General features: G+C 42.2%; 1 pseudogene; it reads right to left on the bottom strand.

Annotated features, from left to right (window-relative positions):
- Positions 1 to 139,803: 139,803 nt before the first annotated feature.
- Positions 139,804 to 285,547, bottom strand: LOC145359784 (small ribosomal subunit protein uS19 pseudogene; annotated as a pseudogene).
- Between the last annotated feature and the right edge of the window lie 2,811 nt (positions 285,548 to 288,358).

Genomic DNA, 288,358 nt, shown 5'->3' with positions numbered 1-288,358 from the left:
ACCTTTTATTTCTTTATTGTCTTTCTTCACTTTTCTTCCCACTCTTTTCCCCTACTTTATGCACCTTCCCTTTTCTTTTCTTCCCCTTTGCTTCTCCTTTTCTAAATCTTACTTCCGTCCCATCCATTTTCCTCCCCCCGCTCCTCTCGCAACAGCTTCATTGTAGCTTCCCTGTTGTTTGGCCATTCACACCCTTTATTCTCTCTGTGGACAGCTATTAACTGATTTCCCTGGTTTCTGTGGCTATGACTCATCTTTCATTCCTTCACCCTGCAGTATAAATATCTCCCACTTTGTATGCTTTTCAGCTTCGACAAAGGGTTGTCTGGACTCGCAATGTCAGTTCTTTTCTCTCCTTACAGATGCTGCCAGATCTGCTGAGATTTTCCAGAATTTTCTCTTGGTTTCAGATTCCAGCATCAGCAGTAATTTGTGTTGCTATCGTCAAATTGAGAATGGCAGCCAATACCCTCAAGAACTGCAAGATGAAAGATAGGGTTCCTTAAAGGCTGTGTAAGTTCATTTTAAACAGCTGAGATCCAGGTGGGCAAGCTTTAGCAATCAGATTTGGGGGGGGGCGGGGGGTTGGTGAGTCCATTTTTAACAGCGACACTGGAGCTGTCAAGGTGGCCAGTGCCATCTGTGGACAATGGAATGGCATAAAGGAGGGCCAGTTCCTCATGGTAACCCAGTGAAAGGCCACCAAGGTTTCCTAAAAATGTGAGCAAAATGCTGGGTGTGGAGATGGTGGGAAGTGACCTTCAATTGCCCTTAAGTGGCTTAACCAGCTGTTCCATGTGGCTGCTGTGCCACTAAGGTTTGCACGGCTGGTAAAATGTCATGATGACAGGAAACTGTCACATTCCCCTTCCAAACCTCCCCCGCCCCTACATCGCACAGCCAAATAAGTGTTAGAATTCAGCCCTTTTAACACTGGCTAATTGGCAGCCCTTTTGTACTGGGCTTGAAGTTAAAAGTATGGAATAGAAAATAGAACATGGTGCGAAATAGCTTTCAAGTTGATATCCGAAAACATTGGTTTTTGAAAACATCAAATTTTTCTAAAAACAAATATTTGAGCCAATTGACAAAAAAATGATCAAACATCACCCCGAAACAGTTTTTCTAATGTGGTGGCACAACATATTGCAGAAAGACTCTTAATGCACGGAGGTTTTGAGGAAGGGAATTTGCTCTGATGTTTAGCTTAATCTCTGACACGAGTCTGGTGGAACAGCAACATTAGTGGAACTCAGATACATCAGAAAAGTTATGCTGCTATCTCCTGTGGTGTTGTTTGGGAATTTAACCTGTATCTCCAAACAAGCATATTGATTGGGAAGGGGACTGTGGCTGTTGAGAGTTCCGAGAATTCCAACCTTATTGACCTGCTGTAATTTGGCACAAGCATGGTCAAGTGAGGATGTGTACCAGTCATCTGACTAGGAGGCAGAGGGGGAGCACAGTCAAGAGCTGGGGCCCAGTGGGGTGACAACCATGTCCTGAAAGGCAGAGGGTGGGGCGGGATGCATTTTGTAAAAAAATATTCACAACATCCCCTTTGGTACAGGAATTGCTGGAGGGCACAGGCTGGCATTTCTGGAAAGAGTATTCCAATATCAATCCAGCCAGGCTAATAACGCCACAATTTTTGTGGCCTTCTGGAGCATATAGGTGCTGAAACTAGTCCCATGCAAAAAAGATGACCTCCCACTGACCCCACATAATCTGGGAATCTCCGTGCAAAAGGTTATTGGTGAGCGTGATCCTTATTTATCTGCTGGATTTGAATCCACAAGCAATTTTGGAACTAGAAAATGGCTTGCTTGAAAAATAATATTTTTGTAAATTGTAAGCATTTGGCAAACACAGAGTACATACAATAAAAATAATTACATATAAATTGCAATTATACTTAAATGATTTAATTAAATAAATGTCTTCCAAAAAACCAGAGAAAAGTATTCAGAAGTTCTTTCAAATATTAAAAATGAGGTTATTTTATGGATCTCTTTTATTTTTGAAAAACAAACTACTTCCTATCTAAACTGCTTGATAATACCTATGTCTGGGTTTTAAAATAAATTAAATGTTGAATAAGAGAAAGATATGAAACAACATATTTGCTTAGTATTGGTGGCTGGAAAGCTTCTTTCAGATATACAGAATTATTACACCAATTGCAAGTCATCAGTCCTCAGGGCTTGTTGGTGATTGCTTCATATTCACAGTTAAGCCAGCAGTGGAGATGTTGCTCTCAAAGTCCCTCGCACAGCTAGTGAGCCTGACATTTAAAGTGTTGATTTTTCTGCACTTATGCTAATTGTTGTAATTTTCCTGATGAACCACTGTCCTGCTACCCTGATGCAGCCAAGATAGTTGTACATTTTTTATACAGGTCTCCTTGCCATTTGGTCTGTGTAGTGTCAGCTTGGAGTGCTACTGAAAGCAGACAAAATTGCAAGCAAATTGCATCAGATTGCCAACATTGTGAAAAGGTAAATTGCTTGCAAATCTATTTAAACCACTGCCCCATTTTCATCAGCTTCAGTACTTGGTATTCATGATTACTTAATTGGTGACCTTTCCTATTGTGTAGTGCTTTATGGTGTAATGGAAAGTGATCTTTACCAAACCAATTACCCTTTTTTCTTAGCACTACATTATTGCTTTGATTGCAACTGCCAGTCCTTTGTAAATGAACTTTCTGATTTCAATGATGTTTTTTCATGTAAGATAGCAAAAAGTAGCGTTCGCATTGTTGAATCTTCTATTTTCAAACCTTTTCATTGTCTGCAAGATATAGGAATACGGGTTGTGAGGGTTACTCTCCATCTGTCACACAAATCTCTCAGTGATATTATCACACAACTACTTCTTGCATTGCAGTTCAATTAGCTAAAGATAGGAGAAATATTTTGGCACCCTAACGCATACACAAAAACCACTCAGTATCAACGCTAGCTTCAGGCTACCTCTGTTACATTGTCAAATTTTCTGCATCCTCCATTCATGGTGCTAATAATTGTATTTAAAATAAAATATATTTGAAATACAATGTACATTTTTCACGAGAGATGTAACACTCTTGTTTTCGTCAAACTGCAAAAGGAGTATATTTTCTTTATTGACTACTGACAAAATTGTGCAAATCCTTTGATTTCAAACATGCAATTTGTATGAATTTAAAAGAAGGTAGCAGCCAATCACAACCCACCAGAAATAATGATCCATCAGTATTTTTCAAGTACCTAACAAGCCACTCAACCGTGGTAAATGTGGCAAAGTTTGACAATCCAGTCATGGCACGTTCAGTGTCGGAGAAAGTAAGTGAACACCAACAGAGAAAGGGTCCAATTGAATGATGAGGCCTCAGCAATTGCCTATACAAACAGTAACAGAGCAATGCAAGCACACCTCGGCATTGGAGGGCAGTTCATAGCCATGCAAAGGGGGACAAACCAGAACTGCATGGGCCTACAATGCAAACACTTCTTGAAAGATCAAGCAGGGGGTCTAAAAAACACTGTTGTACATTAGCAGCACACAATACATATGAAGCTTGACAGTTATTAAAATAAACTCAACAAAGGATGCAGAAAGACATTAGAAGTAAAAATACTTGTGTTATTTAATTTACCACATTATAGAACAGAGAATGCACTGCCAAAAGGTTTTTTTTAGCCAAATTTTGTTGAACCCCAAAAAACCCCCAAGGTCAGTGGAAAAGCAACTCATTTACAAGTTGCCATGGATGCTCAGGCCAATTTAGACACAATTCATGCACTCTTGTATCATATATAGCTTTAAAAAAATGTGTTTTTCATTTTTGCCACTGGAATAGGGATTTGCAAGGCTTGGCTTGGAGAATCTTTCTATCTTGCCCTCAGCCCACTGTGGTAGAGGATTGATACAGTTCTTTATTTCACAGAATCACAGAATCTATACAGTGCAGAAGGAGGCCACTTGGTCCATTGAATCTGCATTGGTCAACTGAAAGAGCATTCTACCAAATCCTACTCCCCTGCTTTATCCCTGCAACCTTGCACATTCTTTCCTTCCCAAGAGCAATCCAATTCAAAATTATATACATCGATTGAGTCTGCTTCCACCACTCTCTTGGGAAGTTTGTTCCAGCCTCCAACCACCCTCTGGGTGAAAATTCTTGCCTCTCAACACTTTTACTGATTTGGCTAATTATTTTGAAGTTGTTACCTCTAGTTCTTGATGGTCTCTTGAGTGCAAAGGGTTTGCATTACTTATCTTGTCCAAACCCCTCAGGATCTTGAATGTCTCTACCATCTGTGCTCTCACCTTTCTTTTCTCTAAGGAAACAGCCCCAACCACTGCAATCCATCATCCTAGCTACAGTTCATAGATTCAGTCCCTGGAATCATTTTCCTGAGTCTCCTCTGTACTTTCCCCAATTCTTTCACATCCTTCCTCAAGTATGGTACCCAGAAACCTATTCTAGAAATGGTCTCCAGAAACGGCCTAGCTAGTGTCTTATACTCAATGTCCTTATTAATAAAGCCTAAGATACTTTACGCTTTATTAACTGCTTTTTCAACTTGTTCGGGCATCTTCAATGATTTATTGACAAACACACCAAGATTCCTGCACCTCCTTCAGAGTTTGTCCCTTTATTTTATGCTGTCTCTCCATAAGCTTTCTACCAAGGTGAATCAACCCACACCTCTGTATTGAACTTCATCTGCTACTTGCCTGCCCAATCCATCGACATGACTTCTTTTTGAAGTTCAAGACTATCCTCATCACAGTCAACAACACTTACAATCTTCGTACCGTGTGCAAATTTTGAAATCATGCCCTGAACACCACAACCTAGATCATTAATCCATATTGGGAAGAGCAAAGGTCCCAACACTGAGGACCTTTGGGGAACTCCACTACAAACCTTCCCCTAGTCTGAAAAAATAACCACGTGTCACTGCTCTCTGTTTCCGGTCATTCAGCCAATTTCTTACCTGAGTGCTTACTTTCCCAATTATTCAATGAGTTAGAATTTTGCTCACACGTCTGTTGTGTGGCACTGTATCAAATACCTTTTGACAATCCGTATATACCGCACCAACAGTGTTGCCCTTATCAATCTTCTCTGTTACAGTCTTCAAAAACTCCAGTAAGTTGGTTAAACATGGGGTAAGATTTTAAGGATGGTGAGCAATTTTTCATTAATGTCTCCATGCTGCCTTTCATTAATTATCCAGCACTTGTCTACTGGTTTTGTCCCAATCTTTAAGTTTCTTAAGTTTCCCTATCACTGAAGTCAAACTGTTCTGTGAGTTTATTTATCAGTGTCACAAGTAGGCTTAAATTAACAGTGCAACTAAATTACTGAGGAAATCTGGCTTTATCCATGGTGGCACAGTGGTTAGCACTGCTGCTTTACAGCATCAGGGACCTGGCTTGGGTCACTGTCTGTGTAGAGTCTGCATGTTCTCCTCATGTCTGCATGGATTTCCTCTGGGTGCTCCGATTTCCTCCCACTGTCCGAAAGACATGCTGGTTAGGTGCATTGGCCATGCTGAAATTCCCCTCAGTCTACCCAAACAGATGCTGAAGAATGGCAACTAGAGGATTTTCACAATAACTTCACTGCAGTGTTAATGTAAGCCTACTTGTTACACTGATAAATAAGATTTAAAAATTATCCCTGTACAACTTTTTGAACAAATGTGTAACATTGCCAATTCTCCGGTCCTCTGTCACCACTCCTGTGTCTAAGGAAGACTGGAAGATGATCACTAGTGTCACCTCAATTTCCAACTTCACATCCCTCAATATCCTTAGGTGTAACTCATACAGTCCTGGTATCTTATCTATTTAATCTCAATTTAAATTCTTCTAATGTATCAGTTACTGTTTCTCTCACCTTAGCCCGTGCAGCATTTTTTTACTTTATAAAGACAGATGGGAAGTATTCATTAAATACCTCTAAATTTCTCCTGCCTTTGCATGGAAGTCCTCCTTTATATCCCTGATTGATCCTACTCTTCCTTTCACCATCCTGTTATTATTTTTATAGAAGGTCTTCGGATTTCTTTTTACCAATCTTTTTTTCATGCTCTTTCCTTGCTTTTCTGGCCCTCCTATTTCAGCCTCACTCTCCTTTGTATTTTTTACCTGACATTTATCATAAGCACACTTCTTTCTTCACATCTTCATCTCTATCTCTCTCATCATCCAGAGCACTCTGGTTTTATTTGCCCTGCCTTTGTCCTTCTAGGGAATATACCTTGCCATTGTCTGCAATAAATTTTCTTTGAAGGTGGCCTATTATTCAATCATTATCTTTTCTGCCAACATTTGGTTCCAACTCACTCGGCCCAGGTACGTTCTCACCCCATCAAAGCTGGCTTTTCTGCAATTAATTATCAGTACTCTGGATTGCTTCTTGTCTCTTTTGATGGCTAACCTGAACCTTATGATACAATGGTTGCTGTCCCCTCAATGTTCCCCTATTGATAATTGATCCATTTTGACAATTCATTCCTAGAATCAGATCCAACAGTGCCTACCTTCTCTTAGACCAGAAATACAGTGCTGCAGAAAATTACCTTGAACACATTCTAAGATGGTTAATGTTCCTAGCCTAGCTACACTTCCCCTTACCATCTACTCCCCTGACCCAAACTTTAGTAAGGTCTACATAGAATCACAGAATCCCTACAGTGCTGAAGGAGGCCATTTGGCCCATTCAGTCTACATAGACCACAATCCCACCCAGGCCCTATTCTTATAATCCTCACTTACCCTGCGAATCCCCCTGACATTTGGAACAATTTAGCATAACCAAACAACTTAACCTGCACATCTTTAGACTGTGGGAGGAAAGTGGAGCACCCAAAGGTAACCCATGCAAACACAGGGAGAATGTGCAAACTCCACACAGCCAGTCACCCGAGGCTGGAATTGAACACGGGTCCCTGGTGCTGTGGGGCAGCAGTGCTAACCACTGTATCACTGTGCCACTGTACTGTGTACATATACCTGCACCAATGGGGAACTTAGAAACCTCCAACTTAGTGAGTTCCTTTCCCTAATTTTGCCCCCTTCGTATCATTGACATTCGAAGGAATGGAAGAAAATTGCACCCTTTACCAGATTGTTCAGGAGATTTTGGAATTAGCATTGGCCAAAGATAACCAGATCCTTGATTTTTTCCAGTGAACTCCACCAGAGTTAGAGTCTGGCAGAATCCTTCAGCAAGTCCAGGGTCCTTGTCTGTAGACCAATTTCTCTTATGTTTAAAAATAGCAAATTGGTGTGCAGTTGGAGAGCATCATATGCTACATGTGGTGCACTTCCAGTGTCCAGTCCATATGAGGAAGTCACTGTTGATTTATCTGGAAAGAGAATTTACAAGGTATAAAGATAGATGTTGGAACATGAATTCAAGACAGACATACTCAACAAGCACATTAGCATCTGAATATCGATGCTATTACAGAACAGAGCTTAAATGGCATTGCAACAGTGGAGATTGGAGGAGAGACAGTATTAATAGTATGTACCATTTTAATCAGGTAGTCTATAATTTGCATAATATAGTACAGCGTCTTCACAACACCTCTCGGAATAATGTTATGCTGCTTATTGTATTACTTTTTAAAGGACCTTGCATTACAAAGCTTCTTCACTTTATGTTTTGGACATATGAAAAAAATCAGCTTTTTATTACTGTCAGTTGTGCAGCGTTATTCATTAGGAGCAGCAAGACATTCATTGTGTATATCTTACTGTGATTACTTGCATATTGGGGGTTTGGGGTGCGGGTCATATGACCCCTGGAGGAGGATTAGCTCCTCCCGGTGTGGAATCCAGTTAAGCAGTCTAAGATTTGACGTGGGATAGTGCACACCTATAAGAAAGAATTTCCCAGAGTTTAATTTTACAAAGCCTTCTCAATGGTTCTCTTGCACAAACTTTGCTAAATACATATGTAACACTTATGAGGTGATTTCATTTATCTGGGGAAGGATGGAGGGATAACTGGGCTGGATGGGATGACAGAATGTTAATGAGGTTCCGGAGCCTCCAGTTCAACAGAATCACTGTTGCTCGCTCGACAAGATGTTTCTGGTAGGTTCCTTCTTCTCCCAGCTGTTTCCTGTCAGGAAGCTGTAAAGCACTCCATTGCTCCATGAGCAGAATTTGTCCATGGTAAACCCTTTAGCTGGTCTGTATTGATGTACTTCTCCAACTAGTCCAAGTATCTGAATGTTGTTTCAATATTCCAAAGACCTGCTCAGTGATGTCTCAAGTACTTCCATGGATATTGTGATGCTTTTCAGTGGGAAATTGCAGAGATCAAAATTATATCATGAACCAAGTAAAGAGAGAATAGCCCTTATCACCAAAGAGCCACCCATCCCAGAATATTGCAGTAATCCAGAAGCCCAGGCTAATGCTCTGGAGATATGGGTTCAAATCCCACCCCAGCAGCTAGTGGAATTTTAATTCAATTAATTAAATATAGAATTAAAGGATAATCTACTAACTGAATATTGTAAAACCCATCTGGTTTGCGAATGCCTTTTAGGAAGGAAACCTGTCTCCTTATCTTGTCTGGCCTACCTGTGACTCTTAACTACCCTCCACAATGACCTGGCAAGCCATTTAGTTCAAGGGCAGTTAGGGATGTGCAACAAATTCTGGCCTTGCCGGCTGCACCCGCATCCTCTGAAAAGGTAAAAGCATCTGTACGGTAGTTTTGAGTAACAAATGCAGGCACTGTGATCTGTCTACTAGCATCTCCTCAAAGTGTGCACATGCATAAGGTTGAGGCCATGGTTAATGATTAATTGCACATTTATTACAGAGGTGCAATTAATGACTCCCACTTACCAGAAATAGACTTCTTCAAATTCTAAGTTGTGATGTGGTGGCTCCTTGGCAGGTTTTCCAGTATATCCTCTCTCTCAATACATCTCGCTGACGTTGTCTTGTGGAGATAATGATGAAGCTTCTGAAACAGCCAGTCCTTCTGAAGATGCCGTAGCCTCATTGAAATAACTGTGTACGGCTGACTAATTATCATAATGTTGATGGCCACAGACACAGCGTGGCCTGAATGTAGCTTCCAGATTTGGTTGTAGCAAGTGGAAAAGGCTTGTCCAAAACTTCCTAACACATTATTCTGAAGTGAAATTTAAGTGTCTAATATAGCTTCAGAAGATCTTGTTGGCATCTTCATTAAACACCCATCACACCACCATCCTTGGCATTCCTGGCATCTGTGCCCTGTGCCAATTGATTTTCTTCCTCCTGCTTTATGATCCTGTTCCTGCTGTCAAAACTATTCTCATGTTCAAGAGTAAAGATAAAGTCACCATAGTTCCAAATGGTCACAGGTTGCTCTCCCCTTTGAGGGAGAGAGCTGACTGGTGGTGATTTAACCTAAGGATCACCATACCTCAGGCAAGGACACGGTTGAGAAAGTAAGCCTTTATGAATAATCTCAGTGGGTATGGGAATTGAACCCATGCTATTTGTGTCACTCAAGAGTAGACAGTTGATGGTGACAAAGTGATGGTGGCATAGTAGTAATGTCACTAAACTAGTAATCAAGAAGCACAGGCTAATTGCTAGGGATATGGATTCAAATCCCACCAAAGCAGCTAGTGGGATTCAAAGGTTGATCTTTTCATATTGAATGGCAGAGCAGATTTGATGGACTAAATGGCCCAATTCTGCTCTCATGTCTTCTGTTATGGTTTCAACATACTCAGAAGGACAAGAAAAAAGTCTCTCATAAACTTACAGCACTGTAACAATCACTGCCTGCTTATATATGGTGTGAACGTTGCAGTGAAGTTAAGACTGCTTTTTAACTATTCCAGGTTTATTTCCTGCACAGTCTAAGCTTACTGAGCAGATCTTTCAGTGAGCAGCTGCCCCAATTTGTCCTGTCACAATGGTGGCATGGCTCTATCTGCATAAAATGACCTCTATCTAAACATTTGTTTCTTGTTACAAGTAGGTAACTGAACCATTTTGGCCTTTCCAGCAATTGAAATTGAGGCACATACAGTGGAAGCAATATCTGGGCATTAAGCACTGTACCATCATGTTCATGTACAAAATAACCTGTGAACGCCAGCTGAACAGAGGAATTCATCGGGTGAATAAGGCTGCGGGAGTTCTTCCACAAACCCCAAGAGGCCAACAGCAAAGACAATGAGACAGCTAATGAACCGGAACAGCCGACAGAGAGATCCGCAGTGCAGCAACCGAAGAGGAAAGGGTCGAATTGACTCCTGCGGAAAGTTGCTGCCCTCGACGTGATATGTATGCTCAAGCCATCAGGAGGTGTGTCAACACCAGACTCATCAACCGCACTCACAAGATAGCCCTGAACATCACCCAAGCACAATGCAACGCCATCCGCGCTATCGAGACCAACTGCAACATTGTCATCAAACCAGCAGACAAAGGAGGGGCCATTGTCATACTGAACAGAACGGATTACTGCGAAGTGTACTGACAACTGAACAACAACGAACACTACTGGCACTTACCTGCAGATCCAACCAAAGAACACACCCTTCAATTCAACAGACTGATCAAGAGCTTTGATCCAGATCTTCAGAGCACCCTCTGTGCTCTCATCCACATACTCCCCACGTTGGTGATCACTACAGCATTCTGAAGATGCACAGGGCAAACACACCCAGCCGTTCCATCGTATCGGGCAATGGAACCCTGTGTGAGAACCTCTCCAGCTACATCAAGTATATCCTGAAACCATTGTACAAAGAACCCCCAGCTTTTGTCGCGACACTACAGACTTCCTACGGAAACTCAGCACACATGGAGCAGTTGAAACAGGAGCACCCCTCGTCACAATGGATGTCTCAGCACTCTACACCAGCATCCTGCATGATGGTGGCATTGCTGCAACTGCCTCAGTACTCAATGCCGACAACTGCCAGTTGCCAGATGTAATTTTACAACTCATCTGCTTTATCCCAGACCACAATGTCTTCACCTTCAACAACCGGTTTTTCATCCAGACACATGGAACAGCCATGGAGACCAAATTCGCACCTCAATATGCCAACATCTTCATGCACGGGTTCGAACAAGACCACTTCACCTCACAGGACCTTCAACCAATGCTATACACTAGACACATTGATGACATTTTCTTCCTTTGGACTCATGCTGGACAATCACTGAATCAACTATATGATGACATCAGCAAGTTCCATCTCATCATCAGACTCACTATGGACTACTCTCTGGAATTGGTTGCATTCTTGGACACACGCATCTCCATCAAGAACGGTTATCTCAGCACCTCACTGTACCGCAAGCCCACAGACAACCTCACAATGCTCCACTTCTCCAACTTTCACCCTAAAAATGTTAAAGAAAGCATCCCCTATGGATAAGCCCTCCGTATACACAGGATCTGCTCAGATGAGGAGATTCGCAACAGACATGTCCAGACGCTGAAAGATGCCCTCATAAGAAAAGGATATGACGCTCAACTCATCCATTGACAGTTCCGATATGCCTCAGAGAAAAAACGATCTCAGAAGACAAACACGAGACACGGCGGACAGAGTACCCTTCATTGTTCAGCACTTCCCCAGAGCAGAGAAGCTATGACATCTTTTCCAGAGCCCTCAACATTGCATTGATGAAGATGAACATCTCGCCCAGGCCATCCCCAGGCCCCCACTTCTTGCCTTCAAACAACCGCACAACCTCAAACAGACCGTTGTTTGCAGCAAACTACCCAGCCTTCAGGAGAACAGTGACCACAACACCACACAACCCTGCCACAGCAACCTCTGCAAGACATGCCGGATCATTGACACAGATGCCATCGTCTCACGTGAGAACACCATCCACCAGGTACACGGTACATACTCTTGCAACTCGGCCAACGTTGTATACCTAATACGCTGCAGGAAAGGATGTCCTGAAGCATGGTACATTGGGGAACCATGCAGACGCTACAACAACAGATGAATGAACACCGCTTGACAATTGCCAGGCAAGAGTATTCTCTTCTGTTGGGGAACACTTCAGCGGTCATGGGCATTTGGCTTCTGATCTTCAAGCAAGCATTCTCCAACGCGGCCTTCACAGCACACGACAGTACAGAGTCACTGAGCAGAGATTAATAGCCAAGTTCCGCACACATGAAGACAACCTCGACCGGGATCTTGGGTTCATGTCACACTACCTGTAACCCCCATGACTTGCCTGGCTTGCAAAATCTCACTAACTGTCCTGTCTGGAGACAATACACATCTGTTTAATCTGTGCTTAACGCTCTCTCCACTCACATTGTCTGTACCTTTAAGACTTGATTACCTGTAAAGACTCGCATTCCAGCCATTATTTTATAAATTGAGTTTGTGCCTTTATATGCCCTGTTTGTGAACTGAAATCTCACTTACCTGATGAAGGAGCAGTGCTCCAAAAGCTAGGGGCTTTTGCTACCAAGTAAACCTGTTGGACTTTAACCTGGTGTTGTGAGACTTCTTACTGTGTTTACCCCAGTCCAACACCGGCATCTCCACATCATGAGCAACAGCTGAAGCAGAGAAAATCAGTCTTAGTGATTGTTTAGGACAACTTTCTTTAGAACGAATGTCATCAAAACACAGAATGCTTTATTCCACAGAATGCTTGATTCTGAGCACATTTCATCTTTTAGTGGAAGTGTAAATAAATATTTGCATCAAAGGAAGTTCCCAAACTTTGGGAAAAGCAAAGGAAAGTGAGCAAGAAACTAAATTCTACTAAATATATAAAGTATGACACTCATATTTATTTTAAATTATAGGTTTGCTCTTCAAAGTGATTCCTTGACCCAGCTCTCCTGTTGAATATAGTTCCCTGTCAGAGCCTTTCCTTGTCTTTGTAAAATCTGATAAATTAGGATTATAGGAAAAATCTGAAAGTTGCATTTTGGGCTTCAACTGTGATTGTTATCTGCGACATCTTAGAATGTCAGTTTTTGTCCAATATTTTGAAGTAGCTGAACAATGTAAGGGTAGCAACCTGGCATTGAAACAACAGTACTGGAGTTCTTCAAAAATAGATGATCTTAGCAGAAATTATTGCTGTAAAATTTTCTGGTCCCATTTCTCCCCCAAAAATGGTCAGGATTTTTGTCAAGAAGGCTATTCATACCCTAACTTTGGCCCAGTCCCAGTTTTGAAAAACAATTAATATTTTTATTACTATTATTCATTTATGGGATGTGGGCATCATTGGCAAGTCCATCCCAATTGCCCATCCCAATGGCCTGCTGAGAAGTTGATGATGAGCTGCCACCCTAAATACAACTGAATGTCTTTCAAGGCCATTTCAGAAGCAAATTCTGGGCCAATCACATTGCTTTGATATCACCAGTAGGCCCAGTTTATCTTCTTCCTTATGGCCTGAATTATGTGCCCGTTGAGTGTACATACTTGGCAGGCCCAGAAGAAGGTATGAAACATATTCCCGCTCCCAGAGCATGATTTCAGATGGGCTGGCTGATTAACTGGCAGCCAGCATGACATGCGCTGGGAAAGGCTCAGTGCTGTTGGAGAGGGTGGAAAGAGTGGGGAGGGGGGGCTGCGGGGGAGGGGGGGTGCTCGCTGAGAAAAGGGAGGGTGCAGGCATGAGCTTTTAGTGTGCTCCCTCACAGGGGATAACCGCTACGGAGCTCTCTCAGGCCACTGCTGACCTGTGAAAAATAAATTGCCGCTGAGCACTATGCAAAGAGTGTCTAGGCAGCACATCCAAACAAAACATATACCTTCTAAAATTTAATTTGAGCCCGGACATTTCATCCTGCCCTGGATCAAGGTTGAAACTAAAACATAAAAGCTACCTGATGACTCAGCCCACTCACCAATCATAAGACTAGACAGGCACATAAAACTGCATTCAATTGACCCCTTAATGGGCTACATTGCTGCTTCATTGTCAGTGGGGGTTCTTCTGACTTGCATACGCACATCGACCGAAATATTGTGTGAGTGCACGGTGATGACGGGATACACACCCAGTGCCTTTTCATATAATTTTTTTACTCATTTCTTGGTTGGCCTGCCTGATTAATGTAAAAATCTGGCCTATAAGACATTAGTGAACCAGATGGGATTTTGCAGTACTCCAATAGCTTTGTGCTCGATTGTCTCTGAGACTAGTCTCTTATTCCAGCTTTATTTAACTGATCAGTCACCAGGATAGGATAAAATGCATTTGTTAATACTAAGAGAAGTAAAGTGGAAACTGCAGAGATACTGACCATAAACTTCCAATCTCCTTTAGATACAGTGTGATGCCAGAACACTGTTCAATAAAAAGTGTGAGGATAAATCGACCAAACCTCAGGGCAGTCAGTTTAACCTTGGTGGTGGGAGAGCTTTTACGAATGATAATACGGCACAAAATTAATAGAGACTTGAACAACTGTGGATTAATTAAGAAAAGCCAGCACAGATTTAATTAAGTTGATTGAGTTTTTGATGAGATAGGAGAGGATTGATGATGGTAATATGGTTAATATGGTGTATAGAGGCTACCAAAAGGGGTTTCATAAAGTGTCACATCAGAAGCTTGTCAAAAAGTTAAAGCCTATAGAATGAAGGAAAAGATGTATATGAAGAGTGACAGAGTAATGGTGAATGGTGTTTTCTTTTGGACTGGATGAAAGTTACAAAGGAGTTTCCCAGTGGATGACACCAAGGGTACTGCTATTCTTGCCAGATATTAAAGATCAGGATGGGTATTAAAGGTCCAGAGCAGGACACAATTTGCACATTACCACTGATTTGCGGAAAAATTTGCCGCTGATATCAAACTTGAGAATTGTGAAAAAAATATCGTTAAACTGGTTGATGAAATGGGCAGGCATTTGGTAGAGATTAAATTCAATTATTAGAAAAATATTGGAGGAGAGGAAGAATGAGGAGAGTTGTCGTACACCAAAGGGTACAAATCTAGAGATGGTGCAGGAACAGCGACATATGGAAGTAAATATGCACAAATAGTTAAAGGTGGCAGAGCAGAATAAGAAAGTAATTAAAGGATATGTGGGACCCTGAGCTATATAAATGGAGACAAAGGGATTGACATTCACCACAATGGACAATCTTTCCATTGCAGTGAAAATGATGCAAGAAGCCCAAATCCGGAAATCCTGCCTGCTAACACAGCATCCGTCATATTTGAAGAGAAATTGGTCCATCTTGGGATTTGTACATGTATGTTTCACAGAGGCATCCCCCCTGGATCCAGCAGCTGCCTCCCCTGGTATGATTTTGGTGTGAAAGGTGTCTGAAATCCAATATGCACAGTTTAGACCTCGTAGGAGCAAATGTGAACTTACTGAATTTGTATGGATAGTCAGGAAACCCTTTCGGAGAGGTAAGATACCACTTTGGATATGGTCCCATCTTTGTGGAGGTCAAGTAACCTTTGGGGATAATCAGCTACACTGTGGGAAAAGTAAAGTGCCCTTTCCCATACTAAAATTCAGCATTAAATAGTCTAAAAACATAAACTCATTTGAACTGTAAAACTCATTGAGACTGCCAAAACAACTGTCAGAAGTGTCATGGTGAACTGTTGAATGGAGGTATCACACTGTCAAAGCATTTAAAAGTCCTTCCCTTTAACTATATTAATGTTTGCTTGCTATTTCACTCCATTGAAATAACCATTAGGGAAAACATTACTGCAGAGGGGCCTCAGGGTCCCAGGTCCCTCTATAAAATGGAGTATCTAAGGAAGGAAGATGACATGCCAGTAGTATCAATCATCACACAGTCAATATGCATGCTAGGCAGCCTTGTGAGACAAGGGGCATCATCATTGCTGGATTACTGGGGACTCTTGCTTCAAATGTCTCATTTGAAATGAAGGGGCCCAACATTGTTTGCACTCTTTGCCCTATCCTGCATCTGTATAATGGACTCTTACCCTCCTCCCTCCGTGATGCCTACCTCTTCACAACCTGATGACCTTGGTGTACTTTCCCACTCGAGTTCTAGAGCATCCATCTCACATTTGTTCAAGTGAGCAGGTCAGCCAGCCCATCTCCCCTTCGTAAGCATTTTGTCGCAGTGTGGCTTCTCTTCCTCTGTACAGACAAAGGTCCATACATAAGTCCATCCTCTACGTGTAACACCATAGCAGGCTCGCCGCACCCCTCTTCTAACCCCAGCAACTCAGTTGAGGTGCCTTGTCATCTTTGCACACATAACCCTTCAATGCACCCAAGGCTAGTGGCCTGATCTACCAGCCCCAGCAGCATAGGTTACTCTGAATCTTATACTCTGAGTGCCACAAGAGATGGTCACCCTCCAAGACCTATCCACTTTGTACCATGCCAAACCGTAATCATCTTTGCTGGCACTGAAACTAAGTGCGTGACACCACATTGTGCCCACTGACCAGGACTGCCACCTCTGCCCAGGCCATCTTAGCTCAGTGGGATGGGTTCCTCTCACCACTGAATGTTCCGCTTGGCACTCAATGCCTTCACAAGTGTACACAGGCACTCGTCCAAGAAGCAGGGGGCAGAGTGCCTGCCTGCTTTGCCCTCCGGCCTGTCATGCCAAGAGGGTGCTAATGCCATAACTGTAGCTTATATTTGTGCAGCTCTCTGTGCTTCCTCTGGAACCCCTGGCAGCCTTCCTGGTGCGGCCTCAGCCAACCTGAAAGGTCCTCGCTGCATCCCGATTGGACATTGTGTCCACCATGTACCTGGCCCTGCCAGCAGCCCTTCTCCAATGTGGGAACATGTTTCATACTAGGCAGCCCATAACTGGCCAGCCAGAGTGAAATTATATTGTTTCAGTGTTTGAGAATGGAAGCCAGAAATCACAGCCACTTTGGCCCCACTGACCTGGGAAAATTAAGTCCATTTGCAGTGGACAGGCCTTGCTGCTGTATAAATGGGGAGACAATTTTAAAATAAAAACAAATGATCACTGTTGTAATGGACTAGAGATTGATTGATTGCTCTGTGGTTCCAAGTATCCAATGTTGCTAGGTTGCAAAACATAACGTGGTCCTTCCATTTTCACTGTGTCAACTTCCCAGTCCCACAATAGCTGCAATTTCTAGCAGGAAGACAGAGGTGAGAATTCAGCCTAACTAGGCCTTGTCCAAGTTCCCTATTACTTAGATAAAAAAAGGAGTAAATAGCTGGTAATACCATCATTTTATTGCATAAAAATGGCAGACTAATTTGAGCAAAAAAAGCCCATAGACGTTCATTCCTATTTGAAAGGTTAGGACATCTGGAATTTGCATCTGAATTTTCAATTACTGGAGGGGGTGAGCGGGGAGGGTGGTGGTGGGCCGGGGTGGAGGGGGGGTACGGGGGATGGGGTGTGTTTGCACATTGAAAATTGTGTTCCCAAAGTACACTACTGAATCTCATTGCTCTGGGTACATGACACAATTTTGAAAGAAAGAGCCAGGAATCATCCTGGCATTGGTTTCTGCATTTCCTGCTTTGGTTGTGTCGAAATCATAGACTGACATCCACATTGCACCAACATTTTGCTTATAGGTGTGGCTGATTGAGGGATGAATATTAGCCAAAACTTCCCTGCCCTTTTTCAAAATAGTGCCATTGGATCTTTTACATCCATTGAATAGGCAGATGGAACATTGGTTTAACGTTTCATTTGAAAGACAGCCGATCCAAACAAACTGTGCTCCCTCGGTTCTTCACTGGAATATCAGCCTTGATTTTTGTGCCCAAGCCCCATAGTAGAACTTGAATGCAGAACCTTATGATTCTGAGAGGAGCGTGCAACTGATTGAACCGTGGCTGACACCTCAATTTGAAGATTAAGCCCATGGTGTCACAGATGTTAGTAGCTTTCCATTAGCTCTTGGAATCCATCTCATTTTTTTGTGTATGAATATAAACAGTCAGAAGCAGCAGCCTATTCCACTATGGAGAGGATTCTAACCAAGCATTATCTTGTCCTTCTCTCCCATCCACACATGCATTTTCCATTAAGGGTCACTGGTTAATGATGAAGAGCAGGGACCCTGCCTGAAGTTTTACCCCTCCCTAACCCCAGAGGCACTAAGACCAAATGTAGTGTTCCCCCTGTCACCCTGGCTGAGATTACCTAAACTAGCTCTGATCACGTATCCTGATCCATGTTGCTCAGAATTACATGAGCATTTCACTTACCCATTAAACTATTAAAGAAGCCCTAATAATTTCGTGATAGTCATTTGTCCTTTGCAATATGGTCATAATTCTACAATATTCTGAGGTGACTAACTCTCACATTTGTTAGAAGGCAATAATGTGTCAGTCAAGTGAATAATTTTAATATTTAGAAGAGGATAGCTGCACAATACAAAATTAGATAAAAGTTTATTGTTATGTTTAATTGATGTAGCACAGTTATGGATTATTTGTTGGTATCAATATACATGCTGGTAAAGCATAATAATCTGACTTTCATATAAAAGCAGCTCTGGACTGTGCTAAACTGTTCGGGCTAGAATGACATATAGGCTGGAGCATGTTCCAGTCTTTGTAATGTAAGGGGATCCAGATGATATCTGACCATGAGCATGAAGATTTAACAGTTCATTAAATGGCATTGAGCAAGCTCAGTTCTTGAAATACCATCTAGTCTGTGTAATATAATGTATACAGGTGGCACTTGCAGTTTTATTCCATTTTGGACATATTTTTAGTTGTAGATGGGTGTCATGGTAGATAGTGACAAATTATAGGTCCCCGATGATTAAATCACATGATTTGAACTGAAGTAGTCCTGCTTCACCTGATTCAACCCACGGTGAAGACAAGGTTCTTGTTCACTGCAGCGTGATCTGTGTACAATATGGCATGCTTTGTGAAACAAAAATTGAGAATGATTACTTTATTGTTTTTGTTTTTCAATAGCAGTTGTGCAGCAATAAGTTGAAAGCCAGAAAAATTAGTTACATTATCATTCGCGGCCCTAGTTGAATTTCTTTTGTCTCCTCTAAAGCTGTCTTGAAACACTTGTCTTGTTCAAATAAATTATTTCAATCAATCAAATAAACTTATAAATTTCTAACTTTTTTGACACTTTTAAAATAAAGATTCAGATGTTCGTTGGCTGCAATTCATCTTTAGATTGTTCTAATTACCACATAAGTAGCTCTATATAATTTGTTGGAAACAACCAAAAATATACAAAATCTGCATTAGAATTGTGCTCGATTTATTTCCATAATTATTGCATTTGATACAGCTGGTTAGTTACACAATGGACCTCCGGATGCAGTGATTTCCATTGAGGCTGTTTAGGAACACACAGGCCCATCATTTAGTGTTGATATTGTTGGGCTGTCAGAATTGATCATAGCTCTTGATGGAACACCTCAGGCTTCTTTATGGAGTACATCAAAATGACACTTCACATTGTTTAAGTAGGAGTGATCTGTTAGTTTATATTTTATCTAAAACAGCAGAGTAGATGACCTCCCTGTGGGCTTAAATACATGAATCCTTGGAACATGTTATAATTAATAGTATGACTTGAGGGAAATTCATAACAAGGGGCCAAAAAGCTGGGCAGACTGACTTGACAGAAAGGAGGAAATTCCAGGACAGATTAGCTTATTTTTTAACCAAGCCCATCTCCTACTACAAACATTATATATTGCTTCCTTGTTAACTACTGCTCAGACCCAGATGCTCCAGGCTCTGTCAGCGAGTGCTGTAAATTTTGTCTGAGTCAGGGCAATTCTGATTGATCTCCGAGTGTAAAATCGATAAGGGGATGCTGTCATTTTTGTAAAGGATGGGCTAGAAAGGGAAAATAAATTAAGACTCCACTGAATATCTATCTGTAGTGCTCATTAATTCAGTGTGGCCTGCACTTTGTTAATGTTGTGTCCACAGCTTTAATCTTCCAGGTGCTCTTTCCGCAGACGTTCAACAACAGCAGTCCTTTCTAATAATATGCACAGTTCATCTGCATTTTGGAGAGCTTCCATGGTAGGATTGCAGCACTTGCCCACTTTACCGTCTTGATTCCTGATTACATTTAATCCTATTTATTATTTTCACAGATACATCACTTGAGCGTCGATTAATTTTAAAATGGAAAGCCTTTGTCTTTCTCGCATGCCCTTCATCAAAACTAATATCTCCTGTGTAGTCATTTGTCTTGAGTTGTTATATGAAATAAAGACTACCAAGCTTTTTTTCTTATTCAGGACAGTAAGATTAATTTACTTTTCTCATCTGCTCCTACCACTTTTTTCTGCTGCCTGTTCTTCTTTTGCTGGTAATTTTTCAGTTTTCCTTGGACGCTTATTTTGTACATCTCCGTGTCTCACTGTCCTTTTCTTCTGTTAGTGCAGTGTTAGAATGGGGGTCGCAAAAGAATATGGAACATCCATATTGTATCCCAACTCATAAAATCAGGAGGAGTGTAAAGCCAGCATTGAAACTAATTCCATCAGTCTCCTGATGGTGGGCTAGGTTAAAATTGCCTCCCTCCTTGGCTCTCTCCACCTCTTATCCCTGCATCCACTGCTCACTTTCTGAGCCATTTTACATATTTACTTTAAATATTATTTTTCTTCTGTTCCATTATTGTCTAATTTGCTCTGTGCATTTTCCATTTTCTTAGTTGTACTTTCCTCCTGCTGCTGTTTCACTGCTAATCACTTCAAAGTTTCTTTTTCTCTCTCGCACTATCTGTATAATTACAGATTATCTGATCAGTTCAGGTTTTACTAGACAATGTTAGCTTCACAGTCTCTGATCTCATCACTTAGCCAAACCCTTTGGCTAAACTTGATGATTTTATCTTCTAGGGCTGAACTGCTATTAAACTTTCTCAGTGACCTCCCATTTACTAACTCTCTTGTCTATCTCTATCTTTTAAAAAAATCTCCATTTAGCGTCCTTATCTCAGTTGAAAGAATCCTTTGAGAATAATGACATAATTCCGATGGAGGATGCATTTGATCCTCCAGATGACATTCAAAACACCTACAATAAGCTGGGATATGAAGGATGAAGGTTTGATGGTAGTGGATTATTAGTAATAGTAAAGTCAGGTAATTTTGCAAAGTAAAATGTAAAGAAATTGCAATTTTTCCTCCACTAAAGTAAATGTAAATTAAGAATAAATTGATATATAGCCAATTATAATGTATAGAATAGTCATAAAATTATCTATGAAGATAAATTGCCTATTGTTTTCAACCAATAATTCAGGAAAAAGAAAAAATATTGCACAGAGGGAGAAAAATCAGTTTTTGAAGTTTATTTATTAGTGTCACAAGTTGGCTTACATTAACAGTGCAATGAAGTTATTGTGAAAATCCCCCAGTCGCACACTCTGGCGCCTGTTCGTGAACACTGAGGGAGAATTTAGCAAGGCCAATGCATCTAACCAGTCTTTTGGACTGTGGGAGGAATCCAGAGAACCTGGAGGAAACACATGCAGACACAGAGAGAACATGCAGGCTCCGCACTGACAGTCATCCAAGCCAGGAATCGAACGCAGTTCTCTGGTGCTGTGCTAACCACTGTGCCACCGTGCTGCTCCGCTGGTCACCACATATTAAAGCATTGTAAACACAGCAGGAACATTTCCTGAAATAAAAATGGAAAATGTGAGAAATGCTTAGCAATCAGGCAGCTTCTGTGGAGAGAGGACAGAATCCTAGAATCATGGAATCCATACAGACTCCAAAAGACCATCCCACACAGGCTCTCCCCATAACCCCACACATTTACTAAAGCCAATCCGCCAAACCTACACATATTTGGACATCTCTGGACTGTGGAAGGAAACAGGAGCACCTGTTTCATGAAGGAAACCATGCCAGCTCTAAACAGTCACCAAGGCCGCAATTGTATCTAGTTCCCTGGCTCCAACCACTTTGCTACCGTGCCACCAACTAACAGACTAGATTTTCACGGCAATGACCTTTTATCAGAACTGAAACATTAACTCTTCCCTCTCCACCATTACTTCTTGACTTGCTGAGTATTTCCCACAATTTCTGTTTTTATTTCATTTTCCAGCATCCTCATTATGCTGCTTTTCAATTAGGAACATTTTCCAGCTGGGGAACCTTTGTATACGTGACTTGGCAACAGATGTAATCTTCGGGGACATTGCTCAACTAGAGCAGCTCTCAACGGAGCTGTTGGAATTCCAGCCATCTATGTTCACTTCTTCTGGTTAAATCATAAATGTATTTGTTCAGAGCCTTTCTAGAGCTACCAAGTATAAGGCAGCTTATTGTTTGCAAAGTCATTAACATTAGATCTGTTTTGGATGTTTCACGACCGGTAGGCAATCATGGAGTCAGTGGCAATATAAAGAATGGAGACAAGAATAAAAGTCATGTAGAAATCAGAGATTATGTAAAACATTTATTTGAACATAGTTCTGGATATAATCATATGAATATTCTCCTCACAGTTTTCCTTTCCTGGACTAAGTAACTGGTTATAGGTGCGTACAGTTTACACGTTGCTGGCAAATATGCTAGGAATATCCCTTAGTTTTGCTGAATGTTCAGTGTCTGGAAATATACAAGAGGAGCATATGTGGGCATGCACTATATGGGTGTTGGAGCTATGTAATCTAGGCAAAGAAAGCTTGTCATTGGAAAATAAGTCCCAGGTTTTCAAACATTTGTATTAAAATATACAAACACAAAACACAATTCCATTACACATTAAATATTTGTATCATCTGGGCAATTTCCTACATTCAGGGTGGTCAAAAGTGCTTCTGGCTGAGATTCAAAACACACTTAGCCTGTGAATCAATACACAAATGTAGTGGAATAATTGCATAACTTTTATGTGCTACATACATCAAATTAGTGCTAATTAAACATGTTAATGTCAGTAACAATAGAAGCACATCTGCATCATGCAACACACCTGTATCTGAACATAAACAACACCAACCACACAGAATCGCAATTGTGTGAGCAAATTAGGAAGGGGTTGTAAAGTAGACCATATGTTTCCAATGTGCAACATAGCCAAAGCAGTGCACCTTCTCTTACCTAACAAAATATGTTTCATATTATATGTTAATAGTGCATGTGTTGGATTGAGACCATAATGTTGCTTTTAATATCAGAACAGCTTAACATCTTGTTAGCACCAATATATCTTCTTTGTGACAAAGAATGGGACGTGTTTTCTTCCCCATCTCTTGTTATTCAGTTATAGCATTCTGCGGTCAATAGTTACATTTAAATTAAAGCTTCTCATTTTCAGCTTCTGCAACAAGACTTACTTCCAGCTCGAAGGGAATATTTCCAGCTGCACTTTCCAGGACACTTTCACTTCATGTCATCTTTGAGCTGTCTGAATGAGGTTGCCAGTTTGATGATGAAATGTGCCAAATTGTGGTAAGCTTTGTGCAGTAATCTGCCATTTACGAGGAACTGGCCCACTCTCACTTCACTGGAAACCCTTGTCTTCAATAGATGGAAGAGAGTCACACTTGGATTGGATTCAAATCCAAATGCTAGGATTAAAACATGGCACACTGACCCACTCTGCCATCCGGTCCTCTTACTGAAAAAAAAATCTTTAACATACCATTTCAGCTGCAAAATCTATTGCTGTTCTTCTTAAGCTGGTGGAACAGGGAATTAAGATCTCAAAATTGAACAGGTCTTTAAAAAGGGGGTTTGTTAGCAATTAACCTGCAATTAGTGTGCAAACTTCATATTCCTCCAGAAGAGCTGTGCAAAGCCAACACTAAACATGCTGTTCTGTGGCTGCACACCAGGGTGACAAACTCTCATGGAAAGAATGAAGGGACACTTTGGCATAGAGGTCTGTTAGTGTGAGGGGAATGGGGAGAGGTGGGGCTGCCAGATCTGTGAGTGCTGGAGGGGAGGGTGGGTGCTGGGTGATGCCAGATCTGTGAGGGAGGGAGAGGGGAGGTGATGCCAGATTTCTCAAAGCATGCATATAACAGGAGCAGAGGATTGTAGCAGATGTGTGAGACGGGCGGCACTGTGGCACAGCACTACTGCCTCACAGCACCAGGGACCCGGGTAAAATTCCGGCCTTGGGTTACTGTCTGTATGGAGTTTGCACATTCTTCCCATGCCTGCATGGGGTTTCTTCCGGATGCTCTGGTTTTCTCCTACAGTCCAGGTTAGGTTGGTTGGCCATGCTAAATTGACTCCAGTGTCAGGGAATTAGCAGGGTATATATGTGGGATTACAGGAATAAGGCCTGAGTGGGATTGTGGTTGGTGCAGACTCGATGGACCTCCTTCTGCACTGTAGGGATTCTATGATTTTGTGATTGTAAAGTCCAAATTTCAAGAAAAACAAGTCGCAACTCAGAAGTGGGACAGTGGACTCAATTAGTGGGCAGACCCAGAAAATAAACGACTGCACATTTCAATCGGGGCCCAAGTTTGTTCAAAGCTAGTATTGTTTAAAGTTAATCTGCATTTTGTAAAGGGGCAGAAAATTCTGGCTGGACTAGGTGCTGGAACAGGTTGCAGAAGAGAGTGTGCACAAAAAGAACACAGGACTATGGCACAATGAGGCAGAGGACAAATTCTCTGATGCTTGCCTGGACAGGTTGGTGGAGGAGGTGGGCAAGAGAGAAGTGCTTAATCCACGAGAGATCAAAAGGCCCTCCAGAAAAAACTGTGCAAAGGCAGTTGAAAGCAGATAGCTATGGTGGTCAAAGCTGAGAGTCTCGTACCAAGGACCTGAACGCAATGTCACCAGCATTCAAATATTTCACGCATATGGTCAGAGAATTCAACCTCAAGTGACCTCAACTTCACCACCAGCCTTACATTTTGCTCAATGCACCACGCCAATTACTCATTGATCAACAAATTCTGTCAGTCATTAATCGAATCTCACACATATTGCTTTATCTCACCACCATCCACTTAGCATTAGTGCAAGTCTAATGGGAACAATAGCATAATGGTGATGTTACTGGGCTGGTAATCCAGCAACCTGGACTAAAGCCCTGGAGATGTGAGGAAATTCTCCAGCTTTTCATGCTGGTGGGATTCTCCAGTGCCGCTGGCAGTGCACTCCCTCCTGCAGTTTTCGTGGCAGTGTGGGTGACATCAGTGGGAAGTGCCATTGAGAGCGGCTGGATCGGAGAATCCCATGCCAGTGAACAGCACAATGCCCCATGCTGCTGAGAAACATGTGACTAGGAGGCCAAAGAATTCCAACCCCCACACTTCACATCCTACCATTGCAGCTGGGACAACTTAGAATCATAGAATCCCAATAGTGCAGAAGGAGGCCATTCTGCTCATTGAGTATACACCCAGGCCCTATTCTCATAACACCACATATTTACCCTGTTAGTCTCCCTGAAACTAAGGGGCAATTTAGCTAATCAATCAAGCTAATCCGCTCATCTTTGGATTATGGGAGGTAACCAGAGCATCCAGAGGAAACCCACGCAGACAACAGGGAAAATGTGCAAACTCCACACAGACAATGAGCCGAAGTCGGAATTGAACCTAGGTCCCTGGTGCTGTGAGGCAGCAGCGCTAACCACTGTGCCACCGTGCCACCCGTTAAACTAATGAATACATTTGAAACTTAAAACAAGCAAATCTTACTCATAATGATCATTAACTAGGTTGTCATTAAAATCAAAATGGTGCATTAATGTCCCTTAGGGAAGGAAATCTGCCATCCTCACCATTCTGGCCTACTAGTGCTACAATGCTGTTGTGATGGTGATCCTAGAAGGAAGCTCAAATGATTCCAGGCAAAGACCAATGTTTCTAAGGACATAATTCATAATTCCCCATTTGTTTATGCTTGTACGCTAACTGTTGATTCAGAGCTGGACATCAATGTCACATGGGTTTATTCTCCAGTGCATGCAGCAACTTCAGTCTCACCATCAGCATGAAGCATACTGAAACCATGCACCAGCCTGCTCCAGGAAAGCCCTATCTCAAGCCCAAGGTTACAGGGCATGACCAGATGCTGTCAGCAGTTGGATGAGTTCCCTCACCTTGACAGTTCGCTCTATATTGACAACCTGGCACATACAAAAATTTCCAAAGTGAACGTAGCTTTCAGCAGACTTGAATATCAGTGTGAGAATGAAGAGGAGTAAGGTTGCCTATCAGAGTGCAAGTCTATAGAGCAATTGTCCTGCCCATTCTGCTCTATGCATGTGAGACTCAGGCTGTGTATCAGTGTCATTCCAAGAAGATCAACCACTTTCACCTGAGCTGCCTTCTGAAGCTTCGAAAGGTCAGCTGGCAGGACAGAATGCCACTCATTGAGGTGTTGGTCCGAACTGGAGTTGCAGAGCTTCCACACCATATTGAGATGGTTGCAACTGAGTTGGGCTGGTCATGTAGCAAGAATGCCTGAGAGCCATTTACCACAGTGATTCATCTATGGAGAGCTAGAATGTGGGGTGCATTCTCATGCCGATCAAAAGGAGTGCTACAAGGACATGCTGAAGGTTTTACTTCACAGTTTAAATATTGACTTCGAGTCCTAGGACAAGCTTACGCAGAATTGTGGCACCAGAAAATGGTGCAACATCCCCAGACGCAAGTACGTATCAGAGACAAAGTTGTGATTTTACCAGCTCTGCCCATCAATTAGCAGAGTGAGCCAGAAAAATTGTGTGAAAGCCAAGAAATCAGGATTTCTCGCCTCTAGCAATCTTGCTGACACCAGATATCCGACACATTAAGCCTCCTGCCCATTTTCAGCAAGAGGCTGCATAATTCATTCAAATATATTTAAAACAGGATTTACATTGATTTAATGAGCCTGGAACACTATTGTCTGGGTTCACTTCTGTTCTCTCTGGTGAGGAAAACACCTGGTCCCCAGCAATGGGGAAGAGTCATTTTTGCATATTTACCTTAGAACTGAAGGCCATTGAGAACCCCCTGGGGAGGTTGAGAGCAACAGGGTGCCCATTGAGCAGTGCCAGCCTGGCATCTTGGCACTGCCCACTGTGCACCTTGGCACTGCCCAGTGCACAGTGCTAAGGGGGCATGACCTGACAGGAGCGAGGCCTGCAGGAGTAGGATATGGGGCTCACATTCGGCCGTAGACCCCTGAGATAGCTGGGGGGTGGTTGCTGGGTTGAATCCAGCAGCAACAGCTGAGGCCTGATAGATTTCTTTCAGAGCTGTCAGGAGCCCTGCTGTTGTAATTGTGCACGTATAGCCACAGAGGTCTGCACATGCGCAATAGCTCCCTCTATCGCTAGAGAAAGCTGGCTGGCAATTTAAGCTCTGCCCACTGCCTCTAGTGGCTGGAAACAGTCTACCCCTAAATTTCAAAGTAAATGGGTGAGATAATTTCAAAAAATGGATGAGAAACTCTCCAGTATTCACACTAGCTGGGCACTTAGATTTTTTCCTGTATAATGGCCCCCGAAAAGAAAATAAAAAGAGCACCAGTAACTCATCCAAAGCTCAGTCGTCTGTTTTCTTATTTACAGTAGAACCTTCTGGGTACAGATCAGCCTGAGCAAAGACCTACACATTCACAAGAACACTGCCAAACACCCCAGAGGATGAACATAATCATTTTTAGCCTGCATTTAACTCCAGACCCACAGCAATGTGATTGCCTCTTGGGGGGGGGGGGCGCTAATTGCCCCCCCTTCATTCTGGTGGGGTCTACCTCTTGTTCTCAGAATGTGGGGCACTACTCTAAACCACTCTAGAATGAAATACTCCCAGCGGGATAGGATATTCAATCAGGATCTGAAAGGTCCCGAGAATTAGATTGAAAACATACTTAAAATACCTTTAAAAATGATTCAAATGACTTAACTGTGTTCCTGTCGGTTTCCAGCGTGGTCTGACTGGTGACTGTTCGCTGGCTCTGGGAAATGCTCATGCCCAAATCTTGGTACAAGGTCGGCGATGCACATGGCAAGTGTGAGGTTATCCACTTCGGTAGAAATAATAGTAGGAGGGATTATTATTTAAAAGGCGAAAAGCTGCAGCATGCTACGGTGCAGAGAGACCTGGGGGTCCTTGTGCACGAATTGCAAAAACCCAGTCTGCAGGTGCAGCAGGTGATCAAGAAGGCGAATGGAATGTTGGCCTTTATAGCGAGGGGGATAGAATATAAAAGCAGGGAGGTCTTGCTGCAACCGTACAGGGTACTGGTGAGGCCGCAACTGGCGTATTGTGTACAGTTTTGATCGCTGCATTTGCGGAAGGATATATTGGCCTTGGAGGGAGTGCAGAGAAGGTTCACTAGGCTGATACCGGAGATGAGGGCGTTAGCCTATGAAGAGAGACTAAATAGACTGGGTCTGTACTCGTTAGAGTTTAGAAGGCTGAGGGGGGATCTTATAGAGATGTATAAGATAATGAAGGGGATGGATAGGGTAGAGGTAGAGAGATTCTTCCCGCTTAGAAAGGATAGCAGGACTACAGTGCACCGCCTCAAGATAAGGGGGGGGGGGAGCAGTTTAGATCAGAGTTGAGGAGGAACTTCTTCACTCAAAGGGTGGTGAATCTCTGGAATTCTCTGCCTGTTGAAGTAGTGGAGGCTACCTCGCTGAATATATTTAAGTTAAGGGTAGATACATTTCTGATAGACAGATAGGGGTTATGGGGAGAAAGCAGGTAAGTGGAACTGATCCACTTCAGATCAGCCATGATCTTATTGAATGGCAGGGCAGGCTTGAAGAGCTAGATGGCTTACTCCTGTTCCTATTTCTTATGTTCTTATGTTCTTATCTCCCACCGTGACCCACCAGAAAAGTTGAGGGTCGCATTGGGAGAATCATGGCTATGATTTCTTCCTCCAACTCTTCTTTCTTAGAGCTGATAGTATCTTAATGATATGCTCTATCATATTTTATGTGGCAGCATGGCTTTCATAGAATCCTGCAGTGCAGAAGGAGACCATTCAGCCGATTGAGTCTTCACCACTCTCTGAAGAGCAACTTACCCAGGTCCACTCCACCGCTCTATCTCCATAACCCTGCATATTTACCATGGCTTAATCCATCTAACCTGCACACCCTTGGACAGTGGGAGGAAATCAGAGTGACCAGAGGAAACCCACACAGAAACAGAGACAGTCACCCGAGGCCAGAATCAAACTGTATCCTTGGCACTGTGAGGCAAATGGACCAGGAATTATATGCAGATTGCCTAAGTACATATTGGTTTACGTGCCAATGTCATTAAACATGTTGTCAAAATATAGTTCTTGTCAGCCAGTAGCCAACCTCTGATTTGTCATTATAGTTCTAAAGCAAATAGCATCAAAGAAAAGATCATTAATATTGCCAGAATACTAGCCATTGACCTGCTTTCAGTCACACATCTGGCAGATGTTGATGGAATGAAATCCTTTCAGGCTGTGGTACATCTCAAAATTGACATGTGGTGCCCGCAACGTGATGCATGCGGTTAATGGCAGCCTGCACCATAGGAAATCCTATAATCTGCATGAAGCTGCTTGCTCATTCCAGCTGCTTCTCTCTGCTAGCCTCTGACAATGCCATTCTTGCCCTGTTTGGAGGCTGCAGCAGGTGATAGATCTCCGTGAAGGTCCACTGTGGAATGGATATATCTGGCATACTGTTCCCTGCTGAGGCTCAAGTACAAGAATTGCTCGCTCGAAACCCTGGGTGAATAAGGCCTCCAAAGGAACACTTCTCTCCCTCCAGCTCATCCTTCTTTTTGTCACCTCTGTTCACTGTCACTGTTATACTATAGTAGAAAGAGAAGTTGAAACTACTGCACCCATGTCTGGGAGCTAACAGTGAGCAAAATCCATGAAAACAGGACAAAGTTCTTTGGTCTGTGCCAAATCACTACCTGGAGTTTATAACAACTTTAAACAACTCCAGAAGACACCAAACACACACTTATTCCAAATTTCAGCATCAACTAGTAGAAATCGAAAAGTAACTATCCTGATTGTAGTTGATGACCCTTTAAGTAGCATTGGAAGAGATTCCTTTTTGTTGCTGTCTAAGATTAAAAGTGGGCATTTTCTGGGTCTTTGAGCTCCAAGATGGTATCATATCTGTACTACACAATAAACCTACTTTGGCTGAATGCTCCTTGTGCACATACTGACATCTTTACCAAAAGCTGAAAATTTCCAAATGTGGAAAGCAGATTGCGGTGATGCAGACTTTCAGTTACTCAGTGTGCTCAATAAGAACACACTGAGTAACTGAATTAAATTTTGTGTTAACAAAATATCTTTTCCTGGTCCATTTGTAAATAATTGCTTAAGAAAGCTGTTCAGCCTTTCCTTGTTTATAATATTCAAAATCTAAATGTCGGACAACGGTATTTTCAAAGATCTCAGGACTGGAAGGGCCAAATGGCCTCCTTCTGCACAGCAGTGATTCTATGAAAATACTGAGCCCTGTTCAATTATTGGTACCAAGACTGAGTTGTAGCAAGGAATATATTTGCAGCATATTGGACCATCACAGATGCAATTTAGACAAAGCTGAAAATTTCCAAATGCGGAAAGCAGACTGCGGTGATGCAGACTTTCAGATACTCAGTATGCTCAGTAAGATCAACGTATTAACAAGATATCTTTTCCTGGTCCATTTGTAAATGAGATTCCCAAATTCCCGTTAAAATAGCAGTTGAATGATCTGCGGTTGACCTACGGTATTTAAGATAAACAAACTCTTCTGTAGCAATGTGGGCACTAGTTCAACTGTCTCATTTCCAGTAGAGCAGGAAATATGATTGTATAAGAACTGGTGAGTATCTGTACAGATGTCATAAGATTAATTCAGCAGCAAATATTTCATGTAGTTGCTGAAAAGAAATGGGATTTCCTCCTCTCACCACACTCTTAAAGGCAGTGACTTCATCAGTGCTGGCAGCATTCCTCCACATCACCAATTGATCATTTTACACATAAGTTTTAATGCTGAGTAACTACTGAATGAAGGGAGGCTTCATAACCAAATCCGATCCATTCCTAATCCAAAGTCTGCATGTGCCCATGCATTCCAACAGGGATTACTGGAATGTAATCAGCATTTGGACTCTCACTTGAGTTTTTCCCTCAATATTCAGATGACATTGGAGCAACAAAATGGCACGCTGGTTGAAGTGACCTACAGACCAGTGATTTAAACATTCTTGTTCTGTTGGCCTCAGTGCCACATTATGTGATGTGTTTATCCTTGTGATTGTTATTGTTCATCATTTAAGATGAGCCATTTGGAATCACCAAAATAAAACTTCCAACAGAAAGAATCTTATAAATGGCTGTCTCTGTAGAAAAGCAATGACAGGAATCTGATTCATGAATCAGCAGATTTTATTTATTTTTAGAGCAAAGGCAATGTGCCTCTGCATTCCCTACTAATCAGAGAGGGCAGGAATGTACCCATTCTGTCAAAGGAAGGATTTCTATTCATTGGAAATAATTCAAAGGAGGTTTAATAGTTTGATACCTGAAATAAGCAGGTTGCCATGTGAGGAAAGTTTGGAAAGGCTGGACCTGTTTCCAGTAGAGTTTAGAAGAGTGAAGGGTGACCTGATTGACATCATATATATAAGGTATGGACAAGGTGGACGTTGAAATGACAATTGCTCTTGTGGGTGCTTCTGCAACTAGAGGACAGTGTTTTAAAATTACAGATCACCTTTTTGGGGCCAGGGGGACAGGACCAGGGGGCCGGGCAGAGGTGCCGCAACAATAGGGGTAAGGAGATGTTTGGTAACAATAAATGGATGGGGTTGGAGATTCAAAAGCAACTCCCTGATCTCTGTGGAGACGGCCTTGCCAGCGTCTTTAGGCCCTGACCCTCACAAATGATGGCGCAAAACATTTTTTTGAACACAGTGTCAGGATATCGGGAGTGAAAACCTGGCTGTGTTTCAGGGGAGAAACACATCCAGTCAGAACCTGACACTTTGCTATTTTTCAGAAAAATTCCATCCTCTGTCTAGAACAAATGTACCACATAGCAACAACTGCCTATGTGAAATTGCTTCAAAAAACACCAATTCATAATTTTCTTTAAAGCAACTGCTGTTGCTATAACCCTAAAAAGTGTCTTTCAACCAGACCTTTGAAGAATCAATAGCACAAGTTATATTTACTATCATTTTGTGCAAATAAATATTAAGCCGTTGACAAAAGAGCTCACAGAAAGAATACTTTATTATCAGGTTTGATAGAGATATTCAAAATCATGAGGGATCTGGACAGACTAGATGGAAAGGAATTGTTCCCACAGGCAAAAGGGCCAAGAATAAGAGAGCATGGATTTAAAACAAATGGCAAAAGAAGCAAAAGTGAACAGAAGAAAATGTTTTTTTGTGAACCAAATGGTTGGAGTCTGGAATGCACTGCCTGAGACTGTTGTGGAAGCATGTTCAATCGAGGCAGCCTAGAGGGAAATAGACAGTTTTCTGAAAGAATGTGCAGGATTATGGGGACACGGCAGTGGTAGGGTACTTGGTGAATTACTCATTCAGAGAATGGATGGGATTTTTTGGCCTCACTCAAGTGAGACCGAAAATTCCTGCCTGAGGTCAACAGCAATTTCCATTGTCTGCTCCTTGCCAGCGTTCCATGGTGGCAAGGTGGTAGAGTTAGGGAAAATGGCCCCAGACATGACAGGACAAATGTCCTCCTCCTGTGCTTTAACAATTCTGTGATTTTATTCCATTTACTAATGTTATCAAAATCATTAGTATGAAGATAATTGCTTTTCCAATATGTTCCATATTGCTCTATTTGCAATGTCAAAGAGAGATAGTCAAATAGAGGTGTTCTAAATAATCTGGATTTTGAGAACCTGTTTCACTAACAGGTGCATTGATAACTGGAAAACACAGATTTCCAAACATCAACAAGAGAATGAAAGGGGAGAGCTTTCTTCTGCAACAAGCTGCCATGATTGGAAATGTACTGCTGGAAAGATTGTGGAAGAAAAGGAGGTTGCAGGACCACAGGGCAAGAGCTAGGGTGTGGGGCTAGTTGCATTTTCAAAGAAGTAGCACAGAGGTTAGAAGCCTCTTCTATGCTGTAACATTCTATGCAGAAAATTACTTCAAGAATTGGAAACAATCTTACTCTATCTTATCTTAGTGAATGGTGGAGCAGACCAATCAGTATGGTTACCCATATTTTATGCATTAGCTTGACTACCCTCACTGAGAGATTTCTTTTTCTGTTCTATTGAGCTAGTCTATTATTCTCTTTGCTTTTAGTTTCCTCTCTTTTTCTCCTGAAGGTTTGCTATGACAGGCATCAGTAGCTCGTTAGTATCTCACGAAAGTGGCCACTCTTCGTTTCTGAATTTATACAGCAAATGTTAGTGGGGTAAATTGATCGCACAAGTCTTCACAGTTATGTCAAATCCTGACTTCATTTACTACATGCACTTTTTAGTCAGAGCCACTGGCTGGCAGTTAAGAGAGCAAAATATAGTAGTGTCCCTCCCATCTCACCCTTCTACCCCCCACCCCATACATGAACACCCACACACACTTGCAAGATCAGGATCTCAGTTTAATTGTTTTTCCCCAATTTTATATCTGCCAGTTCAACACAGATTGGAGAGAAATCATGGAATCTCCTGGTCCATATCACACTACATAGTATATTGAACCCACCAAACCATTGGACAAACCGCTGCTTATTTTGTTTATTACATTAGAATCTTTGATGCAAATCTTAATTGTTAAGAAAGATATTCCTCTTTAATGAGCTGGTGTTTGTCTTGTTTGCCTTCTAGTTGTTGTACATATTTTGAATGTTTAAAATCTGAAATGAAAATGAAAATTGACACATGAAGATTTTGACTTTGTCTACACTTCCCACTGCCTCGGCAAAGCATAATTAAGGACTGCACACACCTTGGACATTCTCTCTTCCACCTTTTTCCGTCGTGAAAAAGATACAAAAGTCTGAGATCAAATACCAACTGACTCAAGAACAGCTTTTTCCCTGCTGCCATCAAACATTTGAACGGACCTATCTTGCATTAAGCTGATCTTTCTCTACACCTGAGCTATGACTGTAACACTACATTCTGCACTCCCTTGTTTCTTTCTCTATGACACAGACAAATATAAATTTATAAATCAAATCAAATCAAATCAAAGATTTCAAGATGAAAGGATGATTTTGTTTTAACTTCCACACAGTACAAATGCATCCCTTGGAAATCCTATGAGATTCTCCCATAATTTAAATAGATGATACGCCTAAACACCAAAAACAGCGAAGTACCCCATTTTTCCAGGGTTTCTGCTGAAGCTACTGGAAATTCCCCCCTTAATGTTTGCTAATTATTGAAAACTACACAGCCTTTCTGATTTCACTCTTTATTTTCATGAACTTTCAGGAATTCACTTTCACCTACCTGAATTATTTAACTATTTCTTATTACAGAGACATGAATAAGTATTGTATAATGATAAGTAAGTGAATTATTTTTGCCCATGTTGCTTTCAATCCAGTTGTCCAAAAAACTTCATTGCTCTTTTGTGAATTCCATGATGAAACATTGGTCGTTAATCTGGATTCAGTTTCACCAGCAACGAGAATCAGTTCAGAAATTTGTTTGCAGGAGAATCTTTCCAAACTCGAACTTGAATCTTTAATTAGAATCTCAGTTTTCAATGAGCAGATGGACAAACTTATCTTTCAATGCAATAAATTCAGTCTCAGTTAGAAAGACAAAATAGCCCCATGGATAATGTGCAGCTCCGACTTTCTTTAAGTAAGCAGTCTTTCAAAGCTGACAGCAATTACTTATTTTTCTCATCTTAATTCAATGGGCTGAATTTTACCCTTTTAGGTTCTGCTTTTTTTTGAGGGCAGAACCATGTTTGTGCAAACCCGATCAACACAGCAGTAAGCCAGAAGCGTAGTGGTATTGTCACTGAACTAATGGTCCGGAGAGCCAGAGCAAGATCTGGGGACCTGGGTTCAAATCTGCCATAGCAAGTGGTGAAATTTGAATTCAATAAAAAAATCTGGAATTAGAAGTCTAATGATGAAACCATTGCTGATTATCGGAAAAAATCTGGTTTATTAATGCCCTTTAGGGAAGGAAATTTGCCATCCTTAACCTGCCCTACATGTGACTCTAGACCCATAGCAATGTGGTTGATTTTCAAATGCCTTCTGAAATGGAGGGCAGTTAGGGGCAGGCAATAAATGCTGGCCCAGCCAGCAAATGCCCACATACTGTAAATAAGTGAAAAAAAGCAGGACTGCCTGAACAATCTGCTGGGGCATGTTTAATTCAGGAGGTTCCTTTGCAATTGCCATCCAATTAGAGGCACTGGGTGGGTTGAGAAGGCAGAAGGATGATTCAATGCAGGAGTTCGCAAGGACACCTGCATTTGAGTCTGCAGTGAGGGTACTTCTGAGGTGAATGGGATGCGAGAAGGCAGAATGAAATGGAGGCGTAAAATGGTTGGAAGAAACAACAGCCACTTATTTGCCACCAGCAGCAACCATGATGTCAGTCGACAGGAGATATTCGTTGACTGAGAATGGCCTCAGATTTGCCAATTTGTCTCTTTCACGTGCGTGCTTACATATTTTTCTTGCTGTGCACTCACCAGGGTACTGCAGGGGTCCCGTGTTGCCTCTGGGGAAAATTCCATTGCCCTTGAAAGATGCTTGCAATTGCTTCATTAACAGTCTCAATTGATGGCTCGCCACTGCCAAGTGATTTGCCCTCAGTGCACAGATGCCACCTCCAGGAAAAGTGGCAGGACACAAGAACTTGTCAAGATTCCTGTCTGACACCACTTTTTTCTAATTTTCCTCACCACCCCCAACTTCTAAACCCACTTCTAGCGCCTCCCAAGATTACTGAGTTTTTCTTATTCAGCTCTGATACTAAATTTAAGACATTCTGCAGGCAGCTCCAGTGTTAGTTCAAACACTTCCTTACAATTGAAATGTGCCTTAAACAGACTAGACTACTACTTGTTTTCCTAATCATAATCTTTACTCCTTTTATCAAAGTTTATTGATTGGTAATGATTCTGTTGAACTGCTGTGAATACGACTTAATAATATGTATTGTTACATAGATGTAACATTTTATATATTGCACTTAATTCATGTTGTTTCTTCTTCCTCATCCTACTATAAGCATTGTTAAAGGTTTTTCTAAACAGCCTTTCTATCAATGCTCTCATGAAGAATGCCCTTTTATCTACTATTATTTCATTGAAGTTTGTCCTGCCCATGAATACTGTTCTTTCCCCTGTTGAATTGTGCAGAAAGTGAGTAAACAATGAGAACACTAATATTTTATGTGTGTTCATCCATGCCCGCTGTATCCTTGATGTTTATAGAGGAAATCTGAATCCAAATGGGATGTCTGGCCAAGCATACATTCTGCCAGTCAGCAATTCAAAATCCATTCAGGAACAAAATCTCCCCAGAATTTTATGTCAAATTTTGTACCCCCAGCTTTCTCTAGAGGGCAAGGTTTGTTCTAGGTAACATAACTTTTTGAGGTATTTTAGAATCTCTGCGGAAGAAGGAGGCAATTCAGCCCATCTAGCCTGCACCGACAACAATCCCATCCAGGCCCCATCCCTGTAACACCGTGTATTTACCTTGCTAATTCCCCTGACACCAAGGGGCAATTTATCATGGCCAATCCATCTAACTTGCGCATCCTTGGAGTGTGGGAGGAAGCAGGAGCACCCGGAGGTAACCCACGCATAAGTAGGGAGAATGTGTAAACTCCACACAGTCACCTGCGGTCGGAATTGAATCTGGGTCCTTGGCGCTGTGAGGCAGCGGTGCTAACCATTGTGCCATCATGCTGCCCCTGACATTACTGAAGTTTATCGAAACCCTACAATACAGAAAGAGGCCATTCAGCCCATTGAGTCTGCACCAACTTTCTCTTCTTACTCAGCATCTTACTCAGACCATATTCCCGTAAACCCACATACTTGCTCTGCTAATCCCCCTAACTTACACATCTAGGGACACCAAGGGGCAACTTAACATGGCCAATCCACCTAACCTGCACATTTTTGGGTTGTGGGAGGAAATCAGAGCACTACACAGATATAGTGAGAACATGCAAACTCCACACAGTCACCCCAGGCCAGAATTGAACCCGGGTCCCTGCGCTGTGAGGCAGCAATGCTAACCACTGTAACTATGTTGAGCTATTGAGGACTATGAGGAGGCTAATAAAGTCAATCCAACAAATTGTTTACAAGGATGAAAAACTAAATGCTGGGAAGTTTAAAAATTAAGAAATTGAAAAGGAAGTGAGCAGCACAGTTGTTGGCACTGCTGTTTCACAGCCCAAGGACCTGGCTGACTATAGTTTGCACATTCCCCTTGTGTCTGTGTGGGTTTCATAGGAGTCCAAAGATGTGCAGGTTAGCTTGATTGGCCTGCTAAATTGCCCCTTAGTGTCAGGGGACAAACAGGATAAATACATAGGGTAAGGAGGATAGGGATAGAGTCATAGAATTTATTTGATTCTATGAAAGGAAGTCAATCAGACCCTTGCTATCTGAACAATAATAGATCCCAAAATACGTTACCAGAGAGATTACTATCTTGGTCTCCTTGGGTGAAAATATATTGAAAAACATAAGGTAAGGTGGTTAGTTAGAACTAGTTTATGAAAGGGGCCAATCCTGTTGGGACAAAGAGGATTTATGTTCAGTACCATTCTGGCTATTAGAAAACTGAATGTTTAAGTGGGTAAATACACTGTATGAGGTTGAGCTATACTGATCTCACCAGGAAGCGGAGTGGAGGACATGTCCATTTTTACATCAATGGGGACAAAGTAGAAATGGTTGAGAATGTCTTCTGGTTTTTAGGTGTCCGGATCACATTTGAACCAGTGATGGAGTGGCAAGTCTCAACTAAGGCAACATTTGGACTGAGCATTGATTTGGTTTTGATTTGATTTATTATTGTCATATGAATGAGTATACAGTGAAAAGTATTGCTTGTATGCTATACAGCCAAAACATCCCGCTCATGGAGAAGGAAAGGAGAAAGTGTAGAATGTAGTGTTACTGTCATAGCTAGGGTGTAGAGAAAGATCAACTTAATGTGAGGTAGGTCCATTCAAAAGTCTGATGGCAACAGGGAAGAAGCTGTTTTTGATTCGATTGGTATATGTCTTCAGACTTTTGTATCTTTCTCCCGATGAACAAAGATGGAAGAGAGTATGACCAAGGTGTGTGGGGTCCTTAATTACGCTGGTTGTTTTTCTGAAGCAGCAGGAAATGTAGATAGTATCAAATGGTGGGAGGTTGGTTTGAGTGATGGATTGGGTTTGTTAACGACTCTTTGTAATTTCTTGCAGCCTTAGACAGAGCAGAAGTCATACATGCCGTGAAACAACCAGAAAGAATGCTTTCTATGGTGCATTTGTAAAAGTTGATGGGAGTCGTAACAGACATGCCAAATTTCCTGAGGCTCTGAGAAAGTAGAGGCATTGGTAGGCTTTCTTAACCAGGACAGGTTGTTGGTGAAATGGACACCTAAAAACCAGAAGCTGTCAACCATTTCTACTTTGTCCCCATTGATGTAAACTTGGGCATACCCTCCACTATGCTTTCTGAAGTCAATGACTATCTCCTTCATTTTGCTGACATTCAGGGAGAGATCATTGTTATCACACCAGTTCATCAGATTCTCTCTTTCCTGTACTCTGTCTCATCATTGTTTGAAATCTGACCCACTACGGTGGTATCATCAGCAAACCTGAAAATTGTGTTAGAGGGGAATTTGGCCACACAGTCATAGATGTATAAGGAGTATAGTAAGGGGCAAAGGACACAGCTTTGTGAGGCACCGATGTTGAGGATGATCATGGAGGAGATTTTGTTGCCTATCCTGACTGCTTGCGGTCTGGGTGTTAGGAAGTTCAGGATCCAGTTGCAGAGAGAGGAGCCGAGGTCTAGGCCACAGAGTGACCTGGGAAGCAGGGAAATCAGATAGTTTTCCAACAGCTGGTCACTCTAATATCTACACTGGGAAGTGAACTTATATGATTGCCAAGCGAGGAAGGGATTAACATCGACGTGATGCACCCCACAGTCAAATAGACTCATTATCAAATGCTGTACATGAAAAATGACTATTTGGTAATGTACCAGTTAGCTTTCAATATTATCAACATGAATCAGTGATATGAGAAGAGTTGAGAAAACAACAGAAAAATTAAGAGGGGTCGCCTTTCCTACGTTGCTCAAGTGCCTCTTGAAAGAGGCTGTTAGCATTTGTACAGTTTCTTCCAGGAGCAGCAATATCTCTTCTTCATTAAGAGGAATAGATTAAGATGTGGGAAATGAACAATAGAAAAGAAAATCATAATATAAATTCCTTTAAAAGAATGACACAGCATAGGTAAATTTCAAAAAGAATTTTCCTTCACTAGTGTTACTTTAGTTGCATTTATTAAGATTAACAACTCAATACACTAATGTGATCTTTGAATTTAATAGAAAATAAGGGACTTTATCATCAGAATAGGTTTTTATAATTACTATCATGTGATTAATTTTGTTACCCCCCCCCCCCCACCCCAGTTGTTTTAGCTGTTTTAGTCATCTTGTTGGTGATAGATCTGCTGAAAGATATTTAAATCAGCCATCATATCCAGAGATTGCTGCTTAGCTGAATTTGAATTCTTGAAATTGACATTGAAATTGACAAATGGCACTACAGGAAAATGAGCATTTCTAAAATGTTTTATTTATAGCTGTGAAATCCTCTTTAGTACACATGTAGGTACTTTTTATTGCAAGAGGTTATCAATACAGCAATTCTTCTGAGATGCATTACGACTTTCTATGGCAGATTTCTTTCCTCTCCATGCGTCTAATATAATCTATATTTTCATTAATATCCAGTTTGAAAAATCCTTTGATTTTACTAATGATTTCTCCACCATATTCACAGTGAGAGCTCCAAACTCCTATCTTGCTATCTTCACCTTCTGATAGCACCGGCCTATTAATAAATGACAGAAGTAATAGAAGGGACTCCCATTCTGCAAATAATTTGTAATTTATAGATTCCATATTGAGCTTCAATTTATTTTCTGCTGATTGTAACATCTGAGAAAATAATTTTTCCGGCTTATATAATTCCAAAACTGTGGAAATTAAAAAAAAAATTGTATTTTTAGAATTGACCATTTGCTCCATTTTCTGAGCCAAAACAACTGTCAAAATCATTTCTAATGAAAGGGATAAAACAAGTGTTCTAAACACAATGCCAATTAGCCTGTGTTATATATTTATTTTAGTTCCGTTGTTCAATCTGACTGTCATTTGCAATTAAGATTTCACATTCATCCCACTCATTCCAAACAAGTTACATGAAATTCTCTTTAGGGTAGTCTACATTTGGTCGCAGAGTACAGGAGTGCCCTGTATAAGGATCTTCGTTTGATGGCTTTGGGTTATTCATGTTTTTAGCTCCTGTGTTGCTCTATTAATAATGTTGTCCCATTTGTATGCAGGGCATTCATGACAGATAATTCCTCTCTCCAAAGTGCAAATGGTAAAGACCAATTAACCATCTGATAACTCCAGATTTTAGTACCTGATAGAGATTAGAAACCTAAATAAATGGTCACTGTGAGTCAATTGCTCGTGGAGTTCACATTATGCTTTGCTTTATTTTCTCCAGATCACACTGTCTGAGCAGGGAATTTTTCCAGCATCATTCAGATCTGCAGGCCTTCCCCCCCATAACTTATCCACCATATTTTGTACGAACCTCCATTTGTTCTGATCCTTTATATACTCGGATGCTTTTTCCCTGTCCTCAATGCCTTTGTGTTGTTATTCTCCTTTCACGTGGGCTTAACCTTAACAAATAGCTCACTCAACTGGCTATGCTCCTAATAATAAATACAGAAAAATAGAAGGCTGCTGATTGTTAGAAATTTAACTGGCTGCAATTTGTGTCGTTTTCCAGTGCTAACAATTAGGTAATGTTTGAAGCATTCCACGTGAGTAATCATAATCCTGTGTAGTACTCCTTATTTGATCTTTAATCTTTCGTTATCTACAACAATAGGCTTACTCTCGCAGCACCTCCTCCTTCTAACATTAGGGTGTGGCATGTACGCCCTTTTATTGTTAGATGAGTGCCAACAGTGGTTGAACACATTAACATTCAAATTCATACAACTGACAATACTGATACCCAGATTTTCTATCTCTTCAGACAACTTGAAACCTTTTTATTATTTCCAAACTATTGCACTGCAATATCTATGCAGATAAATTATGATAACTTTTTCTTATTACAGAAAACGACAAGGATAGAATCACAGTTGAACCAGGTCAGAGGTCAGGAGTAATTGAACTGCCTTTCTAACCACAATTCAGACCTCGAGTTAGCAAATTATATCACAAACCTCTGAAAGAGTTGATACAGTGGCTTTTCAAGTTAGACATGATGTGTAAAATTGGCCAACAAGAGTTTTCTGAGGAGTGCCCACCATGACTTGTCACATCATCTTTCCTTTACTCCTGCTACTTTTGCAAAGACTCATCCAGGGTCAAAAATCTTCTTGGTGTTATACTATGGACTGCTGCAGAGAAACAGGGCTTGCTACACAGCCTCCAGCTGTGTACTTACACCCTCGGCCCCCTTCACCTGCCCCAGCCATTCAGAATAACATCACACCATAAAATATTCATGAACAGCCCAATGCTCCAGCCGAGGGCTCGCTTCTGCAGGTGGCTGTCACGTCAGTAATTGCCCGATACTTCCCTCTGCAGCGTAAAATTGTTTTCATTATGTGTCATGAACATTGAGCCAAGCAAATCCCCCTTGAGTGGTTTCCCAAGGGCTTGAGGGAGGAGGTACTTAAGTTAAACAGGCGCTTTTGGCCTAGGAGGAAAGGCAACCAGTGGAAGCTCATCATTAACTCCACTTCTAACAACAGCAGACAAACAGAAGGCTCATGCAAAACTCTCATAAAGATTATCCTTAATGTCTCAGTTACTGGGAAGGGTTTCAGTGGGTTTAGCTGCTCTTACGATACTTAGGGCTATCAAGCAGAGAAGGGAATCACTTTCCACCTGACTGCAGTTCCCATGGTTTGCAGTGCAAGTGGATAAGCAGGTCTCAGCAATAAACTTCAGCATTGTGAGACAATAATACACAGTCAGGTCCCTCCATTTTGATTCAAGGGTGTCTTTTTCTTTTCCCCCTGTGGCGGACTAATCACAGCTGCAGTTTGTATAATTGCAGCAAAGACAGAAATGTGTTTAAGAAGTCATTCTGGGCTTTTTTTTAATGAATGCTGGAATTTGAAAAAAAAAGACAACAAACAGGATGTATAATAAATAAGATTTAATTTTCAGATAATGATAGGCAGAAGTGCTTGGGTGATTGATGTGGGAGAGATGCTTGCGAGAAAGGCTATGAAAGATCAAAAAAGGAAGCAACAAGTGGGATTAAACTCTTGTTTAAAAGTAACACAAGCAGCTGATATATGGCTGGAGGATCAATTGTAGAAAAAAAATGTTGCTGGCACTAGTAGCTTGTAGCCTGCTGTGCGTTTTGGTTTTGGTAATAGCCCTTGTAAAAGCGCATCAGAACCTTAATAATTGGACACAAATTCATCCATCCAAGTTCAAACTGAGACTTAGAAAACGCTGGGTGCTACATGTTGTAAATTATGACCCAAAGGTCATGAACTTTTGGGGGTGGGGTGAGCTAGGCTGAGGAGATGGATTTATAAATTAGTAGGATGTGCTTCGAAACTTGTTGGAGCCTAGCTTACATGAATGAAAGTAAATTGTACCTGTTCTTATTGCAAGTAATGACAAAACCTTTGCATGGCTACTACCAAATGTAGAAGGTTTTTTTGGATACACGTGGCATACAATTTGCGGAAGCCTTGCATATTGCATAGTATTATAATGCCGTTATTCACTATTTGTTTAATACAGCCACATGTGATAAAGTCACCCAGCAGTGCCCAAGAAGGCTGTTGGCAATCATCTGGAAAACATTTTTTTTCCCCCTCTTTAGCTGGATATGTTGAATTTCTATTCTGGGTACTTCACTGCAGTTTGGAACTATTCACTTGCAGCAATTTCAGACAGGCCATCAGTAGCCTGATGTAAATCTTCCTGTCTCCTGAATGACTACTGTAGTGGGCTTCATGCCTGGCTGCCTGTCCTGACTGTCAATTTACTTTCATTCTGTCAGTCTATGAAAAAACTGGAAATCATGCAGTTACCTTTTCAGTGGGGTGCACTTGACTAAAAGGTTGCAGTTTCTTCAAAAAAAAGCAGAGAAAATGCAATTCACAGCTATCTAGTGATAGGGGTGGTGAAAGTTCAAATGGACATGGGATCTCACTAACTTTTTTGAATTTGGATAATGACTGCTTTGCAACGATGGAGGCTGCTGTGCCTGTGAATGTTGTATTATGCCTGTTACTTTCTGAGTGAAAGACACTTTAAATGGTTAGGTATATCATTGCCAAAAAGGGCTAAAAGGTTCTGTCACCATTTTAAGAAGGAATTGGTCCTTTTTTCTCCTTATTTCTGAAACTCCTTTCTGGACAGCTGTTAGTGACTTACCAAACTTTTCATATGGATATGTATGTTAATGACAGGCAATGAACTGGAGATGAAGAGCCCCAAACACAGGCCGATCTCTTCAGCGCACATCAAAAGACAGCACAAAAGGGGCAGTAAAAGAGGCAGCGATGGTGGAGCCTCCACTTTTGTGCGCTGAATTAGTTCTGCAAGCAATGAAACTGATCTTTTCTCCTTGCCAGAAAAGTCTGGTGATTTTTGTGAGTGCTCATTAGCACAAGAGGCGTTTGTGAAGATAATTGACTGACGCTGATAGTGCTGGCTGTCACAACAGGACGAGTGCTGTATGTGCCACATGCTTCAGCTGTTGTTTATGATTTTTTTTCAACCACCTCAGATTAAAAGATGTTTCCAATGTTCTTGCGTGTTCTCACAGCTACAAGTCCAAGTTTTGTACACACACACAAGACATTTTGATTTCTTCTGGCAGAGTGAAAGAAAATTACAACAGACTGGACATGGGAACAGATGCAGAGTTGAGGTTTATTAACTCAAAGTGCTTTGCCTCACCCATATAGTCTAATTGCCTGGAAAATACGATCTTAACATGGATTATTGTTAATTTGAATCGAAATGGGCCAACTGTTGTGTATCCATAATCAAAATATAGTGGTAAAATTAAGAAAAAAAATGAGATCTGGAAAAAGCTGTCTTTCGAAAGCTCAGAATTTCAGTGTACAAGTTGGTTAATAAAACAGACTGCACACATTTTCTTGGCGTGGCCTTGCTTTAATTCCAGACCGTTTTAAACAATTACTGCAACCTCCTTGCACACTTGGAACCACAATTATTAAAGTAATCAAATGAGACCTATTTTTCCACAAGAAATGCCACATTATCTGATAATTGTCTCTGTTTCCAGATTTGACTTGTATTCGGCAAAGGCCATTATTTGAAACTATACAGACTTGTTATTTGGTTTTTTTCAGTCTTTTGCCTATAACCTCTGTTTGGCATCGAGAAATTCCTCCTTCCCAATCCCAAAGCATGTCAAACAGAACAGGTTTAATTAAATTTTTTTAACTGCCAATTCCCCAAACAGCACTGAAAATATTTTAAATATGACCCATCTCAATCTTTTCTGTATTATAAAAATATTACCGAAAATATTGATTCAAAATGACAACATCAGTGTGGCCTGCTCTGTTTCTTGAGTTACTGAGGCAATTTTATATATTTTTTTCAAATATCGCCAAATACATTTTGGCCGGTTTTAAACTGGTTAACCGTTTAAAGTAAACAGGCAAGGAAGTATCTTTGCTAATTTATGGCAGTCCTGTTTCTTCTGCTAGGATGCCAGCAAAAGAAAATTAGCTTTCAGTTTCCCTCCTCTCGCACACAGATACACACGCTTGCATGGACACAAGAAAAATTTCTTTTCTTCTGTCAGCATTCCTCACAAACAATAGTTAGATTAGTGGAAATGAGGGCCTCCACAGAGAAAGGACATTCAGCCACAGAAGCCTCCCTGCAGGAACAGCTGGTAGGGGTTAATGGTTGCTGAACCTCACAGCCAGGGCCTATTCTCTATTGTGTGTTCAACTCCTGGGAAGGAGGGAGACTTGTGACAGCTTCTGGGGTGCAGAAGATCAGAGGTACACTGACTAGGTCAGGGAGGTAGTTTGCAGAGACACAGGATGGCAGTGCTGAAGAGGATTTGTAATAATTGCGACCAAGATTTATGCATTGTTTAGAAACAAGTTAGAGGGGAGAGAATTGTGTGACTTAAGTAAGTATAGACTGTGCTTTAAAGCTTTTTTTGTGATGATACGTGGATTCTGCTTAACACAATATCCACTTAAGAACAAGAATTGGCTGAATTCTTCCAAGACAGTTAGAGAGAGTGAACACATCCTTTGTCCCATCTTTATAAGCCACCTAGCTTGCTGGATATGATAAAATTATGACATGAGGAAAATTGCACAATTTAGTATGAAGAATGCTTGCACAAATACTGTCATCCTTTGGCTGTTCCCTACCTTAAAATGCACCAATGATAGCTAAAATGACAGACATTTGACAGGTATCTGTAAGCACAACCCAGGCAGCTCATTAAAGTTTTTCTTTATATGCATCAGCAGTCACAAAAGCAAAAACCCATTAGTATTCACTATTTTGCAGATTAGAAGAATTAGGGCTTCAAACGTTGGCTTATACCAAGCAGTGTCATTTGTGAAGTGATGTTTGCTTTATTATTCCCTATTCTCCCCCTCTGAAACCAGCCTGACATGACTTGCGATCCACACAGGGCATAATGAGCAAAATAAAGAACTGGATTGTGGATGAAAAGAAACACATTCCCTTTTTACATGACTGGAATGACAAAGAGGGGAGACTTTATATGTACTCTTTAGGCTCATTAGAGTGCTGATTATGATAGCTCTCTAGTGTAATCTTTAATCGAGTTTGACACTAGATTTGCCCCGTTACAAATCCTGTCATGCAAATTGAGCCATTTGTGTTGTTTGATATGGAAAGATCTGCTATGAAATGAAAGATTAGTTCACAGATGAGACACTGGGGAATGCTGCCCTTGTGCTCTGAGCAACTGATTACAAGGATGAGAGCAACCATTTTTATACTGCTGCTATCATTTGGAAAACGGATTAAATTAACATGAGGTTTTTTTCCTACCCACACATTGAATTGGCAAATAAACATTTAGAGTTCCATCCTAAACCCACTATTTTCTTTGTGAACTTATCAGAAATAAATTATAGTGAAGGAAAATCACAAATATTTGCAGGTCTGTTGGAGAAATGTACACCTTCCTTAAACATTATATATGTAAAATAATAGCTGAAACATATACTTTTCATTTTTTAAAATATGAAGAGACAGTTCCGTTTGTGATTCAGAATCAAAGCAACTATTACATCTACCCCACATGAATAAAATACACAAAAATTGATACATGAGACATTCTTTACAAACTTGAATACATGTCTTTTAACATGAAGGGTGATGCTATACAGGGGGCGTTTCATGTGGTTTTGGGAATGGCACGATAGTCATAAATATAGCTGCTGTGCCAATGGTCATAAGGTATCAGTAGGTGTTATAGAGAGGAGTTAATCAAGTATACAAGGTTTGTACTAAATTTGAAACTGCTCTGACTTTAGGAACACAAAGTTCACAGTTTAACCATGTAAGTCACTATGTTATGAGCAATACTTCAGGACAGAGACAAGTGGAAACAGTATGCATACAGACCACATAATGTGAGGCCATGGCAACATCAGACGTGCTTGACTATGGACTTGTGGTACTCCAGCTTGCTTTTTAGCTGTGGTATGAATATTTGTTTCATTTTGTGATAGCACATGTTCTACCCATTTTTCCAAAAATGGGATCTTTGGTTCCGGTGATAACTTCTTGTAGCCAACATTATTGATTTTGTTAATTATAACAAAAAAATTAATTTGGATCAACAATGGTGGAATATCAGTACAGAGTGCTACCAGGCTACATTATTCCGTGCTTGATGTTATTTAGGTACCCTCATTCTTTCACAAATGGACTAATAAACATCTGTAAAACATTTGAGAAAATGGGCAATGTAATATAACATGATTTGTAAAGACCAGTCAAGAAAACTCATGCAGAATTAGAAAGCTGTGGATTTGGAATTAAAAAATAGTACATCCTTTTTGTTCACACTGGCTTAAAGAAAGCATATTCTTCAAAACATCCTTGTAGCAGCTTCAGAAGCGAAAATTACAGAGGAGTTTTCTGCCCACTAGTTTGACTGCAGCCACACGTTGTTGGGTACCTTACACAGGTAAAGGCGAAACAGTTCTGGAAGGACAGAAAGTTTATCATTCCCGGCAGGTTTTAAGCAGGCTGTATGGTTTACTGCACCAGAATCTGCTTGCTATGTACGACAGAGGGGCAGTGCAAGAGGAGGGTCAAAAACAACAGCCTGGATGTGACTGAAGGTGTGGCATCTGACCCAGGGAGTTCAGAAAGGAGGCAATCATCTACATTGCACTACTAATTGAAGTGAAGTTCACAATTGTTTTCAATGTTTATAACAGTCAGATATTCTGGATACGCAGAGGGAACACATCAGGAATCAGCTACTTTGCTGTGCCACTCTGGGTTGAGGATTGAAGATGGTAATGAGTGCTGCTGTTTAGGTTCAGCGGGAGACTAATTTTAAGTCCTCCAGCTTCTATAAAGCAAGCAGATGTTACATTATTGGTAAATAAGCAGATTTATCCATATGGCCACCACATTTCATTTCATTGACTTTTACAAGCTTCAGCTAAATCACCCTGTGTGGACAAGTTCCTATAAAATATTGTGCAAATCATAGAATGTTTGAAGAATATGGGGTTTAATATTAGTTCTGTCCTTCAAACACAAAAAGGCACGATGCCTTCTAACAGATCCATAATAGCTTGCTCTTACGGCATCAGCGACGAATGGTCTGGGGATCCAGCAACTGTTCCACTCTGTGCTATCCAATTATGTGTGAAGTATGCCTTTAAACATAAGAGCAGTGGGATTGAAACATGAAGGACAATTCTGCACTCCTATACTTCCAGCAGGGAGCATGTTGCGGGGCACATAGCCTGTGATTTTCTGTCCATTAAAGAAAGGATTGCATTTATATTTCACATTTCACAGGAGTTCCAAAATGCTTCACAGCCAATGAATTACTTTTGAAGTGTAGCTGCTGTTGTAAAGTAGGAAATGCGACAGTCAATTTGCACGCAGCAAGGTCCCATAAATAGCAAAGTGGTAATGACCAAATCATTTGTTGTAGGTGTCGGTTGAGTAAAAAATGTTGGCCCGAACACTGTGAGAATGCTCATACTCTTCTTCAAAATAGTGCCATGGGATATTTTACATTTTGCCAGTGAGGGATGATTTGGGCAACTCATGTCTTTTTGTGTCTTACTTTGCTATTCAGCAGTAGTAGCGATGCTCCACTTTAGCTTTACACTATGAACCTTGTTTCTCTTTTCTGGTCTTTCTGGTGCTTGACCAGAGTTCATCATCTCTAGTATATACTCCAAATTTGTCCCTTTCTTTTCATGTTCAGTCACATAAAATGTCAATTTAGCATTGCACTATAGATATCATCAAGATTTCCAGAACTAAATTGATATAATCTGGCTTTTTATGCGAGTATTCATCTATTTTCTATGACAGTTGCATGCTGCACAGCGAGTTAGCCAGCATGTAACTTGGGTAAATGGCTCATTAACCACAGGAGAAGTGTTAAAGGATGATCAGCAATTACCTACAATATTGACATCTTGGGCGGCATGGTGGCACAGTGGCTGGCACTGCTACCTCACAGCATCAGGGACCCGAGTTCAATTCCCAGCTTGGGTTACTGTCTGTGTGGAGTTTGCACATTCTCCCGTGTCTGCATGGGTTTCCTCTGGGTGCTCCAGTTTCTTCCCACAGTCCAAAGATGTGTGAGTTAGGTGGATTGGCCATAATGAATTGTCCATTAGTGTCAGGGGGATTAGCAGGGTAAATATATGGGGTTATGGGGATAGGGCCTGGTGGGATTGTTGCCAGTGCAGGCTCGATGGGCCAAATGGCTTCCTTCTGCACTGTAAGGCTTCTATGATTCTATGGATTTTGTCTACCCAACAATGTGGAAACTTGTCTATATCCTGTCCACAAAAAGCAGCTCAAATCCAATTGTCTAATTGCCGCCCCATCTGCAATGTTGTCAAAGTGCTATCAAACCGCATTTGCTTAGCATTAACCTGTTCTCTGATGTTGAATTTGGGTTTTAACAGAGCCATTTGGCACCTGATCACATTGCGTCCTTGGCTGAAGCACGGAGAGAGGTGAGATGAGAGTGGCTGCTCTTGATATCAAGGCGGCATTTGACAAAGTGTGATATCAAGGAGCCCTAGTAAAATTGAGGTCCATGGGAATCAGAAGGAAAACATTCCACTTGTTGAAGTCATACCTAGCTTAGAGCATTAAGAAGTTTGTGGCTGTTGGAGGCCAATCATCTCAGTCCCCCCAGACTTCATTGTAGGAGTTCCTCAGGGTAGTGTCCAACCATCTTCAGTTCATCAATGTCTTTCCCTCCATCATAATGTGAGAGGTACAGATGATCATTGATGATTGCACATTGTTCAATATTATTTGTGACATCTCAATTAATAAAGTTGCAAGTCTTGGCCAACATTCAGGCTTGAGCTGATAAGTGGCAAGCAAGAAAATGCAACCATCTCCCCTTGACATTCAATGACATTACCTTCACGGGCTCCCTCACCGTTAACCTCCTGGGGGTTACTATTGATCAGAACCTTAATTGGACTAGTCACATAAATACTGTGGCTACAAGTGCAGATCAGTGGCTGGAAATTTTGTAGCAATTAACTCACCATTGACTCCCCATAGTCTGTCCATCATCTACGAGGCACAAATCAGATAGGATACTTCACACTTGCCTGGATGAGTGCAGCTTCAACAGCACTCAAGAAGCTTGGCACAATGTAGGACAAAGCTTGACTGGCAACTCATTCATCATTGCTGTACAATGATACCTGTGAGTATCATCTATACAATGTACTGTAAGCGAATTGTCTAGCCTTACTCTATACACATTCCAGTGCCGCAAACTCTACTAGAAAGACAATAACAGCAGACACATAGGAACACCACCACTTGCAAAATCCTTGCAAGCCACAAATCCTGACTTGGAACTATATCGCCATTCCTGACTGTTTCTGGGTCAAAAAGCTGGAGTTCCCTTTGTAATAGCACTCTTGAATGTACCTCTACTGCATTGAGAGCAACAGTTCAAGAAGGCAGCTCACTACCACCTTCACAAAGTCAGTTAGGAATAGGCAATATAGTCTAGCCTTGCTACCAATGTTCACAAACCACAAACACAAAAAAAATTATATCACTGCTAACAAAATTGTGTGGAAATGCAGGATTCTGAAGAATGTGATTTTGCTAGTGGTTAATTAATTCAATGTATTTCAATCATTCGTTTATTCAAAAGAAGGAACATCCCTTTATGACCATTTCCCAGCCCTCTTCTTCATCACTGATTCTATTGCTTACTGTTAATTTACAGGGGGATGAACCTGATGACAACTTAATAAAACAAATTGTAATGAATCTCAGCATTCCTTGACAGACTATAAATAAAGAAGAGAACTGGTTACCAGTCTTTATTGCCTGCCGAGAACATCATAAGCTTTCTCTCCAGTTGCTTATCACCGAACATTTTGCCCAGCAATTCAATAGCTTTAACTGTGCCCATTTTGGCACGAATGTATTGATGCAGTTTCTGGCAGGCAAGCACACTTAGTGGTGCAACCACCCAATTCAAGCAGGCAGGTGCTTTATTTAAATAGGGATAAGTGAAGCAGCTTTACTGCACTATATTTCCTGACTATTTCAACTGGACATCAATGGTAATGAGAGATATCCTGGAGGGCATGGAAAGAACATTGTAGTATTAAGAAGTGTCTACTTTAGTAATATTTTTTTCCTTAGGCTTTCATGGGCTTTGTACCAGTCAATCTAATTCATTTCCCTTTTGCCCCAAGCAAAATTCATGGCACCATTAATGAGTTTCTCAATGAGAATTCCTAAATCTGAGGTGTTTGGAAGAGCAAGTGGGCATAGGGAAGAATAACGCACAAGTCAGGCTGTAGAATGAATGTTCGCTGCCCACCCATTGGTGTATAAATATCTGAATCTGGTGAATATACCACATGTTAGTGAGCTCCTCTTCACTGTAATGTAAGCACATAAAACTGCTATCCGAAGTGTTTCTTCCTACTCACCACACAGTCCCAAGAATGGAGTTATATCATTGCCTTACTCTTAATCGACTTCAGGAAGAGTAGTGGAGGACATGTCCCTGTCTACATGAACGGTGATGAAGTGGAAATGGTCAAGAGCTTCAAGTTTTTAGGTGTTCAGATCACCAACATCTGTCCTGGTCCCTCCATAACAATGCTATAGTTAAGAAAGTCCACTACCTTCTACCTACTCAGAAGGCTAAGGAAATTCAGCATGTCTTCTACAACTCTCGCAGATGCACCATAGAGAGCATCCTTTCCAGATATATGACAGCTTGGTATGGCTTCTGTTCTGACCAAGACCGCAAGGAACTACAAAGTGTTGTGAACACAGCCCAGTCCATCAGACAAACCAGCCTCCCATCCAATGACTTTGTCTACACTTCCCACAGTCTTGAAGAAACAGCCAGGATAATCAAAGACCCCCATGCTTGCCTGACTAAAGAAATTTGGCAGATCTGCTTTGACTCTCTCCAATTTTTACAGATGCACCATAGAAACATTTTTTCTGGCTGTATTACAGATTGGTATGGCTCCTGCTCTGTCCAAGACCGCAAGAAACTACAAGAGGTCATGAACGAAGCCCAGTCCATCACTCAAACTAGCCTCCCACCCAATAAAACTGTCCACACTTTCCGCTGTCTCAGAGAAGCAGTCAGCATAATTAAGGACCCCACACACCCTGGACATACTCTCTTCCACTTTCTTCCATCAGAAAAAAGATACAAAAGTCTGAGATCACAAATCAACCAACTCAAGAACAACTTCTTCCCTGACTTTTGAATGGATCTACCTTATAATAAGCTGATCCTTTACATCTTAGCTATAACTCTAACACTAAATTCAACACTCTCTCCTCTCCTTCTCCCCTATGTACTCCAAGAATGGCAAGCAAGAAACAATACTTTTGCAACTCAATACATGTGACAATAATAAATCAAATCAACTTGTACAATTATTTTAATATGGTCAAATGAAGTGAAATTTTTTTCTGAAGTACTTTAATAACAAAGTAACTGCTAGCTAATTTATCATTAATTTAAGAATTTCTCCCATAAGTTATTTAGTTGCCTGTTAATTAGCGTTTAATAGTTTATATGAAATTGGAGCTGTCAAAGAACAAAGGTGGATAAGAGGTGTGATCGGTTTTAGAACCAAAAGGGCAATTGAGGATCCTGCAGCAAACAGAATCATAAATGGAAGAATGAGAATAAAATAGGAGGCATCAGGCAGTCTGTTCACCTCATATAGATCATTTATGATGAAACTTGGTAGCATTGTGGCCAGCCCTGGGAGATGCCTCCTCTTCAAACAGCCTGGGCACATCAAAAGCTCCTTGCCAAGGAATTCACACTTTTCCCTCACCTGAACCAGTTGGGTTTATAGAATAATCCAACAGTTTCATGATATATTTCCTCATATTATTTAATAAATTACAGTGCTTATTGAATTTAAATTGACAATTTGCCATGATGGGAATATGGATTTACAATCTATGGATTATTAGTCCAGCAACATTATCACAATACTGTTATACCGCAACATAGTTGGATTGAACGTCAATGAAGTGTTAATATTTCATTCCATTATCAGAGACCATGGGCAGAATTTTACCAGCACGTCTGTCCAAGGTTCATACGATCCAGCCCAAGGCTAACGGAGAATGCCATTCTTTGATCCTCGCCCACCCCTGGTAAGATTCCGGCCTTTGATTTCATTGTTAGCAGCTTTATCACTAACAAATTCCCCTATAAACTGCCACAAAAACATGGGCCTGAATTTCAAGTTCACCTCAGAAATAAGATGGTCGTCAAAGGTGGTGTAATTCAATTGATTCATCATCCACAATCTGTAAGATTTCCATTATCCTTTGTGTGATTATGTCCTTTGTGATTTCACTCCTGTCGGGTGTAAGGCAAGTAGCGTGGTCTGCACCACCTCTGCGCCAATTCCCCCTTTACCAAGGCCCAAAAATGGCCATAGAACATAGAACATAGAACATAGAACATTACAGCGCAGAACAGGCCCTTCGGCCCACGATGTTGCGCCGACCAGTTACAAAAACAATGACCCACTAGCCTATACCAATCCCTTTTCGTCCATAAACCTATCCAGAGATCTCTTAAACGCCCCCAAACTAGACGCATCTACAACTGCAGCAGGCAGGGCATTCCAATCCCTCACCACCCGCTGGGTAAAGAACCTACCCCTGACATCCGTCCTGTAGCTACCCCCCCTTAATTTAAAGTCATGCCCCCTCGTGCTAGCTTTCTCCATCCGAGGAAAAAGGCTATCACTATCCACCCTATCTAAACCTCTAATCATCTTATATGTTTCAATAAGATCCCCTCTTAGCCGCCTTCTTCCCAACGAAAACAACCCTAGATCCCTCAGTCTCTCCTCATAGGACCTCCCCACCATACCAGGCAACATCCTAGTAAACCTCCTCTGCACCCTCTCCATCGCCTCCACATCCTTCTTGTAATGCGGGGACCAGAACTGCACACAGTACTCCAAGTGCGGCCGCACTAGAGTAGTGTACAGTTGCAACATTACACTGCGACTCCTAAATTCAATCCCCCTACCAATAAACGCCAAGACACCGTACGCCTTCTTGACAACCTTATCTACTTGATTCCCAACTTTCAGGGATCTATGTACACACACACCTAGATCCCTCTGTTCATCCACACTATTCAAAGTCCTCCCGTTAGCCCTATACTCGACACATCTGTTGCTCCTACCAAAGTGAATTACCTCACACTTCTCCGCATTAAATTCCATCCGCCACCTCTCGGCCCAGCTCTGCAACCTATCTAAGTCTCCCTGCAGACTATGACACCCTTCCTCACAATCTACCACACCTCCAACTTTGGTGTCATCAGCAAATTTACTAATCCACCCAACTATACCCTCATCCAGATCATTAATAAAAATTACAAACAACAGTGGCCCCAAAACAGATCCCTGAGGCACACCACTCGTAACTGCACTCCATGATGAATATTTACCATCCACCACCACCCTCTGTCTCCTATCTGATAGCCAATTCCTGATCCAACTTCCTAGATTACCCACAATCCCATACATCTGCATTTTCTGCAGAAGCCTACCATGGTGAACCTTATCGAACGCCTTACTAAAATCCATGTATACCACGTCAACTGCCTTACCCCCATCCACCTCTTTGGTCACCTTCTCAAAAAACTCAATAAGGTTAGTAAGGCACGACCTACCTGCTACAAAACCATGCTGACTATTTCTAATCAATTCATTACACTCCAAATAACTATAAAATATATATAACCATGGTTGGGATACACCCAAAACGGGCACGATGACCATTTAAATGTATTTGCATGCATTTAAATTGACTTAATGGTCTGCATGCCCAACATTACTGGCACTTTAACCTTTACCAACACGAATCGGCGTGAAACAGACATGCTTCACAAAAATCCGATTTGAGCACTCCATTTAGTGAGGAGGGAGGTGTCTTGCATCTGACGGCTCTCTGCTTGAGATTGGTGGGGGGGTGGGAGCTCCACTGCCACTCTACCTGAGATCAGTGGAGAGGAAGGGGGATCTGCTGCTACACTGCCTGAGATCCACATGGAGGGAAGGGGGCTGCACTGCCACTTTGCCTGAGATCAGTGGAGGGGATGGGGAGTGCGCTGACACACTGTTTGAGATCAGTGGGAGGAGAAGAGGGGTGGGGCCCGTGATTGATCTGGGTGGTGGGGGTGGGGGGGGGAATAAGGGGGTCAGAAATGTTGTGGGGGTGAGGCAATGTCTGTGGAGGCCAGGGGGAGGCATTATCCAGCCTGAGAGGGATATGGCAGAGGAGCAGCATTCTATCATTTGTTTAGTGCATATGTGCAGTTGAAGGCATCAATCGGATCTGCAGGGTTTCGGGCCCGTTAAGCCCCACCCACAGGCTTCCATAGTGTGATTTGGAATCACTGATACTTTTGCAAGAAGAGTGCACATGGGGCACCTGAGAATGAGTCTAAAAGTTGGATCTGAAACACTCCCAGTTTCAAGTCTGCCCAGCATTTAGAATCAAAATGATAAAATAGGGTCCATCATGTTTGGAGTTTTGTAAGTACAAGTTGGGTAAGTAGAATCATAGAAACTCTACAGTGTAGAAAGAGGCCATTCAGTCCATCAAATCTGCACTGATCACAATCCCACCCAAGCCCTACCCTTTTATCCCTACATATTTACCCGCTAATCCCTCTAACCTATGCATCTCAGGACACTAAGGGGCAATTTTAGCATGGCCAATCAACGTAACCCGCGCACCTTTGGACTGTGGGAGGAAACCGGAACACCTGGAGGAAACCCACACTGACAGGAGGAGAATGTGCAAACTCCATACAGCCAGTGCCCCAATCTGGGAATCAAACTCAAGTCCCTGGAGCTGTGAAGCAGCAGTGCTAACCACTGTGCTACTGTGCCGCCCTGTGGAGGTGGCAGTGACAGTGGATCTCCCTTCCCCCCCGACAAGGATCTCAGACAGATTATGGTCGGTACACTGCGTATTGCAAATAGCTAAAAAAAGGTGTTGTTTGATACAATCTGCATGAGTTGTTGAAGTCATAAGTTCAATAAATACAAATTCAAAATATGGCAGAATATCTAAGTTGATACAATATAGTAAAGCAGCAGAAATGTCTGTGACTTGCTTGAGTAGCATTGGCAAATCGGCTCACAATATTGAATGAGCACAAAAACATGCCAGTGCTGTCAATGTGTGTAAGTTGTGTACAGTTTTCATGAAGTTGAAGGAATCCCCAATATGTATGAGGGATACACGTTCTGAACTGCTTGTAACAACTTGATCAACAATATGGCCAGTTCATGTTCTAGAGAGCCAGTTATAGATAAGGTAGGATATAGGGACATATCTAACATTAAATCTGTTTTTTGCTTGCTAAACATTCAGAATGTGCTAAGAATTACACTGTCAGCCAATTTAAGATGATCAGTTGGGCTCACAATGTGGCACACTTACCTTGCTGGAAGCTCCATAAGTTAATGCGACCTGTTCTCATAACTCTTTAAGCACAGTATCATTAAGCATGGTAATGTGCCTCCAAGTGCCTCCAAGACCAATATAATCTTTCCTGAGATTTAATGATTTAAACAGAACATAGCACATCAAAGGTGTTTGACTAAGGCTCTATATAACTCAAGCATCAAGTAGCCAAAGAAAAAGACAATAGTACGAAGATGAAGAGGAAAATATTCATCCCTATATCTTATTTCCATATGTAAGCTAAATAACTAATTGCAATACCTAACTTTGCTGAAAAAGGCAAAGCAGAAAATAATTAATAGCAAAAGAATAAACACTTACATACAGACTACTTGTCCACATCTGTTACTACCACTGATTTCTATACATATATTGAATAAGTACAGTCTGATCTCACGCTGCAAACCCTGGGGTTGCTCATGATATACTTCCTATCTTCAACTGTATTGCCTGTAATTAGTAAGAATGATATTGCCTCAAGCTGTCATATCACCCAAATGCAGTTAACTATCATGATTTCTTCTGCTATCTCCAAGTGCTCCATCATTATTGGAGCTGCCCTGTGTCTGTTCTGCCTGATTTTGAATCATTTTAACACCCCCAATCTCCTTCCTGTCTCAATTGATCTAATCAGTTATGGGTGGGATGAAAAAGACAGCGATAAAATAAAAAACAGTAAGAGCAATCAAGCTCAAGTAAGAGGACACTTCCTAATATTTCTACCTCAATCCCAAGGATTGTTTGGAGGTGCTCAATAATCCTTAATGATGCCTTTCCAGCAACTATAAGTCGCTGTTTTCAGAATAAAAACATGCAAATCAACATATTGTCTAGCATCTACTAAATGATTTCAAGGCAGTTTACAATCACTGGAAATCTACGATTTATCAGAATAGACTACATTGTGAATGGTTTTATTTGTCTCTCTGAATTATTTCAATATATTAAGTTTAAGAGATGGAACATGAAGTCCTGATTGAATAGCGAAACTAGTGTTTGACTCAATGCAGGGAGAGTGGAAATACAGCAAGTGTTGATGTTGATTCATCCCAAACCATCAGCGACAAAATCGAAGAAGAGGATTCAACAAAGGTTCTTGCATTCCTTGAAAAATCATTACATTTGTCAGTAATATCTTTGACTGCCTCCTGCTACAGCAAAACATTCATGCTAAAAATCACAGAAACCCCACAGTACAGAAAGAAGCCATTCAGCTCATCAAGTCTGCGCCGACCACAATCCCACCCAGGCCCTACCCCCATATCTCTACATATTTACCCACTAATCCCGTTAACTTACGCCTCTCAGGACACTAAGGGCAATTTTTTTAGCATGGCCAATCAACCTAACCTGCACATCTTTTGGACTGTGGGAGGAAACCGGAGAACCCGGAGGAAAACCATGCAGATACGAAGAGAATGTGCAAACTCCACACAGTGACCCAAGCTGGGAATCGAACCCAGGTCCCTGGAGCTGTGAAGCAGCAGTGCTAACCACTGTACTACCATGCCTCCCCAAGAATCATAGAACAGAATTCCTACAGTGCAGAAGGAGTCCTTTCAGCCTACCAACTCTCTGATAGACCAGCTTACCCAGGCCCTCTCTTCCGCCCTATCCCCGTAACCCCACACATTTCCCATCACTAAACCATCTAACCCACACATCTTTGGACACCAAGGGGTAATTTAGCCTGACCAATCCATCTAAGCTGCACATTTTTAGACTGTGGGAGGAAACCAGAGCACCCAATGGAGACGTGGGGAGAATGTGCAAGCTCCACACAATCATCCAAAGTCAGAATTGAATCGAGACCCCTGGCCCTATAAGGCAACAGTGCTAACCAGTCTGCCACCATGCCGGAGTGCACTCTTCAAATTTCTCTCTACATCGTATACTATTTCTGAAGAAAATACATGTTTTAGTACTATACAAGGGAAAGAATGTAACTTTTAAGATGTTAAATGCAGTCAAACTGAGGTATAGCATTCCTATTGGATTTAGGTTAAAATATATTGTAGATTCAACTAGATGCACATGTAGTAACATTTAACATGCATGTGAGAAGGGAGGGAATACGTGCCACCAATTTATGAGCCAGTTTTAATGGTTTTACCAATTGCTTCATCTCTTGATTATGTGCGTTTGTGTGTAAACGTGCATGTGTATACATTCACAAGATTTTTAAAAAAGGAATGAGAAAGAGTGAGAATGTAATACGCTTTCCCAATGACATAGCTAATGCTGAGTCTAGGTTGTGGTTTTTATATAGAGCCAGGTGAGCAGAAGTCACAACCTGGTGGATCTCGAAGGATGATTTCCCAGTAGTGGGCATCTGTTTTAAAACATTCATTCACAGGTTGTGAATACCGCTGGCAAGACCAGTTTACAACCAACACCTACTTGCCCTATGAGCCAACCTCTGGAATTACTGGAGTTCATGTGGTGATTTGATCAGACTGAACACTAAAAGTCTCCAATTGTTTGATGAATTAGCAGGTCTACATAATGAACAACGTAACTTAAGATGAAGCAGCATAATAGATATAGGGGGTTGATTTTCCACTTTGGAAGCAGGGAAAAGGCATCAGCGTTGGGGAAGAAGGGCCAGTTAACATCTACAGCCAGATGTAGGAAAGGGTCAAATGCCCGCGAACAAGGGGAATGGGGAGTGATGTGAGTTAAGACCTGGAAAATACCTAGGCTTCATAGAATCCCTACAGTGCAGAAGGGGGCCATTCAGCCCATTGAGACTGCACTGGCCACAGTCCCACCCAGGCCCTATTCCTGTAACCCCCACATACTTACCCTGCTAATCCCTGACATTCGGGTCAACTAAGCATGGCCAATTAAGCTAACCTGCACATCTTTGGACTGGGCTGACAAGTGCCAGGCAATACTCATTTCAGCAAGAGAATCTAGTTTTCCCCTTCATATTCAATGGCATTATCATTACTGAAGCCCCCATTATGAACACACTGGCGGTACCACTATCTCTAGAACTAGATCTGGACTAGCTATATAAATACAAGAACAGGTCAAAGGCTTGGAATCCTGTGGTGAGTAACTGACTTCCTGACTCCTCAAAGCTTGTCTACCATCTACAAATGAGGAGTGTGATGGAAACATCTCCACCTTCCTAGATGAGTGTAACTCCAACAACACTGAAGAAGCTCAACGCCATCCAGGATAATGCATTTTTTGATTGGTACCCCTGCCACAAACTTGCATTCCCTCCACCACTAAAGCACAGTCACAGTAGTGTGTATCATCAACAAGACACATTGAACAAACTCAGCAAGGCTCCTCAGCACAATCCAAAACCACAACTGCCACCATTTAGAAGGCCAATGCCAGCAGACACATGGGAACGTCACCACCTTGAATTTCCCCTCCAAGTCACTCACTATCATGACTTGGAAATACATATTTCACTATCTCAAGCAATAGTCAGAACTAAATGATTCCACATCCAACAAATCTAAACTCTGCAGTCTTGCCACATCTAGCCATGAATGGTGATAGACAATCAAATAGTTCACTGGCGGAGGAAGCTCTGCAAATATCCCCAGCCTTAATGATGGAGGAATCCAGCAGATTGGTGCAAACAATAAGGCTGAACCACTTGCAGTAATCTCTCAAACAAAAGGGCTGGATGGATCATTTGTTTTGGCCTCCTCCAGAGGTCTCCATCATTACAAATGCTGTCCTCAACCAATTCAATTCACTTCACCCGACATCAAGAAATAGTTGATGGCACTGAATACTGCAAAGTCTATGACCCTGACAATATTCCAATTACTGAAGATTTGTGCTGTGCCCTAGCCAAGATAATGAAATATAGCTACAACACTGGCATCTAACCAGCAATATGAAAAAGTGCCCAGGCATATCCTGTCCACAAAAAGCAGAACAAATCCAACCCAGCCAATTATCTCCCCATCAGTCAACTCTCAATCATTAATAAAGTTATGGAAGGGATCATCAATAGTGCTATCAAGCTGAACTTGCTTAGCAATAACCTATTGTGTGATGCTCATTTTGGATTCAAACATGGACATAAGAACTGAATTCCAGAGGTGAGTGTGACTGCCCTTGATATCACTGTCACATTTGACTGAGTGTGGCATCAAAGGGCCCTAGCAAAACTGGAATCAATGGAAATCAGGGGAATATTTTATGCTGGTTGGAGTCATTCCTAACATAAAAGTTGTGATTATTGGAAGTCCATTATCTCAATTCCAGGACATCATTGCAGGAGTTCTTCATTGCAGACCTAACCACCTGCAGATAATTTATTAATGACCTTCCTTTCACCCCGAGGTCAGAAGTAGGGACATCCGCTGATCATTGCATAACATTTATCACCATTCACAACTCCTCAGATACTGTGCAGTCCATGTCCACAAGCAGCAAAATATGGACAATATCCAGGTTTCAGCTGACCATCAGCAAGTAACATTTGTGCCATACAAGTGGCAGGCAATGACCATCTCCGACAAGGGAGAATCTAACCATCACCCCTTAACACTTGATGGAATTACCATTGCTGAATCTCCTCTGTCAACAACTAGAGGGTCACCATTGACCAGAACCTGACCTGGACTAGCCATATAAGTACTGTAGCTACAAAAGTATGTCAGAGGCTAGGAAGCCTGTGGTAAGTAAGCCACCTCCTGACTCCCCAAACCTGTCTACTATTTGGAAGTCATAAGTCAGGTGTGCGATGAAATGCTCTCCATTTGTCTGGATGAGTGCATCTCCAACAACACCCAAGATGTTTGGCAGCATCCAGGACAAAGCAACTCACTTGATTAGCACCTCTTCCACAAACATTAATTCCCTTTACCCCAAATGAACAGTGGCAGCATCTACAAAATGTTCTGCAAGAACTCATGAAGGCTCCTAGTTAGCACCTTCCAAACCCATGACTACTACCACCTAGAAGGAGAAGGGCAGCAAATACATAGGAATGTCACCACTTGAAAGTTCCCCAAGTCACTCACCATCTTGACTAGAAAATATATTGTCATTCTTTCACTGTGTCAAAATCCTGGAACTCCTCCCTAACAACACTATGGGTGTACGTACATAACATGGACTACAGTGGTCCAAGAAGGCAGCTCACTATTACGTTCGCAGGGACAAGTAGGAATGAGTAATAAATGCTGGCCGAGCCAATGATGCCCACGTCCCTTGGGTAAATAAAAAACTGTCATAAATGTATACATTTCTTCCTCCATTTAATTTTCAATTAAGGTGGTCCATAGCGTTCCCCTATTGTTATATTCAATGCCTATTTGTCCTTTAGCAATGAATATGGATTACAGAGCGAGGTATGTCCTGCAGCTTCTGATGCAGACTCTCCACTGCTGTTGGTGTCTCCACCATCTGCTCTTTCTCACTTGTGATGTGAAACATCCAGGGACTATCGTCCTTGAGTATCTGAGCTTCTGCTTTTCCTCCACGAGTCCTGTAATGGTGCATCCTCAGAGTGAGTCCCTCCTCTTAGGAATCATTGTCATCCTCCTGAGCCACCTCCTGGGGAACACTTGATGGCCCTGTGGGACATTACAGACTTGAATTAGAACTGTCAATGTTAGAATGTTTTACGTGATCATTATATGCATATTCATATTCCACTGGCTGCTATCACCAAATATGTGAGTGAGTGCTGTATGGCCTGTGGCTGTCTAAGATTTAACTCCCCCAGGTAACTTGGAGGCCACCATTCCTGATGGCTAGGCAGACTGAGACTCATCTGATTACCAGCAGTTCTCACTCTGCAGACATTAGTCATGAGATTGCTGGAGGGACACTTGCTTTCTGCCTCTCCATGGGGTTCTTTGCTCTCTTTTCGTTCAAGGAGGTGAAGAATGAGTGAAAGTTATGAAGTGTATTAAACAGATGGAAAGAGAGTATCTGAAGATGACGACTATGAGGGAGATCCATGACTTTGCCTTAAGAGGAGAGTAGATATCAGTAGTGAATAGACAAATGGGGATGTGAGGAAGTGCATAGATAGAGAGAGATGGGTGACCTGCAAGTTATGTTGGTGTAAGGAGTGATGAGGTGGAGAAGGCATTCTGAGTGGTTTGGTGACAGACACATTAGGATGTAGTTGAATATGCCTCATGTTTACCTTTCTCAGCACAATTAGATCATTAAACTGCTTTGGAAACTAAATGCAGGAGCAAGGCACCACATTCCTGCTGAGCCCACCCCCCCTCACCCCACCTCCCTCAGCAACCCAGAACCACACCTTCTTACTTTCTGCAAAAGGTTCTTTCTCCTGTCAGTGTGGAAGGGTATCTTGTTGTGAACCCTTACAGATTGTAGCATTAAATCCAGGGAGGCACCAGTGAAGTGAGACACACACTCAGCACGTAGGGACTCCATGATAACACTTAATTCTTTTGTTCCCTCTCCCACCTCCACAGCCCATCGATAGTCCTTTTAAATAGTGCCGCTTAAATTGACTCATTGTGAAAATTGCTTTGCAAACTCTGAAGTCAGATCCAAATGTTCAAAAATTGAGTTAGAAAACCCACTGCTAGATGGACTGTGCTTATGTTTTCCCCACATACTACCAGACCGTCTCAACCCCCTCCACTTCCAGCACACCATTATGTTTAAAGACCCCCCCCCAGCTTATTCCAGATATAAGTTGAAAACATCAGTGAAAATCACCTCTGTATTCACTTTCTCTGCTGCTGTTGCCATTCTCATCTTCATCAATACTAACATTAGAAACAATTGACAGGATCCAAAATCATCTCTCAAGTCATCATTATTTGTTTCATGAGGATGTGTATGTAATATCCTTTTCTGAGTATAATAAAAGCAGAATATAAAAATACAGACAACCAACATGGAATTATTTTCCATAATTTTCACAGACCAGTTATCTTTGTTCTTCTGAATGGAACTGCCTTATTATACTAAATTATAGGTAGCTTTGATTTATTATTGCCGCATGTATTAGTATATTGTGAAAAGTATTGTTTCTTGTGCACTATACAGACAAAGTACACTGTATGTAGAGAAGGAAAGGAGAGAATGCAAAATGCAATGTTACAGTCATAGCTAGATTGTAGAGAAAGAACAACTTAATGTGAGGTAGGTCCCTTCAAAAGTCTGATGGCAGCAGGGAAAAGCTTTTGAGTTTTGTGCTCCGGGCTGACCCTACTGGCAAGTGGCAATAGCATTCAAATTCATTTTATGAGAAATTCTTACAACAATAAGAAACATTTTATCTGTCTGATTAGATTCGAATCTGAGGGCTGAATTTTCCTGGCCCATTGGAGATGGGCAGAGAGGTGGGAGGGGTTGAAATATCAGCGCACAAGGCATCAAAGGTGGAAACCAGAGGCTTTCACCTCAGTATTAGATTTCTGAAGGGTGGCCAGCTTGGCAAAAGGAACTCACATTTGTACATAAAGTTCATGTAACTAAACTTGCTGAAAAGACGATTAACTTCAATTTTACCAGGATTTTCTGATTTTCCTGGAAGTGCATAGGAGCCACAGGGCTTAAGAGGTACACCAGGTATAAGGATGCCGTGAAGTGGGTTCTGGCTCCAAATGACCATCATTGTGAGTCCTCTGGACTTAGGCCAGGAGGGAGGAAAAATGCAGGCATTGGCTTAGCCTGTCAGGAAAAAGAGTAAAGGTGTCACATTGTTACATATATGAGGCTTATGAGAGTGTTATGCATCAGGGAGTATCTTTTTAACTTAGAGTATCATTGAGGAATGAGACAAATTTTGTGACCTCAAGCTTTGTATAGATGGGGGAAAAATTGTTAGTCACCAAAAAAGGTAGGGAGGTGAGGGATGTAAGGTTTTGTAAAGGACTATACTTGAAACTGTCTATTTAATTTCAAGATAGAATTAAGTTGGATAGAGTTGGGATCTACAAGATAACTAAGGAGCATTTGTACCTGGATACAAATTCCATTGATTTGCATTGCCACACAGCTGGGCTTTGAGAAGGGAAACATTCATAGGAAACCATTGTAGGCTTGGGTTACAGATTTTCCTAAAATTATCGTTGAACCTCACAATCAGAGTTAGCGCAAACGTCCAAGAGATAGATAGAAGATGAAGGCAGCATATATCTTTGGTTCACAGTGTAAGAATACAGGTGGGAGATAATGCTCAGATTGAAGAGAACAAAGTTATAAAGGTTAAAACAAATTTGGAGGATTTGTCTAACTTTAGCTAGAGGGACGAATCTCCAATTTATACATCACAGTTTTGGATTAGAAGTGAACAAGCTGAGGAGAATCACTTTAGACTAATTCCTGAAAAATGATGTGGGGGGGAGTGGGTGCACAGAACAAGGACACAGAGATGCATGCAATGAACCTCCTGTGCAAGAAAAGGTTACCCAGCACAGAGGGTGTACTGACAGAGACTTAGTTACCTTCAAATGTTGGGACAGCAATATTGCACTTTCCAGGAAGACAGGCATCGAACTGTGTGCCCTGATAAATGATGGGCTGAACCCAACAAAAATCAGTGGGCCCCAATGCCAGTAGTGTGTAAGGTCATCACTGTGCTGTATTCTACACTGCAGAATCATTCCAGAGATCCTCTGAAGATAGGTATGGCTCAGTCTATGGCTCATAGCTGTATCAAGATGGTCATTGATGCCATCTTCAAGAAGGTCAGTCTGTACATGTACTTCTGAGTTGATCCAGACAGTCAAACTGAGAGGACTTGTAGATCCAGGGCCATCTCTGGGTTCCCCCATGTGAAGGGTGTATTGGCCATCTGGACTCCACAGACTGCATACCTTCAACAATGAATGGTAAGGACTATCTATTGTAGACTTCAATACTGATGGCTGTGAGGAGCACAAGCAGAGGTACAACGCTTAACTCAAATTGTGCTGCGCTATCAATGATCAGGCCATAGAGCTTTCTGAAGATGCAGTTCAGGTGCCCAGCCAGATCTGACAGATCTGATAGATCTGTCAATTTGACAGAGCCAGGTTACCTCAGAAGTCCCAGTGACCCATGAGAAATGCATGAAGGTGTCACATATTTAATGACAGAACCAAAAACTGGGAAGCTGTATGATCCCAAAGAAAGTAACTTGTGAACTTTGAATGCAGCCAGGCGTTTTTCTTAAATCTCATCTGCGTATTGCTATGTGATGCCTTCCCTGCCCTATCAGCTGAACTGGAGTTGGGCTGCTGACCTTGCTGCCCTGCGGCTTGAGATGATCTTGGAGGTCTTCTAGACTGCCTGACTCTTCTGTCATCACAGCTGAGTGAGTTGCTGGTGTCACTGACAAGGAAGGTAGATTTTTAAAAAGGAATACAAATAAGGAATATTTTGTTGCCTATTGTATCCTACACAAGGGAGTAACACATTCTGGTATAACTATTAACTTGTCAGAGTCAGGATAAATATTGGAGATAATCAACTGAATGGGTATTCTGGAACAAACGATAGCCCTGCCAGAAGTGTCAGTCAAGGCTTCAGTTTTGAATACTAAAGTTCTAGAACAGTTAAAGGAGAGTTGTCACGCTGGGTGCCTTCAATCAATGTCACAGTGACATCAAGGTCATTTTACTCCACAAATTCGGGCACATTGGCACCAGATGTAATGAGATGAGAAAAATATTCTGGTGCTTCTGCTGTTCCTGAACCTTCACAAAATGTTGGGTTCACTTTGACCTCTGACCTACTTGGGCATTGATAATGAGAGCAAGGCAAGTCTTTTGAAGGTGGGTGGGGGCACGACAGGAGAGGGTGGGCCAGGAACTTTGAACTGCCAACCGATTTTGCCAGTTTCCCGTAACCATCCTGCACTTGAACTATTTTTGAGAAGACAGTCAGGGAAAGAACGCCTGCCCACCAATAATCAGCAATTAGCCAACTGAGTTAGTGAAGGGGCCTATTAATAACGTTTCCTATCAGCAGGTCGGCCCCACACTGAGGCCCACATACAGCTTGTGAGCGGAAGCAGCCTCCAGGTGGGAGACAGGATGGGGCAGCACTTCATCCCACAGGGGATAGCCCCTCACACTCACCTCGGCCATTGGACTCCAACTGTGGCTATTGGTCATCCAGTGGAGTGAAGGCCATTTAACAGTCATAACCTGACAGATGTGGTCTACAGTTATTGTTCACCCTCACCCTCCGCATGGGCTTTGGGACTTCCCTCCTGTCATTGCTGAAGGGCCTCTTACTGACCTTCCAGCCTCAGAAGCTGCCAGACAACTAGACAGTGAGTGCAGCTCCTTGCCACTATTTGGCCTGCTCACTAAAAATTGTGTCGGGTGACTATTCTCATCACAGTGTGGGGTTGGGATCCGTTTGATCCCTATCTCGGGCTGCCCACCTCAATTGGCATTTCAGCCCCAGTTGTTTGAGCTGGGGTAATGCTATTTCAGCTCCTTCTTTGCATCTTGATCCCATACAGACTACCTTTCTTCAAATTGTTATAGCACATCTGGAAATCTTTCTCTGCTGTCATGTTTAGACATAGAACATGGAACAGTACAGCACAGTACAGGCCCTTCGGCCCTCGATGTTGTGCCAAGCTATGTCCAAACCCAAGATCAAGCTATCCCACTCCCTATCATTCCAGTATACTCCATGTGCCTTTCCAATAACCGCTTGAAAGTTCCTTATCACAGAAACTCCACTATCACAGCAGGCAGTGTACTCCACACTCCACTACTCTCTGAGTAAAGAATCTACCTCGGACATCCTTCCTATATCTCCTACCATGAGCCTTATAGTTATGCCCCCTAGTAACAGCTACATCCACCTGAGGAAATAGTCTCTGAATGTCCACTCTATCTATCCCCCTCATCATCTTATAAACTTCTATTAAGTCGCCTCCCATCCTCCTCCACTCTAAAGAGGAAAGCCCCAGCTCCCTCAACTTTCCTCATAAGACCTACCCTCCAAACCAGGCAGCAGTGTCCTGGTAAATCTCCTCTGCACACTCTCCAATGCTTCCACTTTCTTCTTATAGTGAGGTGACCAGAACTGCACACAATATTCCAAATGTGGTCTCACTAAGGTCCTGTATAGTTGCAGCATAACACCACAGCTCCTAAACTCAAACCCCCTGTTAATAAACGCTAACACACTATAAGCCTGCTTCGTGGCCCTATCCACTTGAGTGGCAACCTTCAGAGATCTGTGGATATGAACCCCAAGATCTCTCTGTTCCTCCACATTCCTCAGAACCCTGCCATTGACCCTGTAATCCGCATTCAAGTTTGTCCTACCAAATTGAATCACCTCACACTTACCAGGGTTAAACTCCATCTGCCACTTTTCAGCCCAGCTCTGCATCCTATCAATGTCTCTTTGCAGCCTAAAAGAGCCCTCCACCTCATCCACTATCCACCAATCTTGGTGTCACCAGCAAATTTACTAACCCACCCTTCAGCCCCCTATTCCAAGTCATTGATAAAAATCACAAATAGCAGAGGACCCAGCACTGATTCCTGTGATACACTGTGGCAGCTGGCCTCCCGTCTGAAAATTTTCCCTCCACCACCACCCTCTGTCTTTTATGAGATAGCCAGTTACTTATCCAATTGGCCAAATTTCCTTCTATCCCACACCTCCTTACTTTCTTCATGAGCCTACCATGGAGAACCTTATCAAACACCTAATTAAAATACATGTATACAACATTAACTGCTCTACCTTCATCTACACATTAGTTACCTGCTCAAAGAATTCAATCAAATTTGTGAGGCAAGACTTACCCTTACCATGCTGACGATTCCAGGTTAAGCTGCATCTTTCCTAATGGTCATAAAACCTATCCCTTAGGACCTTTTCCATTAACTTACCGACCACTGAAGTAAGACTAACTGGCCTATAAGTACCAGGGTCATTCCTATTTCCTTTCTTGAAGAAAGAAACAACATTCACCACTCTCCAGTCCTCTGGCACAATCCCCGTGAACAGTGAGGACCCAAAGATCAAGTTTCATACCAGATAACTGAACGAGTTTGTGCTTTTCAAGAGCATCTTAAACAGCTGTTAGCTTACGATCTTGGAATCATAGAATCCCTACAGTGCAGAAAGAGGCCATTCGGCCCATCAAGTCAGCACCAACCACAATCTCACCCAGCCCCTATGCCTGTAGCCCCACATTTATACCCTGCTAGTTCCCCTGACATGAAGGGGCAATTTAGCATAGCCAATTCACCTAACCCACACATCTTTGGACTGTGGGATGAACCGGAGCACCTAGAGGAAACCCATGCAGACACAGGGAGAACGTGCAAACTCCAGACTGACAGTGACCGCAGCCAGGAATCAAGCCCAGGCCCCTGGTGCTGTGAGGCAGCAGTGCTAACCATTGTGCCACCATGCCGCCCCATTTCTTTGCTACAAGTAATTGACCACACTCATTGAATGTTAGGTGTCTTTCCATAGGATTCTGCAGCAACGCAGTTTCTGGACTACTTTCTGATTCTGGCTTTCCTTCAGCTGAGAATTAATTGTATTGCCCCTAGATTGATAGCTAATTTTAAAATGTATGTCTTTTTCTTATTCTAAATAAATATCCTTAAAACATCATATCACATGTTTGCAGGGAAGAAGTATTTATCTTTGTTACACTTAAAGGCATAGAAACTATTAAACAAACCTAACGCCACTTGGTTGACCTCATTTGTAGGCATTGAGTTAATTCTAAAAATCCTGATCAACACAGAAAAGGGAAAACAATTCAACATAAAACAAATCAATAGATAGAAAATGCTCTTGTGCCAGCAGTAGCTTTGATGTCTGAGCCAATTGTATAGGCCCCAACAAGAAGTGCCACATCTGCTGGGAATGGAAGAAATCATTCTGAAGGTGAAAAAAAACACTTTAATAGTGACTGATCAGATTGAACCAGCTTCTCATTTAGAATCATAGAATCCCTAGTGCAGAGGATACCATTCAGCCCATCAGGCCACAGTCCCACCCTATCCCCATAACTCCACGAATTTACCCTGCTAACCCCCCTGACACTCGGGAGCAATTTAATATGGCCAATCAACCTAACATCTTTGGAGTGTGGGTGGAAACCGGAGCAGCTGAAGGAAACCCATACAGACATGGGGAAAATGTGCAAACTCCACACAGACAGTCATCCAAGATTGGAATTGAACCCGGGTCCCTGTCATGTCAGGTAGCAGCACTAATCACTTGCCACCTTGCCACCAGTGAAAAACACTGAAATTCTGCGTTATGTCAGGAACCAAATTTATCAGCAACACTTACAGGAAGATCTGAATTAAATCATGGAAGCAAAATAGCTATGAGGTCCAGGGGAGTGTCCGTGCTATTGTAGATGTCCCTCTTTACTCACAGTAGCTTAAATTAATAGAGCACTCTGTGGCAACAAATATTATAATCAATGAGGAGATAGAAGTTGGCATCCAATGGTTTCCTCCATATAAATTCTTACAAGTGTCAACTGAAGGTGCTGCAGTATTGGACTTATTGTGGAGTAAATAGATTGTACCAATGACAGATTGGTGTGTGTGTAGTAGTGGATGAACTACAAGAGAGAAAATGAGTTTGTTTTGATGTCTTGATCTTAAGTGCCAAGACCATCAACAAATATTTTACTCATAAAAATGTCATCATTGTGCAGAAATGCTGCAGGAGAAGGAGGAAGAACATCTTAGAGAAATTTGGTGTCACTCTTTTAGAACTAATTGTGCAATGCAATTTTAAAAGACACAGATTTTCTATCATGGAATATCTATGGCTGGAACAAAGTCAAAGATTTTTAGCTGCTCTCAAAACTGGGAATTGGCAGGAATCACTGCAAGCAGAATCAAACTCTTAATTATTACTGTAACATTAAAGTTTTAAATATACTTGATGTCTTAATTTAGAGTTGTGCATGGGTAAGATTAAAAATACAATGGGGGTGATCTTGATCCGCGCTCACCATCTGTGCGAATGCTTGCAGGGGCTCAAGATCCCAAAGTCACTGTTCTTTTCAGCAAGAACACGATTATGGGTCTTCCATGCCCGTTGGCAGCGACATCATTAGGTTCACGCCCATTACAGGCATAAACCTGCTTTACATGAATTTGAATAGATTTTAATATAATTAACCCTCCTCCTCACCACTGACCCCTCTCCCATCATACATTGACACTCACGTTGGCACAATCTACAACAGGTTCACCAAGGTGTGAACCTGTCATCAGGGTCTCCCCATGGGGCATAAATGTGCAGCCCCCTCCCGGGGAAGAGAGTCAGAGCCAGTGCACTGACACTGCCCCCAGCACAGGTGGGTACCAACAGGGTGGTGCCATGCACAAGCCAACCTGGCAGTGCCAACCTGGCGGTGCCAACCTGTGCCATGGGGTGGAGTCCTGTCGGAGCCTCATTGGAAGGGATTCATTTAAATATAGTGGTGGGCAGAGCGGATGGAGGAGCTGGGGATGCCAGAGACGGTCTTGCTGGAGGAAGGAGGTTAGGAGGACAGAGTAGTGGGTGAGGTGGGTGCTGGCTAAGACTATGGGCTGTAGGGGTGATGGAAGGGGCCAATGAAGGGTTGGGGGGGGAATAGATAAGTGCCAACTCCAAATCAGGGGTGGGAAGGAGGGGAGCCCATGAGGCCTCCATGGTGAGCTAGGAGGGATGATCAGGGCACCCTTCAAAAATAGCATCCCAATCTCTGTGCAGCCAGGTTTTGCCGTCATGTTGAGGCCCCGCCACCTGCATGAAGGCAATGAAATACCTTCCCTTGTGTTTTGGGCAGAGTGTGGTAAGATCTGAACTGTAAAGCAACTGTTTTTTCCTATGGAAACAACACACTGCATTTTGTGATAAAATTTCCTCTGATATGTGCACCAATAAATATACAAATAGAATAAATACTGTGGCCAAACAGGCTACCTAAAATGGCAATTTGTAAAGCACTCTGGGATAATTGGGCAAGAACTGAAACAGCAGGCTGCTGCCTAAAAGACAGAGATAAACAAGCTGCAATTCAGACAACTGAATGCACAGGATATGGGTCATCTCCAGGACAAAAGGGACTTTCTGGCCAAACTGATTTATTTCGCAGATATAGGGGTGTTGTAAACCCTTATTTGGGAGGGAGGTGAGTGTCCTATGTGCCCACAGCACCTACAGGTATGGCCATTAGGGACACACCCAGAGATTTGTGTGACAGCACCCGACTGGACTTTATCAATCAGGATGATCAAGTCCTGATCGATTGATTGGCAATGGCCAAAAGAGGCACAAAACCCTATGGGGTATAAAGGGTGCTGTGCAACCAAGGATCTCACTCTCTCTGACCCCATGAACGAGCTACAACAGCGATGACCGTCGTCAGCAACGACCAGAACAAGGAGAGCCACCACACCTGAGAAGGAAGAAAGACCAGAGCCAGAGTGTCAGACCAGACCAAAGGACCAGACTAAGCAGAGACTACAGAAACCAGCGCACAGATAAAGGCCAATATCTGTTTGGGTACTCGCCAGTCACACAAAGTTAAGTCAAGGTCACATATTGGACTTGAACTTTATTTTCTGTAAGATAACTTATTGTTAGTTGGGTGGGTGATTATTGATTGTGTTTTTTAAATAAATATTGGTTGTACTAACAAGAAGTCTACTCACAATTCTTTGTCCATCGTATGAGGATTAAAACAGACTGTGCGGCAGGCACAACAACATACATCATGAAGTTGTAATTCAACTGAAGGGCATCTGAAAATTTCATAAGCGGCAAGAGAATCTGGACAAGTCACAATTATCAAGATTTCTTCCATTAGCTGTGATATTATGGAGAGATGTAGCTTTAAGGAACTAAGAATCCGAGCAGGAGAAGGCCATGTGGCCCCTGGAGCCTGCTGTACCATTTAATAAATTCATGGTTGAGCTTCAAAATAAACTGCACTCTTCTACCAATCCTCTTGTCCCTTTATTCCCTTAAAGTCCAAATATCTATCAGTCTCAATCTTGAATTTAGTCAATCATTGACCATTCACAGCAGCTTTAAATTTAAAAATTCTCCTCATCTCAATTCTAAGTGATGGACCCCTTATCCTGAGACTTTGTCCCCTGGTTTCTCCAGTCAGGGGAGATTGTCTTTCAACATCTACCCTGAGAAACCCCTCAGAATCTTATACTTTTCAATACCTTGGACCGCAGGGAGGTGGTGGAGTAATTGTATTGTCACCAGAATCGTCATGAAGAATAGTTCTCTTTGGACACGGATTCAAATCTCACCACAACAGATGGTGAAATTAGAATTCGATAAAAATCTGAAGTCTAATAATAATGAAATCTTTGCTGATTATCATTAAAAATACATGGGCCGGAACTCTACCACTTCGCTCCCCACAGAATCGGAGCAGGCAAGGGTCCAATAACAGAAATCTTTATTGGCCTTGGGCAGGTATTTCCAGTCTCGCCCGGCAATGTGATTGACTCTTAAATGCCTTCTGAAATGGTCTGGCAAGTCACTCAGTTGATGGGCAATTAGGGATGGGCAATAAATGCTGGCCCACCCAGCGATGCTCATGTTCCATGATTGAATAGAGGAAAGAAACAATCATCCTCACTCTTCTAAACTCCAGATATTATCCAGATATCGAGAGTTAAGTGGTAAAGATTGGAAATTCAGCTGGCAGCAGGTTACTATTCTTGATCAAAATTCAGTGTAATAATTCAAAGTTGCCGTCTCAGTAACCAGGCAGGAAGTCATTTGATTTATGGAAAAATCCACTTTTTTCCTGTAAATACAAATGATAAACAGCCAAAAATCACATCAAACAAAACACATAGAAGACACCAAAATATTCATTGAATAGAGTTCAGTTCTGGTGAAACAATTCTGACATGAAGGTAATTGTAGTAAACAAACAATAAATGCTTGTATATTGGCTGCCAGCTCAGTTGGTGAATGAGAAGTTAATATGTTCAAAACTAATGAACAAAGGAATGTCATGCAAACATAGTCACCATCTATCCAATAAAATTACTTTTAAATTTTACTGATGATTCCAAAGACCACATATACTGATAGAAAGAATCAAAAGAACATAAATTACTTATTGTGTGTAACAATACCAAATGGTCCCTAACGCCAGTAGGTTTGGTACCATGGTCCAATTTGTTATCAAAATGGTGTTTGTGCCACTTCTGCCCACATTCAGCACATCCAGTGAAGGCCATCTTGGTGAGTGGGTTAGCACAGGCATTATGTGCATATGTAGATTGGCATATCATGGCATTAGTCAGGGTATACTGTTAATTTGATGCCATTTTGGACCAGGCTACTGTAATTAATCTCATCTCATAAATAGACAGAGCTGAACATGAATTCAGCAGCATGAAGTATTCCCCCACCAGCATTATTTAAAAGGGTCATTAACAATTTGCAGGTTAGTTTCTGCTGGCTCTGTGCAAATTCTGCATATTTCAAGAGATTTGCTACAGTTAGTGAAATCTACAGGGAGCAGTGCAGTACATAGGGAAGGTGTTGCTTGTGGCTGCAGGGAGCTAGTAATGTTCCTGCTAGTAGCACTCTTCCTTGGGCTAAATCATGAAAGGGAAATGACATAGATGCAGCAAGTGAGAGGACAAGTTTCTCTCAGTGGGAAGAGGAGAATGCCTTACCCACATCCCACATTCAACCTCTACTCGAACCAGAAGCAGTGTGTCTGAAACCTGCTAATCAAAAAAATAGATGCTTACAGAAGCTGTTGTCTCAGACCAGGGTGCTGATGGTGCTGCCAGTGGCCATGAAGATGAGCATGAACCTTAATTTGTCCATAGTCAGGTCCTTCTAGTCTGGATCAGATGGAATAACTATCATCTCCCAGTTCACTATCCATTACGACCTGGTGGGGATTACTGAAATGGGGTTACAAGAGAATCAGGACTGCGACTTGAATATCCAAGGATATTCAGTATTCTGGAAGGACAGATGACAAGGAGTATGAGGTGGAGCAGCTCCACCTCATAAGGATGACATCAAGGTTGTATTCAGAAATGATATTGGCACCGGAGACCAAAATATTGAGTCAGTCTGGGTAGAAATAAGAAGCAAGAAAAGAAACACATTGTTAGGAGAAATTACAGGCCCTGAACAGTACTTTAGAACTAGGGTATGGTATAAATCAGGACGGTTTGTGAAAAGGGCACAACAGTAATTAAGGGTGACTTTAATATGCAAATTGACTGGATTAACTAATTTGGCAAAGGTTGCCATGAGGAAGGGTTTGTAGAGCGTATGAGGGACTGTTTCTTAGAGCATCATGCTATGGAGCTAACCAGAGAATTGGCTACTTTAGATCTGGTATTATCTAATGAGGAAGGATTGATTAATGGCTTTGTAGTTAAGGATCCACTTAAGGAAGGAGTGATCACAGCATGATAGAATTTCAAATTCAGATTGGAAGTGAGAGGACAGAATCACATACTCAAGTTTTAGCACTGAGCAAGGGTAATTAGGCAGGCCGCAAGGACGAGTTTGCTCAAGTGGACTGGGCAATAATATTAAAGGGTGTGACATTAGTGTACCTTTAAGAATTATTTTTTTAAATCATGTTGTCACTTAAATCATGTTGCCTCAACTTATTTCATTGTTGTCGAGATATCTGCTAGGGGTCCTTTTATTGCTCCTTCGGTCGCTTAAATGGGCTTTTATTTATTTTTAGTTAGAAGCCTCAGTACTTTCTGGGTTGAATTATGACCTGTATGGTTAGGATGGAGACTGGTTGGCAGGTCATCTGTTTTGGACAGTTTTGGACAGTTTTTCTTTCCTCCCTAGTGAATTTAAGATTTCTTTTTCTGTTTGAATTCTGGCTTCAGTTTAAAAGGGAGTGGACATCAGACTGAAAACAATGTTTCTCTCCCTCTTTCTGGTGATCACGGAAGTTGTTCTGATTTCAAAAGATTCTGGGTGTATCCAGAGGGCTGCTAGAAGCTACAAGGCTGAGAAGTCAAGGCTCAATTCTTCAACCAAAGGACTCAGTTCCAGTAACATGTGAGCATTTGTCTTTGCTGTGTTAAACCTGTGGAAAGGAGTTTTTATGTCTATGGAAAGTTTTGGTTGATTGGAGCATTTTAAATATACTTTTTAAGGGCTATACATTGTCGTGGCTGTTTTGTTTTTGTTTGTACTTGATAAAAGTTATTGCTAATTTTCTTACTATGCATGTTAACTATATTCTTTCATAAACTTTATTTGATAAAATCTCCCTAATGGATCATTTGAATTATACTGAAGTGAACTATATCATGCTTATCCTAGCCAAATTCAAAGTACAAAATTTATGATCCAGGCAGACTTCATAAAACACTTTGAAGTTTCTGCCCTGGACTATAACAAGGGGAGGATGGTAGAAGAACAGTGACAGTTGTTCAGGGAGATGTTAAAGACATCTTAACTAAGATTCATTCCTGTGAGGAAGAGGAATTGCAAAAGGGTGAAAAATCATCCATAGATTAATAAGGAAATCAAGAATAACATAAGCACAAAAGCAAGCACAAATAATACTGCAAAAGTTAGTGGCAGCATGGAGGATTGGGAGAACTTCAAATGCTAACAAAAGGTGACTGAATACAATATTAAAATTGCCATAATGGGCTATGAAAGGAAGTTAGCTAAAAATATAAACACTGACACCAAAAGTTTCTACAAGTATACAAATAGGAAGAGAATAGTGAAAGTAGATGTGGGCCCTTCAGAGGATGGAAATGATGGGGTAATAATAGAAACTCGGAGATGGCAAAGGCACTAAATCAATACTTTGTCTCTGTTTTCATAGTAGAAGATAATAATTCTGTCCCAAAAACTGCAGTTCATAGAGAGGAACTTGGTGAAATTACTATAACCGGGAAGAAGGTACGCAGTAAACTGAAAGGTTTAAAAGTAATTAAGTCCCCAGGACCTGATGGCCTACACCCTACAGTGATAAAGGAGGTGACAGCAGTGATAGTGAATGCATTAGTTATGATATTCCAAAATTTCTTGGATTCTGGAAAGGTGTTGGCGGACTGGAAACATGCTGATGTGACACCCTTATTCAAGAAAGGAGAGAGGCAAAAAGTGAGAATCTAGTGACCAGTCAGCTTGACCTCTGTGTTTGGAAAGCTGCTGGAATCAATCATTAAGGAGAAGGTGAGTGAGGATCTGGAAACGCAAAGCTCAGTTGACCAGTGTCAGCATGGTTTTGTGAAGGGCAAGTCTTATTTGACAAACCTACTAGAATTCTTTGAGGATGTAACTGCAAGGTAAATAATTGGGATCCTGTGGATGTGATCTATCTGGACTTCCAGAAGGCATTTGATAAGGTGCCACACAAGAGACTGATCCAGAAGACGATCCCAAGGGGTTGGGGATAGAGTAGCAGCTTGGAGTGAGGATTGGCTGACTGATAGAAAGCAGAGTTTGGGATACATGGTTTCTTCTCCAGTTGGCAATCTGTACCTAGTGGGGTCCCGTAGGATTCAGTCCTTGGACCACAACTATTTGTAATCTAGAGCAAAGAGAACAAAGAAAATTACAGCACAGGAACAGGCCCTTAGGCCCTCTAAGCCTACACCAACCATGCTGCCCAACTTAACTAAAACCCCCTACCCTTCTGGGAACCATATCCATCTATCTGAGAACAAACCAAGTTTCTCCAGCCCCTCCATACCAGGCTAATGTCCTCTATACCAGGCAACTTCCTGGTAAATCTTTTCTGTACCCTCTCCAAAGTCTCCACATCCTTCTAGTAGTATGGCAACCAGAATTGTGAACTATATTCCATGTGCGGCCTAACTAAAGTTCTATAAAGCTGCAACATGACGTGCCAATTTTTAAACTCAATGCCCCGGCTGATGAAGGTAAGCCTGCCATATGCCTTCTTGACTACCTTCTCTGCCTGCGTTGCCACTTTCAATGATCTGTGTACCAGCACATTGCGATCCCTCTGGCTATCAATACTCTAAAGGGTTCTGCCATTTACTGTATACTTCCTATCCTTACTAGACCTTGCAAAATGCATTACCTCACATTTGAGCGTTTTGAACTCCCTCTGCCATCTCTCTGCCCCAAGTCTCCAACTGGCCTATATCAATGATTTACAAATAGGTTCAGAGTGTAATATAGCAAAATTTGCTGATGACACAAAATAGGTGGGAAAGCAGGCTGTGTTGAGGAGATAAAAAGTTTACAAATGGATATTGACAGGCTAGGGAAATGGGCCAGAATCTGGTGGATGAAGTTTAATGTGGATAAATGCAAGGTTATCCATTTTGGCCAGAAAAATAAAAAGGCAAATTACTATTTAAATGGGAAACAGATTCAAAAGGCGCCTGTACAAAGGGATCTGGATATCCTTGTGCACGAATCTCAGAAAGTGGATATGCAGGTGCAGAATGTTACAAGGAAGGGAAATGGAATCTCAGCATTTATTGCAAAGGGTATGGAGTATAAAAGTAGAGACATGTTATTACAATTGTATAAGGCATTGGTGAGATCACACTTAGAGCGCTGTGTTCAATTTTGGTCACCTTCTTTGAGAAAGGATGTGGTGGCATTGCAGATTGTTTCCAGGATTGAAGGGGCTGTCAAATGAGAAACAGTTGAGTAGCTTGGGCTTGTACTTATGGGAGTACAGAAGAATGAGGGGGGATTTGATTGAGGTATATAAAATACTGAACAGGATTGATAAAGTAAATGTTAACCAAACGTTCTCCCTTCTAGGACAGACTAGGACAAGAGGTTATAGTTGTAGCATAAGAGGGGGAAGGTTCAGGAGAGGGATAAGGAGAAGCTACTTCTCACAGAGGGTTGTGAATCTGTGGAACTAACTGCCCCAGAGTGCAGCGGAAACAGAATCAGTGGATTCAAGAAGGAGATAGATAAATATTTTCTCAAAAGTGGGATAAAGGACTATGGGGAAAAGTAGAGTTCATAGAAAAGAAATCAAAGAAACCCTACAGTGCAGAAAGAGGTCATCTGGCCCATCAAGTCTGCACTGACCACAATCCCACCCAGTTCTTACCCCCATCGCCCTACACATTTATCCACTAATTCCTCTAACCTACACATCACAGGACACTAAGGGGCAACTTTAGCATAGCCAATCGACCTAACCCATACATCTTTGGACTGTGGGAGGAAACCGGAGCACCTGGATGAAACCCACACACGAAAAGGAGAATGTGCAAACTCAGACAGTGTCCCAAGCTGGGAATTGAACCTGGGTCCCTAGAGCTGTGAAGCAGCAGTGCTAACCACTGTGGTGCCATGCCGTGCCAAGTTAGGATGAGATGGAGATCAGCCATGATCATGTAGAATGGCAGAGCAGGTTCGAAGGGCTGAATTGCCTACACTCGCTCCTAATTCCAATGTCCCTATGTTCCTAAGGGTTATTTGTCCTACACTTGGTGAATGACTGCCCTCCATATCGCCACTATATGTGAACACATCGAGCAGACAATTGGGGTGCAGAAACCAGGGTTCCGCTGCCTCAAGTTCTCTGGTGGAGGCTTTGTATGACTGGTGTCCTGATTCATTGTGATCTGTTGCATTCTCCACAACCTGACCATCCTGAAGGAACAGTGTTTCACCAGGAATTCAGTCAACACCTCAGAAAAAGGGGATGAGGAAGAGCAAGAAAAACAGGAGAGGGAGCAGCCAGAATAATGAAGTTTTGGATGAGCTCTCTATGAATGTATATCATTCATCTTCAATTCCTGTGAATATATTCCAAGATTCGCATTGCACAACAACACTGACACACTTTTCTATCCCTCAATTGTAGACTATCACAGCATCCTCTTAGGCACAATTTTGAAGTAAAAGCCACCACAAAACAACCATTCTGTAACCACTTTATTCATCATAACGTCCAATCTTCTGTCCAATACTCAACTAATTGCCCTCCTGTTAGTTAATGCCACTCTTGTGGGTGTCTTTTCCTGTCTGTTAAAACCTCAAGGGATACAAGTGTTAGGCTCTTACAAGTTGTGTATCCACCCATACAAACCAAGACATCTTCTCCTCATTCTGTTCTCTATATTTGAATGCTCACAACCTTTCTTCCACCCAACAACACTGATGTGATTCTAATCCACAACCCCCCCCACCCTCCCACAAAATGCCAGTCAACTGACTAAACAGTAATTTTCTTTCGCACCACCACAAACTCTGGTTTTCCTACTTACTCAGAAAGTTTATATTTCTTGAGTTCAATTGCACATTGACATATCCTGATCCTATCCAACAATTTGCAAGCATATCCTGTTTATTGGCCCCTGTATGGACTGGACCAACAGTAGTCATTATATTTAGTTTATTGATTTTTTACAGGCAAAAGCATTTGCTGATGTGATTCACAAGTTTCCATTATTAACCTTGGCACGTCTCTCAGAACTTTGACAGTAAGGTCTGTTCAAACATGCATTCTACATTTTAGAATTATTTAGACTACTGTTTGTCTAAAACTACTCAAGTTACTGCACCTTTAAGATGTATTTAGATTACTGCATCTCAAAGCCAGAGTCCAATCTGTGCAAAATTTTTTTTTGGTTCAAGGGCATTGCTGGCTAGACCAGCCTTTATTGCCAATCCCTAACTGTCCTTGAGGAAGTGGTGGTCAGCCACCTTCTTAAACTGCTGCAGTCTCTGTAAAGTAAGTACACCTACAGTGCTGTTAGGGAGGGTGTTCCAGGATTTTGACCCAGCAACAGTGAAGCAATGGCAATATATTTTCAAATCAGGGCTGTGAGTGGTTTGGAAGGGAAATTCCAGCTGGTGATATTCCCATGTATCTGCTGCCCTTGTCCTTCTAGGTAGGAATGGTCCTAAGTTTCCAAGGAGGCTTGCTGAGTTCCTGCAGTGCATCTCGTAGATGGTACACATTGCTTCTACTATGCATCAGTGGTGGAGGGAGCAAATTCTTGTGGAAGTGATGTCATTCAATAGGCTACTTTTTCCTGGATGGTAACAAGCTTCTTGAATATTATTGGAGCTGCACCCATCCAGGCAAGTGGAGAGCATTCCATCACATTCATAACTTGTGCCTTGTAGATGATGGACAGGCTTTGGAGAATCAAGAGTTGAGTTATGTGCCTTAGGAGTCCAAGCCTCTGACCTACTCTTATGGCCAAAATATTTATATGCTGAGGCCAGTTGAGTTTCTGGTCAATAGTAACCTCCAGGATGTTGATATGGGAGAATTCAGTGATGGTAATACTATGAATGTCAAAGATCAAAGGTTAAATTCTCTCTTGTTGGAGATGGCCATTGCCCAATGATATCGTGGCACAGTGGCTAGCACCACCTCACAGCGCCAGGGACCCGGGTTCAATTTTGGCCTTAAGTCACTGTCTGCGCAGAGTTTGCACATTCTCCTTGTGCTTGCGTGAGTTTCCTCCAGGTACTCAGGTCTCCTCCCACAGTCCAAAGACGTGTGGGTTATGTTGATTGTCCATGCTAAGTTGCCCCTTAGTGTCAGGCAGACTAGCAGGGTAAGTATGTGGGGTTACAGGGATAGGGTCTTGGTGGGATGGCTGTTAATGCAGGCTTGATGACCTGAATGGCCTTCTTCTGAACTGTAGGGATCCTAAGATTCAGACACTTGTGTGGCGTGAATATTACTTGGCACTTGTCAGCCTAAGCCTGGATATTGTCCGGGTCTTGTTGCATTTGGATGTGACTGCTTCAGTACCTGAAGAGTTGTGAATGCTGCTGAATATTGTGCAATCATCAGTGAACATTCCCACTTCTGACCTTATGACAGAGGGAAGACCATTGATGAAGCAACTGAAGATAGCTGAGCCAGGATCACTGCCCCAAGGAACTCCTGCCATGATGTCCTGGAGCTGAGATGACTGACCTCCAACAATCACAACTATCTTACTTTGTGCCACATATGACTCCAACCAGCAGAGAGTTTCTCCCCTGATTCCCTTTGACTTCAATTTTGCTAGGGCTCCTTGTTGCCATATTTGGTCAAAGATGACCTTGATGTTAAGGCAGTCACTCTCATCTCACCACTGAAGTTCAGCTCTTCTGTCCATGTTTGAACGAGGTCTGTCAGGAGGTCAGGATCCAAATGGTCCTGACAGAATTTAAACTGAGCACCAGTGAGTGGGTTATTGCTGACCAAATACTGCTTGATTACACTGTGATGACACCTTCCATCATGCTACTGATAATGGAGAGTAAAGTTGGCATGTCAATTGGCTGAGTTGGATTTTTCTGCTTTTTCTGTACAGAACATACTTGAATAATTTTCCAATATTGCTGGATAGATGCCAACATTCTCGCTTTACTGGAACAGCTTAGCAAGGGGCGCGACAGGTTCTGGAGCACAAGTCTTCAGTATTATTGCTGGAGTATTGTCAGAGCTCATTTCTTTGAGATATCCAGTGCCTTAGGCCACTCCTTGATATCACGTGGAGTGAATCACAGAGACTGGCCTCTGTGATGCTAGGAACGCAAGAAGACAGTAAAAAATCTGACAACACCAGGTTTCAGTCCAACCGATTTATTTGATAATAAATTCACTAGCTGAATGGAGAGTTCCATTCACCTGACGAAGGGGCTAACCCGAAAGCTGGTGAATTTACTACCAAATAAATCGGTTGGACTGAAACCTGGTGTTGTCAGACTTTTTACTGTGTTTACCCCAGTCCAACACCGGCATATCCACATCAACGCAAGAAGAGGCAGAGGTGGATCATCCACTCGGCACTTCCAGCTGAAGATTGTTGTGACTATTTCAGCCTTATCTTTTGCACAGATTTGCTAGGCTCCTCCATCATTGAGGATGGGGATATTTGTGGAGCCTCCTCCTCCAGTTTAATTATCCACGGCCACCATTCATGGCTGAATGTAGCAGGACAGCAGGGCTTAGATCAGATCTGTTGGTTGATTAGCTCCTTCTATAATGCGCTACTTCTGCTGTTTGGCACACAACTAGTTCTGGATTGTAGCTTCGTCAGGTTGACGTGTCATTTTTTAGGTATGCCTCATACTGCTCCTGGCATGCGCTCTTGCACTCTTCATTGAACCAGGTTTGATCCCCTGGCTTGGTGCTAATGGTAGACTGGGGAATATGCTAGGCCATGAGCTTACAGGTTGTGTTTGAGTACAATTCCATTGCCGTTAATGGCCCACAATTCCTCATGATTGTCTGGACCTAAGTTGCTAGATTTGTTCAAAATCTATCTGATTTAGCACAGTAGTAGTGCTGCAAGTCACGATGGAGGGTATCCTCAATGTGAAGACAGGCCTTCATCCCCATAGGGACAATGAGGGAAAAAAATCAGCAATACGGCTGTTAGAAAGTTGATCCATGACAATCTTCTCCAATACCTTGAGAAAACATCTTTCTTCACATCAGATAGAATCATAGGATCCATACAGTGCAAGTCTTCACCAACAACTATCCCTGTTACCCACATATTTACGCCACTAATCCCTCTAACCTACACATCCTGGGACACTAAGGGGCAATTTAGCATGGCCAATCAACCTAGTACCTACATCTTTTGACTATGGGAAGAAACCGGACCACCTGGAAGAAACCCACGCAGGCATAGGGAGAATGTGCAAACTCCACACTGACAGTGACCAAAGCCGGGATTTGAACCCGGGATCCTGGCGCTGTGAGGCAGCAGTACTAACTACTGTCCCACCATGCCACCTGTGAAATTCCTTTAGCACTAATTCCTTCATAACAGAATTCATCTGCTCTCAGTTCTAGATTTTGCAACCAATGACTGTTTAGTTTTCATTTCCTCTAAAACTTCACATAACAATTCACAATTAAAACATATTCCCAACCATATCATTGGTAGCTACTTGTTATAAAAAAAAACAAGAAAATAAAGCTTATTCCATTTCCTTAGGTATCCTCATGCCCAAATGCAATTCTACCCTGGTGGCTGCAGCTAGCTGATGGAAAGTTGTTGATTTTTCAACGGGGAGAGATTACATGACCTTGAGAAATGACCTTGAATCGCTCTGGACTTAGGACACCTGCCTTCAGTCAGCACCACCTTGGCATAGGCAGCGGCTGGGTGGGCTGACCTGCTGACAATTAAGCGCTAGGGCACTGGTGGAGTTGTAGTGGTGGGAGAATAAGCACTGTCACTCAGAGAGCACATCAGGTTCACGCTCCACAGAATCATTGCCTCAGCCATTCTAGTGAGCTGCTGAAGCAGATTGCTGGAGCACCAGGCTAGCCTGCAAGTCCCTTTCAGCATTGCTATCTATAGCCATAGTGGAGCAGTTGAGATTTCAATACCAATAATCTTAGCTTCCACTGCAGCAGTTGTTGTTTGGTGCTTCAGTGAGTGATAATACATTGACAATTTGTCATTTATCATTGTCAGCTCCAAGACCTTCTATTCTGCTCCACCTGCTTCACCCCCTCTTAAACAGTCTAAAAACCTATCATATTTCTCCCTCTTTAATTCTGAAGGAGAATGATACAGACTCGAAACACCAGCTGTTTTCCTCTCTCCACGGAATCTGCCAGATCCCGCATGCTCGTTAAACTTTTCTGCATACTGTCTCAATGAATTCTGCTACTGTGTCATCCAGGGCACTTATTTTGTGCAACCTCACTCTGGCACCTGTGCTACCCTTGTCTGCCTGCCCTGGCTGCATGCTACCCAATACCCGTTCCTCATCGGATGCAGCCCCCACCTCTCAGTTACCTTTTTTATTATGTGCAGTGTCAGTAACTGAACAATTGGCACTGAATGGGTGACAGTGATTCTTCTTCATCATAGTCTTCTTGCTCTTCCACCTCTTGTTCTTCAAACAGTGCCCGACCAGGATGCGGTTCTTGGCTATCTTAAAGGAGAAAGGAATAAATGTAAGGTCGTAGTAAAAGAATGAAGGAAAGCAAGGAGGTACACAGTGAAAGTATGTTCGTTTTGTAAATCATAACAGATTACTGGATGAAAGTGGAGTATGATAGTGGATTAGGCATGAGCATGTTGTCATCTGCGATAGTGATAACTGGCTTAGTGCTGCTGCCTATAATGGACTGCCTTATCCTGTGAGAGGGAGGGACATGTGTCAGTGAGCAAGAATGTGCCTGTCATGGTTGAGTAGCAGGCAGTGTGGATAAGCTGAGAGATGTAAGTAGGCAACGTGATGACAAGATGAGGCAATGTGAGGAACAGTTCATGATTGATAGAGATTGTTGGTCGGTGAGTAAAATGTTGTGGTGAATTGAGCAGTACATGAGGCTAGTGATGCAGTTAGAGCATAGAATCATAGAGGTTGACAGCATGGAAACACGCCCTTCGGCCCAACTTGTCCATACTGCCCTTTATTTTAATCCCTAAGCTAGTCCAGTTGCCCACATTTGGCCCATATCCTTCTATACCCATCTAACCTATGTAAATGCTTTTGAAAGGCAAAATTCTACCCACCTCTACTATTACCTCTGGCAACTTGTTCCAGAAACTCACCACCCTCTGTGTGAAAAAATTGCCCCTCTGGACCCTTTTGTATCTCTCCCTTCTCTCCTTAAACCTATGCCCTCTAGTTTTAGACTCCCCTATTTTGGGAAAAGATATTGACTATCTAGCTGTTCTATGCCCCTCATTATTTTATAAGCATCTGTAAGATCATCACTCAGCTTCCTACGCTCCAGAGAAAAAAATCCCAGCTTATCCAGCCTCTCCTTATAACCCAAACCATCAAGTCCTGGTAGCATCCTAGTAAATCCTTTCTGAACTCTTTCTAGTTTAATAATATTCTTTCTATAATTGGCTGACCAAAACTGTACACGGTATTCCAAGTGTGGCCTTACCAATGTCTAGTATAACTTTAACAAAATGTCCCAACTCCTGCATTCAGTGCTCTGACCAATGAAACCAAGCATGCCAAAAGCCTTCTTCACCACTCTGTCCACCTGTGACTCCACTTTCAATGAGCTATGAACATGCACCCCTAAGATCTCTTTGTTCTATAACTCTCCCCAACGCCCTACCATTAACTGAGTAAGTCCTTCTCTGGTTCAATCCACCAAAATGCATCACCTGCCATTTTTCTAAATTAAACTCTACCTGTTATTCGTCAGCCCACTGGCCCAATTGATCAAGATCCTGTTGCAATCCTAGATAACCTCCCATGAGGCCACCAATTTTGATGTCATTTGCAAACTTAATAACTATGCCTCCTATATTCTCATCCAAATCATTAATATAAATGACAAATAATAATGAACCCAGCACTGATCCCTGGGGCACACCGCTGGTCACAGGCCTCCAATTTGAAAAACAACCACCTACAATCATGCTCTGGTTTCTGTCATCAAGCCAATTTTGTATCCATTTAGCTACCTCACCCTGGATCCCGTGAGATTAAACCTTATGCAACAACTTACCATACCTTGTCAAAGGTCTTGCTACAATCCATGTAGACAACATCAACTGCACTCTCCTCATCCACCTTCTTGATTACCCTTTCAACAAACTCTATCAAATTTGTGAGACATGATTTTCCACTCACAAAGCCATGCTGACTGTCCTTAATCAGTCCTTGCACCTCTAAATGCCTGATAGATCCTGTCTCTCAAAATTCCTTCTAACAGCTTACCCACTACAGATGTGAGGCTCACTGGCCTGTAGATCCCAGGTTTTTTCCCTGCAGCCCTCTTTAAACAAAGGCACAACATTTGCCAGCCTCCAATCTTCAGGCACCTCTCCTGTGACTATCGATGATACAAATATCTCTGCTAGGGGACTCGCAATTTCTTCCCTAGCCAGTTTCCTCCCTAGTTGGTAAAGTATGACATTTGAAGAATCATTCATTAACATTGACCACCTGTGTAAGGACATCAAACTCCTTTGGTACTGCATCCAGGTCCTTGCGACTAAACTTTTCATATTGACCTGCTCCTATTCTCTCTTCTCTTGTGCCTCCAGCTCAGTGTCCAAGAGCATTGAGGCACGCTCACAGTCTTATTACATATTTCCTGCTTTAAAACTGCAGGTCTGTCCCAGTCTGGCAATGGAAAATAACTGGTACCTTCTGCAATCTGCCTGGTATGGCCCTTCCTCACTCTCAAGGTCTTGTCTTCATTAATATAATGCAACTTATGAATTGGATTGTAATGTTTCAAAAATACAGGAACTATTTGTGATTTCCATATATATTCATATGCACATTTTACAAATGTGACCATTCTTCAGTACCACTATATAATTATATTGTGAAATGTTAGCTTTCAGCGATGTATGAAAATTTTATTGATTTGTTAATGTAGTGGCTCATAGAAAAATAAATTGCATGATATATTTAATGTATAACAAAACTAACATTAAATTTCAAAGGAAAAGAGTCTATCCTGTCTATCCAATAAACTGCACATTTTTCATCTTGGCTTCATTGACCCTTAATTCCACACCTGGTGCAAGACTGTAGTGATGGTGGAAAATTACAATGAGTCCAAAGTTGATTGGACACTCCCCCTAATAATTGGCTAAATTGGTGGTTTGTCAGCAGGCAATCATCTTCAGTTAGTGATATCAGCACAAAGCAGAACAGAGACTATTACAAAACACAGGTTGTAGCAAATACAAAACGCATGCAAAGATATCCAATTTTTAAAAGTGCATCTTAGCTCTACAGCAGCCCAAACAAAAGTACTGTTCATAGACTGAGGTATTTTGCAAAGTATGCATTTAAAAATCTAAGGCTGCAGTGAAATAAATATTAACTGCAGGTTTCAGACTATAAGTTAGACCATTGATCTCAGTTGTAATCAATATTATTGACTTGGAACAGAAATGTTAGTGAAGTCCTCAAAGGGTTAAAGTTTATACTTCTGATTACTAAGGTAGATTGCTGCCTATATTACCTTCCAATAACAGCAGCAAAAATGTCTTGGTATCATTGTTACCCTTCCATGTGGTTTCAAATCAACTGAAATATTTTTATTATTTTTATGGGTGCTGGACCTTGGCTGTGTCCTATATGTAATAGCTGCTGGTTCAGCAACTCCAACAGACTTCACAAAGCCCAGTCTACTAATAACAAAGGGGAAAAAAAAGCGCCAGAAATGATGGAATAGATGTTCTTCAGCTCCTGCACAACATCTTGTTAAAAATTCATTTACAGAATGTGGATGTCACTGGCTAGACCAGTATTTATTGCCCGTTCCTACTTGTTCTTAAGCAATTGGTGGTGAGTTGTCTTCTTGAACCATTGTGGTTCTTGTGATGTGAGTACACCTACAATGCTGTTGGGGAGGGAGTTCTAGGATTTTGACACAGCAACAAAGATGGAACAGTGATATATTTCCAACTCAGGATGGTGCTCCCAGATATCTGCTGCTCTTGTCCTTCTAGATGGTAGTAGTCATGGGTTTGGAAAGTGCTGACTAAGGAGCCTCGGTGAGTTTCTGCAGCATATCTTGCAGATGCTACGTACTGCTGCCACTATTTGTCAGTAGTGGAGGCTGTGAATATTTGTGGAAGGGTATCAGTCAAGTGGGCTGCTTTGTCTTGGATGCTACGGAACCTCTTGAATGTTGTCAGAGCTTCACTCATCCAGGCAAGTGGAGAGCATTTCATTACACTCCTGACTTGTGCCTTGTAGATTGTGGACAAATTTTGGTGAGTCAGGAGGTGAGTTACTCACCTCAGGATTCCTAGCTTTTGACTTTCCTTGTAGCCGAGGTATCTACATGGCTAGTCCAGTTCAGCTTTTGGTCAATGGTAATCTCTAGGATGTTGATGGTGGGGCATTCAGTGATGGTAATGCCATCGTATGACAAAGACGATGGTTGGATTCTCTCCTAATCATTGTCTGGCACTTGTGAGATGCAAATGTCACTTGGCACTTGTCAGCCAAGCTTGGATATTGTCCAGGTCACATGTCCAGTGCATAGCAAGGAGATTTTAGTGGAAAAGATTACATGTCCCTCATTGAACACACCTAATTCTAAAGTAATGGAAGAAAATCAAGTATGTTCTTTAACCAATATGCCAACTTCTATTCAGGCCTGCTTAATATCTGTGCAGTGAAGATGTAACCCACATATATCTATAACCTATGTATCATTTTTTAAAATGTATTTACTTACACATTAATCTTACTTCCTATGTTACACTGTTAAAATGGCAAAATCCAGAAGTCAACATGACACAATGAGCACCTTATATGAACATGTCAAAACACAATTATCATGGTTTACCGATGTACTAATAAAATTACTCAAATTGTTCTCTGAACAAAAAAATTCTGTTTTTCTTCTCAGTAATTGAAATTTCAAGTGATCTCTTTAAGGGAATAAACAAAACTAAAATGGGATATTTTACAATAATGTGATTGAATTTATCTATTGAACTGTTTTCATATCCTTATTAGAGTTTTGCTTAAGACTGCAACTTCACCCAAGATATTTTGGATCTCAATATTTTTAGCTGGTGAGCTGCCTCTTTATACTGAAGATTGATTTCTGAGCACATACACACAAATCTCCAAAATGCATCTATTGCTTTTTTTTAAGATAGCCAAATGTTTCATGTTTTTCTCTTAATTTCTAACAAATTATCCTATGTAGTTATTTACTCCAAATGTTTTGAAGAAAAGGTAAAATCAGGAGTGTAATAGAATACTTACCACTTACCTGGATGAATGCAGCCTCAACAAAGCTCAAGGAATGAGCACATGAACCAGTATCATTCAGGACAAAACAACCTGCTTAATCCTACATACAACATTACACATCCACTTCTCCAGCACTGGTGCAATATGGCTGCAATGTGCATCATCTACAAGAGGTACCGTAGCATTTGGCCAAGGTTTCTTTGTCAGCAGCTCCTAAATTCACAACCTGTAAAAAGGCAGCAAGTGCATGTGATCACCACCATTTCCAAATTCACCAACAAATTGTATACCATTTTGATTTGGAAATATATTGATTCTGCATTGCTACTGGGTCAAAATCCTGAAACTTCCTCACAAAAAGTACTCTTGGGGTATCTTCATCATACAATTGCCGTGGTTCAAGAAGGTGGTTCACTCAGGACACTTAGGAACAAACAATAAATGCAGGCCTTGATAGGGCATCCACATCCCATGAATAAATAACAATAAAGAGAAGACCAAACTGACCTGTTAAGAGCTTCTAACATTCCTGTTTTTGTTACAGTAAATCAATGACTGTTCCTTACATGGTATTAATAATCCAGCAATTATGAAACAGTATATCCTAATATAAAATGACTCGAAACGAAGAGTGAGGTAAGTTCAGCACATCAGATAATAGCATTTTAATTCAGTCATCTCAAGTCCAATTAGTGGCAGTGAATGTGATGCAGACCATGAAGCAATCTCAATTTTTATATTTAAAGGGACTATACAAAAATGTAAGTAGATGGAGTTGGCAGAGCCTGCACTGTGGAGCATCAAATTTGCCCATCAAATGAGTCCATGAAATCCTTGACCGTGGTTATGCACATTATGGATAGCAACGTATCTGCCACTTTAAATAGGTTGAGAGATACCTTGGCCCTGGCCTCACAGAATAGCAACCACATACAACAAATCATTTTCCAGTACAATAGTAGCACTAAACTATCGCTGGACCATAAGAGGGATGATGGGTAAAGGGGTCAAGGAATTGGGGATGTCACTAAACACATTTCCCTTTCTCGCTTGCAGCCGTGCTCTCAATCTGTAGCCAATATGCTGCCTCATCTCCCAGTGGCATGGTCTTTGGCTGCAGTACAAATGAATGTGCAGTAGTTTTTGATGGACACCTCATGGACTTGAGAGGACATCGGTCACAAGCTTCACAGCATTCAGAACAAGGATCTGAGCAGCCTATCTCTACCTCTGTCAGAGCCACGAGATATGTATCACTATTCAAAAAGGGAGTTAGAGAGAAAACAGGAAATTATAGACTAGTGAGCCTAATATTGGTACTGGGGGAGTTGCTAAAGTCTAGTTTCAAGATTTCATAACTCAGCATTTGGAAGACAGTGGTACAATTAGACAGTCAGCATGAATTTACAAAGGGGAAATCTATTGGAATTCTTTAAAGTTATAACTAGTAGAGTTGACTGAGCAGAGCCAGTGGATGTGTTTTACTTAGAAGGTTTTCAACAAAGTCTCACATAGCAGGCTACTATGTAAAGTTAAAGCACATCAGATTGCAGGTAATGTCTTGAGATGGATAGAAACTGCTTAGCAGATAGGAAGCAAAGAGTTGGCATAAATGGGTCTTTTTCTAATTGGCAGTCAGTGGCTAATGAGGATCTGTGCTAAGACCCCAGCTGTTCACATTATCTTTTAATGATTTGGAAGAGAGAACTAAATGTTTTATCTCTGAATTTGCAGATGATACAAAGTTGGATGGGATTAGAAAAGGTAGATTCAGAAAGGATGTTCCCAATGGTGAGGGAGCCCAGAACTAGGGGTCATAGTTTGAGGATAAGAGGTAAACCTTTTAGGACTGACGTGGGGAGAAATTTCTTCATCCTGAGGGTGGTGAATGTGTGAAATTCACTACCAGAGGAAGTAGTTGAGCCAAAACATTGTCTGAGTCCAAAAAAAATTAAATATAACCCTTGGGGCTAAAAGGACCAAGGGATATGGAAGGAAGGGGGGAGGAATCAGGATATTGAATTTGATGATCTGCCATGATCATAATGAATGATGGAGCAAGCTTAAAAGGCCAAATGGCCTATTCCTGCTTCTAGTTTCTATGTTTCTATCACATAGGAAGGGCAGGAGAAGGGGAAGTGAGTCTTTGTAGTTGCACAAGGGTTCAGGCACCTGAAGCACATTTTCGGATTTCTGCAGGTCTGTTCAATTAATTTCTGGTGGTGATGTGTAGTAGCATTGTAGCACTGTTGAGTTTCAATGTTGGGGTGTCTGTTGAATGTCCTGAGCCAACGTTGAGTGGGTGGTATCACTTCTTGCCTAGCAACCACCTCTTAGCTCAACTTCCTGGTCCAAAGGCATCAAGGAGTTTGGACTGCTGTAAGTTGAAAGCCAATGGCAGCTGCTCAAGGATGTCGCTCAGACTTGCATAAATGACTTTCTGTTGTTGCAAACCAGCTACGTATTACTAGAAAGGAAGCCCTTACAGTTTAGAATCTGTGATTATGGTTATCTGTGGGTACGTGGATTGCCTCATGTTTACAGTACCTGCCCCTGTAGGAAACTAGCCAAAGATATGATCCCAATTATCCACTCATTCTGACTGGTATCATCACAGCCAAAGTTGACATAATTTCCAGCCAGAGCATGCAAGCAATTATCCACCTGTCTTATGCATTTGCGTGCCACCAATTATGAGATCTTTGTTACGTCAACATCAGAGCCCTGGAAGGATTCCGGGGGCAAAAGGACTGAGGGTATTTGTGACTTTCTAATGCCTGGCCAGTTGGAAACATATCTTCTGCTAGGAGGTTTCCAATCTCTGCCTGATGTGACATCCTGTGCCTCTTGAGACACTGCTGTTCAGACATGTCATGGAAACTCAGCCTCTCCCTATCAACTCTGTTTGGCAGGTAGTGCCTCCTGAAAGCTGTACCTATTTGCTGTTCCCCTCTCGATTTGTCCCTCCTCTGGTGTGCAGCTATTGTGATTGCAACTACAGATGGTGGCAGACCCATCTAATTGAATTTATTTTTGTTGAAATAATAGGGATGGGTTGATGAAGGGAATGCAGTGGATATTGCCTGCACATATTTTAAGGAAGCCTTTGACAAGATACCATGTAAAAGGCTGGTTCACAAAATGGAGGTTGTTGGAATCAGAGAGTGTCAACTCGATTTTAAAATATATGGATTAAGGACAGCAAATAACAAGTCATGATTGGGGTGTATAGTAGTATTCATCAAAGTTCAGTGCTAACTACGACCACTGATGTTTTTGATATATCTAAATATTTCAGATAAGCGAATACAGAGAAAAATGTCTATATTTGCCAATGATACCAAACAGTATGGCAAACAGAAAGGATGATACTAACTGACTGCAACAGGGCAGGGATAGGCTAGCAGAATAGGCAGACAAGTGGTAGATGGAATTTAATATAAAGTGTTAGTAATGCATTTTGGTAAAAAAAAGATAGGAAGAGGCAACATAGCACAGTTGTACTGAATGTGCAGGGATAATTGGGCATCAGTGTTAATATACATAAACCTTTGAAGGTGACAGGAACCATTGAGTGAATAGTTAGTAAATCTTCATATGTAGAGATTGTGAAAGCAGGGAAGTCATGCTTTTTTTTAAAGCTCTGGTTAGGTCACAACTGGAGTATTGCATTCAGTTTGGTCACAACACTTTAGGAAGGATGTGAAGGAAGGTCTTTGAGAGGATACAGAGGAGGTTTACAGGAATGGTCCCTGCGATGAGGGAAGTTAGAGCATTTGCTGCCAGTCTTAGTATACCTCACTTGAGGTTCATTCTAAATTGGTAGAAGCAGCACTCCATTTTGATGTGATGGGTCAAAATTTCAGAGTTTAAACCAGACCTCTAAAGTGTGGAATGTCAATTCTTAGCAAAAGCAAAGTTTCAAAATTCAAGTCCCTATCCCAGGAACCTGCGCACAAGGCTGAATTGCTAGCACAGTATTGAGGGAGTGCAGCACTGTCAGATGTGCCACCTTTCAGATGAAATGTTAAGCCACTGTCATACACCCACATGGCTAGATATAAAACATCCCATGGTACCATTTCAAAGAAGTGCAGTGGACTTAACCGCAGTGACCTAGCCAATATTTATCCCTTATTCAACATCACAAGAAACAAATTATCTGGGCCTGAATTTCACACTTCCATGCTGGCAAACTTTTAGGCATGGAGGGGAGCATAAAATTGAAGGGTTCCTGCAGGCTCCAGACTTGCAGCGATTTTGTGCTGAGGCTGGCAAAGTCTCAGACGGACTACACACCCTCGTCCAAACTGAGGACTTTAAGCAGCCACTTACCAGCTCCTTCATGACTGTTTCCCACCCAGCCTCAATTTTGTGTTTCCTGCTGACTCTTCAGATGACTGGAAGAGAAACCCCACCATCAAAAATATCCTGGCCCTGGTCATTATGTCATTGATTTTGTAGGAGATTTCCTGTGTGCAAATTGGCTGTATTGGAACAATGACTACCCTTCAAAGTACTTGGCTGACTGTAAAGCACTTTGAGACTTCCTATGGCCAGAAAGCAAACTTATAAATGCAATTTTTCTTCCTTCCCCATCCCAAAATTGATTTGGTCCCCCCGCTTGTTGCTGTGTTTTCAATGGTGTGTTTCAAAAAGCCTGGGAGATTCGTAATCATGATATTGAAATCAAAAATCTGTGTCAATGTTCCACTAATGAGTAAATAATGCACCCTCATTGGAAAAGCCAGTTCTCCCTGGGCCGTTGTGCGCATGCAGCCTAACATACTGCAGTGCGTAGAGCCAGCTTCCCAACACACTCTCAAGTTTCCCATTTTTGAGCCTCCACCTCTCCACAAAACCATTAAAATTCACCTCAACTTATATGGTACTCAAATTGGTGGAAGAATGGAGTTCCCCAGGGATTTGAGCTAGGGCTGCAGCTTTTCACTATATTTTAAATCACTTGGATTAAGGAATAAGGGGGCTGTATACATAACTTGGCCAACAACACAAAAATAGGTGACACAATACACAGGGACAGAGAGTTGCAAGAGGGAGATTAGGCTTAGGTGAGTCGCCAAAGCTTTGGCAGATGGCATTTAATATGGGACTGTGGGGATGACAGCCACATTACAGCTAAGAAAGATAAATCAGAGTATTTTCTAAATGGCGAGAAGTTGTGATTGTGGATCAGTAAAAAGATTTCAGGGTTCAAATACAGAAATCGGAATAAGCTGATAAATGAATACAAAAAAAAGTATTGATTAATGGAGTGTTGCCCTTTATCGCAAAGGAGCTCAGAAGGAAGGAAGTTAAGTTATAGTTGTTGTTGCAAATATCTATAGGTCATGGTTCAAGTGTTTTAGAGATTAACCTCTGGTTTTAAGAATTAAAGTTTTAACGAGAGAAAATGGGGTAAATGAAACATAGATAAGCTGGGAGGTTATTACACTTAAAGGTCAGAATAGAAGAGATAGGGCTATAAAACAACAGGTTGAGAAATTTAGATGATGTATGACCTAACTGAAAATAAAATGAAAACTGAAGCAGAAAAAGGAAACATAGAAGGGAACTGATCCCAGTTTCTAATAAAACAAAACAGAACCTAAGAGTAAAAAGTGAACTTTACCATTTACCATGTGGAATGCATGTAAGGCTTTAGTTCAGTTGAATGTTGTGAGGGAACAGAAGCTGGAAGATTATCTATTGTGAAAGTAGTAGAAGAATCTACAATGGTCCTCTCTGAGTCTTCTGACAAAGAAAGCATAACCAGCAAATTAGCTTGGAAAAGAAGGAAAAGTAATTAAAACAAGGGGCTGGGCCATCCAGAGTCAAGAGATCGTAAAAGAAAGTTTTACCACTGAAGATAACAGGACAATGAAGGATCAATATTGTCTGAAGTAGGACAATGGTATACTTATGAGAGTACCCGACAGAAAAGTAAATTATTTTAAGACTGACATAAAAATAAAATACAGAAGATGCTGGAACTCTGAAACAAAAACTAAAATGCTGGAAAAGCTTAGTAAATCTGACGGCTTCTTAGAGAAAGAAACAGATAACCTTTTGCATCCATATGACACAATTTCTCTCTCCACAGACGTTGCCAGACCATAACATGAAGATTGATGTCTATCATAAGGGGATTCTTAGGGCAAATAAGAAGTGAGTGCGTACGATACATACTGCTGTTATAAACATACTGTTAAGAGTGCGTTTTCTGTTGAAGTCTTTTACATACAATAAAGCTTTGTGTTTTTGTTCAAAAAACATAAAATCTTCTGATGCATATCTATTGGTTAAAACAAGGTGTCAGGATTTCTCTTCAAATGTTTATAGTCCCAAATCAGAGCATGGCACTGTACATAATCCTGGTTAGATCCAGGATTATGATCCCATCTGGCCTGCTGCATTTACTCCCAGACACCACACCTTAGGAAGGATGTACGTTAGATACGTTAGTCGATACATTAGAATGAAACACAGGCTTAAAGGGTTAAATTATGAGGACCATTTGCGTAGACAAGGTTTGAATTCCCTTGAGCGTAGAAGATTAAGGGATGATCTAATTGAGGCATTTAAAATGATTAAAGGATTTATTAAGGTAGATAGAGATCATTTCCTCTGGTGGGTTTATCCAGAACAACAGAGTTTAACCTTAAAATTAGCAATCAGCCATTCTGGAATGATGTTGGGAAGCACTTTTTCACACAAAATGTTGCGGAAATTTGGAATTCATCACCGTTACATTGCTATCGAGACTAGATCAATTGAAAATTTCAAAATTGCATTCATTAGGTAAGGATGTTAAGGGTTACAGAGCTGAGTAGGGTGATGAAATTAAGGTACAGATTAACCATAATCTAATTGAATGCTAGAATAAGCTTGGAATGACCTGCTCCTGTTCCTATGTTCCTAAAATTTACCAGTTGAAGAAATGTGAATCATTGATATTCCTAACCATATCATCCCAGGACATGCAGCTATAGAACCCTTCATTTACAACAAAGTTGTTACTAGCCACAGTTCGATGGATAGTACTTTTGCTAAATCATGACTTCAATAGAATTTTAAAAAATAATCATTCTCTTTAGAAAGAAATTGAACATCCTGTAACTCCACATAATTTGTAATCTTAAGATAGAAAATTTAATATTCAAGGATACTTGTAATTGAGAGATTCACTTGGAAGGGTGATAAATGAATACTTATCATCTTTACTCAGAAGAAGGAGGACATAGATACAGAATTCAGGAAAAGAGGCTGTGAGGACATTGAGAGTTTGACATAGGAAGTCAGAAGGTATTGGAGGCTTTGAAGGACAAATGGACAAATCCCCAGGCCCAGATGAATTGTATCCCAGGCAGCTGTGAGAGACAAGGCAGGAAATTGCAGGGGCTCTGATGTAAATTTTTAATTCATCTCTGGCTATGGGGAAGTGTCAGAGGATTGGAAGACAACTAATGTGGTTCCACTTCTCAAGAAGGGTCATAGAAATGAACCCGGGAATTACAGACCAGTAAATCTCAAGTCAGTGGTAGGGAAAGTATTGGAAAAAATTCTGAAGAAGAAAATTCTGAAGGAAAAAATTAATCTCCACTTGGAAAGGCATGGGTTTATTAAGGATATTCAGCATGGCTTTTTCAGAGGGAGGTCATATGTAACAAATTTGATAGAATTTTTTGAAAAAGTTATCGAATGTGTGGATGAGGAAAGCTCAGTTAATGTAATTTAAATGGAAGTTAACAAAGTCTAGCCCACATAGGAGACTGAGTCTCAAGTTGCAGCATATGGAATTCAGGAAAACTTAGTGAGATGGATCCAAAACTGGCTTTGTAATGGGACACAAAGTGTGGTGGTAGGAGGCTGTTTGAGTAACTGGAAGCCGGTGTCCAGTGGTGTACCACAAGGATCAGTGCTGGATCCCTTATTGTTGTTATATACATAAATGATATAGATGAGAATATGGGCAGAATGATATGTATGTTTGCAGACGACAGCAAGATTGGTAGGATGGTTAATAATGAAGAAGAAGGTCATAGGTTACTTTAAGATATAAATGGGTTGGTCAGATGGATCGAGCAGCGGCAGATGGTATTTTACCCTGACAAGTGTGAGATGATACACTTTAGAAGAAGTGACAAGACAAGGGAGCATTTAATGACTGGCAGGACATTAGGAAGCTCAGAGGAACAGATAGATCTTGGGGTACTTATACACAGACCCTTGAAGGCAGCAGAGCAGGTGAATAGAGTAGTGAATAAGGCATATGGGACACTTGTTTTTATCAGCTATAGAGTATAAAAGCAAGGAGGTTATGTTGGAGCTGTACAGAATGTGGGTTAGGCCTTAACTGGATGCAGTTCTGGTCACCTCACTAAAGGTAGGATGTGATTGAACTAGGAGGGTGCAGAGGAGATTCACTAGGACGTTGCCTGAAATGGAGCATTTGAGCTATAAAGAGAGACTGGATAGGCTTGGATAATTTTCTTTAAAGCAGAGAAGGCTGCGGGAAGACATGATTGAGATTTTGGGCCCAATTTTACCAATTGGAGGCTAAGGGCTGGATCCAGGTGTAAAATGGATCTGAGCCTGGAATCTTCTTTGCAGCTCGCCCCATACGCTTTTTGCCAGCTCCGATCCGGTCCACGCTGTGGGCAGGGTTTAGAACTGCCGAAATGATCGGAGCTCTGAACTGCGCATGTGCAGTTTGAAAAAAATCTGAAACAGTGTGCCCGGGCTCAAAAGACAAAGTAAGAAGTCTCACAATGTCAGGTTAAAGTCCAACACGTTTATTTATGCCAGCACCTCCACATAGCAAAAGACAAAAACAGCAGAGGGAGCAAGGGGAGGGGTGGGGGAATGAGCCACAATCGGAACCCCCCTGGGAGGCAGCGCCCCCCACCATTCAGACCTCCCCCCCCCTACCCCCCACCCCAGGAGGCAGGACCCCCAGCAGACCCCTCCCCAGTCCAGACCCCCCAGGAGGCAGGACCCCCTCTGCAGAGCACACCCCCAATCTACCGATCGCTGCCCTCCCTCCACCATCCTTCTGACCTGGCTTGGAGATTCTCCCAAGTCCATCCTCCACCCCCATCTACCACCACCCCCCCCCACCCCCCCAACCAGAGATCCATCTGAGCCCGCGCCCCCCCCCCCCCCCCAACGCCCCACCCCTCCTCCTGCAGATGCCAGCGGAAGGCCAGGAAGGTGCTGCAGGCTGTCCAACGACTGCAGGTCAGAAGGATGGTGGAGGGAGAGCAGCGATCGAGGTAGGTTGGGGGGTGTGCTCTGCCGAGGGTGCCTGCTTCCCAAGGGGGTCTGACTGGGGGGCCTGCCTCCCCGGGGGGGGGGGGGGGGGTCCGATTGAGGGGGTCTGCCTCCCAGAGGGGGTCGTCGGATCACGGGGGGGTGGGTGGGGGGAGGGGGAGGCGGTCTGCCAGGGTGGTTAGTGGGGGGTCTGCCAGGGTGGTTAGTGGGGGGTCTGCAAAGAGTGTTCGAGAAGGATGGGCTTCGGAGGCTCCCCTGCAAAATAGGAATCCGCTTCGGATTTTTATTCTACAGGTTACTAACAGCGCAGATCCGGAATGTATGCAACGATGGTAAAATGGGATTAAATCAATTTAAATGCATGTTAATGCGCCCAAAAATGGGGGGGGATATTTTTGGTAAAATCGGGCCCTTTATCTCCATGCCACACTGGTGGTAAAGTTTCAGTTGCTCTGACTTATCATATCACAATCCTTCTTAACCTTTGATAATACTGGGTTGCTATCCATCCAAATTTTTATGTGAATGGCTGAGACCAGCAAAGTCTCTATCACATGTAGCACCAACACTATGATACCAGTGATGAAAGTACCATCTGTGGCAGAAGTAAGCAGCGGAGTTTTTTTTGCTATTTCTTTTCAGTAGTTAATCCTATTGTTAATGACGCATTTAAAATTAAAATTTTATTTGTTATAATTGAAGACAAGTATTATTTTATATATATAAATAAACATAAGTTTTGTTTTAAATCTATGAGAGTGTGATTTAAATCTACATTATATTATTATGTAACTTTATACGTGGTGTGTTGATAAGTGTTCGTATGTTTAGTTTAGCATATATAAACCAAAAATTCAGAAGAAGAGAAGTTAGAACACCTCAGCCCATGATTTGGATACCTTGTTACATGAGATTGAGTAAAGGAAGAGTACATGTTTTGGGCCATGGAAACCCCATGTATTTGTCATTAGTATTTTTCTGCCTTGATTACTTCATTTATAATTATCTCATATTAACTTTTGTTTTGATGCTTCAATAAAGCATTTATATAATTTTGTTAAGTTTAATGGAAAACATTTATTAACAAAAATAAAGTTCTAAATACAAAACTTTGAAACCATGTTAACATTTGACTGAACATTTTACTTTAGCAGCTGCACTATAGGCTTTTGTTTAATTGCCTCATCTCTTCAAATTTTTTACAAAATAATTTTTTTCTTTTATAAAACATTTTTATACATCAACACAACAGTTTTGTTGTCTCTAAACAATGGGGGGATTGGCCAATTTGAGGAGGGGCAGGGAGGGAATGGAAAGATGGGGAAGGGCAAAGAAGGGGGCTGAGGAGGGTTAGGAAAGGGCAGGATGAGGGAAGGGAGGGTTTGAACATAAAAATGGTTTAACTCTTCTGTTCCATGTCGACGCCTCAAAGGAACAACAGGTAAGAAGTCAAGCCAAAAGTGTGATGTACCAGCGGCGGTGGAATATGACTCCAAATTTTCAATCTGCTCTGGATTCTTCAATGCCTATGAGACACAGAGTTCACATCAGCTTTGGGAGATTTGCATATGTCACCTTAAAGAATACAATTTCATAAAACATTTGAACTAACCAAGTTGCGTACTCCCCACTGTAAAGATAGAACTCATTTCACCAAGAGGCTTCTAAGGATCAACATTACGTCAGGGAAACTCTTAAAATTGGGGTAAACACTTCTTAAAATTCATAACAAAATCCAAATGGACTTTAGTGAATTTCTTAGATACTAACATCCACCTTGTTATATACAAATGTACTTTTTATTGGAATTAGTATGCCATGACAAAGTTGTAAAAACATTTTTTATAAAACTTTCTTTCACTTTCTGTGCATTAAATAAATTTTAAATATCTTTTTAAAACATTTACAAAAAAAAACTCACTTAAAGAATATCTGCTGCCCCTACTCACTGCAGCTGGATCAAAAAGAAGTGTGCAAATAAGTATGTATAAATACTCACCTATCATCAGCATAAGTGATGGAAGTTAGGGAGAAACTGCAGCTCAATGCCGACAGCTTTACAATACTGAAGCGGAAGTTTAAACTTGGCATGCTTCCAGTGCACATGTCCATGCATCAGGCCTTCCATATTGTCCCAACGCACACAAGCACTGCACAATCCACTTATGTCAGAAATCAGCCCCGGAATTACAGTCCAATGTCTGCTTATTCAATCAGAAAAGTGAGAAAATGGGCATAACATTGAGCACAGCTGCTGCTCTAGCTGCTAGCTCCTTAAACCAAAATCCAGCTCCAATATCATTGGCCTGTTCTAACTGATATGCATTGGATACCAGTGAAGCAACACCCTGATCTTAAAATTCTCATCTATGTTTATAAATCTCTTCAAGGCTGATCCCCCTTTCTCTAAATTCCTCCAGCCCCATAACACTCTGAGTTCTCAGAAACTCCACCAACCTGGCCTTGTAAGCACTCCTCATTTTAATTACTCCACATGGGTGACTATGGCTTTAGCTGCCATAGTCCTAACTTCAGGAATTCCTCTCTAAAACTCTGTAAATCTCATCTTCTTTTCTCCTCTTTGATTTTTTAAGAACATGCATAAAATCTACCTCTTTGCACAAATGTCTCCCCTATGTGGCTCAGTCCCTAATTTTGTTTGATGATGCTCCTGTGAAACACTTTGGGTCAGTGTTTTGCTCTGATAAATGCTCCACATAAGTTACTGTTCTCGCAACAATGCAGTTTCTAATTTGCTGCAGAAAGAAACAGAAATTGCTGCCAGATATCTCAGAGCAGATTATACTGGAGCTCTGTAGCAGCAGGTCCCAACCATGTGCATGAACGCTGCCTCCTACAGACCATACAATAGAGTGAATATGTGTCTGGAACTCTGCAAGCCGAGAGCAATTGGAAACCTAACAAAAGGAATTTGGGGAATTAGTTCCTTCCGGGGAACATCAGCAGGAAATTTGCTTAATTGGTCACTTTAGCAATCTATCCTATTTATATTTGTTGTGATGTGAACTGGGGTGAGCACAGTAAGAAGTCTCACAACACCAGGTTAAAGTCCAACAGATTTATTTGGTATCATAGGCTTTCAGAGAACTGCTCCTTCACCAGGTGAGTGGAGAGTTGGGTTCACAAACACAGCATATATAGACAGAGACTCGATTGCAAGATAATGGTTGGAACGCAAGTCTTTATAAGTAATAAAGCCTTTACAGGTATAGACAGTGCAAGTGGAGAGAGGGATAATCACAGGTTGAAGAAGTATGAATTGTCTCAAACCAGGACAGTTAGTAGGATTTTGCATTAAGAAGTCTCACAACACCAGGTTAAAATCCAACAGGTTGATTTGGTATCACGAGCTTTCAAAGTGCTGGTCCTTCATCAGGTGAGCGGAGCGGTGGGTTCACTAACACGGCATATATCTGTTGCAATCATAATTACATGCACAACTCATGTACAAATGGGCCTCATAGCCCATTTCAAAATTAGCAAAACTGATTGGAAAGAACCAAATTAAATTGGCTTTCCAAACCTCCAAAAAAAACCTCAAGAGAAGTTTATGTTTACTTTTCTTACTAGTGAATCACCTGTTCGCTTAAGGTCCAATTCAAGTGGGGTAAACTCGTCAACATTTGTTGTCCCCTTTTCGGCATCTGCACTGCACTCCACCTGGTGGCTCAGCTGGCAATTGACAAGAACCCCACCATTAAGGCAGATTGCTGATCAGTATACAATTGAGGAATCCAGTGTTTATGTTGTCAGAATACCACGTAGCTTTTGTGCTCTGCAACAAGCAAAGTGACTTGGATTTACACTGCAATAACCTCAGGTTCACATATCTCACCATCCTTTGAGGCATTACTGGTTTTAAGACTTAGAAGTATTAATTTGTAAAGGCAGCACCTTGCAACTATTAAAATTCATCAATTAAGCACTACTGAAAAAAAGTAACCACAACCATGTTGCTCCTGTTGAAGGCACTTTGATTTTGCATACTATTCCCATGTAAAGTTCTGTTGCATTTTACGAACAAATTAGAAGACAGCTATAATTATGATTGCTTTAGGGCAATAACAAATGTTTAGTTCAAGAGGATCAGGGTTGTTATTAAAGGTGCCAAGGCTTTATCCTGTTGTTTAAATGTACCTGTTTTTACATGTTTGGCTTTGCTGAAAAACACCTGTACGGTCTTGTGAGGCATCCTTGTCAACCAGTACCTTCCTAAAATGCTTCATTCAGATCATGCCAGTAAGACCACAACTGGCAATCCTGTGAAGTGATTAAGCTCATTCTCTCATCTGCTGTGGCGCCAGCTTGCTAGGTGCACAATTCTTTATAGGAACAGAACAGTCATGTGACAGGTCTGACCGGAGATTCCAGATGCTAATCATTATGGTTACTATAAATTATCTTTGAAATTTAGCCAAAGGCTAGTGACATTGATTTGCAACAAAAGTTTTTTTTTTAATTTGCCCTGGTTAACCTCAGCAATAGAGTGCATAAGAAAAATACCTTTCCCTGTTTTATATTTTCTGCAAACAATATTTCTTTTGAAGCTTGACTTACATGTTATACACTGAACTTTAAGCTTACCAACACTCTGCAATGTAGTGTGTGGTGGTGCACGCCCATTTCACTCCCAATTTGTTCCGCGAGTGGTGATTGTGTAACTTTTATAACTCCTGGCAGCAAAAACACTGTGGGTGTTGGCATTTGCATTATGCAAATTTAAATTGTTAGTTTGGAAGAAATCCCTGCCTCCGAAATTGAGGTCTGTACCTTACCCTCAAAAATCAAACAAATAGGCTCATTGCAATTAGCGCCAACGGATATGCGTTGTAACAATTACCTTCAATAGCATAGACTGCACAATTTCAGGGTTTTTTTGCTAATGGATTGGGATGGAACGTCAGCAGATCACCTCTATCCAAACAATACGAGAAAAACGAAAGAAGAAATTCTTGTGTTTGTAAAGCCCATTCCACAATTTCAGGACATCTCAAACAGCTTCAAAATGAATCAAGTATTTTTTTAATTTTCATCACTGGCATAGTTGTCACAACATCTGAAATTGAGTCTGAGTGAGACTTATTTCACCAGCTAACCAAAAAATATATTGAACTGTTTAAAGTTGACTTGTTCTCTTAAAGCACAAGAAAAGACAGTGACCAAAAATGGCTGCCACAGGTGACCTGATGCCTGGAATTGTAACTTGACCTATTCTGGAAAGGTATTTTGTAGATGGCACTACGAACACGTTGCTCATTGAATTCTACTGCTGGGTGTGTCAAGGTCCACCTCAAAAAGCGATTCTTGAAAAGAAGGCATTAAAAATGCAAAGTGCTGGAATGTAATCAATTGTAATTCTGTCAAGACAATGGGAACTGCAAACCAACTAGATTCCCAACTAACATTCAAAACCCCCTGTTGGAGGATGAAATAACCCCACCTCCTGTTGATTTCTACTACTTTGAAATGTGTCAAAGGTTTCTGAAATGAAAGATCAAAAAAGTGTTTACTTTTTCCTATTACAATGACTTCAAGGCATGTTAAGTGAATTCCTTATTGGAATATACAAATAAGAGGCTTAAGAACTGGTTTTGCCAAGCCAAAAACAGAGAGAAAAGTCAAAGTAATCTGGAAAGACCAGCTGACAGGAGCAGTAAGGAATCTCTCTCTCCCTCTAAAGCAAAATTGATTCCAGCAACAGCAGTTCTGATTTACAATTTCAAAGGAAACCAGCTAACTTTAAATGGCCACAATATTTAACAATCATATCTTAAGGATAAGCACCTAATTTTTCTTATTTCTGAGGAGTGTGTGTGTGTGTGTGTGTGTGTGTGTGTGTGTGTGTGTGTGTGTGTGTGTGTGTGTGTGTGTGTGTGTCATTACGCCATTTATTATTTTTCCTCAAGTTTAGTACCTAATGAATTTATTCTTTTTTGACTGAAGAGAACCTGGTCTGATTGACTCTTTTATTTAAAATAACTGTGTTTGAATTGAAAAAGTTTGATGGGGGAAAAGAAAACAAAAACCTTCATTGCAACCAACTGAGGGGCCTAAACAAAGGGAGCCAGTTCACTCCTCCTCACCCAGACATAACACAGTAAAGGAAATATTGCAGCCAATTTGTACATAGTAAGGCCACACAAACAGCAATTTGATAATATTTTGGTTCACTAATGTGGGTTCAGGGCTAAGTATTTGACTAGAAAACCAGCCAATACCCCCTGCTCGCCATCGAATGGTGCCATTGGGTGTTTCACATCCCAAGAATTTAATGTCTCACTTGAAAGGCAGCATCTCTGGCAATGTAATCGTAGAATCTTATAGTGCAGAGGGAAGCCTTTGGCCCATTGAGTCTGCATCGACTACAGTCCTATCCAGGCCCTATCCCCATAACCCCATGCGTTTACCCTAGCTAGTCCCTCTGACCCTAAGTGGCAATTTTAGCATGGCCAATCCGCACATCTTTGGATTGTTGGAGGAAACCAGAGCACCTGGAGGAACCCACGCAGACACGGGGAGAATGTGCAAACTCCACACAGGCAGTGGCCCAAGCCGATAATAGAACCCAGGTTCCTGGAGCTGTGAGGCAACAGTGCTAACCACTGTGTCACTGTGCCATCCTACTCTTTCAATTAAATGGACTACCTATCTATATATACATATATCCATATATTTATACAAATTCTATCTATGTAAAGATTATTTTTAATTATATAATGCCTTCAATGTGGCAAGGTATCATAAGGCACTTCACAGGAGCGCTATAAGGCAAAGTTTGATAGTGAGCCACATTAGGAGAGATGACCAGAAACTTGATCAAAGAGATAGGTTTCGAGAGATGAAAAGCTTTAAGAAGGGAATTCCAGAATCAGGGCCTTGTCAGCTGAAGCAAATCCACAATTAAAATCAGGGGTGCTCAAAAGACCAGACTTAGGGGAGTGCAATATTTTGGAGGGTTATGGGCTGGAGGAGATTACAGTGAGGCCATGGGGGGAATTTAAAAACAAGAATTTTAAAGTTGAGGTGTTGCCTGTCCAGGAGCCAGTTGTCAGCAAGCACAGGAGTGATAGGTGAGTGAAACTTGGTGTGGATAGGGACACAGCTAGTAGAGTTTTGGATAACCTCAAATTTACAGAAGGTAGAATATGAGAGGCCAGCCAGGAATGAGTTAGAATAGTTGTTTCCAGAGGAAATAAAGGCATGGAAGAGCAGCAGGTGGAATAGATGAAGTTGGGTGTTGTTACTGAGGTGGAATTAGGTAGTTTTGCTGATTGTGTGGACATATGGTCAGAAGCTCAACTTGGGGTGGGTGGGGTGGGGTTGGTGGGTTAAATATTACCCAGGCTATGAACAATCTGGTTCAGCCTTGGACCATTACCATGGAAAGGAATGGAGCCAGTGCTAATTGCTGTTTGGAGTGAGGACCAAGGAAAATGATTCTGACCTTCCCAGTATTTAACCGGAGGGAATCCATGCATATCCAGTGTTGGATGTTAAACATGTGTTCTGATGATTTAGAGATGGTGGAGGAATTAGAGAGGTGGTGCTGAAGGAGAGCTGGGTGTCATCGGTGTCCATATGAAAACTGATCCTGTGTTTTGGATGATGTCATCGAGGGGCAGCATGGAAAGAAGAAATAAGAGAGGGGCAAGGATAAATCCTTTGGGGGACACCAGAGGTATTAGAAAAGAAAACATTAAAAGCGATACACTAGCACCAGTTAGATGAAAATAGAAGCAGATGAGAGCAGTCCCACCCAACTGGGTGACAATAGTGAGGTGTTAATGAGGATTGTGTAGTTAACTAAGTCAAAGATTGCAGACAGATCAAGAAGAAAGAAGAGAAAATGCTTACTTTTGTCAACATCACAAAGGATGCCATTTCTGACTTTGAGATCACTCCTCTGGCTGGGGTGGGAACCTGATTAAAGAGATTCCAACATGGAATTTCAGAATAGATGGGGGTGGATTTGGGAGGTGACAGCAAGAGCCTTGGGAAGGAAAGGGGGGTTGGAGATGGCATGACGCTATGTAAGGAGAATGGGGTCAAAGGTTGTTTTTTGGAGGAGAGGGTGACAGTGGCAGATTTGAAAGCAATAGGGACAGTACCTGAGGAGAGACAATAATGATATCAGCTCATATGAGGACCAGGAATGGAAATTGGGTTTTCAGCAGTTTAATAAGAATCGTATCGAGGGAGGAGGAGATGGGTTTCAAGTATGGATAGTTCAGTAAGCTGACAAGGAGGGCTTGCAGCAGCTATGCACAAGTTCTCAAGGCCATGGGGATGTAGAAGAAGTGGACAGGGTGCAAGCGGTTGGACGGCCTAGTACAAGCGATAGACATCTAAGAATGACAGACTCAGAAAGAGATAATTGTCCATAACAGGGCGTGAATAGCAGGTTGAAATTGCTCAAAATAATCGGCACACTTTATTTTTTTGAATTGATAGCTACAATGATGACAAATGGTTAATGCCATTTACACAATGTATTCGGCCATATCTGCTTACGATATTATATAAATATAGCCTAGCAAGCCACTCAGTTCAAGGGCGATTAAGTATGGGCAATTAATACTGGCATTGCCAATGACAGCCACATTCCATGAAAGGATAACAATGTATATATATTCATTTATAAAAAATATATTGAACTATTTTCCTTAGTGAGTCACAGGACATGTCAAGATAAACTGTCACCTTCAATTAAAAATCAGGTTGGTGGGCAAGGAAGAATTCAAACAGAATATCCAGACATAATTCAGCTCTCACCGTACAAGTCATGCTCTCTGTCCTCACACACTTCCAAAACAAAAGCTGACAATTAGTGACGATTCCTTAACTTATGAAGTTTGGGATATAGATGCAAATACAAATGTTGAGGAACAGGTTACCACAAACTGTTAAAATTTGCTTGCATTATTCAATATCGCAGCATTTAAATATTGTTTTACATGTGAAAAATCAAGAGGTGGACACCTACTATTTCCCCATATGCGCTCGCAGTGGGCAGGGCTCCACGCTGGCAACAAAATTTAGAAAATTATCCAAACCAAGCACATTTTATTCTGGTTCAGGTACTGAGTGATTGCTATTTACTAAGAATGTTAACCAATTATCTACTGCTGAGTTTCAGTTTTTTTTACATCCCTGCCACACAGCAACTTAAACTTGTGTGAATCATCAAAGGATGTCAACTTGCTTCCTGTCAAAGGAAAACTCAGTATATGTTTTGGTTTGGATGGAAGAGTAATTTGTGACCTGACCTGGAATACTGTTTATGTACTTTTTTTCCTCTACAATTCTTCCCCTTTATTGCCTGCAGGCATTCAGTTGTGCTAAGGTACAAGATCACAAGTATTAGTTATTCTTCAGAACAAATTCTTCAAAAAGCAAAATGTTGCACACATTCGAAGATTGAAATAAAAGCAAGAAACGCTGTAAAGGCTTTGCAGGTCAGGCAGCATCTAAGGAGAAAAAAAAGTAGGGTTAATTAAGAGCAAAGGAACCAGGGAAGAAGGAGCAGGATGAAAAATAAAAGAGATGTCTATGATTAGATCAAGTCCAGGCAGGGATAATGGCATTAGGCAAAAGGAAGTGGGAATGAGAGAATTAGGAAAAAAGGATCTATCTGAGATCCAAAGGTAAATATTTACAGATGACTATGAGAAGGGCAGGAAAGCATGAAAATCTAATAAAAAGGATAAGGTTGCAGTGACCCAGGTGTGTACTGCAAGGAAAAGACTGGGAGATAGAAGAGTTGTAGACATCGCCACTAACCGTAATAATGACAAGGCACATAAGGGGGCACGTTTCAATTTTTTTCTCACTCAAGGGACCAGTGAGCAAATTTCAGGAAGTTAAGGTTTGGCACAACATTAAACGTGAATTTCAAATGAAAAGCTGAGGAAAGAAACAACTTGCTGAGTAGACTAAAGTCAAAGCAAGAAATTGATTATTTAGAGAACAAGTAATGAACCAAAGTGGTCATCAGAGGGTGAAAAGGTAACAGTGGACGGGATTGTCCAACCATGTTTAGCCCAAAACTGGAAGATCCTGCCCAAGATCAATAGACCCTTGCATGGTCCGCCCCCTGCCCGCTACGATTCCCATGGCCGGCGCAAGGGGAAAATTCCCCTGTGTGCGTCTGTGTCTGGCTCACTCAGTCCCAGGGTATTCACTTAAACAGCCTCACTCACTGTGAGAGTGGGTGACAGTGCACACTGCTGTGTGTGGATGAAGGGGAATGAGAACCCTGAGACTGGGAGTGAGCCAGATGCACAATCTCCCCTCCCTCTCCCTTCACCACCCCCTCTATCACATACACACCTCTCTCTTTGCACCCACCCCTTTCTCTCTCTTACAGATACATACTCACCCCTCTCTCACACACTCTCACATATATTGCATTCTCACACATATACCCATCGCTCATACATACGCACAGACACACACCCCCTCTCTCTTTCTCTCACACACACACATACATAAGAACATAAGAACATAAGAAATAGAAGCAGGAGTAGGCCATCTAGCCCTTTGAGCCTGCTGCGCCATTCAATAAGATCATGGCTGATCTGAAGTGGCTCAGTTCCACTTTCCCACTTTCTCCCCATAACCCTTAATCCCCTTGCCCACCAAAAACCTATCTTCCCGTGTCTTAAATATATTTAGCGAGGTAGCCTCTACCACTTCAACGGGCAGAGAATTCCAGAGATTCACCACCCTTTGAGTGAAGAAGTTCCTCCTCAACTCTGTTCTAAACTGCCCCCCCTTATCTTGAGGCTGTGCCCTCTAGTCCTGCTGTCCTTTCTGAGCGGGAAGAACCTCTCCACCTCTACCCTATCCATCCCTTTCATCATCTTATACGTCTCAATAAGATCCCCCCTCATCCTTCTAAACTCTAACGAGTACAAGCCCAGTCTATTCAGCCTCTCCTCATAGCTCAACCCCCTCAACTCCAGTATCAGCCTAGTGATCCTCCTCTGCACTCCCTCCAAGGTCAAAATATCCTTGCGCAAGTACGGTGACCAAAACTGCACACAGTACTCCAGCTGTGGCCTCACCAGTGCCCTGTACAGTTGCAGCAAGACCTCCCTGCTTTTATATTCAATCCCCCTCGCTATGAAGGCCAGCATCCCATTTGCCTTCCTGACCACCTGCTACACCTGTAGACTGGGTTTTTGCGACTCATGCACAAGGACCCCCAGGTCCCTCTGCACTGTCGCATGCTGCAGCTTTTCACCCTGTAAGTAGTAGTCCTTCCTACTACTATTCCTGACAAAGTGGATAACCTCACACTTGCCAACATTGTATTCCATCTGCCAGGTCCTCGCCCACTCGCTCAGCCTATCTAGATCCCTCTGCAGACTTTCCACACCCTCCGCACAATTTGCTGTTCCACTTATCTTTGTGTCATCAGCAAATTTCGACACCTTACACTCGGCTCCCTCCTCCAGATCATCTATATAAATGGTAAACAGCTAAGGACCCAGCACCAACCCCTGGGGCACTCCACTAGTCACCAACCGCCAATCCGAATAGCACCCATTGACACCCACTCTCTGCCTCCTATTTGACAGCCAATCCCCTATCCACGCTAACACCTTACCCCCAACTCCATGCCCCCAACCTTCTGTAACAACCTTTCGTGCGGCACCTTATCAAACGCCTTCTGAAAAATCGAGAAACACCACATCTACCGCTTCCCCTCTATCCACCGCACTAGACACATCCTCATAGAATTCCAATAAATTCGTCAGACACGACTTCCCCTTAACGAATCCGTGCTGCGTCTGCTCTATTAAACAATTCTTCTCAAGATGCCTCGCTATTTCCTCTTTGATTACGGTTTCAAGCAATTTTCCTACAACAGACATGAAACTAACCGGCCTATAATTCCCTGCCTTTTGCCTGCTACCCTTTTTAAACAGCGGCGTAACATTAGCCGTTTTCCAATCTCCCGGCACATGCATTCTCACCCCTCTCATACACACACACCTCTCTCTCTTTACACATTTCCTTGTCTCTCTTTCTCTTGCGCACACACACATACATACAAATACACACACACACACTCACCCCATCTCTCATACACACTCACCCCTCTCCCATATATATTCACACCTCTCTCACACACACAGACCCACACACACACATCCCTTTCACACCCACATTCACCCCTCTTTCTCACACACATGCATACACTCACACCACTCACACACAATCATCCCTCTCTTAAACACACACCTTTCATACAGACAATCACCCTCTAACAAATATACATACACAGCCCTTTCTCATTTTTTAAAAAAATTCATGCTTTTGATGTGGGAACCACTGTGTAGACTAGTCATTATTATCCATCCCTAATCACCCTTGAGATGGTGGTAATGATCTGCCTTCATGAACCATTGCACTCCATGTGGAGTAGGTACTGCCACAGTACTGTTAGGGAGGAAGTTCCAGGATTTTGACTCAGTGTCAGTGAAGTTATGATAATATATTTCCAAATCAGAATGGTGTGTAGCTTGGAGAACTCCCAGATAGCAATATTCCCATGTATCTGCTGTCCTTGTCTTTATTGGTGGTAGCAGTCGCAGGTTTGAAATATGCTGTCTAAGGAGCCTTGGTGAGCTCCTGCAGTGCACATTTCTGCCACTATGTGTCAGTGGTTGAGGGAGTGGCTGCTTGTGGATGGAGTGCCAATTAAGCAATCTGCTTTATCTCAGGTAGTGTTGAACTTCTTGAATGTTGTTGGAGCTGCAGTCATCCAGGCAAGTGGACAGTATTCCATCACACTTCAGATTTGTGTCCTGTAGATGGTTGACAGACTTCAGTGAGTCAGGACGTGAGTTAATCGTCACAGGATTCCTAGCCTCTGACCTATTCTTGTACCCACAGTAATTATATGATTAGTCCAGTTGAGTTTTTGGTCAATGTTGATAATGGGGAATTCAGTAATAGAAATACCATTGAATGTCAAAGGGCAATGTTTAGATTTTCTTATTTTTTTCTTGTGGAAAGGGTCATTGGCTGATACTTGCATGGCATGAATGTTACTTGCCACTTGTCAGCTCAAGCTTAGATTTTGCCCAGGTCTTACTGCACTTGGACATGGATGGATTCTGTATCTAAGGAGTTGAGAACGGTGCTGAACCTGGTGCAATTAGCAGTTTATGATAGAAGGAATGCCATGGGTGAAGCTGTTCAAAATGGTTGGGCCTAGGACAGTCCCCAAGGAATTCCTACAGTGATGTCCTGAGACTGAGAATGGTCAGCTATTATAAAAATTATATGAAGAGCCATTATAATAATGTCAGTAATCTATATGAATAGATTTTCAACGGTCCAGTTTGCTGTACTAGACAATTTTAGTTGAAAATTGGCCAACAACCTGGTTCAGGGACATTTTCTATGTAAACACCGACCAACTGACTGCTCTCTCACACTTTTTTGCTTGCTTGCTCGCTCACTCACTCAGTCAGTCGCTCACTCAGTAAATTGGCCGGTGGGGAAATGGATGATGCAAGGAGGAAAGATTGGAGTGAGGCCTGAAGCCTTGATTCACCTAAATGTGGATGCACGCTACAGCTGGGGAAAAAACATCAAGTGAGGTGAGGCATGGCAGTGGGAGCCAGAGAAAGGCAAGGGAAGCCAGGGAAAGGTGATGGGAGCGGAGGGAAAATGTGAAGTATGCCCCATAGTCACTTGATCTCCACAAACCCGCAGCTGCCAGTAAATACTGCCTCTCCAATCGCGGCCTGTTTCTCTCCGGTGTTTACTGCCATAAACCTACTGGCTACAAATTCAGGAGCAGAATGACCTGTGATTGGAAGAGCAGTGTCATGCAGACCCATCAGCATTACTGATCCATCTTAAAGACATTGTTCAAAATGTCCCTGCGGAGGGGGCACATTGAGGGGCTTCGTAGGCCACGATGCTGCCTATAGGTTGGACAAACGTGGGATATCCTCATTCCAAAGTAACAGTCCACACCCATCCTTCTCTCAGAAACACTGCTGCACCCATCTAGCAACCATTGGTCATTCTTTATTCTGACTGGAGCTAGAAGGGAAGGGTAGCGTGTCAGAATATAAACTGTACGTTCACTTCTCGTATCCCACACCTCAAATCCATCTTAAAGTTTTCTCAGTTTCCTGGCTGTAATGGGTCTGACATGAAGAAAATCTGGGTAGTGGTGTCATCCCAATGCTTAGTGAGCAAGGGTCTACATCAAAAACTAATGATAAATTGGCAATTTGACAGGATGGCTGCTGTCAGATCAATGGACTAGTTCATGCAGCAGGCGCCAGAGGAATAGTGAGCAATTCTCTATAATCCAACTGCCATACCTGATCTAGCAGTGCCATTCTCCAACACACAACGCAGTCTTTTAGTTCCAGATATTTTAATTCAAATTCTCCCTTCAAATGGCACCATGCCAAACCCTTTATCTGAATTACATAATATAGAGTTAATAGATAGTAACGAAGCCTATGCTACACTACCATAGGGGTGCTATGGCACTGTAGTCATTATAACACTAAATGAGTAATCTGGAGATTCAAAGGGAACGCTTGTTTACATAACAGAGCTGGTTTGGTTACCTGGAGGCAGACAGAACCACCAACTACACTACCTGCAGCTCACACAGCGTCCCTCAATGATATGAATGAGGAAACCTGCACAGGCTGTGCAAGTAATGATCAGCACACTTTTGGTGTATATCTGCATAGCGCCGCTTGAAACACTTTTCCCACTTTGATGTAAAGTTCAGAAACTAGGAATTCAAATCCAACCATGGTAGTTTGAGAATATAAATTCATTTTTTCAAATATCTGAAAATAAAAAGTAATTGATATTAGTAAAGGGAGTGTGTGAATCTGTCAAATTGTCATAAAAACCCAAAAAGGTCCATTAATGTCCTTTAGAGAAAGAAACCTGAGACTCCTGGTCTGTCCTACATGTAACTCTCATCTCATATCAACATGGACAGTTAACTCTTAACTGCCATCTAGCAAATCATTCAGTGGCTCACTACAAAGGGCCCATCACTACTTCAACAAAACTAGAAATGGACAACAGATGCCAGCTTTTCCAGAAATTCTCATATCCCAAGAATGAATAAGGAAAAAGCATGGAACCCCAAACCACACTTGATTCTGTTATTCACCCAACATCCATAAAGGCACTGAGGTGGAAATCCTCACTGAATTCCATGTTACCTAAGCAAGGGCCCACTAATACCAATTGGAGGTTTGCTTGCTATAACAGATGGAATATCCTACAGGACACACTGACCTCTGGAATGACAGGTTCTTAATATGTGCACCTAGCAAAACATCACACCAGGAATCACAAATTCATTCATGCATTCTTTAATCCACCTTTCAGGTAACAAAACATGCCAAAAACTGCATAAAAGATAATTAGAAGAGCTGTAGCAGTATACTGAGCTGTAACATGTGAGAAGAATGCTGAGCAGAATGTGAAGTAGAACAAAGTCAAGAATGGATTTGAAAATAATTATGGGAATTTTAAAGACAATGTATTGGGGGAAAATCAGGGCAGGCCTGTGAGATTACACCAAAAAAACATAACTTGAGTATTTGGGGACAGAAATTAGATACAGAACTGTTCCACATCCCAAAGACAATTGCAGCATTTTACACCAGAAGGGATATTGGGGATGTATTATAACCATCCAAATTTGGATGGGATTATCGGTCAAAAATTGCAGCCAAAAATAACATTGAAGTTAACAGTACTTGCAGTTCCTATTGTGTAAATGCTACAGCAGCATCACATGAGGGCAGATGGATAATTAGATGCAGAGATCGAAAAGCTCCTATCTGTGATGCACTGCACCACCATTAGCTTTGTAAAAATGGTATCCTTCCCATTCAAATGCATTGAATGGCACAAAGCTTCTGTACTTACACAATTGATACAAAATGAGCTTACTGCATAGATTTGAGCCATTTCGAGATCCTTTTTAACAATGTGTAAGTGTTAATTACTGCCAGGCAACCTCTCTGGAGTTGAAAGTTCTCTATTGCAAATGCAGAGTCATTTTCCTTCAGATTTTAATTGTTGAACTTCTGAAAAAAAAGCTTTTTTGTCTCTTTTATATCTCATTCTCAATTTAATTCTCTATTTCCCTAACTTTATTTTGGTTTCTGTTGCTGATTTGAGATTGAATTTAACTTTCTAACTTACTGTTTTTTGATTAAACCTTGCACTATTAGTTTCACAACACTACAGTTGGATACACTGCAGATACACTGTTGTTTGCCCTGTTCACTCAGATGCCAGGGAAACAGCACAACACCACTTTCAACTCACACTTGCAGCAATTTGCAAAGAAAATATTGTGGGCACCTACAAGTCCAGTTAACAGCCGGAACTGTTTACAGGCTGCAAAGGCAACTTATGGATCTTTTTGATTACGAATAAATAAAAGAAATGCAATGGGCTGAATTTTCCAGTCCCGCCAATTCCTCTGAGCTGGGATCCTTGATGACATGCCAGCAAACATCACAAACTTCCATTGACAGTAATGGGAACAGAAGATCCCAATGCCAGCCAATGACAAGCCACTTCCACCACCGGAAAACACAATGTGGTGTGGAGAGCAAAAACTATCCCACCCAATATGGAATGCACTTCCCATTCTTTTCATTCAACAAATGCTGAGCATTAGGGGTACCTATGGGCATGAGCTTTCCTGCCGTTGACATCACGCTCCCGCTGCAGAGAAGTCAGAAAATTTGGCAGCCAGCCAAATCTCCTTTTACTGCAACAGGATGGGAAAATCCCACTGGCATGAACGGTGGTAAGATTCTGGCATTTATGTCACTAGTAACTACTGTTGCTAAGAGATCCTGTAAGAGGAATTATTATTTCAGCAATGCTATTGATTGAATTGTAAAAAATTAGCAAATGTTACTGATTTTGTTTACTCTTCTGCTGGTACCACAGACCAACATATGCTACATCAATTTACTTCTTGGTGCTGGCCCCTCATCCATGATAATTACTGAGCTCCCAAAATGCCACAAATGGTCCAGAGTCCCAGATACAGGAAAAATACAAGCAAAGGTTTCTTCCTACCCAAAATTCACTTTCAAAATAGCTCCAGAGTAATTTTTGGGTTTCACGTTACAGTATAGCATATTGCATAATCTGTAGCAATGCACGCATAAAAAACATTTAATTTCATTGAAACATCTTGATGCTCACTATTTGCTCATCAGATTAAGCTAAGTAAAGAAGAGTTAAATCTCATTTGAAACATTTGTGTAGGGAAGAACATTTTTAATCAGGTGGACTTCATTAGCTGCGAACTACAATATCATTAAAAGAATTAATGCATTTGTCTACTTCTCCCATATATCAAACACCATATTCTTTTTCATTACTGAACTCATTGGCACAGTTATTAGGACACATATAAATTTTAATTTATCAAATCACCTTAACAGAAAGCTTAATGTCTCTAATTCCACTGATAAAGGTTGGACAGCTTTTCTTTTGCTACAGGTGTGTTGATTAGCAAACCAAATTAATGAGACAAAACTTCAGCTATTCAATATGTTTGAAGTAAAGTCCCTAAGATGGAGGGGCAGGTTTTCGACTGCCTTAATCAAAAATGCAAGTCGATGTGCTTCAAAAAAAGGTAGAATTTAATAAATAGGTTTATTGTCAAAACTGGCATGCATTATTAATAAAGTAGTGATAGTGAAATAGCTTACAACTCAGATAGATAGATTAGGATTTATTGGCCAGGAACCTGTGAACAGTTTTATCAAAAGCCCATTCCTATGTGACATTTGTTCTGCAATAAATCATACTGCAGAAATCTATTAGTGGACAGTATTAGTAGATAAATGGAGACGGGGGATGGGGGTCATCAGAGATGTTTCAGTAATGTAGCTTGGCAGGGGTGTAAATCCCCCTATTAAAGTTTACAAATGATAATTTTACTCACTAACTGTTCGCATTTTCCAGTTTGGTAAATTGCAACCAATGCGACGAATGAAACAATAAACGTTTTCTATTTTCAAACAGAGGAAAGAACAGGATTTACCATCACGAGAAAGCTTAAAACTGTGTTTATTACAAATAACAAAAAGTGTGACATATGAGAAGAAATAGCAGCTAAATATATTAATATTTTTCTAAGGAAGTGCTTGATCAGCTGTTCACTCGATATGTGGAGTGCACAGGGGTGCAAGACCTATACTGATCATGTGCTGTGACAGGCCAGGTTGCATGTGGACTGCTGATGACTTGGAATTCTGGAACATTCAGGTGTCACTTTTTTAGGATGGATAGCGTCTTTAGTTTAAAAAAAAAACTGCCAAATAGAAATTAGACACATATGGAGATTGAATTTGTTCTCAGCAATAGAACAGGGTCTTGCGCAGGATGTTTACTAAACTGCAATAATGTTTGGAGCTACAATTCATGGGTAGACAGTGAAGACTGATTTTACCTCAGGGCGGGAATGAAAGATCTGTGAGATTGGATCTCAGGAAATGTCAAGCCCCAAGCCTCATTTACATACCTGATACAGGCTGCCACTCAAAGCTAACAAGAGACAAAACTGGTTGGTTGTGGTCAGGCTATCAATAGAGACACTTAGGGCAGTATTTAATATAAGCTACAGGGTCTCATCTGCCAGCTGGACCACGAATGAGAGACTCACCTCTTTTTGGGAAGGCCCATCCAATTAAGTGTCAATCAAGTATTTAACTGGGTAGCAGTGGGCTTTTTCCAAGATCAAGGACCCCAGGGTCTCCAATGGACTGAATGGCCTATGTCTTACAGCCATATTATCTCAGGGACAGAAATCCCACTCACTGAGAGCCACCAATCAATCAGATGCCAACAGATCTTCACTCCTCAGCTGCATCGGCAGGGAGTCCCCACCATTAATATACTGGGGATGTTGACCATCTATTCTCCATTGACCAGAAACCTAACATAAATACTGTGGCTACATGAGCAAGTCAGAGACAGGAAATAATGTGGTGAGGAATTCATCTCCCAATTCCCCATTGTTTGTCCTCCATCTAAAAGCACAAATCTGCAGTATGATGGAAATTCCAACACTCAATGTGGTCATCATCCCATCCACCAGCTTAAACACTCACTCCATGTGTACTATGTACGAGACACACTGCAGCAACTCACCAAGTCTTCTTCAGCAGCATCTTTCAAATCTTTGATCAAAAAGGTCATGGGCAGCAGATACATCCGACCAATGCTTACAAGTTCCCCTCCAAGTCACACATCATCTTGACTTACGTATATATTGCCTTTTTCTTCATTGTTGCTGAGACAAATGCTGGTACTCCCTCCCTAACAGCGCCTTTGATGTACCTACACCAGACAAAATGTGGCAGTTCAAGAATGTTTTTAAGTTTATTTATTACTGTCAAAAGTAGGCTCTCATTAACATTGCAATAAAGTTACTGTGAAAATTACCTAGTCACCACACTCCAGTGCCTGTTCGGGTACACTGAGGGAGAAATTAGCATGGCCAATGCACCTAACCAGCATGCCTTTCAGACTGTGGGAGGGGCATCTGGAGGAAACCCACACAAACACAGGGAGAACATGCAAACTCCACACAGACAGTGACCCAAGCTAAGAATCGAACTCAGGTCCCTGACGCTGTGAGATAGCAGTGCTAACCACTGCGCCACCATGCCACCCCTACTCACCACTATTTTTTCAAAAGATCTTAGGGATGGTCAATAAATGTTTGATTTACCAGTTTATGCCTGTATCCCATGAATGATTTTAAGCAAAGGAATTTTCAAGATCCATATTTAGATTGGCTAACTGATCAAAATGCTGAGTGAAATAGGGCTTACAACAGCACTATTCAGCACCACTGATGTTACAGCCTTTGCAACATATTTATCAGGATACAGGAACAATAATAGACTATTTAACCGCTTGAACCTATTTGCTATTTACTAATACTTAGCCTTTACATCATGCTCCTTTAATACCTTTGACTAACAAAAATCTATTAATCTCAGATTTAAAATTAGAAATAGGACCAAATTATATTGTCGTTTATAGAAGAGAATTCCAAACTTTTCTCTCTATCAGTTTCCCTTAAAATCTTAAACTTTGATCAAATCATCCCTTAATCTTCTAAAATCTAGAAAATGCAGCCTTAGTTTTGTAATCTCCTCTCTTTATTTAGATTTCATTCTAGTAAATCTACACTGAACTCTTCTGCGGCTAGTACATCTTTCTTAAGGTGGAAATATTCAGTAGGTCTGGCAGCATCTGTGGGGAGAGAAATAGACTTAACTTTTCGAATACAATATGATTCTTTTCCAGAACTGGACTTTAACAAATTCATGTTGGCTCCGTATGATAAGCTAAAAAATTTTAAGATGTTTAGTCACTCCATCCTTAATTATGAACTCGCATTATTTTCCCACAGCGGATGTTAGGCTTTCTGGTCTATAATTCCCTGGTCTCACGCTCTCTACCACCTTTTGAGTATTGCAGCTAATGTGTGACAAAGTTTAAAGTTTTATTCATTAGGGTCACGAGTAGTCTTACATTGACACTGCAATGAAGTTACTGAGATCAAACGATTTTCATCCAGAGATTATAGGAAGCAGGTTCTAAGTAGTAGTAGGGAGTAATCTTTAGACACCTTAACTATAATCATCCAAAGTTCTCTCTATTCAGGAACTGGTCTCTGATTTGGAAATTGCACGTCACTCCATTATTAAGAAATAACTATAGCAGCATGTAATAATTTCCTTGCACACATCAGGACATTCACAAGAATGCCAATGTCAAGGGAAACAATGACTTTATACTGTATAAAAAGAGAGTGCTGATTGGTTGGCAAGTGAATTCTGATTGATAGATATGTTGCTACGGAGAATGCACCAGTCAAATGGTAATCAACAGTTATCTGCCAAGCTACAGCTGTCCCTAGGAACTTGGTCTGTGTGCCTTTCAGAGGTGCCCCTCCCAAGAATGAAGTACAAATTTAGTAAGTATTGGATTATATGTCTGCTAACCATCCAAACCAACATAGAGCTAAGCAGTCCCTCAATAAACTTAAAAGACAAAACTTTTGTAGTCCTTTCTCATCCATTTGGTGATAGTCAGAAAGAACCAATTTACTAATATGAGGAGGAAGCTCAATGAATATTGCCATTCTCAACCACAGCAAAATCCAGCACCTGAATGCAAAAGATAAGACTGAAGTGTCCACAAATAACTTTAGCCAAAGGTTCCATGGTTCCCTTTGTCACAGATGCTGGTGCACAGCTAACTCTCTTCATGCTGCAAGGCATTAACTAAGTCTACTGGATACAACTGACCTACCAAAATCCAGCTGGTCGTACTAGATCTACACACTATTGATAACTGTTTCTCAAATCAAACAGTTTCACCACTGGCATCTACTCACTGCTACATCCCTGTCGCAACACCAAAGTTCCCAAATCAGAGTCAGAAATGACATTCTCTGTGATGGTGATCGTGGGGTATTTGTTACTTTTCAATGTCCTGGACAAGTTGACCTCATCATCCTCCTCTACTTTCACACCAGTAGGACTATCCTTGTTTGCTTCCACATTTTCTATTTAATCATCGCAGGACATCTCCAGCAGTAGCTTTATTTCCCGCCTTTGCAATATTGGCCAGGATTCTCCAGCCGTTCACACTCCACCACCACTGGCAGTAAGAAAGGAGAATTTGGTGCTTAGCCAAATCTGTTCACTGCAATGGGACCAGAGAATCCCAGCTGAGGGCAAAGTTGGAGAATCCAACCCATTATCCCTGCAGTCTTCAAAGGAAAAATCCTTGGTGCCATCCTTCTCTTCCTCATCCACATGCTGCACTTTGGCAACATTATCCAAAGACATGAGCCGAGATTCTGAGATCTCATCTGTGGCTGGGATTCTCCAGTCTTGCTACTGTGAGTGGAGATTTAGCTGAGCACCAAATTCTGCACTGTTCTGGCAGCAGTGGGAGTCATGCAATATCAGAGAATCCCAGGCATGAGGTCAGTTGAAATGCACTGGCAGCTATCTGGATCTCTCTAGCACCTCTCCTGATTCCTTTGCTGCCTCTTGCAGTCAGACTGATATCTTGTTTTGGAGAAGCTGCAATTTCCTTCAATTAAACATTGGGACAATCAAAGCCAACAGTTGAAAGTTTTCCATCCTGCCCCCACGGGAATCGTAGTGGGCAGGACATGACAATGCAAAGGTCCACTGACCTCTGGTGGAATTTTCCGGTCTTGGGGTGAGCGTGGCCAGAAAATTCTGTCCGTTATCTTTAAACCCAAAAAACTCCATATCATTCCTATTGATTCCATCCTGCTCTGGCCAGTATATCAGGTTGTGTCCTATTCAGCCCTCAGCTGATCTTCCAACCTCATATATTCTTCATCACAGGAGTCACCTTATTTCACCTTCCTAACATTGCCCAGCTTCATGCCTCCTTCAGCCCATCTGCTGCTGAAAGCTTCATCCATATTTTTGTTATCTCAAGTACCTTTCTGTCCACCTTACGTTTTCCCAATGACTGAACTGTTCCAAAACTCACAACCCCAAACCTGTACCAAGTCCCATTCATCCAGCACCCTTGTGCTCACTGTTCACCAGTCCCTCAATTTTTAAAATTGTCATCTTCGTGTTTGAATCTCACATCAATCCCCACTTCTGTAGCCTACTCTACCCCTATAAACCTCCAAGAAATCAGCTGTTTTGCGTCCCTCATTCCTTTCATCTCACCATTCGCAACCATTCCTTTAACCGTCTAGGCCCAAGCTCAGGAATTTCCATCTCTCTTCTTCTCACTCCTCTTTTAAGAGGCTCTTTGGTCACCCTTACTAATATTTCCTTCTGTGGCTTGATGTTCAGTTATATGCCTGAAAATGCCTTTGCAAATTGCCTTGGAATATATTTCTACATTAGTCAATTAAATTCAGATTATTATTGATGATGTGCAATATACTTATTTTTTCAGTCCTAATTAAGTATTAACCCAGATCTAGTGGTCAACAGCAAATTGAGTGAATGCCACTGACTGCATTAAAAACTATATACTCACCTCTTCTGGTAGGGCCTTGTTTTCCCAGCCTAAGTGTGGATCAAGATGAGTAGGGGGAGCCTAGTGGTGAGGCACAATTCCAGTGAAGTTCCACCCCCTTTGGTGTTGCCAACTGAATATGCACGTCTCTGGCTGTATTCCCCCTTTCCCTGGCACTCTTGGCTCTGTTCAACCACTGCCACCCAGTGCCCCTGGCACGGCTATTTCCTATCACTTTCCCCACATTCCTAACTCTTTTCCAACATTAGCAAGACCAAGGAACAGGTGGTGTGGAGTGCGAACAAAGCTGGGATGCTATGAGAGGGAGTAAACGGAGCTGAGGGTGCTTGGGCAGGGGATTGGTGCTGGGGCAGGGGATCAGAGCTGGGGTGGGGGTTGTGCCACAAGTACCAAGATGAGATGTGGGGAGTGGAGTGATCTGACACTCTTGCTCATTTAAGGGGCTGTGTCTCTGAGAAGGTTCTCTGCCTACCAGGAGCAGCCCTATATAAATAAGTGCAGATATAAGTTGAAGTACAGGGCAATCATTACAAGATGACAGATGCCAGCAAGGCAATTAATGTAAGCTTCCCCATTAAGGCACACTGCAACTTGAGGATTCAAGTGTACTTGGGTTCCCTAGAGATTGCAGCTCTCAATCATGCAAATGCCTCAGCAATGGGATATTGGGACTGCAAGATCCAGGCCATTAATCACACAGAATTTGATCAAAACTTTGTATGCATTTTTGTCAGTGCTTATACCTGAATGGATAATTGCCCCAATTTGCCCAGCACACCCTTTCCTAGATCTCACAACAGTAAATACAAAATTACTGTGCAGTAAAGCAATTCTGCAAGGCTTCAGGTGTTGCCACTAACCTTCTCATTGTGTATATACCAATTAGAAATAGCATTTTGTGGGAACAGAAACTGCATTCATGTCAGCCCACGCCTATCATGTAAACAGACACCGCTCGCTCTGAATTTATAGCCATTTGTTAACTCCGTTTCTTCTCAAATTCTAGACATTTTGTGCATCTGGGATTTAGAGAGAAGCTGATAGATTTCCACAGAAACTGTTCAAGTTTGATCTCAGCTCCATCAGAAAAGGCAGATATAAGTCTATCAGGATATTAACATATTCACAATACAATGACAAGAAATGGGATCATGGTTTAATGTTGTACCTAAATGACAATGATATTGTGTTCTGGACACATTGTGGTGATGAGAAATAAGGAGGGAACAAGAATTGATATAATGAAAGAAAGACTTGCATTTATATCGCACACAGGGGACATCTCAAAGCCATTGGAGTACCTTGTTGTAGTCATGTTGTATTGCAGGGAATGCAGAAGCCAATGGGTGGAATTTCATGGCCTCTCCCACCGGCAGGATTTTCTGGTCCCGCTGAAGTCAATCAACTTCTGAATAGCGCGCCACATTTTCCAGTCCCGCCCTACCCCAGCTGCGACAAGACTGTACAATTCTACCAAATATGTGCATAGAAAACTCCCACAGAGTAAAAAAAAATGAGCAGATAAACTGCTTTTGTGACGTTGATTAAGGGGTTAATATAGGACCTCATTGGGTGAGACCTTTAATGAATATTTTTCCTCTGTGTTTTTACTGAGGAAAAAAATCATGGGTGCTAAAAAATAAGAGAATCAAGTGGTGATGTCTTGGGACGTATGCAGATTAATTGGGAACAAGGTATTTGCAGCCTTAAAGCACATTAAGGTGGATAAATCCCCAGGATCTGAACAAGTGCGTCCTCAGATCTTGTGGGAGACTAGGGAAGAAATCGCTCTTGCGGAGATATTTGCTTCATTTCTTTCCACTGGAGAAGTTTTGTAAGTCTGGAGGGTGACTAATGTTGTTCCATTATTTAAGAAGGGTAGCAAAGACAAGCCAGAGAATTACAGGCCGGTGAACCTGACATCAGTGGTGCATAAGTTAGTGTAGGGGATTCTGAGGGACAAGACCTATCAACATTTGGATAGTTCAGCTCTGATTCAGGATAGTCAGCGTGGCCTTGTGCATGGGAAGTCATGTCTAATGAATCTTAGTTTTTTGAAGAGTTAATCAAGAGAATGCATGACGGATGCACAGTTTGGATGAATGCAAATAGTCTTCTTCCCAGGAAAGGGGAATTGAAAACTAGAGGGCGTAGGTTTAAGGCGAGAGGTGAAAGATTTATAAAGGGACCTGAGGGGCAAATTCTAAGGGTGGTGCATATATGGAATGAGAAAGTGATTGAGGCAGGTACTATAGTAACATTTAAAAGCATTTGGATAAGTACATGTATGGAAAGGATTAAGGGATATGGGTCAAATGTCAGTAATTGGGACTAGCTGGAAGAGCACCATGGTCAGCATGGACCAGTTGGGCTGAAGGGCCTGTCTATGTGCTATATTGATCTCTGATTACGTGGGCAGGATTTTCCAGCCGTGCTCACCCCAAGGCTGGAAAATCCCACCCAAGGTCAATAGACCTTTGCATTGTCCGTGTTCCTGCCCACTACGGCTCCCATGGCGGGGGAATAGGAAAATTTCACCCTATGACTCTACCAAGGATAATATCCTGCTCTCCTTCAAAATGGTACAATAAGATCTTACACATCCACCCGAGCAGGAAAATGGGATCATGGCTTAATGCTTTACCTAAAAAAACAGCATTTCGAACAGTGCTGCACTCCTTCAACACTGTACTGAATTGTCAGCCTGGATTTCTATTCTCAAATCCTGGAGTTGAGCTTTAATCCAGAACCCCTCTGATTTGGGGCAAACGTGTTATCAAGCTGAGCCACACCATGGGTATTTGGATGAGAGGCACATACATAGTTGTCTATCCTATGAAATCTTTTAGAACCATTTTTGTCTTATGCTGATTTGTTTCTGTTAATTTTTTCCCTGCTGCGCATTCATCATTTATTCACTTTGTCACTCTTTTTAACTGTATGATTCTTTTTTTCATTGTCTGGAAACACAAGCAGCAAACTTTATGATAACCAACACCATTAATACTGGGTGTTAATGAACTAATACACTGGGTGGAATTTTCCTAAGAAATGACAAGACTGGAATTTTCCAGCCGTTCACATCAGCAGATTCTCTGGTCCCGCTACACTGAACGGAAATTTGGCTGAGCACCAAATTCTCCGTCCTCAGCTGCAGCATCAATGGAGCATGAATGGCTGGAAATTTCCAGCCTAAGTGTCATTTCAAGTGAGAAAACTGATGTAATCCACGCCGGCACGCCCGGGGTGAATCACATCGCAATTATCTGCACTTAGCGCACCGAAAGAGCCCCTGTGTGAAACACGCTGATATGGAGTTCCCAAGCATGTGACTCGCCTGAACTGGCTCACAGCACTACACTGTTAATACAGAGGAGCTGCATTTAAACACTCCCTCGGGACTAACTGCCAGTCATGCCAGGAGGATGGCAGTGCAGAGAGCAGCTTCATGGAGACAGGTATTGGAAGGCGGGCCACCCTGTATCCCCAAGTGGGTAGACAACCCAGAAGCAGAGAAGTAAATGTGGCCTGGCATGCGATGGTGGTCAATGCCAGCGGCCTGACACTGAGGACTGTTGCCCAGTGCCACAGGGAAATGAATTACCTCATTTGACCATCAAAGGTAAGTGTCCACTTGTCACACTTTGGCATCAGTCCCATTTGACACACCTGGAATGCCCACAGAAATCCACTCCGTGGCCTTCTAGCACCCAACTGGCTTCATCTTTCTCAATCTCCTTTGGCAGTCCTCGTCACTGCCCCTTCCTGTCTGGGTACAGTGCCACTTATGCCACTTGTCCCTGCCCCTTCCTTCCTTCTGGCTCGCCAGCTATCTGGCTTTTAATCATACCATTTTGTCCCCACAGAAGAGGAAAGATAAAAGAAAGAGGAAGAAGAATGGCCAGGGGATTCCTGAGTTGCATCCCTCACTGCCTACGAGGACAGAGTGATGGAGATCCCAGGGGAGTTGAGTGTCTGGAAGGTCAGCCTGTGCCACAGAAGTGAGGGTCCGTAGAACATTCATTCATATGACCGGTCTCATAGGACTGCTCTCCCAATTTTAGCACAAATCCCCAGATATTAGGAAGGAGGACTTTGCAGCGTCAGAAGGGCAAGTTTTGCCATTATCGTTTCTGGTGATTAGGTCAATGTCAGGTGATCTGTCCAGTTTCATTCCTTTTTATTTTTTGTGTAGTGGTTAGATTCACCTGAGTGACTTGCTAGGCTATTTCAGAGGGCATAAGTGTCAACCACATTGCTGTGGGTCTGGAGTCACAGACCAGGTAAGGATGGCAGGTTTCCTTCCCTAAAGGACATTAGTGAACCAGATGGGTTTTTAGAACAATCAACAATGGTTTCATTGCCATCATTAGACTTTTAACTCCAGATGTTTCTATTTAATTTAAATTTCAACATCTGCCAGAGCAGTACCCTGTGTCTCTGGATTACTGGTCTAGTGACAATACCACTGTACCACCAACTCCCCGGATGATCTGTGTAACTGGACTATCAATGCCCTAGATTCCTTTGGACCTTCACAGTTTCTAACATTTCATAATTTCAAAAGACCCTGAACTATCCTTTCTAGATCCAATGTGGACTACTTCATATTTGCATACATCAAAACCCATTTGTCACAGTTTTGTCTTTCATGTAATCTAACCATATATCATTGTAAATTAGTGCGTCCATCTACACTGCTGACGCTGCACTGCTGACAATGCAGCCTACCTTTGTGCTATCAGCAAAGATATGTAGTTTTCTACTCCATCATCTTGAGTCCTTATTAAATATAGTGAATATTTGAGGCCTGGGTACAGATCCTTGCAAAAGGTTACAAGTTAAAGTCTGACAGTTAGAATACTAACCCATTACCAGGATCTTATCAAATGCCTTCTAGATGTCCAAATAAATAACAGCTATTGGCATCCCCTATCCAATACTTTAGTCACCCCTTCAAAAAATTCAATCAGATTTGCGGGGCATGATCTTTCTTTTATAAAGTGATGCTGGCTCTCTGAGCAGCTGAAAATTTCCAAGGTGCTCAGACACCCTATCCTTATTTCCAGCAATTTCCTGACAACTAGTCGATAACTGTTATTTCTCTCTCTTCCCTCTTTCATAAGCAGTGGAGTGACCTGTGCAATTTTCCAATGTAAAAAAATGGTTTGCAAATTGAGGTAACTTTCACCTACCCCCTTTAAACTCTGGGATGAAATCCATCTGGTCCTGTGGATTAGTCACTCTATAGTAGCATTATTTTTATTACTGTTATTTTTGAGTCCCACCTCTGAATATTACTTGCCAAGTCCAACACACTACCCTCTTCTCCCTAAATGCTTATGAAAAGTAATTATTCAATATCTTTGCCAGTTCCATATTGTCTTTGACAACATCATGATTATCAGTTCTCAGTTAACCTGCATTGCTCCTGAACACCTTCTTTTTGCTAACACAATTGTTAAAAAAAGTTATTTATTTCTCTTGTATGTTCCTTTGTATACCCATTTTTTGTAGTCCTTACTGTATGCTTTGTCACCCTTTTCTGTTCTTTGGATCTTTTATATTCACCAGAATCAATGCAATTTTTTGCATTCTTCTTCGGTTTTTGTTTTAGCTTTATGTTGTCTCTTACTTATTCAGTCATTCTTTCTTTTGGCAAATAGAGCTCTTGCCCTTTAGGGGAATAAACTGGCTCTGTAGCCATTATAATCTTTTTCTTGAACACCTCCCACTGATCTTCTGTCTTTTTATCCATTTGCAGATTTATCCAGTTTATTGTGACAGCCTCTGTCACATCCCATTGAGTCACATCCCATTGAGGTCAGATTTATCTAATCGTAGTGGCTATTACGTATTTCTCCCTCTCAAACATTACATTAAACTCGATAATATTATGATTACCATTAGATAAATTTTCACACACCATTCGGCTCTTATCTAAAGCTGGCTCATTACAGTAAAGTCCTGCAGTTCATAGGAATTAAGTTACTGCAAAACCTTTAAAGTTTTATTTATGAGTCACAAGTAAGGCTTACATTAACACTGCAATGAAGTTACTGTGAAATTCCCATAGTCACCACATCTGTTCAGGCCAACGAACCTAACCAGCATGCTTTTCAGATTGTGGGAGGAAACCAGAGCACCTGGAGGAAACCCAAGCAGACATGTGGAGAATGTGCAAACTCCACACAATGACCCAAGCCGGGAATCAAACCCAGGTCCCTGGCGCTGTGAGGCAGCAGTGCTAACCACTGTGCCACCATGCCACCCCATTGCAAACCTTGGAATCATGAATACTTTACACTGGAAGTTAATCAGATAGATTCTATCCATTCTAAAATTTGACATATATAAAAAGTCAAAGGCAGTAAAAAAAAAACTATGTTCTTAACAGATTTGGAGAAATGTTTAGTAAAACAATAACAATATAAAAAAATGTTACACTTAGGAATGGGGGTGGACAATGATCACCAATTAAATCACAGTGACAAGGAATATCCATGTGCTAACAATAGCAGGCGATGCATGTGCAGTGTGTTCTTTTACTGCAGGAGGTATGTCATGAGCACCTTCTTTTAATTTCATTTAGTTCCTTTCTTTGGCATTTTCAATGTTTGCTCAAATTTTTTTATATTTTAAAACCACAAATAAATGAATATTTGGGCCAACAACAGATGATCTGCTGTAGAAAACCTAAATGAATGAATTTGCAAAAGGGGAAATCACATGATGAGAACTTACTGCACTCATTATCAAATCTAGGATGACAAAAATGCTTGTCGATTCAGGGACATATTGTTGCAGAACACGGCCGTACTTTAGGAAGGATGTGAGAGTTTTAGAGATTGGTCCCAGGTACGCGGGATATGTGGATAGATTAGAGACACTGGGGTTGTCCTCCTTAGAGATGAGGAGACTGAGAGGAAATCTGACTGAGGTTTTCAAAGTCATGAGGGATATGGAACTGTTCCCAATGGCAGCAGGGTGGAAAACATAAAGAAACAGATTTAAAGTGATTGGCAAGAATCAACAGTGACGTGAAGAAAATCCTTTTTAGACAGCAAGTGTTCAGGGTCTGAAATGTGCTGCCTGACAGGGTGATGGAGGCAGATTCAATCATGGCCCCAACAGGAAATTGAATAAGCAGCTGAAGAAAAAGAATTTGCATGGATGCAGGGAATGGGGTGGAAATTGGACTAGCTCAGTCACTCTTTCAGAGAGCCAGCATGGAGATGATAGGCTGAATGGCCATCTTCTGTGCTGTAACCATTCTACAATTCAATAACAACCATACTAAAGCAAAATACTATGGATGCTGGAAATCTGAAACCAGAAAATGCTGGAAATGCTCAACAGGTCAGGCAGCATCAGTGCAGCAAAGCAGATCAATGACCTTTCATCAGATTCGATAACTTGCTCAAGAAATTCACTAGCAGTCAGACAAGTTCTAGTTTGTTTACTAGAATTCCCCCTTAACATTCTGCCTTTACCACATGCTTGTTTAATCTCTGCATTTATACAAGTGCCAACTTTGCAGCTGTGCCCAGAAACAATTCTCCTTTATTCTACACACAGAGCCCCCACTGCTTACCTCTTATTATATCCTCTTTTATCATTGAAGCAATTTGATTCTCAATCACTAGTGTCACTCCACCACCTCTATCATTTTTCCTGTGTACCTCAGACATGGTGGCTGGAATTCTGTAGTCTTGTATGCCCTGCTGCCAGTGAGAACGGAGAGTTTTGTGTTCATCCAAATCTCCATTCACTGCAGTGAGAACAGAGAATCCCAGCCACGGGCAAGGTCGGAGAATTCCAGCCAGTATATTTTGTTCCCAGTACTGATCATATTGCAGTTAAATTTGCACTTAAAATTGATTCAATTTTTTCTTTAAACTCCATGTTTTTATAAAAAGACTTTGTGGGCCACACGCTGTAATCTATCCTTCTGCCCTAGTGTTTTACTCAAGTTTCTTCTTCATCACTTTAGGATTAACTACCTTATGTGTTTTATTTTTATCTTTACACAATCTCTGACTGTTACTCTACTCTTTTTCTTTTAATTTGTTTCAAGTTATTATTTATTCTATTATTCTACCATCCTTAACCCTGTTCCCACTATAACTATTAGTTTCAAGTTCTGTGACCGTTTTATTTAAGCTTTCCACTGCACTCCTGGTCCACCGTAACCCAGTACTGGTGCCAGTGTATCTTCCCTACACCACTCCTTCAGTCATATGTAAAACTCCTGAATCTGCTCACTGATGCACCAATTTACACATGGCTTGAGTAATAATTCTGGACCTCTTGATACTCTTCCTTATGCACCAGAGTGTCTTCAGTTCACACTTCAGCTCAATATTTCTGAGTTGGAGAAATTTGAGACAGGGGCTGTAATCCTCTGGCCCCACCCTGCTGCCTGCAGGGATGGCAAATTTGGCACTCAGCCAAATCTCCATTCACTGCAGTGGGACCAGAGAATCCTGCTGACATGAACAGCTGGAGAATCACACGCAGGGACTTTGATTGCAGATGTGTTTGCTCCGGACAGTCACAAACTCTCATGTACTGAAATCCAGGTACAAAACCTGCTTTGCAATATCTTAGCCTAAATTATTTATATCTACTTTTTAATCTTTTTTATTCTTTCATGGGATGTGGATGTTATTTGTTGCTCATCCCTAACAGCCCTCGAATTGAGTGGCTTGCTAGGCCATTTTGGAGGGCAATTAAGAGTCAGCCACATGGTTGTGGGTCTGGAGACACATGTAGACCAGACAAGGCAAGCACAGGAGATTTCTTCTCTAAATGGCATGCATGAACCAGGTAGGCCATTACAACAATTGCTGATAGTTGTCATGATCACCATGACTGAGACTAACTTTATATTCCAAATTTATTACTGAATTTACCGTTAAAGACACAAGGCACCAATCACTCACACATTGTGCGTTCCTCTATTAAGACTAGGCACATAAGAACAATTATACGTAGGGATAAAACTTGAAGGCACCGGGACTGTGTTTGCAAGCTCATTTCAAAGCAAAAGTGAAATTAAGACTGGATCACATGACACATTTCCCTTCCAGTGATGTTATGTTGTTATCCCTTAAAGGCATATTGCAACATTAGCCTGGGCCTCTGGACATTGCCACCACATCACCATTTTCCCTCAGTCTATTATAAGATGTTTTTATTTTCTCTTTTTACATACTTGTCAGAAATATTAAAACACTAGACAAAAAATACCGACTTTAAACTTACAGAAGAAAATCAGAATTTAACACTGGGGTTTGGGTGATTGCACCCCTCCATAATAGTCAGGGCATACCCACCAGTTGGCAACCTCACTCTGCACTCATTTAATGACCATCGAACTGTTAATTGGCTGAATCGAGCCTTCTTGGATGGTCACTGATGAGCCAACCACAAATGAAGATCACCAATGGAGGTAGATTATGAAGGAAAATGAACAAGGTCTCACCAGGGCTTGGCTGACATGGCAGGGGGAGAGAAGAAAAGCAGGGGTAGGAAGAACTTGCAGTGGTGGGGGGGAGGGGAGACATTAAGGAGTTACCAACCCCACCTTGTACACCACTGGCCGGCCTGAACAGTAACAACTCACTCCTATAGCGGGTAAAGTACCTGCAGTGGAAGGAGAAGACACTTAAATGACCCAGTTGGCAGGCCCCACCCAGTACCTCCTACTGCCACAGGTAAACTTGCAGTAGGGGCAGGAGCAGATAGGTTGTGCTGGGAATGACACCCACAGCGTACCTGCCCACTTTACAACCCACCCTGGCTGCCGACCTATTCCCACTCCACTTACCTGACGAAGGGGCAGTGCTCCAAAAGCTAATGGCTTTTGCTACCAAATAAACCTGTTGGACTTTAACCTGGTGTTTTGAGACTTCATACTGTGTTTACCCCAGTCCAATGCCAGCATCTTCACAGCATGCCAACCTATTCCCAGAGCACTAAAAAATCCTGGTTCAAGTTCTGGAGGCAGAAGTTCCCCTTTTTCATTGTATTCCCAGTCTCACCAAATTATCAATAAATAAACTTTAAATTTTAAACGTGCAGGAAATGCTCCCTCTCATGTTGGAGTGGCAACGAAGTTTAAGCTTATTTTATTAGCATCACGTGAGCTTATATTAATGCTGCAATTAAGTTGCTGTGAAAATCTCCTATTGCCACACTTGTCTGGGTACACTGAGGGAGAATTTAGCATAGCAAATGCTAAGTTTCAGCACATCTTTAAGACTGTGGGAGGAAACCGGAGCACAAGAAAGAAACTCACACAGACACAGGGAGAACGTGCAAACTGTGCACAGACAGTGACCCAAGCTGGGAATTGAACCTGGGTCCCTGAAGCTGTGAGGCAGCAGTGCTAACCACTGTGCCACCCATGAATGCAGCCAATCATTTAAGCAAACCAAACTTCTTAGCATTTTGAGGCTGCCATCTGTGGTTCCTTCAGGGATTGCTGGTTAAGCATCTCAATAGCTGGAGAAATGGGATTGGCATGTGCCGTGCATACATTAGCTATCTCTCCTTGATGGGTGGACGTGGTGGAGAGGGGTCGAAAATTAAAAATGCGGCTGATGTCCAGATTACAAAATGTATTTTGGTAGTGACAACAACTTCAAAGTCACTGAACAAACAATGGTTGCTCTGGCAATAGTTACTGTAGGTTTTTCTATATGGGTGAACTGAAATGAGATAATAACTTAAACTAAAGTTTCAAAATTAATAGGGAAATGGCTACAAAACTATTGAAAGTTCCATTGTCTCACACAAGTGACAATTTTAAAATGCCTACAATGAATCAATCAATTTAAAGTTTGTTTGTTAGTGTCACACGTAGGTCGACATTAACATTGCAATGAAGTTTTTGTGAAAATCCCCCAGTCACCATAGTCCAGTGCCTGTTTGGGTACACTGAGGGAGAATTTAGCATGGCCAGTGCACCTAACAGTATTAGCTTTTGTTAAAGCTACTGTATTTTGTTTTCCAATGAATTTTTGAAACAATTTCACTAAAATTAAATTCAACCAATGTTATTTATTTCTTCCTATTTGACAGGTTAAAATAGATGAATGTCCACATAGGGACTAATTTGAATTAATTAATAGTAACAAGAAGCTGAAATCGGAAACATACACTGCAATTTTTAGAGATGATTAGGTAATCCAGGAAGGCAATTTCTGTGGGTGGAATTTTCCAGCTGCACTGTTCTAAAAGTCAGAAATTCCTGCCCAACTGTCAATAGCGTTTCACATTCTCCGCAATCCACCCACTAAAATTCCAGTGACAGGCAGGATGGGAGAATTTTGGCCTATATCTTCCATATGCAAGGGCTGTGAATTTGCTGAAGATATGGGACAGGGTTTCAAGTGTTTTTTTTAAACATTGAACCAGCTTCAATGAATCTGTCCACTTCACCTTCACTGTGGAAAAAATAAGCAGTTAGAGTAACATTTTTTTTATTTTTGAGATAGCTACCAGGAGAAAAGGGAGCTGGGGGGGGGGGGGATGTAAAAAATGAGACAGTTGCCTTCTGTCAAGTTGCCTTCTGTAAATCAGCCTCAGCTGATTTACAACCATTTCGCGTTTGATGTTGACTGAGATCATTTCATCAGTCTTCAACCTTTGTGATCATGGCCAAAATGACTAGTCAGGTGAAGACGTAGCAGCAGATTACTTGTCACCTGTAGGAAGTAGTTGTCTTGATCTGAAATGTGGGTTTACTCATGAATGCAATCATCTATTAGTTACTCACATAACCGCAGTTAGTAGCCTGCACTAAGGAGGTAATCACCATACTGAAAGGTTGTTTCAAAACAACAGATGTGCTCATAACCCACGATCTTTCCATTTTGGGGAAAGATTCTGTTGTTTGGCTTCAAATGCTTGTTAACTTTACATATGTGAAAATTCATCAATGAGTAATTGTCAGTGCAGATATAGGTATGCATGTCAGTGTATGTGCCTACATTGTAACCAAAGGCTAAAAAGAAATAACACTCCTATAAATGAATTATATACAATGTGGAGATAGCCTTTGGCAAGTTCACAAGGTATTTGCAGCTTTGGTGCCTCTTGCCGCTAATAAACAGAGACAGAAACAGTAGTGACTGGCGTCAGGAACATTCTGCTTTCACCCCTTGAAGGCATTGCTTAATACATGCCAAATCTTGCAGTTGGCTCGGCAAAGTCTTTCAGTGATGTTTATGATGCACAGATCCTCATTTTAAACCCCTGTAAATTTTATTTATCTGTGCTCAATGAAAGTGGATTTCGGGACACTTTGACCTTTCAGGCTTGAAACATCTACATTAATGGCTAACACATATTGTTTTATTAGTGTGACACAGTACAACTTGCTAAAAGAAAATTACAAAGGGGTTTAAACCATCAAATCTACTATGGGACATTATCATTCAATCGAGATATATACTCTTAACAATTTCAGGGTGAATTATTCATTATTTATATTGCTCATGAGGTATTATTGAATTATGATAAAATTAGCAACAGATAAAATATGCTGAATAGCAAACAATCTTAAGTTTAATGTATAGCCCATAAAAGAACTACAGGGTACCTCTATTTTTATGTAAGGGTATTTGTATTAGACCAGCAGAATTGTACTAATATATTTAATCTTTAGTTAGATGATGGTTATTCCAATGTGACGGAAAGAAACAACAGTTAAGAAACTATTTGGAAACAAGATAGTGTATAAAACTTCTTTGGAAGTGGCCTAATGTTGCAGATTCATTTATTGTTTCAGAAATCTTCATATATGATTCCACATTTTTCAAATGTCAATTCTTACCTGCCTGTAAATTTTACAACTATTTTCTGTAAAAGACAAGACAAACTGTTCCAAAGCAACATATTTCCTAACAGCAGTTTGCAAAACTAAGAGTAAGTAAAAAATGCACACAAGTTTGTTCTTGCTTCTCTTTGGGGATTCAGGTATAAACACAAACATTTTCAATCATATATAAGCATGCTGAAAGCTTAAAACATAGACCCTGTCCACGCAAAGCTCTTAGATAATGATTGTTCTCCTGTGAAGAAGTGACATGGTGCTGTCAAAGCATATAAGCAACATTTTAATGTTGCTTAAAGTTAAGTTTTAAGTTTGTACGACAACATATCCATATCGCAACTGCAGCCTGTGCTGATAAGCAATGTCTTATTTCGGGAAATGAATGGTTAATCTATGGAACAGGCACCCAAGGGAGACAATGGGAGTGGTTAGTGTTGATTAATTCAAATGCAAATTAGAATTTCTTTACAAAAATAATATTTTGGAATGCAGTGTATGATTAATATGAGACATGGCATTTGCTAGGTGCAAGTTTGTAGGCAAAAGGCGGCTTTGGGCCTATGGTTCCCAAAGCTCTTCACCACTGACAAAAGGGATTTGGGATCCAGAAGCAGATTAGCACCATTTTTTACGACTACTTTTAAAGATCAAATTTTACATTTGCATAGATAACAGGAATACAATAATCATTGGAAAATAGTTTTTAAATTGTAAACTGAGATAAATCATAGAGAAACTCACCCAGTCCCACCTTTCAGTCTTTTCCCAACATAGTTAACAAGTTCTTTTTTAAAGGCCTCAATTGAAACTGCTTCCATCACACTTCCAGGCTGCAAATCCTAACCATTCACTGGATAAAAACATTTTTCCTCATATTGCAATTACTTCTGTTGGCCATTGTCTGTAATTACTGCTCTCAGATTCTGGATCCTTCTGCCAATGAAAGCATTTTCTCTATTTCTACTCCTCCGGATTTTCAACACCATTCTCAAATCTCCTCTTAATCTTCTCTTCTCCAAGGAAAACAGCCTCAATTTCTCCAAACTATCCATATAACTGGCATTCCTCACTCTGTAAGCATGCTTCTGAATCCTTTCTGTATCAAAAATGTTGTCACATCCTTCCTAGGCAGGACCAGTGTTTAATAGTGGTTTATCATAATTTCCTTGTTTTTGTACTCTAATTCCCTATTCATAAAACCCAAGACCCCACATGTTTTATTAACTGCTTTCCCAACCTGCCTGCCTGCCTCGTCAATGATTTATGTACATGTACTCGAAGGTCCCCCTGCTCTGTGTATGCTTTAGAATTATATCCTTTATTTTGTATGTTATATTTGTATTCACCTCCCCTCATTCTTCCTACCAAATGAATTGCTTCACACTTTTCCGTTTTATGTTTCATTAGCCGCTTTTCTGTCCATTCCACCAGCCGATGTCTTCTTGAAGTTTAACACTATCATCCTCACCATTCACAATACTTCCAAGTTGTGCGACAGCCACAAGTTTCAAAATTGGTGCCATGCACAACTAAGTCTGGGACATGAACCTTCTTCTTAGGCAGTCAGTCAGAGTCACGGATGAGTTAAATTTGTTTATCTCGCAAGGGGATTTCTAATTGCAAGGCCAACCCTACGGAGGTGGCAATCTTCTTCTGGTTTACCTTTCTAGAAGGAGGTGTCACTACCACCTTATTCTGTGAGCTGGTTTTCCCCTACCCTTCCAGTCTCACTTTGAACGGCAATGCCAAAATGCCTAAGCACTCAGGCACCGATAGCTGTATGCCTTTCCAGTCTGTCACTGTTGGGGTTGTCCACAAGGGTCCAGATGTTCCGGATCCCGAACTTCAGTGTAACGGGTGGAAGATATCTGTGCTGTACTTCTTTTAACATTGGGTTGCCATTGCATACCAGCTACCTCATGGAGCAAGGCCTTGGCCCAGTGGCATGGGGATTCAAGACAACTGAACAGCATGGACCTGAGACATAGAAGCACACAAATTCTTATTCTCTCCCTTTCTCCTTCCCACAAGATCTCTCTCTCTGGGATTTACTCTTCATCCACTGGGTCATTAATATATATCAAGAAAAGTAGAGGTCCTTACACTGGCCCTGAGGGAACCCAAGTTTCTTTCTCCAGTTCGAGAAACAACCACTCAGTTAATTTTGTATCCAAACTGTGATTGTCCTTCTATTGTATGTGTTCTAACTTTGATGATAAGCCTTTTATGTGGCACTTTATCAAATGTCTTTTAGAAGTTCACACACAGTGCATCAACCACATTACCTTCATCAATTCTCTCTGTGACCACATCAAAAAGCTCAAGCAAGTTAGTTGAACATGATTTGCCCTTAACAAATTTGTGCTGGTTTTCCTTCACTGGCCCAAGTGACCATCAATTTTGTCCTATATTATTATTTCTGAAAGCTTTCCCATCACCAAGCTAGAACTAAGGCCTGAAGTGCTAGGCCTATCAAAGAACAGTACAGTACAGGGACAAGCCCTCCCCTCCGCCCCCCCCCCACCAAATCTGCACCAACAATGACACCTTTCTGAACTAAGGCCTTTTTGGGCTCTAAGCAGTCCGTATCTATTTATTCCCTGCTTGTTCATGTTTCTGTCAGGATGCCTCAAACAATGCTATTGTATTTGTTTCTACCACCTCCTCTGGCAGCACATTCCAAGCACTAACCATCCTATGTGTAAAAAAAACTTGCCTCTCACATTTACTTTAAATTTTCCTCCTTTTACCTTAAACCTACGTCTGCTAGTAAATGACATTTCTACCCTGGGAAAAAAAGCTTTGACTATCCATTCTATCTATGCCGCTCATAATTTTCTAAACATCTATCCCGTCGCGCCTCTGTTTCTGTTGTTCAAATGAAAATAAATCAAGTCTGTCCAATCTCTCCTCATTGTTAACACTTATTAAACTAGGCAATATCCTGGTAAACCTCTTTTGTACCCTGTCCAAAGTCTCCACATCCTTCTGGCATGTGGCAATCAGAACTGTATGCAATACTCCAAATGTGGTATAACTAAAGTTCTATAAAGCAGCAATATGATTTGCCAATTTTTATACTTTATGCCCCAAATGATGATGGCAAGCATGCCATAGACCTTCTATCAACATTTTCTGAACAAATTTGTATCATCTGTGATTCTCCAGCTTCCTGGCACCACTGCTGTATCAAAAGAGGATTGTAAATTATGGTCAGTGCCTCTGCAATTTCCACCTTTACTTCCCTCCTTATTCTCGGATGAATTTCATCCAGTCCTGGTGACTGGATGAGATTCACCAGTAAATCTATCCAGCAACACAAAGGAAAAGTGAAATAAAAGCAAAAAAAACTCAGTCAGTCAAGCAGGCAGCATCAATGGAGAGAAACAGAGCTGCCAATCATGTCAGGGGGCAGTGCCAAGGGAGGGTTTCCATCATGGAGATCCATGGGAGTGGTTCCCTGTGTCTATGAACGAGGTGTTCCCCATGTGTGTGGTTGGGAGTGGGGGAGGTTTTCCATGTGCACGGGGGAAGGTCTCTGTGTCTGTGAGGGAAATTTCTGTTCCTATTTTTAATTGGGATGAAAGGTGCCCCAATCTCTGGAGGCGCGATGATGCCAGGAGAGAAAGCTCACCCACGTGACAGCATGGGTTGTCAAAGTGTTTGAAAATATGATGACGAAAGCCAGCAGTGAAGGCCACATCCCTTTTCCCACCCCAGACAACAGGTTGAAAAAAAACAGGAAATTCCGCCCGTACTCCTGAATTCTACCACCTCGCCCACCACAGAATCGGTGCGGGCAAGGGGCGGACAATGGAAATGTCCATTTCCGGTCTTGCTCAAGTGAGGCCATAAAATCCCACCCATAGTCTCCTTATTGGATGGATCATCCTCTGCCATTTTTGCCAGCTCCAGTATGATGCCACCACCATATGCATCATCCCCTGCCCTCCCCTTTAATATACCACAGAGACCATTATCTCCACCAAACTCTGGTCCATTCCTCAGTCACCCCTAATATCCCCTCACTTTCACATGACCCCTATCCATGTGAGAGCAGGAACTGCAACCTCTTTCCTTTCATCACTTCTCTTCTTATAGTCCAAGGCCCCAAACACTCCTTCCAACGCTTTGCTTATACATCTTTCAGTGTAGTTTACTGAATTCAATACTTGCAATGTGATCTCCTGTACGTGGAAGAGAATAAACACAGGCTGGGCAATTGCTTCATTGAACAACTATATTCAGTCTATAAGCACGACCCTGAACTCCCTGTCATTTCCATTCTCTACCTTCCTCCCACCCTGACCATTCTGTCCATGGCCTGCTAAACTGATCCAATAAAGCTTCACGCAAACTCAAGGAATACCACCTCACCTTGCACCTCAGCACTATCCAGCCTTCAACACTGAGTTCAAAAATTTCAAATCTTAACTTTTTAAAGAATGTTTTACTCCATCCTTAAAGTTACAAAGCTAAAGCTCAGAGTAGACCAGATGGACCCAAATCCATTTCTTGCTCCAAAAGCCAAATTTAAATCCAGTTGAATTCAATTCTTGATCCGCATAAGAAAAACAAAGAAGATTTGAGATGAGGCATCGCACCCCATCTTAGGCTTGATCTGATGCTTGATCCTAGTTAAAAGGCTGAGAAGCAATTTCAGATCTTAACCTCTACCTCCATCTTGTTCTATGTATTTTCATTTTACTGGTACAGTCTTGTCATCTTTTTTTTATCTAGGCACTTTGTGGTCATACAGCTGCTATGTAGCCATTCACACCTCATCTGGATACATCAGAGCATCTGCTGCCAACAATTACCCTTTGGACGGTTAAATTTTACAACAGGGTCAGCCTCTGTTCTGAAGTAAGGTCTAATGTCTCAAACTTGGTACATTCTGAACCTTAAATATTATAATCTCCAGTCAGCCAAAGGTCACTCCTACAGGTGCTAGCTTACAATGGCTCCACAGTAAAAACACGCAACCAAAAATACAGATTCCTTCACAGAGTACCTCAATAGTGGGCCATTCTGGGAGGTAGAGGAGGTAGTGGAGGAAGCAGAAAGGGGCCCCCCAGTGTTAGGATGTCAGGGTTTTTTGATACTATGAAATACCGAATAAAAAGGGTTCTCCACCAGACTGGGAGGACTCAGGTTTTTGCATGGCAGTCTCCCCACAGGCCAAGATGCCCTTCTTACTCAAGCAAAACACCCATGGAGGCAAGAAGTGCCCTTGGTCACTTAAGGGGAAATCTTAACGGGAAAATGCACATGATTTTATTTCTCATATGCAGAGGAAAATTGCCTCAGAAGCTGTCCTTGCCAATTTTCAATGTAATTATTTTCAATACTGGCTATGCTCTAATTTGCAGGAATAATACTGGGACTGAAAGGGTTAAAGTCTGAGAACAGATTGTTTTGTCTAAGTTTGAATCCCCCTTGTGTATAGAAGATTAAAGAACCAGCTATTTTTTTCACTGGAACTAATTTTATTTACACCTTTTCTTTGTAAACTGTTTGCTCCAGAGGGATGAATCTGGAGGAGTGAGTGGCACCGATACCAGTGCCAGAATTTTACTGGCATTTCAGCCCCAGAATAGGGGTGGACGAGGCTCACAGAATGGCATTCTCCGTTGGATAAAGAACAAAGAAAATTACAGCCAGAAACAGGCCCTTTGGCCCTCTAAGCCTGCACCGACCATGCTGCCTGACTTAACTAAAACGCCTACACTTCCGGGGATCATATCCCTCTATTCCCATCTCATTCATGTACTTGTCAAGACGTCCCTTGGCCACGGGTGGGATTTTATGAGCCTCGGGCGGTGAGTCAGTGAAGTTCCAGCACAAGTCTACCACGCTTTACAGGCTTGCAGGTGATGGAGAGCTCGCCAAGATAATGGCTGAACACTGCACAATTGGTTTCATTCTGATTAAAGGTTTTGCCATTGTACGCACCATCCAAGCTGCCAACCATCTGTAGGAGAATGACCATATCCTGAAGGTGAGTTTTGACAATGTCTGGTCTCTCCAACAGAAGCTCCTTTGTGGCCTTGCGCAGCCTCTGCAGGAGGGGCTGTGTTTGCAGTGCAGGCCTCTGTTCACATGCCTGTGCTAATGGGCACGATACAACTGCACCAGCTGTTGATGGGACATGTCGAGGAATTGATCCAGATCCATACCTCTTCATAAATTTCCTCAAAGTCCTTTCTTTCTGCTCTACTTGGTCAGCCACTTTCAGCCACTCAAGTTGGAATTGAGATGTTTAAGATTAAAGGGTTTGACTGGGTAGATGGAGACAAAATGTTTCCTCTGGTGGGGAGTTTTTATTAATATTCTTTCATAAAATCATAGAATCATTGAATCCTTGTAGTGCAGAAGGAGGCCATTTGGCCCATTGAGTCTGCATCAAGTCTCTGGCGGAGCATTTTACCCAGACTCTATCCCCGGAATCCCACGTATTTACCCCACTAATCCCCCTAACCTGCACATATTAGGACATTAAGGGGAAATTTAGCATAGCCAATCAACCTAAGCTGCATATCTTTAGATTGTGAGAGGAAACCAGAGCACCCGGAGGAAATCCATGCAGACATGGGGAAAATGTGCCAACTCCACACAGATGGTCACCAAGACCGGAATCAAACTCAGGTCCCTGGCACTGGGTTCTCACCACAGTGCCACCCCATGTCATGGGATGTGGACTTCACTAGGCTGGCATTCATTGCCCATTCCTAATTGCCCTAGAGAAGGTGGTGCCTTCTTGAATCACTCTTCCATGTGGTGTAGGTACATCAGGAAGGGAAAAGGAAGGGAGTCCAGAACAAGGGATCACAGTTTGAGGATAAGGAGTAATTCTTTCAAGGCTGAAGTAAGGAGAAATTTCTTCTCCCGGTGAATGTAGTAGAGGCCAAAAATTGTGTGATTTCAAGAAAAAGTAGACATAGCTCTTGGGATATGGGTGGCACGGTGGTACAGTGGTTAGCACTGGTGCCTCACAGCACCAAGGACCTAGGTTCAATTCCCTTTGGGTCACTTGTGGAGCTTGCATGTTCTCCCTGCGTCTGCATGGGTTTCCTCCGGGTACTCCAGTTTCCCCCCACAGTGCAAAACTATGTGGGTTAGGTGGATTGGTGATGCTAAATTGCTACTTAGTGTCAGGGGAATTAGCTAGGGATGGGATCATAGGGATAAGGTCTGGGTGGGATTGTGGTTGGTGCAGGCTCCTTGGGCTGAATGGCCTTCTTCTGCACTGTAGGGATTCTATGATTCTAAGAATTATAATTAAAATTAGATTGAAGCTATTTAAGTTTGGTATCAGAAGGCACTTCTTCACAGAAAGCATCACAGACATTTGCAGCTCTCACCTTCATAAAAAAGCTACTGAGGATATTTTAATTGAAAATGTTAAAACTGACTGTTATTAGGAAGAGTATCAAGGGTTGAAAAATTAAGATGGTTGGATGGAATAAAAATACAGATCAGTCATGATCTTGTTGAATAATGGAAGAGTTCAAGAGGCTGAATCTCCACCCCTGTTCCAGTGTTCCTTTGAGAGATTGAAATTCCACTGTGAAATATGTTTAATTCAATGGCTGACTTCTTTATATGGTGATCATTTGTTTGTTTTTTTTCCACACTGATCTATATATTTCACTCACTGCTTTTCCCAGAGCATATTGTGAATTACAAGAAGGAATTGAAGAGATATACATGGACTTATTAACCAGTCGATGATACAAATATCTCATCACAGAAATTCAACTCCAAAAATGTAGTCAGTTCACTGCAGTCTTTTCATCTAGTTTCTAGAAATGCTTTACTGTATTTAGAAATAAGCCATATCTCACTTTGATTATAAAAAAAAGGGCAGAATCTTACTACAATTTGGCAGAATGTCGGTTCCAGTGTGAAAAATGAGTGATTCTTGCCAATGTCGCCAGTGCGGTTTCTGAAACTCATGCCTTATTAGTAAAGTTTTTATGCCCATGAGGATCACTCTGATTCACCCACCCCACCACAACTTAATCGCTGCAATCAGTGGGGAGCTCAGAGTTCCTAGTCATCGTACCGGAAGTTAGGCGAGGGGATTGTCGTTAAGGGGGAGCGGGGGGTATAAAAAAGGGGTAGCAGCGTACAGCGGGCAGCGGAGTGAGTGGGAACTGAGTGAGAAGGGCTTTGGCTCGCTGGGCTTAGGAGAGAGTAGGCTTAGAGAAGGGGTGTTGCACATTCTACCTTTGGGAGCTTACAGGAGGTTGGGACATGGCAGGGAATATAGGGAGGAATGTAAGTTGCGTCCGGTGCCACATGTGGGAGTTCCTGGTGGTGTCACGTGTCCCCAAGATCCACATCTGCAGTAAATGTTTAGAACTGCAGCGCTTGAGGGCCCAGGTCAGGCAACTCGAGGGGCAGCTGGAAGATGCGTTTCTAGTCAGGGAGAACGAGGAGATAATGGCTGGGAACCATGAGCAGGAGGAGGTCTCAAGGGCTGAAGAGAAGGGAGGATGGATGACTGTGAGGAGGGGAAAGAGGAAGAAGAAGAGTAGTCAGGGTCCCCCGGCCTCCCCAGAGGCGCCCCATGGTTCGTCGACAGGGGCACAGAAAGATAGGCAGGGGGGGAGACTGACTTAGAGGGACAGAAGGGGGCTGGCAAGGTGATAGTGGTAGGGGACGGGAGGGTCCGAGGTATCGATAGGAGGTTCTGTGGACAGAGGCGTGACTCCAGGATGGTGGTCTGCCTCCCTGAAGCAGGGGTAAAGGATGTAACGGACAGGGTAGAGGGAATTTTGAAAGGGGAGGGGGCACAGGCTGAGGTCATAGTACATGTAGGGGAGGGGGACATAGGAAGGAGGAGTAGGGTAGAGGTCCGTAGGCAATTTAGGGAGTTGGGGGCCAAACTAAAGAGTAGGACCTCCAGGGTGGCACTCTCTGGGTTGTTGCCCAGTACCAGCAGGGCAAAGAATGACGAGATCATGCAGCTGAATGCATGGTTGAGGGATTGGTGTAGGGTAGAGTGCTTTACTTTTGTGGATCACTGGGAGGTGTTTAGGAGAGAAGGGCAATTGTACAGGAAGGGTGGGGAGAATTTGAACGGGAGGGGAACTAATGTCTTAGCGGGGAGGTTAGCTGGGGTGTTTATGAAGGATTTAAACTAATATGGAGGGGGGGTGGGGAGGTGGCTGGGAGAGTCGGGTGAAAGGAAAATTATCAGGGAGAAGGAGGTTCCGAGGGACACTTGTGGGTTGAACTGTGTCTGTTTCAATGCTAGGAGTGTGGCAGGGAAAACGGATGAGCTTAGGGCCTTGATGTTTGTGAGGCAGTTAGATGTGGTGGCTGTAACGGAGACGTGGTTACGGGAAGGGCAGGACTGGCAGCTGAATGTTCCTGGGTACAAGTGTTTTAGGTGTGACAGAGGAGGGTTGAAGAGAGGTGGAGGGGTGGCACTGTTAGTAAAGGAGAACATCACAGTAGTGCAGAGGGAGGACAATATAGAAGAGATAGGGATTGAGTCACTGTGGGTGGAGTTGAGGAATAAAAAGGGAGAGATTACAATGCTAGGTGTGTACTATAGGCCACCCAACAGCCCAAGGTCAGTGGAGGAAGGCATTTGCAGGGGCATTTTGGATAGGCGCAGGAAGAATAGGGTGGTTGTAGTGGGTGACTTTAATCTTCCAGGAGTGAATTGGAGGGGGCCTAGAGCTGGGGGTACGGAGGGAGAGGAGTTTGTGAAATGTGTTTTGGAAGGGTCGCTGGAGCAGTATGTAACTAGCCTGAGTAGGGGAGGGGCTATACTGGATTTAGTGTTGGGTAATGAGCCGGGGCAGGTGGTTGAGGTAGAGGTAGGCGAACATGTGGCTAACAGTGACCACAAGTCCGTCTACTTTAGGATAAAAATGGAAAGGGATGAGTACCGGCCGAACGGGAGGGTGCTGAACTGGGGAAAGGCGAGCTTTAGGAGGGAGCTGCAGGACACTGATTGGGAGGGACTGTTAGCTGGAAAGTCCACGGTTGGCAAGTGGGAGGCTCTTAAGGGCAAAATGAAATGGTTGCAGGGGAGGTATGTTCCGGTTAAGCGGAAGGATGGGAAAGGTAGGATTAGAGAGCCGTGGATTACAGGGGGTATTGAAGACTTGGTCAGGAAGAAGAGGGAGGCGTATGTTAGGTTGAAACGACTGGGTACGGAGAGTGCGCTGGAGGAATATAGAGAGAGTAGGAGGGAGCTAAAAAGGGGAATTAGAAGGGCGAAGAGAGGGCATGAAATGGCTTTGGCTGGTAGGATTAAGGAAAATCCGAAGGCATTTTATTCCTATATTAGGAGCAAGAGAGTAGTTAGAGGGAAAATTGGTCCTCTTAGGGACAAAAGTGGGGAGATATGTATTGAGTCGGAGGGAATGGGGGAGCTCCTGAATGAATACTTTGCATTGTTATTCACGAAGGAGAGGGGTTCAGAATCGTGCGGTCTGTTAGAGGGAGCTGAGGATCAGCTGCAGGAAATATCTATTACGAGGGAGGAAGTGCTAGGGCTTTTAGGTAGCGTAAGGACGGATAAAGCTCCGGGGCCTGATGGTATTTATCCCAGGCTGCTTAGGGAGGTGAAAGATGAAATTGCTGGGCCTCTGGCGCAAATCTTTGTCTCTTCTTTGGACACAGGTGAGGTCCCAGAAGACTGGAGGGTGGCAAATGTGGTACCGCTGTTCAAAAAAGGTAGTAGGGATAACCCTGGAAATTATAGACCGGTGAGTTTGACATCGGTGGTAGGGAAATTAATGGAAAAAGTACTTAGGGGTAGGATGTATGAGCATTTGGAGTGTTGCGGTCTGATTGGGGATACGCAACATGGCTTTGTTAGAGGGAGGTCTTGCCTTACGAATCTGGTGGAATTCTTTGAGGAGGTGACAAAAACGGTTGACGATGGGAGAGCCGTTGATGTCATCTATATGGATTTCAGTAAGGCGTTTGACAAAGTCCCTCATGGTAGGCTGGTAGAAAAGGTTAAGGCGCATGGGATACGAGGTCAGGTAGCTAGGTGGATCGAGAACTGGCTGGGTAATAGGAGACAGTTGTGGAGGGGACTTTGTCCGGCTGGAGGCCAGTGACGAGTGGTGTGCCGCAGGGCTCAGTACTGGGACCTCTCCTCTTTGTAGTCTACATAAATGACTTGGAAGAGAGCGTAGGTGGTGTGATCAGCAAGTTTGCTGATGACACCAAGATGGCAGGGTTGGCGGGTACCGAAGTGGATTGTGAGGTGATACAACAGGATGTAGATAGGTTGATGCATTGGGCAGATAGGTGGCAGATGGAATTTAATCCTGACAAATGCGAGGTGATGCATTTTGGAAGGAATAATGTAGAGAGGAGCTATGTGATTAAAGGTAGACAAATTAGGAGTATAGAAACACAGAGGGGCCTTGGAGTGCAGGTTCACAAATCCATGAAGGTTGCGACACAAGTGGAGAATGTTGTCAGGAAGGCTTATGGAATGCTAGCCTTTATAGGAAGGGGTATAGAGTTTAAAAGTTGCCGTCTAATGCTTCAGTTGTATAGAACGTTGGTTAGACCGCATTTGGAGTACTGCGTCCAGTTCTGGTCACCTTACTACCGGAAGGACGTGGAGGCTCTGGAAAGGGTGCAGAGGAGGTTTACCAGGATGTTGCCTGGCATGGAGGGGCTGGGTTACGAGGAAAGGTTGGAGAAACTGGGACTGTTCTCCTTGGAAAGATGGAGATTGAGGGGGGACATGATAGAGGTATATAAGATACTGAAGGGAATAGACAGAGTCAATAGTGAGAGACTGCTCCCTAGATTGGTTACAAATACAAGAGGACATGATTTAAGGGTGAGGGGGGTGAGGTATAATTTGGATATGAGAGGAAGGTTCTTTACGCAGAGAGTTGTGGGGGTATGGAACGCGCTACCGAGTAGGGTGGTGGAGGCGGGAACGTTGGACTCGTTTAAGGTTCAGTTAGATAGGCACATGAGTGAAACGAGGATGGAGGGTTATGGTAGGGGTTATTAAATAAGGGTTAGAACCTCGGGAGACACCGGAAAGGCAGGCTTGTGATTAACGTTTTTGTCTTTTTATTCCGCAGGTGGAGGTCCACCTCGTTGTCAGACGAGGGGCATGCACACGGTGGGTCGTGCGTGGGCTGCTCTTGGAGGTTCCGGGAGTGGCCTAGTACTTCGTGTCGGTGTGTGTGCTTGATCCTGGACCGGTAGACGGGCGCCGCAACAGCTCGGTGACTAGCGCTGCTAGCTGTGCAGATACATGGATTTGGGCCTGTGTCTGTGGGAGTTTGTGCATTCTCCCTGTGGTTGCGTGGGTTTCCTCCGGGCGCTCCGGTTTCCTCCCACACCCCAAAGATGTGCTCTTAGGCTGATTGGTTTTACCAAATTGACACTATTCTCCCCTGAATCTGGCTAAGTCAGGGGTTCTAATTGTAGATACGCAGGGTAGAATAGGTGTAGGGTGATGCGGCGGCGCGGGCTTGTTGGGCCGAAGGGCCTGTTTCCCGTGCTGGGTTGTTCTTTGTTCTTTATCTTGTTGCCCTTAAGACACTTGTAAAAGACCTTTTAATTTTCCTTTATTTTGCCTGCCAGTGTTTTCTTATGTCCCCTCTTGGCTCTCTTAATTTCTTTTATAATTAGCCCCCAGCACATTCTATACCCTCAAAGGCTTTCACTGTTTTGAGCCCTCAGTATCTGCCATAAGCCTCTCTCTTTTTCCTAATCCAATCCTGGATGTCCCTTTATATCCAGGGTTCCCTGGACTTGTTGTACCACCCTTCATTTTCATGGGAATATTTTGGCCTTATATTTTTCTCTATTTCCTTTTTAAATGACTCCCACTACTTGTAGGAAAATCTAGACCTACAAGTAGGTACTCCCAGTTAACTATGGCCAGCTCCTTTTTTATCCTATTAAAATTGACCCTTCCCCAACTCAGAACCTTAATTTCCTGTCCATCTTTGTCCCTTTCCATAACTATGCTAAATCCTACTGAGTTATGGTTATTGTCACCAAAATGCTCCACCACTTGACCAACTTCTCATTTGCTCCTGTTATTTTATCATGAAGACATTAAATAGTCGCTCAAAGATTCTTGTATCATATTATTAATTCTACCATCACATCTTCTAAGGTATAAATATTTCTTTAGCTACTCCTTTCCTTTTTATATACTTCTCTAACCTCTTAATATCTCTTTTTATATGCCTTGCTAACTTACGCTCATAATTTAGTTTTTCCTTTTTTGTTAGTTATGGTTTGTTGGTTACTTTCACCATACCCCAGTCTTATGGCCTACCAGTAATCTTCAAAATATTGTATGCCTTTCCTTTCAATGTGGCATCATTCATAACATCCTTAGTTAGCATCAGAAGGTTCATCCTTCTCAATGAAATATACTTTTGTTGAGAATTATTAAATATTCCCTGCCACTGCTTATCTTCTGCTCAAGATTACCTTTAATCTATTTACCAAGTCCACTTTAGCCAATTCTGTCTTCATGTCCTTGCAATTTAAGATATTAATTTCAGCTGAAGTTCCTTACCCTTAAATTGAATGTGAAATTCTATATCTTATGATCACCCTTCCCTAAAGATTCCTTCAGCATAGAATATTAATTTACCTTACAAGAGCAGAATATGGGAAAATATTTTAGTGTGTCAATCCTTTAGTGTGTCAGTGACGTGAGTCATAAATTTCCTTATGAATAAATGTCATATCTCAGTCATTTTATCCATGAAAGGGATGAACAAATGGTATGCCTAATTTACAAAGCCCTTTAGACTAAGTCATCTTTAGCAAGGTGAAAATTACACAATGAGCAATGGAATGAATAAGCAGTGAGTCTGAAAGTGAATGCTGATCAGTACAACCACTTGTTGTATTTTTCACACAGCCAATAATCTTTATTCTCTGCCTGAGCCAATCAAACAAGAACAGAGGGTTTCTTCAATATTTTACCCAAAAGACTATTTGCCCCTAATGTAGCTCTTCTTCAGCACTTAGACAAAGCCAGCCCAGTTTATCTCTAAGGTTTGATTCCACCAGTTAATGACTCAGAGGTGAGAGTTTTACCACTGAGCAAGACTTAGGATTTGATTTGCAGTTAATAGATCCAATTTTAAAGCTTCAAAATTAAATTTATTATTCATTAGCAATTAACATGCTCCATCAGCTTAGAATCATGGGCAAATCATGTTAATATGCTGCACTTTCTGTTGAAAACAGATGTCAAAAGTCAATTTGGGATAATTTTGTCTTTGGTGGCATGGAATGGCTGATAGCATTTCAGACAACCATTATATATCTCTCCTGATTTTCATTTCTATCGTAAATCTACTTTAGTTGGGTCGAGGGTAACATGAATGGCAGGAGAGGGAAATCATGTGTAGGTTAAAGTTTAATGAAACATAGAGGGGATTTTCTCGCTGGTGGGATGTTCTGGTCCAATCGAAGGTGACCCCCAACGACAGGCTCCTTGGCAACAGGATGGGCAAGACACATAAAATGCCACAGACAGCAGCAGGGCTGGAAGATGAGTTCTACCATTGGAAAATGTGCTGGGGGGAGGGTCTGGAAAATTCCACCCATAGTATGATAACTGAGAGTCATTACATTAATAACTTTTCAGAGATTAGAAGACACTTCAAATCATCAGCAACCTTTACCAAAGCTGAAGAAGCATTAGTTAAGAAATGGCACATCAGGATGAAGAGAAAAAAGCAAATTGGTGCATGCATGAGCCAAAGTGCAGCTCAACATTGGGTATCCTCTTTGATGGCTGTTGACGTTGTTATGTTACCGCATGTACTACTTGTGTGAGGAAATAATAAAGAGGTGATGAGCTGGAAAGTAACTGATATTCATGCTGCACTTGCTTTTGGATCTTCCACAGTGATAGAACCTCTAATTAGTTAAGGAGATGACTGTCCACTCCAGGGAAGTGACAGTGCAGTGAACTGGTGTTTTCCTGGCCTTTCTGCAGCTATAGGAACCAGGCAGTGTGCCTGCATGGTAATGAGGCATAAAATAATGACCATGGGAATCTAGGAATGGCATGAAAGTGAGCCTCATGACAGTGAATCAAGATCAGCAGAAGAAGTGGCTCAGCTCCATGCAGCTGAAGTGCTTTCTTTGGCTCTGTGCCGCTGAAGGGACGGGGCTCAGGAAAGCATGGGAGCAGTCACTGCTTGGTGCAGATAGGAGTTGAGGCTCCGAATAACTTAGAAGCAGTAGCTTCTCAGTGTGGTTGGGAAGAAGGTTGACAGCAGTTGTTAGCACCAGTGTGGCAAGGAACCTGAAATAGTGCTTCAGACCTTGTAGTGTCATCTGGCAAATACCGAGGAATACACTCTCGAGCAAAGTGATGGAGCAGCTAGAGTTGAACAGTTATTGAGGCAGTCTGAGCTGGACTCCAGTTGCCTGACAACTCCTTGCAGGCAGAAGAAGCAAGAGGGCTTCCTGCAGACTGATTTGGAATAGTTATTGAGCTAAGTCAGAGGCTATGTCCTGAAAGGAGAAGAACTGAAATATCTCATAAGGAAGACAGAGTTTAAAGCATTTATGTGACAGACTGTAACATTTGGGTGGTTTGCTGAGAAATTTTTGGGATCAGTGTTGGATGTTACTGATGTGGATATGCCAGTGTTGGACTGGGGTAAACACAGTAAAAAGACAGTTTACAGATTACTTGAACAGCAAGTTAGGTGTAAAGATTCGCATTCTAATCAGTAATCTGTAAACTGTCTGTGCTTTGTATGCTCTGTCTGAGGCCAGAACTCTCCATTCACCTGACGAAGGGACTAACCCCGAAAGCTAGTGAGTGTACAATCAAATAAATCGGTTGGACTTAAACCTGGTGTTGTCAGACTTTTTATTGGATGTTACTGCCATTTAATGTCCAGCTAATGTTAGATCAAAGTTTTCCTGTTAATCCATGTTTATCCCATCCTAACCCTGAATGTTTTAGTAGAGGATCAATGGTAATAACTATTTGCTTTGTTGACTCTAGTAGTTAAATTCCTTATGGTTGTTTAAAACCATGATCTTGTGGGTTTATTTTCTTAGTAATTTCAGATTTTACCTATTTTTCAAAGAAGGTAATTGGGAGGTTTACATCTGTTCTACTTGACAACTACACTAGGATTGTCAAAGCTTCAGCCAAGCTTCAGACCACAAGTGGAAATTCTGTGATATATCGTAGCTGCAGTTGTTTTTGCAGCAAATAACCATTCTCACATCTTCCATTTTGTGATCCAGACATTAAGAAGTCAATTTACCACAGCCATTCTTAGGTGAGTTTGCTAGGGGTTGCAGAAAGAGTTGGTTACATCTTGGTAGATGTTGAATTTGATCATTTTGGCATGCCTTCTCTCATGCAACACCAGGTAAAGCATGGCATGTGTTAATTGGGATGCTGCTGAATAACATTTTAATACAAGACTCAACAGGCATTCATGCCTCATTGTGATGGCACCATGGGTCTGCTGGTGTGATCATCATTGGGAGGAGACTCCACCAGCACTGTCTGTCAAAGTGGAGTTCACTATCTCTCTCTGAAATTGTTGAAATGTGAAAGTCAATAATGGCGGGGGTCAGAGGGCACCTCATGGGCAATCTGAACTGCCTGACATCCTTCCACTGGTCTCCTTTTCTATTGGACATGTGGACATGTGGCAAGGTGAGGCCTTAAAAAGTTTAATTTTACTTACCTTTATAAAATTCTCCCATTAGTTTCCTCTCTTTTGCTTTCAGCAAGTCTCTCAATGAACTGTATAATCTTTCACTTCTTATCTGCAACATCATTTTTCCTATTCTGTTTGTGTTACATAATACGGCACTAAATTGGCAATCAAAGTTGTAGAGGTTATAAGGATAACTAACTTAAAGCCCTTCAATATAATTTGCTTGCTGACTTAATTTTGAATAAACTGGTTAGAGCAAAACATTAACTTATATTTCCCTAGGTAGTGTTGAGTTTCCTTTCAACTAGCTTTCTAAAACACGCACTAAGACAAAAGAAAGGATAGAACAAATAAACATGTTTAAAATGCACTATTGCAAAACTGTAAGCACTAGCTCAAATTATATTTGCGTATTAAATATCTGGAGATGTATTGTCAAAAAGCCAAGCAAATGAATCAGTTGGCTCTGGAACTACCAGAATATTTCTAAAGCTATAGGCAAATCATCATTAATAACACAACAATGCTTCAACAATTCATTTTTGTGGGCATCACTGACAATGCCAGCGTACATTGCTCATTATTAATTACCCTGCGAATTCTTTGTTGCAGTTTGATAGTGAACGGCTTGCTAAATCACTACAGAGGCCAAGTAAGAGTCATTGAATCGTAGTATCAAAAAATCCCTGTGGTGCAGAAAGAGGCCATTTGGCCCATCAAGCCTGCACTGACAACAATCCCAACCAGGCCCAATCCATGTAACCCTTGCTAATCTCCCTGACTCTAAGGGGCAATTTAGCATGGTTAACCAATCTAACTTACATATCTTTGGACAGTAGGAGAAAACCAGAGCATCCAGAGAAAACCTATGCAGATATGTGGATAACATGCAAATTGCACACAAACAGTCACCCGAGGCCAGAATTGGACCTGGCGCTGTGAGGCAGTAGTGCTAACCACTGTGCCACAGTGGCACCCAACCTGTTGTTTTTGTTGGACTCTATGGAATCATGTGGAAATTTTAAAAATGTGAATCTTAAACATATAATGCGTAGATTTGTGAATGATAGATCACATCTAACTAATCTAGTTGTATTTGTTTGAGGATGTTACCAGAATGGTGGGACGCATCAATGGATATAGACTTCCAGAGGCATTTGTAAGGTTCACTACAAGATACTGTTCAAAAAAATGGAAGTGTAGAGAACTGGAGGTAACCTTGTCATGGTTATTGGTAACTGGTTTTGATGTAGGAAAACAGAGAATAAGGATATAAAAGTATTGTCCTCTGATTAGTTGAGAATGGTAAGTGATGTTCACCAATGATGTGCTTTTGGATTTTAGCTTTTCACCATATGCATTCATGAGTTTGATAAACAAGTAGAGTAATAGGAAAAATGCATTTGCTTTAGAAGTGGTGCACCACAGGATCCATGTGGCACCAGAGGTGAAAGACTAAATTACAGCTTCTAGTTCCTTGAATTTAGAAAGTTGAAGGATACAGAATTGAGTTCTTTAAAATGATAACAAGATTTGGTAAAGCAGACACAGAGAAACCATTCTCTCAATGGGTGTTGGGAAGAAGAGTCCAAATTGCAACATTTAGATGTGAAATCAGAAGGCACATGTTCATGTAAAGGCTAATGGAAACCTGGAGCACTTGCCTAATAGGCCATGAATGTAAGGTTATTTTCAAGAATGATGTTAATGGATTTTTGTTAAGTAAGGATGTTGTGGGATTTAAAGCATTGTAAGGCTGAAGTAGAGAAGCCAATTATGGTGCAATTGAATGTTGGAATAGGGATGGAGTGATTCATTCTTGTGGCACCTTGGGAGAATGTGCGAACCCACATTTTGGTTTTAGAACAACTGAAATTAGATTTTACTTCAGTAATTGCCATTGTGTTAGGCATTTGTGGAATTGGAGGAAGGCATTTGTAGCAAAAGCAATTCTTTGAAAAATTATTTTGCTGGAGCTATTTTGCTTGAGGAAGTTTTCAAAAGCACATGACATCACACACGCTTATCTGACATTCTCAGAATTAACAGCAAAATTGTGCGTCTGTGTCAGCAATATACCTATGTCAACAGAAATGGTGCACTGAGATTACACGCTAAAGGTTAGTTGCAGTTTGGATGATGTGAGTGTAACATGTTTGATAAAATGAATCAGTTGTAACACCTGAGGAAAAATTACAAGTTCCACAACTATTTGTATGCTTTCTCCTGAATCTCAGCACACTGACAGCAGAGCTTGGCATCTACGCCACCAGAGGACAACAAAGGCATTAGGTCATAATAGCAATGCAAAAATGCACTCTATAACCAGAAGCACTGACAACATGAGTCAAAGATGGTCAGCTTATTTTTGGTAACACAGCAACAGTGTCAGCTTTTCTCTGCCTTTTGCTTCCCTGTTACAACTATCCTTAGGCCCCCAGCACCATTCTCACAGTTACAGTGGTGCTTCATTCACTGCAAAGCTCCCTAGTTATCGAGCCCGATAGAATGGCTGTAACTGGAAAGAGGATATCCCACCTTAGGTGCTCCATCTATCAAATCCTTTTGGTCAGCAATGCTCTATGTATAATAATTGCATTGATTATTTTTCCCTAACATTTAACTGGACTAGCTAAAAATATGAAGCAGAGATGGAAACAGTGATGGATGTGATAATCATGAATGCTCTAAAAATGCTTGCACTGCAAAGACCTCAGAAGCAATAGAGAAGAGCAACTAGCTTGGCAACAAAGGGAAATGTGATGAGATATGACAAAATTGCTTCCATTTCTTCAGCCTTGAGGAGGTGTCTCAAAAGACCATCTAACAGACTAGGCACAAACCCCAGCCCCTTTAAGGCAAACAGAAATCTTAAAAGAAATATGCAATGCTTCAAATGGGTCACACATAACAAAGAGGAATTAGAGGAAATGTTGCTTTTGAGTTGAAAAATTAAAATTATTGGGGGTTAAGCCAGATACAGAATATAGTCATTAGTCAATAACCAGTTTGTGAAATTTTGAATATGAACAGGTAGAAACATTAATATTGAATTTATCTGAAGAACCTAACATCTGATAGAATACTAAGCAAAGTATCATGAAGAACAGATTGACAAACTTACTCTGCCTGTATACAGCTGTCACATAACAGGTCATTTAGTCATTTCCTTCACTATAGCAGATTTTCTAGAATGCCCAAAAGCTTTTCCAAAGTTGATTTTAACCAAACTGTGACTGCTGTTAAAAATGCTAACTACATAAACTCAGAAATTGCTGACATCTAATTAATATACTTAATTATTGATGCCTATTTTACTCATTGAAGCAGTTTGTTTCAATGTAATGAGAATAATGTTTATTTGAGCATGTGACATCCGTAGACATATTTTCAAATGCTTTGGTTCACAATAGTAAGATGGATGACAAAAGAGATAGAGGGGAAGATGAAACAGCAAAAGGGGCACACAACAGGTGTCAGATTGATAACACAAGTGAAAACCAGACTGACTATCAAAAACTCCAAAGGGTAAGGTGAGAAAGTAAAGAGAGGCAAAAGAGCAAGTGTGAGAAGAGACCAGCAACTGATATCAAATGGAATACAAAGTACTTCTGTAGGCATTTAAATAGGAAATGGTAAGCAGGAGAAGAGGTTGGGTAGATTAGGGACTAGAAAAATGTAAGGGGAGAATCTCCCAGCCTGCTGTGCTGATTTTGTAACACTGCGAGTTGGGAGACTCAAGCGGAAGACATTTTGCAGGCTCTCCCCTGGGTGCCATGGCCTCCGCAAGTCTCTGGTGGTTGGATTTCCGGCCATTAGCTTCGCACCAGAAATCAACTGCATAATTTATGGTAATCTTTATTTCCTTACCACCCCCCCGCCTCACCCTCGCACACCAGGAGTGATTCACTCCAGTGGGGTTAGTTTCACTCCCCACTTGGGAGCATGCAGCCTGACCCTGCTGGAGTGAAGGGGGAGCATTTGAGGCCCCCCAGAGGCTCGGGCTCCAGGTGGGTGGGGGTGGGGGGGGGGGGTGGAAACCACAGGCATTGCTATCTTGGCAGTGGCAGCCTGGGCCCCTGACACTGCCCAAGGGACAAAGTAGCAATGTCCATGGGGCACCTCGGCACTGTTCACCAGGCACGGCCAGTGCCAAGGGAACAGGGCCTTTGGGGGAGATCGGTGAGGGTGGGATTCCTGCTGCCACTCTGCAATTGGGCTTGGTGACAGAGGGAGGGAGGCCAGTGATTGGGGTTGGCCACTGGGGTTTGGGAGAGTGGGTCAGACTGCTGGGGAGGATTGGGGCTGCAGTGGAGGGGGGTAGGGGGTGTCAGGACTGCCGGTGCAGGGAGCATGGGGTGGCTGCACGGTGGGTCAGGACCGGGGGTGGGGGGGGGGAGTAGATTAGGGAAGGAAGACATTGAGGCGGGCTGGGAGCAGGTGTGGTGGGCAAGATTGGCCCAGACTTGTTCAGGTGTCCACTGTCAGGTGGAGGGGGGTGGGGGTGGCCGGGGGCCAGTGTTGCCAACAATTGAGCGGGCCAGCGATTGGGATGCAGGTAGCGCGGGGCCACTGCACATGCGCTGCTCTCCACTCTGACAGATCAGCACATGTGCAGTGGCCTGCTCAGCGTTATGCTGCTGGCTTCTCCAGTGGGAATTGGCCCTGCCCACTGATTTTCAGCATGATTCGAGCTGAAACACTCTGCAGTGCACAGAGTGTGGGAGATTCTTTTTTAATCCCCCGCTGAAAAAAACAGCGGAATTTACTCCAGGTTTTATGCAAATTCAACACTTCAAATTTTTTTGGAGTATCGCTCCCTGTATTTTTTGAACATTTTTTACATAGCAAGTGGTTAGAATCTATATAATACACAGACTGAGAGGGTGGTGGAAGCACATTCAATTGTGGTTTTCAAAAGCACCTGAAGATAAAACAAAATTGAAGAGATATGAGGAAAAGGCGGGGAGTGGGACAAACGGAATTGCTCTTACTGACAGCCCGACTGGACAAACCAAACGACCTCCTGTGCTGTAACCACTCTATGCCTCTAAAGCACTGCAGTCTAAACAACCATGTTTACTCCTGGTGTCAAGTACTGTAAATAGTCTTCCTGTTAAGACTTCTAATCTACTTAGCACACATTTTCATACACTGTACAAACGGGTGAAACCAAATCTGTTTTGAAGTGTTCGCACCATAAGGTGTGCTTTAGGATTACCATTTGAATCCTAGCTCAGACAGATCAACTACTCCAATCAGCTTGAAATCTGAGTTACCCAGTGAACTTAATAGGCCCTTGGCATATCTGAGCCTGTTATCTGATTGAAAAAAGAAAATCAAAAGGTAAACTTCAGGGTTCATGGAATGGAAGACAAATGAGATGTCATAATTATCAAAGTGGCTAATTTAGAAAATTAAGCTGTTCACATAGGTGACATAATTACTTGTCACAATCACTCTCTTCTTCTCATTAGTGTTCTTCCTTTCTGGCACATAATAATATGAGGGTATAATACCTTTTTAGTCATTTCTATTTTTGACATAAACATTCTGAGTTTGCAATCAATTTGCAGTGGGGATCTTTTCCTTTATTTCTTCTTTGTGGTGTTAATTTAGTATTTTTTTCTCCGATATATTTACCCACTTTCAAACAAAAATCAGGTTGTTTTTGTTTTGCACTTGTTATCTTATTACAGCGTCTGTTTCCCCCTTCAGATTTTTAATTGATTATCTGACAGACGGTCTATTCAATTGGTGCTTATTGTTTTCAATATTTGAATATTGGTTTCAAAAATCGTGTCATTTAAGGGATCCAGCAGCAGCACTGACAATCATGTTTTTTTATGAGTCCTCACATATAGAGAATTATTAGGGACAATTTCTGAGAGGGAAAATGAGTCTGGTTTGTAATGCATGTTTGCAAGACATGACATTGTAAATGGGCAAGGTTAAACATTTTGGATTAAAAACATGACTGTGAGATTGATTAGGGACCTGCAGTCTTGTAAAGATGGAGGGAAAGCGCTGACATGACTTATAGTTTGCTGAATTCAGAGAGATTACACTGATGTCATTCATTTGAAGAGATAGTTCATCCTGAATGCATACATTGTAACTGTAATTTGTAAATTTCAAGAAAATAAACATGTCCAACCAGTTGTATGTGCACTGAACACTGAGAGAAGCAGCAAACAGCCAGACTTCTCTGGAAGGCTTCTATGTGACAAAACAATCACGTCACCAGCTACTTTCTGATGTTTTGTTCAATGTGTAGGTCATCCATAAATCAAAAGAAACATTGTAAGAGAGACAGTTTTATTTAATATTATTTATTGCCTGTTTATAAACTGGCAATAGTGAAAAATGTGTCAGATGTTGAAATCTTGCAACAAATAGGATTACAGTATATTTCATTTTGACCACACAAAGTATTGCATCAAATAACACAAGGAAACAATCCAAACTCTCACCAGTTCTTGGGGAGGAGGGGGGGAAATGGATCAAGTCTTAGAAACGGATATCTACATCAATATATATTTCCAATCTCCCTTTTTTGTGCATCACAACCCAGCATAATTTTATAATTAGGTCAAAATCATTTTCAAACGAACAAATTATTGTGATCCATGCTGTAATAATGCTGGATTGATATGAATTGTTTCGTCCTACTCATTTATAAAGCTAATCCCACATTGTGCCATTTTAAGCAGATTGCAGTGCCTCTGTGGTTCTTATTGAGCTTTAGCTGTATAGTTGGTGTTGATTTGTGCTCAAATTACAGGCTGACAATCAAATGGTTTCCAGTTAGTTTTTGGTGAATTAGATAGATCACAAAGAGTTAAATTGCAGACCAATTTGAGTCACAATTCAACAGCCATAGTTTGTAATGCGTGTCTCCTAGCAACTAGAAATCTGAGCTCCTTTTTTATTGCATTTCATTGTGCTTCAGAAATTCTTGCTGTTGACTGCATCTTTAGTCATCTCACTTCTGATGGGCCCCAACAAACTAGTTTTACATCAATTTTAAATGAGTGATGCTTAATATTGCTAAAACATGTACATTATTTCCTTTCAAATTTAGAGTTGTCATGATAATGTGTTCATTTTTATAAACTTTTTCCTTTTTGATATTCAGTATTTAGGGGCGTCTTCTGTGGTTCTGTAATATGTTTCAAGCTCCCGAGATTACAGTTGAAGAAACTCATGAAACAATGATTAAAATGTTTTTTAAAATTTTCTTTTAACATTCTTCAATGACAAATTCATCTGCCTTTGCTATATCACACCTACATTATTCAAATGCAGATTTACAGCAATATAAAAGTTAAGATTTGGACGCTGAATTGGGTTGTGCAAGAAAAAAATGTTCCAAATCTGCTTTGTTCCAAGGGTTGTACCATTTAAGTAGACTATATAGATTTGAAATTGCGTGGTCATATGTCAGTGCTTGTGCACTTAATAAAAGAAAAATATCTGTTGATATGAAATTCCTTTGTGTTCGCTTTTATGGATGCATTGATGATAATATCTCAGAGCAGCATTTCCAAGTTGATCTGACATAAGTTTGATGATATCTTTTTTGAGTAAAGAGAACAATTTTCAAACTCTTGCTTTCTAACTCTGGTTTCTTCAATTTCCCAATCCACAATCCTTGTAGCCTGCTACACTCAAAGGGAGCACAGGTCAGAAATGGGTTACAACATTGAAATGTTAGTATTTTAAGCTGCACTTCCTTCAATTGTGTATCGCCACTGGGAGCATGGGATTGGTAAACTCATTCTTATGTGGGCTGCTGTATAAATACAGACGTATAGCCTCGCTGCTTTCGTTTTCTTACCATGTCCAATTGACTGTTTAATATTTTACAAACAAAGCTCAAATTGAGCAATTCAGGTTCGAGTTTTCTTTTCAATTTTCTTCCTTCCTTTACAAAAGATGCTGACTCTCATTGATTTGATTTGATTTACTATTGTCATGTGTATTAGACACAATGAAAAGTATTGTTTGTAAATTGAAGTACAGTCATATAGAGGCCAACAATCCTTCGGGACCAGGTGACCATTCTTCCCGTCTTGAGTATAGACAGTGACTATCAGCAGGTTGAATAAATTTGAAGGATGTTAGAGTCCAATCATAGCATCATTTGATGTTCCAGGAATCCTGGACTAAACAGCAGCTGCAAGAATATGACCATACAACTATGAGAAAATTGAGGACAGGAAATGATCCAATATTTTTATTATGTCAAATGCATGATGGTACATACACAGAGCACCAATGTTCCCCCTAAGCTGCGCAGCCATATTGTCAGGCAGGAGCCTTAAAGTTCCTGTACAAACCAAACACAATCCCCTTTAAGTTGCTGCACATGTATGGCTGTGCAAGACTCCACACACTTAAACAAATCACCCACTATTCAGGAAAAAAAGGTACGATATATTGCTTCCCACCCACCTAAAACCATGCAATCCCCTTGGAAAGATGAAAAATCCAAGTAAACCCACACCAGTTAGGGAAAATCAGCTGGCAAATTCCTCTCTGACCCCATAAGGAAATCAAAACCAGCCCAGGAGGTCGTCCTAATTTAATTAACCAGATATCCAGGTCTAGTACAAGGTAGTCTCTGCCCTGCCTGAATTACTTCCAGCTCAGTTGTGAAGATACCTTTCAGATTTCTCCCTTGCTCAGCTCCTTCTTTCCTTAGATTGGTCGCACTCCCACATTGGACACTTTAGCTAACTCTTCTGTGGATTAATGTCAATTCGATGGACATATTAAGAAAATAGGTCTACTGTAGATTGCCAGTCAACCTGCACATCAGGAAAGCAAGTTATTTGTTTACATTCATTACTTCAAATTATAAACAATCACTTGGTAGCACAGAACTTAAATATTGTTGAAAACAGATATGTTGCCAAAGGTTTTTGTCTTATACTTATCAGGACAAGTGCAAGAAAGCCATATTTTACATTACAACAAAGTATAAATTGTTGTGTTGCTTGAAATTTGGCATTCTAGATGATCCAGAGCTTTGACAGCATCTCTGTCCTTTCAGCAATATTCAATTTACTTTGAATTATTTGTCTAAATATTTGACAGAGCTTTTCAAAGGCACAGAACTATTTGGTGGGTAATGGAAGTTATGTCATCTGATCACAGATGACAATCAATTGGCTACTAACTTAAATTAGCATCTAATAACTATCAATACGGAAATGTGCATTCTCTTTCCTCCTTTGAAGTGAATGTGCTAAAAATATATTACATTGATGATGCAAACGCCACCTAAAACCAACATAAACTCATGACACATAAGCACAGAAACAGGCCTTTCAGCCCACCATGTATATGCTGACCATCAAATACCAATCTGTACTAATCCCATTTGGCAACACTTGGTCCATAGCCAACTGTGCCTTGGTGATTTAAGTATTTATCCGGATACTTCTTAAATGTTGCTAGAGTACATATGAAGGACTTGTTTGCAACTTTTAAGTTACGTGGTCATTTTTACTCTTTGATTACTATCATGGACAGGACATCTTTGTTTTATTTTTATATGCGATCAAAGTGTTTTAACATGTGAGGTTAGTGTGTTTTTTTACCTTCAGAATGATTTGTCCCAATATTTTCTATCAGAAAGTATTTGCAAATTTAAAAATAAAGATTATTATTTACTTTTGCACACTTTACCTGGAGGTTTTAATGCGACATTTCACACAAACTGTCGTACACATATAGTTTAATGCGACATTTCACACAGATGAAGAAAAAGACAATACAATTACAATTTGGAATTATTTCAGTTTTCTTTTATAGCAGAGCTGCAATTTCTTGGATGATTTGATGTTTTAACTGGAGTATAAGTCTCGTAAAACTAGATGATTCTTATTAATCTTCAGGTTTCTTACAGTTGAACAGAGAAACATGGGATGTAGGAACAGGAGTAGGCCACTCAGCCCTTTAATCCTGCTTCACTATTCAGCAAGATCATGGCTGATTTGGTTGTGGTCGCAATTCCACTTTCCTGTCTGAGTCCCCTAATACTTGATTCCCTTGTCTATCAAAAGTCAAATCAAAAGGAATAAATTGATTGATCAAGCCTCCGCTGCTTTCTGGAGAAGAGAATGCCACATACTAATGAGCCAAGGTGAACTTGCCAGAAGGTCAGCTCTCAAGTGAAATTGAATTTGGAACAGGTGGTTAGGAGAGCCTTTCTCCTGCTTTGCAGATATAGCTGTGTATTACCTTGGCTGTATGGTTGTCTTGCAACTGATTCAGTGGCTTAGGTGGTGTTTCAGATGGTTCCAGAGCAGCTCCTGCTGTTATATTTTAAAAACGGATAACAAATATGGCTGCTTTACCCACTTGCAACTTGTTACAAGTCCAAAGTCCTTTTTCAAATTAGTTGGTGTGTTAGACAATACACACTCTGTGTTCTGCCTTTTCACACACTGCAGGTTTCAGACAGATAAGGGCCAGAATTCTCCAAAAAAAATTCTAAGTGTTGATTTTGCATGAAAACTGGAGTGATTCACATTGTTTTTTTCAGTGTGAGTTCAAAGAAGAATCTCCCACACTCAGTGCACTGCAGAGGCCACCAGTGTGAATAATGCTATAAAGCTAGGGGCAGGGCCTATTCCGGTTGGAGAGGCCGGCAGCATAGTGCTAAGTGGGCCATTGTACATGCATTGATCTATCAGCACCTAAATCAGCGCATGCACAATGGCCCCACACTGCCAGCCTCCTGATTGCTGGCCAGCTCCACAATCCCCACATTGCCATCCCTCTGAGCTGCACCCCCCCTCCCCCAGCCCACCACAGCCCAATCATTGGTCCCCCCGACTATTCCCAGGCTAGCCCGAAACCCCCTCCTGGCTCACCCAAAGTCTCCAGCCCTGCTCCCCCCCTCAGATAGTTATCCCACCCTGCACTGCAGAACCGTCCCCCAAAGACCCAACTCCACCCTCCCAGTAGGCTGACCTCTCTCCCAGCCCATTCGGATCGCTTCCCTCCCTCCTTCCCCGCCGATCCTGTCTGCAAAGAAGCAGTGGGATCTCCTATCCCCTTCGATCACCTCACCAGGCCCTGCCTCCATAGGCCCTGCCACCTTGGTACTGCCCCATGTCTGCTGGGCAGTACCAAGGTGCCTCCTGGGCATTGCCCCTTTGGTCCTTGGGCAGTGCTTGGGGCCCAGGCTGGCGGTGCCAAGGTACCAATGCCCAGAAGGCAACCTCCCCACCACCCAATCCTCTGGGGTGGCCCCAGTTGTTCCTCTTTCAGTCCAGTGGGGTCAGACCGCTAGTTCCCCAAAAGTGGGGAGCTAGTCTAAACCCTGCTGGAGTGGGGGGAGACGATAGTGGGCCTGGAAATTTCAGTCCTGGGCCTGTTGATCTTATTTAAATGAGATTCAAATGATTATTGAAATGATCTCTGTGCCTCCCTGCTGACTTCCGGTGTGGAGCTGATGCCGCTGGAAATCCGGCACTGGGAGATGCTATGCGGGAACGCGTGCGTGAACTCCGTGAATCAGCCGACATGAGAATCTTCTGACCCTTTGTGCTAAAAAGTTCGCACAGTGGGATGGGAGAATCACGGGCAAGATCTTTGAGTTTGGGATGAGGAGCCATCACAATGCAATGAAAGACCAATAGAATCCATTTTACATTCTCCCGTCATATTAGTATGTTGTAGTCCTTTCTGTTGGCAGTCCATCCTTAACAAAGGGACCTATGAATTTGACAAGTGGCTGTGATTGCCTCTATCTATATTAGGTATTTGGTTGAGTTCGACTGCCTGGAGCTGAATACAGCCAGAAGTCATATGATATGCTGTGGCCACCTTAAAAGCTTTTGCAGTTCACTTTTCATGCTATAACTTTAAAGATGGTGATATCTTCATGTCATTACTGGATGTGGCAGTTACAAATAGTATTGTTCTCCATAGTTACCCCTGAGTATCTTCTTTTGATTAGATTTTTTTTAAAATTTTGCTTGAAATAGTCATAAACAACTCTTCCTAATTCATGCCTGGAATTAATCAAGTGAAACTGAGCTATCAGTTTAGGAGGAAGAAATTCCCAAGTATCTCTCAATCATATGATCTCTTCATGACAATCTTGAAGAGAGCAAGAAATATGCCTCCCACTAAGATGCAAATTAACTGCAGCAGCATAAAAAGAGACTAATTTAACACAACCACTCTTGAGTACTGCTGAAAAAAGAGATGTGCTGTCAAAGCTTTTTGATCTTGCACTCATCAGGAATGCCGAATTTCAAAGAGAACAATTTATACGGCATGAGAAGATAATGCTGATTGATTGGCAGGTGAACTCTGATTGGTGGAGGTGTTGCCATGGGGAATGCACTGGGGATAGTTAATTGCCATGCTTTTGTTTAAATTCAAACTAGGCAGGTCAACTCTGGTCAAGGCACTACCATGGGAATGAACCAGGAAATGACTGTCTCCAAGCTTTTGTTTATTTGAAAAAGGCGTAATGTTCTTCTTGTCTGCAAAAACAGGGCCCTGTGTGCGAACTTATGTAGCTTCTAATACAAGTAAGTCAGCCACACCGCACGCTTGGCTGATAACCTTAAATTTGTCGTTAGTGTAATTCTTAGCACAATCATGATTGTTGAACAAGTGCTGTCCAATCACGGCATCATCCTAAATGTTGAACACTATGTGGGGAATTTTCCCGTCTCACCCGCTGCGTGACTCTGTTGACTTCGGGTGGGATTTTCCAGGTTTGGATCGAGTGTGGCCAGAAAATCTTGCCCTATACATTCTGATTACTACAAATACAGGCTGGTTAAGCAAGGTCAGCACATGTTGCCAACAGCTGGACTGATGTGCTGCATAATACAATCCACCAGTTGCTGGGATGTTTGGCCTGTATACCTGGCATCAGACTGGCATTGGAACAACTCCTCTTTATCAAAAGGCATTCCCTACTACCTGTTTTCATCATCAAAATTAGCATTTATTCTGCCTTCTGACCCATTCTCCCCCACCTATTCACTTCTGTCAGAATGGTATTAATACCTCTGAGCATAGGATGCACATCCCATTGAAAATTCAATCGTGTATTGTTATAAAAATGTGCAATAGGTAATTATTTTCTCTTATTATAGTACATGACCTATTCACAATGCAGTGTGTCTTCATCCTTTCCAATGAGAATGAAATATGTTGCAATGGGAGTGTAAATTGTGCTGCATATTCTGGTACTCAGCTTACCATTTGTACAACACTCCTACCTTGCACCGAAATATCTCCCTGGTTTCAGGACCTGCATTTGCCACTTAATGCAGGTGGATGAGGCTCTCATGCAGAGATCTAATAGGATGTCTACATGATTTTAACCAAAAGCCACATGGTTCTTGCTGAGTGATGGACTTGCCAATAAATGTTGATAGTCAGCCAGATCGTGGTGCTGGTGATTGGGGCGGGGGGAATAGTAGTGCAGGGAAATTTTTTTTTAATGTTTTTTGTGGCCGAGGACGATCAGGGATGTCTTTCTTTCCTTTACCTCACCTTTCCCTCCGATTCCCCAGACAACTGCGATCGTCTCCAAATCAGGGTGGCACGGTGGTTAGCGCGACTGACTCACAACTCCTGGGACCCAGGTTGGACTCTGGCCTTGAATCACTGTCTGTGTGGAGTTTGCACATTCTTCCCATGTCGACATTGGTTTACTCTGGTTGTTCTGCTTTCCTCCCACAGTCCGAAGACGTGTAGGTTAGGTGCATTGGTCAGACTAAATTACCCCTTAGTGTCCCAAGATGTGTAGGTTAGATGAATTAGCTGTGGGAGATGTGTGGGATTACAAGGATAGGGTGGATGAGAGGGCCTAGGTAAGATACTGTGTCAGGGACTCGATGCAAGCCTGATGGGCTGAATGGTCTGCACTGTAGGGATTCTATGATGTCCATAACTCATCCACCCCAGTGCCTGAAACAGATCCCTTAGATCCCTAGCAGTCCAACCACCTGAAATTTCTCTCTCATCCAACCACCAGTGGTGATGCCAGTCAGGCTCAGACAGAAGCCTCACTTCAACTAGGGATTTGGAAGTTAACTAACAATCTGAGCTGCATCTTAGATCCATCTCCTCCTACTCATCAACCAGTTGTTGCCGTCATAGCCCGAGTAAAATTTGTCACATATAGAAACACTGAACCTAGAGGCAGCAGTAGGCCATTCGGCCCTTCAAGCCTGCTCCACCATTCATTTTGATTATGGTTGATCATCGAATTCAATATCCTGATGCCCTCTTCCTCCAATATCCCTTGATCCCCTTACCCTTAAGAGCTATATCTAATTTCTTCTTGAAATCAGACAACGTTTTGGCCTTAACTACATTCTGTGATAGTGAATGCCACACATTCACCATCTTCTGGGTGAAGAAATTTCTCCTCACCACAGTTCTAAAAGGTTTACCCCTTATCCTTAAATTATGACCCTATGACCCTCACCATTGGGAATATTGTTTCTGAATCTACCCTAACTATCCTTGTTAGAATTTTATAAGTTTCTATGAGATCCCCTCTCACTCTCCTAAACTCCAGTTTAGAATATAATCCCAACCAATTTAGCCTCTCCTCCTATGACAGACCTGTCATCCCAAGAATCAGCCTGGTAACCTTTGCTGCTCTCCCTCTATAGCTCAGACATCTTTTTTCAGATAAGGACATCAAAACTGTGCACAATACTCCAGATATGGCCTCACTAAAGGCTTATACAATTGCAGCAAAACATCCCTATTCCTATACTCAAACCCTCTCGCTATGAAGGCCAACATATCATTTGCCTTCTCTACTGCTTACTGTAGCTGCGCACTTACTTTCAGTGACTGATGCATGAGGACTTCAAGGTCTCACTACGTATCCACCTCTCACAGTTCACACCCATTCAACTAATAATCGGTCTTCCTATTATTGCCACCAAAGTGGATAACCTCACATATATCCACATTATACTGCATCTGCTATGCAGATGCCCACACACGCTGAAGCATCTCTGCATTCTCCTCACAGCTCACCCTCCAACCCAACTTTGTATCATCTGCAAATGTGGAGATAATGCATTCAGTTCTCTCTTCCAAATCATTAACATAAATGTGAACAATTGGGGTCCGAGCACAAATCCCTTATGTTTTTTAGTTTTATAAATACTCATTCTCTTGGCTGAATTTTGAAGAACATTTCGCTTAAAGGATTGCAAAATATTTGTTGTAATGTGCCTAGAGTATTTGCATTTGCATTTACAAACACTTAAAATTCATTTGACTTCTGAATAAGTGGAGACAACCTGGATTGCTCTGGCCATAGGTTGCCAGTGATTTGCCTAAGCCAGGAAACCTCCTTCCACTGCCATGAGAAATTTTTATACCTGTTGCACACATGGTAGTTAGTCTGGCTGTCATGCTGCAGTGTACTCGGAAAGACTGGCAATGTACGCTGGGAGTGTATTTAGCTGCCATACTGAATGGTTCTATGATGTGGCTTGAGCATGGCATAAATTAAGCTGTCATTTTTTGGCAGCATGTGCAGTGAGGCGATTTTGCTGTACTGTAACATTTGAGATGACAATTTTCTGCCTTCAACAGTTACTGACAGATTTGTGTGATACATGCTTGAAGTGTCTGCTTGAGGGGCTGCAGTTAGAAATTGCCCTGTGGGTAAGGTATTGCCTGCATGAGCTAATCAAGCAGACATTCACTGAGCCACTTTATGCTTTACTTTTTCTTACATTTGTTCATTTCAATCAATTGAAGGAACATTTTTCCAAAGTGTTTTTCATTAAGGTTTGATCTCTTAATCAAATGTTGAATGCATAACAAGCTTGAAAACACAAATGGCTTATCTCCTGCCATTTCATGTGCTTGCTCATTTTATATGTGCCTTTTTTTGGAAAAATATTTCCATAGTGATTATCTAAAATACCATCTTTTATTGGATCCTACTGGACAGTCCACTCACAATCGATAGCATAACATTTACAGAGACAGCATGACCTTTTTTACAGCGTCTTAAACTGACTTACACTTCATCACTGCACTTGATTATAAATGTAGGGTTATCCAGCTTATAGGGTGGTGCTGATATAGTATACTATACTACCATGTGGAGCAAAAGGAGTACCCTCTCTAGACAGCAGGATTTAGGAATAAGGAAGCAGATGCAATGGAGTGTCTTTTTATTACTAAAAGGCACTTGTGTATTGCTCCAATTGTTCGATTTAAAAAAAACCACAACGCATGGTGACAGAGGCTGTACTATTGTCAAGTAACAAGAAGGAAAATAAAGATGGGAACCCACTAGAAGTTTCATTTCAAAAAGCAGAAGGAATGGATCTGAGATTGATTCCATGATCCAGCACTTTCCGCAGGGACTGACACTCCTAGGAATGCAATCCAGGATTTTCCAGCCACTAATTTTAATGGACAGAAGACTGTGGGCTACTGACCGGTTGTGGTGGGGGGGCAGTAATTTTCACCCTCTGATCCTGGCAGCGATCACCCATTGAGGTTAATGAGGTGAAATTTGGGCGGGTTGGTACAATAGGCAGGTGACTTCCTGAGATAAGCTCTTATGAGCATTCCTCCCTGTTGAGAGGGCTGGATCATGGAATCACCTTTTGGCTTTATACAAAGGCATTGCAAAAAGGATGAAGAAATACACTGCTGTTTTTCAGATATATGTTATTGGGGAAGAACAACAAAATGTTCTCTACTCATTTAAGTTAATAGATGGGGAACAATGTCGTCATGGGAGATACTTAATTTTCAGGGATATCATTTTCAATAAGCCAAAACATAATCAAAGAAAAGATTCATAGTTGGCATTGTTAAAATGCTGAAAATATAGCGCAGAGTACTGAAAACATGGTGCACTAAATAATGATTTGTGATAGTTGGACTGTAGAATGAAAGGCTGTTGGAAAGGTTTCAGCTTGATCCTGAGTTTACATTTCACATGATAATATGCAGTGAAGCTGTTAAAAAGCAATAGGTAGTAGTTAGAAACCACCCGAATGGGAAAGCAGATCCCCTGAAGGCAGACAAAAAATCTTCGCAGCCAAACTTCCTTCTAAGCAAGTTCACAAGTAAAAGAAACATTTGCTGATGAACTGAAAATTGTTCAGCATGCAAGCATTCAGTAGCACTGCAGTAAATAAAGAACATTTCTGGACAATTCCCAAAAACAAAACAGAATGTTGTTCAACACATTTAAAAGAATTAACATAAAAATGTATTTGCCCAGTGATTGAAATCCTTGGATTAATATCCAGAGTAGAGGAAGTTCCAATGGAAAAAGTAGACTACAAATAAAATTATCCCAAACTGTTCCATTGTCTTGGTATTCTTTCTGGGAATACCAGTCAGAGTGAAAGGCAAAATTATTTTGCGTCCTTGTTTCCGAATGCAAAACCTGTCCAATACTATCAAGAGTTAAAGAGAGACTTGTCAGAATAGAACAGCTAGTTGGAGTTACTGAGCGGGAAGCACCCACAAGATCAGCATGCTGACATTTTTCTTGTCCCATATCTACAGGACACAACACATCAGTGTACAGATTTGACCAATTGAAATGAATGCGGATATTGTCAGAAAAAATCAGTAGACCAGATGACCAAACATTAGATCAGACTTTAATCCTACTGGAAAGAAACCTTTTCCAAATGAGATGCCAATTCAAGCTTTCAGCCAACAGTAACTTTGTCAGAACCATTAACGATATTTATGACAGCATTCGGGCAATTTTGCTAGCAATCAGGATTTCCTCAATTTTGGCATCTTTTCAGAGGTTGATGCCACAGTTGTCAGAAAGTGTGATAAATCTAGGATCCATATTGTTTTAATTTATGGGAAATTTTATAATTTCTTCCTGTTTGCAACTTTGCTGAGTATTATAACAGTGTGAAATAGCTTCTGTTGACTGGTTCATTTTTGGAAGAGATTCTTGCATTTCTACCTTTGTGAGGAGGAGGGCTTTAAACAGATTGATTGGTGAGCCAAGAATTTCCAATCTCAGTGAAGATTGGCATCGAAAGGCTTCAATCAAATGATTGTTGAACAGAGGAAATGATTGTTGAGCGTGTCAAGGCTGCACACAAGTCAATTGTATATTCACTATTTTGTTTGCTGTTTTGTTTTTGTGAAAAGAAAAGCTAACGGGGGTAGAGTGACCATCCATCCTGATTTCAATTTGGGTAGTACCAATTTTGAATGTTGAATCCCCTTTCCCAGTAGACCCTCAGAAGGATGCCCATTTGTACCACCTTTCTGCTGCAGCTAAGGTTTTCTTTAAAAAAATAGAAAAGCGAGTTGATGTCACGGTATGTAACAGTTTTGAAACCTGTTACGAGACTGAGGATGGTGTGAAATGCCACCCACTCACCCACGCCCCTGCTGGCTGTGATAATTTTAGAAATTGGTGTCAATTCATTCGTCAGTTGCCATTGTCACATTAAAATGCTACGGCAAACTTCTGAAAGCAATAGAATGTTCTTGAAGTCTGAAACTACAGTGTTTAGAATTAATTCTTTTTAACAAACAGCTTATGGTTTCAGTCCTACTGTTTTTTTTCAGAACTGAGGAATCACACATCGAACTATGTTTTTGTACACAGAAATGCCCATTGTATGTAGGAGTATCACATTATGCCACATTTTTCATTGTGTAACATTTAATGGTGTACAAATAGTTGTTTGGTAGTGTACAATTTGATTACTACTGAAAAAAGAGACATTTTGAAGCTTTTTGTCTTGCGCTCATCAGGATATTTTGAAGGAATACCACTGTAAGGGAAAAACAACAATTTTCCCCTTAAGAAGAGAAGAGAATGAGAAAAGTATGCTGATTAGTTGGCAAGTGGACTCTGGTAAATGTGTTGCCGTAAAAAATGTACCAGTTGATGGTGACTGATAGACAACCACCAATCATTGTTTGAAATTTAAACTACACAGTTTGGGCACAATCTTACTGCCCATTTGTGCCACGCTTCCCTGCAGTGAGGATGGAGAATTTGATGATAAACCAAATCTCCATTCACTGTAGTGGGATGGGAAACTCCCGCTGGCATGAATGGTCAGAAAATTTCAACCTTTGACCCTGTTTGGTCAAGACATTGCCCTGGGGAATGTATCAGTGAACGGCTTTCACTTATTTTGTTGATGGTGACTGACAAATAACGGCCAAGTATTGTTTGAAGCTTAAACCATACAGTTTGACTATGGTTGATCAAGACATTGTCCTGAAGAGTGTATCTGTGAATGGCTGTGACTTACTTTGTTTAGCTGAAACAGGCAATGAATACACATTTTATGGCATATCACTTTTCTATTTGATAGGCTTTCCATAATATCACATTTAACATTATTCCACATTTATTATCATATTTTACATCAGGTTGCTTTTTACATAAGAACATAAGAAATAGGAGCAGGAGTAGGCCATCTAGCCCTTCTAGCCTGCCCCGCCATTCAATAAGATCATGGCTGATCTGTCGTGGCTCAGTTCCACATTCCCGCCCTCTCCCCATAACCCTTAATCCCCTCGCTTATCAAAAACCCATCAACCCGCGTCTTAAAAATATTTAGCGAGGTAGCCTCCACCACCTCAACGGGCAGAGAATTCCAGAGATTCACCACCCTTTGAGTGAAGAAGTTCCTCCTCAACTCTGTTCTAAACCGCCCCCCCTTTATCTTGAGGCTGTGCCCCCTTGTCCTACTGTCCTTTCTGAGCGGGAAGAGTCTCTCCACCTCTATCCTATCCATCCCATTCATCATCTTATACGTCTCAATGAGATCTCCCCTCATTCTTCTAAACTCTAACGAGTATAAGCCTAGTTTATTCAGCCTCTCCTCATAGCTCAACCCCCTCAACTCCAGCATCAGCCTAGTAAACCTCCTCTGCACTCCCTCCAAGGCCAAAATATCCTTGCGTAAGTGCGGCAACCAAAACTGCACACAGTACTCCAGCTGCGGCCTCACCAATGCCCTATACAGCCGCAGATCATCTTTTACATTTTATATGGTATTACATTTCTGCATGTCTTGCAGCTGTTTTTTATCTGTTCATGGGATGTGGGTATTGGTGGTGAGTAGTCATTGTCCATCCCTAATTGCCCTCGAAAAGGTGAGTCACCTTGCTGAATTGCTGCAGTCCTTACAGTATTGGTATACCACAGTGCTGTTAGGGAGGGAATTCCAGGGACAGGAACAGTGAAGGAAAAGTGATGCATACCCAGCTCAAGATAGTGTATGATTTGGTGGGGAACTTACATGTGAAGGTGTTCACAAGTAGTTCCTTCCTTCATTCATTTGAGGGGCAGAGGTCATGGGCTTGATAGATGCTATTGAAGGAGCATTGAAAAGTAGCTACGGTGCATCTTGTAGATGGTACAGATTGTTGGTGATGAAGACAATGACTATTTAAGGTGATAGATGTGTTGTCCTGGATACTGTTAATTTTCTTAAATATTGTTGAAGCTGCACTCATCCATGCAGATGAGGGGTATTTGATTATACTCCTGACTTTTGCCGTATAAATGTTCAAAAGGATTTTGGCAGTTGGGAGGTAATGCGGCCTTATCAGCCCCTGAACTGCTTCAGCTACAGTACTTATAAGATGCTGGTGGTGGGAAATTCAGCTTTGACAATGCTGTTGAAGGTAAAGGAGAAGTGGTTAGATTCTCTCTTGTTATAAATTATCATTGCCTAGTATATGTGTGGTGTTGATGTTGCTTGCTGCTTATCAGTCCAAGCATGTGGAACGGATTACTTCACTATCTGAAGAGTTGTGAATGGAACTGAAAACTGTGCAATCATCAGCAAACCTCCTCATTTCGAACATGGGGGGAGGTCATGGTCGCTATGATGCAGCTGAAGATGGTTGGGCCTAGGACACTACATGAGGAACTTCTGTGTCAATATTTTGGGACTGAGGTGACTAGGCCTTCAACAACCACAGCCTGTCTGTAGGCATGGTTTCAATAAATTGAGTTTTCCCTGAATCCTGTTGATTTCAATTTTACTTGCATTCCATACTTTGTCAAATGCTGTCTTAATGCCAAGAGCTGTCACTTTCATTTCACCTCTGGAATTCAACTCTTTTCTATTTGCATGGACAATGGCTGTAAAGAGGTCTGGAGCCAAGTATTCCCTGAAAATCCAACCTGAGCATCAGTAAGCAGGTTATTGATGAGTAAGTGCTGCTTGATAGCACTGTTGATGACATCTTTCATCACTTTATTGATGATCAAGAGTAGACTGATCGGTGGTAATTTGCAGGATTGGATTTGTCCAGCTTTTTGTGAAAGGTTCAAACCTGGGCAATTTTGCACATTGTCAGGTAGATTACTGTGCTGTAGCTCTATTGGAATAGCATGGCTCGGGTTGCAGCTTGTACTGAAGCACAAGTCATCAACAATATAGTCAGCCTTGTCAGTAACTCAGCTCCAGACTCCCCGAATCCAGTGCACCATCAACAAGGCACAAGTCCAGAGCAAAATGGAATACTCTCCATTTGCCTTGATGAGCGCACCTCCAACAACACTCAGGACAATGCAGCCCACTTGATTGCTACCCCTTCGATAAATCTTTGATTCCTCCACCACTGACGAACAGTAGCAGCACCATCTATAAGATGCACTGCAGCAACTCAACCAGGTTCCTTAGGCAGCACCTTCCGAACCCACGACCATTTAGAAAGATGGGAGCAGCAGAGACATGGAAATAGCACCACCTGGGGGTTCCACTCCAAGTCACTCACCTGACTGAGAACTACTTCACCCTTCCATCACTGTCACTGGGTCAAAATCCTGGAACTCTCATCCTAACAGCACTTTGTGTGCACCGAGACTCCGGGTACTGCAGCATTTCAAAAAGGCAGCTCAGCACCACATTCTCAAGGACAATTAGGGATGGGCAATAATGCTGGCCCAGCCATAAATGAATTTTTAAACTGTTATTGAGGCCTGTAGTCTGTGCTATGCCCAGTGTGCTCAGCTATCCCTACATATCAGAGACAATTCTCCCAGCCTGCCGCGCTTCTTTAGCAATGCAGCAGCCTGGGAGATATAAGTGGAGGCCGTGTAGCAGGCTTCCCACAGGGTGCCACAGCCTCTGTACATCTCTGGCTGCCAGTTTCCCAGCACCGTGCTTTATGTAAATTGCAATTTAAATGTAATTAGTGGGCCCAATACTGAAAGTGGCGCACTAGCCTCTCCCTCCTCGCCAGGAGTATTTCACTCCAGCGGGTTTACAATGTCTCCCCACTTGCAGGGAGTTGGAGGCCTGACCCTCCCCCTGCCGGAGGGTTCAGGGTAAAGAGGGTGTCCCCTGAGTATTGTCAGCATGGTCCTCTGGCACTGTCCAAGGCGCAAGTGGCAATGCTCAAGGAGTGCCTTGGCACTGCCCATCAGGCATCGGGTAATGCCAGGGTGCCAGAATGGGGGGGGGGGTGGGGGGAACCTCGGGGGGGCAACCAGTGAGGATTGAGGTTCCTGCTGTCACTCTGCACTTTGGATCAATGACAGCGAGAGGGGGGCCAGCGACCAGGGCTGGCTATCGGGATGTTGGGGAGCGGGTCGACATGCTAGGGAGGTCAGGGTTGAAGGGCAGGGAGGTTGGGACTGCAGGGGTTGGGGTGGTGGGACTGGGGCTCCCACTGGGGAGGGAGGGAGGGGAAAGCGGAAGGTCGGGATTGTTGCGGGGGCGGGGGGGCTGCTGGAGAAAGGGAAAATGAGGCGAACCAATAGGGAGGGGATGGGGCAAGGTGACCCAGATACATCTGCAGAGCCAGCAATTTGATGGTGGTGGGGCTGCACAGCCAGCAATCCAGGTCGCTATGCTGGCTGGAGAATGGGAAGCCAGCAGTGTGGGCTACTGCACATGCGCCGATCTCTGCTTTGCCTGACACTGGCCCGCTCAGTGCTATGCTGCCGGTCTCTCCAGTGGGAATAGGCCCCACTCACTGATTTTTAATGATATTCGTGCTAGTGCATTCTGCAGTGCAAGGAGTGTGGGAGATTCATTTTGAAAATCCGTCTGAAAAATCCAGGGCATTTCCTCCAGTTTTTACACAAATTTGACACTTAGAATTTTTTTGGGAGAATCCCACCCATCATGTGGAGTAAATCAAGTTGGTTGCAGACTAACATCTATGATGCTGGAGATATTGGGAGGATGGATATTGAGATGGATTGTCCCCTTGGTATCTCCAGCTGAAGTTGGTTGCAAAAACTTCTTCCTTGTCATTTGCACTTACATGTTTGACCGTACCATCATCGAGGATGGGAATATTTGTAAAACCTTCACTTCCCTGTTAATTGCTTAATTGTCCGTCACAGTCATAACTGGATGTGCTAGAGCTTTTATTTGATCTGGGATTGCTCAGCTCTGTCTGTGCTATGTTGCCTCCACTGTTTAGCATGTATATGATTCTCTATTGCTGCTTCACCCAGTTTGCATTTCATTCTTAGGCAATTTTGATACTTGGCATGCTCTTCTACATTCTCATTGAACTAGGGTTGATCTCCTGGCTTGAGGGGAATGATTGAGTGAAGGATGTGCCTGGCCATGAGGTTACATATTGCATTGAATTTCTGCTGATGCTCTTGGTCCACAACTTCTCATGGATGCCCAGTTTTTAGCTGTTAGGTCTGATCTGAATCTATCTCATTTAGTATGGTGGTAATGTCACAAGGAGGATATCTTCCACATGAAGGCAAAACTTGTCTCTATAGTGATTCCAACCATCAATACTGTCAGGGATGGATGCATCTGCAACATTTAAATTGGTGAGTATGTAAGGTCGAATAGCTGGGATTCTCTCAGTGTGTCACATTTTTGTCATATTATATGTCATGGGCAGCACGGTGGCACAGTGGTTAGCACTGCTGCCTCACAGTGCTAGAGAACTGGGTTCAATTCCAGCCTCGGGTGACTGCTGTGTGAAGTTTACACATTCTCCCCATGTCTGCGTGGGGTTCTTCCAGGTGCTCCAGTTTCGTCCCACACTCTAAGCATTTGTGGCATAGGTTGATTAACCGTAATAAGTTACCCCTTAGAGTAGGGGGATTAACAGGGTAAATATGTTGGGTTTTGGGGATAGGGCTTGAGTGGGATTGTTGCTGGTGCTCAAAGGGCCAAATGGCCTCCTTCTGCACTATAGGGATTCTATTATTCCATTCTACTCAAAAGAAGTGGGAACGTGCCTTCAGATTTGTGATGATTTGAAATGAGGCTGGAAAATTTGCCTAGTTTGCATTAAAAGGAGAATCTCCAGAAAAAGCCCTCAGCATAAAGAACAGTTACGAAGTTAGAAATTACAATGTTAAGAAAGAGAAAGAACTAAACTAAACTCTCAGAGATAAGAAACATTTTGGACTGGCTCAGAAGAATTCAATATTGCCTTAAAGAATAGTGTAATGTAAACTTGCAAATGTAATTTTTTTGTTGATTTTAAAGTAAAAGAAAATTGAGTTCCATTGTTTAAGTTATGTTGCCTAAAAATAGTGTTTAGTCAATGGTGCTTTTAGACTGTTACAGCAAAAGTCTTGAAATGTGAAATTCTGTTGGTCACCCATTTCTACTATTAATTGGATATTCAAATTTCATTAAACATTTTATGTGGTCATAACAATAGCAATACATGTAACATCTCAAATGATGTTATATTTTACTTTGTTATTTTTATGTCACACCAGTTTTATCTCACATCGTGTTTTCTGTCATACCACGTTTTATATCACATCATTTTTCTGTCATGTTTTTAAGTTACGTCGCCTATGATATCATGTCAGATCACATCATGTTTTTCATTGTGTCATATGTTCCTTCAAGTCTGAGTTTATGAGGCATCGCGTTTTCCATTATGACACAAATTTTGTCAAGATATGTTTTACAATGAGCCATGTTTTCCATCGCATCTGGTTTGCCAGTGCATTGCTTTTTCCATTGAGACACATTTCACATCACATTTCACATCAACATTCATGACATGGTACGTTTAAGGTCATGTTACATTTTATATTGCATTGTATTTTATGTCACATTTACATCTCGTCACATTTAAGGTTGTGTCATGTTTTCCAATGCATCTTATTCTGAAGTGCATCATCATTTCCAATGTGGCACGTTTATCCATCATGCCATGCTTTACATCGTGTCCTGCTTTCCATCATATCTCAGTTTCGAGTGCAGGTTTTTCATTGTGATGCCTTTCACACCTCTTTTCACTTATCACTTTGTACTGTGTTTGACACCACATCTTGTTTTATGCTGTGTTATATAAAGTGCTGTGTTGTGCTTTGTTTTCTGCCCTGACATAAATGATGTCATGATTAATGCCATGCGGCCTTTAATATCAAGTCACATTTTATGTGACATTTATATCACCTTACATTTTATGGTGCTTTATAATTCGCGTCAAATCATATTTTGTGCCATGCTTACGTTGCATATTATGCTGTGTCACAGTTTATGCCACAGTCATTTTATGTCATTTCACATTTTCCACTGTGGCACCCTTCACATCGCAGGAGCATTTCTCCCAGTCTGAAGTGCAATGGGCCAGGAGACATCAGCGGAGGCCGTTTAGCAGGCTCCCCACTGGGCGCCACGTCTTACACATGTCTCCGGCTCCAGGTTTTTTGGAGTAATCAGCATAGAGTTGATTGAAATATTATAATCTGCATTTCACTATCATAAGCAGGCTCGGGACTGAAGTCTCCAGGCCTGCTTGCATCTCCCCATCCCAACAGGAGTGGTTCACTCCAGCGGGTTTTACAACTGCTCCCCACAAATGGAGAAAAGACATCTGACCCCGCTGGAAGGAGCAGAAGACAATGAGGCCCCCCAAGAAGGTCAGGGATAAGGGGCATGCCCTCTGGCAGTGCCAATCTGGCCTTTTCAATGCCCACGGAGCAAACTGACAATGCCCAAGGGGGCACCTCAGCACTGCCACCAGTCATCGGACAGTGCCAAGGGGGCAGAGCCAAATAGGGCAGGATTTGTTGGGAGACAGAGTCTATAGGAGGCTGACTGGTGGGGTGGGGGTATCCCGCTGGAAAAGGATCGGTGGAACTGTGGCAGAGGGAGAGTAGACAGTCATCGGAGCTTGCATCCGGGTGGGGAGATGCGAGCCCGGTCCATCACGCAAACCAGTCTCCCATCCATTGACTCCATCTGCACTCCCACTGCCTCAGAAAAACAGCCAGCATAATCAAAGAGATACTCTTTCCCACCTTCTGTTGGTAAAAAGATACAAGAGTCTGAGATCATGTACCAACTGACTTAAGAACAGCTTCTTCCCTGCTGCCATCAGACTTTTGAATGGACCTACCAACATTAAGTTGATCTTTCTCTACACCCTAACTATGACTGTAATAATATATTCTGCACCCTCTTTTCCTTCTCCCCTAAGTACTCTATGAATGGTATGCTTGTCTGTACAATGTGCAAGAAACAATATTTTTCAATGTACACCAATACTTGTGACAATAATAAATCAAATCAAATATTCCGGTTTTCAATCTTGTCACTTATTTTTGTCTCACTGATATCATATGACATTTAAAGCATTCTTTCTCATTGTGTCACAGCTTGGTATGGCTCCTGCTCTGCCTAAGATTGCAAGGAACTACAAAAGGTCATGAATGTAGCCCAATCCATCACGCAAACCAGCCTTCCGTCCATTGACTCTGTCTACACTTCCCACTGCCTCAGCAAATTAGCCAAATAATTAAGGACCCCACACACCCCAGACATTCTCTCCTCCACCTTCTTCTGTCGGGAAAAAGGTACAAACATCTGAAGTCACGAATCAACTGACTCAAGAACAGCTTCTTCCCTGCTGCTGTCAGACTTTTGAATGAACTTACTTTGTATTAAGTTGATCTTTTTCTACACCCTAGCTATGACTGTAACACTACAATCTGCACTCTTTCATTTCCTTCTCTACAAATGATATGCTTTTTCTGTACAGTGTGCAAAAATACAATACTTTTCACTGTATGCTAATACATATGACAATAATAAATCAAATTAAATCAAAAAATCACCACCCCTGCAGAATTTCCCCCGCCCCCTTTGATTGCCACCCTTATAGAGTTCTCCTGAACCCCCTCAATCACCACCCCTGCAGAGTTCCCCCCACCCCACTGATTGCCACCCCCACCAATCAAATGCCCTCTCCACAGAGTTCTCCCTTCCATCTCCCCTGCGGATTTCCCCATTCCCATCCCTGTAATGGCTCCACCCCTTCTTAGGACAATCGCCCTCAGGCCCTGTCCCTCCTGTGGCCCCACTCTGCTAGGTCTTAAATCCCTCAGGCCACAGTACACCTCAGATCTCATTCCCTCAGGCCCCACCCCCTTGGCACTGTCCCTGGCACTGTCCCTGTCTCAGTGGCCAATCACCCCCCCTTGCAGAGCTCCCTTTACATAGCCCCCCCACCCATCACCGTACTCACCTCTCATCATAGCCCCACCCCCAATCATGTTGCACCCCCCCCCCCCTCAGATCCCACCCCTTTGGCACTGCCCTGGCCCACTAATGGTGTCCAACTGGGCACTGCCATGGTGCCAAGTGGGCACTGCTAGGCTGTCACTGCCTGACCATGCTCCCAAGCATCCAGGGACTTCAATGGCCTCCAATCCCTCCAGCGTGGCTAAAGTGCCTGGCCTCTGATCTTGCAGAGTTCTGGTGCTTCTCATCAGTGTGACGTCTCACTGGCAAAAACGGGAACATCCGGGAGGGCGGAGACATGCCAAACTAGGTAAGTGCTTTTTAAATTTCGTGGTTCTTATGTAAATAGGCTTTGTGTTCTTTTTGGGCATGAAGCTGTTCTCACCAGCAAAACAGGGCCAGGAGGCAGCCAGAAATCAGATAGGTGAGGACACAATTTTATTTCATATGTGTGATGGTGTCGACAACTTGTAATTTTCTGTGCCATACCATTCTGATTCTATAAATTGCCACAGGGTTCTTCATATCTTTTGCTGGAGCTCACAGAAGAACAGCAGAACCTCAGAGAAATGGCATAAATGACTAAATTGTTACTTACACTGGCCCAATTCTTCCAGTTTCTGGATCGCTAAAGACTGGATGGAAGACCGGAGATACATCTCAAGACCTTGCAGAAGTCCTGATGTTGAAGTTTCAACTTCTCATGGGCAATTTCTTTTCTCTCTTTGACCCTTGGTGAATCTCTTCGATGCTCAGTTACAGTTCTGATTTATTAATCCAAATAATTATCCAGGAAATGTTAGATATCTATCAAACTCTGAACTGATACCCCAGTCACTCAGCCCCCAACTATCTCATGATGCCCCGACTACCCCACTGGCTACACAACTACAACCCCCTAATGACTTGACTACCAGCTGCCACCACACCCAACTGTCACCTCACCAATTTATCACCTCACCCAGCTGTCACTTCACTCATCTACCACCCTATCCATCTACCACCCTATCCATCTATCACCTTATCCATCTATCACCCTACCCATCTATCACCTTACCCGTCTAGCACCCTACCCATCTACCACCCTACCCATCTACCACCCTATCCATCTATTACCTTACCCATCTACCACCCTACCCATCTACCACCCTACCCATCTATCACCTTACCCACATGCCACCCTATGCAACCGTCACCTCACCATCTTACCACCTCACCCAGCTGCCACTTCCCTCATCTTACACCGTCCCCACCTGCCACATCGTCCATATATAATCCTTGCCACGTACCACCACACCCTTCTACTGCCCTACCCATTCATCAAGAACCGCCCCCACCTTACCCATTCACTCCCTTATCCATCAACTAACACTCATTCACTAACATGTAAACTGGACTTTAAACTTACCATTTAGTAGCTAGTGCCGTAAAAAGAGAGTGTGCCCTGTCTTCCCAGTTCTCTGAGAGATGCTGCTCTCCATTTCAAGTAAAACCAGAAGAAGACCCAGCAAGAAATACGGAGCAGCATCAAGCCGGGGGAAAGTTTGACTGGAACAGTAATCTGATGATTATTGCTGCTCCTTGGAAGACACAGTAAAAAGTCTGACAACACCAGGTTTTAGTCCAACCGATTTATTTGATAGTAAACTCACAAGCTTTCGAGGGGACTCCCTCTTCGTCAGGTGAATGGAGAGTCAGGTGAATGTGAAAGCAAAAGAACGCCAACCTCAGTCACAGAGTTGCACGTTTGTGTGTGCATTCACTCAGGAACTGAACTCCAACCCCTTCTCCAAAACATATAAGAAAATGGGACTTTCGCTAAACACTTGAAACTAAGATCTTCTTCCAACCTGCTCCCACAACAAAGTACCTCCTAACATGGATTGAGATGAACAGCAATATCCTGGAAAATGTGGGCCATTTTGCATATCTTGAGAGCCTCCTCTCGACAGTGGTGGACAGAGAGAAGAAAATTCATCATCACCTCTACTATGCTAGGTCAACCTTTGGTTGACTGAGAAGAAGAGTATGTGAGGACCAGGACCTCAGGCCCAACACTAAGGCCACAGTGTACCTGGTAGCAATGATTCTATCTCCTCTATGTGCTTCAGAGATTTCAACAACCTATAGCGCACATCTCAAAACACTGGAGAAATGCTATCTCAAATTGTAATGTCGCTGAACTAGTAAACCAGAGACCTTGTTAATACCTTGGAGATATGAGTTCAATTCCAAACAGAGCAGCTGGTGGAATTTGAATTTAATGAACAATATTTTTTAAAATTCAGAATTCAGTATTATCCTCCCTTGTTGTTTACGTTTAACCTAATCCCCTATACCTGATTAATTAATTCAATACAGATCATAATTGAGATAAATTATAAAATTGGCATGTTTTTAGTATTGTATCAATCAATCCATCTAGCCTTACTTCATAGCTAATTAAAATAGTTAAATTAGAAGTTTATCAGCAAATTCACCCAACATGACTCCATGCCCTATGACATGCTTCCACTTCAATGACAGTCTGATCCCACTCCACTGTCTGTCCCTGCTCTTTCTAAATTTCCACTCCAACTCTCTTCCTTTAATTGTGCTGGGGCCTCAGCTATTTACCATTTATATAGATGATTTGGAGGAGGGGGCTGAGTGTAGGGTAACAAAATTTGCTGATGACACAAAGATGAGTGGAAAAGCAAATTGTGCGGAGGGTGTGGAAAGTCTGCAGAGGGATCTGGATAGGCTGAGTGAGTGGGTGAGGATCTGGCAGATGGAGTACAATGTTAGCAAGTGTGAGGTTATCCACTTTGGCAGAAATAATAGTAGGAGGGATTACTATTTAAAGGGAGAAAAGCTGCAGCATGCTATGGTGCAGAGGGACCTCGGGGTCCTTGTGCATAAGTCGCAAAAACCCAGTCTGCAGGTGCAGCAGGTGGTCAAGAAGGTGAATGGGATGCTGGCCTTCATAGCGAGGGGGATAGAATATAAAAGCAGGGAGGTCTTGCTGCAACTGTACAGGGCACTGGTGAGGCCGCAGCTGGAGTACTGTGTGCAGTTTTGGTCGCCACACTTGCGCAAGGATATTTTGGCCTTGAAGGGAGTGCAGAGGAGATTTACTAGGCTGATACCGGAGATGAGGGGGTTGGACTATGAAGAGAGACTAAATAGACTGGGTCTGTACTCGCTGGAGTTTAGAAGGATGAGGGGAGATCTTATAGAGACGTATAAGATAATGAAAGGGATGGCTAGGATAGAGATAGAGAGATTCTTCCTGCTCAGAAAAGACAGCAGGACTAGAGGGCACAGCCTCAAGATAAGGGGGGTACAGTTTAGAACAGAGTTGAGGAGGAACTTCTTCACTCAAAGGGTGGTGAATCTCTGGAATTCTCTGCCCGTTGAAGTGGTGGAGGCTACCTCGCTAAATATATTTAAGTCACGGGTAGATAGGTTTTTGACAGACAAGAGAATTAAGGGTTATGGGGAGAAAGCGGGAAAGTGGAACTGATCCACTTCAGATCAGCCATGATCTTATTGAGTGGCGGGACAGGCTCGAGGGGCTAGATGGCTGACTCCTGCTCCTATTTCTTATGTTCTTAATGCTTCCTTTTGTCCTAAGCCTTAACATGCATCTTTTTTAACCATTTTCCTTCATGTACTCTGAGCTCATCTTGTCCTTTAGACTTGCCTTCAGTTCCTTCCATCCTATTCCCACTAAACTGCTGATCACCTAACTTCCCCTTGTGGACTCCATATAAGGCAGTATTATAAATGTTTCCCTCGCTTCCAATGTTGTCCCTCTCTCCTCAAAATCTGCCATCATCATCCCCCTTAACAAAAATCAATCCTTGATCCCACCATCCTTGCAAACTATCACCCCACCTCCAACATTTCTTTCTTTTCCGAAGTCCTTGAATGTATTGCAGCCTCATAAATTCACTCACATTTTTCCAGAACTCTTTCCAATCTGGTTTCTGCCCCTGCCATAGTACCGAAATAACTCTTATCGAAGTCATAAAAGGCATTCTTTGTGACTGTGTCAGGGATAAACTTCCCCTATTCATCCTTCTTGACCTGGCTGCAGTCTTTGACATAGTGACATCCTCCTCCAACGCCTCTCCACTATCGGCATGCTGAGTGGGAGTGTATTCACCTGGGTCTGTTCTTATCTGCCTAATCATAGCCAGAGAATCACTTGCAATGTCTTCTCTCCCTGTACCCGTTATGACACTCCTTAATACTGTTTTAACCAAGCTTTTGGTCATCTGGCTTAATGTTTTCTTATGTAGCTCAGTCATACATTGTTTTATAATGCTCCTATGAAGCACCTTGTTTTATCATACCAATGGCACTATATACATTATTGCTATTGATTCTCCAGTCCCATTCTTTTTAAATCTCTGCTCTGACTCTCATCCCCCACTCATTTTAAAACTCCAGGTACATGATTGTGAAAAATGGTGACTCAATCTTGTGTTTGACTTCATCAATACAGAGAAGATTTTATCTGTGAATGGTGAACGCACTGTATACTAAAGTGAAAACATCACAAGTAAATCGCAGTTCCACCTAGAAGGGCTGTTTGGGGCCTAGGAATGGTGGGAACAGAGGAGGTAAAACAGCAGGAGGTGCATCTCCCTGACTCGTACTGGGAGGTACAATAGGTCAAGGCTTGGGGATGCTTCAGGAATGGATCAGGGTGCTGTAGAGGGAATGTTCCAGTCAGAATGCAGAAATGGAAATGAATGAAAGATGTGTTTCATGGTGGCATCACTCAGGAGGCTGCAGAAAAGGTGAAGGATGATCAGTTAAATGTGGAGTCTTGGTATGTGTGTGTGACCTTTATATTTGCTATACTTGAACTGCAAATGAATATAGAGATGTTAAAGCAACCTCTTTAGACAAATAATTAAGAGATTAGCTATTACAAAAGTGAGAATGGGTGACATCTAATCTATTGCTTAAATGCACATTGTATGTACAAACTGTAAAACTATACACGAAGGTGATAATGGCCTAATTGGTCTTCATTTATCAGGTTTCTATAGAAACAGGTATACAGTTAAGTGAAGTAGGAATTGTTTCATAAAACAGCCTGGACAACATTCCTTTCATTTTGGCCCTTCACAGGTCCTATTTTCTCTCTCTCTTGCAATGTTATTTGCTCACACTGAGATCAAAACAATGTTATACTCTTCTCATGGGAAAGTATTGGGTAGTTCTGTGGCACAGCAGTTACAAATAAGCAAAGGGAAACAAGCATAACATCTTTGAAATTGTGAAGCATCTATCAAGATAGCTTTATTTTAATCACCAATATCCATTTTGACTGTTGAAAATTCATTCTGTGATCTTTTTGTGAATCAAATTGTAGTTAATTTAATTCTTCATACTCGCTCTATGCAAGCTTCAATCTTCGACTCACTTAAGCACTATATGCAAAAAGGACTTGCGCACAATAGAGATTTTATGTCACTCTGCTAAATTGACGATTGCAAATGCAAAATAACAAAACGCTTTAGCTGACTGCATTTGAGTGACTAGACTGCCAGGATGAAAGGGTTGTAAGTGGCCAGTGAATGCCATTTAATTAGTCTTTGCTGTGTTAGCATTTGAAAGGCTGCTTAACTTTAAAAGCTGCCATTGTTTTGCCTTTCTACTAATGATTGCAATCCTTGCCTTGCTTTAGATTTATATGGATGAAATTAGATGGAATTAGAAAAGCAATGTTCTGGCTGCTAACTTTTGCAATAAAGATGTCGTGCCACAGTAGTCTTTTAAAGCAATATTGTGACACCTTTTTGAGCAACATCAAATGATATGTTTTAAATCATCGTATTGTCGATTTCACTTAAGTCTTGGAAAGTGTTCTGTTCCTAGTAAGGGGATAACTAAAGAACCTAACCTAGTTTTTATTTACACGTGTTCTATTTATTTATGCAGTATTTTCTTCCCAGTAAATAGCTATATTGGGCCCCAGGTTACTCTTGATTTCAACACAGCAAACTGCAACTGGCCTCATTGTGCCTGACTAAGAAGGGAAAACATGAGGTAGTAAATTTACGTATTTGTTTAACCCTTTGCCCTCACTGATACATAATTTTTAGTGAAACAAAGGTGTCCTATTTGCTGCAGGGGGAGGAACAGTTGCTAAAAGTGCAACTGCTGAAACACGAGTCAGAAGTGCAGTTTCCTCAATATTTAACCTATGGCCTGGAAATGAAAAGACAATCACAAAATTAAAGAATATTACAGCACAGAAACGGACTATTTAGTCTAGTAAGTTTGTATTAGTACTTTTCTCCCCATGAATCACCTAGTTTAATCTAATCCTTCCGCTTACTTCCCATTCCCTTTATTGCATTTAAATAGCACCTTTAACAACATGAACAACAACATGTACTGTACAGACATGGGGGAGTTAATTTAAACACCACTGATTACTTCTCTCACCACCCATCTGTAAACAGAAAGGTGTTTTTGACTTTGATTTTGCCCTTTATAAGTGTTGGCTTATTTCCCGGTCCCTCGGTTTTAGTGTGATCCAACTTCTTTCAATAACCAGTCTTTTGGCTAAGATCAAGTGTCAGATCAAGCCCAAGATGGGGTGCAATGCCTCAGCTTGTCAGTTTGGATCTTGTTAGTCTCTCTTAAGGGGCTCTTGAATTTAATTCAATTTGAAATTGTTTTCTGGAGGAAATAAGGAATGGATTTGGGTTTGCCCGGTCTATTCTGTGCATTGGCTTTGTACATTTAAGGATGGACCAAACAAAACCCACGACAGTAAACTCCAAATAGGGTAAACTTGGAGATTCATTTATTGGCACACACTCAAACACAGGAGGAGCATAGCCTACATTTCACTCGCACAGTAAAAGTGGGAGATATAGAAAGAAAGATTTACCAGACCACAGGAATATAAAATTACTTTTTCACCTGTACCCAGATTTCAGAATGAAGTCCAATGGCATATTCCTTCACAGAGGTTAGCAGGCTGAACTCATGCTGGAGAATTCATTTTTCCAGTCAATGAGGAAGGCATGCATAGATGAATCAGCCCTGTAAAAGAAAAATTAAAGTTTATTTATTAGTCACAAGTTGGCTTATGTTAACATTGCAATGAAGTTACTGTGAAAATTCCCTAGTCACCACACTCCAGCACCTGTTCAGGTACACTGAGGGAAAATTTAGCATGGTTAAATGTACATAACCAGCACGTCTTTTGGCCGATGGGAGGAAAGCAGAGCACTGGAGGAAACCCACGCAGACACAGGGAGAATGTGCAGTTTCCGCACAGTGACCCAAGCTGAGAATCGAACCCAGATCCCTGACGCTATGAGGCAGCAGTGCTAACCACTGTGCAGAAGTTCAGGAGTTCCAGTAGAAGGAAACAGTGTGGATGGGCCATTCATTCAAACCCGGACACAGCACAAACCTGTGTTTCATCCTGCGTAGATGGTAAGATGCCAACTTAGCCTTGCAGCCCTACAGGCAAAATTACAGGTTCAACAAGCTAGGAAATCGTCATGTCACATGATTCTAATCTTTCTTTTTTGGCCTGGACAAGGAGTATATATTCCTTTTTCTGGGTTTCTGAGGTCGCTAATGTCCTGATCATTAAGAATTTGAAATGAGGTTGCAGGGCACTTTATCTAACAGACTGGAAGTCTCCAATTGGCCAGCCTGGATTCCGAAATGCAGATGACCTTGGTATAGTTCCCTTTGAAGATCTGCAGCCCACAGGGGCCTTTAGGGTCTCTTCAGGAATAATGAGCTATGGGTTTTTGCAATATTGCCAAATAGTTCTTATTGCTCGAGGGTCATCACTTCAGCCATGTTAAAGGTCACTGTCCAGTTTTAAAATATTAGAAATTAGCCATGAGGATATGTACATTTAATAAAAATATAGAATGTGGGGTCTTAGACTTGTTACAATATTTATAAACCATAGTAAAATCTTTCAAGATGCTTCACAAGATTGATCAAAGAGAACCTGATATGAAGATATCAGAGGGCAAACGGGCAATTGGCATCAAGTGTGTTGATCTCAGTGGTTTGTGGTGCCAGTATTGTGTTCCCTAGCCAAAGTATTAGGAAACTCTCTGCCTACCCCATCTTACTCCATCTTCTCTGTTTTATCTTCCATTTGAACAAGGCAGCTGCCTGGCAAGGGCTGTCACCTGACAAGTATTTGTTATATACTTTATTTCTAGGAGATGATAGTTTACCCTATGCCAATCACTTGTTTGTATTTTTCTAACCAATGAATACAGGACAAGTTCCCAAGATGTCAGGATGATAACCTCCATGATCCACCTCTACCACAAGTCCATCACTTAGCTCAAGATCACTTTCTATTTACCTCATCCTAAGGGTCAGTAGGTAGCCTTTACCAGGCACTCATTTAGATAAAAGGATACACAAGGCACCAGAATACTACTTGCTAGCAGTTCTGGAATGCGTACATCTTAGTTTTTCCTCAGTCCCTGGCAATAAAGTATGTTTTCTTTCTGAAAAGAGGCTGAAACAGAAAGCATATAACCCTCTGCTAAGGGTTTACAATACAATGCCTACTAATACTACAATATTATTAAATGCACCATTTCTTACTCCGAAACATCAACTCTTTTCTCGTCTTACAAGTGCTACCAGACCTGCTGAGATGTTCCAGCATTTTCTCTTTTGATATCATTTCTTACTGTGTTTAAGATTTCTTTGAATTTGCTGCAGAAATGAGCAGACAATATTTTGAACTTGCTATCACACACATCAGAAACCAGAAACTGCCAATTGAGTGGCTCAGAAGGATTAAATGTGAGATCATACAGTTAAAGTATAAATATCAGGCAGAAAACCCTCTCTGAAACAATGTGACCAGGAGCGGAATGTTTAAAGGAGAAGTCTCATAGGAAGTGGGTCAGCCCCAGTCAGCTCACATCAAATCGGCGTACAACCAACAATGTCTAGCTAACTAGGGCAGATCCATATTTTAAACAACTCTGTATAGTTTTTATGTTTATACTTCTGGCAATAATGTTGGATTTGTGGTGATAATTGTCAGTTGTGATTCTCAACTTTTTGGACATTACAACAAGAAAAGGTTTATACTGGTATTTTTTGCAAATACATGCACCTAAAAGATTCATTCTTCTTTTTCTCACCATTCCATCAGGGAAGCTTCAGCAAAGATAGGAGTAAGTGGCTCAAGCTGCTGAGGTCCTTCTAGGAACATATCCAGACATGGTTGCGCAGTGGAGAGAGGGACACAAGTAAAAGGTGGAAGCATTTTGAATGATGTTCTCACTTCCACATGCCCATTCACCATCATCTCACACAATAAGCCAGTCATCCTGGAGAGAAGCTTGCTACAGTTCAATAATGTGTTGTGAGGCCAAGGCTAAGTTATCTGTCACACTATTTTGAGGCACCAGAGATATTGGCATCCAGAATCTGCACAGCCGTGGTCAAGGGCTGGAAGAGCTCATCTGTTAGATGTCCCATGGAGTTGACCATTCTCTCTATGGAAGACATCTCACAAAACCCTCTGACATCACCCTAGTCATACTGGATGTGCACTCCTTCATTCTCTTTGCAATTATGGACAATGTGTATGGAAGGCATCACAGATTTTCTGCTGCTCCTCAATGATTATCTTTCTGATTGATGGACCCCAGGGAACAACACTTGTGTCCAACTGAACAGAGCTTGGAGGGAACTGTATCCTCCAATGCAAACTTTCTACTGCGGCCCCTGCCACCACTGTCTGCACCCATTCATTTATTAAAGGTGAGTCACTAGGAGAAAACCAAACTACCTATCTAACTAGGGTCAATGAAGTGTAGCTATCTGTGTTAGTGCATGAGTCCTGAGATGATGTGCTTTCAGAAGTAGTCAGCCTCACCAAGGATTAGCCATTCCTGAAGTCCAGTGGCTGATGCAACATATGTGAAGGCCCTGGTGGCGAGAAAGAGGTGAACATTTACTGGTTAAGGTAAGAATGTTGCAACTAATCATTATGAAGCTAATCATATTTCATTCGCTGCTGAAATCATATCATCCTGACGGAGTTTTGTATGTGGGGGTCGATGATACTGAATGGCGTTAATGGATTGGAGGTCCCATCTCTCAATTTCCTGTGTCAGGGACTCCAGGGCACCAATGGCCTCCAGCACATCATCTTCGGCTGTTGTTAGCTGCCAGATAGGTGGGGAGTCTCTCGTTCTCCCTTATATTTTGTGCTCTCCTCCTCTACAATGGGGAGAAAACAGAACTATAATTGCCTGTTTAGGACATTCATGCCTAAGTAAAGTACAACATAGAAAAGGATCATCTTCCAGTATACTAAGCAAGAAGAAAACAAGACAATTAATCACTATTTCACCCAATTCAGACCACTAGCAATCAAATGAGACTTTGGTGACATTGAACTTGCCAAACGGGAAATTGGAACACAAATAACTAAAGGTTGTCTCTCCAGACAACTACATGGAAAAGCACACAAGAAAGAAAGTTGTCAAAGTTGCAAGATTGTTTTCATTTTCAGAGTCTTTAGCTACTCTATTGTAACTATCATCCTCAAAGTTCAACTCTTATTAACACTGTTCAGTGCTCACATGCTAAGAAAACACCTGCAAACGGCAGTCTCACAAACAGAACTGTAGCTTTTCCAGACAATGTTTCCACTGTGAGGGATGCTTAGCCACACTAGACAGTGTCCCGATGCTGCCAAACAACGTAAGGTTCGTGGAAAACTTGGCCACTTTGCTCGTGATTACCACTCTTCAGTGAACTGAACTCCAAAGACAATACCACTTGAAGAGTGCCACGTACACATATCACACCAAAAGGGCAAGAGAATGTGGCCAATATTGAGGCAGATGATCCTGAACATACTTTTTTGCTCCCTTTTGGATGCAGCAACCAGCCACGTGTTACAGAGACCATCAGCTGCTTACTCATCTAATGGGGACAAAATATTCTACAAACATCAGAACTGCCCCATTCTTTGTGAAGCAGGAAATACAAAAATCTTCCCTCACAACAATGACAAACCCCTGAAGATGGGACTTTTGAATGCCTCATTCAAGAACATTAAAATGAATGCTCTACTCCACATTACATCTGGAGAATGTGACACATTTATCAGTTTCCAAACAACAGGTCTTCATATGAATGCAGTAACACTGTTTAAATTCATTCCTGGGATGTTGGCATCTCTGGGTGAGCCTGTACTTATTGTCCATCCATGCAGGCATTTAAAAGTCGATTACGTTGCTGTGGATCTAGAGTCACATGTAGGCCAGACCAGGTGAGGACCGCAGATTTGCTTCCCTAAAGGACCTTAGTGAACCAGATGCATTTTTATGACAATCAATTTGGTTTCATGGCCATCATTAGACTTTTAATTCCCGATTTTTATTGAATTCAAATTTCACCTTTGGTGGAACTTGAACCCAGGTCCCCAGAGCATTACTATATGTCTCTGGATTACTAGTCCAGCAAAAATACCACAATACCACTGAATCCACAAACACAATCTTCTTATGCATACCAATTACATTCTTGAATTACATACTGAAAGATGTCACATGCAAGCTGCAAGAATGTTCCTCCAGACACACATGAAGATAGATAAATACAATTTCTTGTCAGTAAATAGACAGAGAAGGAATAGTAGCACTTACTTAACAATGACATCATTAAGAAAATTTGGGATGAATTCACCCTCTGAGTCCCACCCTTACAAGTCATTAAGAAACACAACAGCAAGAACAAGATCAGAATCTATCCTGACATTGGGATCAACAAACCAAGAACACAACTGGAAAGACACAGGCACCAAAAATCAATGATATAGAGAAGGTGAATGGTACTAAGCATTTTGCTAAATGCAGGCTCTCATCAAATTGAGCTTGCAAAAGAATCAAGGTATCTTGCAATATTCTCCACTCATGTTGGACTTTTTCAATACAATAGGCTCAACCTTGAAGTCATACCTCAGTAGCTGAGGCATTTCAGCGCATGGTTCATTTTGACTTCAAGGACTTAGAAGCACACTGAACATTGATAATTACATTCTCATCTACTGTTGCTCTGAAAGTGAACTTGAGACATACTTACATGCATGCTTATAGGTCTTAGAGAATGTCACCTCAGCTTGAACAAAGCAAAGTGTTCAATTGAAGCAGAATTAAATTCTTTGGAAAAATGAAGCTATTCCAAATATTCCGGATGCTACAAATCTGCAGGAAGTCCAGAGTCTGCTAGGTCTCAGCAGAGAATGTAACTACTTAATTCCTGACTATATTATCTACACTCCCCCCCACCCCACCTCCCACATAAGCTGAAAGAAAGCAGCAAGTAATAGGGGTCTATACGACACAAGTAGGTTGTATACAGATCAACCAATAGTTGTCAGCAAGTTGCACAAATGCCTATCTTGGCCCTGAGAAAACCATCCAGCTGGTTGTAGCCCAGTTGGCTTAGGAGCAATCCTCTTGGAGAAAGACACGGCCAATGACTCATCAATGATTGTGATGGCAATTTCTGTCACCTTTATAGCTAGCAATAGTTATTCACAGAGAGGGAATCTCTGAATCATATGGTGTGTCTTACACTTCCATTTCCATTTGTACAGAAGTGAGTTTGAAGTAATAACCAATTGGTGGACTACTAGTAAGCTTGTTCAACAATCCACGAGCAAACCACACATACAAATTGAGCATTCGATACTCAAACTACAAGAGTATAAATTCCAGGTTGATCATCAGCCGGACAGCTCAACCTAACGGCTGATCTTTCATGACATCCTTTGCCAGCTGTCTGTCTAAATAGTCAGGAAGAACAGCTTACCAAACAGCATCTTAACCACATAAGCTTAAAAAGCAGTGCCAAGATTGCTAAAACTAGCTGCAATCAAAGAAACAACAAAACAAGATGAGACATCTCAACTATGTATAACATCTGTGGAATCACTGAAAAAAACATGATCAAAAGGATGTCTATAAATGAAAGTACTCACAGATTACAAGGTCTTCACGATATTCAAAATGAGCTCACCGTTGTAACTACATCTGATCCTGTGTTACTTGTTATCTCTATTGTCATTCCTTAATCATTGAGTGAGTGAGTTGTAGAGATAGCACATGAAGGTTATCAGGGAGTTGTCAAAACCAAACAATTCCTTCAAGAAAAAGTTTGGTTCACGGGAATTGACCATATGATAAGGCACAAAATCAGTGTTTTGCTATGTCGACACCTGCAATGTCAAATCTTCATGTTGCACCCAAGATATTTGAACTACTCCAGGACCATGAGTTAAAGTTAGCATTGGCTTTTCAGATTTTCCCACTGGTGAACATCTGATGACTGCAGCAGGTTCCTCAATCAAGGAACCAATTATGTCCATCCACTTCAACAAAAGCAGTCCCAAAGCTTGACCTTTTCAGTTTGGCTGCAGTCCTTCAAATGGTGTGAACTGCCAGTGGCCTCTCCATTCAACAGCAATGAACTCAATAAATGTATGAAGTACTAAAGCTTTGTTCATCAAAAACATCACCAGAGCTAACGGAAATGTCAAGAGATTTATGCAAGCCTTAAAAAGTGATGAAGTTTTAAAGTTTATTTATTAGTGTCACAAATAGGCTTACCTTAACACTGCAATTAAGTTACCGTGAAAATCCCCTAGTTGCCACACTCTGGTGCCTGTTCAGGTACACTAAGGGAGAATTTTGCTTGGCCAATGCATCTAACTAGCACATCTTTCAGACTGTGGGAGGAAACCAGAACATCCGGAGGAAATCCATGCAGACACGGAAAAAATGTGCAAACTCTACAAAGGCAGTCACCCAATGCAGTATTGAACCCAGGTCCTTGGCACTGTGAGCCAGCAGCATTAAGCACAGTGCCACTCTTAACAAGTGGGAGCAAGTCAAGAAAGTAACAATTGTATCACTTTCTTCATAAATACAGAATGACTCCTCATTTGACTACAGGGAGGCCCCCAGCTACACTCATTTTTATATCTCCTATGTGCACATGTCTTTCTGAGCTACTCTGCTGAACTAATGATCAACATGTACATGAACGTAATAGAGAACAGAAGGACTGGAACTCATTGCTGGGGGAGGTAGTGGAAGCAGATACGACAGTGACTTTTAAGGGGCGTCTTGACAAATACATGAATAAGATGGGAATAGAGGGTTTTAGTTAAGTTGGGCAGCATAGTCGGTGTAGGCTTGGAGGGCCTGTTCCTGTGCTGTAATTTTCTTTGTTCTTTATTCTTTAACTAAATAAAAGTACACACAAAATGCTACATGACTAAAGCCAGGAGATAATAAGTGTTTATAAGTGTTTATAAGTTATATAGATGATCTGGAGGAGGGAACCGAGTGCAGGGTGTCGAAATTTGCTGATGACACCAAGATTGGGGGAAAGGCAAATTGTGCGGAGGGTGTGGAGAGTCTGCAGAAGGATCTAGATAGGCTGGGCGAATGGGCCAGGAAATGGCAAATGGAATTTAATGTTGGCAAGTGTGAGGTGGTCCACTTTGGTAGGAAGAATGGTAGGAAGGACTATTACTTACGTGGCGAAAAACTGCAGCAGGCGACGGTGCAGAGGGACCTCGGGGTCCTTGTGCATGAGTCGCAAAAACCCAGCTTGCAGGTGCAGCAGGTGGTCAGGAAGGCAAATGGGATGCTGGCCTTCATAGCGAGGGGGATTGAATATAAAAGTAGGGAGGTCTTGCTGCAGCTGTATAGGGCATTGGTGAGGCCGCAGCTGGAGTACTGTGTGCAGTTTTGGGCGCCGCACCTGCGCAAGGATATTTTGGCCCTGGAGGGAGTGCAGAGGAGGTTTACTAGGCTGATACCGGAGTTGAGGGGGTTGAGCTATGAGGAGAGGCTGAATAAACTAGGCTTGTACTCGCTAGAGTTTAGAAGAATGAGGGGAGATCTCATTGAGACGTATAAGATGATGAATGGGATGGATAGGATAGAGGTGGAGAGACTCTTCCCGCTCAAAAAAGACAGTAGGACTAGGGGGCACAGCCTCAAGATAAAGGGGAGGCGGTTTAGAACAGAGTTGAGGAGGAACTTCTTCACTCAAAGGGTGGTGAATCTCTGGAATTCTCTGCCTGTTGAAGTGGTGGAGGCTGCCTCGCTAAATATTTTTAAGAAGCGGGTTGATGGGTTTTTGATAAGAGAGGGGATTAAGGGTTATGGGGAGAGGGCGGGAAAGTGGAACTGAGCCACAACAGATCAGCCATGATCTTATTGAATGGCGGGGCAGGCTCGAAGGGCTAGATGGCCTACTCCTGCTCCTATTTCTTATGTTCTTATGTTCTTATGTTTGTGAAATGTGATGGTCATGTTGGAAAGCAAACAATCCCCTTTGACATCCAACCATTTGTTGTGACCTACCCATAAAAGAGTCAGTGATCACTAGTTCACAAATCATTACATAAAACACATCATTCTTCAAAACACTGAAAATAACATCCATCAGCATTGAATCCAACTTAGATATCAACATACCAGACAAAGAACAAGTTAAATTATACCACATCAGATGTCCTATTAGATCCTACTCATGACAGAAAACAACAACCAGACTGAAATGATTATATTAAGAAGCAAACTATTTTCAGTTGGTGAATAAATCTTCGATCTCAGCTGATATGACTGACCGTACTGTTAGATTAACAGCAAAGTTTAAATATGTAGCTGTGTCCCTGGCAAAGTTAAATGTTCAACTTATGCCTATATTTATCATTTACACTTTTGAAAGCAAACCATTAAAGCACGGAATGTTGCCCTTTACTAAAAAGGGAGAGGAATGTAGTATATTGAGAATTATGCACTGTGTCCACTTAAGACTACCATACACGTGTACCAGTAAAGGGGGCCTGGAAAGAGAATAAAGAGATCTATTGTTTTAACAACATGTGAAGTCTGTGAATCTTACTCTTCCTTGTCAAGAACTTCACAGCGGCAATTCACCAAGTTCACTTTCGTAGTCACACACGTGGTCATTCATTTATAAAGTAGTAGCCCTTGCAGTTGTGTTATTGCTCTCTGTTGTTGGGGGTGAAAGCATAGATCCATGTGCACACAGTTGAGCAGAAAAGATGTGTGGGTTAAGTTGATTGGCCATGATGAATTGACCCCAGTATCAAGGGATTAGCATAGTAAATATGTGGGGTTACGAGAATCAGGCCTGGGTGGGATTGTGGTCAGTGCAGACTTGGTGGGCTAAATGGCCTCCTTCTGCACTGTAGGGATTCTATGATTCTAACTCAATCATCTCCAGAACACCCCACTGTTATGCTCCCAGATAATGTGAATTGTGATATGTTACTGATAAAAGGGCGATGATGATCTTCACAGGTACTGGGAGAGCTGTTCTTACCTTGATTTGAGATTCCAGATTGTTGCGAAGAGGGTGATATAAGTCCGTTAGAGTTTATTGCAAGGGGAATATAAAAGTAGGGAAGTTTCACTGCAGCTGTACAGGACACTGGTGAGAGTGCATCTAGAATAGTGTATACAGTTTTAGTCTCATTATTTGAGAAAAGGTATAATTGCATTGGAAGCAGGAGAGAGAAGGTTCAGTCAACTTGTTCTGGGATGAAGGGATCATCCTATGAAGAAAGATTGAAGTGGTTGCACCTATACCTATGGGAGTTAGAAGAACAAGAAGTGATCTTATTGAAATATATAAGGCATGTATATAAGACATGTAACATATGGACCGCATGGTGGCACAATGGTTAGTACTACTGCCTCACAGCACCAAAATTTAAGTTTATTTATTAGTCACAAGTAAGGCTTACATTAATACTGAAATGAAGTTACTGTAAAATTTCTTTAGTAGCCACACTCTGGTGCCTGCTCAGGCCAATGCATCTAATCAGCACGTCTTTCAGACTGTGGGAGGAAACCAAAGCACTAGGAGGAAACCACACAGACATGGGGAGGATGTGCAGACTCCACACAGACAGTGACCCAAGCCAGAAATCAAATCCGGGTCCCTGGCGCTGTGAGGCAACAGTGCTAACCACTGTGTCCAAGGATCCGGGTTCAAATCCTGGCTTAGGTCATTGTCTATGCGGAGTCTGCACGTTCTCCCCATGTCTGCATGGGTTTCCTCCGGGTGCTCTGGTTTCCTCCCACAGTCCAAAAGACATGCTGGTTAGGTGCATTGGCCATGCTAAATTCTCCCTCAGTGCACAGGCGCCGGAGTGTGGCGACTAGGGGATTTCCACAGTAACTTCACTGCAGTGTTAGTATAAACCTACTTGTGACACTAATAAGTTTTTAGAAAAGATTCTGTGGAGACTTGTTTCCACATGGATGCATGTTTCCACTTGTGTGGAAAACTGGAACCAGGAGATACATTTTAAGAATAAGATGTCTCCATTTTTAGACTGCAGGGATGAGATTCTCTTCCCCAGTGGCAGGGAGGCTGGGTCATTGGAATTGATTCAAGGCAGAGTTTACAGATTGTTCATCTATAAAGGAGTCAAGAATTATAAGGGGCAGACAGGAAAGTGGACCACAACCAGAGCAGCCATTACCTTAGAGAATGACAGGGCAGGTCCAAAGGACTGAATGTTCTGCACCCCCTCCTAACTTCTCTATTCCTATGTCACTATCTCCTTTCTGAGGCACCGCTCCTGGCTGATCACAGCAAAAGGACTGACGCTCATAGAAGACCCTCTTGTTGTAGGACCTTCTATGGACAGCCTTCCTCTTCCTCCCTCCTCACAGACTCTCCACTCTTTGCGCCTTTCCCTGCCTGTCCTGCTCATGTGATAGAGCAGAAGGTTCTGCAATGACTGTTCCAATAATTATACATGCCAATGCTACTTTCTGTCTTCCTGCAGTCTGCAGAAACCTTTCATCTCCTTCAGCAAACCAAGACAGCACGTCCAACCACTTGGCTAAAGTCAAAAACACTTCAGTTGCAACTTACTTAGTGACCTTGTCAATAGCCCCAGAATGGGACCCATCTTACTTTGTGACACTTGTCATTTCTGGAGTGAATAAGGAAGGCGCTGCATGCACAATGAGGGGCCAATTTTGGTATTCTGATAGCTCATCAGACAGTTAACGTCATTGATGTCATGCCTGTGTAAGTTCAGCAAGTTCAGGCAAATAGTGGGGACACACCTGTGAGCACCACGCCAATTCACACCGTGTGAGTCGCATGGAAAGAAGCCAGGGGGGCCTTTCCCTGCTGCAGTCCTGCAGGTTTGCCTATGCAGTGCCATTTGAAGCAGCACAACGTTATGCCCAATGTGTCTAACTCAGCTATCAGTCCTCCCCAAGCCCTAACCTCTGGGATTCACGAAACCTAATTTAAGATGTGCCTTAAAACCCAGCTTCTACCCTGAGTCCTTGTGGGACTCTCCAGGCAATCAATATTACATTGCTAGTGAAGGGGAATCTGGGGTAGAGTTGGCAACTCTACCCTCAAATGGTGTGTAATATATCAAAATATTAAAAAAAACAAAGAAATGTTGAGGGACACCAATAAGACTCCTTCCATTATCCCGCATTCTGAGTGGTCAATCTCTGTTCGAAGGGACAATCAGCTGCCTGCATTTCCTATGAATCCCTTCCCTGCTGAAAGGACAGCATCACAGAAATACCCTTGCAATTTCACTACATCGTGCTTTATTGCCAAATCACACGTTCCTGAGGCAGAACTCATATTGCGCAGCATTATTTTTAAAAGATCTTACTGGTATTAAGTGAACAGCGTTGGTGCTGGAGAGCAAGATGTTGCAAACAGGAATTGCTTGTGTTATTCCATTGCAAAATCTGTAAGGTATAAATGATCGTGCATGCAGCCACGCTTGCATGGGAAAATAATCACATTAGTTTTCTTATTGTCTCAAATGAATGGAGTTTTTTTCTTTCTGTTTGTGTTGCATGAATACACAATTGCTCATTTACCCATGGGTTGTGTGTGTGAGTGGATGTATTTGACGTGCACGTGTCTGTGCAGGTGTATGTTTAGGATCACGCCAATAATGGCAGCAAATAAAATGGCTTGCATGAAGGTTGAATCCTGTCAAATGTTGTATTCTGGAACTGATAGGAGGAAAAACTGGATTTGGCCAGGAAATGGGCAGAGACATCGTGATGCAAATAGCGTGTTGCCTGCTAATTTAAATAATAGTGGCATGCAGCCCAGTGCTTGGCATGCTCAGCAGTTGCTGCGTGGCCTCAGCAGGGGGCCTAAGTTTGAGCTAACTAGCACCAATCAAAGTGCCTCCCTGACTTAAAGCTAAATGCACCACTTAAAGGTAAGGGGGAAGGGTAGAGCGGCGCATTCCCCAGCCCAGCACAGTGGGCCGGGAGTCATAAGCAGGGGGCTCCCCATTAGGGGCCATGGTCTCCATGCATCTCCAGCCACTGAATTCTGGCATTGTCAGCTCCGTGCCAGAAATCAAAGTGGAGCTGATTAAAATATGTAAATTTAAATGTGATTAGCAGGTCCAGGTCCACTAGCCTCTACCCTCTCCTCCTGCCAGGAATGTTTCACTCCAGTGGAGTTTACAACAGCTCCAGCAATAATAGTGGCCAGAACCCATTGGAGTGAAGGGGGAGCCATGGAGGCTCCACAAAAGGTCATGGATTGCTCCCTGGACATTGCCAGCTCAGCAGCTCCAGCTAGTCCGCTGGCACTATCCACCAGGCATCAGGCAGTGCCAAAGGAATAGGGCCAGAGGAGGGCAGGGCCTAGGGGGAGGGTAGATCCTTAGGGTGGGCATAAGGATCAGTGACAGAGTGAGGGAAGGGCTGACCAGGGCTGGCCATCAGAGCCGGGGTGGGGGGGGTGGCGTCGGCCTGCCAGGGGGGTCAGGACTGCAAAGGGGGGTGGGACAGTTTGGGGAGAATCCTAGCCAGGGTTCAGCTAGCTATGGCAGTTGCTGAAATTGGTTATAGAATAGTCTCTCAGCAAAAAGAGGAGTGGAAATGGTGCAGCAGGTCAGAAAAAATGCCCTAAGGTTCTCCAGTGGAGCACTTTAAAGGCCCTGTACTGTGTACACTTTTGATCTCCATATTTAAGGAGAGATAGATTTGCACTGAAGGCAGTTCTAAGAAGATTATTGAGGCTGATTCCTGGGTGAATTTGAGCAGATGAGCCTGTATTCATTGGAGTTTAGAAGAAAGACAGGTGATCTTATTGACACATATAAGATTTGACGGGGCTTGACATGGTAAATGTTGGGAGGATGTTGCCACTAATGGAGGATTTGAAAATTGGAGGACACCATTTCTGAATAAGGTGTCACCCATTTAAATCAGGCATGAGGAGGAATTTATTCTTTCAGGTCACGGGGCGGCACGGTGGCAGGGTGGTTAGCACTGCTGCCTCACAACACCGGGAACCCAAGTTCAATTCCTGGCTTGGGTCACTGTCTGTATGGAGTCTGCACAGTCTCCCTATGTGTGGGTACATTTCCTCCGGGTGCTCCAGTTTCCTCCCACTCTCTGAAAGATGTGCTGGTTAGGCGCATTGGCCGTGCTAAATTCTCCCTCACTGTTCCCGAGCAGATGCCGGAGTGTGGCAACTAGGGGATTTTCAAAGCAACTTCAATGCGGTGTTAACGTAAGCCTACTTGTGACACTAATAAATAAACTTAAACTTTAACCTTTGGAATTCTCTACCCCAGTGAGCATAGAGCCTGGTCATTGAATATATTCAAGGCTGACAGAGATAGATTTTTGATCTACAAAGGAGTCAGGGGTTTTGGAGGACAGACAAAAAAATGGAGTCATCCTGCAGTTTGGGTGAGTAATTCAAGTATTGAGTGAATTGCAGGATGGTGCAGAAAGAAAGCATCGTGACGAGAGTTTAGAAGAATGAGGGGAGATCTCATTGAGACGTATAAGATGATGAATGGGATGGATAGGATAGAGGTGGAGAGACTCTTCCCGCTCAAAAAAGACAGTAGGACTAGGGGGCACAGCCTCAAGATAAAGGGGGGGCGGTTTAGAACGGAGTTGAGGAGGAACTTCTTCACTCAAAGGGTGGTGAATCTCTGGAATTCTCTGCCCGTTGAAGTGGTGGAGGCTGCCTCGCTAAATATTTTTAAGACGCGGGTTGATGGGTTTTTGATAAGAGAGGGGATTAAGGGTTATGGGGAGAGGGCGGGAAAGTGGAACTGAGCAGCGACAGATCAGCCATGATCTTATTGAATGGCGGGGCAGGCTCGAAGGGCTAGATGGCCTACTCCTGCTCCTATTTCTTATGTTCTTATGTTCTTATGATGTGCTGACCATTTTTGCACATCAACAACACATTTAGTAAATGGCACGTGCAAAGCCATGTTTGTACAGTCATTGACTTAGCACCTTGGGAAGGCTGCTATCTGGTAAAACCATGGGCACACGCCACTTTCTTCACTTTGTTTAGAGAGAACACAATGCACGCCACTCTCCTACCATGGAGGGAGTCAATTATATTATTTATATACTGGTGGATGACAAAATGGAAGATGTTACAGATGACACAGGCTACTGTCTGGAAGATCCCAGTGCTAAGTTATTCAGGATCACAGTCACCTTCACAGCCGCTGGTACTGCTATCCTTGCCCAACTCCGAGACTGCAGGTCTGGTGCAGGAGATGGCAGTGTTTTGTGTACGCCTCCTTGATGGCTTAACAGGTAGTAAGAGAAATGCTTCCATGAATCCATAAGTAGATAAGGTCTCCTGTTGATCGCCCATCTTCTTTCATAGAATCATAGAAAAACTACAGCACAAATAGGCCCTTCGGCCCACAAGTTGCACCAATCATACCTCTACCTACTAGGCTTCTTACAAGCCGTATACTCCTCTAGATCCCTAACATTTCCTAGCTCCCTGAACCTTTTGTACGCTTTTCTTTTCGTTTTGACTAGATTCATTACAACTTTTGTGCACCACGGTTCCTGTAACCTACCAAAACCTCCCTGTCTCATCAGAACGTTGTCATGCAGAACTCCAGACAAACATTCCTTGAAAATCTGCATCCTTACTTCGGTACATTTCTCCGGGAATACCTCCTTCCAATTTACGTCTCTAATTTCCTGCCTGATGGCTTCATATTTCCCCTTACTCCAGATAAACACTTTCCTAGCTTGCCTGATCCTATTTCCAATGCTAGTGTAAAGGGGATAGAGTTATGATCACTATCTCCAAAATGCTCTCCCACTGAGAGATCTGACAGCTGTCCAGGTCCATTATCCAATACCAGATCGAGTACAGCCTCTCCTCTTGTAGGCTTATGCACATACTGTGTCAGGAAACCCTCCCAAACACACCTAACAAACTCTTCCCCATCCAAACCCCTTACCTTAGGGATATTCCAATCGGTACTTGGGAAATTAAAGTCTCCCATCACAACAACTCTGTTATTATTACATCTCTCCAGGATCTGTTTCTCTATCTGCTCCTCAACAACCCTGTTACTATTGTGTGGCCTATAGAAAACACCCAGTAAAGCTATTGACCCCTTCCTATTCTGAACTTCCACCTACAGAGACTCCGTAGACAATTCCTCCACGGCGTCCACCTTCTCTACAGCCATGACACAATCCCTGATCAACAGTGCCACTCCCCCAGCTCTTTTGCCTCCCTCCCTGTCCCTCCTGAAACATCTGAAACCCAGCACTTGAAGTATCCAGTCCTGTCCCTGAGACATCCAAGTCTCTGTAATGGCCACCACATCACATTTCCAAGCAGCGATCCATGCTCTAAGCTAATTCACTTTGTTCACAACACTCCTAGCGTTAAAATAGACACATCTCAAACCTTCGGTCTGAGCACTCCCCTTCTCCATCACCTGTCTATCCTCCCTCTTACACTGTCGACAATCCCTCTCTACGTGCAAGCTAACATCCTAGCTCCCAGTCACTTCCTTTCGATTCCCTCCCCCCAACCATTCCAGTTTAAAGTCTCCTTTCTGTGAACAGCTTGTCATCTTTGCTGTTCATGCTGCAGACCAAGAGGATTGGTAACTATGGCATCCACGTGTGGAAGCAAGTGATCTGACTTGAACCGCTAAAATTAAACTACGGCTTTTTTCACGTGCCGAACCATATCCTGTCAACTTCAACTTTAACCAGTTCTGTAAACCATCCAGTGCAGAGCCAGTAGACGGTAATCTACAAGTCATTGATTATCTCTTTAAATATTGCTGGTGGGATTTCTTCCTGCTGCTGAATTGGTGTTTAATTGAGGACATTAGCAGGAGCAGTGAAGTCAAAACTGGCAGCAGTGATGTCAAATCAGCATGACATGCTTACTGACACCATGGTGTGCCTCCGCACCATTCCTGCAGTGCACACGTGTGTTAATGCCCTCACCAAGATGGCTTATAATGTCAGACATGCCTGATTCCATTTTGGCCAAAACCATATTTGTTGAGCCAAAATTACAGGCAATACAGAGCCAGTTTTGTGGCCATAGAATCCAAATGCAGCAAGCTATCTCCAGATGAGTGCCAGTCTTCTTTGTTCCAATGAACAACTAGAGAGAACTTTGAGGAAATGTTTGCAGTTTCCAGACCTTCATGTAATTATCTGACTGTTGAGCTAAAAGCATTCAGTCCAGGCTTACATAGCGTCTGAATGCCAGAGGATGTTGCATGTGTAATCATCACTGTCTAGTGGTTGTGGATCAGCTTCCTAGTGAAAAAACCACAACAGCAGTTGCTGTGCACCTGAACTATTTCCCCATTAGTTTGGAGGATGTTTTCGTGCAGCAAGTCATCCACATCAAAGCTTTCAACAATTTGTGGGAAGAAAACTAGTTATTAGTCAGTGTATGTACACATTTCCCTCATCTTCAAAACAAACTACTCACTTTAAACCAAGTGTTGTGTAGTGTTCTAAGGCCAGAGATGTATGCGTTGGTTTACCCTCTACCCTCACCAGAACAGAATTTTCACTGGAACAGTGCTTTCTTTTGCTGGCGAGAGAGGAGTTTTTGGACTTTGCTTCATTGGTGGCTTGTGGAACATTCTCATCTTCTACCCTCCCAGAAGATCTTTTACTAACCTCCCTAACCACATAAGCTCTTTCAATGGGTGTATGGGTGAAAGCCTTAGGCTCAGCATGGCACAGCACATGGAGCTGAACAAAGAGCAAAAGAATCAAAAAGAGACCACGATCGTAAAGAAAATTAAAAAGAACATCTTAGGCTGTAACACATGTTTTAAAAAGAGAGCACCTCAGTGAATTCAGTTAAAAGGGACTGTTGTAAGTAAAAGACCAGTGGGAAGCAATTGTTAAAAGGGGGCATCTGCCAGAAGTAAAACAAAAAGCAAATATTTGAGATTAAAAAGAGTAAAACTAAAATAGGACTTATTTTTATATTTCAAAAATGTACTTTATTCATATATAATCTGAAAAAACATTGCAGAAAAATTTCCCAATCATTGCAACAGTGAAATGCGATCATATTTACATTTCCCCTGAGGGCAACATTTACACTGTATCCAATCTAAGAACATTATATATATTTCAATGCAAGTCCAAAGTTCTTAATGAAACTATGTACACTGGTCAAATTGCACTTTGTGGTGTTTTAATGGAGTTACACACAATTAGAGATGAAAGACAGTCCAAGGGCTTTTTAACTTTTTGATAGGCACATTCAGTCCTGTTTTCTCAGGTTTTTTTTTACATCTAGCCTTGATTGTTGGTGCACTCTGAGAGATTTTTCTCTCTGCCCCATTCCTACCATTCTCTGACCCTCATTTCCCATATTTCTATTTTCCTTTCTTACCTTGTCGCCACTCTTTGATATGCTGCATCTTTTCACATTTGATCCCTTTTCCAACACCATTTGGTTTAAAGCTATATGTGGTAAATGTCTCTTTAAGACAGTATAACAGAAGTTAGTCACCTGACTTGAGGGGCCAATGCAAACAGAGAGTGGGTGATCACACCAGAGAGTGGAGTCCTCTCTCAGGCAGAATCATCTTGAAGCCATATTGTAAGAACATAAGAACATAACATAAGAACATAAGAAATAGGAGCAGGAGTGGGCCATCTAGCCCTTCGAGCCTGCCCCGCCATTCAGTAAGATCAGCTAACGACTAGAGCTGCTGCTCCAGGGCAGCCAAGGGCTACAATTCCTATATCTATGTTTTTCTTATCAATAAAGCTTGAAAATCTCTTGATGTTAGAAAGCGGCAACTTAACATAAACCCTCTCTACTTTTGTGGTTTGCAGTTTTGCAAGAACACTGATCCCAGCACAGTTCAGATGTTGACTGTCCCAATGGTACAGATCCCAATTTCCCCAGTACAAGTGCTTCCCAAATCAGAACCCACTTCTTCCACACCAGTCTTTGAACCATGCATTTCTCTCTCTAATTTTATGTATTCCATGCCAGTTTGCACATGGAAAAGGTAACGATCAAGGGATTGTATCCTTTGAGATCTTTTTAACTTCAAGCCGAGTTCCTCATACAGTCTATGCAAGTTCTCTCTCCTAGCTCTACCTATGTTGTTGGCACCCATGTGCAGCATGACAATGGTATCCTCCCCTCCCACTGCAAGTTCTTCTCCAGCCCAGAGCAGATGTCTTGAATCCTTGTAATACAGCCTTCTGGACTCACGCTCTTTACTGCAAAGAATAATGTCAATCCCCCTCACTATACTGACCTCCCTACCACCTTTTTGGCCACGCCATTTTAATGGCTTCCTCTACCTTGGTGTCATGGTCATTCAGCTCATCCAACCTATAGCAGAACATAGATGAGACATTCAGATGATGTAAAGGAGCAGTTGACATACCACTAGGCTTTCGCCTCCCCATAAATTTAAATGAAGACAAGGTGACAGAGTACCAATCTTTTCGAAATGGATCACACACTTGACAGAATCAAGTCAAATCCTGAAATAGATCACAGCCAACTCGGAAATGGAAGCATCTGAAGACAAGAAAGAATTGAAAAATTTCCTTGGCTTGGTCCAGTATATGAATTCTTTTATATCTCACATGTCAGAACACGCAGCTAACCTACCAAAGTGCCCCAACATGGAAAATTTCCACCCAAGCTCAAAGGACCTTTAAATGGTCCATTGAATTTTCTGTCTCGCCTGTTACAATTCCTATGGAATTCATGCAGTGTGCCTTGGTCTGGATGGTACTTCAGTCCCTATCACCTCCTCTTTCTATTGTACATTTCTGTACATCTGGCATGCACTGCATGTAGTTGCCTATCCAGTATACAGTTGACCTTCATACAGATGTGGTCTGGGTATATCATATGGAGACATTTTCTCTACGTTGTGTTGGGTATCACTATTCCGAATCTGACTAGCAAAACAAAGTCTTTGAGTGGGATATCACCACACTGTCAAATTGCTAGCTGTGTTTACCGTATCTTGCCAGGTAACCTCTGGATCATTGCCAGATGTACAGAAATGTACAATAGAAAGAGGAGAAGATAGGGACTGAAGTACCATCCAGACCAAGGCACACTGCATGAACTGATTTATTCACCCACAATCAATAACAACATCTCATCTTTAGGGATGGGCAATAAATGCTGGCCTAGCCAGTGACACCCATATACTAAGAATGAATAAAAAAAAAGCAGACCATTACTCAAAATTCCTTTTTATCATAAAGATGAAAGATTTGACAGCTATAACAATCATCTCAGCAGTATGAGTTCTGTTTATTGATCAAAGGATGCCTGTAGACTTATGTGTGGTAAACCCAATTCACCTCCAGAGAATATTATCCAAAGAGTCATGGGTGAACAGAAAGACAGGATTAGATGGTCAAACAAAACCTCATGAAATCCCAAGTGACCAAGAGCCTCATGGTCACTCCAGGCTACACCTCTCTTAGCTGACGTGAAACTATCTGCAGAGTTGTTGAATTGATTGTTTCATTTATTATTGTTACATATATTGATATACAGTGAAAAATATTGTTTCATGTGCACTATACAAACAACGCATACAGACAAAGTTCATAGAGTAAACATGGCAGAATGTACAAAACAATGTGGTTGAGCAAGATACTTCCTCTTGACCACTTGAAGGAAGGAAGAAAACAAGTCATTGATGGACAGGTAAAAGGAGGTCAACACATCAAAAAGCATGCCAAATCCTTGCCTGAGTTGTTGTTGAGGGTCCAAGGTTTATTGAGACTGAAACCAGTAAGCAAATGAGAAGGAATAGAGTCATATTTGACCTACACTTGAACTGGACATGGAAAAATATCATCAACAACACCATCGCTTACCAGCAAGACAACATCACCAATAAATGGTTCAATATCACCAGAAAGTAACACAACTTTAGTAAAATCAAGCACAACACCTACGGAAACATGAACATGCATGGCATCGGTACAGTGGGTCGTTTCAATGAGACGGAGGTATCCCATCACCTACATAAGGGCATGGATAATAATGATTGAGAAAAGAAAACAGGTGATGACTGACTCCAAAGGTGTTTAATTTCTTTGTAAAAATCAATTGTTAATTCTCTCAATTTGGGCACAATATTGAAAAGGTTTATGATTGGAACAATTATTTTTTGGGCAGAATTTTCCCATTTTTTGACAGAAGCCAGAGTGAAAATTGGCATTAAAGCCATTGGCGCCAATGGCTTTCTCCACCATATCATTCGGCTCACAGGTGAATATAAGTGAAGGGACGGTTCATGCTATGCCAGCAACTTGGATTAAAAAAAATCTCTATATATCAATGGGGGACTCCCCAACATCCCTCATACTGGATCACCCACCCCCACAGTAAACTTCCCAATGCAAACATCCACCCCCCGCAACAAGGAAGACCTCCCCAGCAAACCACCCCACTCCCCCACTGACTACCCCCCCCACCCCCCGCACTGCCCCTGGTATGCTTGGGCACTGAGTGCTGGGGCAATGCCCAGGCATGACTCTCTTCCTGTCTGACCAATGCACTCACCTGAACCCCTCTGGCAGGTTCTGCTGTGTTGGACTCACAACCTGGTGTTGTGAGACTTGTTACTGTGTTTACCCCAATCCACATCAGGTTCTGTTCACCAGGGGCACGCCATGGTAGCCATGTTGTGATTCACATCAGCTTGTCCTCATGCTGACATACATGGATTATGTCCTGGGGGCAGGGTGTTATCAGGCATAGAGGCCTGATAATTTGATGTTAATGTATTCTAATGTTCAATGTCGGGTTTCCTGTTATATCAATGGAGGTGGGTGGGGACAAGCACAATGGGAAATCCCACCAACATAAATTGCATTTTGGGCCTCAAGCAGGATTTCCCTTTCCTGCTGCCGATTCTGTCCACTGAAAATGGGAATGGAAAATCCCCCCCCATTGATATATACAGGTGTTTGTTTTTGAAAAAGAAAGATGGATATTATATTCTTCATAAAGTGTTTGGAACTAACTCTTATTCAAATAGGTACACAGGGAGCCATGTTCACTGCTGCATTGCAACCTGGTGCTGAGCAACAATGCATCAGTCCGCAGCACACAGTGTGATCTGTGATAGAACCACAGAACCATAGAAAAGATATGGTGCAAAAAGAGACCATTTAGTCCATTGTTTTCATGCTGGCAAAGAACAGAAACTAACCATTCATTTTGACCCCACTGTCCAGCTCTTGGTCCATAGTCTTGCAGGTTACTGCACTTCAAATGAAGATCCAGGTACCTTTCAAATGAATTGAAAGTTTTGCTTTCAATTCCAAGTTAGGCAGACCCTCTGGTGCAAAAGGGTTTCCTCACGTCCCCTCTAATCCTACTACCAATCACCTTAATCACTAGATTATTCTGAACCTCTGAACCAGGCATGACCCTCCTCCACCCTGACTGATGCTCTCACCTGAAGTCGTCTGGCAGCTCCTGTTCACCACAAGGCATAGTACCAACTGTAACACCTGGATGCAAGAGGGACCAAAGCATGAATCAAAGATTGCAAGAGACACGTCTACTCAGGGACTAAAAGGAGTGGTTGCTGGAGGGGGAGCATGACAATAACTAATGATTGTTTTTCAATAAAGCTGTGCTCAGCTGCTCTAATAGAGGGTTTAAAGAGGTTGCAAACACATGTAAAGTTGGTTCAAGATGCTTTGGCATAATGCCAAATGCAGTAGGCAGAATTTTTTTACAAGACACAGCAGGAATGGCTGAGGGAGGCAACAATCACTTTCTATGCATACGACGCAAGAAGCCTACACTCTATGCATCTATTTATAGAACATTTATATTGTAGTTCAATCTCAGGACAACCTTGAACTTTGATCCATCACCAGTTCCATTTTGTCAAATTCTGTTCAAGGGTGCTTAGCAACGTTATTTGTTCTCTGAAAAATTATTAAATATTTTTTAAAATGCATCATTTCAGTGAAGTCATATGTCATCAATCAGATACACAATCATAGTTCAGTCAAAACCAAGTGTAGCTGAGTTTGACATCTTGCCCGAAAGTTTACCCCTGTGCTGCGCCTAGATACATGTATAATGTGGGGGTAAAATGTAAAACATTACATTGGATGTCCCAAGGCATGGTACATTGGGGAGACCATGCAGACTCTACAATAACAAATGAATGGACACCACTCAACAATCACCAGATAGGAGTGTTCCCTTCCTGTTGGAGAGCACTTCAGCAGTCAAGGGCATTCAGCCTCTGATCTTCAGGTAAGCATTCTCCAAGATGGCCTTCACAACACATGACAATGCAGAATTGCTGAGCAGAAACTGAAAGCCAAGTTCTACACAAATGAGGATGGCCTCAACTGGGATCTTGGGTTCATGTCACACTATCTGTAACCCCCACGACTTGCCTGGGCTTGCAAAATCTCACTAACTGTCCTGGCTGGAGACAATTCAACTCTCTTTAACCTGTGCTTAGCCATCTTTCCATTCGCAAAGTCTGTACCTGTAAAGACTGGATTACCTGTTAAGACTCGCATTCCAACCATTATTTTGTAATTGAGATTGTGTCTATATATGCCCTGGTTGTGAACCGAATTCTTCACTCACCTGATGAAGGGGCAATGCTCCGAGAGCTCGTGCTACCAAATAAACCTGTTGGAGTCTAACCTGGTGTTGTGAAACTACACACTGTGTCTATCCCAGTCCAACGCCGGCAACTCCACATCATGTAAAAAACTAGTCATATCTCCAATGCACCCAAATATCCACACTATTTTAAGATCATCCATTGAATTGTGCACCTGAATGCCTCCCACTCACAAAGTTGACATAATCTCCAGCATCAAAGCACAAGTTCCCTCTGAGCGGGACTGTTCAGGAACATAGATGGGGAGGTGGGGGCTACATTTCTTCACCCAGATTCTTATACATAGACATCTGCGATCATGTGAATCCAGAACAAATAAGCTGACTGGCAGATAATTAAAGTCTCAGACCTGCCCACTGCTGCAGAAATCATACACCTTTAAAAAAAAGACATTTGAAGGTTATTTTATCTTCTATTCAGTGGTTACTCAAATTCCAGAGGAGGGGAAATGGGAAGAGGCAGAGTTCTGGAGACACAAGGCCAAGGCACTTGCAGCGCACTGGTTTATGTACCACAGGAAAAGACTGCACTCCACTCGCAGCTAGTCTAGTATCATCTGACTATGTGGATTGTGGCCCCATTGGCCTGGATTTTCACTGACTCAGGTCTCTTTAAAAATGGCTGGCATGTCCCTATTCTGGGATTCCTTATGGAATTCCAGGCTATGGAAGTTTCAGGAGTGCCTTTAAAGGGATACATTTGAAGGTGTCAGAAGCCAGGGAGCGGAACCCCTAACTGGGCCAGCTCCTTTGCGGAGGTAGGAAGAGTAACCTGTAAAATGTAAGTTTCATGGAGTTGGACCAGGTTATTAAACAATCATGGTTCATGGCACCTGAGCGCAGTTGTGAACCAAAGTGTGCATGAGAGAACCTTTTAAATGTAAGTTCACAAGTACACATTAAACCCTCACCCAACCATTCTGTCTCCCCATGCCATCTATGCCAAGCTCTGCCCTTCCACCCATATCATAGAATCATAGAATTGCTATAGTCTAGAAGGCCATTCAGCTTCTGTACTGACAACAATCCCGCCTTGGTCCTATTCCTGTAACCCCACATATTTACCCACTAATCCCTCTAATCTACACATCCCAGAAAATTAAGGGGCAATTTAGCATGGCCAATGCACCTTACCCACACATCTTTGGACTGTGAGAGGAAACCGGAGCACCTGGAAGAAACCCACACAGACATAGGGAGAACGTGCAGACTTCGCACAGACAGTAACCCAAGCCAGGAATCGAGGTCTGTGGAGCTGTGAGGCAGCAATGCTAACAACTGTGCCACCATGCCACTGCATGTCACTTATGCCAAGCCCTGGCCTTTTACCCACCCCTTCAGTTTTCCCACACTTCCTACGCCAAGTCCTGCTTTACATCCACCACTTCAAGTCCCTCATGCACAATATGCCAAATTCTGGTGCTTACATATCATCATGTACACTTGACTGAGAGCTGAAACATCTATTATAGTAACAGAACACCTGCTCTCCAGGGGAAACATTGTTTGATTGACAGCTCAGGCTCTCTGATCTCTATAATCAATTTTCTTTAGTATTTCTTTAGGTGGTGGTTCATATTATCTGCATTAACTCTGATCTCACTCAGGTAATTACTTCAAACTGGCTTATTAACACTATAAAGTGTAGGTAACTCTTATGAGTGTAGACTGTTCCACTCTTTCTCTGTAGTCTGCAAAACATAACTACTGCTCTCATTGTTGTATCATGACATACATCACTCATTACAATAGTTATTGATTTAACTCATCACATTATAACTCCCCAAAGCATGCTATTAATCACTTTTGCACCATTGTTAAACTATTTTAAACTTTTATATTGACAAGGTACCTCACAAGAGGTTATTGCAGGGGGCATGCAGTTGGGGGTAGGGTGTTAGCGTGGATAGAGGATTGGTTGTCAAATAGGAGGCAGAGAGTGGGGGTTAATGGGTGCTATTCGGATTGGCGGTTGGTGACTAGTGGAGTGCCCAAGGGGTCGGTGCTGGGGCCTCAGCTATTTACCATTTATATAGATGATCTGGAGGAGGGAACAGAGTGTATGGTGTCGAAATTTGCTGATGACACCAAGATTGGTGGAACGGCAAATTGCGCGGAGGGTGTGGAGAGTCTGCAGAAGGATCTAGATAGGCTGGGCGAATGGGCCAGGAAATGGCAAATGGAATTTAATGTTGGCAAGTGCGAGGTGGTCCACTTTGGTAGGAATAATGATAGGAAGGACTGTTACTTACGTGGCGAAAAACTGCAGCAGGCGACAGTGCAGAGGGACCTCGGGGTCCTTGTGCATGAGTCGCAAAAACCCAGCCTGCAGGTGCAGCAGGTGGTCAGGAAGGCGAATGGGATGCTGGCCTTCATTGCGAGGGGGATTGAATATAAAAGTAGGGATGTCTTGCTGCAGCTGTATAGGGCATTGGTGAGGCCGCAGCTGGAGTACTGTGTGCAGTTTTGGTCGCCGTACTTACGCAAGGATATTTTGGCCTTGGAGGGAGTGCAGAGGAGGTTTACTAGGCTGATACCGGAGTTGAGGGGGTTGAGCTATGAGGAGAGGCTGAATAAACTAGGCTTGTACTCGTTAGAGTTTAGAAGAATGAGGGGAGATCTCATTGAGACGTATAAGATGATGAATGGGATGGATAGGATAGAGGTGGAGAGACTCTTCCCGCTCAAAAAAGACAGTAGGACTAGGGGGCACAGCCTCAAGATAAAGGGGGGGGCGGTTTAGAACGGAGTTGAGGAGGAACTTCTTCACTAAAAGTGTGGTGAATCTCTGGAATTCTCTGTCCGTTGAAGTGGTGGAGGCTGCCTCGCTAAATATTTTTAAGAAGCGGGTTGATGGGTTTTTGATAAGCGAGGGGATTAAGGGTTATGGGGAGAGGGCGGGAATGTGGAACTGAGCCACGACAGATCAGCCATGATCTTATTGAATGGCGGGGCAGGCTCGAAGAGCTAGATGGCCTACTCCTGCTCCTACTTCTTGTGTTCTTATGTTATATTGCATTCTGCAACTGCTTATCACTGTTATAGATTCTATTCAACATCTGTTCCAACTATCCCCCAACCCCCCAATGCCAAGTCACTATTATAAGGCATTCAGTCTCCCACATGGTTCTTATAGCTTTGGAAAAACATCTTGGAGACATGCAGACATTCCTCTAACCAGGGGAGGACATCATGGTCTGCAAAATGGTATAGTAGCAAATGAGATATGCCTATTGTTCCAGTCATCAAGGAAGATGGATCCATAAGGTTTTGCAGGGACTTCAAGGTCCCTGTATATAAGTCCAATGATGCTGAGCAGTTCTCATTACCTCACATTGAAGACTTGTTTGCAGAATTGGCAGGATGCCAAAATTTCAGCAAAACTGACCTGAGCCAGGCCTGCTTGCAGATGAATGTGGAACAAAGAATCACAGAAACATCTGGCAATCATGACACACAAAGGCTTGTTCTGGTACTGAAGATTGCCATTTGGTATCACATCTGCTCCTGCATCACTTCAAGAAGCAATGGAGCAGATCTTGAGCAGACTGAGTGGAACCCAGTCTAGCTGGACGATATCTAAGTCACTGGGAACGATGAAGAGGAACATTTTCGACACTTAGATACCACCCTCCAGAGATTGGTTTGAGTGACTGTAAGGACAAGTGTGAGTTGTTTCAATCCTCCAGTGAATGTTTGGGACATGTAATTGATGCCACTGGCCTTCACAAGTCTCCTTCTAAGGTTAAAGCCATTACGGAATTTAAGCCAGTTATGTTTCTACCTGGGATTGCTGAATTATTTTAGAAGATTTGTCCCAAACTTAGCAACAATCCTGAAACCATTACATAACTTCTTGTGCCAGAACAAGACGCTGAATTGATCAGACCAATGCAATAACACCTCCACACAAACCAATGAAACGTTACTTAAGTCTGAAGCTCTCAAACACTTGATTCTACTCTACCCTTAAAGCAGGCTTTTAATGCATCTCCTTATAGTGTAGGAATGGTGGTCTCCCACATCATGCCAGCAGGTGAAGAATGACCCATTGCTTTTGCTTCTTGAAGCTTAAGCAAATCTGAGAGTAACTATGCCCAGATTGAATGGGAAGCACTGGGAATCATCTTCGGTGTCAAGAAATTCCATCAGTTCCTCTCTCTGTGAGAGTTTGCACTGCTGACAGACAATTTTGATTTGATTTGATTTATTATTGTCACCTATTAGCATACAGTGAAAAACATTGTTTCTTGCGCGTTATACAGACAAAAAGGGAGTGCAGAGGAGGTTTACTAGGCTGATACCGGAGTTGAGGGGGTTGAACTATGAGGAGAGGCTGAATAAACTAGGCTTGTACTCGTTAGAGTTTAGAAGAATGAGGGGAGATCTCATTGAGACGTATAAGATGATGAATGGGATGGATAGGATAGAGGTAGAGAGACTCTTCCCGCTCAGAAAGGACAGTAGGACTAGGGGGCACAGCCTCAAGATAAAGGGGGGGTGGTTTAGAACGGAGTTGAGGAGGAACTTCTTCACTCAAAAAGTGGTGAATCTCTGGAATTCTCTGCCTGTTGAGGTGGTGGAGGCTGCCTCGCTAAGACGCGGGTTGATGGGTTTTTGATAAGCGAGGGGATTAAGGGTTATGGGGAGAGGGTGGGAATGTGGAACTGAGCCACGACAGATCAGCCATGATCTTACTGAATGGCGGGGCAGGCTCGAAGGGCTAGATGGCCTACTCCTGCTCCTATTTCTTATGTTCTTATGTTCTTAAAACATATCGTTTATAGAGAAAGAAAGGAGAGAGTGCAGAATGTAGTGTTACAGTCATAGCTAGGGTATAGAAAAAGATCAACTTAGTGGGAGGTAGGTCCATTCAAAAATTACCATTATCCACTCACTATCATTTTTGGCCACACATGGAAATCCTGTCACTTGCGCCAAGTAGAATGTAAAGATGGGCATTGCTCTTGTCTGCCCACACTTACACCATTAAATATCGGCAACCTATTCTACATTTTAGTGCAGATGGACTTTCAAGATTGTCACTATCTGTCAGTTCTTCAGAAGGCTTGAAGGGGAATATTTTCTTACTTTAAGCAAGTAGATAACACACCAGACGTGTGGAGGCAAGAGAGAAAACACGATCGAAATGACACTGTATTCTTAGAAGTGATTGACATGGTTTTACAAGGTAAGACTTCAGGACTAACACCCAGCCTGAAACCCTGCTACTCCAGGAGAATGGAGCCATCAGTGCAGTCAGGGCATCTTCTATGGAGGCTCAAAGTGACTATTCCATCACCGTTGAGGAAACAGGTGCTCCAGAAGCTACATGAAGACTGTTGCAGAGTCGTATGCACAAAGGAAATAGCAGGAAGCTATTTCTGGCAGTTGGATTTAATGCTGCAATTGAAAAAAAACTAGAACATGTTCTTCTTGTGCAAAGTTAAGAAACCTGTCACCCTTTTAGCTCTTCTGACTGCATCGGAATGGTGTGAAGGGACTTGGCAATGAGTGTATGTGGATTTTGCAGAATCTTTTTAGTAACTGTTGACCTTCACACCAAATGGCCAGAGGTCGCTGTGATAACATCTACGTCATCGGGGAAGACCATTGAGCAGCTGGGAGAAGTGTTTAGTCACTTTGGATTTCCAGAACAACTGATAAGTGACAACAGACCTCAATTTGTCTTGCAGGAATTTGAGAACTTCCCACAAGAAAAAAGCGTTCAACATATTAAATCCACACGATATCACTCTGCTGCTAATGAATCAGCAAAATGCTTCATCCAAACCATGAAACATTCTTTGAAAGCAACCAAAGAACAAGGGTTGCTTATTCAATGCCTTAACAAATTTGTACTGGTCTATTGGAATACTACACATTCTACTGTCGAGACCTCTTCTGCATTATTCATGATGATAAAGTAACTACGTTCTGCATTTGATCATCTAAAACCTCCAAAGAATGAAACGAGTGTGCGACAACAAGCATAAGTGAAAGTAACTCGAAGCACAGAGTTTTCCACCAAGGACAAGGGGTTCTGGCCCTGAATTACACCTCAGGGGAAAAATGGGTTCTTGCCACAGTCATTGCACAGACTGGACCTGTCTCTTATACTGTCCAGACTTCAGATGATGTTATCTATAAGAGACATGCATTCCAGTTACTGGCTGGGAAAGCAGACCTGGCAAGATTGGAGCCTATTGTGAATTCAGGTTTAGACTTATCAAGTCAGGACTTTCTTATGTCCCCTACACCACCAGACACCACTGAGGAAGACAACACCTCATGCTCTGTTCCGGCCTAGAGGCAACCTCTAGTTCCTACTTCAGTGGCGGTCAAACCAGTGACCGCTGATGCCAGTGTGAAGATGAAAAGGGTGGAAGTCCTGCCAGTGTGAAGAGAAAAACACCAGAAGTTCACCATCAATTGTTCTGTGGATAATGACCTCCAGACCATCTGAATTTGCAGTTATCAACAGTCAATATCTTTTCCCAAAGATAGGGGAATCTAAAACTAGAGGGCATGGGTTTAAGGTGAGAGGGGAGATGTGCAAAAAGGTCCAGGGGGGCAATTTTTTCACACAGAGGGTGGTGAGTGTCTGGAACGAGCTGCTAGATACAGTTGTAGAGGCAGGTACAATTTAAAAAGCATTTAGACAGTTACATGGGTAAGATGGGTATAGAGGGATATGGACCAAATGTGGGCAATTGGGATTAGTTTAGGGGTTGGAAAAAAAGGGCAGCATGGACAAGTTGAGCCTATTTCCATGCTGTAAACCTCTATGCTCTATAACTCTAATGACTAACCCTGATGATTGTTCATGCTTTGGGGTGTTCAAACTTAATGGGGAAGAAATGTTAAGTATTTGTCTTTTGGTTCATTGCAGAGCTCTGCTATAGTAATGCATGCAAGGGAGTATTCTCGCAAATTTTAACCCATTGGGCTAGCCAGAGAGGTCCAGGAAGCTAGTGATTAGTGGGTGGGGGGACAGTCAAAGGGACAGCGATGGGGGGTTGCAGGGCTGGCCAGCAATCAGGCTAGCCAATGATCAGGAGGCCGGCAGTGCGGGCCGATCTCTGCTCTGACAGATTGGCACATGTGCAGTGTCCCGCTCAGCGCAGGAAGACTCCACCCCCAGATTTTCAGAGAGAATCCTGCTAGGGGTCTCTGCAGTGCTCAGAGTGTGGGAGATTCAATCTGGAAATCACACTGAAAAAACATTTTTCACATAATGAGCCTTCTTCCCCATGGGTCGGTGAGCAGGTAGACTTAAAATCAGATCTGTTCAAATTCAAAAGAGATATTTGTTACAAGAATTATATGTGGAAAATTAAAATTCTTCTGCAGTTTTCAAAATGCAATTGTTTTGTATAAATACAAAACTTTAACGTGGCAGTTATCAAGGTTAAATAATAGTGTTTGAAAATTGTGCAGACTCTATTAAATGCTAATATTTGAACATGAACAAGAACACAAAATATTACAAAATTCAAATATTGTACAAAAAAAAGTACTAAACTTTAACAACTGTCTTCTAGCTTTGCAGCTTCTCCCCACACCCTGCCAGCACTGCACACCCTGATTCAATGTTAAGGAGCAGCAAGCGAAGGGAGAAGAGACAAGCAGAAAATTCCACTTCCTGTCTCATGGCACATTGATGCCCACCCCATCCTGTGCCCATTTTAGCTCTTCTACCAACTTCCCCCATCCTTGCACTGTCTACCAGCTGTCTGGGATTGTGCAGCTACTTGTGGTGTGGCGCAAGGATGGCAGTTTGATGAGCCACAGGCCAGTGCCTCATTGATTGTTACAGCCAGCTGTTCATGAATCAGGAATACTGCTCCCTGCATCCCACGATACAGGTCTTAAGTTAAATCATGCAGCCCGACCTCTCAAGCTATCTCACTGCACTGAAAAGTTGAACAGCACCATCCCCCCCACCCCTCCCCCATTTTGCCCTGTTTTGCCCCTATTTTTTCTTCAAGCTGAGGACCTGAAGACCTCCTCTGAAGACCTCAAAGGCATACTTCTTGCTATCAGCTATCTGGACCGGGAAATGTTTGAAATGCTTCAGACTGGTTACAGAGTGATTTAAAATAATTACTGCATAGGTTTGCAGGACAGTGAGACAAGTGCTGTTTACCTTACTGTGCAGGGGAAGTTTTAAGTCACTTTTTATATAACCCATCCTCATAGTTTGGGGGCCTCATAGACTCTATTCTAGTAATAGTTAATTGACTTCATTGATTCATTGGCGATTTTACATCTGTTAAATAACTTGCAAAGAAATGTGAGAACAATTTTACCTATTGCACCCATGGAAGAAACACTTGTCCCATAACCACAGCAGAGCAATATCCCTCAGTGTTTGAAAAACCCACATGTCCTCTACAGCCACAGATTTTACCATCCACTCATAGCAGGCAAGCATACTGAAATAATATAATAGAACATTGCAAATAAAGGTTAAAAATAAAGGACTTTAAATGTCTCGGACCAGCAATTATTCGACTATATAGCTGAAAATTGCTGCTAATTGTGGGAAAGCTGTGGTCTCCTTGAAATTTCAGGAAGAATGTTGTCCTGCTGTTTCACCCACAACATTGGTTTCACCCTGTGAACAGAACTGTTGGAATTCTATTCTGTACAATCAGTCAGCCATTGAAAGGGAAACAGCAGCATCCTATAAATCAGTTGTGAGCTGCATTCAGAAGTCAATTAAACACCTGAAATAGCACTAACAAGGCAAAACTAGCTGATTATTCACTAAATTACTTTCAATTTGGACATTCCTGAGTGAGAAAACCAAATGTGATTTGCCTGTGAGCCTGGAAATATTTCTGCACGGACTCAGGGAAAGAAGGCTCATCCATAAGGAACTGAAGGCCATAACGCACTACTTCTCACCTGCCCGAAAGACTAGGTGTGTCAAGCAAAGTAGAAAAAGCAATACTGACAGCCGCTGCGGACCCATTACATCAGATCTCCACCTTCACTAAACAGTTCCAGGAATCCTGAGCAAATAGAGTGAGTTTGGAGATGCTGATCCCAGATTCCCACTGCACCTTGCTGATTGATTGGACCCCTGATGTGCCTGAAAGAAATTGGCATGTCCCTACATTAACTGAAGAATCTGTGGACATATTGAAGCAAGTACTGAAACCTTTGGGTGGAATTTTTCTGTCCCTCCCTCTGACAGATTTTCCGGTCCCACCAAAGTCAATAGACTTTTGAATGGCTCACAGTATTTTACAGCCCTACTCCACCTCACCAGGGCCATAAAATTCCGCCCTTTATTAGACATCATTCAGAATGGTCAATCAGGGCAGTTACAGGCCCCAGGACATAATCTTGAGCCTGAGATTTCCTTAAGCCCAAGGAAAAAGAGGGACAATAGCTAATGTTTCAGGTACAGTTTATCTCAAGAGCTCTTAGTTATTAAGCGGCCAATGGACACTCATTGAGGCAGACCTAACCTCAGATTTTAACTATGGTCAAATCTTTACTGCTTTTGCTGACCCTTCTCTGCCAAGATCCTTCTCTGCCAGAGAAGCTCTAAATAATATCCACATAGTAGCCAAAACCTAGAAATATGAAACATGAAATCAATCTGCCAACCTTTAAATGAGAACTTACGAAAACTCACATACCAACAGACTCAAGAACAGCTTCTTCTCTGCTGTTATCAGCCTTTTGAATGGTCCTATCATATATAAAGCTGATCTTTCTCTTCACCCTACTTGTAATTGCAACACTATATTCTGCAACCTATCTTTTCCTTTCCCCTATGTTCTTTATGAATGATGTGTTTTGCCTGTATAGCACGTAAAAAACAACACTTTTCACTATATCCCAGCACATGTGACAATAAATCAAATCAAACTTGATCATGGTTTCTTGCTGCAGTTTCTCCACAAACATATCACATCAGCTGTATGCATTGAGTTCCTCTGAAGTGGCCAACCTGCCCAATTAAATACTCTCCCAATCTGAGTGCGTTGGCACTCACTTTGGTTTTTCCCTCAAGCCATTTTGATTGAGTTAGGAAACTTATGGTGCTTTAATATTGTGCTGCACTCACAACATCTCACACAGCTGTGTTCCATTCCATACCTTACTTCAGGAACACATTCAGGTTTACAAAACTTGCACGAGCGAGAGAACTAAACTGACCCAGTTAGGTGAACACGTTTGCATTTGCTACAGGCAGGACAGGAAGAAAAATACTTTTCCAAAATGTTCACTGTGCAACAACACACATTTAAAGAGAATGACCTTGTCAGTTGCTGCAATGCAGAAGGAATTGATATGGTAGTGTTCTGGTTCTTGCAAAGTTAGTTCTGAATTTTTTTCATCTTTTTGAAGTTCCTTTTGTGGAATCTTGACAAATTGATGACAAAATGTTACTGTACTGGCTTCAAAACGATGATTAGCAATGTAATCGGACAACCAGTTTATTTCTTTTCAGTGTGTAGACAGAATGTCAATGGAATATGTGCAGTCGGCTATTTCAAAAACCAGCTACTTTGTTCATCATTAGAACTGTATAATCTATAACATGCATTCACATATATAACTAATAACAGGAATCTTTTAAACTGTCTGCCCTTGTAGCATCTTTTCTTACTGGTTACAATGCTCGATTTTCAATAAAAAACCATCAAGGCTACAGCTATTTGCTATCCCTTGCTGATATAACACACCGCACTGCCTCCTTATGGAAATTACAGCTGCTGTGGGATGTTTTTTAAATGAGGCTCCTGTGGTGGGAAAAGTTTATTGTACAGGACATAATCACAGTTGAAATGAACCATACAGAATTTGGGAAGCAGTGATCACAATATCATATTGGTTTACGGAAATGGACAAAAACAAATCAAATATGAAAATACTCAACTGGAGGATGTTTTTTTCTCAGAGAATTGGAAGGGGATCTGTCTCCAGTGGACTGGAATCATGGATTGGCAAACAAAATGATAAGTAAGCCTGGGATCCCTTTAGGAAGGAGATGGTCTGAGTATAGATGAGATACATTCCCTAATGGGGAAAGAAAGGACATCAAAAACAAGATTGTTTTTAGTTATCATTGGATAATTAAAGATGTGGCTCTGATCCAGAGAAGGTGCTAAACATTGTGCAATCATCAATCAACATCCGCACTCCAATCCCATGGTGGAGGGGAAGTCATTGATGAAGCAGTAGGAGATGCTTGGGCCAAAGAAACTATGCTGAGGAACTTCTGCAGCAGTATCCTGGGACTGAGAAGTTTGGTTTCCAAACTTCCTTCACGGTAAGTACACTTCTGACCAGTTTTCCCCCAATCCCCACCAACTTCAATTTTACTTGCTTTGCTGGGGCTCCGGCTGAATACTCAGTGTGGCGAGTGCTCATTAATGCTATGCTGATGCATTCAAATTAGGTTCCCACCCTTCCCCAGTGTATTTCACATCACTCCGCCAGTGAGGTTCATTGAAAATCAGGGAATGCGATCTCGCCAGCAAGAATCACTTTCTTCTCAACTCTCCACAACTTGAGTCTGCGCCAGCAACCCAACAGATGGAGAGAGTGGGCTCAAGATCCTGCCCAAATTCAGCACTGCCATAATTACCTTCTCAGGTTCAGCAACACCATCTTACTTCTACGGGAATTGATTTGCACTCTCTGATATCCACTTGTGCAATAATATAACACATGGTGGGTTTGTGGGGCGAGGTGGAGTGGGGGAGGTTGCTGGTAGTGGGGGTGTAACAATAACACCCCTTTATGACATGAACATGGTCTTTAGCACATGTACTTCCTCAATCTAGCTGTAAATGAACCAAGCAAACACTTGCTGAGATATGGGGTCTGATGCAAATCGTGTTTTACAGCGAGTGAACATGCAGAGCAATAGTCGACGTTGTTCAATCAGTAACACTTGGTCTTTGCATAATAATTCAATATAACTTCCCACATCAGCGGGTCATTTGATTTGTCATAAACAAAATATTTTCTGACTGTGCTCTCTAACATTCCAGTGTTCTTGCTGCCCTTACTGCCTGACTGCCTCTCAGCATTCCATTTCAAAAGCAGGCTGACTGCTGAGGTCTCTATCTCTATGTTTTATTGTTCACAGCCAAAAGGAAAGGACTGCCAGAATTCCTGCCAGCAACCAGGGCCAGCAAAGAAGAAGCAACAACAACAATTTATATAGCATCTTTAATGTGATAAAACACCCCCAGGCGCTTCATTCACAGGCGCATTCATAAACAAAATATGACACTGTGCCATGAGAGGCAATATTAGGTCGAATGATCAAAAGCTTTATGGAGTTTCTTATAGGGGAAAGTGAGATAGTGAGGCTGGGATGTGTCGGGACTGAATTCTATAGCATAAGGAAGGGCAACTAAAGAACTTAGAGCAACTGAACGTGCAGCCACCAATGGTGGAGCGATAAAATCAAGGATGATCAAGAAACCAAAGTTCGATGAGTGCAGAAATTCAGAAGATTTTAAAACTGGAGCAGACTACAGAGATGCGGGTGGCAGTAGGAGTTTGGGAGGTGGGGGGGGCGGTGGATACATGCTGGGATTTCAGAACAAGACTGAGATTTTTTTAAATAGAGATGTTGCTTGGCCAGGAGCCAGCATAGGTCAAAAAGCACAGGGGGGATAGGTGAATAGGGCTAAGAGTAAGTTAGGTCGTGGACAGCAAGTTTTCAATGACCTCAAGTCTATAGAGAGTAGGATATGGGAAACATTGTGTTAGAAACATCAAGTCCAGAGGCAATAAAGGCATAAATGAGGGTTTCAGCAGCAGATGAGCTGAGGCAAGGTTGAAGTCAGGCAGCGTTACCAAGGTGGAAATAGACAATCTGAGAGTTAGCATGAGTATAGGGTCAATTGGGGGTCAGATATGACTCCCCAAAACAATGAGTTTGAGGCACTAATCAGTTTCAGAGATAAGCTATCAAATTACTTACTATTTACAGATTGTAAGGAAACAAAATCAAATATAGATCAATTGCAACCTATCATTGATTATGTCAGAACTATTTGCTTTAACTTGAGTGAGTGCACTATGCTTTTAAGTACATAACTATTCTTCTGAATCCTTTCCATGGGAAAAAATGAGAACAAGTGACAGTGCGCTCTCAGTAGGTATTCACTAATAGGCCTAACCTCTTTTAAGTGATCGGCATAGGCACGATAGATTGAATGATTTCTGGTGCAATTAGTTCCATGATATCTAAAGTTTTTATGACACCTAAAGATATCATAATTTGTGTGGTCTTTCAAGAACTAGTGAACAATTAACAGATTAGTATTTGCATAATTAAGAATGGGAGTGTAGATTACAACAGGACTTAGCAATAAGTACGTCTGGTTATGAGGCAGAAAGCAGAAATAGGCTCACATAGAATTAAGCAGGGAAAATTGCTCTCTAAACACCGCATCTTGACAGTTGTACATCTAAGGATGAGATTGGGCTGTCAGTTTAAACTGGGACAGAAAACGGCAATATACATAATACAATGTCTCCAGAGAATATTCTTGTTTCAAATTGCAAAAGTAAATTCCATGACATTTTGGACATGCATCTTTGCACCTTTTATGAACCGTGTGAAATGTACAGTACTTTGAAGAGATTATAGTTGTTTAAATATGAACACCTAAGTAGCCTAGGGAGGTGACAAAATTCTGATGGTTAAAAAAATGCCTGTCTAAACCAATCAAACGAAAGGGATATAACTTTTAAAATTATCCACTTAGCCTCTAATGTTTCCTATAAATGGCATTTCCATCTATTTTTCTACTGTACGGCAAAACAACAAGGCAATGATTGACATCCATATCCTAAGGGGAGAGCCGAAATGTGTACTGGTGTCAATTTTACTGAACATGCATAAGCAAACTCTTCTTTTCTCCCCCTCCCACAACTTCCAAAGATCAAAGGAGCAATAAACCTCTTCTAAGTTAAGCCATATTTAACAAGCTGTATCAGCTTATGGGAGGTTTTCTTAACCCTTCAGGTCCTAATCGTGGAATTTCACATGCCGGCTGGGCTACACGGAGCTACTGTTTGTTTGGGAAGATGAGGGTAATTTGACTCAGTTTTATTTGATACAGCACGGTTATGCATTCAAACCCGTTGCTCCATGGTTATTATTCCATATTTTATGTCATAATTATTGCATTTTGCTGGAGCCACAAACAAAGGTAATTGCAATTTGATATGTTGATTTACAGCCTAATAAAGTGTGAACAGGCCCCTGTCGGAATATGTCCACTTATTATTAAATCAAATTGAGTGTGTCATAATTACTTCATTCACAGGATACCAAACTCAATTGTACTTCCAGTTTAAAATATTATTTAATATTATAGGGACATTTTCTTGCTTATGAAACGGATCTGCATTACTGGAGTATTAACATTGTACTGAACATTAATTTTCAGTCACACTGAGAATTCAAAGAACAAAGAAAATTACAGCACAGGAATAGGCCCTTTGGCCTTCCAAGCCTGTGCCAATCATGATGCCCATAGCTTACAGCATCAAAGAAAGAGACGGCCAGCCTACAAATAACCCACTACGACAGGCTCCTCATGGCTCACATGATAAATATGCTACTCATCCTGCAACTGAGAAAGATCAAGAAGATTCCTGTTGAGTTACGGAACTCAGCAAGAGGAACAATTACTTCAGCGGCAACTATTCTCTAGATTTCCACTCCTAAATAATTGAGTTATTCTGCAAAGTGATCATATACAAGTAAGATTCCCAATAAAAATTGTAAGGTCAAATGTAGTGGTAAGCTGAAAAAAGAGAATGGAAAGGCCGATGGAGAATGTGAAAAAGCAGAGAAGCACATAATATTTAAGGAAAAACTTTAATATAAAATAAATGCTTAGTGATGATGTTAGGTAATAATCATAGAATCAAATAATCATAGAATCTCTACAGTGCAGAAAGGGGCCATTCAGGCTGTTAAGTCTTCACCGACTCAGGATCCTATTTAGGTTCTTTCCTGTAACTCCACAGGGTCTATTTTCCCATTCTCATGCGAATCGCAGTGGGCATGGGGGACTGGACTATACAAAGGTCCATTGACCTGGGGCAGGGTTCTCTGGTTTTGGGGAATATTTGTGACCGGAATATCCTGCCCCGTGTATTTACCCTGCTAATCTCCCTAATCTACACATCTTAGGATACCAAGGGGTAATTTTGCATAACCAATCCACCTAACTTTGACATCTTTGGAGTGTGGGAGGAAACCGGAGTGCCCTAGGAAGCCCACGCAGACACAGGGAGAATATGCAAGCTCCACACAGTCACCCAAGGCCAGAATCGAACCTGGGTCCCTGATGCTGCAAGGTAGCAGTGCTAACCACTGTGCTGCCCCAGCATAGAAGTGAATATAAATGTGGATAATGCTGGAAGTGAGAATAGATGTGGATAAAGGAGGATCTGTAACAAAAAATGGATTAGAAGTGAACAGACCAAAGTCCAAAACTGCACGAGCAGTGAAATACTTTTCAAGTGTAGAAAATCTTGTAAGGAAACATGTACAGCTAATAAATATGACTCTAAATTGAATGCAAGAAGTAGGAATATATTTGCATAAAGAATTGTTTAGGCAACAGTTACAGTGGAAAAAGATTATTTCAGCTGGCTGGGGAGGCTGTGATAGACAGTTGTTAATTTAAAATTACTACTAGTGAGGAAACTTCATTATGAGAAGGTTTGCATTGATAACAGAGGTGTATTTGAGGAATGATTTTAAAACGTTTTAAAGTAAAAGTAAATAAACATTTGTAGCAGAGGAAGATGTAAGACAATGGGGACAGCAGAGCACAGTTTTTGTAGCAAATAAGCAGTAAAGACACAATGGGCCGAAAGGCCTCCTTCCATGCAATAAACATCAATAGTTCATCCCATTCGCATGGCATAGAGGAAGTAAAAATGCAGAGTTGAGCCAAGGCTTTGTGTGGAGTCAGATGGAACAATCCAGCTCCAAAACTGTCTCCACAGAATTTTGCACCAATTTCTATAGCGACCATCAGCAATTTCATTAAGCCATACTGGTGAGGAAGCTCAAGTCCTGGTACAACTAGGTGGGGCTTACACAACTTTGCGTATTTGTATCCAAATTTTGCATCGGGGTTCCACAAGCCCAAGATTTTCATGTGCCAAAAACTTTCCATGTGTTTCAGACATACACCTAACCTAAAGGATGACAATTTAATGCTGGAGGCCAATACATTACTAGAGAGGACCAGTTATTGGAAATCACACCCCAACATTGTCCTTTTATCCTTCACTTTGTACAACAACAACAGCAACAACAAATTGTACTTACCTAAAACTTTTAACATTTAATACAACCCTTAACACAGTAAAATGTCTCAAGGTGCTTCCCAGGTCCATTATAATGCAAGATTTGACATATAGCCATATAAGGTAATATTAAGGCAGATGACTGAAAACCATGGCCAAAAACTTTTAAGGAGTGTCTTAGAGGAGGAACAAGAGAGATTATTTCATGCGATATGGGCATTGTTGACTAAACCAACTCCTAATTGCCCTTGAGAAGGTAGGACTGAGCCATCTTCTTGAACCACTGCAGTCCATGTGGTGTAGGTAAATTCATTGTGCTGATAAGGAGAGAGTTCTGGGATTTTGACCCAGCAACAGTGAAAAATGGTGATGGTTTCAAGTCAGGGTGGTGTGTGCCTTGGAGGAGAACTTGTAGGTGATGGTGATCCCATGCATTTTTGTCCTTGTCCTTCTAGATTTGGAAGATGCTACAGTGTGTCTTGTAGATGGTACACACTGCTACCACTGTAAATCAGGAGTGGAGGAATTGAATGGGTGGGGTTTTCTGGCTATTCCCACCAGCAGATCTTCTGGTTCTGCCAACAGCGACATTTTGCCACAGGTTGCCCGGCAGTCGAAGTTGCAAAAAGTGGAAAGCCCTATTGACAGCAGTGGGACTAGAAGATCCCACCACAAGCCAATGGCAGGCTGTCTCTGCTGTAACAGCTCATTCTGTGGAGTGGGGAGGTGGGTAGAAAATCCCACCCAATGTTTGAGGCAAGTGATGGGGGATCAACTGGGCTGCTTTGAGCTGGATGGTGCCAAGCTTCTTGAGTGTTGTTGGAGCTGCACCCATCCAGGCAGGTGGGAAGTATTCCATCACACTCCTGACTTTTGCCTTATAGTGGATGAAAAGGCTTTGGGGAGTCAGGAGTGAGTTACTTGCAATACAATTCTCAGCTTCTGACCTATTCTTATAGCCACATTATTTATATGGTTAGTCCAGTTCAGTTTTTGATCAATGGTACCTTCCGGGATTTTGATAGTGGGCATTCAGCGACGGTAATGTCCATGAATGTTAAAGGAAGATTGGATTCTCTCTTGGAGATTGTAATTGAAGTGGCATAGTGGCTAACTCTGCTGCCTCACAGCGCCAGGGACCTGGGTTCAATTCCCGGTTTGAGTCACTGTCTGTGTGGAGTTCGCATATTCACCCCGTGTCTGTGTAGGTTTCCTCTGGGTGCTCCGGTTTCCTCCCACAGTCCAAAAGATGTGCCAGTTGGGTGGATTGGGCATGCTAAAGTTTCCCCTTAGTGACAGGGGAGCTAGCTAGGTAAAATCCATGGGGCTCTGGAGCTAAGGTCTGGGTGGGATTATGATTGGTGCAGACTCAATGGGCCAAATAGCCTTCTTCTGCACTATAGGATTCTATAATTCTATTTAATTACCTAGTAATTGTGTGGCACGAATGTAACTTGCCACTATCAGCTTGAATGGTGTCGAAGTCTTATTGCACATGGACATGAATTGCTTCACTATCTGAGGAGATGTAATGCTGCAAACAACAGCAAACATCTGCAGTTCTGACCTTGCGATGAAAGGTCACTGATGAAGCAGCTGAAGTTGGTTAGGCCTAGGACACTATCCTGAGGAACTGCTGCAATGATGTCCTAGGACTGAGACGATTGACCTCCAACAATCTGAACCATCTTCCTTTGTGCCAGATGTGACTGAACCAGCAGAGGATTCTTCCCCTACCACCCCCCCCCCCATCCAAACGCCAGTTTCCATTGACTTCAGTTTGCCAGGACTCCTTGATGCTAAACTCAGGCAAATGCAGCCTTAGTGTGAAGGACACCAGTTCTTTTCATCCTTTCCACAATAGCTGTTCTTATATAACCACTGTTTTAGATTAAATCCCAGAAGACTGGCAGATTGAGTCATTTCAGGTTTAAAATATCAAAACTGCTTACTTATCCCGGTGCCTGATTCAGAGGACCGAAAAAAAAACTGGTTTAAAAGCCAGCCAGAGCAAGGGGCTGGATTTTGTAGCTTACTCGCAGACACCAGACTCCCAGGATTGAAACTAAAATAGGAACAATCATTAACAAAGGAAAAGTACTGCAGATGCTGGGAATCTGAAATAAAAACAGAAAGTGCTGCAAACAGGGCAGACAACCTATGGTTGAGGGAAAAACAGAAGACAGAAAACAGCAGGGGTTTGGGGTGTAAAACTGCACCTCAGTTTAAAAGATCTTACAGATAAACAGCATTTAAGAAGGCTAAAGATAAGGGTGGAAATCAAAATACACAAATGCTAATACTGACTGAAGTTGACTGATGTTTCTGCATTGATCCAGCATTAAGCAGTTTCAGACTTCCAATATCCATGGATTTCTTTATATTTACTCCTTGTTCAGTCTGCTCTTGGTGGTGATTGGATACCGTACAATAACACAGTACTTTACTTATTTCCAACATCTGGACAGCCAACTACAGAAGCTGAGACAAGTTCCCTTGTCTGGTGGATCGGCAAAATTACCACCACTGCACCCGCACCCACCCACCACCCCCCCCCCCCCCACCACCCCCCACCACTCCCTCCTCACCAATATAAGGACACAGAATGGAGACAAATGGCCATTTAAAAAATGTGCATACAAATCACTAAAAGCTTTACAAACTTTTGATTATGAATGGCATTAACCAGCCCAATTTCTTTTTTTGCCTGACTAGATGCAGATTTACAGCTTACCATGATCCCCTCCCCCTCACTTTATGTTTGTGTAAGGCAGGATCTAGCAATCGACCTAGGGCAAACGTTTTCTTTCAAATGCAGGCCTACTGTAATTGGAAGTCTTTTATATGTGGGAAACAGCTGAGATGTGTTCCTAGGTAAGCATTCTTTTTCACTTTACATGATCTAGTTCTGCTTCGACCATAGAGCTTCATTGTCAGCAGAGTGGGGTTGTTGGGAGGGGGAGAACCTATTCTCCTTGACTTTAATTATGTCGTGTTTTAAAATGCGAATTCCTGCAGGTGTGACCAAGTCTTTGTTGTGATTCTTTCGCCATTTCACCTGCATTAATCAGTAAAAATCTATTTGTATGCATGCAGCTAATGTGCTAGGGGAGAAAGGCACAACCTGCTAAATAAACTCCTTGCACCTGTATGAAGCAGTTAAATTGCTCTGTCTGCCATTATTCCCCGACATCAAAGACTCGTACTGTGAGGAACCTAGAGAAAATGAAGAAAATGATAGATCCATTTGTCCTTGAGGTACAAAAAATGGACCTTTCTGATTTCCTTGAAGGAGCAATTGTTTTACTCAGGTAACAATGCAGATGTCTCATAATGTGAACTGTCTGTAGAGGAAGAAATTCATTTAGTAGATATAGCTTGTAGCTGTAGCAGTCCTGCTTTGACCTTCAATCTTTTTTTAAAAGTTTAGCACAAGTTTTATCCTGTCCACAGGTCAGTATTGTTGCAAAGGCCAATTAGTGGTGCTACCTTAGCCTGCAGCTAAAGCCAACTAATAGTGGGGCAAGCCCCATCGAGAGGTGATGAATAGCCTGTAGAGCCATAATTTGAAGAGGAAGCCTTTGAAGCATTCACCTTCCATCGGACCTCATTGTCACTGCTGGCTGTTTGATCTTAAAATAATTCTCTTAATGATCTCACCATGGGAGCTATTGGTACTACAAGATTAGACTGCAAGGTCTTATAGACATGGGAAAAGTTACAAAGCGCTCTGGTGAAAGAAAGGTATGTACATGACAAAGATATATTTGTGCTTTCTCTTGCATGGCGAGGAGGGAAATATTTTAACAGCGCATTGAAAAATGCCATGGAGGATAGGTCGCATGTGAAATAAAATGTCATTTCTTAGGGCCGCCAGGGAGAGTGTCTTAAAGGTTGTTATTTTGAAAGAGAGGATCTCAATTTTTTCCTGAAGGGCCTAATGGATCCATGTCTTTTCTGCACTGTACGATGACATTGACACAAATTGGGATGCTTTTTTATTACCCAGTGATAAAGCTGTAGCGAAGAATACTGTAGGTCACTAAATTCTGATAATCATCTCTCCACTTGGCTTGCTTGTTTGTTGCTTTTGACTCTACTTTCTCAACCTGCTTGCTGCTGAGCCTTTCCTGAAATGATTCCTTAGACAAGAAAAGCTTTTAAAGATTTACATTACAGTGGTTGCCTACAGACAATGCAGGCTTTTGAATATTTTCAACGAGCTTCAAAGCTATTTGTAATGCATGTATGTATTTTGTTGTATTTTTGCATTTTCAAAAGCTTCAATTTTGGTTAAAAAAGAAAGCATTTTCTCTGTACAGACTTCACATACTTAGAGAGCTCTGTGTGTGTGCTTGGAAGTAACTGCTTTCATTATTTTATTAAGTTTTGTGATTCTTTGAACTGATGACAACATTTTATGAAGAAAGAATAGGACTACGACACAACACAGTGTTTTATTTTCCACTTTTCTCCCTTGCTCTCCTGATGGCACGAACTTAAGTTCATTTATGGTTCCACATCTGCTGATCACCTTCCAGTATTTTGTCTCAATACCTAGATAATGATGAAAAGCTACTTTAAAAGAGGCCTCTACAGTCAAGTCCAATCCTGCTCTCAGCCAAGAAATCTGCACTTTCCAACAAAAATCACTAGATATCATCAGCTACTGGAACAATCACAGATTTTTTCCTTTCTGTAGCCCAGGGCTGCTATAACCAATTGTAACATTCCTTTACATGCCCCAGCTTAGGTCATAATAGCAAATTTTAGCACAAGCCAAGAATCAAAATGGCCAAATAGATGAAATTCCTTGTTGATTTTTGTTTTTATTTTAAGAATAAGCCTCAAGCTGACTTGGTTGGTCCAGAATACTCCTGATATAACTTTAAAGGGGGAGCATCTTATGGCCAGAATAGTTACTAAGAGCATTGCTTTGGGGAAAAGAGCATAGAAGCGAGGAGGAGGATTCAAGGAGAGTGCTGACATTAACCGAGAAGCTGTAATGAGGGAGAATGCTGGGAAAGAGAGCAAAGAGTGGAAGGGAAGGGTTCTCTGCTTGAACAGGGAGAGTGTGAAAGTCAAATACCAGGTTAATTGGAATAGAATATATTGTTGAATTGGTGAGACAAAAGTATATCAACATAAATTTGAAAAGCTGTTGAAATTGAATTTTGTTCTATGAAAAGATGGGAAATTGAATTGAGAACAAATAGTGGTGGGAATTTTTCAGCCGTTCATGCCTCGCCGCCACTGCAAGTGAGGATGGCAAATTTGGTGCTCAGCCAAATCTCTGTTCACTGCAACAGGATCAGAAAACTTCATCAGCATGAATGGCCAGAGAATTCCCTCAGTGTTTCTCTGATTTGGTTTTTGTGTTCAATTGTTCTATGTTTGATTATGTGAGTCTATTTACTATTGATGGTTACTGCGCTTGATTAGTTAAGCCTAAGTATGGGCTCAGAAAAATAAACCAACTGTAGAAGTTGTTGGAAACTAGTGAGGTAAGCATGGAGCAGACATTTTAAAGTACTGTGAATAAAACCTTTTAGATACATAGAAGCTAGTGTCATCTTTGCATAGCTCCAAGATATAAAATATACAATAGTCTGGAAGAGGGTAGATTGTCTTAGGGTCTAGGATAACCTTTAGGTAAGTCATAGGTTGTTTCACTTTATAAATGAAATCTCTGTTAGTTTTGAAGTTTAAAAAGTGCTCACAAATAATCAGGACGCATAATTTTTAATGCAAGACTCCCTTATTTCTCAGGGAAGCTTTCCACAACATCTCCAGTGTGGAATGCAACATCAATTGTATGTCTTCAAAGTTAGGATTGGCCTTTTATATTTCCATTTACTTACATTTTTCTGCTACAATAGAAATGAAGAAGTGTAAGTCCATTGTTTAAGTTAGGAAACTCTGTGTTAAGACATGTTTGCACTTGTCAATGTTGTTATTGAGCTGTTTTAGGACTTCAACAGCTTTCTTAAATCGGGCTATGACGAGGTTAGCTCACTTGTAGCTGTAATGCAGTTTTTCTAGCACTCTGGATTGACAGGAAAAAGGTGTCACGGAAAAAGCTGTTGGACAAGTTGGATAGAGATGAATAGAGATGTTCTAGTGAGGCAACATCAGTCTACTAAACCATCTCACATGAAAGTCAAGTGATGTTTTGAGGGAAATGGAGGATGGTAAGTGAATGTGAAAGCAGATACAATATGGTATTGATAATAGATAATGCCAGCTTCCTTACTGCTGAGCCGAAATGAACCAAAGGCAAACGTGGACAACCAGAATTGCCAGAATTCTGGCAATGATGCCCTCCAAATCTGACCCTCTCCCTCCCTCATTTTCAGGCTAATGAGTACAAGTATTGTGTGCTTGTGCCCCCTGGTGCCTTTCATTTCTCTCTGGTAAAGTTCTGCCAAAGATGGTTTTCATTACATTAATTTGGATGGTCAGATTAAAATACTGACAATCTGAAAGCCAGCTTTACATAACTAAAAGCAACTTGTGTAAAAATGAATATCTGATCAGGATTCAGAGATATAAACTTTGCATGCTCATGCCTGCTGACTGATAGTGGGAGACTAATGGATATCGAAAACCCTCGCTCAGGGTCTGGAGTAGAGGGGCTGACAGCATTTCTTACTTTACTGTCATGTTCATAAGAGGAGCCAAGAACCTGTTGCAAGAAATAAAATCAATAACCATGTAATTTGGTACAGGACTTGTAGCATTTGTGGATAAATAACAGGGATTTGAGCTCCTATGAATAAATTCTGCAGATCAGCAAATTTGAGTGGAATACAAATGTATACTTCATAGTTTCCTCTGAACAGTTAATTCAGCAAACTATCAGCCAATGGCTCCTTTGCTTCAGTACCAATGTTTGTGAGTCGTCAGCATCCACAAACTCTCTGTAAAGTGGATATCAATATTTCTGAAAAATAGCCTGGACTATACAATCCGATAGATTTTTAAAAGAATAACTGCATTACTTGGAAATCCTTCTTGAAGTTTTTAGAATGTCCAGTAAAGGAAGTTTCCAATTACTACAGGTTTATAACAGAAACTATTCATTTTACATGTTCATTAGCAATTACCACAGAAATCTTGCTGGCATTTACGCCAGCAGGATCTTACGGTCCCAACAGCAGCGCACCTCTGCCACGTGTTTCCCGACAGGGAGGGGCGTATTCAATGGGAACCCCCATTGACAACAGAGGGACCATACGATCCCACCGCCAGCGAGCGCACACCGCCTTCCACTGCCATGAAACACAACACGGAGAGGGAGAAAATTCACACCAGGCATCTTATTTTGCATTATGCAGATGACTAACTGATACGAAAGTTATAAATACCAAGTTACAAAGATCTAAAAGAAGACAGATTTTTTCTAGTAAGGTTATATTTATTGTGATGGTTCTTTTCATTTGAGAATGCTAATATACATTAACTTCTTCATTAGTTTTTATTTTCTGACCACAGTAATTTTGAAGTTGAAGTGGAATTGAAGTAAATCTGGGATGGACTCAATTCCATATTGACCTGTACGAAGCCTTCTGAACTATTCCATTAGATTGAGGCAGTTTCTACCTCATATAAGTTCTGTTTTGATCATTCAGTTTAAGAATAACTTTAACTTTTATCACTGGCAAAGTACAATGATAGCTGACATTTAGATACTACGCAATCAATTTTCTTTTCCACGAATACCCTGGGAACAAGAGTTAAAATTAACCCCTTTATTTGTGACCTGCACAAGCTGGATCTTTGGAACGTAAGATTCATGCGCACCAGTATGGTTTGTGTAGTAGTGTAGTTATTCTAAAGCTGTTGTTGCGCTATGAATTTGGTCGCCAAATCTTTCTGCACTCAGCACAAGTTCAAATGAAAAATCATTATGTATCACCACTAAATTCAAAGCCACTACACTAGAAAATATTCATTATGACCATCTCATGCTGATGTTCCAGTACACTACACACCAAATGTCATATGCACACTTCAACTTTTTTTGTAAATAAACATAATTTGAGAACAGGAGTGTTCTCCCAAATCCAGGAGTCACAACCACAACCTGTTACCCCCCACTCCCTGCAGTCCTTTCCAACCCACCCTTACCGGAGTTGACAGTGAGCTGCTGCCAACAATAAATCAATTTCCATTGATTCTCGGGCGTTAGTTTGGCTGTGCACCAGGCACCCAGTCCTGAATCTGTGCCTAAACAGTCGCCCAGACCAAAATCTACCTCCTTGGATCAATTTTCCAGCTACCATTTAACTTCCTCAATGACTGTGGAATTTCTTTTTTGAGCTTGTGAAAATGAGACCAAGCTCCTGCAAGGTGTAGAGAGCAGAGTTTCCGCCCACTGCCAGGATGCCCCTCCTTTTACTGCCACCAGCAAGCTCACTTCCTTCAATGGGTGTTGGTGATTCTGGATGTAACAGCAGTGTCTCATTTATCTCAATGCATTCATTGTGATGATGATGCTGTAGACGTATATCTGCTACCAGGTGATGCTGAATATAAGAGCAAAGATTTCAGTGCCACTGGGATTGGTGAAAAGTCTTCTGTGGAACGCAACTAGTCAGAGCTGAGTAATAGCAGTTCTAATGTTAAGTCAAGACTCTGGAGCTTTTTGCTCAATTATCTTCCGAGCTCAGTGAGATATTTCAAAATGAGTGTCAAACCAGTGGATAGTATCAAAGACAAGTTTAATCAGGCCCTCATCTGATATCCAGAAACATGCACTTTGCAATTGAGAGGTCACTGGATGGTGATCAAAACCAAAAATCTGCATTTTCTTTCCCTAGCCTTGGGTATTGAGCCAATTACCAGATAAGATGAGCTGACTCAATGAGCTAACCAAATTTGACCCTGGGACCTTGGGTCACCTGTATGTCACCTTTCTCAGTTTAATCACTGTATGAGTTGAGCACATCATTCAATTTGAATGTCAGCTTTGGCTCTGACGTGAGCACTCTCACCTCTTAATCATGAAGTTCTGGGTTGAAACCCTACTTCAGGATTTGAGTATGAAGATCAAGTACACTCTGGTTTCTCTTGATCCTATAAATCAAGGCTAACAATCCAGAGCAGTATTGAAGGAGTTCTGCACTGTCAGACATGCCATCTTCCAGATGCAACATTAAACCGAGGCCCCATCTGCCTGCTTGGGTGGGCACCATCATTGAAGAAGAGCAATAGTGTTTCCCAAGTTTTGGCAATTTTCCCACACTGTCCTTGTCCTTCAATCATTTCTCTTGCTGCTTCTTCTATCAGCTGGTTCTTCACTCTGTTGTCATCACTGACGATGTAGATTATATATTCACCATTAACCCTTTGTACTACAATTCCCATTATCAGCTCTGATTTTCCTGTCAAAATAACAGTAAGGCTAAAACCTTACTATCTATGAAAAAAATAGCGAAGAAACATCAGGTGAGAGCAGATGTATAGTTTAATGTGAAAATTCAGAAGTCGCTGTCCGAAATGTGTCACTGTGCAGCTTCACACAAATAGCATCTCTCTGTCTGTCTCACCATTGAAATGCATTGAGAAGCCTAATGTTGTAATGTCCAGCTGCTTCACGAACAATCTCCTTCCATCATAAGGTCAGAAGTAAGATTGTTCGCTGATGACTGTGTATGCTTCATCATATACTGAAGTAGTCCATGTCCAAATGCAGCAAGACCTGGACAATATCCAGGCTTGGGCTGACATGTGGCAAGTAACATTCATGCCACATGAGTGCCATGCAAGGACCAATGCTTCTTGACATTAATGGCATTATCATCACTGAATCCTCCATTACCAACATCCTGGGAGATTACCATTGACCAAAACCTGAACTAGACTAGCCATATACATACGGTGGTCACCAGAGCAGGTCAAAGGCTAGGGAATCCTATAGCATGTAACTCACCTCCTGACTCCCCAAAGCCTGTCCATCATCTACAAGGCACAAGTCAGAAATGTAATGGAATACTCTCCACTTGCTGGGATTAGCACAGCTCCAACGACACTCAGGAAGCTTAACACCCTCCAGCACAAATAGATTGTTTGATTGCTACCCCTTCCACAAGCATTTCATCTCTCTACAACTGACGAATAGCTGCGTGTACCATTCTACAAGGTGCACTGCAAGAACTCATCAATATTTCTTAAGTAGCACCTTCCAAACCCATGGCTGCTTCCATCTAGAAGGACAAGAGCAGCAGATACTTGGGAACACCACTCCAAGCTCCTCACCATTCCTTCACTGTCACTGAGTCAAAATGCTAGAATTCACTCCCTAATAGCACTTTGGGTATATTTACATTGCAAGGACTGAAGCAATTTCAGAAGGTAGCTCACCACCAACTTCTCAAGGGCAACTAAGGATGAGCAATAAAAAAAATTCAAAAGATTAAGGCTTGTCCAGTTCCATCTCAATACCCTTTTAATGGAATGATAACTTTCAATCACAGCTTCTGGCACTGAAAATTGACTACAACAACTGAGGCATCCTATTCCTTCGGTATTTAATTGTAGTTGGATACTGTAAAAATAAAATTTACTTCTTTTACTTCTTTTCTCTCTAATGATCCAATCCTTTTTACCCTCTCTTTACATTACTGTCTGCATTTGGATTCAATGTTGGATAACTACAAAATGCATTGTTCACTTCACAGCCATTCAACCTGATTCTATCTCCTTAACCATAATTGCTTGCCCTGTTTCCAGAGCTCCGAGTTGTAGGTGTGCTGCACCTGTTTTCACTAACACTTGCAATGCAAATTTAATGGGAAAGGGCATGTCTAATGAATGTTGGGTGCTATTCATTTTCTGGCTACAGTAAGTTCTAGCCCATCATGTGTTTAATCTTATTTGAATTTTTTTTTAAACATGCAGTGTCTGCAATTTCCATAATGTCATAACCTCCTTTGCTATTACTGTTTTATTCTGAAGGCTCCTTGCACTCCCATAATAATGTTGAAGGCTCCAACACCACTGCAATGACTATTTGATCAAGATAACAGATAGCAAGTCTTGCAAATGGAACTACAATCTTGCAAAAATGGTGGCATCGTGGCACAGCGCCAGGGACCTGAGTTTAATTCTGTCCTCAGGTGACATTCTTCCCATGTCTGCATGGATTTCCTCCAGGTGCTCCCATTTCCTCCCACAGTCCAAAGACATGCAGGTTAGTTGGATTGGCCACGCTAAATTGCCACTTAGTGTCAGCAGGATTAGCAAGGTAAATATGTAGGGCCTGGATGGGATTGTTGTAGGTACAGTCTTGATGGGCTGAATGGCCTCCTTCTTGCACTGCAGGGGTTCTAGAAGTCACAGTTTCTTCTGGAGAGCAGAGCAAAGAGAAAGGATCTGGAAGTAAAAATTCAGAAATTTGAAGTTTTCTCTGAATGCTGATATCACCAGTTGTATGGGGCAATATGACAATAGCTGTATCAAGAAACAGCAGACAGAACACATTCAAAATACTGATTCAAAAATGTCTATTTGGCTTTATAATTGTGAAGTGGAAAATTCTTGGGTAGAAAAGCTGTTCCCAGTAATGAGCACATGATTCATCTGTAATCACAGACTTTTTAATGTTTTGATTTCGCTGCATCACAGAACTATGATTTTCATTAGAGTAATAGGATAATAGATGATGAGGAGTGAGATATAGATTTTTACTTCATGATTGAATTACACAGGTCTCTCTCATGAGTAATGTACAAATTGGCATCTTGCTAATCAATTATTCTATTTATTATATGCTCATGAATACAAACAGATGAGAAGTATTTGTTTATAAATTGAATATTTTGATTTTAAGAAGTGTTACCTTTTTATTGTCAGCATAAACATTGCTGCCAACACACAGGTTCACACTGCTTTAATTTCCTGAAGGAGAAATCTCTCCTGACCCACTCTTGGGCTAGAAGCAACCAGTGCACTCGCTGCACATGCCAGGGCAGTAGCCTCAAGGCTTATCCAAAATTTGAGCCACGGCCTTCTCTGAATAATTCCAGCTGGCTGCAAGCACTTGTCAGCCTGCCTGAGGCAACTTGCCAGTTACCTCTGGACCAATCTAGGCAATATCTAACAGTAAAACTCAGAGAGGCCCTGGGAATTATTATCCACTGGAGCACATCTACAAGGAAAATCTGCGCACAGCACCATTAAAACTGCATTCTCCTGAGACTTCAGTTTTATGATTTCACTCTGAATCAGAAGTCAGGGAAGAGAAATGGTGTCAACTGGGTTGTCATCACAGGGGTAACATGGTAGAAAGATCCATTACCTAATGAATGTAACACCATTGAAACTGAATCAAATTCAACCCCGATTCGATTTTCAAGTTTGCTGATGATATCACTGTAGTGAGTCAGATTTCAAACAATGATGAGACAAAGTGCAGGAAAGAGATAGGGAATCTGGTGAACTGGAGCAGCAACAATAATCTCCCCTCAATATTAACAAAACGAAGGAGATTGTCATCAGCTTCAGGAAGCATAGTGGAGAACATGCCCTATCTACATCAATGGAGACAAAGTAGGAATAGTCGAGAGCTTCAAGTTTTTAGACGTCCAGATCATCAACAACCTGTCCTGGTCCCTCCCTGCCAGCAGTATAGTTAAGAAAGCCCACCAACACCTCTACTTTCTCAGAAGACTAAGAAAATTTGGCATGTCCACTATGACTCTCGCCAACTTTTACAGATGCACCACAGAAAGCATTCTTTCCGGTTGTATCACAGCTTGGTATGGCTCCTGCTCCACCCAAGACCACAAGAAACTACAAAGACTCGTGAACGAAGCCCAGTCCATCACTCAAACCAGCCTCCCACCCATTGATACTGTCTACACATCCCGCTGCCTTGGAAAAGCAGCCAGCGTAATTAAGGATCCCACGCACCCCGGACATACTCTCCTACACTTTCTTTCGTCAGGAAAAAAATACAAAAGTTTGAGGAGACATACCAACCGACTCAAGAACAGCTTCTTCCCTGCTGTCCTCAGACTTTTGAATGAACCTACCGTGCATTAAGTTAATCTTTCTCTACATCCTAGCTATGACTGTAACATGTCTGCACTCTCTCCATTCCTTCTCTATAAACAGTATGATTTGTCTGTATAGCGTGCAAGAAACAATATTTTTTACTGTATACTAATGTGTGAATAAATGAGCCTCCTCAGCACTAGGAGGTACTTTCATGGCCATCATCTCCTCTTTCTGCTGTGTTTTCCTGTATTTTTGACACACTTTGTATGTAACATCATTCTTTTGATGTCTTTATAGACTCATATCCAATACATTCTGATCTGTCTGAGCTCACATTTCTCCAATCCAACATGAATTTCAGAATCATAGAATCCTACAGTACAGAAGGAGCAATCATTCGGCCGATCATGTCTGCACCGACCACAATCCCACCCAGGCCCCATCCCGTAACCCCATGAATTTACTCCAACTAGTCCCCCTGACATGAAGGGGCAATTTAACATGGCAAATCCACCTAACCCGCACATCTTTGGACTGTGGGAGGAGAAACGGAGCACCCGGAGAAAAGACATGCCGACACGGGAGAACATGCAAATTCCCCACAGACAGTGGCGCAAACCAGGAATCGAACTCAGGTCTCTGGCGCAGTAAGGCAGCAGTGCTAACCACTGTGCTACCATGCTGCCCTTCACATATATATGATTTTTATGTATCTTTTGAAGAGGTTCTCTTGGCATCATTTTGTTTATGATTATCCTGGGTTTGTCGAGCAAGACAGGAAAATCCCTCCCGAGTTCAACGGACCTCTGTATGATCTGTGTCCCGCTCACTACAATTCCCATAGCAGGCAGGTCACGAAAATTCCGCCCATCATCTCTGAAAGACCACTACTGCAGTAGGCACTGTTTTTGATCTATGATATGAGGCCGTGTCTGGATCACTTGCTAAGAGAGCATCTGTAACTCTTTGCTTATACGCTACACAAAATTTTCTTGTAGATCTGCTCCAGGGGATGGTGACCACTGTGAACTTGTTCCCATGGAGATATGAATGGGCTGTGCGTTCATTGCTGCAGTGATGGCTATCTTGTTTTTGCATGGTTCACGCACGCTTTGTCTCTTTCTCTTTTCCATCCAATTCAACATTTAAAATGGTTTAGAGATAGTCACTTGCTGCTACCATGTTAAGTCCCCTGGCTCCCATAAGTTTGAAATATCCTTACATCTAGATTCAGATACTGGAGCTTCAACAAGTGCATTTCTTACACTTCTCAATGTGGCTGGTGGACTGATACATTGTTGCTCAGTGCATGACTACAGCATAGCAGTAAACGTGACACCCTGGATACAAATTTGCATAATAATTAGTTCCTAGTTTTTTAGAAATAATATAACAATATAACTAGTACAGAATGCCAGAGGCTATTCAGCTCATCACGCCTGTTCTCACTCTCTGCAAGAGCAAAATATTTATGTCCATTCCCTGTCTTTTCCTGATTCCTGCAATTTCTTTTCTGTTTGGACAATTATCCAATTCACTTTTGAAAGCCACAATTAAATGCGCTCAATCTATTACAGTCCCAAGCAATACATTCCAGACCCTAACCTCCACTGTTTAAAAAAACTTTTTCTAATGTCACCTTTTCTTCTTTTGCCAATAACCTTAAATTGGTGTTGACTGGTTCTTGATCCTTGCACCAGTAGGAAGAGCTTTTCTCTATCTAGTCTGTCCAGACAACTCATGATTTTGAACACCTGTATCAAATCTCTTCTCAATCTCCTCTTCACCAAGGAGAACACCCTCAGCTTGTCCAATCTTTCCAAGTAACTAAAGTTCTTCATGCCTGTAAGCATTCTTGTGAAATTATTTCTGCACCTTCTCTACTGCCATCACGTCCTTACAATCATGGGAAAGACTCAGAAGGCACCTTGGCCCATTGGCAGCTTTTGATCAGTAAAACGGAAATGGGCTAAGAAGTGATGAACAAAAGTGAATTGAAAGGAAGCATAAGATACAGGCCTCAGTCTCGAGGCAAGTAGCAGAACAACCACTATTTGGAAGCTGCTAAAATGAAGTTGTGCAACAGGAGGTTGTTGTGATAAAGATGGCCCTACTCTTGGGATTGCAGTATGCTTGCAAGGAGGTGAAGGCAAACTTAAAGTCACAGCTGACCAGCGCTGTCTCTACCTGTACCAGCAGTGCTCCATAATGTAGCTTCCAGCTATCCCAGCAAAAGATGGCATAGCCCTGATCCTGACTTTCAGAAGACCCAAATGGAGATGGTTCCCCACACCATCTCCAGGTAAATGAAAAAATAGCTGTAGATGTGGTTGGCAGTGTCTCCTGTATAAGACACAAGGCACTAATCACTTATAAAGGATTGTGTAAACATGTTATATGTTCATTTATGAAGATTGGCTACATGAGAACAGTCTGACATTGTTGAAGAGCCTGGCCACTAGGAGCTGTGTTATCTGCCCTGCTGCTTATTTCCCTTCTAGGGATGTATACAGAGATATTCATATCCTTGATGATTTTTTTAAACTCCATCCTTAGAATTACAAAGCTAACACTCAGAATGGACCGGGCAAATACAAATCCATTCCTTGCTTGCTGTAAAAAAACAAATTCAAAATCCCCACTTTGTCCCCACAAGAGAGACAAACAAGATCCAAGTTAACATTGTTCTCCGGAGCATTGAACCTGGTGGCTGTGGCTGTGGTGAGTGACTGATTTGAATTGAAAACCGCTTTTTTCCTGTACTTCCGGTTCTCGGGGCTTGTGAGTGTAGTTTACTTCCGTACCGGAAGTTAGGCGAGGGGATAGTCGTTAAGGGGGTGCGGGGGGTATAAAAAAGGGGTAGCAGCACACAGCGGGCAGCGTCGGGAGCGGGCAGCGGAGTGAGTGGGAACTGAGTGAGAAGGGCTTTGGCTCACTGGGCTTGGGCGAGAGCAGGCTTAGAGAAGGTGAGTGACAGATTTCTACCTTTTGCCACATACAGGAGGTTGGGACATGGCAGGGAATATAGGGAGGAATATAAGTTGTGTCAGGTGCTACATGTGGGAGTTCTTGGTGGTGTCGCGTGTCCCCAAGGTCCACATCTACAGTAAATGTTTAGAACTGCAGTGCTTGAGGGCCCGGGTCAGGCAACTCGAGGGGCGTTTGGAGGATGCGTTTCTAGTCAGGGAAAACGAGGAGTTGATGGCTAGGAGCCACGAGCAGGAAGAGGTCCCAAGGGCTGAAGAGCAGGAAGGGTGGACGACTGTTAGGAGGGGAAAGAGGAAGAAGAAGAGTAGTCAGGGTCCCCCGGCCTCCCCGGAGGCCCCTCAAGGTTCGTCGACAGGGGCACAGAAAGATAGGCAGGAGGGGGAGACTGACTTAGAGGGACAGAAGGGGGCTGGCAAGGTGATAGTGGTAGGGGATGGGAGGGTCCGAGGTATTGATAAGAGGTTCTGTGGACAGAGGCGCGACACCAGGATGGTAGTCTGCCTCCCTGGAGCAGGGGTAAAGAATGTAACGGACAGGGTAGAGGGAATTTTGAAAGGGGAGGGGGCACAGGCAGAGGTCATAGTACACGTAGGGGAGGGGGACATAGGAAGGAGGAGTAGGGTAGAGGTCCGTAGGCAATTTAGGGAGTTGGGGTCTAAACTAAAGAGCAGGACCTCCAGGGTGGCACTCTCTGGGTTGCTGCCCAGTATTAGCAGGGCAAAGAATGACGAGATCATGCAGTTGAATGCATGGCTGAGGGATTGGTATAGGGTAGAGGGCTTTACTTTTGTGGATCACTGGGAGGTGTTTAGGAGAGAAGGGCAACTGTACAGGAGGGGTGGGGAGAATTTGAACGGGAGGGGAACTAGTGTCTTAGCGGGGAGGTTAGCTGGGGTGTTCAGGAATGGTTTAAACTAATAGGGAAGGGGGGTGGGGAGGTGGCTGGGAGAGGGTCGGGTGAAAGGAAAATTATCAGGGAGAAGGAGGTTCCGAGGGACACTCATGGGTTGAACTGTGTCTGTTTCAATGCTAGGAGTGTGGCAGGGAAAACGGATGAGCTTAGGGCCTTGATGTTTGTGAGGCAGTTAGATGTGGTGGCTGTAACGGAGACGTGGTTACGGGAAGGGCAGGACTGGCAGCTGAATGTTCCTGGGTACAAGTGTTTTAGGTGTGACAGAGGAGGGTTGAAGAGAGGTGGAGGGGTGGCACTGTTAGTAAAGGAAAACATCACAGTAGTGCAGAGGGAGGACGATATGGAAGAGACAGGGATTGAGTCACTGTGGGTGGAGTTGAGGAATAAAAAGGGAGAGATTACGTTGCTAGGGGTGTATTATAGGCCACCCAACAGCCCGAGGTCAGTGGAGGAAGGCATTTGCAGGGGCATTTTGGATAGGTGCAGGAAGAATAGAGTGGTTGTAGTGGGTGACTTTAATCTTCCTGGAGTGAATTGGAGGGGGCCTAGAGCTGGGGGTACAGAGGGAGAGGAGTTTGTGAAATGTGTTTTGGAAGGGTCGCTGGAGCAGTATGTAACTAGCCCGAGTAGGGAAGGGGCTATACTGGATTTAGTGTTGGGTAATGAGCCAGGGCAGGTGGGTGAGGTAGAGGTAGGCGAACATGTGGCTAACAGTGACCACAAGTCCGTCTACTTTAGGATAAAAATGGAAAGGGACGAGTGCCGGCCGAACGGGAGTGTGCTGAACTGGGGAAAGGCGAGCTATGGCAGGATTAGGAGGGAGCTGCAGGACACTGATTGGGAGGGACTGTCAGCTGGAAAGTCCACGGTTGGCAAGTGGGAAGCTTTTAAGGGCAAAATGAAATGGTTGCAGGGGAGGTATGTTCCAGTTAAGCGGAAGGATGGGAAAGGTAGGATTGGAGAGCCGTGGATTACAGGGGGTATTGAAGACTTGGTCAGGAAGAAGAGGGAGGTGTATGTTAGGTCGAAACGACTGGGTACGGAGAGTGCGCTGGAGGAATATAGAGAGAGTAGGAGGGAGCTAAAAAGGGGAATTAGAAGGGAGAAGAGAGGGCATGAAATGGCTTTGGCTGGTAGGATTAAGGAAAATCCAAAGGCATTTTATTCCTATATTAGGAGCAAGAGAGTGGTTAGAGGGAAAATTGGTCCTCTTAGGGACAAAAGTGGGGAGTTATGTATTGAGTCGGAGGGAATGGGGGAGCTCCTGAATGAATACTTTGCGTCAGTATTCCCGAAGGAGAGGGGTTCGGAATCGTGCGGTCTCTCTTGGAGGGAGCGGAGGATCAGTGGCAGGAAATATCTATTACGAGGGAGGAAGTGCTAGGGCTTTTAGGTAGCGTAAGGACGGATAAAGCTCCGGGGCCTGATGGTATTTATCCCAGGCTGCTTAGGGAGGTGAAAGATGAAATTGCTGGGCCTCTGGCGCAAATCTTTGTCTCTTCTTTGGACACAGGTGCGGTCCCAGAGGACTGGAGGGTAGCAAATGTAGTACCGCTGTTCAAAAAAGGTAGTAGGGATAACCCTGGAAATTATAGACCGGTGAGTTTGACATCGGTGGTAGGGAAATTAATGGAAAAAATACTTAGGGGTAGGATGTATGAGCATTTGGAGCGTTGCGATTTGATTAGGGATACGCAACATGGCTTTGTTAGAGGGAGGTCTTGCCTTACGAATCTGGTGGAATTCTTTGAGGAGGTGACAAAAACGGTTGACGATGGGAGAGCCGTTGATGTCATCTATATGGATTTCAGTAAGGCGTTTGACAAAGTCCCTCATGGTAGGCTGGTAGAAAAGGTTAAGGCGCATGGGATACGAGGCCAGGTAGCTAGGTGGATTGAGAACTGGCTGGGTAATAGGAGACAGAGGGTAGTTGTGGAGGGGACCTTGTCGGGCTGGAGGCCAGTGACCAGTGGTGTGCCACAGGGCTCAGTACTGGGACCTCTCCTCTTTGTAGTATACATAAATGACTTGGAAGAGAGTGTAGGTGGTGTGATCAGCAAGTTTGCTGATGACACCAAGATGGCAGGGTTGGCGGTTACTGAACTGGATTGTCAGGTGATACAACAGGATATAGATAGGTTGGTGCATTGGGCAGATAGGTGGCAGATGGAATTTAACCCTGACAAATGCGAGGTGATGCATTTTGGAAGGAATAATGCAGAGAGGAGCTATGTGATAAAAGGTAGACAGATTAGGAGTATAGACATACAGAGGGACCTGGGAGTGCAGGTTCACAAATCCATGAAGGTTGCGACACAAGTGGAGAATGTTGTTAGGAAGGCGTATGGAATGTTAGCCTTTATAGGAAGGGGTATAGAGTATAAAAGCTGCCGTCTAATGCTTCAGTTGTACAGAACGTTGGTTAGACCACATTTGGAGTACTGCGTCCAGTTCTGGTCACCTTACTACCGGAAGGACGTGGAGGCTCTGGAAAGGGTGCAGAGGAGGTTTACCAGGATGTTGCCTGGCATGGAGGGGCTGGGTTACGAGGAAAGGTTGGAGAAACTGGGACTATTCTCCTTGGAAAGACGGAGATTGAGGGGGGACATGATAGAGGTATATAAGATACTGAAGGGAATAGATAGAGTTAATAGTGAGAGACTGCTCCCTAGACTGGGTACAAACACGAGAGGTCGTGATTTAAGGGTGAGGAGGGAGAGGTATAATTTGGAAGTGAGAGGAAGGTTCTTTACGCAGAGAGTTGTGGGGGTATGGAACGCGCTACCGAGTAGGGTGGTGGAGGCAGGAACGTTGGACTCGTTTAAGGTTCAGTTAGATAGACACATGGGTGAAACGAGGATGGAGGGTTATGGTAGGGGCTATTAAATAAGGTTGGAACCTCAGGAGACACCGGAAAAGCAGGCTTGTAAGATTAACGTTTTTTGTCTTTTTATTCCGCAGGTGGAAGTCCACCTCGTGTCAAACGAGGGGCATGCACACGGTGGGTCGTGCGTGGGCTGCTCTTGGAGGTTCCGGGAGTGGCCTAGTACTTCGTGTCGGTGTGTGTGCTTGATCCTGGACCGGTAGACGGGCACCGCAACAGCTCGGTGACTAGCACTGCTAGCTGTGCAGATACATGGATTTGGGTCTGTGTCTGTGGGAGCTTGCACATTCTCCCTGTGGTTGCGTGGGTTTCCTCCGGGCGCTCCGGTTTCCTCCCACACCCCAAAGATGTGCTCTTAGGCTGATTGGTTTTACCAAATTGACACTATTCTCCCCTGAATCTGGCTAAGTTAGGGGTTCCATTCGTAGACACGCAGGGTAGAATAGGTGTAGGGTGATGCGGCGGCACGGGCTCGTTGGGCCGAAGGGCCTGTTTCCCATGCTGGGTTGTTCTTTGTTCTTTATAACAAGATAAGGCATTGCAGCCTATCCTGGGCTTGATCTGAGCCAAAAGGCCAAGAAGAAATCATTAAAGATATACTACAATAGGTAGCTTATTGGCACATGAGGTCAATTGGGTCATAGATTGTCTTAACATGTCTTTTTTCACAATGCCATTGAAAGTATAACTTACAGCATCCAGCATTACATTTATTCAGGATTCTAGTTATCTTATTCGTCTCAGTAACTCTGCTGTTCCAGTTTCCTTTGGGAATAGAGACCTCTGAATTCATAAATCCTCTGCCAAAGTAGTACATTCTTGTGCCTCTGTTAACATAACTCTGCAGATAGGGACAGGAAAAGAGTCGCTCTGGCGCTTTCTGACCAGCTTGGCACCATTCCATTGCTCCTCCTCTTTGTCCACATAACATTGATACTAGAGATTCTTAAAGGGAAACCCATTAGGACCAGTGTCAGCTGGTGGGGGAAAGGAGGCATCCCATCAACAAAGCTTGATATGTGTGTGCATGCGCATCGGAAATCAGATGTAAATATGTCACAGTGCTGCCATCCATCATCAAATAGTTTCCGGATCACCACTGCCCAGATTCAGACATGAACAATGTTTTTATTTGGATGAGTTACCACATCCATGCTATGGAAGCAGGTCTCAACATGAATTAGTACCAGTCACATCATATTAAATACTCTTTTGTACCTTATGACATTTCATCATGAACACCAGACTTTAACGGCATCTTTAAATCCTAACAGATGTCACTCATGTTTGCCTGGAACTATTTTTTTGAAGTGCGGAGGTGAGGTGGGGTGGGGTTTGGGGAGGTGGGGGTGATGATGCATAAAGACAGTGGAAAGACAAAAGAGACCAGGTATATTTTGGAAATGAAGGTAAGTACTTGACTATTTCTGGGTTAGAAAAATGGTTTTTCTCCAACATCAGCAGGGTTTGCAGAGAAACCAATGCGCCAGCAGCATTCTGTTTCTTATCTTTCTAAAAGAAATTCACAGCAATTTAGCAATTTATTTTATTTAGATCCTGGAAATTCAGAGTTGGGCATTTGTATCATTCAGATTTTAGTTAATTCTCACCCTTCTTCCTGATCCACAGATCAGAAGCTTACAGCAATGGATACTTAACCCTTTGTGTAATAAAGAATGTATTTTGCAAAGCCACAAAGAAGTTCATGATTAAAACATAGGAATTAGATATTAAGGCCAGGGGTTGGCACCCATGTTTTGTGACATGGGCACAAAATCCCACCAGAGTCAAAAAATGAGAATCTTGCCAGTGAGGTCTCATTTTAAGATTCTCCCCGCCCTCTACTGGCTTTTAATGAGGTTTCCACCCAGAAAGGTCGGGAACCTAATTTAAATAAATTAAAATGTCGTTAAAGGGCTTCCCTGGCAAATGTTCCCCCCATATTTGGTTCTCCCCCCGCAGTGTTGGTGAAGTTTACAACAAGTTTACAACAGGACGGCATGCTGGCACAGTGGCTAGCACTGCTGCCTCACAGCGCCAGGGCCCAGATTCACTTCTGACATCGGTAACCGTCTGTGGAATTTGTATGTTCTGCCTGTGACTGCATGGGTTTCCTCCAGGCTCTTGTGTTTTCTCCCACAGTTCAAAGATTAGGTGGATTGGGTATGTTGAACTGCCCATTAATGTTCAAGAATGTGATGTAGATTAGCCATGGTAAATGCACAGGGTAACAGGGATATGGCAGGGAAACAGGCCTATGTGTGCTCTTTTGAAGAGTTGGTGCAGACATAATGGGCTGAATGGACTCCTTCTGCACTGTAGGGATTCTATGATTCTAAAAGTTTTCAAAAATGGAAACTAGGCGAAGGGAACTCACAGGGGGCACATAGGGAATTATAGCCCTGGGGCGAGAGAGACAAGCCGGGGAAATACCCTGGCTCTTCCCCCGGCACTGCCTCCTGGAATGTATGGTGGAGGGGGCATGGGGTGGGGGATTCTTTGTTTCCTTATTGGAGACAGGGGCCACTTTAAAAAGGGTGAACTCGGATTCCTGGCGTTGCCGGATTTTTCTGGCCCTACACCACCAGTGTGCGCCTTGCCTGCAGATTTTCTTTGCATAGAGTGCTGCACAACATAGCCAGAAATGCCAGCTATGCAGTGGGCAAGCTACCCACTGGTTTCCTCACCTCAGCCAGCATTCTGTGCAAGAAACAGAAAATTTAGCCCTAAGCATTATCAAATAATAATCAAATGAAGAAAGCATTCCTTATGCAAATTTTCTCCAAATATATTTCTTTCTTTTTTGGTACAGAGACTGCAAATGCTGTCCTTGAAGGGTTAAATATATGCTGACAGAATTGAATAGAGCCAGAGTTCTTACAAGCTACCTTCTTTATAATTATTGCCCATCAGAATTATGTGCAATTGATCTTTTTCAGCTCAATAATAATGTTGGCTAAAAATAAAATGGTACACATCAAGGAAAATACATGCAGATAGGAAGAAAACTACAGACAATAAACCCTCTTGTCCAAAATATTAGCAAGTGGGATGTACTTATGATTCAGTATTGCTGAAAAATGGAAACAAATTAAATTTCTATTCACAGTTAAACAATAAAATATTATTAAATAAGAACGTAAAATTCTGGAAATACATAACATATCTGTCAGCATCTGTAAATGGAAAATGATGTTTTAGTAGCAAAACTTCCATCAGAATTGGAAACCAAAATGGCATTCAGGGTAGCACTTTCCACTTCTCACCTTTACTTTGGTAAGATTAAGCAGATGTGAATCGAGAGTGAGGTAAACAGCAGACATTTCACCATCCTGGCCCTATCCCTAACCTCACATCCACCTACTATCTCCCCACATTTAAGTCAAATTTAGCAACATAGCAGAAAGCAGCTCAGTTCCAAAGAAAGGTTATCAATTTGAATGATTGGGGTAAATTTAACGTGGGAGCAATGAGCCGTGCCTCTCTCCCACCCTGACATTGTAATCAGGGGTGAGCCCAGCTCCATGTTGCCAGCTCAGCATGCAGCCACTTAGCAGGTGCTGGGTCACTAATTGACTTGAGGTTGGCCTCCTGCCCCTATTGACGAGGAAGGCATTTCTCTGAGTGCCACTGACCAATCAAATAGAACAGGCTGCACCAGTGGAACCCAAAGTTACAGGCAGGTCCAGAGTCTTGGCAGAGCCAGACTGGCACACCTCAACAAAGGCACTGGAAAGGCTGGCAGAGCCACACTGGCATGCCTCAACAAGGTATTGGAAGGGCTGGCAGAGCCAGACTGGAAAGCCTCAACATGGCACTAGAAGGGCTGGCAGAGCCAGGATCCCCACAGCAGTGAAGCCATTGGGTGCCTCGTATGCCAATAGGCCAATTGAGAATCTTAAGTGGCCAATTAGCCATGACTTAAGGGTTTCCTCCTGCAGCCACTGCGAGCTTTCCCATGAAAGGGGAAGCTGGTGCCAAGTGTCCTGGCTGCACAGTAGCAGCTAGCACCCTGTGATCCTGGGAGACTCCCACTCCAAGGTATTCCTCTTCACCCTGCATTTTGCCTCCACTTCCGCCCTGTCAATCCCAGCCCTTCCAGTGCCATTAACTCTGTTTCTCCCTCCACTGATGCTTCCTTACATTAGTATTTCTAGCATTTTCTGCTTTTATTTCAGATATCAGATAATCTAAGTTCTGACATAAATTCCAGTACTATGTTTGACCTGTGCCTGAATTCCAGTCCAGAGAAGAGTAGAATAACTGGGCTGTACACACCTTCAAGCACTTTACAAATTTGCCCAATAGAAATTGAACATCCTCTGGTAAGTGGTACAATTATTACATGTACCATTTATATGTTCATAGCATGTTAAAAGGTCCTAAATAATCAGGACACTTCCTTGTACCTTTCAAGGATAACAGGTTCAAATTAATTTAGATGTATACCATGCTCTTTAATTTAATTAATCTTTTGTCATGAACTGCATCAAATTTCTTTAAAATTGTGCATGCTTTTGAATCATAAATAAGTATTGGCCATCCAGGAATGGTGCATCGTACTCATTTACTCATTTTTTTTAATCAATTAATTTTATCCTCTGCACTGCCAGTGTAAAGAAAAAGAAATTACTTTTTTTTTCAGAGGACATTTTGAAAGCTTTAAGGGAGTTGAAAAGGGTAAGCATAGCTTTAAGTGGTCATGTGGTCAGTGCCATTCATCTAGACAGCACCTGACTATCCGTCAAATGTGGCAGAACCCTTCTCGACAGCCATGACCTCTGCCATAATGAAGGAAAAGTGTACAGTAAAGTGTCCATTATCAGGCAGTTGGGAGCAGTAAATTGGTGCAGTTTTCTAGCAATCTCCCAGCAAGTTGAGATGGAAGATGTGTGGGGATCTGTAAGAGGTATTTTTTTAAGCCCGTGATCATTTCTGTCAGACGATGCAGATCGCAAGCAGAGTGACTATTCAGAGGGATTTATGCTTTCAATTAAAGCAATGTTAAAGTAATGTAATGACTATCATTCTTACAGATGGTAACCACTCTGCGCCGCACCAGGAATAGTTCCAATGAGTAATGGAACACACCTGATGAACCCTAGGTCAAAAATAAAAGCAGTAAATAGCGTCAGATTTAAAAATTTAAGTAGACAATTCTTTGGGCTTTTCAGAAGAAGCATTGGGAGTTCATTTGCTCAGATTTGAAGCTGTAACTAAGTCAGAAGTGCGACGGAAATTCTGTTTCTGCATGCAAGCCCAGTTAAGGTGGAAAATGGCCACTGATTAGCAGTAGCTCTGAGGAAATGCCAAACCATTATCGTTTTTATAAAGAAACATTAAAGAATTTTATTTATTGACTTGAGATTTCTTGCCGTGATAAACTTTAGTCCTCAAAAGCAATTTATTGTGTGCTTTGAGATGGTTCCACGTGTTACTTAAACACAAATGTTATCACCTTAAACAAATGCAACTTGAACAACTGTCAACCACAATCTGCATACACAACATGCTATGGGCTATTAAAATTCACACAGCCCAGCTAGAACAGGGTGGCAGCAGAGTGAAAATGTAACGGGTGGACCTACAGCCTCATTCCTGCCAATTTCATATCTACCAATACTTTAACTGTTACATTGTTTAAACATCCGAGGCACCTACCAGAAGCAGATGGTTGTCACGTGAATACATGCAAATTTGGGCTCTGTAAGGTTAATCTTAAGACCATGACCGCAGGGAAGGGTCTGGACAGATTAAATGTGAACAAAACTCAATTTAAAAAAACATAAAACATACCTAATTCTAGATTAGCTGTGGTTCATCTGGAGTTGACCAGGTAACCTGCTCCAGAGAGACTGGCAGTGACTTCAGTATTAAAATGAGACTGCATTCCTCAGATTTTATCACAGTTTTAAATTTAGTAGTAGCATCTGGGCATCGTGAGGCTCAGGAACCATGGCACCCAAAGGGATGCCAAAGCCAGCAGGCTACTGCTTATCCAGCACTGCTTGTGGGCCAAGTGGGGTTGGAGCACTGGTTTCTCACAACCTCTCAATAAATCTGCTGTGATCTCTAGCTCCCATCTGACTGGTGACCATTCCTTCCCCCACCCTCCCTCAACCTCATAGATCAACAGTACCTGGATGCTGCTTGTATCTCAGGCTTTCCCAGACAACAGTCTGCAAATGGTCAATCTGACCAGCTACTCAGGGGAAAATAGAGTTATAACTCTTCTAATGGAATCCTGACACTATGATACTCCCAAAAAAATGTCAGTGCGACTTCAGATTGAATCTCCCACACTCTGTGCACTGCAAACACCACAACTGGGAATATCATTAAAAGCTCGGGGGGGGGGGGGGGGGGGGGGGGGTGGAGGGGGGGATGTGGTAGTAGTGGTGGTGGTGGAGGTTCCTATTCACGCCAGAGTCTGACAGTTCTGGGCCTCTGTGCATGCACAGTGGCTCTGATCTGTCAGCTTCCCGTTTCCTGGCCAGCTCGATTGCTGACCAGCCCAGGACCCCCACAGTGCTGACCCTTCAATGCCCCCCCATGGCTGTTTGCAGCTCCCATAAGTATTCCCGGGCCAGCCCTGACCACCACCACCCCCCTTAGAGCACTCCAATCTCCAGCCACCCCTCCCAGCAGTGACGATTCCCCCCCGCATCCTGGCTGACCCATCCCAGCAGCCCCCCTCTTCTTGCCCGCCCCGATCACTCACCTCCCTACAGCCCTGATGGATCCCAACGTAGAATGGCAGCAGGTCCCTCCCACACCCACCCTAGTCCCTGCCCTCTTCTGGGCACTAAGCCCCAGACCCTTGTCTCTGCCCCCTAAGCCCCACTCACAGCCTCGCCCTCTAGACCCCACCCCCAGCTGGCCCTGTCCCTGTTGGCCCCACCCCTTAATACTGCCCGATGCCTGGTGGGCAGTGCCAAGGTGTCCCTAAATTATGGACACTGTCAGGGTGCCCATGGGTACCACCCCTCGCCGCCTGACCCCCTGGGGGACCCCAATTTCCCCTTTCACTCCAGCAGGGTCTCCCACTAGTTCCCGAACGTGTAAAGCTGCTCTAAACCTCGCTGGAGTAAGTTTGTACTGGCGGAGTGGGAGATGTTCTCGGGCTTGGAGAATTCAGTCCCGGGCTCGATAATGACGTTCAATTAACATTAAAAATAGATTAAAATTATTTACCTAGTGTTCCTGCTGGTTTCCTCCGTGGTCCCAACCGTGCCTGCTTTTCAGTGTGGGAGATGTGCATGCATCAGGAATGCATGTACCAATCCCACAAATCGGCGCCAGCACACATCTCCCAACCTGCTCTACCAAAAAATTAACGGGTCAGAATGGGAGAATCGCCTCCTATACTTGGTAAATGTTCTGAATTTCCCAGGCACTGACACCTCCCCATAAATATTAGGTTCTTTGGGGGCAATCTTACCATTGCACCCTGCTGGCCAATGGACGGGGTGAGCCATTGAGATCATGAAGGAGCCGAGAAAATAGGTTCACGCCTGATTTCTCATCTCACACAATCTTATCTGCACTGGATATCTGGCGCCATCAGTCTCATGCCCATTTCCGGTGTAAGGCTGAATAATTTATTTAAATTACATTCAAGTGCAACTTTGCATTGAATTATTGAGTCCGGGACGTAATCATGTAGGCTCACCTGACTGTGTGGCCTCTCCAGGAAAGACTCTCTCTGGCAAGAATCACAGCTGGTCCCCAGCAACCAGGACTAGTCTTGATGGCCTCACCAATAGAACCAAAGGACATTGAGGTTGGGGCAAGGGGTAGTGCCCCTTGGGCAGTGCCAGCGAAATACCCTTTCAATTTACCAGCCATTTCCTTGTTTTCTATTATGAATTCTCTAAATTCACTTTCTATAGAACCAATGCTCATTTTGTTAACACGTTTTTTTAAAAGGTAGTTATAGAAACCCTCACTATCTGTTTTGATCTTTCTCGTTCTCTTTCTCTTATACGCTAACGTGCCTTTCTTATTAATCTTTTAGTCATCCTTTTCCGTTCCTTATACTCTGCCCAATCTTCTGACCTTCCACTTAGCTTTGTACTATTCTATGCTTTTTCTTTAAGTTTGATAATGTCTCTAGCTTTTCTAGTTAACCACGGATGGTGTGACCACCCGTTCAACTTTTTCTTATTCATTGGAACATTTCTATTCAGTGTATTCTAAAATATTCCCTTAAATGTTTGCCACTGTATCTCACTTAACCTATCCCTTAACGTAATAAGCCAATTCACTTTATCCAATTTTGCTTTCATGTTCTCATATTTGCCCTTATTTCAGTTTGAAAACATAGTCTCAGATCCATTCTTCTCTCCTTCAAACTGAATGTAAAATTAAATCATATTATGATCACTGCTACCTATGAGTGTCTTCACTATGAGATCATTAATTAATCCCATAATACCAGGGCTTATATAGCCTGCTCTCTGGTTGGCTCCAGAGTATACTGTTCTACGAAACTAACCCGAAAATATTCTATGAACTCCTCATAAGAACTAGGAGTAGGAGTAGGCTATTTGGCCCCTTGAGCCTGCCCTGTCTTTGCTACTTTTGTCCATTTATCTTTTCCAATTCACATAGATTAAAATATCCCATAATTATTGCTGTACCTTTCTGACAAGTTTCCATTATTTATTCCTGTATGCTCCATCCTCTTGCACAGACCCTAAAACCAGTGGGAGGAGGAGGGCCCTTGAACACCCCATCCCCAATGTTGGCAGAGTCCAGCATATGAATTCAAAATGCAATCTAAAAGGTTTACAACTATTTGCAGCCAAAGCTGTTGAATGGATGATCCTCTCTGTCTCCTCCTAAGCTTTCTACCATCAGAGATGCTAATGCTTCACCCAATTCAAGTCACTCCATGTGATAGTAAGAAATGGCTAAATGTGCTGAACAAAGCAAAAGACGCAGGCACCTTCATCACCCCGGTTGTTGTACTAAAGCCTGTGCTCCAGAATGAATTGCATTCGGAACCATGCTGTTCTTATCTAATATCAATTAATTAGAATAAAATCTTGGCGGTGAGGAAATTTGATTTTGCTGTTTTCCTGTTTGATGAAGGCAGCATACTGGAAATACACCAGAAGGCAGTGGCTTGAAGCTCTTCTGAAATTGGGCCTTTGGCTTCATTACCATCTTACCAGAGAGCTTCCAAAATCAATTAGGCATCTGAAAGCTTGGGTCAGCTGCCTTCCCTGCAAGGCTCTCAGCTACATCCTGCTGCAGAACAGGGGATGGCATGGAGGGAGGAAATCAGAAGAGAAGAAGACTATCCAGGAGAGGGGAAAGTAGGAAACAACAAGAATCTTCAGGACTGTTATGGATCTGAGGAGAGCACTGCTGCTCTCTGCAGGCTCCACAATCAGGGAAGTATTTGACGATTATTTAGTGATTGAATTCATTGGTCTCAGGACTCATTGTTTAAGTACCACGTAGACATGCTTTCCATGAATGCAGCTGGCCTAGGATGTTTTGCAGAGAGGGTCTTGATCAGTTGTTAGACCAGCTATTTGCTTATGCATAGAGCCCAATGACTCTTCCAGGACATCTATACTGGAGCTTTTATCAATATGGAAAGTCAGTACACCTCTGACATAGAATATGGCCACCTGCCATGTTGGACATTTGGTGCCAATTTTATACGCCTCTAATGGACATTGCATCAATGAATTTCTAGCCTGGGCTGTTTTCATTAGAACAGAGAGGTTATTTGATCGAGGTGTTTAAATTACAAAGGGTTGGGATGGAATAGATGGAAACAGACAATGATTAAGGACTCTATGTCAAGAGGATGTCGATATAAGATGAAATGTGAGAGATTTAGGCTAGGGCAGGAACAGCTTTCACAGAGGGTTGTGAGGCTGTGGACTGTACAATCAGTCAATGATTAAAGCAGAGATTACGTCAACATCTTAAAGTGGGTTAACTAAGCTGTTGATGGAAAGAGGAATGAAAAAATGTGGAAACAAAGCAGGCTCATAGAATTAGCACTAATGCTTATGTGACTGCTGACCACCAACATGGATAATCTGACTGAATGACCCATTTCTGTGTTGTAATTTTGATATAATTCTACGTTGTTAATTTAAACTGTGAATCACAAGCAATAAAAATCACAGGATTTGTACGTAAATCACCAATGTTTTTACGATAGTTATTTCCTCCCTAGCCAAGGGCACCAGGTTCAATTGCACAACCCCCATTCCTAACCCAATAGACAATCAGATGCTTCAACATAGAACAGGGGTCAATTTGAAGCACATTCACTGAGTTGTAACTAGAAGGGTAAGTGGTTAAATGGAGCTTGGAACTTAGCCACTCCTTTCTTGCCCCAATCTGGCCAACTGCAACAATAAATTACAAGTTGAAAGGGCATACACTGAAGCCAGTAAAATATTCTTGTTTGTAGAGATCAGTTGAGTTGGGGGTAAACGTTCTGATCCCATCTATTGCAGAAATTGTTGTGGCAGAACGGACAGTTTTAATGGACCTTTAAGAGGCTTTTGATCACGAGGGAGAGAGGGCGAATTTCTGATCCCTGGGCAGGTGTGACAGGAAAATCCTGCCCCTGGAGTCTGAGGTGCAGATGTTGTGGGGCATCAGGGAAGGAGAGAGTTACTTGGACACATTGATCCAGGAGGCAGTTACAATGCATAGGTTAGGAAGTGGTACAGTGGTTAGTGGTCAGGAGCCAGAAGGTATGTCTTTAAAACAGATGATAAGGAGATGCCAAAGCAGCAGTGATGGAACAGCCTCAGCCACTTCCCACATCCAACAGTTATAATATAATATTCTTGCTGCCTAGGTGGTTAATGGCAAAGTCTATGGGTGCTTGAGCAAACTAACCACGCCACTGCGATCTAGAAAGTTATTCAAATAAGAAAATGAAAAGGAATGTGATAGTGGGAGAGGACATTGCAGTCAGAGGGATGGATGTTGGGTGGAATTCTCCCAAAAAAATTCTAAATGCTGAATTTGCATAAAAACTGGAATAAATCCCGTTCATTTTTCAATGGGATTTTCAAAATGAATTTACCACACTCTTTTCACTGCAGAGTGCCCTCGCATGAATCATGCTAACCATCAGTGGGCAGGGCCTATTCCTGCTGGAGAGGCCAATATCATTGCACTGATTGCGCACTGCACATGCACTGATCTGTCTTAATGGAGATTCGGTGCATGCTTACTAATCCCGCACTGCTGGTTTCCCGGTCGCTGGCCAGGCCCGCGATTCCACATCACTGACCATGTGACCACCCCTTCCCTCACCATCACCACCTAAAGATCGCTGGCCTCCCAGACATGTGCAGGCCAGACTTGACCACCCCTCCCGGCCCACCTTAATCTACCCACCCCTCCTTGCAGTCCCAATGATGAAAGTTGAGTTTTGATAGTTTTTTGAAGCCATTTTTTCCTTCATTATGATTTATTAGCCTGATTATGGTTATGTGGCAGGACAGGAACTGAAGCAGACAGGTTATTCAAAGGTAGAGACTCACCACCCTCTGGGTGAAGAGATTTCTCCACAACTTAGTCCTAAAAGGTTTATCCTTTATCCTCATACTATGACCCCTAGGTGGGTACAATTTTGTATTTTAAGAAGCATTTAGGCAATTACATGGGTAGATTTGGAATAGAGGGATATGGGCCAAATATGGGCAACTGGGACTAGCTTAATGGTATAAACTGGGCAGCATAGACAAGTTGGGCTGAAGGGCCTGTTTCCATGCTGTAAACCTCTACTCTTCTATGATAATTATAGCATTGAATTGCCCACAGTACTTCATTATATTTGTTTGTTTACAGTTCACTGTTTTGTATGTTTTAGTCAAGCTTGATTGTGGTTATTGAGAAAGACAAACTAAAGTAAATGGAAGCATGTGTTGCAGGCATTTTAAAGGAACTGTAAACAAAGCTTCTATATAGGGGTATGTCACCTCTGCATATCTCTGAGGCATAAAACACAACAGTTGTCACCACAAGATGGAGAATATTTTAAACTTACGGATTCCAGCACCTTTCCTTCCTTCATCAAGAGATTTATAATTGGAATTGATGGATTTTGGGGTTCAAGATCGACTTGCTCATTAAATGGATGGACAGCCTGGATGTAGCAGTGACCCCCAAGAAGGCAAAACTCGAGCATTATCTCAAAGCACAAGACCAGTGAATATTCAAGCATTTCACAAAAGACATGTCTACATTTGATACAGTAATTAATGCTCTCAACAGATACTTTGGATCAAAGAAAAGTGTGATGATCAAACAAAATACATCCTGCCAAAAACGCCAAGAAATGGTGAGCCCACAAAATAATATGTGGCAGTATTGCTGCAGTTGTCTTCTACATGAGAATTTGTCACTCTAACTTACGGATTAATTTGTGACCAATTGATTGAGAAAGCTCCAACTCCACAAGTTCAGGAACACTTCCTCATGGAAAATGATGTCTTAACCTTGGAAAATCCAGGACCATGGTGGTCCAATCCAGCATGTTTGATTAAAAGGGATGACACAAATGTATACACTCTCAGATTCAGGATCGCAGACACAGCCAACAAATTCATGTGCAACGGTTACGGACAAAAGCACATCAGCAGTCTCAGCAACATGTGCCCCATCACAGTCAGATACACTCAGAAATGTGTCCAAGTTATGAACGTAATCACAGCAGCATGTCCAAGTTGTGGGAAAACATGTAACTCTTGTTTAAAGTGGAATCATTTTGCAAAGGTGTTTCGTTTCGAGGTGGGACTCTCTTCCCGAGATTGAGGTACGACATGTACGCGGCTGGCATAGCACCAGATCATTTTAAGAAATTCTCTTAATTTCATTTTAGTGTCACTCCTCAATGACATTGGCACAAAAATATCAATGTTGAATGAAAAACTCTTATCATCAGTATTTTTCACAACTTTCATTCCTGCAACAGACAGTCTTGTCTTTACGCCAACTCAATTATTCTGGTTTTGGGAACAATCACAGTTCCATCATGCTACAAAAAATCTCCATAAACTGACTTCAAAAGAGAAAATGCTGGAAAATCTCAACAGATCTGGCAGCACCTGTGAGAGAGAAAAGAGCTGGCATTTACTGAGTCCAGATGACCCTTTGCTGAAGCTTTTCTCTCCTTAGAGTTGTTGCCAGACTTGCTGAGATTTTCCAGCATTTTCTCTTTTGGTTTTCAGATTCTAGCATCCACGATAATTTGCTTTTATCCATAGACTGTCTTATGTTCTACGTAGCTCAACAGAAGTCTTATGTGGATAAACCTTTTCAGTACATTTGGATTCAAACTTGAAGGCTATACCAAAGCACACATAAACTCAAATGATGACGTACACAATACACATTGGAATCCTTCCTTCCTAGCCAGATTTGGGGAGATTAAGGTTTACTTTCATTTTCTTTACACTGATATATCAATTCCGCTAGTTTTGCAAAATTTGAGATATTTACCATTTGCAATCCATACTGTAGTGTCATAGGAGCTGCAACAACTTAAAGCAGACAGACCATCAAGTAAATGCTCTCAACAAACGCTTTGGGTCAATGAAAAGTGTGAGGATGGAACAAAATATATCGACCCAGAGATGCCAGGAAACAGCGAGTCCATAAAATAATGTGTGGCAGTCAGCTTCTGTCAAGACCAATGCAGATCAAACAGTTGCTCAGAACCAATGTTTATCTGTTGGACGACAAGGCACAGTGCAACATGAAATGTCTGATAGTGAGCAGACCAGGACATTTCAAGGAAAATGATTATGAGGATACATTTCCCTTTCCAATGAGCAACCCAACTGTGACGTTGACCATATTCGTGATCATCAACCTTATGTTTATGGACCTCAGCACCAAATCAACAACCTTTATATCTCAACAACTTATTCTGCACTTGAAGAAAACAAATATTCTTGAATACTAAGAAATTACTCGATATACAAATGTTTGTTGTTTATGATGATTTAATTTAAAATAAGGTCCTTCCGCTTATAAAGGATGGTGGGGGTGGGGGGTGGGGGGGAGATATTGTATTCAATATTCAGTGTTTGATTATGTTAACTGTTCTCTGTCCAATGTGCTGTTAGTCAAGCCTGGGTATGGTTACCGGAGAACGAGGAACTAAACGTTAGCTGGAAGCTCATACTGCAGACATTTCAAAAACATTTGTAAATAAAGCTCTTGTATGCATGCAGAAACTGGTGCCACCTCTGCACATCTCTGAGCTACAAAGCACTACAGTAACACTAGAGGGAAGTGCAAACAATGACACACATTTAAGCCACTGAGTACTTCTGTTCTTTTCAACATGTTGTATAGAAATCCTCCACAGAGCCTTGTAGATGACTATTCAGTATTATAGGCACTAGAGTAACATGCTTGAGTAACAGAGGACAAGGAGACTTGCACAGCACTGGCTCATTATCACTGTTGTCAGTATGTTTGTCAACCTTAGAGCCTGAAAATTCATTTCATTTCTCATCAAATATAGAATAACAGCTCTGACCAAACTTCTGCTACACTTGATTACTTTGGCTCCCTACTTATTTAGAAAAGGTGGATAAAGGTTTCATTTCCCAGGCTGAGGAACCATCCATTTGAGAACCATCTCAAAAAGTCCCTTCAGCAGATTGCAAAAATGATAGATAAGGAGTGGCAGCAGTCACCCAGCATTGTTTGTTGTTCCCAGCTCTAAAACTTCTCATTGATCCTGCAACTTCAGGAAACTGCTACCGTCCTTAATTGGTCAGCAGCACAGAGGCAGTCAGTTAGGGCATCACTTCCCAGTCGGTTGCGCCAGTGATGTGGTTTTTACATCCAGATGCATAAGAACTGGGAAAACCAGTTGGACACAGAACTACTCTCGCTCTACCTTCCTGCCAAAGTGGACAACTTTTAGGATTTAAAATTGATAAGGAGGATATATTAGATAGGCTGTCTGCACTTAAAAGTCAATAAAGCATCAGGACCAGATGAGATGCATTTAAGGATTTGGAGGGAAATGAGAGTGGATATTGCAGAAGGATTGGCCATAATTTTTCAGCCTTCCTGAAGTTCAGGGCTGGTGCCAGAGGACTGGAGAATTGCAAATGTCACATCCTTATTTCAAGAAAGTAAAAATAATAAGTCCAGCAGCTATAGGCCAGTCAGTTTAACGTAAGTAGAAGGGAACCTTCTAATTCAGGACAGATATAATACTCACATGGATAAATATGTGTTAATTAAGGAAAGTCAGCATGGATTTCTGAAGGGAATTTCATGTTTAACTAGCTGGTGCTTTTTTTGAAGAGATAACTGGGAGAGTTGATGTGGGCAATGCTGTTAATGTAGTGTACTTCAACTTCCAAGCAGTATTTGATACAGTGCCACAAAACAAACTTGTGAACAAAGAATAAAATGGACAGTAGCAATGTGTATTCAATGTGGTCAGATTGTTGAATTATGGAAGGAATGGAGTTTAGGGTGGGTAAGAGGCATTGGGTTTCTGAGGGCATGCACAGATTAAGTAAAGCATATCTGGATGAGACCATTGCAGACTTATCTGGCAGGCAGCTGTGTGGCTGCAGGGACTGTGGTCACATCTGGCTTCTCAGAGGAGAAGATTGCCACTCATGCTGCTGCTTCCTCTCCTGCATCTGTGCTTCTCTTTTTAATGCAATGTTGTGAAGGACATAGCAGACTATAACTGTTGAGAGAGCATTGATGGGGCACCTTGAAAGGCATCTCCAGATCTTCAGTAATTATCTTTGCTGGAGCACTGAAAGTTGCCCAGCACAGCTCATACAAACTCAGCACCTTTTAGAGGCAAAAGGAGTTGGGAGAAAATTGTTTGAAAAGAAGCAAAGGTAGAAGTATTATCAACAGCCAAAGCAGTTGTCAAATCTGTCTGCTGAAACAATTTACAGTTCATTGATTTGACTATCAAGCCACAGATTTTATCATAATGAACAATTAAGATTAGTGCCAAAGAAGCTAGTTACTAATTTTGTTTGATATTGTATTTATAACTACATCACGTACAATCAGTTCTGTTGGTTGATTTGATAATGCAGTCAACTAAATTGATGACAACAAAAGTTTCCATCACACTTGAGTAAAGGCATGTGCAATATCTAATACTGCATTGGGAACAATATATAACTGTGCTCAGGGTGACAAATTCATTGTGACTAATGGAGATTAAAAGTATGGGGGAGTTCCTCTTTAAAATGAAAAATAGACATGTACTTAAAGAAATGAGTAATTCTCTCTCAAATACATATGCTACCCACACTGATTAGGTGTGATTTATTCATCAATAATGCAAATCCTGTTTGTTCCATAATTAGACATTAACTCATTTATTTGAATAAAGGTATTTTCAACAATGTAATATAGGAATTGATAGGAATAATAACTGGCAGCAGCATGGCTTATTTTTCATAAAACACCTCCAAAAACAAGTGCAAGGATCTTGTCATTCCTTTGTCACAATAATTGAGACAATCCGCTAATCTGCCGCACATCCTCCGTGCCACCTCTTTCCTCTAGCCCACCTGGACAAATTTCCTCTACTCCTTCTCTCTGCCCTCGCCCTAAACATGTACTTCTTCTAACTTTACTATGTCCTAGCTGAGCTCATCCAGGAGACTCCTGTTCCCTCAATCCTATTTCCACTAAACTGCTGATCATCCAGCTTCCCCTCCGAGCCTCCATGTTAACCGATATTATGAATTTCACTCTCTCCTTTAAATTTACCATCATCGTGCCCATCCTGAAAAAACCATCCCTGGATCCTGCCGTCCTTATAAACTACCCTCTTATCTCTGACTTCCCTATCCTCTCAAAAGTCCTTGAAAGCATTGTTACCACCCAAATCTGTGCCAATCTTTTCCAGAATTCCATGCTTGATCCCCAATCAGAGTTCCCGCCCCATGCCAAAGTATTGAAAAAGCTCCTATAAATTACATCCTATGTGACTGCAATAAAGGTAAATTTTCCCTCCTCATCCTTTTCAATCTGCTTGCAGCCTTTGACACCATTGGCCATCTTCCCCAAACATGTTGCTCTCTCCTGGTTCCATTCTTATCTGCTTAATCATAGACAAAGGCCAGGGTTTTCAGACCCCCCCCATGACAGTACCCTTCCCCTCCCTCCAACCCCCCTGCAAGGGATGCAGCCAGCCAATCAAGAGTGCTTGGACTTTCATTGGGCTTAGAAGATCCCAGCCAGAGGGATATTAGTACTGAGATATCCACTATTAATACTGAGATACAGGGTATTAGACTAGACGGGATTGTAGTTCATAAGGAGCAGGTGTTAGCAATTCTGGAAAGTATGAAAATAGATAAGACCTCTGGGCCAGATGGGATTTATCCTAGGATTCTCTGGGAGGCTAGGGAGGAGAGTGCAGAGCCTTTGGTTTTGATCTTTAGGTCATCATTGTCTACAGGAATAGTGCCAGAAGACTGTTCAAGAAGAAGAGTAGAGACAACCCAGGTAATTATAGACCAGTGAGTCTTCCTTCTGTTGTGGACAAAGTTCTGGAAAGGATTATAAGAGATAGGATTTATAATCACCCAGAAAGGGATAATTTGATTATGGATTGTCAACATGGTTTTGTGAAGGGTAGGTTGTGCCTCACAAACCTTATTGAATTCTTTGAGAAGGTGACCAAAGAGGTGGATGAGGGTAAAGCAGTTGATATGAGGCACACGGATTTCAGTAAAGTGTTTGATAAGGTTCCTCACGGTAAGTATTGCAGAAGATATGGATGCATGGAATTGAGGGTGATTTCGCAGTTTGGATCAGAAATTGGCTAGCTGCAAGAAGACAGAGGATGGCGGTTGGTGGGAAATGTTCATCCTGAAGTTTAATTACTAGTGGTATACCGCAAGGATCTGTTCTGGGGCCACTGCTGTTTGTCACTTTTATAAATGACCTGGATGAGGGCGTAGAAGGATGGGTTAGTAAATTTGCGGATGACACTAAAGTTGGTGGAGTGTGGACAGTGCGGAAGGATGTTGCAGGTCACAGAGGGACAAAGATAAGCTGCAGAGCTGGGCTGAGAGGTGGCAAATGGAGCTTAATGTGGATAAGGGTGAAGTGATTCACTTTGGAAGGAAAAACAGGAATACATAGTACTGGGCAAATGGTAAGTTACTTGGTTGTGTGGATGAGCAGAGAGATCTCGGTGTTCATGTGTATGGATCCCTGAAAGCTGACACCCAGGTTGATAGGGTTGTTAAGAAGGTGCACGGTGTGTTAGCTTTTATTGGTAGAGGGATTGAGTTTAGGAGCTATGAGGTCATGTTGCAGCTGTACAAAACTCCGGTGTGGCCGCACTTGAAGTATTGCGTACAGTTCTGGTTGCTGCATTATAGGGAGGATGTGGAAGCATTGGAAAGGGTGCAGAGGAGATTTACTAGGATGTTGTCTGGTTTGGTATAAGGAAAGACTGAGGGACTTGAGGCTGTTTTCATTAGCGAGAAGAACGTTAAGGGGTGACTTAATAGAGGCATATAAGATGATCAGGGGATTAGGTAGGGTGGACAATGTGAACCTTTTTCCTGGGATGGTGATGGCTAGCATGAGGGGACATAGCTTTAAATTGAGGGGTGATAGATATAGGACAGATGTCGGAAGTAGGTTCTTTACTCAGAGAGTAGTAAGAGTGTGAAATGCCCTGCCTGCAACAGTAGTGGATTCACCAACATTAAGGACATTTAAATGGTCATTGGATGATATTGTGGGTTAGATGGGTTTAGATTTGTTTCACAGGTGCAATATCAAGGGCTGAAGGGCCTGTACTGCGCTGTAATGTTCTACGTTATATGTTCTAGAGAATCACTTGCAATGGTTTTCCTTCCTGCTCCCGCACCATTAACTCTGATGTTCCCTGAGGATTGGTCCTTGGCTCCCTTCCACTTCTCATCTGCCTGTTACCCCTCAGCCAGCAGCACAGGGTTAATTTTCACATATATCACAAGCTATACCTCGCCACTGTTGTATTACATTCTTTGGAGATATGCAAAGATGACACCAGTTGCTGTGAGCATACAGGAGATTAATTTACATGTGCTTTTAAAACATCTGCACTCTCATGTTTACAGCTTTTAGCCTTCAGTTTAATTTCAGTTTCTGTGTAACCACAGCCAAGAGTGACTGACTAGCTGCACGGTGAACTGTCAACAGACACACACAATCAAACACTGAACAATTGAATATTACAACCACCAGTTTTCTCAATTGCTGTACTGTTGCTCAATTATTAGACTGCTGATCCATCATCTGGTAACAGGTAAGCCAAAACTTCCTCCAATTAAACTTTGGGAAGACTGAAGTCATTGTTTTCAATCTATGCTCTAAATTCCATTCCGTAGCTACCAACTCCATACCTCTCTTTGGTAACAGTCTGAGATTAAGCCAGTCTGCTTGCAACCTTGGTATCACATTTAATCCCAAAATGAGCTTCTGATCTTATATTAATGCCGTTACTAAGACTGCCTATTTCCATCTCCTTAATAATGCCTGACTTTGACCCCATCTAGGCTCATCTGTTGTTGAAATCCTCATACATGCCTTTGGTACCTCTAGACTTGACTATTCCAATGCATTTTGGTTGGTCTCCCATATTTGACCCTCCCTGAACTTGAGGTCATCCGAAACTCAGCTGCCCCTGTCTTAACTTGCAGCAATTCCCTATCTGCTAAAACCCTGTGTTCGCTGGTTTTTGTTGTCTTCCAGACAAGCAACATCTTGATTAAAATTCTAATCTGTGTTTTCAAATCTCTCCATTACCTCACCACTCCCTATTTCTGTAACTTCACCCAGCCCCACAACCCTCTCAGATAACTGGGCTTATAATAGTCTGAACTCTTGACTTCCCCCATAATCAATCACTTTGATGGTCATGCATTCAGTTTCCTGAAATTTCCTTTCTACACGTCTTCCCTTCTCTACCTCACTTCCCCTTGAGACATTCCTTAAACCAACCTTTCTGAGGAAGCTTTTGCTCATCTGACCTAATATTTCCTTAGGTTGCTTGGTATGATTCTGTGTTTCATGATGCCTTTGTGAAGCACCTTGGGGTGTTTTATGTTAAAGATGCTACATAAATATAAGTTCTCATTAAAATTCAGTTACACAGTAAAACCTATCAGGTTATTTTTGTGAAATTCAAAGATATTCTTTTGTTCCAAACTAAGATGATTAGAGGTTTAGATAGGGTGGATAGTGATAGCCTTTTTCCTCGGATGGAGAAAGCTAGCACGAGGGGGCATGACTTTAAATTAAGGGGGGGTAGCTACAGGACGGATGTCAGGGGTAGGTTCTTTACCCAGCGGGTGGTGAGGGATTGGAATGCCCTGCCTGCTGCAGTTGTAGATGCGTCTAGTTTGGGGGCGTTTAAGAGATCTCTGGATAGGTTTATGGACGAAAAGGGATTGGTATAGGCTAGTGGGTCATTGTTTTTGTAACTGGTCGGCGCAACATCGTGGGCCGAAGGGCCTGTTCTGCGCTGTAATGTTCTATGTTCTATGTTCTATGTTCTATCACTCTTGATCAATCCTCTTACTCGTGGACAACAGCCTTCATCGATTGACATACCAGCTTTCAAACTCCCTGCTACACATTCCTAAACTTAAGTGGCCTGTACCATAAGGCAGCATACTTGGGAAAAGGACATTCAGCAGTCCTGTGTTTCAACAATTTTACCTACCTTGGCCTCGACACCAGACAATTTGGGCTGTAGGCCAAAGCTCAACCTAACAAATACATATTGTTAAATCCCAGGTATTTTTTGTGAAATTCAAAGGTAAAATATACAATTTATTCATTTTGGTTTCAAGTTCAATGTAATTAATGAGAAACATGCCTTCATTTGGCAACAATCACAATGCACATTGTTACAGAGTCCCACCACGGGCCCGGGTCCAGATATATATTGCAATATCCCAGGTGCACACCTGACCTGCTCCTCTAAGCAGATGTGATATCCTCCCTCTGATCATGCAAGGTCAGTAGTAGAGGTCAACAGTTTCTGGCACCATATCTCCTTATAACATCGGAGTCGATGTATCAATGTGGACTGAATAGTAGGTAAAGACCACTGGTCTATCGAGTTTGCCTATATTTTCATTATGTAATTTCTGCACACTAACGTCACCCTCCTTCCCAACTACTACAATGCTAGTCACACCATCATCTGGAAGAGATGAACTAATAAGGGGAAACATTCTTTGATTAATGAAGGAAAAAAGCTCTTACAAATTCCTCTCTAAAACTCATAGATGATCAAAGAATGTCCTCGTCACCACGGAGACTGAGAGACATATTACCCAATACCCAACTCTAGGTCTCTATGTATTTATATCAAGCACACTGAGAATATATCTCATTCCATTTGAATGTCAGAAGCAACAATTAATCTTGTTTAAATATTTAAATGCAATGTTACTGTAGCTTGTGCTGGGATAGGTTTAATTTTGTATATAATGTTATGATTTGATTACTTTTATTTTATTACACATTCTGCACTTAATTCTGTTCTATTAATCATGTCACATTGTCATGAAGTAATTTGACGAATCATCCATCTTTACATCATGTAAAATGGAGAATTTACACCTTATGGATGCTACACCCCTGGGGGTATAGGCAGACATGATGTAGGTGAGCTTCTGATGTCTGAGCATCCAAGACACTCCCTATATTAGCAACATTTATTGATTTAGGCTGCTGAAATATATTTACGCTGACCTTGCATGTTAGACAAAGCTTCTTATTGCCTTAATCGAGTGAACTTCATTAAAGTAAATGTCCTGCCACACAGGTCTATGTTTGGCTCAGATCTTGCTTCTGAGGGCTCCTAATAGTCCATTTGCATTAGTGGACACAATTAGGTTCTTCAGAGTGGCAAACATTCCTGGATGTATCCCATACGGCTGCAAACCTCCAGGGATACTCTTAACTTTGCCTAACATAGTTGGGTAGCCTGGGTCCAAATTCTGATGCGGTCAGTCAGTGTTTCCTTAAATATTTTATGGTGATAAGAAAAATGAGCTACATCCTTTCATAGATAAGATTTTCCAAAAGCTAATGAATGTGTTTTATAAATGCTAAGGGTATGAGACCTTAGTGTGTGTGCTAGGGTGTGCCAGTGTTCAGCACAAATCAGGTGTGACAATGTATGCTGAATTTCTGCGGAGTTCAACCTTCATCTTTTACAAAAGGGTAGCAGTTTTGATGATGAGTATCGAATGAAAAATGAATGAACAACTGCGAGTCAGTTAGGTCCTACTGTCAGACCTTGAAACAAAACAAAATTAGAACACTGATTATCTATTCGGTAGCTTCAGATCAGATTCTAGTTATGGATAGCATCAGGATGTGAAAGCTATTGGCTGGAATTTTACCACCCTGCCTACCATGGGAATTGGATCGGGTGAGGGGCAGACCATGGAAAGGTCCATTTACTTCAGATGGGATTTTACAGTTTCAGGACAAGCGAGGCCATAAAATCCTACCAATTGTGTCTCATATTCCCCCAGAATGGAATCAATCTTAATTGTCCCCAGTTGTTCCCAAACAGGTGAAAGCAGGTAAACCAATCATTTTAGGCACTGCCCAATTTTTCTTTTCACTGAAGTCAATAAAAGAAAAGCCAGGCAAAGTACACAATGTTCAGTCTGCTCAGTGCCAACTGTTTCCTCCCCGGTACCTTGGGTTTCCATGTTACATTATATTTTTGTTCAAATAACTGGTGAAAATTTGTACTCAGTCTCTTCCGTGATAAAAACATTTAATTGTGAAACAGTAATCAAATTGGGAAGAATCAAGTTAAAATCCTGATTGGTACAATTAAGTCTCACGTACACAATCTCAAGCATCTAAGAACATAAAAAATAGGAACAGGAGATTAAACAAAATGATCCTCGAGCCTTCTCTATCATTCAATACAAATCTGACTCACCTCCTGTCTCAAATTCACTTTCCCACCCACTCCTCATATCCCTTGATTCGCTGAGACCAAAGGTCTATCTCAGCCTGAAAAATAGTGACGAAACATCCAACATAAACAATTCTAACAATTTCCACCCGTCTGAATAAATAAATGTTTCCTTATCTCAATCCTCAATGATTAACCCTTTATTGTGAGATTGTTCCTCTGAAGTCTAAATTTCCCAGCCAGGGAAAACAACACTTTTCATTGCCTTCACTGCAAAACCCCTTCAGAATCTTGTAGTTTCAATGGAAACACCTCTCACCCTTCTAAACTCCAGAGAGTATAGGCCCACAGTTTACTCAATCTTTCAGCTTGCTTCATCTGAATCACCTATTGCAGAAGTGATGGCAAAATGGACTTCTGCTACACACTGGTTGCATGTGTCCTAAAATTCATGTGTCCTAAAATTCATGTGTCCTAAAATTAACACAACATTTTGGCAAATTTGGATTATAGTTGATTACAGCAACAGAGTTGCAATGTTACTAAAGTTGGGAATTAAAAATTCCAGGATTCTTAACTTTTAAAGAAATTGGCAGAATAGAAAAGAGGATGGTTGGCCCTGATATTGATAGTGCCTGAAAACTGGTAACATTGGCATTGGGTTTGTACTGGATTTTGGATCTTAGCGGTTTTCAGATCAGGGCCAAGTTGGGTCAAGAGGGTCAAGAGATGCTCAGATTACTTGGTGCATGGGAAAAGACAGGCATGCAAAGCCGATAACTAGTCAATGCACATCCAGGCCAAAGCTGGTAAGTTAGCTTATTAACCTAAGAATAATTAACTTTCTACATGGTAGCTTAAAAAGATGCCCAATTTTCAGACATCACCAGTTTTAGGATAGCCGGGTTTGAGACACCTTGCCTATAATAAAGGATGGAGATAAAGACAGTTGAGAGAGAGGGGGGGTCATTAGCTCAGAAAATAAAGAAGTAAAATCAGTTTTGGTGGAGCTAAAAGCCAGCAAGGGACAGATAATGCTGATTGCCATTGTCCATATGGACCCTAACAGTAGATGGAGTGTAGGGCAGAGTTTAAATCAGGAAATTAGGTGTGCCTGGAATAAGGATGATATAGTAAATATGGAAGCCTTGAACATTGAATGGGCAAACCAGATATATTATGACAGTATGCAGATGAGTTTATGGCATGTATACAAGACTGTATTATTAGGGGTGTGTTGTAAGCTACTGAGAAAATCTTAATATGATTAAGCAGATTTATGAAAGGGAAATTGTGTTTGACAAGACTGTTAGAAGATTTGGAGATTGCAACTAACAGATAAAACGGAACCAGTGTATTTGGATTTTCAAAACACATTTGATTAGGCACCACATCAAAGGTCATTACAGCAAATTAGGTCTCTTGGGATTGGGGGTAATATATTAACATGGATTGAGAATTAGTTAAACAGAGAGTAGGAATACATAAGACATTTTACGGTTGACAGTGAGGTGCCACAAAGATCAGTACTTGAGCTTCAGTTATTTACAAACTACACTGATTACTTAGATGAAGGATTGAGTGTAATGTATCCAAGTATGATAATGACACAAAGTTAGGCAGGAAAGTAAGTGTTGTGGGAGATGCAAAGTGGCTGCAAAGAAATTTAAACAGTTTGGGGAGTGGATAAGAAGATGGCAGATTGAATAGAAGGCAGAGAAGTGTGATATTATTCCCATTTGATAGGAAAAACAAAAATATTATTTGATTGGTTAGAGATTAGGAAATGTTTGTACTCAGAGGGATTTGGATGTCCTTTACATATGATCATATGAATTAGGAGTAGGCCCCTCAGTGAATCACAACATGTTAACATACAGATACAGCAAGAAACTAGGAAGGCAAATGGTATGTTAGCTTTGTTACAAAGAAATTGGTGTGCAAGAGCAAAGAAATCTTCCTACAATTATAAAGAGCATTGGTGAGGCCACACTAGAATACTGTGTGCCGTTTTGGTCTCCTTACCTAAGAAAGTATATACCTGCCCTAGAGGGAGTGCAGCAAAATTTCACAAAATTGGTTATTCCTGGAAAGAGTGGATTGTCCTATGAGGAGAGATTGAATAGACAAAGCTTTATTCTCTGGGGTTTCAGAGAAAGGGAAATGACCTCACTGAAACATATAAATTCTTAAGGAGATTGACAGAATAAATGTTGAGAAAATGTCTGCCTGGCTGGGGATCTAGAGCAGTCTCAGAATTAGAGGTCAGCCATTTTGAAAAGAAATTCCTTCATTCAAAGGATTTTGAGTCTTTGGAATTCTCTACCCCCAGGGAGTTGTGGTTGCTCAGTCATTGAGCATATTCGCATCAGTGATCAATAAATTATTGATTACTAAAGAAATTAAAGAATATGGAGATAGTATGGGAAGGTAGAATTAACCAAATGGCCTACTCCAGCTCTTTTTTATACTCTCATGTTATTGCAAGCACAGTTATCTGTACAGTGGGCTACAAAAGTAGAGTTTCCTTGTTTTCATGATCAATAAGATGAAGGCTTTATCCAGGTCCAACACGTATGGTCAGCTTCAGCATCCTCAGTCATTTTAGGAATTGTTTCTATTCAAATAGTTTCCATTCAAACAATCATCTAATGGCTTCTTGAATGCTTCATTGAACCTGCTTCCACCACACTTTTAGACAGTGCATTCCAGACCTAAACCACTTGCTGTGTGGAAAAGCTTTTTCTCACATCACATATGCTCCTTTTGCAAATCACCTTAAATCTGTGCCCTCTTGTTCTTGATCCTTTCAAGAGCGGGTGCAGTTTTTCCTTACCTACTCTGTTGAGTCCCTTCATGATTTTGAACACGCTATCAAAACTCCTTTTAGCTTTTTTTTCTCCCAAGGGGAACACTCCCAACATCTCCAATCTCTCCCTATAACCGAACTTGCTCGTCCCTGGAACCATTCTAGTAAATCTCTTCTGCTCTCCCTCTATTGCGTTCGCATCCTTCTTAAGTGCAGTACTCAGAACTTCAGCTGAAGTCTTACTAGTGTCTTGTACAAATTCAGCATAACCTCATTGTTCAAGCTAACTTCCCACTATGTTTAACAAATGCCATACAGAACCTATATGCAATAGGATAAAATCAAATTACTACAGATGCTGGAATCTGAAACCAAAAGAGAAAATGCTGGAAAATCTCGGCAGGTCTGGCAGCATCTGTAAGGAGGAAAAAGAGCTGACATTTCGAGTTCAGGTGACCCTTTATCCACATCACATAGGCTTCTATATGTGATGGACATATGCTGCACAAAGGGTCATCTGGACTCAAAACATTGTCTCTTTTCTCTCCTTACATATACTGCCAAATCTGCTGAGATTTTCCAGCATTTGGTCCTCTGTTCTATTCCTAGAAAATACCTAAGATATTTATGGAATGCAGAGGGAGAATGACAGCTGATCCTTGATTTCCCAAATTTGCTCCTGAATAGCACTGAACTTGAAACTTTTCTCTGGTGTCTGCATCTGAAGAAGGGGCAACAATTCATGCAAATGAATGTCAGAGATTGTTATATTCAAGCTTTCTCTTACAGCAGTATGTACAGTTCAAGGACAAACTGTTCCCACAGAAACCTAATATTACTGCTTTCAGAACTGCCGCTTAAGCACAATCTGTCCTCAGGGACAGACTGCTACTCATTTTTTCACAGATTAATAAAGTTCTTTGATTTTCTAAAAATAAATAAAGAATTATGCTGTTTCTGGAGCTTGTTGTAGAATGACTTTCATCCTTACACTGAGTGAGGAGGGCTGCGTTCAGTTCTACCCTTACTTTTCTGATATTGTCTGTCTGGAAGCAGAGACGGGGAGTGGGGGCAAATGTGTGAGGCATGGGAGTGGTGGCAGGGGGTAATAACCACAACACCATGACAGCTGCATAATTTGCCTGGGTCTCTTCTGAGCCACAAACACCTGTTTACCTAGCACAAAGTAAGAACCACAATTCTCCCCATCCCCCATCCCCCACCCACCAACCCCACTCCACCCCCCCCCACCCCCACTCCCCACCCCCACAATCACACTCTTCCTGACTGTATAACTACACCAGGAATAATCTCCCACTCACAAGGGATAGAACCTTTAAATAAACAAAAAGACCACTGCTGTGCAATGTGTAGCTTCTGGCGTATGAGGTTTAACTTCAAAGTTTATCATCTTCATCAGCTGCAGTCATAAGTCCTGTGTCACTACCTTTGATTCACCCATGACTCTCCCATGTAAGAAAAACGAATGTGTGTGTTTAAAGTTGCACCCAAACTTCCTCTTTTAACCTAGGTTCTACATGTACCCTCGTCATTTTGAAACTATGCCTGACTGGAACTCCATGCTCTGTGGCAGTGGGCATCTGTGCAATGCTTAGCGCTCAAGGTCCTTACCCTCAGAAACTGACTAACCCAAGTAAAGCATTTTGCCTTTCGATCCTATAAAAATGACTGCATTGCCCATTGAGTATAATTGAAGAAAGTTATCCAATAAACATACTGCAAAGGGAAATTCATCTTGTTTTGGTTGAAGGAAGTGTATTATTCAGAATACTTCCCTTTGATAAATGCTGTGGTAGTTATAACAAAGACAATGCTGCTACAATTTCTCACAACTTCAGTAGTGCAATCAAATATTAGCCAATGGTATACTCCAAAATTTCTCAGACCACAGTTCTGTCTTAAAATCAGTTCTGACCCAGAAACACTGGTCCCTGCTCTGAAGACATTAGTATATCTGTGGAATTTGTTACTGCAGGGGCTGTGTCATTATACGTTTCAAGGTTTGTGATAGAGAGATTTTTAGTTAGTAGCAGAATCAAGGTTTAAGAACATAAGAAATAGGATTACGGGAATAAGGCTGGAAAGTGGAGTTGAGGATTTTCAAATCAGATCAGTCATGACCTCATTGATTGGCAGAGCAGACTCGATGGGCTGAATGGTCAACTTCTGCTCCTACGCCTTATGATCTTACTCTGCAAATTCCCACTGGGGACTAATGATAGAATTGGGTGTAAATTCCATCCACCTCATCGATGGCCTGACATCAGGAATCAGGCACAAATGTTGACAAGGCATCTCCCATCAGAATTCCCAGTGCTCCTGTTGCACACTCAGAGCTCTTCAGGCAGAATAATGGCCTATAAGGTCCAAATTTCTCTATAATATAGTGTTAAAATTGAATTTCCTATGAAGGGAGATTATCAACAGGTCTTTAATTTTCAACAAGTCTGACAGGTTCAAATCACAGTAAGAAGTCTGACAACACCAGGTTTAAGACCAACCAATTTATTTGATAGTAAACTCACAAGCTTCCGGGGTTTGCCCCTTCATCGAGCGACTTAAACCTGGTGTTGTCAGACTTCTTACGGTGTTTACCCCAGTCCAATGCCGGCATCTCCACATCAGGTTCAAATCAAGCAGACTTTAAGCAGTGTTTTGTTCTTTCTTCTACCTATCCTACTCCCCTGCTAAGACGTGACAAAAGAGGTGATCTAATTCAAATATTTAAACGCTAAAGGGATTCAAGAAGGTAGATACAGAAATGGAATCTAAAAAGAGGTATATTAAAGTTATAGCAAAAACATTGAAAAATGAAATGAGGAAGCACTTTTTCACACAGATTTATGTGGAAATCTTGAAATTTCTGCCCCAAATGACTGTGTTTGCTAGATCAATTGAAATGTTGAAGGTTAAAATTGATATATTTTTCTTAATTAAGGGATATGCACCAAAGCAAGTAAATAGACTTGAGATGTGATTCATCATGATCTAAGTGAATGGTAGAGAATGCCAGATGAGCTGAATGGCCTACACCTGTTGCTATATTAATTAGTTAGATCCCATCATCTATGATCCTAAAAACCATGGTTCTGTAAGAAGCGGACAGGCCCCACATAAAGCAAGAAGGCCTATTATGTTAATAGGGCCCAATTGCATTTTAACAGAGAACTGAAGGGGAAGTCACTCTCACTAGGTTGGTAGATGCTTCTCTGAACCTACACGGAAAGTTGTAGACCTGAATATCTCTGCTTCCCTTTCCCAAAGTCCTTCCAAGGACTGCACATTGGTGGATAGACCTTAGAAACTCACTCCTTGCAGGCCTATGTTTTAGTGAAATCATCTCCCATTTCTCTAAACCATATAATGCAAACCTAATCTACTTAGCCTCTCATCAGAAGACAATTTCCTCATCCCAACTGGGAACAATCAAGTGAACCTTTGCTGTGCTGCCTTCACTGCAAGTATATCCTTCCTTATTTAGCAAACTAAATCTGCTCACAATGCTCCAAATGCAGTCTCAATAAAAACCTCCAAAATTGTAGCAAGACTTCATTATTCCTGTACACCAATCCCCCTACTATAAATGTCAATATTCCTCTTGCTTTTCTCATTGTTTGCTATTGCTAACTTCCTGCATCTGTGCATGAGTGCTCCCCAGACTATTTGAACATCAACATTTACAAGTTTTATACCTTTAAAAAATATTTTGTTTTTCTATTTTTACAGCCAAAACAAACAACTTCACACTTGCTCACATTATATTCCAGCTGCCATTTTGTTGCCCAGTCATTGAACCTGTCTTTATCTTGCCTGAACTCCCCACGGTTTTCCTGCCCAACTAGCTTTGCACCAACAGCAAACTTAGATACATTATTCTGTCTTTTTATTTAAGCCATTAGTATAGATGGCGTATAGTTGAGATGCCAGCACTGATCCTTGCAGCACTCCTGTAACCACAGCCTGCCAACTTCAAAATGCCCTGTTTATGTCTGTGCTCTGCTTCCTGTTCATTAATGAATCTTCTAAACCATGCTAATATATTAGCCGAAAATCTCTGGCCTCCCATCAGCAGGTTTCTCAGCAGTGAGAGGCATTGCACCACCAATGCTTCTACTTTCTCAGAAGACTAAGGAAATTTGGCATGTCCGCTGTGACTCTCACCAACTTCTACAGATGCACCACAGAAAGCATTCTTTCTGGCTGCATCACAGCTTGGTATGTCCAAGACATATTCTGTCCAAGACTGCAATAAACTACATAGGGTCATGAACGAAGCCCGGTCCATCACTCAAACCAGCCTTCCACCCACTGACTTTGTCTACACTTCCCTCTGCCCTGGAAAAGCAACCAGCATAATTCAGGACCTCACACACCCTGGACGTACTCTCTTCCAACTTCTTTCCTCGGGAAAAGGATATAGAAGTCTGAGGTCACGTACCAACTGACTCAAGAACATCTTCTTCCCTGCTGCTGTCAGACTTATGAATGGACCTACCTTGATACTTCTCTATACCCTAGCTATGACTGTAACACTACTTTCTGCACTCTCCTGTTTCCTTCTCAAAGAATGGTATGCTTTGCTTATAGAGCACATAAGAAACCATACTTTTCACTGTATGTTAATACATGTAACAATAATAAATTAAATCAAATCAAATCATCATTCACCAGTGGCAGGATCTCCTGGTCTTGCTATTGTCAATGGGATTTTCCATTGTGGCCTCACCTCACTGCCAGGAAACCCAAAGTGGTGGGGGTACGTTGCCGGAGAGGCCAGAGAATTTGCCACTAGCAAACAGCCAGAGAATTCCATCCACTGTCTCCAACTCCATGAGCCTTTATCTTGTCAGTTAACCTTCAGTGTGGCACCTTATCACATCTTCTTAAGTTCTCTGCTCAAAGGTAGCACCACAAGTAGAGCAATGAGACAGGTCCCTAATCCACATCAAGCAGAAAGCCGGGGGGTCAAGCCCCTGTTGGCACCAATCTGATGCACACTGTCTATCAAGCCACCTTCCTTCATCCACCTGAAGGAGTCTTACTTGGAGCTATGGTGATGCTCCAATTTCCTTCCATCGTATGACAGACCAGGAATTTCTTCCACTCTTACCACCGACCACATGTTGGAAAGATTTTCAAATTCATTGTCGATTATGAACACCTCTTTGTTGACCATCAAGTCTGGCATGGGAATCAAACACAGAACTTCTGGCCGAAAAGCAAGGACACTACCCAGTGTGCCACAAGACCTCCAATATATCAAATGCCCTGTACTGGTTTCTGTCTATCTGCCTTATTAGTTACGGTAAAATCTTTATTATCAGGTATGCAGAGGGAATAGGTGGTATCAGTTAATGAAATACACCAGTTAACTAAGATGTAAGGTGAATTCTGCTTTCTCATCTAGTCAGGAAGCTCCTTTTTTTGTCTTTTAATGATGCAGGTGTTGAGGATCTGTGACAGATTCAGGAGCATATGGATCTAGTGAGCGGTGCCAACTGGACATGATGCTGCAGGAAAGTGGGAGGCTGAGACCAAAGCAAAGGCTATCACCCCATACCAACTAGTTCAACAATTATTAATGAGGCTGGGACTGATGAGGGGTGAGCAGGTGAACAAGTGTTAGCACAGAGTTCTGAGTGATAAAAAACATCTCCAGTTGAAAAACAAATCCAACAGGCTCAACCCCAGACTTCTATTAACGAGCGAATACTAGTTGGTCGAGTTTTGATTACAGAAATATTACTGCCAATCTTTAAAACACCAAATATATTTGTCAAACAGGATTGCCCTTTTGTAAGACAGCTATTTTGACTTGTTCTAATCATACAATACATTTCTAATTGCATTGTTAAGACTTGCAGAGTTATAAGGAGATGCTGGATAGACTGGAACTTTTTTCTCTGGAGCGTAGAAGGCTTAGGAATGATCATATACAGGTCCATAAAATAATGATAGAGCAGCTAGATAGTCAACATCTTTTCTCAAAGATAGGAGAGTCTAAAGCTAGATTTAGGGTGAGAGGGGAGAGATACAAAAGGGTCTAGAGAGGCAATTTTTTTCACGCAGAGGGTGGTGAGCGTCTGGAACAAGCTGCCAGAAGTAGTAAAGGCGGGTACAATTTTGTCTTTTAAAAAGCATTTAGGCAGTTACATGGGTAAGATGGGTATAGAGGGATATGGGCCAAACACGGGCAATTGAGGACAAGCTTAGTGGTTAAAAACAAAGGAGCGGCACGGACAAGTTGGGCGGAAGGGCCTGTTTCCATGCTGTAAACCTCTATGACTTCCTCAGTAATAGAATCCAGCATTTGCCCAATGACTGATGTTGGGCTAACTGGCCTGTAGTTTACGCTTTCTCTCCCCCTCATTTCTTGAAAAGCAGTGTAACATTTGCCAACCTCCAAACTGATGGGGCCATTCAGGAATCTAAGGAATTTGGAATAATTAAAGCTGATGCATTGACTATTTCTGCAGCTATCTCTTTTAGAACCATATGGTGTAGGGCATCAGGTCCTGGGTGTTTGTCAGATTTTAGTCCCCTAAATTTCTCCAATAACTTTTCCCTGCTGATACTAATTATCTTAGTTTCTTCACTCCTTTTAGCCCCGAGGTTACCCTTTATTCCTGGAACGTGTTGAAGATTAGGAGGCTGGCACAGATATAGTCATTGACAATGGAGAGATGGAAATCGCCCACATACTTTATGGTAGAACTGGAAATCACAATGTCATTTGACACATAAATGCTGAATTGCTGTCACATCAAACAGAATTGTCAAGATCATGGTAGACTTCAAAGCTTTTCCAAATGCGAATTCTAATTCATGTCTTTCAGCTCCCACAACTCCTTCAAAAGTGATGCAGGAATTGGAGTGGGAAGAAGTTGAGGAGTTCTCAGAGGAGAATGTGCAGGCTGAGGGAGCAATCGCATGACTCATGCAGATATACACTCCTCAGTGAGGACTCCATGAGAATTAACAAGTGGCCACATGCTGAGGAGCACATTGCATGTGACCAGGAACTTGAGGCAGGAGCAGGAGCTGGAGGCAGGTACAGCAGTGCAGAGTCCCAGTCAGAGAGTATAGGAAACTCCAAGCTCTGCTCAGCTTTATGCAGTTGCTGAACTTCAGGAGTCATTCATAAAAAGTGCATGTCTGAAGGAGCAAAAGGAAATGTGTGAGATTCTGTCAACATTTCTACAGGCAGTGGGCACTTCTGAGAGAGACTGAGGAGTCCATTTCTAGGATGAGTGCTGATATCTCAGTCAATTACACAAATGTCCATCTCCCTGGAAAGAATCAGATGCAGGCTAGCAAGTGTATGCTCAACATAAACAAAGACTTTTTCACTCTGTCACTTTGTGCAGAATGCAGTAGAGTTTGCCTTGGTGGCTCAGCACTTCGTTGAAATGCAGATAAGTTCTCGCAAACTCTAGGTTAGCAGTGAAATGTAGATGGGCCACGGGGTGGTGGGGAGAGGAAGGAGGGACAGAAAAGTCATAGGAACATAGGAATTAAGAGCAGAAGTAGGCAATTCAGCCCTTTGAACCTGCTCCGCCATTCAATCAGATTATGGCTGTTCTCTCCCTGGTTTCAAATCCACCTCCTCACTTGTGTCCCATATCCCTTTAACCTGTTTTTTTTATATCAGAATATACCTACCTCCTTCTTGAAATCATTTAATGCTTCAGACTCCATGGGGCAGTGAGTTCCACAAATTCACCACCTTCTGTGAGAATAGTTCTTCCTCACCTCAATTTTAAATCTACCACCTCTCATCCTATATCTGTGACCTCTTGATCTAGATCATCCTACAAGGGAAACATTTGGTCTACGTTTACTTTATCAATCCCTTTTAGTATTTTGTGTACCTCATCAGATCCCCTCTCATCCTTCTAAATCCCAGTGAGTATAACAAACAAAAAATAAAGAACAGTACAGCACAGGAGCAGACCCTTCGGCCCTCCAGGCATGTGCTGAACATATTGTCCTGTCCAGATCAGCTGCTTATATCTCTCTATTCCCTGTCTGTTCATGTTCTATCAGATAAGTCTTAAATGTCGCTAACGTATCTGCCTCAATCACTTCACTTGACAGTGCATTCCAAACCCCCACCACTCTCTATGTAGAAAACTCCCCCTGCACATCCCCAATGAACCTTTCCCCCCTTATCTTGAACCTGTGCCCCCTTGTAATTGTCATTTCAACCCTGGGAAAAAGCTTTCAACTGTTCACCTTATCTGTACCCTTCATAATTTTATAAACTTGTTATATTATAAATTTTATAAGCCCAAACTGTTTAATCTCTCCTCATACGTCAACCCTTTCATCCCTGGAATCAATCTGAAATTGAAGTCTTTCCTCATTGCAACACCACTCCTCATTCCTTGCAACTCCCTGGAGACAAGGCTGTACATGATCTCTTCTTCCTGATGACCGGGTCTGTCCCTGTGCAGAGACACAGAAATGTCCGCCACAGGAATTTCATCTGTAACAGCAGGGGAACAAGCACTTGCCTCTCACCCTGTTGATATCACTGGGGTAACATTCCTTAGATATAATACAAAACAATAGAGGACAGTTTTTTAGTTTCCCAGTGGGATTCATTTGGGAGTTCATAATTACATCACTACAGAGATGGAAATGGAAATTAGTCAAGCATTTACATTGAATACTTGATTGTTCTGTCACTTCCATTGTTGCATTTTGAATTCCAAATAAACAGTAGCCTTTGGGAGAATGGAATGACTACAATGGAAGACAAGCAATAGATGTGAATGTTGTGGGAAGATTTATGATTGCGGGAATGATATGTTTTGGGAAGGCTGGATCAGAGGGTTTAACATTGCACTGTCATGTGACTTCACGCACTCAGGATATCTGAAATGCTGCCATATGTGTCCTCTGGAAGCCAGATGAACAGCTGCAGCCACCCTGGCCACATCAGGATCCTCCTCTGAGGATATTGAACATTCATCACCTCCTTCTTCCTGCAGCCTAAGGGCATGATCTCTCTGCAGTTCATGCCATGCTCCTGCGAGGTCGGATAATTTGGCAGCTAGCCAAATCTCCATTCACTGCAGCAGGATGGGAAAATCCCGCCGGCAAGAATGGTGATAAAATTCCGGCCACAGTCTACTCTACAGTAAACGTTACGGAAGGCACAGCAGACCACTATCATTCTCAACACCACGCTGGTCTATATTGACTTGTGCTCCCAGATCCATCAAGGCACCTGAATCACACCTTCAGGAACCCAATGGTTTGCTCAATGATTTCCCTTGTGCTCATGTGGCCTTTACTGGACCTCTTCTCAGTACCAATGGTAAGGCTTCTCACAAGAATCATGAACCAGGTCCTCGTAGGGGAGACCTCAGCTCCAAGGACTCACCCACTCACACTGTGTGGAGATGTGACCATAAATGGGAGGTGTGACTGTTACAGAATGAATGTTTCATCAGCTTCCAGGGTATCGTACACAGACAATCATGAAAATCCTCTGGTGGTCACATACACTGATGGAGTGCAATCTTTCCAACTGATAAATATTCCAGGATAATCTGAGGCATATTGATCATCCCAGGACTGCTGGCTATGACTCTCTGTATCTGTGAAAATGCAGTCAATTAAGTAAATCCAACAACTTGTCTAACTTACTTATCCATGTCAAAGTGAATATAAAGGTGGCCTTACCAAACATAGTATTGATCACCTGGGCAATACACTTGAGGGAACAGATTGTGAAAACCTGCAGGAACCACCAGCAGACCCATGGAAAGAGCTAGAATTAAAGAAAACTCAAGACTGTGGTGACCATGCTGACCATTTAGAAAAAATTATTTAGAAAAAATTATTAGGGATAGGATTTATAGTTATTTAGAGAGTAATGAATTGATTGGAGATAGTCAGCATGGTTTTGTGGAGGGTAGGTCGTGCCTTACTAACCTTATTGAGTTCTTTGAGAAAGTGACCAAAGAGGTGGATGGGGGTAAGGCAGTTGACGTGGTATATATGGACTTTAGTAAGGCATTTGATAAGGTTCACCATGGAAGGCTTCTGCAGAAAATGCAGATGTATGGGATTGAGGGTGATTTGGGTAATTGGATCAGGAATTGGCTAGCAGATAGGAGACAGAGGGTGGTGGTTGATGGTAAGTTTTCATCATGGAGTTCAGTTACAAGTGGTGTGCCTCAGGGATCTGTTTTGGGGCCACTGCTGTTTGTAATTTTTATAAATGATCTGGATGAGGGTATAGTTGGGTGGATTAGTAAATTTGCTGATGACACCAAAGTCGGAGGTGTGGTAGATAGTGAGGAAGGGTGTCATAGTTTACAGGGAGACTTGGACAAGTTGCAGAGCTGGGCCAAGAGGTGGCGGATGGAGTTTAATGCGGAAAAGTGTGAGGTAATTCACTTTGGCAGGAATAACAGATGTGTAGAGTATAGGGCTAACGGTAGGACTCTGAATAGTGTGGATGAACAGAGGGATCTAGGTGTATGTATACATAGATCCCTGAAAGTTGGGAATCAAGTAGATAGGGTTGTTAGGAAGGCATACGGTGTCTTAGCGTTTATTGGTAGGGGGATTGAATTTAGGAGTCGCAGCATCATGTTGCAACTGTACACAACTCTGGTGCGGCCGCACTTGGAGTACTGTGTGCAGTTCTGGTCCCCACATTATAGGAAGGATGTCGAGGCTTTGGAGAGGGTGCAGAGGAGGTTTACCAGGATGTTGCCTGGTATGGAGCGGAGGTCCTATGAGGAGAGACTGAGGGATTTGAGGTTGTTTTCGTTAGAAGGAAGGCGGCTAAGAGGGGACCTTATTGAAACATATAAGATGATTAGAGGTTTAGGTAGGGTGGACAGTAATAGCCTTTTTCCTCGGATGGATTTGAACCTGGGCCCCTGGAGCATTAGCTGAGTTTCTGGATTAATAATCTAGCGATAATACCACTAGGCCTCCCTAGTATCACTTCCCATATAACCTACCATGAAGGCCTGAGCCTCTTGAGGTGCTGTTGTTCTGACACATTGAGGAAGATGATCCCTGATTGTACACCCTCTGCTGGGGACATTTGAGCTTTGAGCTGAAGCTCTGTGACCATCCTCTCTGTCCTGTGAAGGAGCATGTGGCTGCAGGGAAGGCAGCTGTTGTTGGTACTGTTGTTGCTCATACTGCTACTGTTAATTGTTCCTATTGGATTGGCTGCTAATTGGAGTGACTCCTCATCAGATGTTCATGTAATAGCAGCATGAGCTGGTCCCCTGATGCAGTGAAGGCTGATGTGGAGATGCTGTGTCCAACAGGTTTATTTGGTAGCAAATGCCACTAGCTTTCGGAGCGCTACTCCTTTGTCAGGTGAGTGGGGAGTTCCCATTCTCCACTCACCTGACAAAGCGAAGTGAAGGCTGGGAGCAGGCAAGTGCAGATCAAAGACGACAAAGTCCAAGATTGGCAAAGTGTCACTGACAGATTGGAAGTCACTTGTAAGGCAGTGAAATCAGGCTCCCAGAAGTCCTGTGAGCACAAACCTTTTAAATTAAAAGGGCAGCAGCTACGTAGTTTGACTCTTTAAAGGCTTCCAACCTGCCAGTTTCAGTAAGTGTGACTCCCTGATGTTCCCACTTTGTTCACCCTGGCAAGTTGCACACAGCTCAGGAGACTCATGTGCAGGCTGTTAGAGCCAGAATCCTGACTGAAAGGTTTAATTAATTGGATATTTAAATATGTGAATGACTCACATGGCATCTCCACAGCAGTTTCCCACTTGCCCTGGACTATGCTGCAGAAACGAGTGGAATCATGTTGGATTTTTGACGCGTTAGCATTTTCCAAGAATTTAACCTTCTACCCCCCCACCCCAACCTGAACCTGAAGCCGCCCTTTCACCTCCCCAAACCCCACACAACCTGGCAGCCAACATTCTACCCAGAGATTGGGAATTGGAGCATCTTATAATCACCTTAGGAACTGGTTAGGGTCCAATCCACGAGGTTATTATTAAATCTTACTCCTGGCAACCCCTCCTCCTCAGGGAGCAGGAAGATTTGTCAATTGTATTTAAATTTCAAAAGTACTTCCTGCACTGTGAAGCATTTTGGGTATCCCAGAGGCAATGATAGGCCCTGTATAAATCCTGGTTCCTTTTCTCTGTTGGGTCCACAATGAGTTTTATTAATTTAATTGATGTTTTGGTTATTGAGTCCTTTTATATTTTGTCCTCTTATATTAAGTGACTTTACAACAGGGTGCAGCCACAGGTAACTAATAAAGAAAGATGTCTCACCAGTTTGACCTTTGTGGTTGATTCACTACAGAAATATGAACCAATAATGATCACATGAAAAAAAAGGTTACCACCAAAATCGTGGTAATACTGAAATAGACACTGACAACAAATGCAATTCCAGACAATATATGTATGTGCAGTAGCTCAGTGTGTGAATGTATCTTTTGGTACTGAACCATGTAGGTCAGAAAAAAATTTTATTCAATTCCGGTCTTTGTTAAAACCATAGGCACAGAAACAGACATTCAGCCCAGCAATAGTCAGCTTGTCTTCCTCCATGAGCCATGGAATCTGATTCCATTCTACTGATCACCCTCTCTCTTGGACTGTCTAATAATTCTCTTTTCCAAAAAACTACCTAATGCCTCTTTTTAAAAGATATATATTAAGCCATGATCATCTGTTCCAAGTGGTGGGTGAAATGGCTTCTACTTGAATCCTTTTCTCACAAAGAATGACATCAGAAGTCACATAACTCAGAGGTCACATGGTTCTTGCAAACTGCAGGACGTGACACGCAAAGTGCACAAAGGCATTTCTCACCATCATTTCATAAAAATAACACATTGCATGCATTATCATTTGCAGTAACAAATAATCCACAATCTATAAGGGCAACCTCAACCCCTTTAAAAAAGCCATCAACCGGAAGCAGAAACCTGTTCATTGTAGTCTGCCTCACTTCCACTGGTCTCTATACATGCATTGCACACATATACCCATACGTTCTGAGCTCCAGGGCAGTATAAATGGCCGGTGATGCACTGGGAGAGCCTGTTCCATGTCCCCCCAGACTGGCACCCCTTCCCAATTGATACTCCTTCCTGACCCTCACCCCTTCCTGACTGACATGCCCCGACACATAAGAACATAAGAACATAAGAAATAGGAGCAGGAGTAGGCCATCCAGCCCTTCGAGCCTGCCCCGCCATTCAATAAGATCATGGCTGATCTGTCGCTGCTCAGTTCCACTTTCCCACCCTCTCCCCATAACCCTTAATCCCCTCTCCTATCAAAAACCCATCAACACCTCTGCTGCCAACAGATGCTGCCCTCCCCAAGTGACACACCTGAGCTCCACAATCCTACCCACTCAACTGATAGGCTTACCTTCTCCCTGGACTGGATGTATCTGGTCGTTTGTTTTCACCACGTACAAACAAGGTGACGACTGATTTACACAGTTGCTAAATGGACTAAATTTTGTTATGTGCATTGACATTTTGCCCTCTGACTGGCTCTCAAGTTCTCAACTCTGGCAGTGATTTGGTCGTTTTATGAAAGTAAGTTTATTTATTAATCACAAGTAAGACTAACATTAACACTGCAGTGAAGTTACTGTGAAAATCCCCTAAAATCCACACTCCAGCGCCTGTTCGAGTACACTGAGGGAGAATTTAGCATGGCCAATGCACCTAACCTATATATCTTTGGAGTATGGGAGGAAATCGGAGCAGACACGGGGAGAACATACAGACTCCACACAGACAGTGACCCAAGCTGGGAATTGAACCTGTGTCCCTGGAGCTGTGGAGCAGCAGTGCTAACTACTGTGTCATCGTGCCGCCTCGGTCACTTTGGATTGAAAGTGAAGTTTTGCTTTCTGCCATTTCACTTTGAGTTTGTCAATCAGTCAGGTCACTGCTTTTGGCTTCAGTAGTTTTGTTTTAGCATTGGAAGAGTAGTTTGGGTATGACATGATATTAGTCACTGGACTGGACTACTTTCCATCTCTGATCCATGTGAAATACCACAAACCTCTTTTGGTACACGGAGGGGTATCAGTCCAAGCTCTTGTCTTGTTTAAGCTGAGATGAGAGGATTTTGTTTAGTGTCTATTATCTGGAACTGTAGATCCTCTTTCTTTCTGTAGCATTCGTCTCTCAGCTCAAGTTTGTCCTCTTGGGACAGAATTTTCCAGTTTTTTTTCCTAAATGGTTGCCTCTGGTGGGAAAAGTGAAGGGCCGCCAGTCAGCTGCCTTGTCTGTTTTTCCCACCATATTTTCAAACATTTTGAAAAGGAAATGGGAGAGGCAGCTCCCACCACGTCATGCTGGTGTGCCGCGCTTCGAGTCAGTCTGATCGACCAGCAACCTCGACCCCTTTAAAAAGGGCACACTAATCTGAAAAAAAAATGAAGGCACCCCACAGAACACCACCCTCCCATCCCCCCTTCCCCCCCCAATGGACATGGGACCCTTTCACCCAGGAAACCACCCTACAGCCATGGAAGCCCTCCCCTCCCCTCCCCAGCCCTCCTCCTCACCCCTATGGACACAGCCTCTTGGCAATGCCAGGGTTCAGTGCCAGGGTATCACCCAGGCATGACCCTCTGCCACCCTGGAGGCTGTACTTATACCTGTGCAACTCGCAGCAAGGACCATTCACTAGATCCCCATTTCTTCAGAGCTGTTGAAAACCCCATCAAAGTGACATCACGTTGTTGGGGAAGGGGGAGGAATCAGAATATGGGGGGATAATACACTGGTGATGCCCACTATGTGTACTTAAATGAATGCAAATGGTGTTCCAGCCTTCCATAACAGGAACATCTTTACTTCATTGGCAGAGGGTTGGGACAATCTCAACAGGAAATTCCACCAGTGTAAAAGCTATTTGGGCATTCCCATTGGATACACCACATTGTCCGGCTTCCCTGCTTGCCGAAAATGGGGCAGAAAATTACCCCCACCTTGGGTATGAACATCATTCTATCATACAGCTTCAATTTTAACGTCAAAGGTTTCATTGTTGAGCGTCCATCATGAACAACTTCACACAGGTCTGCGAAGCTCATGATGTTGCACGTAGCATCAGTGTCCATCTACCACCTAATGTTCTCTTTCTGCAGTTAGCATTCCAATAATCATGAACCACGTTTTGATTAATCTTGCAATTTGAGAGCACAAGCCTGTTCTAAGGTGTAGAGAGATTAGTCAGAATTATCATGCATATAGAGTGACTTGTGAAAATCGTTCTTTGACATTTCTCTGGAAAACACCTCTATTGGCTTGCTTTTCCTTCTTCTGGCAAAACATAGCATGCAAAAGTGATTCAACTTTTGCAGTCACAGCACTTCTTTCCCTGTGCTGGATGTTGTTCCTTTTCTTTTGTGCACTGTCCTCCACAATATTTATATCCAGTGTTCAGACCTTGATCTTTCTGCTGGCCCTTCTGTAAATAGTTCTTTCTTTTCTCCATTAGAAGGCCTGAACTGCCTCTCTGCACAGTGCAAAGCCTCATCAATTCTCCTATCAATACTCTCCAGCTGATGATTAACCACTTCAGAGCTACTGCCCATGCCAATAGCTTTCCTGAGAGTAACTTTCTCTTCTACATGCTCTTCTCACAGTTGGATCGCTGGTTCCTAAAACAATCCCATCTCTAATCAGATCATCTCTCAGTTGCTCAAGCTCACAAGATTCAATTAGACACCTCAATGCAGTCACACAATGATTAATATTTTCCTCCTGTCCCTTGTAGAACTTTTTCCCCACCACTGATACAGAGTTGCTTCTCTTATTCATTCTGATTTCTTGTCCAACTCTGTGACAATTTGATATTTCTGTTATTGAGAGGAAGAGTTTCCAATTAATTTTCACATCCTCTTTCAACTCCACCGAGCCGGGACTGGAATATTCAAAGTCATACTGACTCACCCGGTGGTCAGTGCCCTGTACAAAGGTGCAGACTAAAGTTTTAATTGTTCTCTGTGGTTGGCTACAGCAGCTGTGTGTCTTAATGAATATCAAAATATACTCAAATTTAGCTGCAGACTCCTGACACCGTGTTCCAGGTGGTTACTAAAATGGGTCTGCCTGAATCCTTTTCTCACAAAGGAATGACTATGCAAGCCACAGTACACAACGTGCATGATGCACAAAGGCAAGAGATTTTCTCCAAAGAACATCAATTGGGGTAACATGAGAAGTACCACAAGTTGCATCTGCACCTTTAGGCCAACAAGGTGAGAAATCATTCCAACTCTTGTTTATGATAGTTACCTGGTGCCACAGTGATGCTCGCCACTATGGAATAACTCATCACCAATCATTGTCCAGAAATAGTTATCGTGAAATGAGATACTCGAGAGCAGTTGTACCCTGACATTAGTGAAATCTTCAAGAAAAATGGATAGGGTGCAACACAGCACTGAAAAAGTATGTCCTAAAAAACTCACGCAGAAATGCTATTCTCCTCTAACAGATTTGAAAGATTTTTTAATGCTTATCAGTGAGAACACTGGCACTAGCAAATGAGACACGTCAGATTTCAAGCAAGCTGTTATCCATCTTAGTAGATAGGAGAGGAAATTTTTCTGATTCTGTGCTCAGGCACATTGAACAATGCGAAATATCAGAAAGTTAAAATTAGCAGTGGAAAATTGAGCAAGTGCTTTTACAGATATGTAACTAATGTTCAGATATTTGCCATTCCCAGGTGACCCAGTGCACCTTAGTGCAGATCAAGGAAAATCCCCTTGAAGGTATATGAAATGACAGAGATTTCTACCTGTGTAGAAACCAGAGTTAAAAGCTATTTTGTCTTGTACATCATATTGCTTTGCAGGAAAGAAAGTGCACTTTGCTGAAGAGGTTTGATGGGGATTGGACTGGTTTTTGCCTATCCCACAACTCTCAATACTATACAGACTCAGACAGTCACATGCCCATAAAAGATTGCAAATTTTTCTCTCCATTGCACTTTCAAAAATTGCACTTACAAAGAAAGCAATACAGACAAGCTTCAGCCTGTCTGGAAATTGCCGTGATGGTCTGGAAATTTATGATGGGAAACATAAAATAGAATTAAAAAATCAAATGTTCAGAGACCATCTACAGTGGGGTGTTTTAAATATGTATTTAGGGTAGTGTCCAACTCAAGCAGAAAGTGCCCCAACTAGAGAAGATGTAGGAATTTGGCAGCTTAACTCAATTTGGTTTGTCCCTTATTCTTGCAAACCACCAACGGTTATTAAGGTTTTCATTCTGTTAAATGGTTTGATTGCCCAGTATTTAAGGTTCACACTGAACAATGCTTCAGTTGTGAACTGGTCTTTTAACTGTTTAGTGTAATTACTTTGATCATTTCTTTCCCAGTGTATTTTTGGAAGTGCCCCATTGCAGTAAAATGATTGACACATTGATTTGTAAAATAGAAAAGCACCTCCCGCTAGTCTGAAGTGAGCAAAGCACGGCAATTTGGTAAGTACAGAGATCTAAATTCCATTAACTAGTTCTCTGGAGAAGGAAAATGGTTTTAATATGAACTATTGTGCAAGAGGCGATGGAAAGAAAGTAAAAGCAGTAACTAAAAAAAACTTATAACAAAGAGAGCAAAAGGGAATTGCATGCCAGCAGATAACATGCACTTAGATGCAAAGCTATCACAAATATATTCTCAATGTAGCAAAAATCTGTCTGTCTAGTGGTTCAGGTGGTAATGAAAGATATGATTTATTGTCACACATATTGGGATACAGTGAAAATTATTGTTTCTTGCATGCTATACAGGCAAAACATACCATTCATAGAGTACACAGGGGAAAAGGAAAAGGTTGGGGTGCAGAATATAGTGTTGCAGTTAAAGGTGAGGTGAAGAAAAAGATCACCTTCATATATGATAGGACCATTCA

The sequence above is a fragment of the Carcharhinus amblyrhynchos genome, chromosome 2, assembly GCF_965287045.1.
Source record: "Carcharhinus amblyrhynchos chromosome 2, sCarAmb.v2.hapA, whole genome shotgun sequence".
Lineage (NCBI taxonomy): Eukaryota > Metazoa > Chordata > Chondrichthyes > Carcharhiniformes > Carcharhinidae > Carcharhinus > Carcharhinus amblyrhynchos.
The sequence above is the reverse complement of the archived record's forward strand: the minus strand, read 5'-3'. Positions and strand labels throughout refer to the sequence as shown.